This window comes from Perognathus longimembris, chromosome 11 (genome assembly GCF_023159225.1).
Source record: "Perognathus longimembris pacificus isolate PPM17 chromosome 11, ASM2315922v1, whole genome shotgun sequence".
NCBI lineage: Eukaryota > Metazoa > Chordata > Mammalia > Rodentia > Heteromyidae > Perognathus > Perognathus longimembris.
This window is the reverse complement of record NC_063171.1, coordinates 52793258-53068009: the sequence shown is the minus strand read 5'-3', so window position 1 is coordinate 53068009 and position 274752 is coordinate 52793258. Positions and strand designations below refer to the sequence as shown.

Sequence of the window (274752 nt, the reverse complement as noted above, 5' to 3'; positions counted from 1 at the left end):
CAAATAAAATGAAAATAAATTAGAGGTGTAGTGCAAAACACCATGTTGTCAGTATTTATAGGTTACAAAAAACTTTTGATTGAAGAATATTGGGTTTAGTAGATATTTTGCTCTCACTTGAGATTTTTCCTCAGCTTCTTCCTTTGAATGCCAGTAATACTTGTTGCCATTGTCACTTTGGTGTCAAAATATTCACTGTAAAAGTTTCTTGGACATTGTGATAGGACAAGTCCAACATGGAAATTTCAATCAGCATCTGAGTGTCAAATTTATGCTGCCATTGGTGTTGTTTGGGACCTTGCCTTCCAGTTTACAGGAGCTTACAGAATGTGGCATCCTCTTATTAGGCACTGGCATCTGCTCCTCAGCAAATTAAAATTAAAGTGTTAAGTGATTTCTCTCCCCCCCACCCCAACAGATTCCTTATTTTAAAGTTCAGGGTCATTAGACCATGATTATACAAATCAGCACTTTCCTCCAGCAGTATATTACCAGGTGATACAAGTGACTGAAACAGAACACTTAAGGAACCATCTGGCCTTGCTGTGTTGATATGGGGTTAGCAAATATTGTCACACCCTATCACTCGACATTCATTCCACTCATAATTTTACTTCCACTTCCAGCAATATGCTCGAGCAATTTTCCAAGAATTACTGAAGAGAAGCATAACAGAACTTATTAAATGTGAAATAACTTAGAGGTTCAGGAATTGGCATTGGTGCCTTTATAATGAGCTTTAATATTTTAACAAGGGTTTATTTTTATATAAATGTTGAAAGTAAGAAGAAATAGAAAAAGAGAACTGTTTTCTGCTCTCCTCACAGGAAATGTGTTAAAAGACTCCCAGAGTATCTATTAATGTTAGGCTGGAATTCTGTGTCCTAAGTAGCCTTGGAATGAGCATGACACTTGAGTCCATTACTGTCTTCACAAACATATTTTGACTAGAAGACAAGCTGAAATGAACGTTAGTAATTTGAGTGTGGTTATGATAAACACTTCTTGGCTCCCTAATTAGGCAATGAGCTATCATCTCTGTAGTGTTACACCTATAATAATCTGACTTTAAAAACGATCTCATAAGACAACAACAAAACAATTAAATGACAAAGTCTGGAGCTGTGCGTGGAAAGACTGCAGGATAAGGAAACTGAGAATGTGGTTTAGTTGATGACTAGGAATGGTTTCTGATCCAGCCAACCTTCCTGTATGATGAATTTTTTTTGGTGGCCATAGACAGTATGTCACATACCTACTCAAGCCACCCACCCTACAAGGAGGAGTGGACAGTGTTGAGACCCAGGATAGACAAACACTGGATACAAACCCATGTTATGTGGCTATACATATACGTGTGGCTATACACTATACATACAGCCTGTAGGTTATGTGAATGCTGCCTGGTTTTTGTGCCTGCAAGACCAAATTTGCGATAAGTGTAATCAACTGTAATGCACACAATAACTAAATGAGTGTGGTTATCCCTACTTTTTACAGATAAGGAAATTAAAACACAAGTTAACTTGCCTAAGGACACAGCCAGCAAGTGGCAGCTTGTGGTTTAGGTCTGAGTCAAGCCCACACACAGTCCTAACTCCCATCTTGTACTGCCTCACGGGAAGAGGCCTGCCCCTGCCCCCCTGTCAATTGAATGTTAGCACTTGCCTAGTAAGCAATGCTCTTGAGTTTACTAGAAAAAGCAGAGAAAAGGATGCATACGGATGATTCCATTTAGATCACAAGAATATTTCAAAAGAAACTTTACTAAACTAGTATTGAGGGATACATACATGAGTGGTGAAAGGTGATTATTATAATAAAACAATGGAAGTAATATGTGGCGGACTTTGCATGTGGAGGCAGGGTTCTGCCCCTTCAGCTTGGTGGTTGGTGTTTCTGCTGTGATTTTCTTGCACTTGGGTACGAGCATGAGGACAAGGAAAGGGTGCCCTAAGGCTCCAGATGCCCACAGGGAATCCGAAGTGAAGTGAAATACACGTGCATGCAATTAGGATCATTTAAAAGATTGCAGGAGGGCTGGGAATAGGGCCTAGTGGCAAGAGAAGCCTGCCTCGTATACATGAAGCCTTGGGTTCAATTCCCCAGTACCACATATATGGAAAACGGCCAGAAGTGGCGCTGTGGCTCAAGTGGCAGAGTGCTAGCCTTGAGCAAAAGGAAGCCAGGGACAGTGCTCAGTCCCTGAGTCCAAGGCCCAGGACTGGCCAAAAAAAAAGATTGCAGGAGCTGTGATGAATGCGATTTCTAAGGATGGGATGGTATGGATGATGGCGACTCAGATCTGTTCTCAACTCTACCATGTGCTTATTCTATGGCCTTATGCAAGTTACTTACTCTCCAGTGTTCTCATGGAAAAATGCAAAAGGTTAACAGTGGGACTGCATTGCAAGGCCCCCAATAAATGCCTGTATCTACACTGTTTCCTATATACATCGTGGGTAGTGGGAGGGTAACGGTTTAGTTCATCAAGAGCTTTGACATCACAAAAAGCTCAAGCAATTCCGCCAAGCTCAGCAACCTGGGAGCAGAGCCCAAGAAAACAGGAGGGATCCAGGGAAGAGTGGAAGTATGTGGGACCCACAGGTGCTGGAAATGGCCAGTCAAGGATCCCGTAGAATATGGAGGACAAGAGTCCAGGAAGAGTAAGCAGGTGTGGGGGATAATACTTGAAGCAAGCAAATAAAAGGCTGTTAAGAATAGAGTTGAAAACAATTTTTGAGATGGTCTATCTGATGGATCCCAGTGGTCAAAGTGCATTTGTTAGGAGGAATTTAAGGTCATCTGTAGTATTTAGAAAACATCAATTCCAGGATCTCAGACAGATGACATGCAGGAGGCAGGTAATAAAGACTGAAATCTGTGAGGCAGCTGGAAAGGACTGCTGTGTACCAAGGACAACAGAGAAGTGGAATGGACACCGAGGGCAGGAAAAGGGCAAGGAAGGGAAGCCGGGGTGCAGAAAACTAACAGAAAGCTGAAAAATACCAGCTTATTCTGACCTTGTAGGCAGACGAAGGCTAGCACCAGGCAGGCTAAAGTGTTCATTTAGAGATAGCTGATGAGAAGGGAACGTGGGGGGCTCAGGATGGAGGAGGTAAGGGTGTTCACCAGCTTCTAGGTACTGTCCAGCCTCAGGGGCATGGAGACCCCTGCCCAGAGTTGGCTGTGAAACCCTTTCCTGATAACAGGATACTGTCCTGCCAGGAAATGGAAATTGGCTGAGGTCACGTCCCCACACAGCCTTGTCTGCGCCCCTTACTGCGGTACTCCGTGCGTTTTGCAGGTCCTGCACCAGGAAGGAGCTGGGCTTCCTGAGTCAGTACAGCGTTCTAATGCATAGTCAGGCTGCTGAGTAATGGTTCCACAGGCAATGCCAGCAGCTGCGCAGGGAACAAGGGGAAAGTGAGAAGTAGGGCTCGGCACCTTATTTTGGGAGCTGTCGTCAACAGTGCAGCCCTCTAGTTCTGTGTCCCGGACAAGCTCTCTCTGCCAGCCCAGATGACCAGCCATGCAGGCACTGACTGAGGTGCCCAGATGGGCCAGCCCTGGGAGAAAGAAGACAGAATTCCAAGCCCTTCACTTTCTTGAAGGAGACTCGGGTAGTCCAACAGGTCATGCCAATGGGCATGCCTCAACTGGAGGTTCCTTAGGTTCCTTAGGTTCCTTAGGTTCCTGCTTTCTCTGCTCACATTTTGCATGAGTGTATGTCTGTGTGTGTGCTTAATTACTATGGCATGACAAAGACATGCAGTACACGGCACCTAACTCAAGGTGTCCCAATGTGTCGTATGAGCAGATGTCCCTTTGAACAGGATGTGACCATGCTCTCCCAGCCACTTCTCCATCTGTATCCCTAGGGAGATGCATGTCTTTGTTGGCTGTGATTAAGGTGAAGTCTAGTGTGGAAACAGTGATAAAATCAAATATATGCAAAAGTCAAACCTACGGCCCATGAGTAGTGTTGTGGAAACTTGAGCTAACTGGCCCCTGAGAACCCTTGGGATAAGACTTGGGGTTAATTTTGGTTAAGCAGATAGATCTGAAGACTGCCCTAGAGACATGCACAGCTCTTAACAGGTGTGCTTGCCTAGTTTTCTTTGGCCCCTTCCAAATCCCTCAAGTCTGGCATCTTAAGTCTCCATTAATGCTACACTTCCTACATCTTAAGTGAATCCTATTACTCCTTGAGATTTTTCCTTAGTATGTCACTTTTACATTAAATGGGCTTGTGAAATAAAGGAGACGGAATAAGGGCTAAGTGATTTGCAGTGAGTCATTGTCAGAACCCTACAGCAGAGCCTGGCAGAATTCCTGCTTCTGTGGTTTTCCATCCTCTACCTGGTTTGTGCCATAGAGAGCCTCAAATCATTTGATGGCTACAGACATGGGCCCCATTCTCTGCATCATTGCATCAGGAAGTGACTGCCATTACACTGAGGAAACTACCTAACATGCTTTCTCTGGTAATCCTAACTGGGACTAGAATTCTGTGCGCCTCAAAGATTAGCATCCTAGTGTCAGAGCTTCTGAGGTTTTTCTTTGATCCACCAATAATATTACAAACTCATCCATAGACAGATAGACTATTTCATGCCTGTGTTCTGACTTTCATTAATCTTTCATCACCACAACTATAGCTTAAATATTTATCAGATAAAATGCAATAGTGGCCAGGTGCCAGTGGCTTCCTCCTGTTATCCTGTTTACTCAGGAGGCAGAGATCTGAGGATCCTGGTTCAAAGCCATGAGACTCTATCTCCAATTAAACCAAAAAAGCCAGAAGTGGACTGGGGCTCAAGTGGTAGAACACTAGCCTTGAGGAGGAAAAAAAAGGCTTGGGGACAGCACCTAGACCCTGAGTTCAAGCCCCAGGACCAACACAAAATACGTATGTGTGTGCACGTGCGCGCGAGCACACACAGTGAAAAGCTCTCAACTTTCCTAACCATTTAGGGATATCTGTATTGTATACTAGTATTTGAAATCTAAGGGCATACAACCCAGAAAAATTAACAAGATAAAATACTGCTTATGAAAGCATGGAGAGGCACTGCAAGTTCGTAGGCACTATGAAGTTCATAGATGGACCCTCAGGGCTCCATAAATCTGTAGTAAAGGATGCCTGTCTAGCCTATCAGACACTGATGGCTCACACCTGTAATCCGAGCTACTCGAGAGGCTCAGATCTGAGGCTCTCAAATCAAAGCCAGCCAGGGCAGAAAACTCACCAAGTCTCTTATCTCCACCTAACCACCAAAAAGCTGGAAGGAAAACTGTTCCATCAGGGTTGATAGCATTGAGCAAGTGAGAGCAAGAGACCCTGAGGGAGTTCAAGCCCCAGTACTGGACACCAAAAACAACAAAAAAGGCTAACTTGAGAAAAGTGCTGCTCGGACAAGGTTTGTGAGCCCCATTCCCCTTGAGGTTGAGCTAATTGTGCACCTAAGACTTCATATCTCAGAACCACAAAATAATCTCAAAAGTTCAGACTTGGAAGGTGTCATATGCACTCAATTCAATTATCTCCTTAGAAAGAAAGAAAGAAAGAAAGAAAGAAAGAAAGAAAGAAAGAAAGAAAGAAAGAAAGAAAGAAAGAAAGAAAGAAAGAAAGGAGAAGAGAGAAGGAGGGAGAAAGGGAAGGAAGGATGGAATGGAAGAAAGGAAGGAGGGAGAAAGGGAAGGAAGGACTGAGAAAAGTGTTTACTTAAGGTCACATGGGGCCAGGACTAGAGGTCAAGTTACACCATATAATACAAAGGCGATTGGTCTTTAAATGGCAAACCAAGAATATCAACTTTCTATGTGCAGGAAAGTATGTGATTATAATCCCATTAAAGACACAAGCCAGCCAAGTGTGTGAGTGTCTACCACACATTTGTTCACTTAATCGTCTTAAAAAACATTTAGGGGTATTTTCAACATACCCTGTGAAATTATGCCTTTCTTTTTTTGTCTTTTCCATGGTTTTACCCCTAATATCATTGTAACTGATTTTAGTACCCTGGATATATATATATATATATATATATATATATATATATATATATATATATATATATATATGTGTGTGTGTGTATTGGAACTAGGGAAAGAAAAGGGAATACCAAAATTGAGAGACAAAGGATAGACAAACCAATGCAACAGCAATACTTACAAAACTATATGGTGTAAACCAACTGTACAACTCATGGTGGGGTTGGGAATGGGGAGGGCAGAAGGCGGGAGAAAAATGAGGGAGGAGGTAACAAGTTGGATAAGAAAAGTATGCACTGCCCTACGTATGAGACTAACCCCTCTGTTCATCTCTTTGACAATAAAGAAATGGGGAAAAACAAAACAAAACGGGAGCACTAGTGGCTCATGCCTGTAATCCTAGCTACTCAGTAGGCTCAGATCTTAAGAACTAAAGTTCAAGGCCAGCCTGGGCAGGAAAGCCCATGAGACTCCTAACCACCAAAATTTCAGAAGCGGAGCTGTGGTTCAAGTAGGAGAGCACCAGCCTTGAGTGAAAAAGCTAATTTAAACACATGCCAGGCATTGTTTTAGGCACTATTGATGGCATTAACTTCCTTTAACACATTAGGAGACATAGAATGTCGTGCCAGTATCCCCTTTTATGGCAATAAATACTTTGTTACACACAGATATCAATTCATGTACTGTCTGTAATCAAGGCCCATCGGTATGGCTTCATTTTCTCTTCCTTCATGTCATGAACTAAGTTGGAGGAAGATAATCAAAGGTCCTGTCCCACCTCTGGCCAGTTCCATTTCAGGTTTGTCTAGGGTGCGCATGAGACACTGGAATAGAAGGACGCAAAGTTTGAGTAAATAGGACAAAACTCACCTTATACTACATGATTCTCAATTGGGAGCCAGGGTCCCACACTGAATGCAGCTGGCACTCTTATGCACCCACCCAGGGCAAGCTCCAGGACGTTTTGGCTCTACCTTTTCTACCCCACTATCCTATTCCCTCTCCTTAATCGCTGACATTCTTTGGGTGGCATGTAGATCTTTTCTCATGCTGACCAAATTCCACCTGCACAAGGATCATTTCCTGGGAAATGAGGGATCACCTCATCTTTGGGCTAGGAGGACAGTGTTCTATTTCTGTGCCTTTGGGTCTTCGGGGAGGCCGAGGAATGACTAGTGCGGGGAGGTGGAGGAATGACTAGTGCTTGAACTCGAGTGCTGTTCCTGAGCTGTTTTCCTCGAGGCTTGCACTCTACCACTTGAGTCACACAGCTCCACTTCCAGGTTTGTGTTTTTTGTTTTGTGGTGGTTAATTGAACATAAGAAACTAATGGACTTTCCTGCCTGGGCTGGCTTTGAACCGCAATCCTCAGATTTCAGCCTCCTGAGTAGCTAGGATTACAGGAATGAGCTCCCTGTGCTTAGCAAGGGCTTTATCTTAACAAGGCCTTCGACTTTCAGCTAGGTGATCTTGCACTGAGCCAAAGGTAGGCCAGGGCCAGCACTGCCCTAAGCTTTTTCTTATTCTATTCCCACAGCAAAGCTTCCTTTAAGGGGAAGAGAGAGGGGGAAAGGCATCACTATAGAGCACTAACTATATATAAGGCACTATGCCTATGGCTCATGCCTGTAAGCCTAGCTACTCATATTAGAAAATAGAAAATAAAGTCTAGTGACATTTCAGACCACTCATAGATATATAGAGTCAAAGGAGTCTTAGAAGCCATCCTGTTCAATTCTTAAACTCTAGATACATTCATGGGCCCAGAAATGGCCAGTAACTTCCCAGCCTTTGTCAGACACTGTCATTTAGATGGGTCCAGGGCCAGGACACAGCACAAGCACACAGGAAGCACAGGGCCAGAGGGGAGAGAAGCCCCATTGCTTGTGGGCAGTGTTGGCTGCCGAGTACTAAGTGAGAGGGAAGCATTAATGAAAGTTATTTTGTCCTCACCTGACCTTAAGCAGTGACCTTCCACAGGGGGTCATCGCCTGTCCCTCCCATGCCCTTCCAAGCACAAGGCAGATCAAGAAGCAGCATGTATTAAAAGACCTTTCTAAAGACAGAAAGGATTTGTTCCTGACCAGCCTGCAGAACAGCAAACAGGAGGACTGAGCTGCATGGGCAATCTGCTAGGCGATAAAAGGCAGGCCAGCTCTCCCGGGGACGAGGGGCTTAGAAGGTGAACAGCAGGGAAACTCATTAGCCTCCTTCTTCCCATGGCCCTCTGGCTGTGCTTCTATAGAAGAGCTGAGAATCCAGCTCCTTCTCATCTTCACAGACCTCTAAGCAGAGAGGAGAAAGTCCCATCTTTCCTAATGGCTACAGGAACCAAGGTACTTTCTTGTCTGCCCTCAAGCAACCTCTGGGAAAACCCTTTCCAGACACAGAGGTCTCCAGCTAATTCAGGATCACCAACTCTATATGGGACCAAGGAAAGTTACTGCATTTCTCTGGTTGGCTCATATTCCTATCTATCAACAGCTATTCCAAGTATTTGCTACTCTCCTGAGGACTCTGATCTGCCAGCCTCTCTCTGGCTTTCCATTGAGGTCATTAGCTTTGATTTTGTGTTTCTAAATGCTTGAATCTACTTGTACCTGTACCCTTGCTGCTTGCTTCTGGTTAAAATGGAAGCATTTCCCTTCCAACTGTCCCAACTGTCTCCCCAACCCCCCACCCCCGCTTTAAATGAACTGGTACTACATGACAGCCCATTTCATGGCAACCCTAAAGGACAGGGGTAAGGGAACATCTTCCCAATAGACAATGATGTATTCATCATACATTGATGAGGAAAGAAAAATCACAAGGAGAAAAACAGGTTCCTGCAAAGTTGAGATGTGATCCCCCATCTTGTGGTATCCTAAATCAGAAGCTACTAGAAGGCAGTAGGACCCCAGTAAGCAGACCTGTGAACTAAGGAGGAACCACTGACCTACTGGAAAAATTTGGGCTTCTTTTCCCTGCAACTTGAGGCTCTGGGGCTTTGGAAAGCCCGGTTCCCAAAAGCAGAATACTTCCACCAGGAGGAGGTATGGGAGTTGCGGTAAGCTTTATGCCAAAAGACAAGCAGATAAGGAAAGAAGTTACCACTGGGTGACTTTTCTACAGGGGCTTCACCCTGACTATCAAAAGGTGATAAGGCTGTTCCAACATGGGGGCAGGAAAATGTTTGGCATTCATGGAATCCAAGGAGGCATCTCTCCTAATGATAAAGGTAAGTGGAAAAGTAGAGCAGCATTCATCTGAGAAAGATCTGGCCACACAGACTTTAGGGATGGAGGTCTGGGTCACCCCACCCCCACCCCACAGGAAGCCACAGGGATTAAGGGCCTCTGGAAGGGTAGTAGAGGGAGATGATGAGTACTGACATGGCTCACACACTAGCTGCAAATAGCAGGGGCAGTAGCTAGTTCGTCTAACTAATCTGAGACCAATCAGACCCTTGGACAAGATGTTGCCATTAATTTAAGCTCACATAATGGTGAACTTATCATAAGAAACCCGGTGGCTTTGCCTTGTGGATTGTAGCACTCACAGCAATAGATCATCCTGAATCCCCCACAGAACTAAGACCTCATTTCATCAGCATCTAGGAGTGTTGACTCTTCCTGGATCACAGCTGTGTCCTTTCCCAGGTAGTGTTACGTGAAGAGAGCTCTTTTGTGGACTGTGGGTGCTCTCTCATGAGGGGCAGAAAGCTTGATCCAGTGGTGGGGAGGGGGGGCAGAAGCTACAATATTTTAGCCAATGCTTCAATTTGGGACAACTCTGACTAATAATCATCTCAGTTATTCACAACCAAACTAAACGCACCACAGTAAATGCCCGTTTAAATTCTTGTAGCTGTCCAATCCAAAATCTTGGATTCTTCCTTGACCCTTCAGTTGGTCAGGCTCTCCACAGCTCATATACCAGCAACTCCCATTGGCTCTTCTTCTGTAAAGTTCACCAATAGGAGACTCTCACATGGTTCAGGCAGAGAAGAGTTTATTGGGGGGGGGGGGGGGGAGAGCAAACTGCTGGCCTGATAGAGGTGTGCAAAGAGGAGAAAAGAGAAAAAGAGGGAAGGAACTTGTGGTTGAGAGGGATTATAAAGGGAGGGGTGGGGGGTGTGACCACAGTGGATGTGGAAGTGATCGCAGAGCCTGGGGAACCTCTCACTGTCCAAAGGAGGCGTGACCTGGGCTTTTCAGGAAGTGACCTCAGAGGATGAGGAAGTGACCTAAGAGTCTGGGGTCCTTGGCTGACTCACTGTCAGAAAACTACTGGTTTCAGGCAGGTGATTTCTGATAAGGCTATATGTTGTCTTTCATGAAGAAGAATGGGGGGAAGGGGCTGTTCTCCTGGGCAGACCTAACAATATCCACAATTTCAGCACATCTCAGCAACCCCACTTGCCAACACTGTGATTCAAATTCTTAAAAACTCATCTCGAATACACTATAGCCTCCCAATTAGCCTGCCTGCTTCTTATCCCTCCCATCTTGTCCCAAGCAAGCAGCCAATGTGATCCTGTTAAGAGCTAAATCTGATCATCTCCTCTAACAAATTCCTAAATGGCTTTTCTTTGTATGTGGACTACAAGCTAAAGGCCTTACATGAGCCTCCATGACCTGGCCCTGGGCCAGCTGTCAGACCTCATTCCCTGCCACTCCCTTCCCTTACTGCTCTGTGGCCTGGCCTGGGTGCTGCTCCTTAAACACACCAAAGATGTTCCGGCCACTGGGTCTTTGCATTCACTTGTCTTGCCTTCTTGGAAAGCTTTTCTCCCAGATAGCTTTCAGGTTCCATCTCTCACTTCCTTTAGCGCTCTATTTAAATACCACCTCATCAAAAAGCTGTTCCTCACCAACTCATAGCAACAGCAAACACCACTCTATCTTATCATCTTATCATAACTCACAGCCCTGCCACATTGTTCTGTCACTTAGCCCTTCCCATAACGTGTGTGCACGTGCGCAGATCTTGGGGCTTGAACTCAGGGCTCAGACATTGTTCCTTAGCTTTTTCAGTCTAGGATGACATTGCACCACTTGAGCCACAGCTCTACTTCCAGCTTTTTAGTAGTTAATTGGAGATGAGTGTCTTGCAGGCTTTCTTGCCTAGGTTGGCTTTGAACTGCAATCCTCAGATCTCCAGCTTTCCAAGTCACCAGGATTACAGACGTGAGCCACTGCTGCCCAGCTTTCCGTAACTTTTGGTATGTCATTCTCCCTCCACCAGAAGGCATGCCACAAGAGGACACAGACTTTGCCTTTTTCTTTTCTGTACTGTATCACTTGTTTCTACAGTATTGCTTAGCAGGTAGTAGATACCACAAAAAGAAAATTGTTGAGTGAATAAATAAAATTTCAAGGACATTATTATTTAGGTGTTGACAGTGGCTACCTCCAAAACAGTTATGTCCTGAAATGAACATGCCCCAAACAACTACAGGAAAATTTATAGGTAGAAAAAAAGAGCTAGTATGAGCAGATGCAATGTGATACAGATACTCTTGCTAGTGAATACATTGGAGGACAGAGGTCTCTTTACCTACCCACTCACTATCTTGGGCTATCTTATGTGCAAGAGAACTCAAAAAATGCAGAAAAGGAAGGGTGCTGGGGGCTCATGCCTAGAATCTTAGCTACTTAGGAGGATAAAATCTGAGGACCCAAGGTCAAAGTCAATCCAGGTAGGTGAGACTCTTGGTGAGACTCTTATCTCCTATGAACCACCAAAAAGCTGGAAGTAGAGCTGTGGCTCAAATAGTAGAGTGCTAGCATTGAGCAAAAAAGCTAAGGGATAGCACCAAAGCCCCTGAGTTCAAGCCCTACTAACAGCATACAAAAAAAAAAAAATCAGGAAAAAAGAGACTTGAGCTGGCGGAAATAATTTGCTGTTAGACACCAGAGCTGGTTTGTCTGTTCAGCACAGAGCATAGAGCTACAGTTCATGACCATTTAGAAGGACATAAAAACATTCCTTTTACAATCAGAATAAAAATGAGTGTAGTACTAATAACTATGTGATAACAAATCCAGCTTTCGTGTGTGTGTGTTCTATTCATCTTTTTAGCAATGTAGTCATAATTACAACTTCACAAACACATTTTACAGTAAAAGCAACCCAGAAAGGAAAAAGTGATCAAAGAATAATAATTTGGTATTGCCCAACTCAGCTGACCTTTAGAACTCTGGCAATTATCAAGGGTATGTAGGACAGCAAGATGGAGGACACAGATTCAGCATGCTTTCTCATTAGTCACCACAACCTACGTTTTTGATCTCATGTTATAGAAGGTGAAACTGAAGCTCTATAAAGTGATTCTGAGGGGGCGCTAGGGACACTGTGTGGAGGTCATAAGACCTGAGAGCAGAGGACATAGAGATCAAGCTACAGGCACCTTGCTTCAGTCATAGGCACAACTGTGCAGGGGCCCCGTGCTCCTCAGATGTGCCCCTGCCTGCCAAGGGCAGCCCCGCCCCCCATTACCCAGCTCCACCCTGTTCTTCCTGAGCCACAAGTTCCCTTGCTACCTCATCCTCAGAGCCAAGCCCCTGCCCCACCCCTAGCTGGAAGTCTTAGTCATAGCACTTTAAGGAAGTAAGGTTGAGTAGTAACACCCAGCCTATCAACAGGCAGGGCAGGTTCTCTAGTCCTACCAGGTTCTTCCTGAGAACTCAAGCAAAGGGTAGCCAGAGAAGGATTTTTCCCGGATCTGAGGATAGTGGTTCAAAGCCAGCCCAGGGAGGAAAGTCTGTGAGACTCTTATCTCCAATTAACCACAAAATCCCAGAGCTGTGGCTCAAGTGGTAGAGGCACTTGCCTTGAGCGCGCAAACACACATGCATACACACACACACACACACACACACACACACACGCACGCTCAGGGACAGTACCCAGTCCTTGAGTTCAAGCCCCAGTACACACACACACACACACACACACACACACACACACACACACACACACACACACACACAGAGTCAGTCTCTTCTCTGAGGGCTGCCCCTGTTTGGTGAGCCCTTGGTTAGGAATGAACAGGAATGGTCAGTTGGGTGGTACTCTGTCCAGGAGGGGAGCTAGAAAATATGATGTGGAGTTGGAAAGGGAAGGACTTAGCTGAATCCTGGGACTGGGTAGAGGGAGAATAAAAGATTCATAAAAGGCATAGCAGAGAATCAGAGTTGTACCAATAAATGTTAGTGATATCTTATGCCTAGTGTGTCTTCCCCTTTAATTTACATAGTTTTGTGGTGGTTTTATTCTAGTTCCTCATTAATTCATTGTCATTTCATTTATTGAATACTTACTCTTTATAGGCCACTAAGTAAGCATTAGAGACACAAAGCTAAACAGAAAATCTTTGCCTGTAAGGACCCCTATGTTGAGATGGAGACTGGAATGACTGTTGGCAACTAGAAGACAATGTGGTATTTCTCTAAGTCTACATCTCAGTCAATATGTAGCTATCAGAGAAACAAAATGCCAGCTAGAACCAGTGCCGGTTGCTCATGCCTGTAATCCTAGGTACTCAGGAGACTGAGATCTGAGGAGCACAGTTCAGCCAGCCTGGGCAGGAAACTGTGAGACTCTTATCTCCAATCAACTAACAAAAAGCTAAAAGTGGAGTTGTGGCTGAAGTGGTAGAGCGCTGGCCTTGAGCAAAAAAAAAAGCTTAGGGACAGCACCCAAGCCCTGAGTTCAAGCCCTAAGACCAGTACAAAAGCAGGTCAGCATAGCCCTGTCCCTACCAGCAATGCATGCAGGCAAAGTGGAGCCCAGCTCAGACACTTCACCAATCAGCATCTTTTCAGGTGCATACATGGAACGGAGGTGCCTTCTCCCTTCCCCAGCAACGGGCTGCTCCAGAGCTGCACTCTAGCGGGAAGCGGTCTGCAGCTGGCTTTCAAGCTGTGGTTGTGGGTTTGCCCCTTGAGCTCAAAATGCCAAGGATTTCATTTGCTTACTAAGCAACTGCTTTTATTTTCCTCCAGAACTGTACCCCTATTTCTCTTTGTTTCTGGCTCAAAGCATTTCTTCTTAGAAAGTTAGGGAGCCATTTGCTTTCTTTAAAGTCAGAGCAAGTGGTTTTACTGAAAGTGCAATTAAAATTTCTCCTTGATAATCATCATTATGCCTTGAATCATGTTCTCCTCCCTTCCTAAAGAAGCAAAATCTGTTAGCTGTCCTCACCTCCAGTGCCTCAAGTGAGGTTCTGATTTGGGAGGAGGTTCATCATAGTTGAAATGAAGTTAAGACAAGGTTAGACTGAAATAAGACAGGCCCCAGAGTCTAACATCACTGTCATTCATATGCAAAGAACAGACACATACACAGGGAGAAGGTGACCACGTATAGTCAGAGGTAGGGATCGGAGTGATGCTGCCACAAGCCACGGAACTCCTGGAGCTATGAGCAGCTGGAGGATGCAGGAAAGAGAGCCTCCCCTGGAGACCGCAGAGGAAACATGGCCCTGCCCTTACCTGTGACTGAATCCAAGTTAGAAGAAGACAGACTTAACCCTTAACTTCCTGGCCAACACAGCAAAAAACGATGTTGCCAGAAATTCAGGGCAACTAAGTTAACCTGAGTTCTTGTGTCTGGCAAGGGAGAAATTTAGGCAAGATGGAAACATAGGAAATAATAGGAAAATTCATGAGAAGAGAAATGCAACAGAGAAAAAGAGCACCTGCCATAGGTATGCCATGGAAAGACAGCACTTCGGCCCATCTCAGGCACCAGGTACCTCGCACCTTGGGTTGAAGTGGTTAAATAGGGAGAGTTGGAGTCTGTGGAGATGGCTTTCTGATTGGTAGTTTCCCATAAGGTTATGACTTAAAAGATTTTAATGCGATCTCTTTATTGTTTTAATTTTGTTCACTTTATTATTTTTTCGTTTATGTGGCATTAAAGAATTGAACCCAGGGCCTCATGCATGCTAGGCAAGCACACTACCACTAAGCCGCATTCTTGGCCCGCTATCTCTTTATATTCTCATTGTTTTGTCCTTATCGCCTCATTTTTTTTGTAGTCCCCTGATCCTAGTCCTTATTAGACAGGTTTTGGTTTATCCAATTATCCTACCATTTGCAAGTTACATAGACTATAATTCTCTGATTGGCTGCTTTTCTGCTAACTATTATCATTTCCAATCTCTTGGTTTCCAACTTGTAGCTCCAGAACTGAGCGGGGAAGTTTTTGGTGTTCTGTGTCACCTGGTTTGTGGCACTTTGGCAAGGAACTCTAGGAAATGAATGCAGTCTTCCAAGTGAATAATGTACAGTCAGTTGGAATGTAAAAAAATAAAAATAACTGAATACATCTGGGATCAGTGTTTCATGCTTATAATCCTAGCTACTTAGGAGGCTGAGATCTGAGGATCTTGGCTCTAAGCCAGACTAAGCAGGAAATTCCATGAGACTCCAATTAACTACCAAAAGTCCAAAATTGGACATTCTTATCTCCAATTAATTACCAATAAGTACAGCTGTGGCTCCCAGGTAGAGTGAGCCAAAAAATTCAAGGACAATGCGTAGGCCCTGAGTTCAAGCCCAAGGATCAGCACAACAAAACAAAACAATTTACCAATGTTAAGCCTGTGTTCAGTGTAAAAGATATATTTCTCCAAGTTCTTCTTTCTTTGTGATCTTATTTATTTTTTCTAATCTGCTGTTTTAGAGGTGATATACTTTTAGAGGTGATCTACAATGTGATCTTATTTTACCCTCATAATTACTTTGTGACAACAGGGAAGTTTTTTGTTTGTTTTGGGTTTTGGTTTTTTATTTTTTGCCAGTCCTGGAGCTTGAACTCAAGGCCTGAGCACTGTCCCTGGATTTTTTTGCTCAAGACTAGCACTCTACCACTTGATCCACAGCGCCACTTCCAGCTTTTTCTATATATGTGGTGCTGAGGAATCGAACCCAGGGCTTCATGTATACGAGGCGAGCACTTTACCACTAGGCCATATTCCCAGCCTCAACAGGGAAGTTTTTTTGTTTTATTTTTTCTTGTTTTCTGGTGCTTGGTCCTAGGGCTTGAACTCAGGACCTAGGCACTGTCCCTGAGCTTCTTTGCTCAAGGTTAGCACTCTACCACGTGAGCCACAGATCCACTTCTGGCTTTTTGGTAGTTAATTGGAGATGAGAGTCTAACATATTTTTCTGCCCAGGATGGCTTTGAACCATGATCCTCACTCAGATCTTAGCCTTCTTGAGCAGTGCGGTTACGGGTGTGAACCACTGGCAACAGGCTCAGATTTTATTCTTTGTTTTACAGATGTGAAGTGGCTGAAGTTCAGAGTGCAAAGTCAATTATCCCCGGTCAGGTCATACTATGGCTTAAACAAAAACCAGAAATAGAAATTCAAATCCATCTCTGCCTCTGATTGGTGATAATGTAGCCTTTAGTGAGCCACCCAAGACCATAGTATCCAAACTTTGGACTTTCCAATATAGTCATTACTTTTTTCTTTAAAAAAGAGCATTATAAATCAACTGCCAATTACTATCAACATTGTGGCATAAATGAAAAGCATGTTAGCACTGACATTGAGAAAATCCACATACCTTTTCAATGAAACAAATAAATAAGTTCAGTTTATGTTTTAACTCATCGGTGTACATCTATTTGTTTATCTTTTTTTTTCAAACACTGATGATTACCAGGATTAGTATTTGGCAGCCAGTTCTGAAATATCTCTGGTTCTTGACTATCTTATCAGAAGGTATTATTGGCTCTTTCTTGGATTTTCTTCTACTATATCTTAACATTTTAGGATTGTCTGTCTTAGCCCAGATTCTTTTTCTATTCACACAGCTGGAAATGGAAGCCTCTGCATTGGGGTACTTGGGACCCAAATGGATGGCTAGAGAAGTTTGCTGCATGAACACCCCAATTTTGTCTGACCACACTATATGCCCTTCTGTGCTCTGAAAAAGTGGCCACCAGTTGTTTTGATGGCACCAAGTTAGGGGTGGGAAATGCTGAACGCCTCCTTATTTATTTGTGGCAAAACAGCCTAGGATTTCCCATGCAAAGACAGCCTGTTTTCTTCCATGCTCTCTGGTCTGACTGGTTCTGGCTGGCTTCGCTTTTCCCCATGGAAAAGCTGCCTGGCCTTCCTGGCTGTCTATCTGCCCCTAATGGGGTTCTTAGGTCACAGAACTGGGAGAATCCATTGCTTCCTGCTTGAAAGTGCACCTTAGCTAAAGTCAATGATTTTTTTTAATCACCATTGATGATAGTAATAGTCTGTTGCACATTGTTTTAAAAATCTACTACGTTTAGAATAGCTTTCAGAGCTCTGGGAAGTGCTTGTGAGAGAGATAGGACCAGAAAGTATTTGAACAGGAGCAGAGGTAGAGGATAGCATAGTTCTGAGGATGGATCTGGGGTCAGGGTAGGGATGGGGGGTAGAGGAGAGCACTGTGGAGGGGCAGAAGGAGCAGTAAAATGCTCCATCTGAGGGACCACCCAATGTCCATAAGTAAAGAGCAATGGACCAATGTGTGGAAGATTTCAAAGGTAACTGGAGGCTGGTGGCTCACACCTACGGTCCAATCTTAGCCTCTCAGGAGGCTGGGATCTGAAGATCTCAGTCTGAAGCCAGCTTCGAAGGAAAGTCCATAACACTCTTATCTCCAACTAACCAACCACAAGCCAGAAGTAGAGCTGTGGCTGAAATGATAGAATGCCAGCCTTGAGAGAAAATGCTACTGGATAGCACCCAGGCCCTGAGTTCAACCCCCAATAGTGGCACAGAGGAAAAACAAAAAAGCTTTTGGAAGCTGACAGACTTGGTCAGAGCCTAGCTCAGCCACTTGCCAGAGCTGCTGCCTCTCTCTGGGCCTCCTCTAAGAAGGGGAGCTAAGGGATCATGAAGGGAAGGGAGAGGCCACCACAGAACCGAGTCTAACAGGGATGTAAGGGCTTTTATTTTTTTCCTACTGAAGAGAATAAGAGCCAAACTACCTTAGCCTTCTCTGTCTTTCCAACCTGATGTTTCTATCCCCCTCCTTTTCCCTGAAAGTTCCAGAGGTTAAAAAATAAATACAAATGTGTGGAAATCAACCGATCTGCAGGCAAACCTGGGCCCTCTGAGGCAGTTTGAGGAAATCGCTAAGCCATTAAACAGTCCAGCCCTTGCTCCCAGGCAAGGCCATAATGGAGACTAAGGAAGTGACCTCTTCTCCGGAAGTGGGCGGACAAATGACCTGAAATTCAACTCTTCTCTTCTTGGGAGAAACTTACCACTGAAAAAAAGGAAAGCTTTAAAAATTGTGTATGTGTGTTGTTGTTCCTTCCTTCGGTGCAGATTTTTAAATAGAGTAGGAGGAAGAATTTTACTTTCATGCAGTCATTTTTAGAATCTAGAGAAGAGTTATTTTCTAAAAATGGCCACTTGGTCCCTCTAATCTGAATGGAAAGTTTGTAGCTTGAGAGATCTATCACTGGAAAATTTAGCCTCGACTTTTATAATTGTGCCAGTTGGAAACTTGGGAGCATTTTTTATCATCTGTGATGACCTGCTTGTTTATTTACTTTGTTCTGTTTTCTGTTCACCTCCTCTGGGCACTGTGAGATTCAGAATCAATGGTGTATGAGGAGATGGGCCGGGATTACCAAGGAACAGACTGGCAAAGGAGCTGACCCATAAAATAGAGGAATACCAAGAGCAAACTCTCCCATGAAGGTGTTTATTTTCCATAGTTTTATTTAAGGTTTCATTTTTAATAATAAGTAGTATATGCATGCAGACAGACCTGTATTTTGTAATGTTATTTTATTTCATTTTTGGGTGTTACTGGGATTTGAACTTGGGAACTCAAGGCCAGCACTCTACAACCTGAACCATGTTTCCAGTCCTGTTTTTATTTCCTGGTTATTTGGGAGATGGAGTCTCTCAGATTTTTCTGTCCCAGCTAGCTTCCAACTACACTCTCTAGAACTCAGCCTCTTGAGTAGCTAGGATTACAGGTGCCTGGCAACATTAGTTTTTATCCTGCTCTTGTGTTTGAAACATCGGCTCTTTTTTTTTCTTTTTCTTTTTCCTTTTTGCCAGTCCTGGGGCTTGAACTCAAGGCCTGAGCACTGTCCCTGGATTCTTTTTGCTCAAGGCTAGCACTCAACCACTTGAGCCACAGCACCATTTCTGTTTTTTTCTGTTTATGTGATGCTGAGGAATCGAACCCAGGGCTTGATGCATGCTAGACAAGCACTCTACCCCCTAAGCCACATTCCCAGCCCCACATCAGCTCCTCTTGAGTCTCAAGTCTGTTTGGGATTAAAGTTAATAGCAGCAACCCCCTTGATGAATCCTGTAGACTGAATTGTACCCCTCACCCCAACACTTATACATTCCAGTCCTAGTCTCTTTGTATGTATGGGGATAAGGCTCTTAGGAGGCCATCATGGTAAGTTATAAGGGTGAGGTTCCAAACTGAACATAACCCTCTATAATAAAATATATGTGTGTTGTTCCCTAAGCCACAAGATATTTTATTAGAAGCTATGGTATTTTACTACAGTAGCCCACAGTGACTAACACAGATTCTTTTTATTATAAAAGTAAATCATTCAATGAAGAGTGTAAAATAATCACGGGTCTCATGTTGTGTTCTCTACAGATACGACTGTGTTAAGTAGCCTTTTCAACACTCTCATAAAAATATATTTATTCCTATGTCACTATGAGAATGCATACTTTCTTTTAAAAACTACAGATAGAATCATGCAGTACCTGTTGTTTGTTGTTATACATGGTATTTTTCACTTAAACAAAAACAAAACAATCCAACACCTCAGTTTGAAGATTGTTCTTCATCAGTAACACGATCATATGTGCCCGGTTTGTCCAACGTGTGCTAGTATAACTAGCACTAAAATTTTGCTCCATTGTGGAAATGTTCTGGTTTAGATACTCCACGTGGGCATTTTACTTCACAAATGAACAAAATCTCTGTCTTTTTGCTTTTAACACATTTCAAGGAAAGTCACATAATGGCTACCTATCAAAAACATACAAGGTATTTGTGTTTTTTAACTAGTAGAAGCACTCATCAGGGTGCTTCTTGAACATTTCAATTTTTTCAACTCCTGGGAGAACATAAATTTCTAGAAGCAAAAATGACTGGCCCTTGGGCTGGGGATATGGCCTAGTGGCGAGTGCTTGCCTCGTATACATGAGGTCCTGGGTTCAATTCCCCACCACCACATATATGGAAAATGGCCAGAAGTGGCACTGTGGCTCAAGTGGCAGAGTGCTAGCCTTGAGCAAAAAGAAGCCAAGGACAATGCTCAGGCCCTGAGTCCAAGCCCCAGGACTGGCAAAAAAATAAAATAAAATAAAAATGACTGGCCCAAGGGTTTGTGTCTTTTACCTTTCTTCCTGTAAAATAAAATTTTGACTTGCATTTTATTGAGGTATAGCATTTATTGTATGATGATGCCGTAATTCATCCACTGTTGACATTTTGATCTCAAGTTGAATGTCTCTCACAAAGGGAGGAACTTTGGGTGGAGGAGTCAGGCCGGGAGCTGTTTGTATAAGTCCTTCCCCTCCCTGAAAAAGGCCTTGGTACTGTCACACCTCCTCACTGGACTTTGGATGGACCAACTCACTGCTTTCTCCCAGAGTTACAGTATACTTTTGTCTGGTTCCTTCCTGTCTCAATATCAGGCCTTCTTCCTGTGGAAAATGATGGCTGACCCTACTGTCTCACTCTTCCATAATTCCTATCATTCATGTGGCTATTTCCTTTCCATCCCCTCCCTTTATTTTATTTTATTATATTTTTTGTTGGCCATAGGGCTTGAACTCAGAGCCTAGGCACTTTCCCTGAGTTCTTTTTTGTTCAGAGCTAGTCCTCTACCACTTTGAGCCATTGCCCACTGCCGGTTTTCTGGTGGCTAGTTGTAGATAGGAGTTTCATGGACTTTCCTGCCTGGGCTGGCTTCAAACTGCAATCCTCAGACCTCAGCCTCCTGAGTAGCTAGGATTATAGGCATGAACTACCAGCACCTGGCTTCTTCCTTTTTCCTTTCTTTCTTCCGCTTCTCATCCCTCCCTCCCTCCCTCCCTCCCTCCCTCCCTCCCTCCCTCCCTCCCTTCCTTCCTTCCTCTCTCCTACTGAAGTGCCAGACTTTGAAGTCAGGCCCCACTATACCACGTGAACCCCATTTTACCACGTGAGCCCCATTTTAGAATCGAACCCTGAGCCAATCAGATTTGTACCTGTGTCCTAATCTTGCTTGCTTGAACAGCTGATTGTTGTAACCTTGTTCTTTGCCTTTATAAGCCCTGTGTAATCACAGCTCGGGGCTCCCTCCTAACCTCCGCTGTGTCAGTGGGTAGGACGAGGCCCGAGTTGCAGCTCGCTTAAATAAAGCCTTGCCTTGCTTTTGCATTTCGGAATGTCTGGGTCTCAGTGGTCTTCTTGGTGGTGGTTTCGCGACTTGGCACAACACTACTTTCCCTCCCTCCCTCCTTTCTTTCTTTCTGTCTGTCTTCCTTCCTTCCTTTCTTCTTACTTGCTTTCTTGTATTGGAACTTGAAGTCATGGCCTGAGCACAATTGCCTTAGCTTTTTCACTCAAAGCTAGTGCTCTACCATTTTGAGCTACAGCACCACTTTGGTTTTTCTGGTGGTTAATTGGAGATAAGAGTCTCACAGATAGGTTGAGCACTGGTGGCTCACGCCTGTAATTCTAGCTACTCAGGAGGCTGAGATCAGAAGATTACAGTTTGAAGTCAGCCAGGGCAGGAAAGGCTGTGAAACTCTTCTCTCCAATTAACCACCATAAAAACCAAAGTGACACGGTGGCTCAAAGTGGTAGAGTGCTAGTCTTAAGCAAAAGAGCTCAGAGACAGCACCCAGGCCCTGAATTCAAGACCCCTGACCAACAACAACAAAAAAAGACTCATAGACTTTCCTGCCCCAGCTAGCTTTGAACTATGATCCTCAAATCTCAGTCTCCTGAGTAGCAAGGATTACAGGCTTTAGCCACCAGCCTTAGCCCCCCGCCTCATGGTGACTCTTAGGGCATTCATTGTCTCTCCAGTTACTCCAGTTATACTCATCACCTTGAACCTTGTATTTGTATCTTCCCATTTGTACTCTATATTATTTTGCTGCTTCTGCTTTAAAAATTTCCTACTTATTGTTGCTGATGGTGGTTGGTTTTGCTCAGGGTTTTTTTCTTTTAGGAGATTAAAGGGGGAACACAGAGGGAGAGAGGGAGGGAGGGTGAACAAATGCAATCATGCTAGTCAGCATATACTATGTGGAAAATGACCTATGTGACTTGTGGGTAAGGATGAGAGGGAAAAACTGGGGGAAAGCAAAGGAACATGTGATATGGTCCAAAAAAAAAAAAGAAACATACTCATTACCTGACTTACAAAATGCTGACCTCTCTGTACAACACCTTAATAATAACAATAAAATGATATATTTTTAAAATGTCCTTAGTGGCTTAAAAACCACATAAATTTGTAATTATATAGTTTAAGAGGTCAACTATCTAAAATACTTTTTCCAGGGTAAAATCAAGTGGTCAGCAGCGATATGGTTCCTCTGAGGCTCTAGGAGACAAACTGCTCGAGATTGTTTTGCAGCTCCTGCAGGCTTCCTGCATTCCTTGACCTGTGGCCCCCATTTATGGCTGGTGGTCTTTCTCATATTTCACAAATCTTCCACTGATTTTTTCTGCCTCCCTCTACCACATTTAAGGATCTTGGTGGCTATCCTGTACCACTTCACAGTCTAGGAAAATCTCTTTTTTTTAAGTTAATTAATTAATTAATATTATTATTGCCAGTCCTGAGGCTTGAACTCAAGGCCAGGGCACTATCTCTGAGCTTCTTTGGCTCAAGGCTAGCACTCTACCACTTGAGCCACAGCGCCCACCATTTTTGGCTTTTTCTGTTTATGTGGTTCTAAGGAATCGAACTCAGGGCTTTATGCATGTTAGGCAAACATTCTACCACTAAGCTACATTCCCAGCCCCAAATCTCCTTATTTTAAAGGAAACTGATCAGCAACCTTAATACTGGTTACTACCTTAATTCCTCCTTGCCATGCATTATGGCCTAGTCACAGTGTTTGAGGATAAAGAAAAAGATGTTGGGAATGTGGCTTAGTGGTAGAGTGCTTGCCTAGCATGCAAGAGGCCCTGGGTTTGATTCCTCAGCATCACATAAACAGAAAAAGCCAGATGTGGCACTGTGGCTCAAGTGGTAGAATTTGCCTTGAGCAAAAAGAAGCAAGGGACATTGCTCAGGCCCTGAGTTCAAGCCTCAGGACTGGCAGAAAAAAAAAAAGGACTTATTTTTCCCAGACCTCTGTCTCCTGAGTAGGTAGGATTAGAGTTTGAACTCAGAGTCTAAACCTGCTAGGCTGGCATGATGACCTGAACCACAGCTCTGCCTCTGTTTTTCCACTCATTGTTTATAGGATACCATCTTGCTTCTTGCCCAAGCATGCCCTTGAGATGCAATCTGGCTACTTTTAGGCTTCTCATCATTGCTGGGGTCACAGGCATGTACCACTGCACCCCACCTCAAGGAAATGGAATCTGGTAGATTTCTCTGCTCAGACTGGCCTGGAACTGTGATCCAAGCAGTCTCAGCTTCCGTATAGCTTGAGATGACAGCCACTTTCCACTGTACCCAGCAATAGATTGAGAAGAAGTTGTATGAACGTTTGTGTTTAAGAGGGCCTCAAGCTACAATCCTCCTATTCTCAGCCTCCCAAGTAGCTAGGATTATTGGCATGGGCCACAAGGACTTTTTTTTTTTAGTCAGTTATAGGGCTTGAACTCAGGGCCTCTGCATTGTTCCTAAGTCTCTTTGTGCTCAAGGCTAATGCTTTACCACTTGAGCCACAGTGCCACTCGGAATAACCAGTTTTTGAGTGATTAATTGGAGATCGGAGTCTCATGGGGACTTTTCTGCCCAGGGTGGCTTTGGACTGCTATCCTCAGATCTCAGCCTCCTGAGTAGCTAGGATTATTATAGACATGATCTACCAGTGCCTGGCTTATAGATACCTTTAAGGTGAATCATTATTTTCCCTATTGCAGCTTCTTAGTTCTGTGAGGAAGAAAGCATACCTCTGCGTTATACCCCACTATGAGAACCATGATTATCAGTTAGGTGCTGCCTGTCTATGCCTTTCTCACAAGCGAGGTATTGAGGACTGGCTCTTTGGCTTCATCAGGAAGCACATTTCTATCAACTCATCACAGGGGACAAGAAAACCTCACTGTGCCAGTGGAAAGAATTTCCCTACTCATCCCGTCACGAGTTGCGGCCTCATTTTCAACAGTACAATTTTAATTGTCAGGATGGTTTATTTTGTGGATGTGACAAGGGTAGTGATAAGTGTCATTCATGTGCACATTCACTAACTAAAGCCTGGAATTATTCCAGAACTCAGTATCTGTGTCATGAGTGGGTCAGGGTGGAATACACACCCTATTGGGGTGCCAAAGCTGATAGGAAGATGTCCAGCCATTGAGTTGATATGAGGAAGCCAGAGTCAATTGAAGCCACTTCCGAGGGCCAAAGGGCTGAATCCCTCAGCACAAGGAGCCTGGACTTAATGAATCTGGTCAGGCAGAAAGTCAGCAGTAGGCAGATGAGCCATTCCAACATGGACAGCGAGAGAGAGGTCAGGGGCCAGGTGAGTTCAAGAACCTGGGTGTGGGTAGAGGTTGAACTTGAAGGAGAATGTAGGGAACCTGCACCAGGAGAAGAGCAAGCTTAACCAGAGGCAAATGCCTGTACCATGGCCACAAATGTGTGTTCTTCTATAAGATATGTTTTCATGTATTTCTTTCTTTCAGGAATTTTTTTTTTGGTGGGGTGGTCGGTTGTGAGGCTTAAACTCTGGGCCTGGGCACTGTCCCTGAGCTCTTCAGCTCAAGGCTAGCACTCAACCACTTGAGCCACAGTACCACTTCCAATTTTGAGAAGTTTATTGGAGATTTTCCTGTTTGGGCTGGCTTTGAACTGTGATCCTCAGATCTCAGCCTTCTAAATAGCTGGGATTACAGGTGTGAGCTACTGGAGCCCAGCCTCTTTCGGAATTTTTGTTTGGCTTTGTTTTGAATGGAGTTTGAACTCAGGGCCTTTTATTTGCTAGGCAGGTGCTCTAGGTGTGCTCAAGTCACACCCCTCAGTCTATATCCTTCTGTAGTGAGAATCAGCTCAAAGTAAGCAGAGAATCCTGGACAAGGGATGTACTCCCATGGTGTGGGAGATGGGACAGTGGCTATGAAGGTATCTGGTTTCAGATACTGAAACCAGATGTGAGCTTGGGACAGTCAACCCAACAAGCAACAATCAGAGTGGATACAAAGTTGAACATGACAATCACCACATTTGGGAAGCTCAACAATCAGGGCAACAATCAGGCACTATACAACTATGGTGGGCAATAGAGCAAATTGCTGAGTTGATGTTCTTTTTTTTTTTTTTTTTTTTTTTGCCAGTCCTGGGCTTGGACTCAGGGCCTGAGCACTGTCCCTGGCTTCTTTTTGCTCAAGGCTAGCACTCTGCCACTTGAGCCACAGCGCCACTTCTGGCCATTTTCTGTATATGTGGTGCTGGGGAATCGAACCCAGGGCTTCATGTATACGAGGCAAGTGCTCTTGCCACTAGGCTATATCCCCAGCCCCTGAGTTGATGTTCTTGAAAAGAATTATTAGCGTATATTAGTTGAAGGGATTTGTTACAACATTTTCATACATACGTACAAACAATGGATCCTTTGTTAAGCTCACCTCTTCACTTCTCTCCCTCATTCCCACTTCTTTGTGTGTGCGGGTGTGGGTGTGTGGTTGTGTGTGCATGCGTGTGCGCAGTTCTGGGGCTTGAATGTAGACCTGGGTGCTGTCCCTTCGCTTTTTCTTTCACGGTTGGCACTCTACCACTTGAGCCATGGCTCTACGTCTAACCTTTTCCTGGTTGATTGCATTTGTCTATCTGGGCTGGCTTTGAACTGTGATCCTCAGATCTCAGCCTCCTAATTAGCTAGGATTATAGGTGTGAGCTACTGGTGCCTGGCATCCCTGCCTTTTAAAGTAATATCAAGTTTTATTGTTCTATTTTCATATGTGTATATGAAGTTATGGAGCTTTTCATTGTTGCTTAAGATTAATCCTTCCTAATAATCTTGTGCATTTTTAGAGAAATGGGAGGCTTGGTGTAGGTGGGTAACTTTCCCATCTTCACATTGCTGAGCAGGGCAGGTCCAGCTAGCAATTTTAGATTTCTCTTGTTCTAAAGTCTACTTCTATGAGGGAGATCATAGAGTCCAGGGTTTTTTGGGTCTGGCTCACTTCACTTAGTATAATTTTTTCCAGGTCCTTCCATTTCCTTACGAATGGGGCAATGTCATTCTTTCTGATAGAGGCATAAAATTCCATTGTGTATATGTACCACATTTTCCTGATCTGGCTAGTCACAGCAGAGGATCACAAGAGCTTAATAGCTATGCTCTTATGAATGCATAAGATGATGCTAAGTGAAATGAACTCCATGTTATGGAAACGACTGTTATATCACTGTTGTAATTACTTTCAACATGCCATGTGAAACCGTAGCTTCCATTGTTGATGATCCTCTTGTATCCCCTTCCTGTGATTGTACCGGCACTATCACTGTATCTTATCTGAGTACATTGGAAACTGTATATACTGGTATTAGAACTAGGGAAATGAAAGGGAATATCAAAATCGAGGACAAAGGATAACAAGACAAACGACTCCAAAAGCAATACTTGCAAAACCATTTGGTGTAAACCAACTGAACAACTCATGGGGGGAGAGGGGAAGGGGGGGGGTGGGGGAATGAGGGATAAGAAATGTACCCAAGGCCTAACATATGAAACTGTAACCTCTCTATACGTCACTTTGACAATAAATAGAAAAAAAATAAAAATAAAAAAGATTAAAGAAATAAAGTCTACTTCTAAATGACCTTCCTAAAAAGAGAGGTTGTTTTCTCTACTGCCAAGTGCAACACTATACATACAAGAAATGCTTATTAAAATGGAAGCATCCTTTGAAGCAAATTTAATTCTTAGATTTTTGTACTCTGTATATGCTTTTTTTTCCTGTCAGTCATGGGCTTGGACTCAGGGCTTGGGCGCTGCCCCTGCACTCTTTCACTCAAAGCTAGCGTTCTGCCACTTTGACCCACAGTGCCACTTTCCTGCATATGTTTATATTGTAGCTCTACTTTAGTTCTTAAGCCCATGAAAAGTATAAATATTTTACTCATTCCAACCAGGTCTTGAAATATAGTAGTTTGTTAATGAGTTTATTTATTTAGTTAGTTATTTTGTGCCAGTACTGGGCCTTGAACTCAGGACCTGGACTCTGTCTCTTAATTGTTGTTTTTTTTTTTTTCTGTTCAAGACTGATGCTCTACAACTTGAGCCCCAGCTCCATTTCTGACCTTTTACTTATTAATTGGAAATGTGTTTCATGAATATTTGTGCCCTGGCTGGCTTCAAAATGGGATTCTCGGGTGTAAGATACTGGTGTCTGACACAGTTGTTCTGAGCTTGCCAAATTGCCAACTTGTGAATGCCCGAGAGACAGAGATTTTAACTTTAACTACCAACCTTTTAGCCTAATACACATTAAGTGTTCAGCCACTGTGGGCATGAATGTGTAAGGGTAGATCAGGTTGATCAGATTGGTATAAAGATATAACATAGGCAATATGAGTAGAATGGCCAGGATTGCTTTATTCTTCCTAGCATTAGTGTAGAATCTGGTACATTAGACATGTTCACAACTATTGGCCAAACAAGTAAATAAATGAGTAGATCTTGCCTTTATTCTCCTTTTAGTTTTAACTTTTAAACCTATCAACTGTGTGTAGTTCTAGAGTCAGGACTCACTAGCACCAAGGAATGTGACTGTGTCTACAGAAAGGCCCTGTCTCCAAAGAAACAACATTTCAGCTCCAAAGAGTTGTAACACAATCATAAACACAGCCACAAAGGAATGGAAGCAAACCACCCAAACACTGGGTGAGAGTGGCCTGACTCCTCTCCACTGATCAAGAGCATTTCTAAACAAGCACAAAGGGGATTACACCTGCTCTGGAGCCTGCCAAAAGAATAGAAAGCAAGCCCGAGAAGGTCACACTGGCGCCAAGTAAGAAGCCAACAGGGCCAAGCAGGAAGCTTGCTGGGGAAGGAAAAGCCAGCGTTAGTGGTTAGGAAGGTGACCCAATTTCACTGTATATTCCAGGGATATTATTATTGCATGTCCAATGAGTTGTGCAACTCAGAGGTTTTATACCATCTTCATCAGAGGTAAGAATACTTGACCTTTACTGGGTGGTTACTAAATGCCAGCCCTATGCTATATAATGCACGCATAGGCTCATATGCTTGTGGCAGCAGCCACAAGCTGGCTATGGAATGGCTAAGACCAGGCAGGGAGGTAACCGAGTGTAAGAGTCACCTAGGTAAGCAAGAGAAAAGTTAAAGCAAGCAGTTCTCAATGGTATGCACAGGATTATCAAATGTCAATGGGCAAGTCCTCCATTTCCACATCTCTGTGCCTCCATTTCCTCAAACTGTGCTAAGCTAAGCATGGATCAACTAGGAAAGTTTTCAGAAAGAAGCAGGTTTTTGTTTGTTTTGTTTTACTTTTGTGCTGAGCCTAAGGCTTGAACTCAGGGCCTTGGAGCTATTCCCTGATCTTTTTTGCTCAAGAATAGTCGCAGCTTCACTTCTGTCTTTTTTCTAGTTAATTAGAGATAAGAGGCTCATGGATTTTTCTGTCTGGTCTGCCTACAAACTATGATCTTCAGATCTCAGCTCTCTATGCCATAAACTCCCAGCCTTCAGCTAGAATTCCTAAGGACCAGGCTTAGAAATCTAGATTTTAAAAAATATTTACAATAACATTTTTTTAAAATTTAAGCAAGGGTCAGACCTATAATCCTAATCTGAGGATCCCAGCTCATGAGTTTTATCTTTAATGACCAGGCCCTAGGCACAAGCCTCGAGACACTCAGTACAGAGACACACATAACACAAAATCTATTTAATAGAACAATGAAATTCGTTGGAATTGTTTTCAAATGCAAGAGAAAGATAAAAGATAAGGATAGAGATGGTAAGGTAGACCTGGGTGGATGGTATTCATGTACTGAAATATTACATTTATACTCCTCTTGGACAGCTAATGTGAGGAAAAACAAATTTCCTCATGACCACACTTGGGATCTAGAGCCACTGGGGCAGGAAAATAAAGCAAAACAAACAAAAATCTATTTAAAGGTGTTACTCTCAATGCATACTTATGACTCTCACACCTAATTATGGGTCATTAAAACATAAATGTGAAAATAATGCAGGGCCTAGCCTGACATTGGTGTATTCTTAAATTGCCTTTACTTGATCTTGGCTCCACCTCACCCCATAGTCCTGACACTACAACTCTTTGGCCTAGTGTTTCTCTGGACTATAGTGAAACTTTTCATCTGGAACAGACCACAGATTTCAAGGCTTCACTTGACTCTTTTGGCATCTTCTACTATCACAGGTGGCTGTATCTTCCCTGTCTAGTCATTGCATGCAACCAAACAGTGCCAGAATCCTGTTAGTGAGGATGGGCTTTGGGCTTGGAATACCAGTAATGGAAACATCCTACAAGAAGCTCTGAGGGCAATGTCCCAAATAAAACCTTACTATCTAATGCCTGTTCGGAAAAGAATAATCCCTTTTGCAATCCTGAGCCTATAGGGATGAGGTGCAAAGCCAGGGGCTGGTGGCTCATGCCTGTAATCCCAGCTACCATGATCTGATGATCATGGTTTAAAGCCAGCCTGGGCAGAGAAGTCCCTGTGAAACTCTTATCTCCAATTAGCCTCTTGAATACCAGAAGTGGTACTGTGGGCCAGTGGTAGAGTGCTAGCCTTGAGCACAAAGAGTCTCAGGGACAGTGCCCAGGCCCTGAGTTCAAGTCCCACACCAACAGAGAGGGAGAGAAAAGGAGAGAGAGAGAGAGAGAGAGAGAGAGAGAGAGAGAGAGAGAGAGAGAGAGAGAGAGAGATAGAGAGAGAGAGAGAGAGAGAGAGAGAGGAGGATGCAAGTGAAGGAGCTGGGTATTGATGTCTCATGGTTATAATCCTACTCTCAGGAGGCTGAGATCTGAGGATCCAGGTTCTAACCAGCCTGGGCAGACACATTGGAGAGACTCTTATTTCCAATTAATAAGCAAAAGCTGGCAGTGGAGGTGTGGCTCAAGTAATAGAGCACTGGCCTTAAGTGCAAAAGCCAAGCACGCATGTGAGGTTTTGGGTTCAAGCCCCAAGACTGGCACAAAAAGAAACAAAAATGAGGTAGAAAAAGAGGGTATCTGGACTAGAGGTCTAAGATAGTCTCAGTGATGTGCAACATGGGAGTCCTGCTCATGAATCCTCCTCCTCCAGCAGCAAGAACCGTCTCTATCCATCTGGTCTCTGGTCTTTAACCACAGGAAAACACCTTTTCTTATTCTTGGCAACCCTTCACCCGCCCCCCCCCCCAACACACACAGATAAAAATAGACCAGCATGCCTCTGCAAACGGTTTGCTTTCACTTATGAAAAACAAACGAATGTGGTTTACTTTCCCTTCAAACATCCAGGAAACCTCTTGACAGCCGGTATCAGGAAGGTTTAGCAAAGGCCAAGGGATTAAATTTTGAAACCTAAGCCATTTGACAGGCCTTGTGAAGGTGACAAAAGCCAAATTTTGTGTGTGTGTGTGTGTGTGTGTGTGTGTGTGTGTGTGTGTGTGTATTCAAGTCAAAACCCTGTTGGTACTAATGTTTTACACCTCTAATCCTAGGTACTCGAGACATTATGATTTGAGGATCATGGTTCAAAGCCAGGGAAGAGAGGTCCTTGAGACACTTGTCTCTAATCAGCAAAAAGCTGGAAGTGGAAGTATAGCTCAAGTGGTAGAACACCACCTTTGATTGGAAGGAAGTGGAAGTATAGCTCAAGTGGTAGAACACCACCTTTGATTGGAAATAGTTAAAGGAGAATACAAAGCCCCGAATTCAAGTCCCAGTACCAGCACAAAACACAAACAACCAAAAGAAATCTCATTAAATTTCATGTCTCATTCACTAAATTCATTAAGGCATTCAACATGTCCCATTAGATGCAGAGACATTTCAACTACAGTGAGGCAGGTTTGCATTCTATGTAACAAAGAAGTTTCTAATCCAGCTTTCCTCCAGGAAGACAGCAGCAGGAGGTGTGAAATAATTTCTATTGGATGTGATTAATTATCTGTGAATGTGATGTTGGAGCAAGGTATTTAAAAAAAAAATTTTTTTTTTAAAAGGAACATCTCCAAGTCCAATTTCACGACTCTGTGATCGTTCTCACCTTGAACTTTGAAGTCTGGATTGGGATGCTTTTTCCAAATAGGGCTGTGACAAAGTGTAGCAAAACAAACTCAGACAAGGCATAGTCAATATCAAAACTAGGCATGTTCTGAGAGATATTCCTGTGAAATCCTGAGGCTGTGGTAACTTACCAGTATCAGTCCTGGGAATATAAATCCTGGATGTTTCAGTCACTGAGAACCCACTAAGAACTCACCTCTGAACAATGTCTGCTTGTCAGCTCTCCTTTGAACAACAGTCTGTGTCCATCACTGAAAGTCCCTACGAGGCTATGCCTGCCTAATGGAGACATGAAAGCTTATTTTGGATATAGTTTGTACTCCCAAATATCTATTTCTAACTTATATCTCTCTTCCTATTAGATTGTTCCAAGTGGTTGGATAGTTCAGGTTTGTGGAATCAATCAACATCTGATGTTGGCCTTCTGCCTCCCAATCTGCTCCTTCAAAACGTCTATGGTGCCAATACCTTGGGGTCATCTATAAAACTCTCATTTATACCTTACAGCTAATCTATCAGAAAAACCAGTTAGCTCAGCTTTTGAAATATATTCAGAGTCTCCACGCACCAATGGTTCCCACCTGTAATCCTAGCTACTCAAGAGGCTGAGATCTGAGGATCAAGGTTCAGAGCTAGCCAGAGCAGGAAAACCCATGAGATTCTAGTCTTCAACTAACTACCAAAAAAGCCAAAGTGGAAGTGTGGCTCAAGTGTGGTAGAGTGCTAGCCTTGAGCAAAAACCACCTCAGAGATAGTGCCCAGGCCCTGAGTTTAAGCCCCAGGACCAGCACACACACAAAAGTTCTTTTTAGTGTCTAACTACTTCTCACCACCTCCACTGCTGCACCTGACTGAAGTATTTACCAGCATTGTTACAAAAACCTTCAACTCGTCTTTCTGCTTCCAATTTGAAGTTTTTCACTACTCAGGAAGCAGAACAGGGTGGTGGAAATGTTCCAGATGAAGGCTGTGGTGGTGATTCGATGCAATTCCATTTGTCAAAACTCACCAACTAGTACTTAAAATTGGCAAAAAAAAATAATGTCTACAATATGTTGCAAAAGAATTTTTAAAAATTAATATCAAACCAACCATGGTGATACATACCCATGTTCACAGGGACTTAACAGACTGAGGCAGGCCGATGGTGAATTCCAGGCCAGCCTAGGTTGTATAGCAAGTTCCAAGTCAGAGACTCCAGCTTAATCATTAAGGTTTAAGAAGGAAAATATCAGATCATGTTACTTCTTTGATCCAAGTCATAGAAAATGATTTTATAGTAAAACTCAAAGTTCTTTCTTCCTCCCCTTCCTCCTTCTCCTCTCTTTCTTTGGTAGTACTAAGGTTTGAACTCAGGAGCTTGTGCTTGCTTGAAATCCAAAGTTTGTCCTATATAATGTTACTCCCATTAACTCTGATCTTACCTCCACTACTTTCCTTTTTACTCACTTTGACTCACTTTTACTCTCTTTGACTGCTCTATCTCCTTTGCTCTTATTCTAGCAGAACTATTGTACCAGGAGTACTTCTACCCCACATTCATGTCTATGCTGTTGCCTCTGTCTGGATAGTTTCATTATTCTGCTTATCTGCATGGCTTGTCCCACTTCTTGTTCAAATGCTTTTTTAGTTATTACTCCCCATAGTGAGACCTTCCTCATTACCTTTTTTTTTTCTGTCAGTCCTGGGGCTTGAACTCAGGGCCTGGGCACTGTCCCTGAGCTTCTTTTGCTCAAGGCTAGCACTCTACCACTTGAGCCACAGTGCCACCTCTGGCTTTTCCTGTTTATGTAGTACTGAGAATCAAACCTAGGGCTTTCATGCATGCTAGGCAAGCACTCTACCACTAAGCAACATTCCCAGCACCTTCTTCATTCATTTTAATTCTTGTATTAGACCATTTGTACTTAATACAACTATTGATACCATTAGGTTTATATCTACTATCTTGCTATCTATTTTAATTAACCCCATCTACTCTCTGTTCCTTTTTACCTTGTTTTTTGCGTTCTTTGGTATGAAGAAAAAATAGTTTTGATTTTATTTATTGTTTGCCTGGTAATCATGTATATGTTAATTTTTATCTTCTTTTAAAAATTATATTTTCATTAAGTAGTTGTACAAAGGAATTATCATTCAACAAATCCATTTATAAACACAATGCATCTTGGTCGGTGTCACTTCTTTTATCATTCACCCTCATCCCTCCCATCCAAGCCCTCTACTCAATTTCCCTTGTTTCATAGGATATGCATTAAATATTATAACTGCATTCTCCTCTCTTCATCTCTTCATTCATCTACCCTATCTCCTTGACCTCCCATTCACTTTTTTTTTTTTTTTTGGCCAGTCCTGGAGCTTGGACTCTGGTCCTGAGCACTGTTCCTGGCTTCTTTTTGCTCAAGGCTAGCACTCTGCCATTTGAGCCACAGCGCCACTTCTGGCCATTTTCTGTATATGTGGTGCTGGGGAATCGAACCCAGGGCCTCGTGTATATGAGGCAGGCACTCTTGCCACTAGGCCATATCCCCAGCCCCTCCCATCCACTTTCAAGTACCAGTTTCCTGGTATTCATTTTGTTGGACTTCAAGTTAGTTTTTCTAAGGAATTACACCATTTGAATTATCCCCTTCAAATACCATATTTTGATTAATATGTTTGTGCACATTTGCACACAAACTCATGTATTTTTACTTGTACATTTATAAATTAATTCTAGCATCCACATATGGGAGAGAATGAGTCCCTTTGTCTTTCTGAGCCTGAATTATTTCACTTAGCATAATTTTTCTAGGTCTACCCATTTCTTTGCAAATCACGTAATATCATTCTTCCTAATGGAGGAGTAAAACTCCGTTGTGTATAACACATCTTGATCCATTTGTTCATTGAGGAGTATCTGGGCTGTTTCTATACCTTGGCTGTGGTGTATAGTGCAGCAATAAACATGGTTGTACAAGTGGCTTTACTGTATCCTGATTTGTAACCTCTTGGACAAATGCCCAAGAATTATATTGCTGGAACATGGGTTAGTTCTATGCTTAGTTTTTGAAGAATCTCCAAACTGCTTCCCACAGTAGTTGAACCAGTTTACATTCTCACTAAAAGCATATTAGGGTTCCTTTCCCCCATATCTGTTATTGTTTGTATTCTTGATGATGGCCATTCTAACTGGGGTGAGATAGAATCTCAGTGCTATTTTGATTTGCATTTCCTTTATGGCCAGAAATGTTGAACATTTCTTCATGTGGTCACTGTCCCTGAGCTTTTTGTGCTCAAGGCTAGCACTCTACTGTTTGAGATACAACTCTACATCCACTTCTAGCTTTTCAGTGTTTAATTGGAGGTCTCACAAACTTTCCCTGCCTGGGCTGGCTTCAAACTGCAAACCTCAAATCGTAGCCTCCTGAGTAGCTAGGATCACAGGCATGAGACATTAGTGCCTGCACACATTTAGCTTATTGAGCTCTTTGTATAGTCTGGATATTAGGCCATTGTCTAATGTATAGCTGGAAAGATCTTCTCCCATTCTGTAGGCTGTCTTTTTAGCTTGTTTACTATGTCCTTTGCCATGTAGAAACTTCTTGTTTTTAATTTAGTTTTGTCAGTTATGGGGCTTGAACTCAGGGTTTGTCACTGTTCCTAAGCTTTTTCATTTTAGGCTAGCACTCTATTACTTTGAGTCACAGCACCACTTCCAGTTTTCTGGTAGTTAATTGGAGATAAGAATCTCACTAACTTTCCTACTCAGGCTGGCTTCCAACCACAATCCATAGATCTTAGCCTTCTGAGTAGCTGGCATTACAGGTGTGAGCCACTGGCACCTGGCCAGAAATTTCTTGGTTTGACGCAATCCCATTTCTCAATTGTTTCTCTGATTTGCTGAGCCTCTGAAACTTCACTCAGAAAGTTCCTGCCTGTGCTAAGAAGTGTGTGTGTGTGTGTGTGTGTGTGTGTGTGTGCGTGTGTGTGTGTGTGTTTTCTGGGGCTTCATGCATGCCAGATAAGCATTCAACCACTAAGGCACACCTAATCCCAATTTTTAAAAAACATTCTTTGTTATCTTTTCCATTGGCTACTTAGCCTTTTCCTATATCACTTTGTTTTAGTGGTTGCTCTAGTAATTATAATATGTCTCCATAACTTATCACAGTTACATCTTGAAATAAAATTATACCACTTTATGTATAAGGAAAAAATATACTAATATGCTTTATACCCTTCCTGGACTTGGTACTATTGTTATAATTTATTTTATTATTTCTACATGTGGTATTAATCCTACAAATTGTTCATTTCTCATTAGAGTCAATCCCTATATAATTCATGAATTCCTATTTTATTTAACAGTTCATGATCCACTTGTTTTATTAGGTTTTGATCTTCAAATTGTCTAAAATCTGGTCAATGGGAATTCCTTCAAGTTATGTATTAGCACACATAGGTAAACACAAACGCATACATGTACACCATGAGTTCTCAACAATGCATCCAATTTCAGTCCAGTGTATCACAGTTTATTTTAGCCTTCTCCTTTCATAGTTGTAACACTCCTTGCTAACAGTGAAAGAATTGCCTTTATTATCCTCCATATTTCTATTTACTTGTTCAATCTTCCTGTATGTAACAAATGTTCTGTACACCTGGACCAGTCCTTGTGCTGTTGTCCTACTAATTCCCACTAGTGCCAACAGGGCTGAGCCTACTAATCCCTAATGACAATGCTAGAGCCTAAATCCAGGTCCTGGTGCAGGAGTTGGTAGTCTTGGCATAGAAGCAGAGGAATGGCAGGGTTGATTCTTGTTTGATAACATGGCTAATTTTTTTTTTTTTTTGCCAGTCCTAGGCCATGAACTCAGGGCCTGAGCACTGTCCCTGGCTTCTTTTTTGCTAGCACTCTGCCACTTGAGCTACAGCGCCACTTCTGGCCATTTTCTGTATATGTGGTGCTGAGGAATCAAACCCAGGGCCTCATGTATACGAGGCAAGCACTCTTGCCACTAGGCCATATTCCCAGCCCCATGGCTAATTTTTGTTTTTGTTGTTGTTGCTTTTATTGTGTGTGTGTGTGTGTGTGTGTGTGTGTGTGTGTGTGTGTGTGTGTGTGTGCGCGCGCGCACGCGCCAACACTAGGGCTTGAACTCAGGGCCTGTCCTTTAGCTTTTTTGGTGGGTTAATTGGAGATAAGAGTCTCATAGACTTTCCTGCCCAGTCTGCCTTTGAACTGTGATTCTCAGATCTCAGCCTCCTGGGTAGTAAAGATTACAGGCATAGATTATCCATCTTGGTTTGATAATCTTTAAAGCAGATGGAGCAGGAAGACTGAGAATGTCAGAAATTATACTATGGGTATCAGTCAGGATGCCAAAAAAAGATATGCCAGGGGGTATGCTGAATCAGTAGAAAATGGAGGGATGGAAGAACTGGAGATTTTGATAAAAATCAAATGGGTATGGTGAGAATAAAGCTATCTGGAGGACTCATTTCCAAATAGCTGGCCAAATGTCTGATTATATCTGCACATGAAATGAGCTACAGTGAGATCTGATTCCACTGGAACTTTCATTGTCAAGTGGGTAACATCCGGGAAAATTGCCATTAAGCAGACGTTTTTCCAAACCGGGAGTACAGGTGTTTCCCCTCCAGTAAATGAAACCTCTCCGAGCAGAAGTCAAGGAAGCACATGTACACTCACACTCAGACTGAACAAAATACTGGCTTCCAATCAAAAGTCATCGGGAAGTCAGACTTAAGGCAAGCCCTCTGTCCTGAAATGACTCCAGCAGGATCAGATGTCCCAGGTTCCAAAGAAAAAAGGCATATGGGGGCTTTAGCAAGTTCTCAAACACAGAGAACAGGGAGTTCTGAGAAACCAGCTGGAAACTGGATTCATTCATATCTGACTAAGTGAATAAAGAAACCTTAGCTGGGCCTTACAGCATAGAGTGGTATTTCTACCCATGGAGGAGGAGTGGAATTTGCACCAGGAGTAACTCAGAAGCATCTAGAGCAAGCCTCAAACATGTTAGAACCTCATGACAGAACTCTGAATGCATCTGCTATACAGGGGATGACACAAGCCAGGGCCATCAGAAGAGGCGCATCTTCAGCCACTCCAGACACTGGGTGCTACTTGCCAGTGCAGCAGTGTATCAGGGTCCTCTCTATCATTCACCATGACTATGCAAAGTCTCCCCCTCTGCAGACAGCCTTACGGGATCCAGTGAGGAACATCAAGACTGTCAGTCACAACCACCTTCAGCCTCCCCTGTCTGTACCTATAAATGACCACATTTACAACTTCTTTCCTCTCCAGTCATAGACATTCTAATTCCATAAGCTGTACTCTTTCTCTGTCTTTCTCCTCATCAACATTAACTCCCCAGTTTGCACCTTTCACCCTCTTCAGACTCCTTCCCTAGCAAAACTATGAACAGGGAGGTATCTATTCCGTAATGAGTACACGAACCATCAGTTCTCTACCCTTAATGCTATGGTTTGACTCCTGTGGCCTCCAAAGTGGAGGTATTGTCAATGTGATAGTGCTAAAAGAATGGCTTTTAAGAAGTGATCAGATCCTGGTATGGTAGTGCATGCCTTAAATCCCAGCTGTTGGGAGGCTAAGACAGGAGGATCACAAGTTCAAAGTCAGCCTGGAATACACAGCAAGACCCTGTCTCAGAGGTGATGTGGATATGAAGGCTTCTTCCCCATGAATTGAACTAGAGGGTCTTATGAAGGGGTTTTTCAGGAAGAGAGTAATTCTCTTTTGCCCAACCTTCTGCTGAAGACCTTCATCAGAAGCCAATACCCTGACCTTGGACTTCTCATCATGCAGAATTTTGAGAAATACATTCCTTTTTAAAAATTTTTTGCCAGTCCTGGGGCTTGGACTCAGAGCCTGTGTTCTGTCCCAGAGCCTCTCTATGCTCAAGACTAGCACTCTACCACTTGAGTTACAGCAATACTTCTAGCTTTTTCTGTGTGTGTGGTACTGAGGAATAGACCCTAGGGTTTCATGCATGCTAGGCAAGCACTCTACCACTAAGCCACATTCCCAGTTGACCAACACATTTGTATTCTGCATACATTACCCAGTCTGCAGAATTCTGTTATTACAGTGCTAAACAGTACTAATAAGACTTTTTCCTCTCTAACAGCAAAGCTTATTTTTTATTAGATACTATTTCAAATTTTTCTCTAATTATAAAAGTAGTAGAGCTGGGTATTGTTGGCTCACACCTATAATCCTAGCTACTTAGGAGGCTGAGATCTGAGGATCAAAGCCAGCTGGGGCAGGAAAGTCTATGAGACTTTTATCTCCAAATAACCACACACACCAAAAAATGAAAAACAAAAAACAATGGAGGGGCTGAGAATATGGCTTAGTGGGTAGAGTGCTTGCCTCCTACCATGCATGAAGCCCTGGGTTCAATTCCTCAGCACCACATAAACAGAAAAAGGCAGAAATGGAGCTGTGGCTCAAGTGGCAGAGTGCTAGCCTTGAGTAAAAAGAAGCCAGGGACAGTACTAAGGCCCTGAGTTCAAGTCCCAGTACTTTCACCAACCCCCCTAAAAAAAAGAAAGAAAGAAAGAAGGAAAAAGAAAAAGAAAAGGCTGGGATGTAGCTCAGTGGCAAAGCGCTTGCCTAGCAAGTGCAACAGCCTGGGTTCAATCCCCAGTACCAAAAACGAAAAAAGGAAAACAACAACAAACAATGAAAATGGAGCTGTAGCTAAAGTGGTAGAGTGCTAGCCTCAAGTAAAAAGAAGCTCAGGGACAGCTCCTATCCCCTGAGTTCAATCCCTAGAACTGGCACACGCACACAAACATTCTCTCCCTTCTCCCTGCCCCCCACCCCCATCTTTGTGCCAGTCCTGGAGCTGGAACTCGGGGCCTGAGCATTGTCCCTGAGCTTTTTGCTAATGGCTAGTGCTCTATCACTTGAGCCACAGCTCTATTTCTGGCTTAAATTTTTTTTAAAGGTTAATTAGAGATGAAAGTCTTATGGACTTTACTGCCTAGGCTGGCTTTGAACCACAATCCTCAGATGGCAGCCTCCTGAATGGCTAGGATTACAGTAAGCCACCAGCATCTGACTTCCAATCTCTTTTATAACTAACTCCTAAACTTCCAGATAGACTGCCCTGCTGTTCTGCTCTTCATCCCATGCATCCAGCCTCGCTATCTTCCAAGCCCTGTTGTGAGCGATCTGGGCCTGGTGAGGAGCACACTCCAGGCAGGAGGCCCAGGCTCCACTAGCACTCTATTTCTATTTCTTTCTTTCTTTCTTTTTGCCAGTCCTGGGCCTTGAACTCAGGGCCTGAGCACTGTTCCTGGCTTCTTTTTGCTCAAGGCTAGCACTCTGCCAACTTGAGCCACAGTGCCACTTTTGGCCTTTTCTATATGTGTGGCACTGGGGAATCGAACCCAGGGCTTCATGTATACCAGGCAAGCACTCTTGCCACTAGTCCACATTCCCAGCCCCTCTCTACTTCTTATTGCTTAGCTTTTGTAGATTTTTTTCAGCATAGGTATATTCAGTCTCCTGCACTATACAGGAATTACAGAAGTTAGGAGGGGGAGGAATTTGAGAGGTTTCTAATTCACAGAGCATCTCCATGGCTCTTCCAAAACACTATCAGGTCTTTGACATTTGCCTGAAACTACCCTTATCTCACAGGGGTTTTTTTTTGGGGGGGGATGGAATGTTCTCCTTTTCCTTGTACCCCAGCTTGGTTGCCTCCAAAACTGAAGCAGGCGCAGGTATGGTGGTACATGTCTGTAATCCCAGCCCTTGAAAGAGAGAAGCAGGAGGAGTATGAGTTCAAGGCCAGACCATACTATCTAATGAGTTTCTGGCTCAAAGCAAACAGAATGGAGGCAGAGCTCTCTTCAGAGTCAGAGCTCAGCATCATTGATCAGGGAAGCAGAATCTTCTAGCTCTCATCACCCTCAAGTGACCTGTTTGTTTTGCCAACAAACCTGGAGGCATAGGCATGGTTACTTTACCCTCTATCTGTGATGCCAAGAAATGGTGGACATGAATCTTCTAAGGCTATCTTTGCCCATCTTGCCTCTGGTCTCTGCCCCACCTGCCATGGCCCCAGGTCCAGTGCCCTTTCCTCCTTGGACTTGCTTTGAGCAGGGGAGGGGGCTGTCTTCTGAAGAGCCTCCCTCCATTCCCATTTCTGCACAAGTCCTGCTGCACGTGTCCCAGCCTGAGCATCGCAGCGGGGCACTTGTGCTCACGGATGGCTTGGGTTGGCAATGGTAATCACACCCTATTGAGGATTAATAAGCTCCCCGATCCTGTTTGGTGACTGCCTAGGGAAAGCATCCAGCCCAGAGCTGAGTCTATCCTTACAGCACAGCAGGCTTTGCCATGAGTCACAGCTTGCAAATGCAGAAATTACCACCCCTGTGTTCCCGGGGATGACACATCTTCCCAAATGCAGCCATTCTAGACTTCTTCCATAGTAGCCTTGCTGGCTCCCCTGCAAAGCAGCTTAAGCTACTGGCAAATCTCTTTTTGTGTGACTTCTCAATTATTCCTATCAGAGGAAGCAATGATGACTTGGATAATCTGAAAGGAAAGGATATTTATATAAAAAAATTGTTTTAATTTAGCTGGGTGCCAGTGGCTCACATCTGTAATCCTAACAGTTCAGGAGGTTGAGATCTGAGGATTGCAGTTTGAAGCTGACCTGGGCAGGAAAGTCTATGCGACTCTTATCATCTCCAATTAACCACCAACAGGCAGAAATGAAACTGTGGCTCAAGTGATAGAGTGCTAGCCTTGAGCAAAAACGTTAAGGGACAGTGCTTATGCTCTGAGTTCAAGCCCCAGTACTGGAATACACACACACACACACACACACACGCGCGCGCGTGCGCGTGCGCACGCACACGCATGCATGCACACAGACAATATTTTCACAGATAAAAAATTTAAGGTTTTTTTTTTTTCTCCTGGAATGTATTAGGTGATTTACTTGTTGTAGGCAGAACATTTACCTTAATTTAAGGTAATGGAGAGAAACAAATGGCATTTCACCATCCCAGATTGTTTAGCTGGGCACCCCTGGATGGGGGATTGAAAACAGAATGGACACTCAACATTCATGGTGATCACAGTTCCCCCACGGAGACTCTGCATTACCGAGGCAATTACACAGGCTCCGGGCTTTTACTTCCATGGATAGGCCCATACATCTGGCCACATTCCTGTTGGCACAGGAATCCTAGATACTCAGGAGGCTGAGATCGCAGTTTGAAGCCAGCTCAGGCAAGAAAGTATATGAGACTCTTTATCTTCAATTAATCACCCCAAAACTGGAAATGGAGCTGTGGTACGTAGTGCTAGCCTTGAATAAAAAGCTAAGGGATAGCAGCTAAGCCCTGAGTTCAAGCCCCATGACCAACAACAACAATAAAAAGATAAGTACTTCTCATGTCTATGAAGTCAGAAGGTATAGCCTAAAATAAAAAGAAATGGGCCAGGTGTCGGTGGCGTATGCCTGTAATCCGAGCTACTCAGGAGGCTGAGATCTGATGATCATGATTTGAAGCCAGCCCTGGCAAAAGCTTCTCTGTGAGACTCTTACCTCCAGTTAACCACTCAAAAACTGGAAGTAACATTGTGGCTTAAAGTGGCAGAGCCCTAACCTTGAGCAAAAGAACTCAGAAACAGCACTCAAGTTCTGAGTTCAAGCCCCATGACCGACAAAAAAAAAAAAGAAAAAGGGAGATTTAATATTCCTTTGCCCTGAAGGATAGGAAGCTCCTCATGACAGAGGAGTTGGCTTTTGAGAGCTCATTGATAGTCAATTCCCTGTTGCAATCTCTAGGAGTTCTAGAATTTTTAGCTGTTCATGTTAGGACACAAGAAGATACCACTGAAAAGAAAATATGAGAGGTCAAAAAAAAGAGTATAAACTAGCCAAGATTAGATATAGAAGAAAAATGTTGCTTCCTGTTAGCTATGAGATCTCCAGCAACTTACTTAATTGCTCTAGATTTTCCCATGTACTCATCCAAAAAAGTAAAACAACAACAATACAAATATAAGCTGGATCCTGGTGGCTCACGCCTATAATCTTAGTGACTCAGGAGGCTGAGGAGAATGATCTAGAGGATCACACTTCAGAGCTAGCCCAGACAGAAAAAAATCTGTGAAACTCCATCTCCAAAGTAACCAGTCAATTAGGCTGGGAATGTGGCTTAGTGGTAGAGTGCTTGCCTAGCATGCATGAAGCCCTTGGTTCGATTCCTCAGTACCACATAAACAGAAAAAGCCAGAAGTGGTGCTGCGGCCCAAGTGGTAGAGTGCTGGCCTTGAGCTAAAGATGCTCTGGGTTCAAGCCCCAGGTCTAGCAAAAAAAAACAAAAAAACAAAAAAAACACCAAAATAATCAGCCAAAACCTGGACCAGAGTCATGGCTCAAGTGTTAGAGCACCAGCCAAGTGAAGACTGGAATTCAAAGCTTGGTACTAAGAGTACCTACTGACAGAGAAGTGGATGTGGTCTACAAAAGATGTTTGCATCCTTCCCATTTCTATATTGAGATCCTACCCCCAAAGGTGATAGTATTAGGAGGTAGGGTCTTTGTGAAGGTGATTGAGTCATGGGGTTCTACTCTCCTGGCCAAGGAACAGATAAGTACTTTTAGAAATGACCTAAGAGAGCTTGTTTGTTCCCTCCACCATGTAAAGAAATGGCTAAACAGTACAGCTCATGAACCAGGAAACCAAAGGTACAGCTTATGCACCAGGAAACCCTCCCCAGACACTAAATCTGCCATTGCCTTGACCTTAGCCTTCTCCGCTTCCAGAACAATGAAGGTTAATTTCTGTTGTTGTTAAAGATAATCTACTATTTTACCATAGCTGCCCAAATGGACGAACACAGTGCCAGCTTACTAATGTTTAGGAAAGTAAATATCCCAAGCAATGGTTAGTTATAACCATACCCAACTCAGAGAGACTCTGGTCTTGGAAATGGAATGCAAAGGACTTCGTCTTCCTATGGTGGGCCTCCTTACAGTTTGAAGGACTGTGTTCTCAGTCCCTAAGAGGCCTATTCAGGTGTGTACCTAGTCATTACTATTCTGATTCTGACCTAGGTGGAGATAGCATAAGACCCAGAATAAGAACTACTGCCTTCCTGCACGTAGACCTTTCTTTCTCCTTTTCCTGATATTTACTTGAATGTGTTAATGATTCTAGATCTGCTCAGCCTCTTCAGAAATGCTTGGCAGCTCAATTGCAATCTCTCTTGGATATTGAGTTGGAATCTGCTCAGACTCCCAGTAAGAGGGCCCTGGCAAACACTTTGTTCAGGCTTCCTTCTCGAATATTCTTCGTAAGTGGAGAGTTGGGGGAGGCAGACGTGTGTGGAGGAGCATGAGAATCATGACTGAAGTTTTAGGTGACCGTAAATCTTACGCCACTGACACTCGACTTCATTGTGGTTTTTTATATCCCGCCCCCCCACCCCCGGCAATTTGTAATGTTCAGTACTTTTTCAAATGTTTGTTGGTTATTTGTGTCTTTTGTTTATTTTGAAAATTATATTCCATTCTGGAAATAAGTGAGCTAAATCAACTTATTCTTCACAAATTTGCAGTCTCCAGTATTTTGTTACAGCAACAGAAAATGGACTTAAGTAGTATATAAATATTGGCAAATGCTAGCTATTATCATCATTATGATGATGGATATTCTAAGTCCCTATAGGTATTTTTCTCAATGTATTATATATAAAAAGTGTTTTTGAAGTATGGATGCTTAAGAAATACTGCAATAAACAATGGGGATAATTGTAGAAAGGATTCGAGTGGTGAGGGTCTGCCTCCAAAATTTTATTTTCCCTGCAGATGTGCCCATAAGAGAAATCCAGCCAAAGCCGCCCATTTCCTTCCTTGATTTCTTACTTCATCTATCTAGCTAGAATTATAGTCCCTGGCACAGACTGATTTATAAAGAAGAAGAAAAGGATGAGTTTGTATATTCAATTATATATTGAGAGGCAGAGGCAGAGAATATACAAATAAGAGTTGTTATCAAGTTAACATAGCATGTAGTTCAATTCAATTCTTTTTTGTTTAATTAAATTCTTTTTGAATTTTAATTTCCTCATAAGGATTTAGCCGTGTGTGTGTGTGTGTGTGTGTGTGTGTGTGTGTGTGTGTGTGTGTGCTGGTACTGAGATTTGAACGCAGGGCCTGGGCACTATCCCTCATCTTCTTTTCTTACTCAAGCCTGGAGCTCTACTACTTGAGCCACAGGTCCACTTCTGGCTTTTTGGTGATTAACTGGAGCTAAAGTCACATGAACTTTCCTGTCAGGATTGGGTTCATACTGTAATCCTTAGATCTCAGACTCCTGAGTAACTAGACTTATAGACATAAGCTGCCAGCAGCTGGCACAAATACCTACCTTTATTCTATGATTTTTTTTTTCCAATCCTGGGGCTTGACCTCAGGGCCTAGGCACTGTCCCTGAGCTTCTTTTGCTCAAAGCTAGCACTCTACCACTTGAGCCACCATGCCACTTCCAGTTTCATGCATCCTAGGCAAGACACATTCCCAGCCCCTGATTAAGTGTGTGTGTGTGTGTGTGTGTGTGTGTGTGTGTGTGTGTGTGTGTGCCTGTCCTGGGGCTTAAACTCAGGCCTCAAGTTTTTGCATAGCATTTTACTCTAAAACAGCTCTCTGCCACTTGAACCATACCTCTACTTCTGGCCTTTTTCTGGTTAATTATAAATAAGTGTCTCACAGTTATTCCTTCCTGGGCTGGCTTTGAAACTCAGTCCTCAGATCTCAGCTTCCAGAGTAGTTAGAATTACATATGTGAGCCACCAGCATTCCACTATGATCAATTTCAATGATCACTTTATTCTTTATCTAACATAGAACATCACAGCTAATATCTATGTTTTTCCTCCAGGTAGGCTAAGATCGCTTAGTCCATCTTCTACCTTAAGTTTGTACGCTTACATTTTTCTATTTTCAACTTTCCACCTTTGGTAGCAAGCTCAGTGGTGGACCGTTTGCTTGGCATGAATTCAGTCCCTAGCACCACAAAGGGAAACAACAAAAATCCTGCCATTGAACCTGCTGCCTTTATTTTAATGCTCTTTCTCTCACTCTCTCTTTTTTTCACATACACACACTCTCTATCCCTCACTCTCTCTCTCTATTAGTTATTATAAACTAGATGTTTCATAAAATTTACTATCTCAACCAATTTTAAATGCACAATTCAGTACAGCTTGCATTTTTTATTTTTATTTATTTTTATTTATTTATTTATTTATTTTTTTGGCCAGTCCTGGGCCTTGGACTCAGGGCCTGAGCACTGTCCCTGGCTTCTTCCCGCTCAAGGCTAGCACTCTGCCACTTGAGCCACAGCGCCGCTTCTGGCCATTTTCTGCATATGTGGTGCTGGGGAATCGAACCTAGGGCCTCGTGTATCCGAGGCAGGCACTCTTGCCACTAGGCTATATCCCCAGCCCCTGCATTTTTTTATTTTTAATGCTTGTGTTTTATGAGCCCACCTGCATTAAACTCATGGACTATGTAAACATGATATATTACATATCCATTAAAAAAAGATGAACATCTTCAGATGCCTGGTAACCACACACAGAGAGAGGCTGGGCTGTTTTCTTTGCTCTCTCTCTCTCTCTCTCTCTCTCTCTCTCTCTCTCTCTCTCTCTCTGTTCAGCTCTGTTCAGTAAAAGGTTTCTTTTGCAAAGAATATCTGGAGAGTTTGGGATAATGATGATTGCTGGTATAAGCCTCTGTAGATTGGTTAATAATAATACATCCCATTTCTCTGGTACCTTTCCTTTGTATAAAAGCGTAGGCATTTCTTGTGCACTCTCAACTGCCTGGTAAGGAAAGAAATAACATACACAAATGCTCCAGATGCTCTTCCTGTCTGTCAGTGGAGCCAGGTGAAGGAGCTGACAACTGGAGAGTCCCAGGGCATGCTGGGAAGGGAAATCAGATAGGTCCAGGTACCAAGGCTGCCAGAGGGAGGGGCTGCTCTCCTGGGCAACTGTTGAAAGCTCTGTGCTCAGCTCAGTGAACCACTGTTGCTCATACAGCTTTGTGAAGTACCTACATCCTATTTAGGAAAGGAAAGTGTTCATCTGATTATATTCACAAGAAACTCAAGGCTAGGCATGGTAGCACATGGCTGTAATCTCAGCTACTCAGGAGGCAGAGATTGGGATAATTATGGCTGGGGGCTAGCCCAGGCAAAAAGACAGTGAGATCCTATTTATAAAAAACAAGTTTATGCTTGTAATCCTAGCTACTCAGGAGGATGAGATCTGAGGGTTATGGTTCAAAGCCAGCTCAGGCAGGAAAGTCTGTGAGACTCTTACCTCCAATTAACCACCAGAAAACCAGAAGTGGAGCTGTTGCTCAAAGTGGTAGAGTGCTAGCCTTGAGCAAAAGAGCTCAGGGACAGTGCCCAGGCCCCAAGTTCAAGCCCTACAACCTGCATAAAAACAAAACAGAAAACAACTTAGGTATAGTATATCACACCTGTAAGCCCAGATTCTCTAGAGGCAGAAGTAGAATGATCATGGCCCATAGTTGGCTCTGTGCAAAAGACAGAGGCCCTATCTGAAAAATAATTTTAAAAAATAGCTGGTGGATTGTGCCTATAATCATAACTACTCAGAAGGCTTAATTTTATTTTATTTTTATTGTCAAATTGATGTACAGAGGGATTACAGTTTCATACATTAGGCCTTGGGTACATTTCTTGTACTGTTTGTTACCTCCTTCCTCATTCTCCTTTCCCCCCTTTTTCTCCCCCCATGAGTTGTTCAGTTGGTTTACACCAAATGGTTTTGCAAGCATTGCTTTTGGAGTCATTTGTCTTTTTATCCTTTGTCTCTTGATTTTGATAGTCCTTTTCACTTCCCTAGTTCTAATACCAGAATATACAATATCCAGTGTATTCAAATGAGATACAGTGATAGCGCGAGTACAACCACAGGAAGGGATACAAGAGGATCATCAACAAAAAGAAGCTACGGTTTCACATGGCATGTTGAAAGTGATTACAACAGTGATAACAATCATTTCCATAACATGGAGTTCATTTTACTTAGCATCATCTTTTTTTTTTTTTTTTTTTTTTTTTTTGCCAGTCCTGGGGCTTGGACTCAGGGCCTGAGCACTGTCCCTGGCTTCTTTTTGCTCAAGGCTAGCACTCTGCCACTTGAGCCACCGCACCACTTCTGGCCATTTTCTGTATATGTGGTGCTGGGGAATTGAACCCAGGGCCTCATGTATAGGAGGCAAGCACTCTTGCCACTAGGCCATATCCCCAGCCCCCCTTAGCAGCATCTTTTGCGCTCATAGGGGCATAGCTATTAGGCTCTTGTGATCCTCTGCTGTGACTAGCCTAAACCTGTGCTAATTATTCCCTATGAGGGAAACCATAGAGTCCATGTTTCTTTGAGTCTGGCTCACTTCACTTAGTATAATTTTTCAAGTTCTTCCATTTCCTTACGAATGGGGCAATGTCATTCTTTCTGATAGAGGGATAAAATTCCATTGTGTATATGTACTGCATTTTCCTGATCCATTCAGCTACTGAGGGGCATCTGGGTTGGTTCCATATTTTAGCTATGACAAATTGTGCTGTGATGAACATTGGTGTGTTGGTGGCTTTAGTGTGTTCTTGTTTGTGGTCTTTTGGGTAGATGCCCAAAGTGGGGCTTCTGGGTCATAGGGGAGCTCTATGTTTAGCCTTCTGAGGAATCTCCATACCGCTTGCCAGAGTGGCTGAACCAGTTTACATTCCCACCAACAATGAAGTAGGGTTCCCTTTTGGCCACATCCCCTCCAACATTTGTTGTTGTTAGTTTTCTTGATAAAGGACATTCTTACTGGGGTGAGGTAGAATCAATCTCAATGTTGTTTTGATTTGCATTTCTTTTATGGCCTGTGACATAGAGCACTTTTTCATGTGTCTTTTAAAACTAGATCCTTTTATATCACCCTGCACCAAAATAAATTCCAAATGGATCAAAGACCTTGAAATACAAACAGATACCCTGAAAACACTACAAGAAGGAGTAGGAGAAACACTTGGGCTCCTTGGCACAGGACAAAACTTCCTTAATAAAGGCCCAGAAATGCTACAAATCAAAGAAAGGTTGGACAAATGGGACTGCATCAAACTGCAGAGCTTCTGCAGGGCAAAGGACATAGCTTACAAGATAAACAGAAAGCCCACAGATTGGGAAAAGATCTTTACTGGCCATACAATGGACAAAGGCCTCATATCTAAAATATATGCAGAACTAAAAAAATTAAATTCCTCCAAAACAATACCACAAAGAACCAACAGCCCCCTGAACAAGTAGGCTAAAGACTTAAAAAGAGACTTCTCTGATGAGGAACTCAGAAGGCTTAGACTTTTATCTCTAGTTAACCAACAATGGTATTACAAGAAAAAGAGAGAGACAGAGACAGAGGCCATGTATATCAGCAAATGAATTATGCAGATAGTAAAAGGAGACAGCTTCTGGGTTGGTGGTTTAGAGGAAGCGAATGTGGGAGATGTGTGAGAAGGATTCAGGATGCATTCTTGAAAGATGGGTGGATTGTTGGAGAAACAGAATGAAATTCCCCTTGCTAGAGAGAAAGGACATAGGCAGCCAGGTGCTAGCGGCTTCTATTTGTAATCTTACTCAGGAAGCTGAGATTTGAGGATCAAAGTTTGAAGCCAACTGAAGCAGGAAGGTTCATGATATTCTTGTGTCCAATTAACCATTAAGAAGCTGAAAGTGGAACTGTGGCTCCAGTTGTAGAGTGCTAGCCTTGTGGGGGTGGGAAAAAAAGCTCAGGGACAGCACCCCAGCCCAGAGTTCAAGCCCTAGGACTGGTGTGTGTACATACCATACACACGTACATGAGCTAAAGAAAAAAATGGAAACCTGTAGCTCGAAAAACCATTTTCACCGTTCATTTTCCTCCTCCCCCAACCTTGAGTTGGTTCCATTGTTTTGGTTTATTTTTGTTGTTGTTATTTATTGCTTTTCTTCTTACATTTCCACTGATGACTAATCAATCTGTCTTTTCTCCTTTGGGGGCATTGCCTTCCTGGCCATACTATACAGCCTGTCTGGTGAAAGTATGGGGAATGACTACTTGTGCGGCAGGTTAGATTTCTGTGGTGGCAGGAGAAGCAATGATTTTTAGCTACTGCTAGGGTGCCTGAGTCTGGCTAATATCGCTGACCTTGAGTTTCTCCTGAAAGAGATTGTATTTGGAGTTCCCATGACTGGATTTATGCAACAGCAACCAGACCAGCCTGGCCTCACAGGCAGGGCAGGCTCAAGTCTGGAGGCTGAGGGCATGGACCAACTTTATGTCGTCTCTCAAGCCTCTGGGGTCTCTCCATCATTCATCTAGTTTCTCAACCGATCCTGTGGTTTAGCTGAGAAGAAAGAACTTCTGGGCAGAATGCCACTAGGAAGATTGTCCCCCAGGAAACAACACACACCCCTTTATTTATGGCCTTTTCCTTTTCTGCATCAGATCAGATTTTGCTTTCTCTCTTGCTGAGGTGAGAGACAAAGCCTTGTGTTTAATATGCAAAAGCAGTAGCTTACATTCAAATTGCGATTAGCCCTGCAAAAAGACTTCCTTCCATGCCGTGAAATCCTGTCTCTATATGCTTTCATTACATTTAACTATTTCTTATTTGTATGTTTTGCATAGCATAATCACAAGGAGAGGGAAGAAGGTGTATACTACTGTTTACTTTTCCTAACCAGTTATTCATTGGATTTTTTATTTTAAAAATATCACCTGGCGGTGGAAAATTTCATGTAAATGGATGGCAAGTAACTACAAGATATGAGTAAAGAATAATTATTTGTATCTTTTAAAATATTATTTTTCAAGATAGGTGATAACATGTAACTGACATACTACTAATATAAAGGCACTATATCATCTCTCTGTCTCTCTGTCTCTCTGTCTCTGTCTCTCTCTCTCTCTCTCTCCTCTCTCTTTCTCTCTCTCTTTGGTTTCCTAATTTGTAAAATGAACAGTCTTCTCTGTGTTTCTATGGAAGGTTATAATGCTGTTTGTCTTTGGGAATTCAAGATAGAAATGTCATACAAAAAGAGAATTAGAGGAAGAAAGAAACATTTGGCTAGGAGTAGAAGAATGATCTCCACTTAGAACCCTTCCTTGTACAACTGCCTCAAAAAAAAGTCAGTATTTAGCTTCTACCTGAGTTTAAAATTTGCTGTCAAAGTAGTCTGGAGGTTCCTCAAAAAAAACAAAAACAAAAACAAAAACCAACATAGCTCTTCCCACCAATCCAGCCATACTACTCCTGGGCATCTACCCAGAACATCATGAGCCAGGATACCATAAAGACACTTGCACATCCATGTTCATCGCTGCACTATTCACAAAGCCAAGTTGTAGAAAGAGCCCAGAGGCCCTATGATAGATGAGTGGATCCAAAACATGTGGTACCTCAACACAATGGAATTTTATACAGCCTTTAGAAAGAATAATGTTATGCTATTTGCAAGGATATGGCTGGACCTAGAACAAATCGTGTCAAGTGAGGCAAGCCAAGCTCAGAGAAACAAATGGTGTGTGTTTTCGCTCATATGTGGAATTTAGATCTAAAATACACTGCGCATGATAAATTACACATGACTCTAGGCATTCACACACAGTTTGACCAAAAGAGGAACACAAAGATGCAATGTGTATGTGCATCTGATCATAAAAAATATACTACTGATTGAAATGACATCCAGGAAATGGAAACAAGAATTTTTGTGTGGTTTGTTTATTGGTTGTGGGGCTTAAACTCAGGGCCTGGGTGCTATTCCTGAGCAATTTTGCTCAAGATTAGCACTCTACCACCTTGAGGCACAGTACCATTTCCAGTTTTTTTTTTTGGTGGTTAATTGGAAATAGGAGTCTCACAGATTTTCCTGCTCAGGCTGATTTTGAACCACAGTCCTCAGATCTCAGCTGCCCGAGTAGCTAGGATTACAGGTGTGAGCCACCAGCATCTGGCCAAGAGGTTTTTGTGTTGTTGTTTTTTTTTGGCCAGTCCTGGGCCTTGAACTCAGGGCCTGAGCACTGTCCCTGGCTTCTTTTTGCTCAAGGCTAGCACTCTGCCACTTGAGCCACAGCGCCACTTCTGGCCGTTTTCTGTATATGTGGTGCTGGGGAATCGAACCCAGGCCTCATGTATATGAGGCAAGCACTCTTGCCACTAGGCCATATCCCCAGCCCCTTTGTGTTGTTTTTTTTATTTGTTGCTATTTTCATTTTCTTTTCTGTCTTGTTGTCTTTGTTTGCCAATTTATTATTCTTTGGGAGGGTAAGGGAGGCATATAAATGAAGAGAAAAAGACTGAACAAATGTGACAATGGTACTCACTGGACACTATGTTGAAAATGAACTATACAACTTGTGGGTGAGAATGGAAGGGAAAAACTGGGGCGATCAAGGGAAGGGATGGCATTAGCCAAAATGAAATGTACTTTTTACCTGACTTATGCAACTGTAACCTCTCTGTACATCACCTTTATAATAGCAATAATTTTTTAATTGCTATAAAAGCCTAGCACTGGTGGCTTATGCTTTTAAAGAGCTACTCAGGAGGTTGAGATCTTAGGATTGTGGTCAGAAGCCAGTATGGTCAGACAAATCTATAAGACTCTTACTAACCAGCAAAAAGCAGAAGTAGAGGAATGGCTCAAGTGCCAGAGTGCCAGCCTCTAGTGGTAGATCACTAGACTTGAGCAAAAAAAATCCAAGCAACTCTCTGAGGCCCTGAGTGCAAGCCTTAGGACTTTACCAGCACTAAATGAATAAAAAAATAAAAAAATAATAAATTTTCAATCAGAAGCTGGGAATGCAGATGCTACCAGGGATTTGAAGCCAGAATTTTAAGTGTGTGAACTGGTGGAGTTGGGAGTCCAAGGGAAGGGAGTGGTAGGAACCAATCAGTAGCAGAGCACCTGTTTTTCCCTCTATAAGTATGAAAATAAATAAACACTGTGATAGTCAGAGCACATAGCAATAAAGAAATCTGTGGCTATATTTGCCCCTCAGGTTACTAGGGATTTTACTCTGAAATATTAATCCAGCTAACAACAACCCCTCCCCCTCCCCCTCCCCCTCCTCTCCCCCTCCCCCTCCCCTCCCCCTCCCCTCCCCCTCCTCCTCCTCCCCTCCTCTCCCCCCTCCCCTCCCCCTCCCCCTCCCCCTCCCCTCCCCCTCCCCCTCCCCCTCCACCTCCTCCTCCTCCTCCTCCTCTTTCTTATTCATCCTCTTCTTTGTAATCTGAGTTCCAGGAGTGGAGAGGCTCAATTAGCAGAGGGCCCAGATGAGCAAGCCAGCAGAGCAAGATTAAGGTTCTGAATTCAAATGCCAGAACTACAGAGAGGAAAAAAATAATGGAGGTTCAGAAAGGGGCAGTATTTTCCCAAGGTCACACAGCTATTAAAGAGTACAACAGGCTAATTCTTGTCCTCCGTGCTAGAGTTCTTCTAGCTCATTATCCCCAAGCTGAGATCTGCTCCAGCCGCACAAGCCTGCTGATTGTGTAAACACTGAATAGTCTGTGGCCTTGTAGCCTAATCTGAAAATTACTTGTAACAATACTTGCATAATGACCCCCAGAACAACACTGTTGGAGGCGGGGTGGGAGGCTCATGGGAGATATTTAAATTCATTAGTGGATTGATGCCCTTCCATAAAGAGCTTGCAGAAGTGGACATAGCAGAGAGGCCCTCACCAGATGCCAGCACCTTGAGCTTGGGCTTTCCAGTCTCCAGAACTATGACATAATAAATGTTTCTTCTTTATAATAATGTTCCTGTCTTAGGTGGTCTGTTATATCAACACAAAATGAACTAAGACTAAGAAATAGATCCATGTTAAAGTCACCTTCAAAAATTATTGCTATGTTATTAAGTCCTTATTAAATTATTAACACTATAAGCTAGGCACTGGTGGCTCACACCTGTAATCCTAGCTGAGATCTGAGGATCATATTTCAAAGCCAGCCTGGGCAGGAAAGGCCATGAGACTCATTAATTAACCACCAGAACACCGGAAGTAAAGCTGTGTCTCCAAGTGGTAGAGCACTAGCCTTGAGGCAAAGCGCTCAGGAACAGCACTCAGGCCCTGAGTCAAGCCCCATGACCAGTAAAATATATACATATATTCTTGAAAACAACACCATCTTATATAGCCATGTGGGTAAAAAAAATGGCCTTTCACCATATTGTAAAAAGTGAAAACCAGTATGTCAAGAAAATTATCATTTTCAATTTAAATAAATATGAAACTGGTTAATGAGATTTTTAAAATATAAGTTTTCAAAAGCTGGTGGATATTTTAGCATATCTGAATTTGGAGAACCACATTTTAAGTGCTCAATATCCACATGTGACCAGGGGCAACCATACTGGACAGGGTAGTTCTACAAGGTTCCTTGCTTTGTTCTCACCCTGCTCACAGCCAATCCAGGAAGGAAGACCCCCAGAGGCTTTCTCTTTCAATCCTCCTATTACTGGTTCATTAAATCCCTAAGCAACGGCTGAGTCACTTGCAACCGTGGAAGACAATTTAAGAAATCTGTCTCAGAACAAAGAACATAGCTCCCTACCCAGTGGAGAGAGGCAAGTCCTTTAGGCTAGGGACCTTGAAGGAGGAAAAGGCTGCAGGGAATTGGGTCCTGTGTGTGGGAGGAAGGGATAGAAGTCATTGCCAAGGGGATGGAGGGAAGCAGAGAAGAAAAATGGGTTCCTCAGTTAGGATTGCTGCTTCCTTCCAGATCCAAGCTACAGTGCTTCCCTCAGTATTCAGCCAAGGTCATAAGCTTGCCTGAGGTCATGTAGTAGTCACCAGAGCTAATGGTCAACCCTCAAGTCGGATGGACTTTTCCCTTCCCCAGTCCTGGAGCTTGAACTCAAGGCTGAGCCCTGTCCCTGAGCTTTGTTGTTCAATCAAGGTTAGCACTCTACCACTTGAGCCAAGCCTAGCACTCTACCACATAAGCCACATCTTCACTTCTGACTTTTTAGTAGCTAACTGGAGATGCGAATCTCACAGAATTTTCTACCTCATCTGGCTTTGAACTGTAATCCTCAGATCTCAGCCTCCTGAGTTAGCTAGAAGGGTGTGAGCCAATGAGGCCTGACCCCCCACCCCCCACCATGGACTTTTTTTTAAACACATCATTTGTAACCACAGAGCTGTATTAGGACATTCTCACACCATCTCCAAATACTTCCGAGTGTGCATGGACTTTTGTAGAAAATGTGCCCGAGTGTGTGGTGTTTTACACGTAATATATTATTATCTGCATGACTGAATGGTCTATTTTCAGGCGAATTTTGAGATCTAAAATTGTATGGCTGCTTCCCCTCAAAGTGTCTTTTTTTTTTTAAATCTCCTCTTTGCTATTCCTTTCCATCCACCCACTATTTCAGGCGGACTCCTGGGAGCAAAACTGTTATGGGAGGTGGTGGTGGGGAGGAATGGGAGACCAAGATAGCAAAGAAGTAGGAGGCGAGTGCCAGGAATCAGCGGGGCAGGCTATCCACAGGAGTTGGCAGGCCTGTGGCATGTGATTTGGATGCAGAGAAGGGAAATGACAAAAACTGTGTTTTCTTAAAGTATCCTATCAACCTGGATTCTTGTGTAGTGAGGCCCTGTGAGAATGGGGTGGAGCTCATCGGATGCCAGATGGAGTAGCCATGAAGCCTGAAGTCTCCAGTGCCAGGTTGCCCTAGTTGACATCTTGACCTGTAAGTGTCTAGCTGTGTCCTCCTGGACACTTTATTTTTGCTGCTTCAAACTCGTCATTTTAAAAGTGAGTATATGTCAGACACCAGTGACTCATGCCTACAACCCCAGCTACTAAGGAGCCTGAGCTCTGAGGACTACAGTTCAAAGCCAGCCTAGGCAGACAAATCTGAGAGACTATTTTCCAATTAAGCAGTAAAAAGCTAGAAGTGGAGGCATGGTTTAAGTGGTAAAGTGGTATAATTTTGAGTACATAAAGCTAAATGAGAGTGCAAGACCAGTTCAAGCCATGGTGTTGGCAAAAAAAAAAAAGTGGGCATATTGTCTATATCCATACCATACTAAACATACACAATCCTACTTAAAAGCAAATATAGTAATAGTAGTAGTAGTAATAGCAGTTGCACCTGCTAAGATTTTCAGGAGGATTAAGTAACACAAGGCTACAACATACTTGGAGAGCTGGCCGTCCATAATTCAAGGGGACATATAACATGGACACCCAGCTCCATAGCTGTACACCAGGATCTCACCATATAATTGCAGTGAGAGTTTGTTAAAATACAAGAGCCCAGGCCTTGCACTGAATGGCAAACCCTAAGGGACAAGCAGACTTATTTTTCCCAAGAGGGGAGAAGGATTATAAACAAGTCTCAATTGTCCCCTACTTGAGCTGGTACTGGTGTACCAGAATATTAAGTCCTTGTCTACATGGTGCCAAAAAAATACTAAAGAGACCAAGGAAAATAGTGGGAAAGGAATGGACTTCAGAATCAGATAGGTCTGTAAAGAAATTGGTCCTGCCACTTGATACCTCTATGATCCCACAGAGCCTCAGTTTCCCCATCTGTGCAGCAGAGGTCAGCATCGTTTTCTTCAAGCTTGGAGTAAAGATTGGCTTAGGCTCAGCCATGCTTAGTGGTCAGCCCATGTGGCCAGGACGGGGCACTCACATCACTCAACCCCAAAAGGCCTCTGGTAAGATGGGGAACGAAGCTCCTAGGAGTCTCCCTGGCAACCGCGAGACTGGCCAGCCACTCACCTGGCATTCATGGAACTGATATTCCAGCAGGAGGAACAGCTTCCAGGTCACTCATAGGTAAATCACCAAGAACTAGAGCCAGCTCAGAGATGTCAGCCATGGAAAAGCTGGGTGGGCAGAAATAGGCAGATGGGGTGGGGGTGGGGGGAGGTTGGATTTTTTCCTCTTTTTTTTTTTTTTCCTTAGTTTGGTCCTGGGGATTGAACTCAGGCCTGGGATCTGTCCCTGAGCTCTTTTTCTTTTTTCTTTTGGCCAGTCCTGGGCCTTGGACTCAGCGCCTGAGCACTGTCCCTGGCTTCTTCCCGCTCAAGGCTAGCACTCTGCCACTTGAGCCACAGCGCCGCTTCTGGCCGTTTTTTCTATATATGTGGTGCTGGGGAATCGAACCTAGGGCCTCGTGTATCCGAGGCAGGCACTCTTGCCACTAGGCTATATCCCCAGCCCCCCTGAGCTCTTTTTCACTCAAAGCTAGTGCTCTACCACTTTGAGCCATAGTGCCACTTCTGGTTTTCTGGTGGTTTATTAGAGATAAGAGTCTCACAGACTTTCCTGCTCAGGCTGGTTTTGAACCTTGATCCTCAGATCTCAGCCTCCTAAGTAGCTAGGATTACAAGCATGAGCGACCGGCACCCGGCCCGTGGCTACTTTATTGAGGCAAACTGATGCTCATTTCAAGTCTCAGCTACCTCAGTAGCTAGGAATACAGGTGTGAATCCCCAGTGTCCCATTTCATTATGTTATCTGAGTAATTAATGTACATTCTCTGTATTTTTAAAAAAACAAATAAAAAAAACCCAACACTCCCTTCATTTCCACACCTTTCTTTTGCTTAGACTCTTTCCATTTCTCATTCATTTAATATTAAATGTATTTAATGTGTATTCTGATTGGATAATCCTGACATCTGAAGTATTTGTGATTTCATGTTTCTCTTGACTCTTACTAATGATGCTTTGTTTCATTATGATACTGTGTGGTTTATTTTTTTTTAAATGTGACTCATATTGTGAGGAGCCAGGTAGAAACCCAGAATTGAAACAAATAATTAAGCTAAAGAAATGTAAGATTCAACCAATAGATGAAAGATATCTTCTCAGAGTTTCCCCTATCCTTCCAGAAGCTTCAGCTCTACTCTCTCCCCTGTAGCCACTGACTCTTGTTTTTCTGTCTTCTTCAAGTTACTTACATGAATTTCTTTTTTGTCTTTAAAAGCTTTTCCTTGGGGGCGGGGGAGGCTACTGGTGACTCCCACCTATAGTACGAGCTATTTGGGAATCTGAGACTTAGAGGATCATTGTTCAAGACCAGCCCAGGCAGAAAAGTTTCTGCGGCTCCCTTTCAAATCAACCATAGCTAGGTTCAGAGGTTTGTGCCAGTCAGCCCTAGCTATATGGGAAGCTGAGATTGGGAGAATCCTGGTGCCAAGCCAGCCTGGGCAGAAAAATCTATAAGACTCCATCTCCACAGAAGACCTGGATGTGGCTTCATGTACCCATGATTCCAGAGACGATGAGAAGCCAAAACACAAACAGCTCATGGCTCAAGTACATGTCTGTGATGGAAGCAAGGCTCTATCCCAGCAATCACCAGGGGAAAAACAGAGCTGGAGGTATGGAAGAGTGATATTGCACCAGCCTCGCCCTAAGTTCACACCCTCATACCACCAAGAAAAATCCCAACTTCCTTGAATGTGCCTATGGTCTGCAGTAGCACACACATAATGAACAATGGATTCTGTACAGAATCCTCTGCTATTCCCAATTCAACTCTTTGCTTTGGATGTCAGTGTTTCTGTTGTTCACATTATGTTGACAAGACAGAAAGATCATTCCAACTGTACATAGATAAGATCAACGTTACCACAAACTTTCTCCTGTCTCTACCTCTTTCTCCCTCCCTTTCTCTCTCTTTCCTTCTCTCCCTCTGTCTTTTATATTGTTTTGTATGCTGTTAGTCTGGTTTTGTTGGCTTAATTTTAGGCCCCACTACACATAAAGGCAAAGGAAAAGATGTTCTTCCATATCTATATATCTCTATGTAGATATATATGCATGTATTAAATACTCATATGTATATATATACATGTGTAGATATGTCTGTACGTGTATATATGTATATTTTTGGTGATACTTGGAGACTGAGTGTAGAACCTTGCACATGTTAGACAAATACTCTAATACTAAGCTACTTCTCTAGCCCCTTACCTACAACATGCTATGGGCTATGTAGCCATTGTTCACCTGGAACTCAAGACCTTCTGCCTCCATCCAGTTGTGGTATTTCAATCTTTTACACCCAATTGTATACCACACAGTTTATTGGCTTTTACATTTTATGATCTTTTGAGGTGTTCATTCAGAAAAGATGCCTCCTTTAGGAATCCACAAGAAGATAGATAGATAGATCTATTGATAGGTGCAAGATGAATTTGGGTAGAATTTTTTGAGGTTTATCAGGCTATGGATTTTGGATGAAGGGCTGGCTCATGGTTCTGTTTGTTGCAAAGAGACTTATTTCCTCTTAAACTGAGATCCAAGCCAGGAAAATTCCTTTGCTAAGTCCCTGTGAGAGATCCCCTCTCCCACTGAAGTTCAGCCTCTCAGGAGTCCCAGCTTTATGCTGTCTCCCTTTGCCTCTGTGCTCCTTTGTCACCAGCAATTGATAGCTTCCCCCTCTGAGTTCTCTGGCCTTAGTATTCACTTTCCTCTCTTTTGCTGTTGCCATTACTTTGGTTTCTTTCTCTATTTCCTTTTTTCTTTTTTGGTCTGGTGGAGGAGGGAGAGTTAGTGAGAGCATTTTTAGGAATTGGTAGTGTCAGGATTATCAGAATATCTGGGCTTCCTATTTTGAGAAGTAGAAGTTAGCTGATATTTCTATTTTAGTAGTATAAAGCAATAAAATAAATGTGGCATTTGGGCTAATTCATTCACAATGGCTATCACATGACAGTCATTTTAAGGCACTAGTGGACACCATTTTGCCCTCAAGAAAAGAGGCTAGGTCTCATTATATTTTCTTGAAGACAGAACTGGATTGCATTTGAGCTCTGCTGCCTATCATCTGTACTAACTTAAAGTGTATTTTTTTGCCAGTCCTGGGGCTTGAACTCAGGGGCTAGGCACTGTCCTTGAGCTATTTTTGCTGGTCCTCCTCCTCCTCCTCTTCCTTCTTCTTCCCTCCTCCTTCTCCCCTTCCTTCTCCTTCTGCTTCTGCTTCTTCTCCAGTCCTGGGGCTTGAACTCAGGGCCTGAGCACTGTCTCTGGCTTCTTTTTGCTCAAGGCTAGCCCTCTACCACTTGAGCCACAGCGCCACTTCCGGCCTTTTCTGTTTATGTGTTGCTGAGGAATCAAACTCAGGGCTTCATCCATGCTAGGCAATCATTCTACCACTAGGCCAAACTCCTGAAGTGTATGTATTTCTTAATGTATAAAAAGGAGATAGATAATGCAAGGACTGCCTCCAGACTAAATGAGTTCCCTACAAACATAAGTTAGAATGATTTCTGGTACCAAAAATAAAAAAGCCTCCCAGCTTCATATGGTTTAGGCAGTAAGAAATCATATCACACACTAGCTGAGAGAGATTCCAGGATCCCAGGCTCCAGAAACAGTGTCAGGATTCTCTGCTCTGCCTTCCTGGAGGTGTTGACATTCATCCTCAGGCTGATATCAAGACGACTACAGCAATTCCAGGCATCTCTTGTGGACACAGTACCCAGAGGGAAAGGATATCCCTTCTGGAGTCTCTTTCCTAGAACTTCTGCCAGCCCCCCTTAGCCTTTTGTTCAGGTTTGATTGGCCAGAGCTGCCATGATCTTTCCTGACTAGTTCATGGCAAGGAAAGTGAAAATACCATGATTGGCTTACCAATCAATACTTACCTTTGGAATTGAGGAGGGGGCCATTTTTCTATAACCCCCCAAAGCAACGGATAGATGAATGAAACTGGAGTTCTGATAACAAGGCTGGAGAGAGCCCAGCACTGATGGTTCACACCTAGAATCCTAGCTACCCTGGAGGCTAAGTTCTGAGAATCTCCATCCAAAGCCAGCCTGGGCTAGAAAGGTGGTGAAACTCTTATCTTTAATTAATCATCAAATAAAGCCGGAAGTGGAGCTGTGACTCAAGTGGTAAAGCTTTAGCCTTGAGTAAAAAAATCAAAAACAAAAACAAAAACAAACCTCAGAGTCAGAGCCAAGACCCTGAGGTGAAGCCCTAGGACTAGCCCCCCAAAAAAAGAAAAAAAGAATAATAAAAGTTGAATAGACTACTAATAAATTTCACTACCATGTGCCAATTCCTGCTACAAAAGATGAGTACCAGCTGAGAATCAGTGGCTCAACTGTAATCCTAGCTACTTGGGAGGCTGAGATCTATGGATCACAATTCCAAGCTGTCCTAGGCAGGAAAGTTCATGAGATGTTATCTCCAATTATTACTCAAAAGCCACAGGTAGAGCTGTAGTCCAAGTAGTAGATCCATGAGTGAAAAAGCCCAGGCCCTGAGTTCAAGCCCCAGTATTGGCATTAAGAAAATAAAACCAACAACAACAAGTATATACCCCAACATATACATCACTGGTCCTCTCCACTGTGCTTGACCTAACCACACAGTATGAGGTCCGCATCTTCACAGACCTCTTCATTTGGAAATAATTGCACAAATGCCTATAAAACACTTCTCAAAATGGTCTCAGAGCAATGGTCGCCAGAAGTGGATGGTGCCTGGAATCATACAGCTTAGCATGTTGCCAAGGGGGCATTTGGAGATTGGTTGGGCACTCCCTCTGCCGTCAGGCTCCCAGATGCAGTGTCGTGGCTCTCCTCTGTGTTGGCAGGTCCTCTGGGTAACTGAACAGCCTTCATGTGACAATTGGCAGAGTCTCCTCTGGGACAGAGCCCACGTGCCCAATAAGGGTTGACTCCTAGCCCCATCTTTGCACTTCAAATGAAGTATAATAAATATAAAATCCATACAAAGACTAGAAAGAAAAAAAAAGAACAGACTCAGAAAGGCAGAATTAGGAAAACATACTTTTTTCCCCACTTTTATGGGGCTTGAACTCTGGGCCTGGAACTCTAGACCTGGGTGCTGTCCCTGAGCTCTTCAGCTCAAGGCTATCACTCTACGGTTTGAGCCACAGCACCACTTCTATTTTTTTTTTTTTTTTTTTTTTTTTGGCCAGCCCTGGGGCTTGGACTCAGGGCCTGAGCACTGTCCCTGGCTTCTTTTTTGCTCAAGGCTAGCACTCTGCCACTTGAGCCACAGCGCCACTTCTGGCCGTTTTCTGTACATGTGGTGCTGGGGAATTGAACCCAGGGCCTCATGTATATGAGGCAGGCACTCTTGCCACTAGGCCATATCCCCAGCCCCTATTTTTTTTTTTTCTGGTGGTTAATTGGAGATAAGAGTCTCTTGGACTTTTTTGCCTGGGCTGGCTTTGAACTGCGATCCTCAGGTCTCAGCCTCCTGAGTAGCTAGGATTACAGGCATGAGCCACAGACCACAGACCCCAACCAGGCGGGAAAGCATACTTATTCACAAAACCAAGAAAGGATAAAAAGACCCAAAGAGGAAAACCTACCTTTTGTCCATTGGAGTACTGAGGAAGAAGTATTTTAAAAACTTTTCTTTCTAATGTAAAGATATCTTATTTGTCTTCCTCTTCCTAATATAGCCCTCACTTCAGAAGTTTCTTTGTTCATGTGGTGGCACAAAGAGTGGTTCCCTCTCAAGCAACACCCCCTCCTTCCTCATCTCCACACCCCAGCCCTAGGAATTTGTGACTTCAGGAAACACATGCAGATAAAACAATTCAGTTACTGGAAAAACTTCAGGCCTTCCTCTGTGGACATACAACAGCCTGGCCTCTGACCCAACAATCCAAGAGATTTAGCAAAGGATAGTAACACCTTTTATGTAACCTCAGCATTAGACAATCACTTCATCTGTCTCCATTCAGAGTCCTCAAGCACACAGTGAAGGTTGAAATGGATTCACTGTTTTAGAAGTTTACACACACACACATACACACACACACACACACACACACACACACACACATTTCAGCAGCTTTCAAATAATGACATCTCATGTAGTGCTCCAACATAGAAAATAGGTAACAGCAGAGGAGCTTTGATTGAGGGAAGTATATATAGGAGTGGTAGGGGTGGAGTTAGAGAAGGAGGATACTGTGGTTTCACTGTTCTCTCTGAATTCATGTTGAAATTGAACTTACTTTCCTAACAGTATGTGAGGAGGGAGGGTCAGGCTTAAAGAGGTGTTTAGGTGTCTTCACGAATGGATTAATATTGTTACCAGGGGGAATTGATTGGTTATCAGGAGATGCGATTGATTATAAGCTTAGGCCCCTCTTGCCTTCTGTCTCTCACAAGCTATCTTGCAGGTTTCTGTGCTAGGAAGTAGAGAGAAGAAGGCTCTCACCAGATACAGATGTCTTGGTTTCCCCAGCATCTAGAACCATGAGCTGAATACACTTCTGATTTTAACTTGCCCAGTCTGGGCTACTCTGTCACATAGCAGCAGATAGATAAGACAGAGTTGTTTCTGAAGCCCTCAGGTTGGCTTCAGCGGCCCCTTGAAGTATTGCCCAAACAATGACTTCCCAGGCCAGTCTGACAACCACTGGGCTGGCTGATCTTCATATTCTACACTCAGGCCACACTCTCTCTTTCTCAGAAAGGAAAATGGATTTCTTCCTTCTAAATTCACACCGAAACACAACATCCCTTGCAGAGATGTGAAGTAGGAGGAAAAAGTTCTCTTTCTAACCTCATTTTTCCTTTCCTTTTTATAACTTGAAAAAAAAATAGAGAACAGTACATGGAACAATATAACTAACACCTCCCATCCATAATCAGCAAATTACAACTTGACATATTTGTCTCAGGTAAGTTTTCTTAAGAAGTAAAACATGGCTTCATAAAGTTGAAGTTGTCTCAGTGTATCCAATCTTATTTTTCTCCTCTTCTCTCCAGTAAGTTCTATTATGAGTAAGTAATGCCCCTCCCAGGTGTTCATGCCCAACCCCCAGAACCTGTGATAGTGTTGCCTCATGGGGCAAAAGGGAATCTGCAGATGTGACTAAGGATTGTGAACTTATTCTAGACTATCCAGATGGAGTCCAGGTGGTCACAGGGTCTTAATTAGAGGGAGGAAAGAGCGTGGGAGTCACAGACATTATGGCATACATATACATTTGGGGGGAGGGGCATGCATTCAGTCTATAGCAATAACATTTATTAGAGTTCATGATTCTGTCAGTTGAGTGGATGGCTCTGGTCTGGACTGGTTTGGCTGGATAAGGCTCCATGCTCTAGGATGGGCATATTCATATGTCTGGGCCTCCTGTGGAATCCTGGGAAAGTAAGTACAGCAGCCTCTTTGCATGGGAAGCAGGACCAGGCTTGTTCACATGGGGGCTAAAGAGTTACCAGCAAGAGCTTCTGCTCATACCACATTTGTTCTCTTCCCATTGGTCAAAGAAGGTCACATAGCCAAATCCAGACTGAATGTATAGAACAACAGAATCTACTACTTGTTAAAAAAGGGACCAAACCTTTTTTGCAAAGGAGTTTGTATGCAAGACCAGAACAAATTAGATGTTATTTCTATAATCATCTATCACAAGGATCTTGAAAATCCTGCTTCCAACAGGCTTAGACATTTCAAAAATTAGCTCAATTCAAGAGGTATGTTTATTTTCCGTCTTGTTTTCTGCAAGTGCCAGTAAAAGTGGACTTCTCTTGGTATGCAAAGTCCTCCTCAGGGCCTTTTCCACGCTGTTTGTGCTGGCTGGACTGCGCCTCCCATTTCCCTGCCAGGCTAAATTTATTTTTTAAAAAATCTAGATGATGGTTTTTCTCTTTTAATCAGGGCTTTTCTTTGCTGACTTCCTACTCCAGCCTTCACAACCTTTATCTTAGTTCTCAAGATTGTCAGGGAGCTGAGAAATGAGGTGTGAAGTCAATATGGAAAGGGAGTGGGAGGATAGAGTGTCTGAGTGCCTTATGAAAAGAAATTCCTAATCATCTTCAGGAGAAGCAGATTAGAACAAAAGCCTCTTACGAACTGGAGTAGACCTGTATGCTCGCCTTACATCTAAGAATGACAGGAATTTACCAAGATTATAAGAAGTGTATTCTTGTAGGCTAGAGAAGAAGCCCCAAGAGGGAGAAAGAAAATCAAGAAGAATCAGATGGACAACACAAAGCATACCCAGTGCCAGCTACCTAACATGAAAGACTCCACACAAAATAAAAAGCCAGAATCCCGTTAAAAAATCATCAGGAGTTTTAAGAAGGCAACTTCAGAGCATTAAACTTCAGAACATGGAGCCAAGGGCTGGTGGCTCATGCCTGTAATCCTAGCTACTTGGGAAACTGAGACCTAAGGATTGAAGCCAGCCTTGGCAGCAAAGTCCATGAAACTCTTCAATTAATCAGCAAAAGGCTGGACGTGGAGCTGTGGCTCAAATGGTAGAGCACTAGCCTTGAGAGGAAAAAGCTAAGTGCCCTGAGTTCAAGCTCTAGTACTGGCACCCAAAAAAATATAAAATCAAGCAAGGGGCCCTCCTTTCCACAGAGACCTTTGGGACTGTGCACGTCACATTTCCTCCCTCCCACTTAAAGTTGGCCCTAGGCACAGGTAACAGAATCCTGGAGGCCACAAGGAGTTGTCCTACCAAGCAATGCTTTGCCAAAATGTGTCTCATTTGCATTCCAGAGAGAAGTGGATGGAGTGGGAATCCTTCCCACTGCTGGCAGCCGCTGCCAGCTTCTCAGACTTGTAATATGCCTAGTAATTTGCTTAGTAATAGTGAATGGCTTCTAGAGGGTCATAGATCACCACTGCCTAACGTTCAACCATAGAGAAGGACAAGACTAGATCCTCTAACTATTTGAGCATGGGCTGTAGAGCCAGAAAGTTCAGAAAGTCCTTTCTAGGCTCTGTCACTTACTGGTTAATGGGTCACCTCGCTCAGTGACTTGACCTCTCTACACTTGTTTTCTCCAGGCTTCTTATTAAAAAGAGGTTAATAAAAATAGCTACCTCAAAGGATGGTTTGCGGATTAGATTAATAGATATTTTCTGCCACATATCAAGCACTGTGTCAAAAGCAAATCAAGAGGTAGGGCTGTGATGAGTCCTGTCTTTTTTTGTTTCTGCAGTCCTTAATTACAGAAATTAAACTTAGGTGTTTATTTAGGGCTTTCCTTTTTGATGATACTGGAGTTTGAACTCATGGCCTTATTGTACTTACAAGGCAGACTCTCTAGCACTGGAGTTTTCCCCCTAGCCTTTGAGTTCTGTCTTATTTTGTTTTCTGTGTATCTGAGTAATACATAAAGAAAAGAGGTTTATTTTGGCTGGTTCGGGAGTGTCAGAAGTCTGACAGCAAGACGTCAGTATCTTCTCTGCTTCTGGGGAAAACTTTGTGCTGCTTTAACTCCTGGCAGAAAGCAGATGCATGAGCAGGTGCCTACAGAAGAGAGAAGGAACCAAATTCCTGAGCTAACCCACTCTTGTGAGAAAAGCATTAATCCATTCATGAGAGCCTCACCCTCATCTCCTTGAACACCTCCCAATAGGCCCCACCTCCCAACAGTGCAACACCAAAGAATTAGGTTTCAATACCCAAACATTGTGAAGCATATACACGAACCAGACAGATAGCCCATAATAGTGATATCTTGAGGATTAAGACTGACTCTGTCAAGGCCTTCGAGGGATTATTGGTGGTAGGATGGTCTTGGGAAGCTAACACAGGGTCTTCAGGTTGGAGGGAAGTAATTGAGGGATTGAGGAAGATACTAGCTGCTTTCCCATTGGGGCCATTTTGAATGCTAATCTACTTGGTAGTCTGAAGACATTGACACACAACCACCCTGGCTAATGCCTCAGACAAATGGACTCTCCAGGTAGCTGGTAACAAAAGTGGCAGACAGAAGACCAAAGGCAGAGGGTTTTTTAGTGTGTGTGTTTATTTTTGCTTTTTTACTTATTTGCTCATTTGTTTTTAATTATTTTCTTCTTCTGTCGATCTGCATTTTAGAATTCCTGAAATGGTGCCACTGTGGGGAAGGGGTAAAGTTTTGCCAAGGTCACCTTGAAAGCAGCAATTTACATTACTTTCCCCTCTTCGGCATACCCAGCCTTGCTAAGTTAGAATCCTCCAGATCTCTAATTCTCAGCCTCCAAGTAGCTAGGATTACAGATATGAGCCACCAACACCCAGCCTCCTCATTCACTTTTTTTCTTCCCATCCATTTATTCAGCACATATTTAGCCTATATTTTATTTGCATATATTCATTAATTGTACAAAACAGTGGTTTTTTTTTTTTTCATTTTTGTAATGGTCCTAGGGCTTGACCTTTTGGCCTGGGCACTGACCCTAGGCTTTTGTGCTCAAGAATAACACTCTACCACTTGAGTTACTGCTTCATTTCTGGCTTTTTTGGTGGTTGACTGGAGATAAGACTCTCATAGACTTTCCTACCTGGGCTGGCTTTAAACCATGATCCTCAGATTTCAGCCTCCTGAGTAGCTAGGATTACAAGTATGAGCCACTAGCATCCTGCTAAAATAATAGGTTTTGTTATGTCATTTTCATATGTGTATAATGTAGACTGGTCATAGTTGTGTCCCAATTACCCTATTTTATTTCCCATCCTTTCTTATTCCGATCTCCTCCCTTTTCCCAAATAGTATCCCTCCTACTTTAAAAAGTCTTTTTAAAAAATCTAGATCCCATGATTGAGAAAAAGAAACAACTGATTTTTTTTTAATATATTTCGGAGTCTGGCTTACTTAATATGATCGTTTTCAGTTCCAATTTTCTACAAATAATCATAATTTCATTCTTATTTGTGATTGAATAAAACTTCATTGTGTATATATTTTATATTTTCTTTACCCATTTCTCCATAGGTAGCAGGTAGGCTGATTTCACATCTTCACTGTTTTGAAAAGTCCTTCACTAAACATGGACAAGCAAAATGGCCATTGTATACCAACTTAGAGTCCTACAAGTTTTTAGTGTTTAGTAGGATTGTTTATGGTTGTTCTGTTTATACTCTGTGTGTGTGTGTGTGTGTGTGTGTGTGTGTGTGTGTGTGTGTGTGTGTGATGCTACTGGGTGTTGTCCCTGAGCTTTTGTGCTCAAGATTATCACTCTACCACATTCACCATGGCTCCAACTCTGGCTTCTTTGGTGCCTAATTTGAGAAAAGAATCTCATGGATTTTCCTGTCTGGTATAACTTTGAACTGGATCTTCAGGTCTCAGCCTCCTGAGTAGTTAAGATTACAGGTGCTGGGAATGTGACTTAGTGGTAGAGTGCTTGTCTACCATGCATGAAGCCCTGGGTTCATTTCCAGTACCACATACACAGAAAAATCCAGAAGTGGTGTTATGGCTCAGTGGGTAGAGTGCTAGCCTTGAAAACAAAAAGGCTCTGGGATAGGGCCCAACTCCTGAGTTCAAGACCCAGGACTGGCAAAAAAAAAAAAAAAGGTTACAGGTGTGAGCCACTAGCACCTGGAAAATTACATTCTTATTCATTTTGTTTTGTTTTGCTGGTACTAGGGCTTGAACTCTGGGCCTGGGCACTGTTTCTGAGCTTCTTTTTCTCAGGGTTAGCATTCTACCACTTGAGCCATAGCTCCATTTCCAGATTTTTCTGTGATTAATTGTAGATACGAGTCTCATGGACTTTCCAGCTCAGGCTGGCTTTGAACCATGATCCTCAGATCTCAGCCTCTTGAGTAGTTAGTATTACAGGCATAAGCCAACTGTGCTCAGTTTATTTTTAGGTTTTTGAGGAACCTCTGTACTGATTACCATAGTGGCTGAACTAATTTACATTCCTATCAATAGTGTATAAACGTTCTTCCTCCCAAATCTTTACCAGTATTTGCTGCTGTTTGTTTTCTTGATAGTCATTTTGACTCAAGTAAAATGAAATGATTTGTTTCCCTGAAGGTTAAACATAACCAACGTTTTCCATCTATTTATTGACATTTGCACTTCTTTGGAGAACCATCTCTTCTGTTCATTTGCCCACTCATTGATTAGATTTTTTCTTTTCTTCTTATCTTTATATCCAAACTCTACCTCTTGAATTCCAACTTAGGCTGATTAATTGGAGATAAGAGACTCCTAGGTTTGAACCTCAATCCTCAGTCAGCCTCCTTGAGTAGCTGGGATTATAGGTGTGAGCCATTCAGTTCAGTTATTCTTAATATTGGATGAATAGCTGGCAAAGATTTTCTCCTGTTCTGTAAGCTGTATATTCACTCTACTAATTATTTCCTTTGCTGTGTAAAAGCTTTGTTATTTAGTGAAATCCCCTTTGCCAATCCTTATTTCCTGAGTTTAATTAGAGTCTTACTCAGAAAGCGATTACCTATTCCAATGTCTTGAAGTGCTTCTCCTACTTTAGACTGGTAGTTTCATTGTGTCAGATCTTATACTATCTTATCCATTTTGAATTGATTTTTGCTCAAGGTGAAAGATAAGGATCTAGTTTCAGTTTTCTGCCTGTGGACATCCAGTTTTCCCAGAACAATTTAAGAGGCTATCTTTTCTCTAATGTAAGTTTTGGGCACCTTTATTGAGAATCAAGCAACTGTAGATGCACGGACTTATATCTGGGTCCTATATTCCTTTTTTTTTTTTTTTTTTTCAATTTTTGTCAGTCGTAGGTCTTTTTTTTTTTTTTTCTAGTCCTGGGCCTTGGACTCGGGGCCTGAGCACTGTCCTTGCCTTCTTTTTGTTCAAGGCTAGCACTCTGCCACTTGAGCCACAGAGCCACTTTTGGCCTTTTCTATATATGTGGTGCTGGGGAATCAAATCCAGGACTTCATGTATACGAAACAAGCACTCTTGCCACTAGGCCATTTTCCCAGCCCTCAGTCATAGGTCTTGAACTGGGGGCCTGGACACTGTTACTGAGCTCTTTTGCTCAAGACCAGCACTCTACCACATTGAGCAACACTGCCACTTCTGGTTTTCTGTTGGTTAATTGGAGATAAGAGCCTCACAGACTTTCCTGCCTGGATTGACTCTGAACCTTGATTCTCAGATCTCAGCCTCCTGCATAGCTAGAATTACAGATGTGAGCTACCAGCACTCGACTCTAGATCCTGTATTCTATTCCATCATTCTACATGTCTGGTTTTGAGCCAGTGCCATGCTATTTTGTTACTATAGTTCTACAGTATACCTCAAAATCAGCTATTGTAATATTTCCTGCATTTGAGCTAAATCTTGAAGCCTCAGTTTACCTTTCAGACTTAAAGAAGGACATTGCAAATAGGAAGAACAGCAGGTACAAAAGCAATGGACAGATGTTACATAGTAAAGACAGAATTCAGGGAAGCCTGAGCAACAAGGACAAAGGATGCACATTGGGGTGGCAGAAGATAAGTGGGGCCAAGTGGGAAGGAAAAGTGTCACAAGGGACTTGTGGACCAAATTAAGAGTGATTTAAGATGGGTGCTGGTGGCTCACACCCATAATCCTAACTACTCAGTAGGCTGAGGTCTGAGGATCATTGTTTGAAGCCAGCTGAGATATGAAAGTCCATGAGACTCTCATATCTAATTAACCACCAAAAAGTTGAAGTAGAGCTTTGGCTCCAATGGTAAAGCACTAGTCTTGAGCAAAAAAGTTTAGGGAAGTGTCCTGGCCCTGAATTCAAGCCCCAGGATGCACATGCATGCACGTACACACACACACACACACACACACACACACACACACACGCATGCATACACAGTATTTTATTCTGTAGAGTTCTTGAACCAGACATAATGTTTAGGCAAGAAAGAAATGGATAATGCTTACTCTTCAGAAAGACTGCTCACCAGCACAAGGGAATCTTCCTGCTCAGGGAAGCCAGAGAAAGTGATCTGGAAGCGAAAGTTATCTGGAGGAGGAGCACAGAGACTTAAGCAATACGAGGTGGATTTGAGGCAGGAGTATTATTTGGGGCTAGGGAGACCTTTAAAGGAAAATGTCCTATGAAAGCTGTTTAACAAATACATTCCCATTGCTCAATTTTTTTCTCACTTCTCATTTGTTAAAATTTCTCTCTCTCTCTCTCTCTCTCTCTCTCTCTCTCTCTCTCTCTCTCTCTCTCTCTCTCTCTCTCTCTCTCTCTATTCTGGTCATAGGGCTTGAACTCAGGGCCTGAGCATTGTCCTTTAGCATTTTCACTCAAGGCTGGCACTCTACCATTTGAGCCACAGCTCCACTTTTAGCTTTTTGGTGGTTAATTGGAGATAAGAGTCACAGACTTTCCTGCCCAGGATGGCTTTGAACTGTGATCCTCAGAACTAAGCTTCCTGAATAGCTAGGATTACAGGTGTGAGCCACCAGTGCCTGGCTGATTTTTTTTTTTTTAAGTTAGAACAATTTCCTTTTCTTCTCAGTCAAAATGGATTCTATTTAACAGCAATCATCAGAATTGATTTCACCTTTTGTCTTCTGAGACCAGCTCCTGAGTTTGCTGCCACTAGTCTGTGGCAGAAGGGAAGTTTTGTGATTGTCACAGCTCTGTAAAATTGTTTAGAAATAATTGACACCGAGTGGCATTAGTGTGTTGGTTTAAAATAAAAAAAAAGAGTAAATACCCAGAGGGAATTTTCACATTCTGCCTATGCAATCTTTTCACCACACTGCATAAATAGTGAAACTCAGCTAACTTAGATCATCACACTAACTGGAGGTTTTAATGATATTGTTCTATCGCATAGGAAAGGCTGGACTGAAAGAAAAAGGGCTGGGAAGGAAGTGACTTTTGTTCCAATGACGAATCCCTGGGAGACTAGTGCTGGGGATGTTTACATTCTCCTGACATTTTACATGATTTCCCCAATTTGTACACTTGGTACACCAAGAGCAGGGTGCAACTTGACCCCAAGTGATAACATGGTGGGTCTGCCAGGCAGGTTGTGTGTGGGCTGGTTAGCCCAGGGACTGGAACAGAGGACAAGTAAGGTCATGGTCTTGATTGAAATTCCTATAAAGGCCAGTTGGCTGTGCATACCTTGCCCTCTGCTTTCTCTGGCCCAGGTCATAAAGGGGAGTAGATGAGAGGATACAATGGCTCATCACAGCCCAGCCTATTCTTTTCCATTGCGTTGCATGTGCTGAATGGTGGCTCAATAACACTGACTTTAGACACAATGAGATCTTGATGAAGCAACCTTCAGAAGAAAACACTACTGATACCTTTCAGTATGATTTATTTGGGCCCTCAATGGTGATGTGGAAGAGTATAGATTGAAGCAACTTTTTCTATTACATGGGAAATAAATTCTTTGGTGCAGATGGGTAGATGCCTGGAGCAGAACACTCTCTCTTGGAAGCACCCACCATCCTTGATTTGGGGAAGATAATCCTCTGCTATGGCATAGGCCTTTTCCCCAAGGATGCCTCTTCCTTCACAATATCTTTCTTGTTTCCTGTTTAAGCACTCATTGGGCTTCCTAACTCATTTCTTCCTCTTCTTTCTCTTGTCCCCTCTGGGTCATTTGACATTATTTAAAACTAATGAAGGCTAGAGGTATGGCTCAATTAACATAGTACTTACCTAGCAAGTTCAAGGCTCCAAATCCAACCCTCAGTACTGCAAGAGGGGAGGAGGGGGAGGAAATTAACCTGTAGTAGATTATCTTTTTCTGCAATCATTCTTATCTTCCCCGTGCCCTGAGATATAACTCACATATGATTTCTAATCACTGAGCCCCAAGTACCACGTGAGGAAGCTTTACTCTGTCGAGAGGAATGGAATGAAATCTAAGGAGCATGTGCTGCTGAAGGGAAATGACAGATCTCAAAGGAGAGTAGATCCCAAAGTCCAGCGGAGCTGTACTCCAATCACAACCAGCAAAGCTCTAGCATCACAGTCAGATGATGGCTTCTATTCTATGTAGAGACAGCAATGATTGAATTGGATGGATTTGACTGAAGTTTATATATTGAACTTTCCTTATGCCTCATCCCTAATCCATCTGTGTAATTTTGAGTTCAACAAAAAATTGAGTTAAACAAACAATGAGGTGTTTTTTTTTAATTGAGAAGACATCTGGGGATGGTGGTGCATACTTGAAATTCCAACATTTGGGAGGCTGGGCCAGGAAGATTATGCGTTCAAGTCCAGCCTCGGCTATATATGACAATCCAGATTAGCTTGTAGCTACATAGTGAGACTCTGTCTTGTTTTTTTTTTTTTTTTTTTTTTTTCGAGGAGATAGATGGGATGAATGCAATCCATCTGCATGGTGGATTGGCTGGTTTTCATTCCAAACATGGATACCATATATGCATGCTTCTCTATCACCTCTCCTTGCTAAGTGTTGGCTTCTATTCAAAATACACAAGGCCATTTAATTATTAATCTGAGTAAAACATTGTTAGTGAAGTTGAACTGCTGACTTTGTGTGTATGTGCACCCAGAGAAATACTTTCTTTATTCTCTGGCTGTTTTGTTTCCCCATATATTTTTCTGAGTTCTCACTCTTCTACATTTGTGGAGATACTCATAAAGTGGTTATTACCAGGAAAAAAAATTCCTAAGAGCTTTTTGTGTTCTCCCTCTCTCCCTGTATGTGTGTGGAAATGTTTGTTAGCTGTGGAATGCTCACATACACAAGAAGTGATTGACCATGACATGGAGCTCATATCTGTGACCAGGAGAAAGTCCAGTGTTTGTGTTTCATGATGGTTTTATGCCCTGCTGTCAATTGAGAGTATTTTATAAGACTTGCTGATGGACCCAGGGCTCCAAAAACACCCATGATTATTTTGCCAACTTTTAAAATAAGTCCATATAAACTCATTCTGTTTTTATACTAATAACAGGGAGGGGAAAGTTGAAAGATTAAATACAGAGAAAGATGGGTTTTAGCTTCACTGGTCAGGGCCATTGGGAAATCTTCTAGAAATAGAATCAACCTGTTATTACTCCCTTCTTCCTGGGATGGATGTTTTTCTCTATTCTTCCTCCTTTCTCACTTTCATTTTTTTTTATATAGCTCAGGCTGACCCTGAATATGTATTCTGTCTGTCTTCTCCACCTGAGAACTTCCATTACAGAAATGCACCCGCATTCCTGGCTTCTTTCTTACTTTCTATGTTTCTTCCTTCCCCTTCTTCTTACTATTAACATACATTTTACATTCACCATATATTAGGCACAGTACTAAGCCCTAAGGGACATAGAAATGAAGGACCCATGGCTTCAGCCTTCTTGAAAGTCAGTTTAGTGTGGGAGGCAGAGGTAGACCCACCATTCCAGTGCAGCGGGTGAGCACAGGATGCCCTGTGAGCTCCTTGGAGGGGTTTTCTTCTACCTTGGTTTCGGAGAGGGGATGAGCTACCTAGAAGATATAATGGGATGGTTAACTAGGAGTGAAGCTGTGAGATGAACAAGTAGGCCAAGACATTGATGTGATTTAAGAGCAATTGGACTATGGAAATAGGATGGAGGTCTTTGGGGATGTGGGTCTTCTGCAGAAGACAATAGACTTTGATATCACTAGGTATGGTTAGGATTATAGGAACAGAATGGAAATAATGACTACCCTTCTGGGAAAGTACAAGCAAAAGCATAATCTCCACTTTGGAAATGCTGGGGGATATTGTTTACTAGGAATATTGGCAGAAATGAAAGCTAAAATGAAGGAAAAGTCATCCCTAAGGGACAATCACGGTATAGTTAATGATTGGTTTGGGTTATCAATGTTGCTGGACTGAGAGACACCTAGAAAAGTGGGGAAGCACACCTCTGGTGTGTCTGTGAGGGTGTTCCCAGAGGTTATTGTGTGGGACAGCAAACTGAGTGAAGAAGACCCCATCTGAACTCAGATGCTGCTAACCAATAAACTGAAACCAAGGCAGAATAGAAAAGAGAAGGGAAGAGAAAATTTGTACACATGTTTGCTTGACCCTTCTTGAGTGGATATCTATCTATCTATCTATCTATCTATCTATCTATCTATCTATCTATCTATCTATCTATCTGTCTGTCTGTCTGTCTGTCTGTCTGTCTGTCTATCTATCTATCTATCTATCTATCTATCTGTGGTTTTCTTTTCCCCTGATACTGACTTCCATGGACATTACTCCAGACTTTTCAACCTTTGAATGCATACTTGCACCAGTAATTCTCCAGGATGCTTCAGGCCTTCAGCCTCAGTCTGGGGCTGTGTTGTTGGTCCCTCTTGTTCTAAGGTTGGCAGCTGCTTGAACTGAGCAGCTACTGTTTTCCCTGTCTCTTTAGTGTGTATACAACCATTGTGGAGCTATTCAGCCTTTGAGAGTGTAAGCTGATCTAATAATCCTCCTCTTATAATTATTTTTGATCTGTGTTCATCAGGGTGGAACAATGAGGGTAGGAGGAATAGAGGAAGGCTCCTGCCTCAAAAAAATCAAGGGCTAACTTGTGTTCTAGATTCATTGGGATCTAGGGAGTCTGGAGGTGTTCTCCAGGCCAGAAGGCAGCAGGTGACCACAATGGTTCATTTAGTTCATTTGCCTTTTAGGGGAAGTGTTTTGTGCTGATTGTAACCTGAGATACTTAAAGCAGGGAATCTTACAATCCCAGGAAGGTAAGAGGGAATCTGCTGAGAGAAACGCAAGACTTAAGCCTTAGAGGTCTCTTGCTGATTGTAGAAAGTGCACACATAGACCATCAAGATGTAAGTATCATATCCAAGAATATCAACCACCACAACAATTGTAAATAGCCACTGTGCATTAAGTATCTACTGGGTAATAGGGATTTTCCTATCATATTTAACTTAACCCTCACAATGATTCTATAATGAAACACACAATGGAAGTACAGAATTCTCCACTTTATAGATGGAGAAAGCTAAGTATAGAAAGGTCACAGTAGGAAGTCATAGAGTCACATTTAAACCTAGATCATTCTAACTCTAGGACCTCTGATTTCAACTGTTCTCCTCTACTGTGAATTGACACTCAGATACAGTTCCTCTTTGACCACAGCCCATCAGGAATGGTGACATGGAGGCCCTGGAGAGTGATGAACTCCATTTCCACAGCACTGTTAACTGAAGATGCACAATTAAAAGGTCTTCATTTCTATTAAGTGTGAGATTAGTGTACCCAAACAATATTAACCAAGACACAGAATTTGAGAGGGGGAAATGCAGAATTGAAAACATGTTCTCTGAATCTATTACTTTATTTATTTATCTTCTGTTGGGGGGACAATTCTAGGGTTTGAACGTAGGACCTGTCCCTCCCATAGCTTAATGCTCTGTTATTCCAAGACTACAAAGGTAGACTGATCTGTTTTAGAAAGCATGCTTCTTACATGATGCTGGTATTTCATGCCTGCAATCCTAGTTACACAAGAGGCTGGGATTTAAGAATCACAGTTTAAAGCCAGTTCAAATAGTCAAATCTGATAGACTCTTACTCCACGTAACCAGGCTAGAAGTGGGGGTATGGCTCTAAAAAGCTAAGTGAGAGCATGAAGCCCTGAGTTCCAGCCCCAGTACTGGCACCAAGAAAAAAGCACGTTGCCACTTCTCCCTGTGATCTTGTATCTGCTTTATCCAGTGTAGTTGCTAGCAATGAAACTACTTGGGATCCCTTTAGGCCAAGGCATTGATGTTTGGAATAGTCATATGGCTGGTAATCCAGGTGGAGTACCCTTGCACACCCGAAGACTATAAATGCTTCATAAGGAAAATGGCAGACATTTATGAAAGGCAAAATCTGAATGGAGTCTCCATTGAACTTTTAGTACCATCACTCCACTAGTCAGAATTTGATCTGAGCATTTTTTTTACAGGTACAGTGACCTGGTTTGGGTTTTCTCTATTCTCCTGGGCTATCATTTGTTTCCAGATGAAGAGTCTCTGAAGCAAGAATTCAGCCACCTAGTGTGACCTACCATAGAGGCTTGAATAACCTACAACATAAATGAGAGCTGGTAGGTTGTGTTTCGAGTACTCAATAGTCTGTGATGGATTCCAAGCCACTTCCACCTCTGTTTGATCCCCCTAAACTTTGTGTTCTTTCTGCTCCAGCTCTTTTTTTACTTGAGTGCCTTTAAATCAATGTGTTGCGTGTTTCAGGGGCACTTGTACTTCTAAACCTTTATCTCTGAGGATGGGAGAAGATATATACCCTCTGAAAAGAGGCCAAATAATTACCCACTGACAACTTCTGGTTTTGTTGTTATTTGTTTGTTATTGGTGCCAGTACTTGGACTTGAACTAGAGGTGCTGTCCCTTAGATTTTTTGCTCAAGGTTAGTGCCCTACCACTTGAGTCACGGCTCTACTTCTAGCTTTTTGATGGTTAATTGGAGATAAGAGTCTCCTGGACTTTGCAGCATAGGCTGGCTTTGAAGCCTGATCCTCAGATCTCACCCTCCTGAGTAGTAAGGATTACTAGTAGTGAGCCAGTGGCACCCAGCTTGACAGCTTCTGTTATATACTTGCCTAGAAAAGCACAGTGGGGCCCATGTAGACATTGAATACCACTCCCAGGATCTCAGTGACATCTGGTCCAAGAGAAGGCATGGAAGAGGCTAGGAAAGCCTGTGAAGTTGGCAGAATTTCAGAGTACAGAAGGGTCCTAAGGCCAGCTGTTACCCTGACCCTACCCTCAGCAGAACTGGTCTGCTGTTACAGAAAGGTAAAATAAATTGAACGAGAGCAGATGATGGGCTAGAGACTGCTTTTCCTGCTGACAGCAGCTAGTGTGGAGGGTATTCTGCATAGAGAATATGACTCACCTGTCTTGGTCATGACTCTAGGCCCAGGATTCACAAGTGTTCCAAAATTATCAACCCACATGGACGCCCACAAAGAAGTTAGACACTTCCCATTCAAAACACTCAATGGGATAAAGACAAGGAGAAGGGAAAGTTTAGAAGGACAGTTTGCTGTTAGCCTAAAGAATATATTCCTCTCTGCTCTTTCTGGAGGATATATTCCTCTTTTCTTTGATTTACCTAGCCATTCATCTACTCATTTTTTTAATGCTGGGGATCACACCTAGGGCTTCATACATAGTAGGACAGTGTTACACTACTTAAACTATCCTCATCCTTAGCTAAGAACTATTGGACATCTTCCTGTGTCTAGCACTGTCTGCTCTAGGTGGGAGGGAGTCATTATTAATAAGGCAGTCCTTTATTCTCATGGAGTTTACTGTTTAGAGGGGAACCTTGGGTCAGTGACGTAATCTCAGTACGATTTCCTCACCTGTATAAAACAGAGATAATAACATAGCCAGCAATTCATGGGCTAACGTATATAGAGCACCTACCAGAGAACCTGACACTTAGTAGACAACTGCTGTTCACTGTTAGTTTCTGTTAAGAAACAGGTCATGTGGAATCAAGATTATTTGAGTCCTCATGAGCCTGATGGTGCTATAGCCACATCTTCATTCTGGGAGCTTTGGGGCCCTGACAGTACCACAGCTGGAGACTTAGCCCCTGGGGTGGGGGTGGGGTGTGGGGAGGATAAGATTAGAGATGCTGATCTCAGCATCTTCTGTTGCCCAATTGGTCTAACCTCACTTACCTAGTCTAAAAGGAGTTGGGTAATCCAACTAGTGCCAGAAGAGGATGATAAAGATTAAATCAACAGTAGAGCACAATTTTTCTAATCATCAGGTCATTTCCTTTTTAGTATGGGAAACCACTCAGGCAGCTACACAGAGAAAATAAAGATGGAGATTCTGAGGTTTGTCACTACAAGGGCAAGTCAGACTGCAAACCTGCTCAGCCTTCCTGCAGTAGACAAATGGAGCTTGCCTCCCACAACTGTAGCTTATCTGGGCCTTGCTTCCTCCCTAAGTGTCTCCTCCTTGCTTAGGTTTCTGGATCCCTGAAGTCACTGATTGCTTCTGTTTTGCATGTTCCTACCTGTATGAAATCCTCTCAGGTGTCTGTTGATAAAATCTCATGGTATTCATCTGTGTGTGAATTTTTGAATGTATCTCAAATGCTTATGCATTTCTAGTCTTTTGGGTTTGGAAAAGATTGAGTAGACCCTCTGATTCTCCCCAGTGAGGACCTGAGCTATTGGGGGTAACAGGAAGAGGGTGGTACACAAAGTAATCTTTGAGACAGCTTCTGACTTTTGTTTTCCATTTTTCTCTGTGCTGGTCCTGGGGCTTGAGCTCCGGGACTGAGTGCTATCCCTGAGTTGTTTGTTTGACAGTCCTGGGCATGAACTCACAGCCTGGGCACTGTCACTGAGCTTCTTTTGCTCAAGGCTAGCACTCTACCACTTGAGCCACAGTACCACTTCTGTTTTTTTCTGTTTATGTGGTACTGAGGAATTGAACCCAGGACTTTATGCATGCTAAGCAAGCACTCTACCACTAAGCCACATTCCCAGCCTGTCCCTGAGTTATTTTTGCTCAAGACTAGTGTTCTACCATTTGAGTTATAGCTCCACTTCTGGTGTGTGTGTGTGTGTGTGTGTGTGTGTGTGTGTGTGTGTGTGTGTGTGTGTGTTAACTGTAGGTAAGAATCTCATGAACTGTCCTGTGTGTGTGTGTGTGTGTGTGTGTGTGTATGTGTGTGTGTTTAACTGTAGGTAAGAATCTCATGAACTTTCCTGCCCTGGCTGGCTTTAAACCCTGATTCTCAGATCTCAGCCTCCTAAGCAGTTAGGATTAAAGGCATGAGCCACGGGTGCCCAGCTTCAGTTTTCTTATCTATAAAATGGGACCTTGGTAACCTAGCTGGTAAAGTTACACCAGGAAGTTAAATAAAACCCATGATCCAATTTAAACTTTAACCCAAAAGTTTTTGAGAAGGGACTAGGTGCATGACCAATGTGCCATTACGTAGTCAAGAGTCCTTGAACAAGTTACTGTGCCTCTGCCTCCTCAGCTGTAAAATAGAAAAAAACAACCTACTCTGATAGTTTTTGATTCATGATTAAATGAGTTAATATATGAGATGCTTGACATAGTAATTAGCAGATGATGTGTGCTGTGTCTTAGCTGCTAATGTTATTATACAACATACCTAGTAGAATAACTGGCACTGAGCAGTGCTAAAAACTAAATTGAATCCCTGTCCTCTGACACCTTGAGTCTTAAACATGCTGTGGTTTCTCTGGAGCTCACTTCTTTCTAGTTGTCCCATTTAGCGGTCATCTTTCCAGCTAATATGAATCGAGGGTCTTCTAGCTGCTTAAAAAACAGGCCTGTGTTTAATAGTGTAAGTAGGTTAGCTGGTACATGCAGAAATGGAAGGAGTGAGCCCAGCTTGCACTGACTTCATTGCATGATTGGCCCGCTGTTCTAGGTTCAGGAACACATCAGAGAGGGAAGGTAGAGTGTGTGATTTGAGCGTCATTTCAGGAAGCAAGTATCCTGCCTTCATGGAAAGAAATGTCCCCAAACAGATATTACCTCTACATTTTTTTCAGTTCTGGCACATGTCAAAGGGGCCTGTGGGTTAGCTTCAGTGGAAATGTTTTTCTATGCCTACAAACCAAAGTAGGGGCCAACAATTTCCAGTCCCAAGAATTCGGCTCTGCAAACAACACCAGGCTTCCACTTGCTGGTGAGGGCTGTTGGTGCTTTGCCCTCCAGGGAGAATTGCTTTGGGAAGGCTGCCACAGGGAGGGGAGCTAGGCTGCTAGCCCAGCTGCCCACTGGTCCAAACTGGCTACGCTTGTTCTGCCAGGCAAAGACACTCTAAGGAGTCAGCAGAATCGCAGATGGAAGTCTATCCTGTGCCAGGCACAGTGCAGGGTACAATGGAAGGAAAGACATGGCACATGCCCTCAAGGAATTTATGAGGCCACTGGAGGAATGGTAGTACTTGCCGAGTAAACTAATAATAGGATATCTGAAGTCATCAGTTTGCCCTTGCAGACATCAGTGACCTGTGAGATGATTTCAACTCTTGAGGTTCTAGGTAGAACCAACCTTACTAGCAGAGACATAATCACGTCTGTTGTATACCAGGCATTCTTCTAAAGGCTTTCTTTCAATTGATCTTTACAGCAACTTTGTCGCAGGTGTCCATCAACATTCCCATTTTAAAATGTGAAAACTTGGAGTACAAAGGTAAAGGGACTAGCCTGAAATCCCTGAGGAAGAAATGATGAAAGCTGAATCCAAAATCAGGTTGTATGGCTCTCGAAGCCCATGTCTTTGCCCTCTGTTGGAGCCAGGAAGGGTGGCTCTGGAAATCATACCAGAAAACTTTCCTTCCTCTCTTAGGGGGCAGGGAACCTACCAGTGACTTACTTCACTTGATGAAGCTGAACACATGGATCTGGCCTCAAGCTCCCTCCTGCCCTTGTTATGGAAGGTAGGTATCTTAGATGTCTTGCTTCAGTACCCAGAGGGAGAACTGCCTAGCCTTCCAGGCACCACCCAGGACAGGAAACTCTCCTAGGACATAAGTCTCTGGCCAGACCCTTCAGAGACTTTGGAGTTGTTTCCAGTTGGCTGCCTTTGGGGAAGAAGAGGATGCCAATTCAATCAGCTGTGATTGAGTGGTGGGGTTGCCTGGTAGAGAAGAATTAAATAGTTTCCCATATAAATATATAACATTATATGTTATATGTAAATATATAACATATACATCTTCAAGGTATATACTAACTTTACCTTCCTAATTATGCTGAATTGCTGCTGGCTACTCACTCAAAAGCCTTAAAAACATAGGTGTTTGAACAATTGTGTATGTGTGTTTGGGGTGGGGGGGGAGAGTCCTGGGGCTTGAACTCAAGGCATGAGTGCTGTCCCTTAGCTTTTTCACACATGGCTGGCACTCTATCATTTCAGCCACAGCTTCACTTCCAGCTTTTTAATGGTTAATTAGCTATAAGAGTCTCACAGACTTGCCTGCCTGGGCTGGTTTTGAACTGTGAGTCTGAGATCTCAGCCTCCTGAGTAGCTAGGCATGAGCCACCAGCACCTGGCTTGCACAAGGTATTTTTATATGATCATCCATACTTCTATTAAAAAAAAGTATCCAACTATTTAGCCATTTACTTGCACCAAAACAGACTACTATATGGCTATTAAAAATTAAATCATTATGTTGTTAAATGTCAAGATCAACTTGAAAAAATAGATTTTTCTTTTCCTAATGTAAAAATGTATATGTGTGCTGCCTTAGTTTGTTTTCTGTTACTATAATTGAATACTACAGTATTGGTATCAATTCATGATAATGGAAATGGAACAGTGTGGAGTCAACCTTTGCCTGTCATCTGGTGAGGGACTTCCATTGGATCATAACATAGCAAAGGGTATCACATGGTGAGACCAAGGAATCAAGCTGGTTCCAGTCACTTTTCCTCTCTAATAAAGCCATTCACTGAAGGAAAGATTAAGTGAAGGGATCAATCTGATTGCATGGGGGGAAGAAATGATGGAATCAAGATCCCAAACCAAGCTCCAAGATCCAAAACCATGGTGAAACTCCTTTGAACAATTAATATACACTTAATAAATGAATGACAAGAATGTAAAACAGGTCCTATCTGGAGTTTGGGTACTAGGTAGAAGGTGGAGGGTAAACAGAGAGGGTGAAAGAAGGAAAATATGGTGGAAATACTTGATGGACATGTGTGAAAATGAAGTAATAAAGCCTGTTGAGAATGTTTTGGGAAGAAAGAAAGGGGAATAAGAAAGATGGAAAGGTGAGTTTGACCAAGGTACATTTCAGGTACACATGCCTATACGGTCATGTTAAAAATGAAACCCTCTTGTACAACCAACTAATGCTAATTTTAAAATGTGGATAACTTGCCACGTGCTGGTGTCTCATAATCCTAGCTATTCAGAAGGCTGAGACCTGAGGATTATCGTTAGAATCCAGACTAAGGAGGAAATCCCATAAGAATCTTATCTTCATTTAATTACCAAAAAAACAGAAAGTGGAGCTGTGGGCTCAAGTGGTAGAGTGCAAGCCTTGAGCAAAAAAGTTCAGGAACAGCATTCAGAAGCTGAGTTCAAGCTCCAGGTCTGGCACCAAAAAAACCCACCACCAACAAAGAATACACAATAAAAAACCTCACCAAAATGTGGATAACAAAACAAAGGTACTAATTACATTATGGAGGCTTCACCCTCAGAACCTCATCAAATTCTAGGTATTTCCCAAAGGCCCTATTTCAAAATATAAATAGATGATTTAATTTAGCAATTACGTTTCCAACACATGAACTTGGGCAGACACATTTAAATCATAGCGTATTTACAGAAAAAACTCATTCTCTTCATCTATTGGGTCATAAATGCTTCTTGAGTTAGTTTCATTCTTCTTCCCAAGATTTATTTTTCTGGAAAATAAAGCAGTGAGCCCCTTGAGCCCTATGAAACCAATTTGAAAATGCTACACCACTAATATTACTTTGCTTTTTTTTTTATAGAATCTTTGGGCATAGTACTATTATATTAGTCTAGACTCATAGTTGCATACATCAGATTTCCCATGTAAACAAGTTTAGTCAAAGGAGGGAAAGTGTTAGCTCCTGAAATCCATGGAAAAGTTAGGTATCCACAGTAAGCCAAAGTCAGAAAGATATGGATGTAGCCCCAAGAGCCTCAGGAACTGGAGATGTCAGCATGGCTGGCCTTTATTTCTGCCTGTCATCTTTACTCCTCACTCCAACTTGCTTCACTTTCTTTGGCTCAGATAGACCCTCTCCTTTCCCATAGCCATAATTTCATCTGTGATGAGCTTCATGATTGCTTAGATGTTTCAAGTCACGAAATTCCAAGCTAGACATCAATGGCTCCCACCTATAATCCTCACTACTCTGGAGGTTGAGATCTGAGAATTATGGGTTTACACCAGTCAGGGCAGACAAATCTAACATTTATCTCCTATTAATCAGCAAAAAGCCAGAAGGAGAGGCATGACTCAAGTAGTAAAATGCCAGCCTTGAGCAAAAAATCCAAGCAAGAACACAAGGCCTCGAGTTCAAAGCCGAGGTACTGGCACAACAAAATCCCATAAAAGGTCCAGAGCCGGTCAGCCAGGATCAGTCTTCTGAGTCATGTATGAATATGACAACTCTGACATGAATGCGTTGTTTGTGGAGGGGGGGAGGAGACTGTGAGGTGTCTTGCCACAAGACAAGGAAATTCTCTACCCCACCCACCCACACTTAGTGATAATGGGTTTGGTGAGAAGAGAATGAACAGTTCATTGGTGAGTGAAAGTCCTTAAAGGCTATCTTTCCTTCCTGGTTCGTTTTTTTTTTTTTTAAATAACATTTTCACATTCCATGGGGGAAGAACTGTAATGAATTTCTGCTTGACTTGGTCCCCAAAGAATCACACCTGGGTATTTTAGGACTTGTGTCAAGTTTGAAGAACTTCCCAGCCCTCTCTTCAGAGAATTAAACCCTGGGAAAACAATCCTGTAATTTTAACTGTATTTATAAATCCCTGATCTTTTATGTAGTGCTTTCTTTCTACTCTGCTCTGAGTCTGAATGTTGCTATTTTCACGGAGGAAATCAGAGAAAAGAGACTGTAATTATAGGTCAAACACCAGCTCCGGAAGCAGCAAAGGCAACAGAGAGCAGAGAGCTCCCTGCCCTCTTCCAGGTTACATGCTGGACATCTACCTCCCCCTTTCCTTGAACCCACACCCGTTCTTCCTCTCTGAACTTCCATATCTGTATTTGTGGTCTGCCAGCCCAGCATCTCATAAGACAAAAAGAGAAAGTTAGGATGGAAAGCCAGTGAGTCAAAAACTACATGATGCTTAGGCAGGCTTGTCTCTTGGAGATAATTCAAATGGAAAAGAAAAGGAAAAAAAAACCCAACACACCAACATTTCAGGTCATTGGCCTTTTTCAACAGACCGCCGGCAATATTTACTCCTCCTGAAATAGCACAGTCACATGAAATAAAACTGTGTTCGGTAAAGCCTGCAAAACAAAAGGACAATTTACAGGCTGACATGCTCACTAAGGGCCCTCTGTTTGCTTGCCAATCACCTTCCTGCCTCTCCTGGCTACCTTCTGTCCAAAGCCTAAAGGAGTTTGGTGGGGGTCAAGGTCAAGGTCAGGTTGCCTTGGCGACCCTCCTCAGTGTTTTAACCCCCTTAATTATTTTGGAAGTATAGCTGAGAGCCAGGTTGGGATGAGAATGTGGCAAATGTGGCATCTACCACAGAATTATGCTAAAGGAACCCACGTGTAAACGTCACAGGAGCGGTTGCTAAAGGTGTCTGTCCATCACACTGAAGCACAGTCATCTCTTCTCTCTCTTTCTCCATCATCCTTTCTTATTCTTCCCTTTTGTGCTCCTCTCTTGATCTCTTAGTCCCCCCCCCCACCTTCATGGGGGTCCTGGGAGGTCTGAAGTTGCTGCTGATGGTGGGATAATGAATGCACAGTTACAGGCCAGGTTTGCAGTCAATTCCCAATGAGACTCAGACTTTACAGAGGACCCACTAGAACCTTCTCAGCCCCACTCTTCCATCTTTTCTGCTCGGTTCCCTACAATTACTTTTTAAACAACTGAAGTCATTTAAAAGACATGTTACGTTAAAAGATATGTTACATTTGAGAGGACCTTTCCCATCCCCTGAGATTCAGTAGCAAACTCTAGTCACAGAACTACAAAGAAGAATATGAGACTCATTCCATTTGCCAGAGGGGAATCCTCTAACACATGCAACACCAGTCTATGTCAGCCCACGTCCCTGGCTTCTCAAATCTGTCACCTGCTTGAAGTAGATTTCCTTAACTGTCTTAAGTTTCCTTACTGCACTGGCTTCATGTTCTTTTGAATATACCAAAGTGTAAAGTAAGTAGAAAAGATTTAGCCATACACACACACACACACACACACACACACACACACACACACATATATTCACATACACTCCATATATATACTCTATTATATATATTTATATATTATACTCTACTTTTTCAAATGATAGAAAATTAGATAGACAGCTCATGGTTCATGTATTTATCTATCATCCATCGATCTTATTTACTCCATCCATCATCTATTGGTCAATCAATAAATGCAGAGTGCTCATGACTGTACTCCATAATGTTGGAGGCACTGCTGGCATGTTTGTGGGGAAAGGAAACCTCGAAGAGCAGGACAGTAACAACTTAGACTCTTACTGCTAGCAGCTGCAAATGCATCTGTAGGTCACAGTCTGCTCTCAGACTGCAAGGAAACCATTTGCCTGGGGACCACAGAACTGTAAAGCCTGGACTTCATTTATCCAGAGAGCCGCCTTAGCCAGTGACTGACAGATAGAATATAAACACTGCACTGAGGACTGACATCTGACTTACACACAGCCATTGCCCTGTGGGACTGAGCTCAGGTTACTTTCTGTGGGACTTCACTTGATTCCACATTCTGTTTTTGGATTCCACATACTCACTATGCTACGTTCACATTTCCTTACTGGTGTTCCTAAAAAAAAAAAAAAAATCACTCCGTTTCTTGTTGTAGGATGTGCTTCTTGGCAAACCTAGCTGAAGACAAAGCTTTGTTCTGCTTTGGGCTCTCTCCCAACCCAGGTCTGAAGGATCAGACTGAGAGAGAGATGGGGGAATAAGAGACAAGGCTTGCTTCTGGTACCAGAGAGATGTCATTAAAAGCTGAAGGTTGTAGCTGCCTAAAGACCGGGAAGAAAGGCAATACTTGGGCAAGCAGAGAGAGAGACAGTATCCCCGAATGTGCAGAATCTATCCCCTGTGTAGGGAAGGAAGGAGTGACTATCATTTGTTACTCAGACTTTCCAGTTTGTAGAATGTCAGTAAATGGAAGCAGGGCAGAAAAACAACATCCTCATAGCAGCCATGAGGCCTTTCCCCAGATGCTTCTGAACAGTCTCATGTTTGAACACAGGGAAACATCATCAGCTGGTACAGAAATCGTTGGGGAAAGGAATGAAGCACAGACACATGGTACAACATGGATGCACCTTGACAACATCACACTAAGGAAAGAAACTAGACAGAAGAGGCTACAGATGGTGTTGTTCCATTTATATGAAATGTCCACAGAGACAGATGTGGCTTCCAGAGGCTAAGAAGAGGCAGACATGGGAGAAGACTGATGAATGTGAGGTTTTTTTTCCCCCAGTGATGAAAATGTTCTAGATATTAGTGATGGTGCACAATGTTGGGACCACACTAACAGCCATTGAGTTGAATTGTATATCTTAAAAGAGTAAATTTTAGCTAGGTGTCAATGCCTTAGGTCTATAACCCTATATACTCAAGAGATTGAGATCCAGAACATTGTGGTTCAAAGCCAGCTCAGGCTGGTAAGTCCAAAAGACTCCATTTCCAAAATAACCAGGAAATGGCTGAGCTAGAGACATGGCTCAAGTGATAAAAGTCCAAATCTTAGTACCAGAAAAGAAAAAAGAACCCTTTGAGGTTTTCCCTCCTGCATGAGGCTCTCTTTTGTTTTCTGTGAATGTCCTCAGGTTCTTCTCCAAAGCCAGGAGTTGGTTCATGGGTCCAGAGTTTTGCCTCTTCTCTGTCCTGGTGCTTCTTAACATCATTTGTTCCCGCCACCAGGAGAGCAGGCTTGTTGCTGGAGGCCACTGTGACACCTGCTTTATGTTTTCTTGGTCACAATCTATACAAACAGAATAGGCGGGCTTTGATAACACAGTTGACATTAAACTTCAGTAAATCTAAGACCTACACACTGGGGCCAGTTCCAAAGTCACTCATGCAAGTTTTCTCTTCCAGTGGAAGAAAAAAAAACTTCCAATTAAAACCCAGAGTTTAGCTCCCTCCATCGAGTTCCTCCTGCATTTCCTAAACTTTTGGGACCACAAATAAATCATTTTTTCTGACAGAAGTTCCTTTTCCTCTGAACACCACACCACGGTCAGGAAGGCAATTAAGTCCCCAGCTTTCCTGTGCGTTGTGCCACGTGGGATCAACACAGCCATCTCTTCTCCAAGGCTCTGTGTTTCATAGCGAGTCTGTCTGCAGACAGTCAGGTTGGATGTTTGTTTGGAGGGCAGGATGAATAGGAATGCTACTTCCTGGTTCCAGAGCTGGCCCTGTGCCTGCCCACCCCACTGCTGGCTTTGAACCAGAGATAGCCTGAGGCCTAAGCATTCTTTCTGAATAAGCACGTTTCCAGTGTCCCTGGGGCTGGGTCACATCTGGACTCAGAGTTTCTGCCTCCTGAGAGAGGCTGTGTGATTTTCTGTGTGCGTTTCAGGGGTTTGTAGCACATTGGCAATTGGAGAGTTTGTGTATATATATGGGTTTGTGTATTTGGGCAGCTGAAGTGGTTAAATGTATATAAAAATTGGCATTTATAGTGAAACAGCCAAGCAACGAAGAAAAAGACAGGTAAACATAAATTTCTTTTCTTTTTTTTATTCAAATTTTTATTATCAAACTGATGTACAGAGAGGTTACAGTTTCATACGTTAGGCATTGGATACATTTCTTGTACTGTTTGTTACCTTGTCCCTCATACACCCCTCCCTCCCCCCCTTTTCCTTCCCCCCCCCCAGGTGTTCAGTTCACTTAAACCAAACAGTAAACATAAATTTTTAAAAGCCACTTTTTTTCACGTCAGCGAGCATTTTCCCATATATCTCCATGTGTACATGCACAGGCAGCTCTATACTTGAGGGCTATTTTTTGAGCTAATAATAATGTAGCAATAAGCAATTAATGAGATGTGCTATGTGCCCAGCACTGTGCTAGTTAGTCCTTTAACATGAATGAATCACACTAAATCTTCCATTCTATGAGGTAAGCAATATCATTATTGTCATTTTGCAGATGAGAAGATTAAATCAGCCCAGTGCTGGTGGCTCATGCCTGAAATCCTAGCTGGCCAGAAGTGGAGCTGTAGTAGTAGAATAGCCTTGAGCAAGAAAAAGCTAAGGGCCCAGTCCTGAGTTCAAACCCCAGTAGCAGCTCACTCCCTCTCCCCCCCCCCCCACACACACACTAAGCTAAGCTAAGCTATAGAGAGAGTGGGTGAGGTTAGTTTGAAGTGAGGGGCCACAGAGTTGCCTTACCAAGGATGAAGAATCAGGATTTGGACTGAGTTGAAGTGAATCCAGGGACTACTTTTGACCATTGCCAGCAGAGCCAGTAGTAGGCAGCACAGCTGGGCAGGTACTTAGAATTTATTCATTAATTCATCCATACACTTGTTATGGACTATGTTATAGGACTAAAAATGAGAAGACACAAATCTTCTTGAAACCCAAAACCTTTTGAGGGAGACAAATGTATGAACAAATTATTGTAATTCAAAGTAATAGGTCAACGCTGGAGGTGTGGTTATATAGTAGAGCACTTGCCTAGCACAAGTGTAAGGCCCTGAGTCCAAACTCTAGTCCTCTCCCCTCCTTTAATGAACCATCAATAAGAAGAGTTACAAATAGAATAAAGGGGAATCTGTTACCACTCTCTGGGGAAATTGTAGATGTAATATTTTAAACACGAGTCAAGTGAAAGAAGCTATTTGCCAGAGTTCAGGTTGGGTGGGGTGGGAAAAGAGAGGCCATATGAGGCTGAGCAAATAGTAAGTGCAAAGTTACTGGGACTTTCACTTGAGAGTTTCAAAATGGTGTGGCTCCAGGTCAGGAGTACAGGGAAAAAAAGTTCAGAGGATCAGAGGTGAAGGGTCTAGATGTTTGGCACCAGAGTCTGATCTATGCTTTTGTTGTTGTTGTTTTTATGGTGCTGGTACTGGTGCTTGAACTCAGCTTGAAGTAAGCTTTTTCTTTTTTGCTTAAGGTTGCTGCTCTACCACTAAAGCTCCACTCTGGATTTTTGGTAGGTAATTAGAGATCAGAATCTCACAAATTTTTCCTGCCCAGGCTGGCTTTAACCCACTATCTTCAGATCTCAGCCTTCTGAGTAGAGTATAGATACAAGCCACTCACGTTGCTCCTCTTGTCTTTATTATATAGGCAAAGGAGAACAACTGGAACTATTTCAGCAGAACAATAATACAGTCACAGTAATATTTGAAAAAAGCAACTGGATAGCATTCTGGGGAAAGGCCTGCAGTTGAGTGGACCTATGGCAGGTCAAGTGCTCAAGGAAAGGGATTCTAAACAGGGATCTAAAGCCTTGACTGGTCATTAGAACCACCTAAAGAGACATTTAATATACCTGTGGATTAGTCTAGGAGTGATCTAAAGCTAATGTGCCATCAACATTGGAACCACATCCGTAAATTACAGTAGGCTCTTAGCTACCATTTTCTCAACAAGCAGGAGACTTGGATCAGGTTACTTAATATTTTTTAAGCACTTGTAAAATGAAAGTGACAATAGCTACTTCATTGGCTTATAGTTGAATTAGGTAAGGCAAATAAGATGCAGATGCAGAGTAAGGAGTCAATCTGTAGTATCTACCCTTATTACATCTCAATGAAGATATCATCTTTAAGAAACCATCTCAAGAAAGAGATGATGAGGACTGGAGATGAGTTAAGGGCAGAAAGTGCATCAGAAGACTGAATTATAAAGATATTTCAGGGATGAAAAGATCGGGGGTTGATGAACCATTAGAGAGGATGAAGAAGAAGAAGAATTAAAGATAATTTCCCGATTTCAAGCTGGAACAATTCAGGAGATGGTGATGTCATCACTGAGTCTGGGCACATAGGATAGAAATGAAGCACAAGGCAAAGGGAAGGGACAAGAAGTAAATGTTGGGCTAGAGAACATGAGATGAATTTAATACACTGAGTTGGAGGTATCTGTGGGTGGTCAGATAGCGATATCCAACAGGAAATTGCCATAAAGATCTAGAGGCCAAGAAAGAGATATGCTGGGGATTGGAGGAAACACAAACATATGGGTGAAAGTTGAAGCTATAGAAATACATAGTCCCTGGGGCTGGGGATATAGCCTAGTGGCAAGAGTGCCTGCCTCGGATACACGAGGCCCTAGGTTCGATTCCCCAGCACCACATATACAGAAAACGGCCAGAAGCGGCGCTGTGGCTCAAGTGGCAGAGTGCTAGCCTTGAGCGGGAAGAAGCCAGGGACAGTGCTCAGGCCCTGAGTCCAAGGCCCAGGACTGGCCAAAAAAAAAAAAAAAGAAATACATAGTTCCATGGGCTGGGAATGTGGCTTAGTGGTAGAATGCTTGCTTAGCCTGCATCAAGCCCTGGGTTCGATTCCTCAGTACCACATAAACAGAAAATGCCAGAAGTATTGCTGTGGCTCTAGTGGTAGAATGTTGGCTTTGAGCAAAAGAAGCTCAAGGACAGTGCCCAGGCCCTGAGTTCAAGTCCCAAGACTGGCAAAAAAAAAAAAGAAAAAGAAATACATAATCCTTCTCAGGAGAGTATGTCAGGGCTAGAGGTGTGGCTTAGGTGGTAGAGCCAACAACTGAGGGTATCTGATCAAGATCTGACCAAGAGTTAGAATCCTTGTCTCAAACTAAAAACAAAATACAAAAACAGAGTATGTCAGTGAGAAGAACAAGATCCAAGTTTAGCTCATGAGAAATGCCCAAATAGAAGAAGGTAGGAGGTAAGGGAATTTAACTCCCAAGAATTGAATGAATAAAGTAACAGGTAAGGAAAATGCCCAAAAAATCTAGTTAAAAGAAATAAGCCCAGGATAGGAAAAAGTCTAACTGACAGTATTGAGCAAAATTATGAGATTAAAAGCATTTTTCTTAGCATATATTGGTTTACAAGGAGGGATTTCATTGTGACATTCCCATACATTCATACAATGTACTCCATCCACTTCACCTCCCTCTATCACTCTCCCATTTCCCCTCTCAACCCCTTTCTTAAGAAAATTTCAGTGTTCTACTTTCATACATGCATATTAAATACTTTTTTTTTATATCTTTTCTTTTTTTTTTTTTTTTGGTACTGGGGCTTGAACCCAGAATGTTGCACTTGCTAGGCAATAGCTTTGCCACTGAGCTACATCCCAGCCCCATATTAAATACTTTGACTATACTCACCCTCATTAACACTCTTCATTCACTCCCAATAGAACCTGTTTTATCCTTCTGTCATTCATATATTAACTGAATTCACCGTATGGTATTTCATATGTGCATATATTTTATCTTCAGAATAAAGCCTCTAGGGTAAGATTGATTGGGATATATTGTATACATGCATCGATATGTCACAATGAACCCAATGCATGCTTAAAAAATAATAAAACCCCTCTGTTGCTGTCTTTCCACATTTCCAAAGCTTCCAACGAGATTTTTTTAAATTTAGCCACTTTGACTCTAGAAGGTTCTTTAAAGGCATTCAAGATCTCTCTCATGCTGCCCACTCCCTCCCAAGGGCATCTTTCCCTTCCATATCTTCCTCAACATGGCAGAGCCTGTTGCAGAAGCAGTGGCAGAAAGCCTCAGTCACATCTTGCACTGTAGTGGTTCAGTGGAGCAATGGCATCAACCACTTTGCCAGAGATCTGGCAGCACATACCTTTTACCCAGAAGCCTTGCCTGAAGCTCTCAGGATTCACAGTAGGGAAGGTCCCTGCTGCCCACCCACTCCTTTCAAACTTTCTGCAACTCACAGAACCTAGCTGACCCCTTCCTCCACTCAGGGAAGTCACCCATTTGCCCACTACCAATTCTCTTGATGCCAGGAGACATGTTGCTTTTCTACTTCACCAAAAGGGTTGGATGACCAGGCCACTCTCTGAGCCCAGAGAGACCTCAGAAGTTTGCAGCTATGGGATTGTGGAAAACTTTTTGAAGCTCTTTCTGATATTAATGATTCTCAAAGGTTGAGCTCTGAGCGAGCACCATTAGATGGGAATTTGTTATAAATACAAATCTCAGGGCCCATCTCAGACTTAATTCCAGGTTGAGCCAGCAATTTATGTTTATAACAAGCCCTCCAGGTGGTTCTAATGTATATGATGTTTGAGAATCACTGTCCTATGTAATTAACAGGACTGCAAACATCAAGATTAAGATGTGGGGCTGGGGATATGGCCTAGTGGCAAAGAGCGCTTGCCTCGTATACATGAAGCCCTCGGTTCAATTCCCCAGCACCACATATACAGAAAATGGCCAGAAGTGGCGCTGTGGCTCAAGTGGCAGAGTGCTAGCCTTGAGCGGGAAGAAGCCAGGGACAGTGCTCAGGCCCTGAGTCCAAGGCCCAGGACTGGCCAAAAAAAAAAAAAAGATGTGGTCTCTTCCCTTTCTCATATCTTTCCTTAGAACACAATTCTGCAGATAATAAATGTCATTCCGAAGGTGATGATTGAGGTTCTAGCATGTGCAACACTCACTCTTCTAGCACTGAAGACACACACACACGTTCATACACACTGAGCTTGTTCTTTGTCTAGCAATCAGTGGTACATTCATATATAGAAGTTAGGTCACACCTGTAATCCTAGCTACTCAGGAGGCTGAGATCTAAGGATTAAAGGTCAAAGCCAGCCAGTCCAAAGCAAACTTGAGAGACTCTTATCTCCAATGAACCAACAAAACCTAGAAGTGGAAGCGTGATTCAATGATAGAGTGTCAGCCTTCACTGTTAAAGCCAAGAGAAAGACACTTGAGTTCAAGCCCGACTAACAGCGCAAAACAAGACACAAATGTTAGGTCAAACACGGCAAGGTAAGGGCTAAAATGAATATGCTGTAAATGATACTACAAGGAAGTGATTAGGCAAATCCAGAATGTGGAACATTCTATAAGACAGCTAACCTTGCTTATTATGTATTTAGTCAATGCCATGAAAGAAAATGTGAGGAAAGACTATTTTACTTTAGAAGAAATTAAAGGCAGAGCAAGTGCTTAGCATGTAAGGCCCTGGTTTCAATTCCTAGCAATGAAAAAAAAGGATGGAAGAGAGTTAAAAGAGACAGAACTGAATAAGAAACTTGATTCTGTTAGAGTCCTAATGAAAGTACCAACCAACTCAAAAAAATGACTTCTAAAAACGTTAAGAGACTTGAATAGATAGGGTAATAGATGATAAGAAAGAATCATTATCATTTTTATTAGGTGTGAAAATAGCATTGTGGCTTTGTAAAGCACATGCTCTTTTTTTGAGATGCATGCTAAAGTATTTGGGACTAAATTAACTCAATGTCTAGAATTTCCTTTAAAATATCCCAGCCAAAGGAAGAAGGAAAGTTGAGGGTGGGGTATAGGAAGGAAAAATGGATGAAGTAAGTATGGTGAAACTTGCTAGCTATTACTTAGTTGATGGGGTCTTGGTGGTTTCTTACCTAAATTTGGAAGTTTTTATTATAAAAGGGGTTTGTTTTACTTTTTTTAATTATTTATTTTGGGGGCTGGGAATGTGGCCTAGTGGTAGAGTGCTTGCATGCATGAAGCCCCAGGTTCGATTCCTCAGCACTACACATACAGAAAAAGCCAGAAGTGGCACTGTGACTTAAGAAGTAGAGTGCTAGCCTTGAGCAAAAAAGAAGCCAGGGACAGTGCTCAGGCCCTGAGTTCAAGCCCCAGGACTGGCAAAAAATATGTATGTATATTCTTTTGGTTGGTGGTGGGGCTTGAACACTGGGCCTGGGTGTGGTCCCTGAGCTCTTGAGCTCAAGGCCATCACTCTACCACTTGAGCCACAGCACCACTACCATTTTTCTTTAATGAGCTGTATAGATAGGTGCTCACTGTGGGAACTAGAGCCCCTAGAGAAAGGTTTGTGGAAGAGATGGTGGTATGTACTTCCTTCCTGCCTTCCTCCCTTCCTCTGGCCCTTCCTGTGTGTTAGCATCCCCCACATACTAGGCAGAGTAGTGTTCAAAGCAGCCAGTGTGTGTGGCAGAGTATAATGAATATGGGTGTCTTTGGGGGAGCCTGGGAGATGGGCCTGGGGAATTCTGCAACTAGATGGCAAAGGACTTTGGAGGATTCCAGGCTGGGGGTTCTGCTGTACCACAGGCAGTGGTGATGGGAGAGTGATGTAATCAAGGCTCAGGAGGCATGACAGGAAAGGATGAGGCCAGGAGCTCTTATGAGGCCTAGCACTGATCCAAGCATCAAGAAGAAATAAGATCTTGCCTAGGGCAAGATTGTCACTTGCCAAGGGACATTACAAATGAATTAAGAATCAACAAAATCTGCCAGTGACTATATGAAGCTAGCAGGCTCAAAACAAAGATGAATGTAAGGATTTCGTAGACAGCAGTGGTGTTTAACAGTAAGAAGGAAATGAAGCGGCCTTGAGGGGGATGAGTGTGAAGAGGTTGATTTTGAATATGTGAATTTGTGGTGAGGACAGAACAACCAAGTTGAAGTATTTCAAACAACAGATCATTCCCAATAAGAGACCATTTAAGGGTTGGGAGGATGGGTAAGACGTAGAGCCTAGTAGTCTAATAGAAAGTGAATTAAATCTTTCGCCCTCTTCCTCCTCCTCCTCCTCCTCAAAATAAGACTAAAATCTGAAAAAGAATACAGAAACTATAGGGTGGATGGAGAAACAGGTGTCTAAAGGCCCCAAGGAATTCTTGCTTTGGAGAGCCTGTTTTCCCATGACTTTTGCTTCTTGGAAGACTTTCCCAGTGAACTAGAGAGCCTTCCCGGTGTTCCATGGGAGTCTCTCAGTCTACTGGGCTGCCTCTTAGTTGGGTAACTAACTATATGGCAGAAAGACACAGCATCGGACTTGGTCCCTGAGGTGGGGACTAACTGCAGCACTACCTCCCAAGTGCCCAAGATACTGGCATTCTTGGGGAAGATGTTCTTAGTAGATGCAAACTACCTTTCAGGTTGGTGTCTCCCAGTACCTGGGGGACTGTTTTTCTGTCAGGACTATTTAATTACTGGGCTAACAAACAAGATGAAAAAAAAAAGTCACATGAGGCAGGATTTCAAGAGCAGAGTTACTTCAGTACCCTGTGGAAATAACACCAGGTTGTGCAACAAGATTTTTTTTAGGGTGAAAAAGGCACATTGGATTTTGGTCTGATGATCTGACCATCTGAATAACACAACCTGTGTCTTCTCTTTGGAAGCTCCAGATAAGATACACACACACACACACACACACACACAGAGAGAGAGAGAGAGAGAGAGAGAGAGAGAGAGAGAGAGAGAGAGAGAACAGAGGAAGGCCTGATGTTTTGTGATACTCTAGAAGCTTTTATTGGTTCTTCTTTCTGATTCTTCATTTTCAGAAAATGACACCAATAAGACAATGTAGATTTTTTTTTCTCAACTGCCTTCCTTCCTGTTAAAAAAAAAACAAAACCTCTTAAGCTCTACCCATCCCCACTCTTTATCCAACCCTCCCCACATGCAAACCCACTTCCTCTGCAGAATCCTATCATGCCCACTAACACCCTATTTCTCCCCACTCTTTTTTTTCTCCTCCTTCCACATTTGCCAGCTGAGAGGTCATGCCCAGGCAGCCAGGCACTGGCCAAGATTCTTACCTCACTCAGCAGCTCTGGATAGAGTTGGCAACACAGCATTGGGTCACCTTGGGAGAAAGCAGGCAGAAATGACTGGGGTTGTGGCCTTAACACACAGTCCATGTGAAACTGCGCTTGTGGTAATCATTTAAAATACAGCTTATTATAGCTATTCCAAATATTAATAAATGAAGAAAAGCAGCTGCCACCAAGTGTGCCTAGTATTGTCCGAGCATAGTGTTAAGCACATGCATGCTCTCCTCATTTACTCTCAGCAAACACACTAACAATGGGCTATCACTATTTCTTTAAATTTGTTTATTTATTTAGTTAGTGGTATTGGTACTTGAACTTGGGGCCTGGGTGTTGTCTCTTAGGGGTTCTTGTTGTTGTTGTTTGTTTGTTGCTCAAGGCTAGCACTCTACTATTTTGAGCCACACCTCTATTTCCTGCTTTTTTGCTGGTTAATTGGGAGTAAGAGTCACACAGACTTTTCTGTCGTGGCTGGATTTGAGGTGTGATCCTCAGATCTCAGCCTCCTGGGTATCTATGATTACAGGCCTGAGCCACTAGTGCCCAGCACCATCTTCTTTTTAAACCTGAGGGAATAAGAGAAAGACATTAAGCCACTGGGCTGGGACAGGTTAGCATCCAATCAGCTGTACTAGGTTGCAGACTCAGTTATGCCTGATTTCCACTCCTCTACTCTTAACCATCAAGACACACTGCACAAAAAGAGCATTTTTTTCTTGTTGCCACCTGCTGAAGTGGGAAAAGGCATTTCAAACTCTTTTAGAGGGAAACTGGTCACCAGCAATTAGGGGTGAGCCTGCCGTAGATGCCATGGTGATCTATTATTGGTTATCTGTGGGGTGGCCTGCTCTTTCTCAGTGAAGCTGTTGCCAAGCTCTATGTTTGCCAGGCCGCTGGGCTCACATCCTAGTTGGTTTAGTGGTAATAGAGGCAAGGTCATGGGGCTGATTCCTTTGTGGGCCGATTTACTTTCATTTCCACCACCACCACCACCACCACCACCACCACCACCACCCGCCCCCGTATCATGGGAGGCACTCCTAACATTAGCCAACATTGCTCAAGTGCAGACCACTACATGCAACAAAAATTGTTTACAACCTTCTAATGAAAAAAATTCACCAATGCTACATAAAAATCATATGCTCTACAGATAGATGGCCACATTATCACCTTATGTAAAAATACATTTCTAGGAAGTAGAAGTGTGGCCCAAGTAGAAAAAGATTAAGAGACAGAATCCAGGCTGGAAGTTCAAACCCAGCACCAGCATAGAAACAAGCAACAAATATTTCTATTTGCAGTAGGAGGGACCTAATGTTTCATAGAACTCTGATTTTTGAAGAGTCAAACTCCAAACTTTCTCCTCAGCCCAAAAGATGTGCGCCAACCTAATTGAGATCTTGTACTTTGGGGCTGGGAATATGGCCTAGTGGCAAGAGAGCTTGCCTTGTATACATGAAGCCCTGGGTTCGATTCCCCAGCACCACATATATAGAAAATGGCCAGAAGTGGCGCTGTGGCTCAAGTGGCAGAGTGCTAGCCTTGAGCAAAAAGAAGCCAGGGACAGTGCTCAGACCCTGAGGCCAAGCCCCAGGACTGGCAAAAAAAAAAAAAAAAAGAGAGAGATCTTGTACTTTGTTTAGCTGTTCTGAGCTTATTGAGGTCAAGACACACCACCTTCTCATTAGGTATCCCTGAGACAGAAGCAAAATCTTAGCCTAGCAGCATATTGGGCTCAGAATCCAGTGGAAGTGAATAGCTATAGCCATGGACTGTACAGGTTCACTTGTGTCATTTACTTTGGCTGTGAACTGTAAGGATATGAGTATCCTAAGCAGATTTGACAACCCTTACTTAGGCATACGACACTTCAGAGACCTTGATGGAGAACCATGGCCACGTGTGAAACTTTGACCTGAATGGGGAGACAGAGCACACACTTATGCATGCAAGAATAGGCATAGAAGCATGTACCCAAAATATGACACAGATAATCATGGGGGCACCCAGCTCCTAAGGTGCCATTAGAGCTCCAGGCTTGTACCCAGAACTAGAATGTTGTCAGCTATATTCTATGGCACTACATCAAGGCCATTTGGATGGGCTGATTTTACCTTCAATCAAATGTATGTGTTTAATTCAACAACATTTATTGAGTTTCTGCAAGTGTAGGCACTGCCATTGTGCAAGGCACAAGAAATACAACCATGGTTAGTAGATAGCCTTGTCTTCAAAGAACTTAAGGTCTGATCTACTCTAGGGGACAGAAAAACAAAGAGATGGCTATAGTAAACTATAAGGAAGATTATGATAAAGCCAGGTATGGGAATATATGCCTGTAGTCCCAGCTATTTGGGAGATAGGAGTAGGCAGCTAAGGCAAAGGAAGCAAGACCCTATATCAAAAACAAATAAAAACAAAAAGGCAGTGGTAAAGTACTTGCCACCATGAGCCAAGGCCTGGCTTCATTTCATTTACATTCCCCACGAATGAAAAAGAAAGGATTATATCACAGGATATACTGTAATAACATAGTATGAGGGAAGCCAGGTTCAGAAGATTACCACAGATGATGGTATTTGAGGATACCCAAGCTAAAGAATAAATAGGAGTGGAAGTGCTAGTAGCTAATTCCTATCATCTCTGCTATCCAAAGCTGCGATCTGAGGATTCTGGTTTAAAGCTAGACTGGGCAGAAAAGTCCATGAGAATCTTATTACCAATTGCCCAGCAAAAAAAAGCCATAAGTAGAGGTGTGGCTCAAGTAGTGGAGTGCCAGCCTTGGATGAAAAAGCTAAGAGAGAGAGTGAAGCCCTGAGTTTAAGCCTTGGTACTGGTACAAAATGAATGAATGAATGAATGAATGGATAAATTCAAAGAGTGACAACAGCAACAAAAAGAATAAGCAGAAAATGGAAGGTAAAGATGGTGAAAAGACATTGTGAGAGAGTTCAGCTTGAGCAAAGGCAATAAAAGGAGAGGATACATAAGTATTTAGAAACTATAAGTATTTAGCTATGGCAGGGAGTGTTGAAAATTGAAGATACAAGCAGGATCAATTTTGAATGTGAGTATCAAACCAAAGATGCAATAGGAACATCCTTGGGGTAAAAAAGCTTTAAGTAAGGAAATAATAGTCATTGTATAATTCTATAGCAGTAGTCCTGGCAGGAAGACAGAAGAACTCCAACCCCCTCCTCCATGTCTACCCTCTCTTCACCCTCTCATTACCTCCAACATTTCCCTTGTCCTGAACTATTCAGTTCAACTGTTCAATTGAACCAAAAATGTAGAGAAGGCAGTCCATTTCCACTTCTATCAAGGAACATTAACATGCCTAGTCAAGAGCTTAAGTGGCCTCCATGTGAATTTTGCTACCGTTACCAAGGAGATTGAGAAATTATTTCATGGAAAGAGGCCAACCCAAAGTCTCACAGACATGTCTTACCTATCATTCTAAAATCTTAGGGAAGAAATAGGTACAAGAAGCCAACATATTCATAATCTTTTGATACTATCCTTGAACAATCTGAGGACATGTAGGATGAATGGATAGACAAACAGGCAGACAGACATATCAGTCAATATTAGTTTTAGTTTCACAGTCACATCTTGCTATGAAAATTTCTCTTTTGCAATAATTATTCCTTCCCATTGTAAGAAGTTGAACCTATTTTCCCCTGCTTATTTTTCCTATAAGATGATTGGATTTCCAAAGGGATACTGGAGGCACAGGCTCATTTTTAAATGGTTTTGTTTCTTTCCAAACAAGAAGAGACATTGATTACAAATCAGCACCAGAGATCACTTACTGGTTGCCTAATTATGTAATCAGATTGTGGTTTGAAAGCTGGAGGAAAAGTCAGGAAAGGAGAGACAGACAGACAGAGAGAAGGAGTATAACAGAATGCGGTTTGATGGAAAGAGAGCATGGGGCAGGAGTGGGAGGAGAGGTCAAGCCAGCTGAGGAACTAATATTCTTCTTCATGCATGCTGGTCTTATTCAACCCATGTCCTTGAGCCTGGTTGCCAACTGAATGAGCTCCATTATTTCCTACTTTCCCAACTCCAGTAATTAGTGGTGCTTTCCCTCAGATAGTGTCCACCCCCTTTCATATGTGATTGTGATTTACACCATGCCAAATGACAACAGTCCAACTTTAGAATAACAGAATCTTAAGTTGGGAAGGCACCTTTGTATTTTGTAAACCCAAATATTTTGCTGTGTAGCCCAAATTCACACGGCAGTTGGAACTGAATCACCTCTCTTGACTCCCACCATCTCGTCTCCCTTTTTCCTTGCCAGTTTGCCATAACTTTGGAGCCACAAAAATTCAAAACAAAGCTGAACCTTGTATTGGGCATTAAGCCCATGAGTCATAGTTGAACAACAGCTTCTTTCTTTCCGTGTTAGCTGTGTTTTTCCTCCCCTGTTGCCCAAACAAAAATCAACTTTGTGACATTATTCTTTCAATGGTTATGGAATGTCGTTACAGAGTATATACTTGGGTTAGAGAAGGTAAATGTGTGTGTGTGTGTGTGTGTGTGTGTGTGTGTGTGTGTGTGTGTGTGTTGGTATTGAGGCTTGAACTTGAGGCCTGTACTCTTGCTTGGCTATTTCCCTCAACACTGAACCTCTATCCTTGGCTACACCTCCAATTCCAGCTTTTTGTTAGTTAATTGGAGATAAGCGTTTCATGATATGTTTGTTTGGGTTGGCTTCATACCACCATCAGCCTCCTGACTATTTAGGATTAGAAACCTAAGCTACCAGCACTTGACCTTGGAGAAGATAGATTTTTGTAGTGATACATTTGGGGTGGTAAGGTGTCTTCGCCTAACAAAGTTTCTAGGATGATCTGTTAAGCCCAAGAGGCAGGAGAGGAAGGACTCTGGGATTTCATTCACATTCTGGTATCAGCACAGGCTTCAGGTTGAAGAAATGATTTTTAAATATTTTGAATACCTAAGTGTCGGGGAGAATCCCAGGACAGGAGGAAAGAAACTCTGGGAATAAGCTGACACTGGAAAGAGAACTGAAAGGACTGAATGAAGCCATGTGGCACTTTCTAAAATGGAAAGTGATCAAATATAGTTGTTAGGGAGAGTATGAGAAAGGGGTTCGAGGCCTGTCCCACAGAGCAGGTGTCCAGTTTGCTCCCTGACATTGACCACATCATCTTCCCTATTAGCTCTATTCAGTCCTTTCCTGCTTATCTCAAACTCTCATGTAAAATTTCTCTCCTCTCCAGAGCTGCTTTTTGTTCTTTGTAAAGGATACTCAGATCTCACAGGGCAAATTCTCCCCTCTCCCCCCTTGGTTTTTGCAAATGCTCCCACTTGGCTAAATATTTTTTGAGCAATTACCATGTGTTGTTGGGGAGTTTACAAATTATAAACATTCACCCTTACCTGACGAGAAAAATATATACACACAATTCCTTTACACAACAATACATGATAGCGTACGTCTAAAGGCAAAATATATACATTGGGCAGGTAATGTTTTAGAAATTAGCAGGGAGAGAGATCATACTGGGCACGAGTCCACAAAACCTCATAGAATAACATGTCTTCAGTCTAGATGCTAAGAGAGTACAGCTAGGAAAACTCAGAGTGAGGCACATTTGGCCAAAATAAACTCAAAAGAGGAATATCATGACAGGAATAAGGAAAATATTTAACAATAAAGAGCCTCTATAGTTTACAACCGTTTGTTTTTTTTTAACATACTTATGAGTGGTGAGTTGAGCCAGCATATGTAGTCTTCCAGAACCCATTTAACATCTAGAAGATTCTGCAAGCATTAGTATAGTGGAAGCAATTTTGCACATCTTACCCCTTTCAAATCAAGAATGCTGTTACCTCCATTTTACATGTGAGTAAATTAGTGGTTAAGGAACCTCTGAAGATTGTATAGTTGACAATAACAACAATAATAATATGTGTCATTTAAATACATTTAAGTATTCTTAAAACAATAGCAGGAGACGCAGTATCATCCTCACCCTCAGAGAAATTTAAGGGACTAGAGATATAGATCAAGTGGTAGATTATCTGCCTAGGAAGCATAAAACCCTGAGTTCAAACCCATGTACCTAAAATAACCGAACTGAGTGCCAGAAACAATTCTCTTCTTTTATATTTGCATTGATATTGTCGAATTTGGAAGTGACTTAACTTTGGAGCGAAACTTCATCAGTTTCAAAATTCTAAGTAATTCACTAATTTTTGTACTACTCTGTACTAATGTGGAACTCAAAGCAGTTGTGCACACAAACTTGAACAGCAGCTACAAATAACTCATATTACTAATGTGTTCACAGTGTTTTTTGGTCTTTATGGCACATTTACATAACATTCTTGATTCAATGAAAATCTACATATTAATTCATGTTAGAAAAATGTGTAAAATTGTTGCCAACTTGTGTCATATTTTTTTTTCTATTTCCACATAAAATCTCATAGCTGTTATGTCAGGTCACAGGAAAGTTCTTTCTTTCCCAGCATCTTCAAATTTAGCTCATTCATATGCAGTATTGAAAGCACACATCTATCTTTGATTATTGAATATTTAGCAAGTATTCTTTTTGTTACCAGAAAAATTTACAATATAATACAGTGTGAAAATTCTTCCACAAGTCAACCAATGAGAAACGGCAAACAGCACAAGATCCTTACATTTCCTGTCTTCCATCTCTTCCTACATCTATAGACAATGATTCATGGTATTTGTTCGTGAAGATTTTAACAACTACGTCCATGACATAGTTCAGAAAGCTGTATACAAATATCTTCAATATATCATTTTTGAAGAGCAAAGAAAAAGACCAAAGATCTCACATCTCACAAAGAGGCTCACACCTGTAATCCTAGTTAATCTGAGGCTGGAGGTTCAAAGCCAGCCCAGGCAGGAAAGTTCATGAGACTTTTATCTCCAATAAATTACCAAGAAAGCTTGAGGTAGATCTGTGCTTCAAGTGGTAGAGCACTAGCTTTGAGCAAAAAGAAGCTCAGGGAGAGTGACCGTGCCCTGAGTTCAAACCCCAGGACCAGCACGCGCACACACACACACACACACACACACACATACTTTTATTTAAAATAACTAGAGTATCCTACACTGCCATGGAAGCAATATTTTTCATACCTTTTTGAAGATTCTGATAGATATAAAGTACCAATATATCTATACTAATGAGTTGAGCTATTAGACTGCAAAATCATAACATTTTAACAAGTTAGGTTTGGAAGTCTTTCAAGACATATAAAATTCTGTGTGTAATTAGACAGTGTCTATATATCGCATGATTCCTCTGAAGTTGAAGAAAGTCCTTGAAATATTTTAAACTTCATTTGTGTGTGTGTGTAAGGGTGTGTGTGTACGGGTGTTCCTGGGTGCTATTCTTTACCTTTTCACTCAAAGCTGGCACTCTACCACTTGCTAGTTAACGGAGATAAGAATCTCATGGACTTTCCTGCTTGGGCTGGCTTTGAACCACGATCCTTGGATCTCAGTCTTCTAAGTAGGTAGGATTACAGGCACTAGCCACTGGCATCCAGCAATATTCTAAACTTTGAATCACTTGAACGTTGATATTGTAAGAAAGGTTTTATATTCGGTAGATGATTGTTTGGTTGCTTAATTGAAGATCTTTTGTTTTATTTTATTGAGGGATGATTCACCAAAGAAAGTATATATTTAAAGATGTATTATGTATTATGGAAGTATTTGGAATACCTTGTTAACAATTACTAAATAAAGCTAAGTAATATGCCATCATCTCAGTTATGCTTTTGAGTGTGTGTTCAAAACACTTAAGATCTGCTGTTAGCTAATTTCTGTTCTACTATACATTATTAAGTATAGTCACCATGCTATATATTGGATTTCTAGAACTTATTCTGGAGATGTTATAAATCAAAGTCCATGCCTTTAATCAAGATTTCCCTTTCTCCAGTCCCTACCATTCTGTCTCCAGTATCTACCATTTTACTTGCTGGGTTATTTTCCTGAATGAGTTTAGCTCTTACTAGATTCCACATATAAGTTAGATCATGTAGTCTGTGTGTCTAGCTTCCTAAACTATAGTGACCTCCAAGCTTATTCAGGTTGGAGAAAATGAGAGGATTTCCTTGTTTTTAAATCTGAATCAAATATAGCTATGCATAACATTTTCTTTACCCATTCATCCTCCACCTTGCATTTAGGCTGTTTTCATGTCTTGGCAATAAGGCTGCTGCGAGTGGAGTCCAGATAGCTCTTCAAGACAGTGATTTCATTTCCTTTGGCTACATACCCAGAGTGGAATTGCTGGACCATATGGTAGTTCTACTTTTATTTTTTTTTTTTTTTTGAGGAACTTCCAAACTATTTTCCATAATGGCTGTACCAAGCTTTCACTATTTGTAAAATATCTTTCAAAAATTTTTCTTAGACTTTTCCAACAAAATTTCCATAACTAAAATAGTAATTTCTTGGACTATCTCTCCAAATAAAAATGTTTCTCATTTTTTGGTGTAAAAATCCAAGTCATCTCACAGTTAGCCAACATGATAAGCTTAGATTCTGCTAAGAATGACTTAAAAATATTTGTTAGACATCTAATTTCAGACAACTAATGTTGATTTTCCTTTAACTCTTGAAAGGAAAGTTCTTATCAAATCCACTGTATTTTTTGCTGAAAATATATCCTACTGTTACTCAGTTTATCTTTAATTTAAAACAAATAAAACCACAAACCACTTGTAATAATAGTCATAGTCCAGAGGCACATAGAGATCTAGGCTCAGTAAAAGCAAGATAAAGTAGGGAATAACATGAGGCCCTAAAAACAGGAAGCTTTGAGAAGCTGAGTACTAAATTCATATGTGTTTCATACTGGATAGGCACAGTCTGCCTCAATGACAATCTGACATGGGGCTCCTAGGGACCAATTTCCCTAAAGACTTCTGGCAGAGGAGTGCTATGATTTTACTTAAGGACACTACCAGAAGTACACTTCAGGATAGACTGCACAGGGAAAAGGATGTTACTTCAAGTTTGGTTCTTAGATATGTGTTATCCAAAATGAAAAGGGGGGAGGAGGTTAAAACAGGCAATACCACTGCACTCTTTATCCCATGAGCTTCTCACCTTACTCTGCAATTGGTCTGCACTTTCCAGTATTTGGTTCCCCTGATGCCCACTTCTTCTCCTTTGTTCTCTTTCTGTTTGTGCCTCTGAGGCTGTTTTCTACTTTCTACATCACAAATTGTACAGTTCCCTCATTTTTACAGAATTTTCCCTCTCCTTCCTGAACTAGCACCTTTAGGTACTGGCTCATTCATAAAATCAATACATTACTGAAAAAAAAATTCAGAATGCACTATCTCAACTTTTATTTTACTCAAGTTTTGTTGGATTTCTCCTTCTTCTTCTCCCTCCTCCTTTTCCTCCTCCTCCTCATTTCTCCCTCTATACTGGGGATCAAACCCAGGACATTGCACTTGCTTGGCAAGTGTTTTGCCACTGAGCTGATGTTGGGTTTCTTTTTTATTGCCAGTCCTGACTGAGGCTTGAACTCAGGGCCTGAGCACGGTCCCTTACTTCTTTTTGCTCAAGGCTAGCACTAGCATTCTACCACTTGAGCCACAGTGCCACTTCTGGCTTTTTCTGTATATGTGATGCTGAGAAATGGAATCCAGGGCTTCATGTATATGAGGCAAGCACTCTATCACTAGGCCATATTCCCAGCCCCCTGGTGCTGGGTTTCCTGAATGTATAGGTTTATAGTTTTCATCAGGTTTGGAAAATGTTCTGTCATATTCTTCATACATTTTTATGTTCTTCCTTCCCTTCTTTGCAAAATCAGTTGGAATATGCTGGATGCTTGTTGTATTTTCATGGGTCATCAAGAGTCTATTAATGTTTTAGCTTTTTTCCTGTCAGTAATATGGATAATTCCTGTTGCTATATTTTCAAGTCCACCCATCTTTTCTTCTGTATTGTCCAAGCTGCTAGTAAGAAGACTTAGTGAGTTCATTACAGATATTGTACTGCTCAGTTCTGAAGTTTCATTTAGTTCTTTCTTGATAGTCTCTGTTTTACTCTTTGTTATGTCTGTGCTTTCTTTACATTCTTGGTACTTATAAGAGCATTTTTAGGATTCTTGTCACTGGATTGCATAATGTCTATCATTTCAGGGTCTGTTTCAACTGAGTCATTTTTGTATCATTTAGAAACCACGTTTTCCTTTTCTTTACATAGTTAATTTTTTGGACATTATATTGTTATTACATAGGTTGGTGTCTGGGCAATTAAGTTACTTGCTGCCCAAGTTTGACCTTTTTCAAGGACTGCTTTCAAGATTTTGCAGGGTGCCAGTGGCTCATGGCTAAAATCCTAGCTGCACAGGAGGTAGAGATCACTGTTTGAAGCCAGCCTGGGCAGCAAAGTCCATGATACTTGTGTGTGTGTGTGTGTGTGTGTGTGTGTGTGTGTATGTGTGTGTTGGTCCTGGGCTTGAACACTGGGCCTGAGTGCTATCCCTGAGGTTTTGTGTTCTCTATCATTTGAGACGCAGCTCCACTTCTGATTTTTTTTGTTTTAATTTTTGGTGGTTAATTGGAGATCAGAGTGTCATGGTCAGCACAGGCTGACTGAGAGATCCTCAGATCTTAGCCTCCTGTGTGACTAGTATTATAAGCATGAGCCACAGGCAACCTTATCTCCAAATAACCACCGAAAAGCTGGAAACAGAGCTGTGGCTCAAGTGGTAGAGCATCAACCTTCAGGGAATAAGATCAGAGCCTGCACCCATGCCCTGACATTTTAGATTTAGTTCTGAATGCCACAAGGGTGCAATAAGATCTCTGCGTTCTGCCTGGTTGGAACATGGTTATTTTCCAGCCTTAGGGAGCTTGGGAAATTGCTTAGCTTACATCTTGCTATAAGTTGTTTAGTCTGTTTTTGTCCTGGTCTGATGGAGTTGCTCCTATATAGCTTAGTTTCCAGCCTAAGGTACAGAAAGCTCACAGTTTCTGGGACTCTTTCTCTCCTTCTTCTCTTGTACTCTGCCTCACAGTTCCAGCTACTTCAGCCTCCCCAAACTCTGATATTTTCCTTTTCAGTTCAGCAAGATTGTCATGCCGACTTAGATTCCCTGCCTTATAGTCTGGAAAGTTCCTCCAGGCAAAGAGCCAGGAATATGGTAGAGATCACTGCCTGTATTCCCCTTCTTTCAGAGATCACAATCCTGTGCTGTGTTGCTGTCCAATGAAAACAATTGTTTTGTACATTTTGCCCAATTTCCTAGTTGTTTACTGGTGAGAGGGCAAATCCAGTTCCAGCTAATGTTCATGTGTGGAAGTGGGAGTTTCTTCCTAGCCCTTGCTTTTTGTACTGTTAAATTTGTTCTTCCTAAAGTTAATAAAAATATTTTTTCTGGACAAGTCCAACTGTCTTCTCTGACTTTCTTCCCTGCTACCACTCACAGGCTATTTTTTCTCTGTGTTTCGTTCTCCCCAGGAATAGAAGGAGTTGTACTTCCTTGTTTTTGTTTAACAACCCATCAATTCTGGGGCTATTTCTCTGCTAGTGCTACTTCAGTGTCACTTTTTCCTGTGGTGGGTTTCCTCCAGTGAGTTGCTTGAGGCTCCTTCTCTTCTGCTATCCAACTTTTTTTAGGGGGAAGTGGGAGGAGAATCCTGTTTGGGCACATGAAATTGGCAGTCTGTGTGCTAGTTGGATCAAATGCAGGTGGCAAAGGATTCTTTCCATATCAGATTTCCCTTTTTATAAGAGCCTATATATCAAGCCAGGCACCCATGGCTCTCATTCCTGAATCTTAGCTACTCAGGCTGAGATCTGAGGATTGTACTTCATAGCCAACCTGGGCAGGAAGGTCCACAAGACTTTTGTCTCCAATTAGCTACCAAATAGACGTGGAGCTGTGGCTCCAGTGGTAGAGTACATGCTTTGAGCACAAAAGGCTCAAGGATAGCATACAGGCTCAGAGTTTAGGTGCTGGGACCAGCGCGAGTGCGCGCGCGCACACACACACACACACACACACACACAGAGCTTATGTTTTAGCTTAAGCTCATCATTTCTAAAATACTCTACTTCATTCACTTTAAAGTTTAAAAAATATATTATTCCTTGACATACAAATACAAAGGAATAAAATACAAAGACTAATATAAAATACACCCACCCAATCAACACTGTTAAAAATATATAAAGCAAAAATAAACCAACATCAAAATACAAAGCACTGCAAATATCATTGAAGTTTTCCGTGTGCCCCTCCCATTTGTAGTCCCCATCCTACCTTTCCTATAGGAATGCCTTGTTTGCTGAATTCAGTGTTTTTAGTTTCCATTAACTATGTGTACACATTTGTGTTTACGTGTTTTCATATACATTTATATTCTCTATATACCCCTCAACAATAGTAACACCTTACATGTTCTTAGCTCCATTCATCCATCCATCCACGATAATAGTTTTGAACTTCTGTGTCTGTACACAGAAAAAACAGAGACATTCAACAGAGCTCTATTTACCAGGGGTTAAGGGTTTTCCCAGGAGAGGAGTTACCTGAAGGGAAACAGGAGCCAATGTAACTGCTTATCTCAGTATATAGCCATGGTCCTCTTGGGGGAAAGGCAATTCTGGCTACAGCAATGGTCTGGCATATGTTTTTATTTACTGAACTACAGAAGTCTGGGGAGAACAAAATGGCTACAGGGAAGAACTAACTGTACAGCTACCTCGATGTTGCTAGCCACAACTATCATCACCAAATCTGTCTCACATGTCCATCATGAGTCAGGCACTGTGGTATTTTTCTAACGCATTAGTTCTGATTCCCAAAACAATCCTCAAAGGAAGCATTCTGGTTACTGTTAAACAGATGAAGAAGCTAAGACTACCCGACCCTAATCATTTCTTCCTCCTGAGCACCTTCATTTGAAGAGTCAATAGACATGTTGTTTCCAGCATGTCCAAACGTTCTCTCTGCTTGTAGTCTTCCCACTCTTGACTGCTCCCAGTTGCAGAATTAAACCTCTTAGATCCAGGTCTGGTCAATCACTAGCTTGTTCCAAAGTCTTCACAATCTCCCCACTGTTTGAAAAATTAAAGTACAAAGTTCTCACCCGGGTATTCAAAATCCTTTATTGTAAGCACCCAACCTATGCTCCTGGTTTTACCTACTACTATTCTCCCTTTCCCCAGCCAAACTAACGTATTTGATGTTCTTCAAATAGCCACACATAGTCTCATCTCAGTTCTTGCTCATGACAGCTGGTGACTATTTCTCCTTTTTTTCCCCTACATTGCTACCCACTGAAATCCTATGCGCTCTTCAAAGTTAATTTAAAATTTCTAGCTCTTTCCTGACATTTGTTCCTCTAATCAAAAATTATTTTCGCCTTTTAACCTAATTGTATTTTTGTACAGCCCTTGTCTTCTTGAGTTATTCAGTGACTCTCTGTGTTCGCAACCTTTTACCCATGAAACCATAAACTCCAAGGGGCTTCCTCCTCACTTTTGCTTCACTGGCTCTTCCTAACACCAAAAGGAAATAATGCTACATTAGATCATTGAATCCAATGTAGTACTTTCTTGCTTAAGAAGACTAGTACTTTCTGGGTGCTGGTGGCTCACACCTGTCATCCAGCTACTCAGGAGGCTGAGATCTAAGGATCGAGGTTCAAATCCAGTCAGGAGAGGACAGTTCATGAGACTCTTATCTCTGATTAACCACCAAAACCCAGAAGTGGAGCTATGGTTCAAATTGCAGCCTTGAGTGCTAATCTTGAGGGAAAAAGCTAAGAGACAGTGCCCAGACCCTGAGTTCAAGCCCCACAGTGCGCTCCTAGGCGCGCACGGGCAAACACACACACACACACACACACACACACACACACACACACACACACATACACACACTAGCCAAATAATTCATGTTGCCAATATGTGCAAGGAATTGAAATGCGTTTTATACAAGCTTACAGTCACGTGTCACTCACATTCCAATTCCTTGACCAGGGAAGAAGGAAAAGGCAATGGGCATTAACCAATGCTTGGCTTGTTACAGTGTTAGTTGGAAGATGCTTAGGAATTAAGAACATAAGGTGTATGAGTGAGTGAATGAGTGGAGTGGCAGTGTGTGTGGGTGTGAGTGCGTGTGTGGGTGTGTGTGTGTCCACCGTGGTCACTCAGTGGTCACTGAGCTGTGCAGGCAGCTGTGTTCTGGACTATGACGCACACTCACATGGTGGCCATTTGGGACTCTGAGGTCTCTCTTGCTCAGTGCCACTGACCACGTGGCACCAGAGAACCCTGAGGCCCATGACGGGCTCCATGACTTTTGCACATTTGTTTCTGACACGATGTTTTTCCTTAAAGAGGAAAAAAAAAAAAAAGAAGCTTGTGAAAGTTCCTTCTTTGCTCTGGCCTACTCCAGGCTGTCAGCCCAGTCTAGTCTTCCTCTTTCCCCAAATTAATATACAACATGTCATCACTTCCTTTTAAAAATAACTATCCAGCTCTCTAGCTTCCATGACCTTAAAAAAAAAATCTCTATTCAACACATCTACCCTTGGCTTCATCGCTGTTTCCCTAACCACCCCCCCATCTCCTTCTCTAACACACAAGCAGACTGGCTCAGCTTCCACCCTTCTTGCTAAAGGTTCCCAGCTCACTTGATCATCCAACTCAAAACCTTGGCTACACTTGTAATTCTTCTCCTTGACTTACCATTTCCCCAACCTTGCATTGCTGAGGATCAAATCCAGGGCCTTCCTGTGCTAGGTAAGTGCTCTACCATTGAATTCTATTTCCAGCCCTCCCACCCCCAACCTTAACTTTAATCAAAACTCTTGGCTGTGTCGTTGCTCACATCTGTAATTCCAGCTACTCAGGAGGCAGAGATCAGGATGGCAATTTGAGGACAGATTCAGGCAAAAAGTTGGCAACATCGTATCTTAACTAATAAAGCTAGGCATGGTGGTTGTCCCTGTGCTCCCTCCCAGCTACTCAGGAGAAACAGGTAGGAGAAGAGCAGTCTGAAGTCACCATGACGCTATCTGAAAAAAATAACAATAGTTAGGGGGGAAAAAAGGGGAGGGGGTTGAGAACAGGGTTTCTATGGCAGAGCACCTGCTTCGCATGCCCAAGGCAGCTCAAACCCCAGTACTGCGGTTAGAGGCATGGCTCAGTTGGTAGAGCACTAGCCAAAGAGGGAGTGCATCAGGTACCCAGTTCAGTCCCTGTCTTGAACAAAAAAGCAAAAGAAAATAGGAAAACAGTACTCTAAAACAAACACATCAACAAAGAATTCTCCAGAATTTCTCTATAACATCTCCTGACTGCTATCCCAAGGCCAATTTTAGATAGATCCATTCGTCATTTAAAAAGAAGAAAGGCTATAGCTCAAAGATTTTACTTGTAAAAAGTACACCGTTTGGGGATGAGAATATGGCTTAGTGGTAGAGTGCTTGCCTAGCATGCACAAAGGCCTGGGTTCAATTCCTCAGCACCATATAAACAGAAAAAGCCAGAAGTGGTGCTGTGGCTCAAGAGGTAGAGTGCTAGCCTTGAGCAAAAAGAAGCCAGGGACAGTGCTCAGGCTCTGAGTCCAAGTGCCAGGACCACCAAAAACAACAACAAGAAATTAAAAAATAATAGACCGTTTGCCTCTTCTACTTTAAAATTCTGAATTCCCTTGAGTAGCTTGGAATGTACTGCTGGAAATAGCTCCATGGCTGGGCACCCTCAGCTAAGCACCGCTCATTCAAGACCTTGTCGGTGGACACGTGGAATCATAACCAACCAGTCCCTTTGGCTTCCTCTTCTCTCACCCAGAGTTCTTCTTTTTCTTTTCGTCTTTCTTTTAAAGCAGGGTCTTGCTCAGGCTGGTCCTTTGTTCTTCTGCCCTATCTTCTCCAGTGTTGGAATTATAGGCATGTACCCCTATACCTTGCCTTACCCCATGTTTTTTTCTTTTTCTTAATTTTTATTTTTCCAGGACTCTGTGCATGTTAGGCAAGTGCTCTATCTGTTCTGTTTGTGGTGCTGAGGAATCGAACCCAGGGCTCTGTGCATACTAGGCCAGCACTCGAGCCTTTCTGTTTAGGTGTAGCTGAGGAATTGAACCCAGGGCTTTGTGCTTACTAGGCCAGCACTCGAGCCTTTCTGTTTAGGTGTAGCTGAGGAATCGAACCCAGGGCTTTGTGCATGCTAGGCAAGCTCTCTATCCTTTCTGTTTATGTGGGTCTGAGGAATCGAACCCAGGGCTTTGTGCATGCTAGGCAAGCCCTCTACCTTTTCTGTTTATGTGGGGCTGAGGAGTCAAAGGCATGGCTTTGTGCATGCTAGGCAAGCGCTCTACCCTTTCCGTTTATGTGGGGCTGAGGAATGGAATCCAAGGCTTTGTGCCTGCTACTCACGCGCTCTATTCATGTTTTTCTTTGCTTTGCTTTTTGTTTCTGCTTCTTTTCAATGTTTTGAGGGGTAGTACTGAGGTTTGGACACAGGGCCTCAGTAAACATGCCTGCCACCATTTGTGCCAGGCCCCCCAAACCTTTTTTTTTTTTAGTTACATTTCAGATTTACATTTCTTTTGTTTTTTCTCAGGGCCAGCCTTGGACTATGACCCTCTTACCTAAATTTCCAATGTAGCTGGGATTAAAGACATGCACTACTGTGCTAAGTCCTCACTCAATCTTCTTAAAAAATATTCCTTTCAGCCTGACATCTTCCATTCAGATATTCTTCAGCAGCCCACCACTAACCTCATGATTAATTCCAGAGAGTTGGCAGTCCCTAATCTGATGCCACCTTGTTTTCTGCTACTTCCAATAAATTGGCCCCCCTCCCCCTCCCCAGTGGTTTCCCACTGACATTCCCTCTCATTCTTCACACTCTGCCCAGGAGAAAAACCATGACTGATGATGCTCCCTTTGGGGGCACCACAATGTTTACCTATGGGTTTGCTCTTAATAACACTGTTGTACACAGAAAGGAAAGTTTCCTGGAAGATATTTGTTAAAATTCTAAAAATAAATAAATAAAAAGGGCTGGGAATATGGCCTAGTGGTGTTTGCCTCATATACACAAAGCCCTGGGTTCAATTCCTCAGCATCACATATAAAGAAAAAGCCAGAAGTGGCACTGTGGCTCAAGTGATAAGAGTGCTAGCCTTGAGCAAAAAGAAGCCAGGGACAGTGCTAAGTCCCTGAGTTCAAGTCCCAGGGCTGGCAAAAAAAAAAAAATCTAAAAACAAAAAGAAGAGACTTTCTGATTTGGTTTAGTTGTCCCATGAGGAAAATCTTCTTAGTTTACCTAAAGTTGGATATCAATGTGACCATCTCTATACTAATCAGCCTTTAAGATTCCAACTTTTATGTTCTATTGATGTACTTCATACATTTGTAAATATATTACACAAGAAAATAAATTAATAAAATAATGAATCAATGAGAACAAATGAATGAAAATGAGTAAGCCTCTACTCTGGAAAGGAACTGAAATCAGAACAGCAGTTTCAAGTTTCCCCAGTTAAATACCTACCAGTCAGACAGCCTCTTAAAATATGAATTTATTAAAGTTTAATGACTGAGTATATCATATCCCTGGATACAAATAAAATGATGATCAAACTGATATATGAGAAATAATACGGGCTGGGAATATGGCCTAGTGGCAAGAGCGCTTGCCTCCTACACAAGAAGCTCTCAGTTCCATTCCCCAGCACCACATACATGGAAAACGACCAGAAGGGGCGCTGTGGCTCAGGTGGCAGAGTGCTAGCCTTGAGCGGGAAGAAGCCAGGACAGTGCTCAGGCCCTGAGTCCAAGGCCCAGGACTGGCCAAAAAAAAAAAAAAAAAGAAATAATACATTCTTGGTGCCTGTAGCTCACACCTGTAATCCTAACTACTCAGATGCAATCTGAGGATGGAGGTTCAAAGCCAGCCTGGGCAGGAAAGTCTATGAGACTCATTGTCTTCAACTAACCACAAAAAGTTGTGGTTCAAGTGGTAGAGCACTAGCCTTGAGTACAAAAGCTTAGGGACAGCATCCAGACCCAGAGTTCAAGCCTCAGATTGGAAAAAAAGAAAGGGGGGGAGGGGGATAGAATGAAAGGAAAAGAAAGAAATGAAATTATACAATTGGTTACCACCAAGGGAGTGGGGGGTAGAACTAGATGTTCGGAGACAGGAATGGTAATGAATTGTTATCTTTAGTCATTTAAAACTTTAAATAATGTGAATGTATTTAAATAAAAAGAAATGAAACTGAAATGAACATATGATGAGTCAGATACTTGATTTAGATTCTAGTATAGTGAAGCAGTAAGAAGGAAAAGATTTCTGAGAGATCTTATTTTTTTAAATATAAATTTGGAAAATACCACTGCACAATTCTGAAGAAAAAATGTATCGTCTGGTGTCCTATTGGAGTGTAGTTTGGGTGTGACAGTTCTTAAATTTATAGTTTCCCAAGGATCTGTGGGATCTTCAAGGAAGAGATCCCAAGAGAAAACGGCAAGACCCTAAGTCCTCAAGCCACTGATGAGCGAACTTGATCAGCGCTGAAGTCGCTGGATGCACTTGAGGTTGAAAATTGCTGGGCTAAAATGGGGAAAAGAAAACTTTTTGGATTCGCAGAGCTCTTTGAAGTAGATGCTAGATTGCCTAAGTCCTACGCAAGAGCAGCTCTCCAGCAAGACGGCTGCTGTGCCAAAACCACCCTAGCTACAAATTCATTCCCCAACCACCAATTATGTGGTTGAGAGCCAGCTAGGCTTTAAGACCCGCCCAGAAGGCCAGCATGTGGCATCGATTGGACAAGCTCACTTCTTCGCCCACCCGGGAACTCCTCCGCCCGTCAAGCCTGTCAATCACACAGCTCCGGTGCCACTAGGCCTTCGCTCCTCCTCTTTCCAGTGACGCAAGACTTTGACGTTCTTTCGCGCCCCAGCCTCCCCCTGCCCCTCACCCAAGCTCCCCACCCGTCGCTTCGTTTCCTCATTGGCAGAAGAGGAAAAGAAAGGGGCGCTCTATTTTGATCATTGAACCCCTCTACTTTTCCACTCTTCTCACAGGCTGTCAGGAGGGCATTTATAGCCTAAGGCTGCGCGCAGGCGTGCAAAACAGGCTTGCCGGTAGAGGGGGAGGGGGGCTATCCTCCCCTTTCCCCAAAGATTTCATTACACTCCTGTGACGCAGATGGCACCCCCGGGTTCGCCATCTTCACTTGTGATTGGCCGTGACCGAGGTCCGTCATAGAGCCACGCCCCCTCCTCTGCCTTCCCTCCTAGCCCCAGAAACTTGATTGACTGCCTAGGAGGCCCCGCCTCACTCCATTTCTGCCGCTTCGCCCTGTGATTGGCTAAGAGAACTGACATGCTTTCCCGCCCCTCGGGAGCCTGGGGAGGCTGGCGGGACCCCGCGGAAGTTGTCAGTCAAACTCCTCCCCCCCACCCCACCCCCCCGCGAGGCCCTTCCCCTGGGCCGCGCGCCTTTGCGCGCGCGCGCACACATTTCACCACCACCACCCCACCCCCCCGCGCGAACCAACCACCTTCCCAAGTAGTAGCGGTCGCTCGCCCGGGGTTCTCCGTGGGCGGCCGGCGGGAGCCTGGGGGAGGAGGTTCGGACAGCGCCGCGCGGCCCGGGGCGAGTGCGTGCGCGCCGAAGGTCCGGGCGGTGGTCCCGCGATGAGGAGCCCGCGCTGACAGGGCACCCAGGACACCGCGGTGGTGGCTCCCAAGGACCCGCGATGGCAGCGCCCGGGGAGAAGGCTTCAGGCAGGGCGGACGGCGCTGGCAGCAGCCTTTGAGGTGCGGGTTGGGCCGGCGGCTGACGGGGACTGAAGGGACGGGAGGCGCGCTCGGCGTCCGCGCCGCGGCTCCCTCGCCGCCACAGTTCGTCGCAACTTCGGGCTCCCTTCCACCCGCCCCCGGCGCCCGGAGTCAACAACTTCTTCACCCCCTCCGCCCCCGCCCTTCCCTCCGCCAGCCCCGGGAGTGCGCCGCGCGGCGGGGACCAGGCGGCTCCGGCGGGGAGATGCGGCCGTGAGGCGGTGTCGGGCGGCGAGGAGAAGCTCGGTGGCTCCGGGGCGCGGGAGGACGGTGCGGCCGGGGGCGCGGGCTCGGGTGGCCGCTCCTCCGCCTCCACCTCCCGCCGTCGCCGCCGCTGCCGTCCGAGCCGCCGTGCAAGCCGCAGCCGGAGCTGCCCAGCGCCAGCGCCGCGGAGATGTCGTCGTCGTTGCCGCCGCCGGCGGTGGGGGCCGCCAACGCCGCCGCCATCTCGGCTTCGGAGAAAGTGGACGGCTTCACCCGGAAATCGGTGCGCAAGGCGCAGAGACAGAAGCGCTCGCAGGGCTCCTCGCAGTTCCGCAGCCAGGGCAGCCAGGCGGAGCTGCACCCCTTGCCCCAGCTCAAAGGTAAGCGCTCCGCGGGGACGGCCTCGCGCGTCTCGGGGCCAGCCGAGCCATTTCCTCCCGGGCTCTGGGGCTCCCGCTCAGCTGGGGATCGCGGGGTGTGAACCGCCCTCTCCCGCGGTACCCTGACCTCTCCCCACCCCTCGGTTCAAACACCTTGGATGCGCAGAGGTTTGCCCCCTTCTTCTCCCCCACTCACCCGAACCCTTCGCGTCCGGGTGGCCTCCACCCCTGCCCACCTGCGCGCTGGCTGGGACCTGCGCTTCCGTGCACACCCTCGCGTCCCCCGAGGTGGATGTTCCCTTCTACGCCCGTCTCTCTTAATACCTGGTCTTTCCACCCCACTTTACCGAGACTCTGCTCCTCGCTTTGGCCACTCCTTGGTCGTCCTTTACTTTCCCATTATCAAGCTGGTCTGCACCCACTCTTCTCTTAACTCCGCTTCCCGTCGATCGTTCCTAAATTAGCGGATCAGGAATCTTCCTGCCAACAGTGGTCAAAAGTTCGCTGACCTTTAGATGTTATCTGTAAAGAAAACGCCCAGAAAGCGAACCGGTTGTAGTATCTTATTTACCCTGGATCTTTACATTTTAACGATAGTCTTCAAAATTCTCTTCCAGAAATGAAACATACTATAAAGGTATAAAGGAATAGATCGGTAGTAATTGCTTTGTAGTGAAATGGGAACTTAGTTCCCAGGGCAGTGATTACCAAGGACTTTGTAGGGTTTGTACAGTAATTCAAATCGGTATCCGTGCCTAATGCCTAGCAGGAGTGCTTGGCACTCCTTTTGGCTCTTTCTTACTTTTCCCACTGTCTAGAAGATTTTTCAATAAGTTGGTTCTTTCCTATTTGAGAACTAGTGGCTTTTCATCTTAACAGTTTTCATTCTTTGCTTTTTTTTATGACATAGATGTCACTACGGAAGAAGGCTATTATGTTCCTAGACATTAAAATTGCTTGCCACAAAAGAAACCTGATAGAAATCTACATCATCTGTTTTACAAGGCCAGGAAATGAAAGGTTCATATTAAAATAGATAAATGTTCAGCAGATTTTTCAATTCATTTGAAAAGAATCCAGCATCCCCTTCAAGGCTAATCTGGTTCTGATTTGCCTTTGGGCCTATGAATTCAGACTTATTTTGGCAAGGAGTCTAAAGAAAACCCCGGATCAAATCACACTTGACCTACAATAGCTTTGGAACCCTATTCAGACCCTACACTGCCCTGTGTTTTAGAGTGCTTCTAAATCAAGGACATCTCAGAGCCAGAATCAAAATGGTTTTTAAGAAGAGGTTTGAAGATACGTCTAATCTCTGCTAGTGCCTTTATTATTTGATTGCTTCTTAGCATGCTAAAATTGTTAAAAAATTTACCCAGCCTAGTCCATGACAGGCTACCATTGCTGAGACTTCATATAACTCTTGAATGATGTAACAGCTAATACAGAATATTATCGTGGCTATTAGGATATCGAATTGCTATTCATAGATTTAAAATTTTTGCCCTTAATGGAAACAATTATTTTTATTGCTTTTGGGTTTTTCCATTAATTTGTCAAATTGGTAGCAGCATTTTTTGTACATTATTTGCTTTTAGTAATATATTCTGATTTCTGGTATTGGTCATTTAGTTAATAAGGTATTTGAATATCAAATCTATGATTAATCTCAAGCAAGTGATGCAACTAATACATTTTAAAAGCCTGACCCCCAAAATATGCATAGAATCAGTAATCATCTACGTATATGGTTCAACAAGTTGACAGTGCCCTAAATGTTTTTGTTTGTTCTATTTGGTCATTAGTAAAGAAAAAATAATAAAATTAGAACTTTAGATTGATTTTTAGATATTTAGATTTTAGATATTTGCCGCATGAGGAATTATTGAAGATACATCTATATAGACTTAAAGCCCTTTCTTAGATTATCTACTAATTGGAGAAACTACTTTTACTCCAGTGGCCAAAATGCTTGACAGGTGATCTTCTGAAAAATTCACTTGCTTCTTTTGGTAGTTGGCAGTGTCTTTTGTTTTTTTGTCTGTTTTTGGTGGTACAGGGTTTTGAATCCAGGACCTTGCAGTTGCTAAGCAGGCACTCTTGCCTTTTAGCCATACTTCTAGCCCTGGTTTCTCCTTTATTTTATACCAGGTCTCTTTCTGCCTTGGCACAGGCGAACCACCCATGTTAGGTTTCCCAATAACAGAATAACAGGCACCAAGTCCAGCTTTTTGTAGAGAAGGAGTCTCACAAACTTTGTTCTGGCCAGCATTGACCTTGAACCTCCACCTCGACTATCTCAGCTTCCCAAAGTACCCAAAAATGACAGGCAGGAGCCACGACACTACTGGGCTTGGCAGTGTCCTTGATATCACAGTGTTGTATGTTTTTTCTGTCAGTAGTAGTTTTTTCCATTTGTGGCTTTAACAAAAAACAGTGGAAAGCCTTTTAGTATGTGTATAGAAGAATTTTTCTTCCTGCTCAGCAATATAATCTTACTGTGGAGTGATTCAGATATCCATGGTCATCTAAGACCTTTTAAGTGTTTATACCAGCCTGCTTAAGTTACACTTTTCTACATGGGTTGTAACTGGAAAGGTGCCAAATAATTTTCCTTAAAGTATACTGTGAGTAAGGATTAACAAAACAATCTAGCCTTTTCATCTATAGGAAGTTTCTTTTTGCAAAATTGTTTAGTTACAAAAGTTTGCTGGTGAAACTTTAAAATAAATTGTTTTGTTAAGGAAAGTATTTAATAAACAAGCCTTTTAAAGTTTTTTTGATGAGAGAAAAAGTGTTATGTGGGTTCCAAAAATTAAACTGCCTTATGTTGTAAAGTGTAATATTTATCAACACCATCCTTTGTTATAATTATGTAAGCCCCTTGAGAGCTAGTTGCTAGAAAATAAAATGGAATTTTTGGCAATTTTTATTGGAACTTTACATTAGCATAGGACTAATTTTTCACATTATGCTTTTCATTTGGTAACCATTAATTTGGAAACTTAATATAAAAAAACTCTGCCTGTTCATAATAGACGTTTTATTTTTCCACTCTAACCTATTTTTTAAATTTCTTTTTGGAAGAATTGGTTTCGTAAAGTGGCCTGCTTACATACTTACATAATGATTTGGCCTTTTGAAATTAGTTTTTCCTTTTTTTTTTTTGGCCAATCCTGGGGCTTGAACTCAGCGCCTCACACTGTCCCTGAGCCTATTTTGCTCAAGGCTAGCACTCTACCACTTGAGCCACAGCACCACAGCCAGCCTTTTCTGTTTATGTTGTACTGAAGAATTGAACCTAGGGCTTCTTGCATGCTAGGCAAGCACTCTACCACTAAGCCACATTGCCAGCCCCCTTTTCCTTATTTTTAACTATCAAACAGTATTGCTCATGACCAGCGCAACCTTTAGTCCTTTGTTGCCTGCTTTTTGACAATCTCTGTCTCAGTGTAGTTCTACAAATTAATTTATAGGGTCATCTCATCTAATTTTATTGATGAAAAAGTTGAGGCATAAACCAACTTAGTTTCAGTCTTGGGACAATTTATCAGGATGGTGTTGCAACTGGTATTGGGACTCAGTTCAAAAGATTTCAGTATTTTTGTTAACTTGTTTTACGTAAATTTGAATGCAGTGTGGTAGAAAAAAATGGGTTACTGGGGTTATTCTTGGGTCAAAGGTAAATTGAAGGCTCTGGGAGTCATTTTCCTTATCTGTGAAATGGGGATAATATCTTCTATCCCTAGGATTGAGAGGATTAGGTGAAATAATTTAGGTGACTAAAAATATAAAAATAGGCAAAGAATGTTAGTTCCCATTCTCTTTGATATTTGAAAAAACCAGATTAAAATATTTTTAAATGAAGGATTATTAATGGGATTACTTAAGTAGTAAATTTTCTTAATGCATAATTTTATTTATAACCAGTTTTCATATGTGACTTAAGTGAAGTGAGGTAGAGCTGCAGCATTCTCTTTCATGAGTATACAAAATGAAAATAGAGTAAAGTTAAGACTTTAAGATATTAAAAGCTGTAGTAAATATTTTTCTTTCTTTTTTAAATCAAAGTAATAAAACTAATCAGAATTGTATAAATACAAATTTTCTGTAGGGTACAGCCAGGAGGCAGCAAAGAACAATATGAAACTGGTTTTGAGATTGCAATAAGGTGAAGAACTTTCCAAGTATCATTCAGATACTTTGTTGGTCTGCTCTTGAAAACTGGGTCCCTCTAATAATACTGAGGCCTGAACAATTGAAGTGCCTTGCTTAGCTAAAGCAGTTTTCTCCCTAAGGGGAAAAAATTATTGCTTGTTTTCTTGAGGTATGTGGTCTTCCAAGTTAATTGTGGAACAAGAACACTGACATGATGTGAAGTTTCACAACTATCTAGACTTGTTATAGAGGGACAGTACTATAATACTCAAGTTTTACAGGAGAGTTGAAATCAATCTGAATATGTGAAATGAAATGTTTTCAAAGGGATATGACATTTTAGTCATTTCAGAACTATTTTCTTTTAGAATTGTTAAATCCCTTCTTGGAGGCATAATTTTTTCCTCTACTTTTTAAGGATATACTTTTTAAGAGAAATTGCTAAATAGGATGTTCAGTGTTAGTCCTCACATGAAGGAAAAGCTTTTCTATGTAAGTCTAGCAACCTTAGAATTCCTGTTTAGGATCCTATCTTCTCTCTCATTTTATTGCCTTTTTTGATTCTTAAATTACTTTTGGATTATTTTTTTAAGTGTCTAACTGAATGAAGTGACAATTCAGGAAAAATGTATGTGACATGCTGGTGGGACCATTGGGGTAGAGTACCATCCTCTAAGTAGTAGATTTAAATGGCTTTCTTGCATCAGTGATGACTCACAATTGCTTTGAACTAGTTGTTTAACCCCTTTGAACTTCAGTTTAATCATTTTCACCTGCAAGAACATTTTTCTCTTGCTAAAAATCACAAAAGTGAGTAAGTCTTTGTAGTTATTGCTCCTTTGAATTTCAAAGACAGGTTTATCAACCAAATAGTTTGAAAGATAGTAAATGTATATTTTATCCTTTCAATCTAGCTTTTATAATGATAAAGAATTGGGGATAGAGACATTTGTGTTTTTATCTATTTAGCACTCTAGTTCTCAGTCCTTACTATTATGTACTTGTCAAGCTTTGAAAAAATATTGATACCTGGGTCCCAGTCCCAAGAGGTTCTAAATTAATTGGTCCAAGGTAGAATCCGGGCATATGTGTTTTTAAAAGTTCCCTTGGGTGAATCTAATGTGAAGTCAGGGTTGAGAATCACTGGTTTAGCATATCCGTCTATTGATTTAATTCATTAATTGAGACTGTGTCCTTTTCTCTCTGATACTCATGGCTCATTTCCCAGCCTATTAACATTTCCTGCCCTCACTTCACCTCCTGATATTTACATTTCACTCACTTTGCTGCCCCCTATGGCTAATCAGCTGCTTTCCTTTAGGGAAGAGTACATTAGAGTCTGGATTTTTAGGTGTGATGAGATGAATCTAATAGATTTTGATGAATTATCAGAATTGAAGCCCAACTTTTACCATGAGGCCCAAGTGGCCAGTTTTTCTATGGCAAAATTTTCAGAGCTGAGGCTGAGCAGGCCAGGCAAGTAAAATTGAGAACATATGGTAGAGATTTGTCTGGTTTGAAGCCCATCATTCCGAATAACAGGTGATGACTCCACTTCAGAATATAAAATTGATTTCTTTTGTACATTCTGTTCTGCTTCTTGAAAATCTAGACTTAATATTACTACTGAATATGTTGAGTAAAAGGTATTGAATAAATGAACTTAACTGTGCTTATAATCCTGCCTTATATTTATTTTGTATTAGGAAGTACTTTTCTCTAGAATGTTTCCATGTATATCATTTTACTTCGTGTGTGTGTGCACGTGTGCATAGGTACTGGGGCTTGAACTCAGGGCCTGGGTACTGTCCCTTAGATTTTTGGTTCAAGGCTAGTGCTGTCCTACTTGAGCCACAGCTCCATAGTGATATCCTACTTGAGTCACAGCTCCACTTCCAGCTTTTTGGTGGTTATTTGGAGATAAGAGTTGAATGGACTTTCCCACATGGGCTGGCTTTGGATGGACACCCTCAGATCTCAGCTTCCTGAGTAGCTGAGGTTATAGGTGGGAATGACCTGTAACCACAGATTTTTTTTGTGTGTGTGTGGTGGTGGTACTGGGGTTTGAACTCAGGGCCTTGTCGTTTTTTTTAGGAACATGTTCTACCACTTGAGCCATGTTTCCAGCTCTTTTTTCTTCTTTTTTCTCCTCCTCCTCTTCTCCTTCCTCCTCCTGCTCCTCCTCCTCCTCCTTCCCCCCCCCCCCCCCCCGCCCGAACCAGAGCACTCATGGCTCAAACATATAATCCTAGTTCCTTGGGAGGGTGAGAAGGACCTCGTTTGAGGTCATCCTGGATAGAAAATGTTTTGCAGATCTCTTCTTAGCGCATAGCTGGTGCAGTGGTGCATGCTAGGCTAGCTGGGGAAGAAAATCTTCAAGTCTCTGTCCCCATGGAAGAGAAGCTGGACACAATATCTTTAAGAGCCTGAGATCCCAGTTACCATGGCAAGCCTAAAGTAGGTACACTCTGGGCTGGAACAAGATTCTATCATAAAGTTAACCTGTGTGGCTCAGCAATTTCATAGTAGCCCAGCAAGCTGAAGCCCAAAGTTCAAACCCTAGCACTACCAAAAAAACCAAAATAAGGCCTTGAGTTTTTTCTGTCTTAGACCACATATACCTACCCTGTGCCTACTAAGCTTCCTAAATAAATTAGATGACAGATCCATATTACCATATTCAGCTTTTGATTGAGATGAGAGTTCTTACTAATTTTTTGTTCATGCTGGCCTTGAACTTCAGTCCTCCTAATCTCTACCTCCTGAGTAGCTAGGATTACACGACTACCATGCCTGATCCACAGCTTTTTATTGAGGGTAGGGCTATGATGGCTAGGACCACTTTTACCTCCATGTTCCTATTTTTTCTTTGGCCTTTCTGCTAACCACCTTGAGCAGTATGTGTATTTGTTTGGGATGAATGTTCAGTTGTTATGTAAGATGTTCCCTTTCCAGAATGAGATGGTAAATTTTTTTTCATGTGAAAGCAGGTGTCATTATTTGGTTTCTGACTTCATTACAGTACCAAATAGAGTGTTCAGTGCATAATAACTGTGATCCTGTAAACAGAGTCCCTGTTTTGAGGAAGAAATTAGGTATTGGTTGTCTTCTAGTCTCCCTGTTCCCCCTTTCCATTTATTGTAGTTTTTTCCAATAGTGTTTAATGGTCTCAAGAAAAAAGTGATCCTCTTCTGTTTTATTTGCTTTTTATTTTAATTATGCCTAAAAATGGGTTAAAATCCTGTGATCGTAATACTTGGATAAGTGTAAATATAGGTTTAAAACAAAGGAGTTTGCTCTTGTTTTGCCAATGACTAGTATGAGTGGTGTGAAACACGGATTTGTTGGTAGGGAAGTTACTTGTAAGGTTTGTATGGAAAAGAAACACAGGGTTGTCTCTCAGACATTGGCATGCACATACTTAAAATTGGATATATTAAGATAATTAGTTAATATAACTTTTTAAATTTTGAGGTGCAGTCTATTTATAAGGATATCTTTGAAGGAGACGAAAGGAACAGATTTAAAACATATAATTACTTTTAGTGCATTATTATGTAACAAGGAACCTAATCACGACAAGACTTTTCCACGTCAGGCTGGGTTTATGCAAAGCAGACTACTTGTTCTAGCAGGATAATTGACTAATAAGCAGTTTTAAGACTGTTTTCTTATGTCTATCTTTTTGAACTCTTCCCTGAAGGAATTAGTTTGTGTGGGCTTTTTGAGTGATTAAGAAATTTTGTAATTTTGATTCCGAAAAGAAAGCTACTTTTTTTTTGTTTGTTTGCTGTGATGATAGGTTCCCATGATGAAATTCAGAGGACTTATTTCTTGGGAACATACTCCTCCTACTGGCAATGCAAGTTTCACTTACTCTACAGTGCTAGATTCAGATGATCTAGTTGAGCTTTCCAGGGCTAACTGGGGCCTCACAAGTCATTCTCTTCAGGCCTCCTTAGGAACCGATCCACTCTTGTTCTAAGTAAATTAGCATTGTAGTCATTTAATCAAACAGCTTTTTATAAAGTAGGGAGGAAAACAAGAGGTTTTAGCCCTCAGAGACACTCTCAGTTGACAAACATAGACAATGACTAAATGTTGGAAACAATTTTTTAATGACTGGGAAAGAATATAAAGTCTTACATATAGCTCCAAAAATAACACTTGCACTGCCATTTTTCTGTTAACTGGCTGTGAAGTTAGGCACATACTTTGCTTCAAATTTTTAGTGCTACCCATCTTCCAGTGACTCATGCCTATAATCCTAGCTAATCAGTAGGCTAAGATTTGAAGATTCTGGTTCAAAGCCAGCCAGAACAGGAGACTCAGTCTATGAGACTCTTATCTGCAGTTAATCACAGAAAAAGCCGGAAATGGCACTGTGGCTTAAGTGGTAGAATGCTAGGCATGAGCCATCATGCCTGCCAGAACATCTTTTCTAAAAACTTTTAAAGCAGAAAATCTTTGTTCCTTAAATTCTTCTGATACAACAAAAATTCACTGATCTTAGTGACCTTCCTTTGGCATTGTCTTTCCTGCCTTAAAAGTAACCTAAAAGGGGCTGGGGATATAGCCTAGTGGCAAGAGTGCCTGCCTCATATACACGAGGCCCTAGGTTCGATTCCCCAGCACCACTTATACAGAAAACGGCCAGAAGCGGCGCTGTGGCTCAAGTGGCAGAGTGCTAGCCTTGAGCGGGAAGAAGCCAGGGACAGTTCTCAGGCCCTGAGTCCAAGGCCCAGGACTGGCCAAAAAAAAAAAGTAACCTAAAAGTTTTTTCTCAAAAAAATTGAGAACACTTGTCTTAATATCTTTTTTTGTAGCACAGTCTTTCTGATCAGTTTTTCCCAATTTGAAAGAGGGAAATAAATAGGGGCAAGATATTTGAGACTTGTATATAAAAGCCAATTGGGCTGATTAATCTATCACTTTACAGTACTGATTTTTATTCTTCTTAAAACTCCAGACAAGATTAAATTAGATAATTCTATGTCATCACCTTAAGTAGCTTTTCAGATGTATTTGTGTTTCCAGTGAATGAACTAGCTTTAACTTTGAATCCAAAATGGAACTGAAGTAGCAGATGTAACAATGAAATACATCTCTGGTACATTTATTTCCCATAGGCACATTTCCTTTGTAGGCAATTTTGTCATCCATGTAGGAAAGATAAAAATAACACATCTTTCCCCTAGCTACCAGATAGATAAGAATTGGTTCTTGATACTTCAATTTATTTTTATATTACTTGGGTGATCCTACACATTTTGAGAACTGCTTTTTTCCTTTTTTTAGATTCAAGTTGGTACTGGGACCCAGTATCTGAGTCTTTAGCTCATTGGCTAGTGCTTTACCAACTGAGCCATGCCTCCAAGCACTCCCCCCGCCCCCGCCATTTTTCTTTTTGATCAGTTGTGGGGCTTGAACTCAGGACCTGGGCTCTGTCCCAGCAATTTTGCTGTAGGCTAGCACTGTACCATTTTGAGCCACAGCCCACTTCCGGTTTTTGAGTGGTTAATTGGAGATACAAGTTGCAGGAGTCTCACAGAGATTTTCTGCCCAGGCTGGCTTGGAACTGCTAGGATTACAGGTGTGAGCCACCAGCACCTGTTCCCCCCCCCCCCCCAACACACACACACACATACCACTTTTTTTAAGAGCTAGAGAAGTAACTTACCCTAGGGTTAGGAATGACTTGGGGTTGGAGATGTGAGTCAGGTAATAGTGCACAAGCCAATGAGCAAAAGCATCAGATAAATGAGTTCGGAAGACTATTTAGAGTACAATAGTTGCTATGAGTCATAAGTGAGTCTAAGTTTTCATAAATTTCTAAGATAAACTTATTTAATGAATGTGTAGTGAGAAATGTCATGTTCTTAAATACCCTGTTCTTTTATAATGGCTTTATTTTTATAAAAACTTATAACTGTTAAAAATAACTCAAAAGATATTACAAAGGTAGAAAATGAAACTCCCTATCTACAGGAAAACTTTCAAACTTTTGAGCATTTTGCCATATTTTTCTGTTAGAGAAATCATGCAGTATAATGTGTTACTTTGTAATCTATTGCTTTCACATAATAGAATATTATGAATAGCATTTTTCCCAAAGAAAAAACAATATAGAGTTATTTCCAAATATAATTTTTATTTCTGGAAATATTGAATTGACTAATTTGAAAACTTAGTTGTAAATTCCTTATATTAAAAGAATTGGTTGGGTTTTTTTACACTGTTGGGGACTGAAACCCACAAGAAATTATTTCTAGAAGTATTTTAATTTCAGGGTGATTATACATAAATCTTTTAGAAATCCAATTAAAGGAATGCTTTCCAAATTGATACAATAGTTTTCATGTATTTTCAGAATTCTTTGATTCCTTATCCTTATACCCCCACTGCTCCAAAGCCCAACTAATGGTGGAGAATAAGGTTATCCCTGAAGCACAGGGCCTGCTGTAAGGCTTTGAACACCTTGTTAAGGAAGGTAATACTTGTTAAGGAAGGTAGTGCTTCATAAGAATGATAGGCAGGAATCAGTGTAAATTTCAGAAATATAAAACTGAAAATATCATTGTAATATTTGCTTTTTCTTGAAAAGCCCCAAATGAGAATAAAGATGTTTCTAAAAACTAGTTTTCTTAATGAATAGTTGGTTTTACATTAAAATGGAATTAAGGAAATGATATAAGTCTTCAATTTATTCTCCTAGGTAGGAGACTGGTTTCAGCATTTGGCCTACTAAATTCCACAGCCCAGGAATCTCTATAACATGCCCTATCCGCTCACCTTCCTTCCTTGTTCTTGCTGTTTAATCAAAAAGTTTGTTCATACAAAAGGTAACACACAATCAATTTTTTAAATAAAACTTAACTCTTCTATAATGGAATACTTGTGGATATATTTATATTTGAATGATAGCTAATTAAAGCATGGAAGTATTTTTGCCTTTGAAAGCTTTAGACAGTTTTTCTTTGTACTAGGGTTTGAACTCAGGATCTTGAACTCAGTCACAGCTAGTGCTATACTACCTGAGCCGCACCTTCAGCCAGGCTCTTTTCTGGTTAATTGGAGATAAGGTCTCACAAACTTTTCTTCTGCTAGGGATGGAATTGAACTTTGATCCTCTAGATCTAAGCCTCCTAGATAGCAAGGATTACAGATATGAGCCACTGGCCCCTGGCTCTAGGTAAGATATATATTAAAATGTCAAACTAATAGTGTGCATGTGTTGAACTTTCCAGAAATGTGATGTCTACAGCTTTTCTCACCATTTTTAATCATAATGAAACCACAGAACCCTTACCTATATCAAATTTAGTTAAAACACTGTGAGTCACTTGTTAATAAATATTTCCATTGTTACTTTATAACAGCCTTGTCTCTAAAGTTTCAAATAAAGGCTGATTTTAGACTCTTAGTTATTAATGTTCTAGGGGTATTGCCAAAAAAAGCTACATGTCCTATATTCTGTGCCAGTTTCTTAAATTAGAATCTTGGATTGCATCCTCTACATGTCACTGTAGTGATAGTGGTATTGCTAGGTTGCTATGATACGGTACTTGTTCTATAATTTGTAGCATGAATCCTTCCTACATGAGATCTTACTTTAGGTTTCAAATATGTGAGCAGAAGTAATTGGAAATATGATCTATAAGACTATTTTTGTTACAAATGATTTACCTGCCCTTTCAGATATTTGTCTTTAAACATAGAGAAGTATCAAAGACCTTGATTATTCCTAAGAAGTTTATTACATTGATCTTACTGAAGATGGGCAAGAAGAAGAAAGCTTGTAATAGTATATATTTCATTGTATTTCTGCTTGTTGAGAGACATGATTATAGGCTGTATATACACATGTATGCATATGTACATGCATATGCAAACATATACATACACATTTTTTTTCTTTTTTGCCAGTCCTGGGCTTGAATTCAGGGTCTGGGCACTGTCTCTGAGCTTCTTTTGTTCAAGGCTAGCACTCTACCACTTGAGCCACAGCACCACTTCTGGCTTTTCTGTTTATGTAGTACTAAGGAATCAAACCCAGGGCTTCATGTATGCTAGGCAACCACTCTACCACTAAGGCACATTCCCAGCCTACTTTAGTGTGTGTGCATGCGTGTGCGTGTGTACGTGTGCTGGTCCTGGGGCTTAAACTCAAGAACTGGGCATTATCCTGAGCTTTTTTCCTCAAGGTTAGCACTCTACCACTTTGAGCCATAGCTCCACTTCCTATTTTCTGGTGGGTAATTAGAGGTAAGAATCTCACAGACTTTTTTTGCTCAGGCTGGCATTGAGCCACAATCCTCAGATCTCAGCCCGATTACAGGCTTGAGCCACCAGCACTCCTGTGGGCTATATTTTATGGTAAGACATATTTAAGATAGTACCAACAAAGCCATGTAGGAAAAAATTCCAAATTATCTTACTGTACTAAATTTTAAAATCAGTGAACTTTTCTTAAAAACACCCATACCTAATGTTGTCTTTTCATTTTATGTGTTGGTTTTGAAGATCTCTTTCACATGTTGTTTCAATAACTTTATCAATCTAGTTTGGTATATATTACGTGTAACTTTAAAGATAAAACAGGGGACTATAAGTTTGTCTTCTGTTCACATTTGTGGTTGACTGAAGTTGATGTGATTGTTGATCAGCGTCATTACCACAATTGATCTTTAGGCTTTTACTGTCGTACAATGATACCTTGGTTATTTGATATGAAGAAAATTTAGAGACCAGGACTAGAGTACATTTTAAAAATAGTTTTATTAAGATATAATTCACGTACATATATAATTTATGTACTATACAATTCACCCATTCAAACTATGAAATTCAGTAGCTCTTATTATATTCTTAGGTAGTGCTACCAACATAGTCAATTTTAGAAATGAAATTCTATGTGTTCCTTTATCTGTCACCCTTTGTTTTCGTAGGATTTTCCTTTTCTCCAGTCCTAAGCAACCACTAATCTACTTTCTATCTCTGGAGTCTTTATTATATGGTCTTTTGTGACAAGCTTTTACTTAGTATGTTTTCAAGGTTCATCTGTATGAATGGCATGTAGCCATTCATCACTTGAAAGACATTTGGAATGTTTCTACCTTTTTGTTATTATGAGTAATTTTGCTATAAACATTCATGTACACATTTTTTTTTTTTTTTTTTTTTGGCCAGTCCTGGGCCTTGGACTCAGGGCCTGAGCACTGTCCCTGGCTTCTTCCCGCTCAAGGCTAGCACTCTGCCACTTGAGCCACAGCGCCGCTTCTGGCCGTTTTCTGTATATGTGGTGCTGGGGAATCGAACCTAGGGCCTCGTGTATCCGAGGCAGGCACTCTTGCCACTAGGCTATATCCCCAGCCCCTCATGTACACATTTTTGAGTGAACATATATTTCTCTTAAGTGTATGTTTAAGAGTGGAATTTCTGGGTCATATGATAATTCTGGGTTTATTGCTTTAGGAACTACTACAGTATTTTCCACAACAGGGACATCATTTTACATTTCTTCCTGCACACCCTTACCCGTTCTTTTTTTCTCCTTGGCTTGGACATGAATATATTATATTTTAATCAGAATAACCTTCTGTATTGCTTTGTCTTTCCCTAGCCCACCATAATATTCTATTAACAGCTTTCATTGAGATTTCTTATGCCATCTTCATACATAGTTGCAATGTATTTTGGCATTATTTACTCTGTCATTCTTTATTCTGACTTTATTATAGCCATTCTAATAAATGTGAAGTATTATCCCCTTATGGCTATGATTTGCATTTCCCTTGCAACTAATGATGGTCAGGCATCTTTAATGTTTACTGGCCATTTGTATATCCATTACAGAAAAATCCAGTCTGATGATCCCTATCTTTGATTGGCCTACTTAGTTCACTCACATTCAATGTCATTATTGAAGTATTTGGATATATGCCTCTCTTTTCCCTTTTTGCTTTCTGTGCTCCTTGAATCTTTTTCCTGCTAGTGTTTATTGCTTTTAGAAATGGCCATTTTCTTTTTCTTATGCTTTTTTTTTTTTTTGGCCAGTCCTGGGGCTTGGGACTAAGGGCCTAAGCACTGCCCCTGGCTTCTTTTTGCTTGAGGCTAGCACTCTACCTCTTAAGCCACAGTGCCACTTCTGGCTTTTTCTGTTTATGTGGTACTGAGGAATTGAATCCAGGGCTTCATGCATGCTAAGCAAGCACTCTACCACTAAGCCACATTCCCAGCTGGCCATTTTCTTATTGAGCATTTAAATTTGCTTAATGAGGTTTTCAGTACATATGTTTGAGGATTTTTAAGATTTAATCATACACATTTTAACTTATTAGAATTGGATTCAGATTTATACTTGGTTAACTTCAGTGAGATACAGAATCATTACTCAAGTATTGTAGTATGACTATTATGTCTTTTTGTGATATTGCTGTTATACAATCATGTATTAATATAACAACTCCAACAGTACATTGATTTAATTATTATACTTTACCACCAGTAGTTATTTCTTTAGCTCTGCATTTCATTTGTGATAGTAGTAAATATATTCAATTCCTATATATTAACAACTCAGCAACACTTTTTTTTTTACTTTTACTGTTTCATTCAGTGGCCTGTAAAAACAAGTTAAGAAAAATACACTTAAATGTTATGTAGGTTCAGTTATCTTTATTGATGTCCTTTGAGTTTTGTCTCAATACAGTTATATAAATTATCTTCCAGGGGCTGGGAATATGGCCTAGTGGCAAGAGTGCTTGCCTCCTACACATGAAGCTCTCGGTTCAATTCCCCAGCACCACATATATGGAAAACGGCCAGAAGGGGCGCTGTGGCTCAGGTGGCAGAGTGCTAGCCTTGAGCAGGAAGAAGCCAGGGACAGTGCTCAGGCCCTGAGTCCAAGGCCCAGGACTGGCCAAAAAAAAAAAAATGTTAATAAATTATCTTCCAGGTTACTTGCTTTCAGACTGAAGGAATTCCCTTAATATTACTGATAAGGCAAGCCAGCTAACAATACTTAATTTTTTTTCTTTGAACCCTTTGAATATTACTCTTATTTTCCTTCCTTCCTTCCTTCCTTTCTTTCTTCTTTTCCTTCTTTCTTCCTTTCTTTCTTTTTTTTTTTTTGCCTGTCCTGGGGCTTGAACTCAGTGCCTGGGTTCTGTCCCTGAGCCTCTCTGTGCTTATGGCTAGCACTCTACCACCACTTTTAGCCTTTTCTGAATGGTTTATTGGAGGGCTGGCTTCGTACTATGTGACCTTCAGATCACAGCCTCTTGAGTAGCTAGGATTACAGGAGTGAGCCACCAGTGCCCAGTTTATTATTCTGCTTTTCTAGTCTCTGTTGTCTTTGCTGTGAAATTAGCTATGAATCTTAGTTCCTGTAAATAACTGTTTTATTTTGCTGTTTTCAAAATTCTGTCCTTGTCTTTGACTTTCTGAATTTCTTACTGGAGTTTCTGAGCTTAGATTTACTAAGTTAGAATAATTTGATACATTTGGTAAGTTTTTAGTCATTATTTCTTCAAGATTCTCTCTCCCCCTACACCTTCTCTCTCATTTTTCCCAGTACTTATATAACTATTATTCTTCTTCATCCTTATTATTTTCCATTCTTTAGATTGTATAATCTCTGTTGATGTATCCTCAAGTTTGTTAATATTTTTTATGCCAGTTCACATCTCCTGATGAGTCTCTTTAGTGACCTTTAAAAAATTATAGTTTCCAACTCTTTTATTGTAAATTCTATCTCCACTGGTATTCTCTATTGGGGTTCATACAAAAGTTTGAATTGGAGGCCTCATGCTTGCTAGGCAGGCACCTAACTCCCATCCTTTTTGCTCTGGTTATTATTTTTTTTGTGCTGGTACTGGGACTTGAACTCAAGACTTCTCGCTCTCACTTGGCTTTTTCACTCAATTCTGGCATTCTATCACTCAAGCCACACCTCTACTTTCAGCTTTTTGCTGGTTTATTGGAGACAAGAGTCTTGGATTTTTCTGCCCTGGCGGGCTTCAAACTTTGATCCTCGGATCTCAGCCTCTTGAGTACCTAAGCTAGCATTAGAGGGGTGAACCACAAGTGCACTGCTTTGTCTGGTTATTTTTGCTCAGGCAAGCCTGAGACTTGATCCTTCTACTTTTGTTCCCTCCATAGCTAGGATAGCACAGGCTACTATTGGAATTCTTATGAACTTTTTACTTACGTTGGTGTTGAAGTATGATCCTTCTGATCTCAGTTTCTTGTGTAGCTAAGATTACCAGTGTAGGCCACCACACCTAGCGGTGATATTGTCACCATACCTTCCTTCACTTCTTTAATCATAGTTTCCTTTATTCTTTAAATGCACACATGCATGTCTTCCCTCCCTCCCTCCCTCCCTTCCTCTCCCACTCTTCCCCTCCTTCCCTCCCTCCCTCCCTTCCTCTCCCACTCTTCCCCTCCTTCCCTCCTTCCCTCCCTCCCTCTCTCCCTCTCTTCCTTTTGTTCCCCTCCTCCCTCCCCTCCTTTTCATTTTCTCTCCTCTCCTTCCTTCTGCTCTTCATTTCTCTTTTTAAAAAAAATTTTGTGGTCATGGGAATTAAACCAAGGGTCTCATGTGTACTAGGCAAGCACTCTACAACTTGAGCTATGCCCCCCAGCTCTTTTGATTTTTCTTTTCTTTTTTTTTTTTTTTGCCAGTCCTGGGCCTTGGACTAAGGGCCTGAGCACTGTCCCTGGCTTCTTCCCGCTCAAGGCTAGCACTCTGCCACTTGAGCCACAGCGCCGCTTCTGGCCATTTTCTGTATATGTGGTGCTGGGGAATCGAACCTAGGGCCTCGTGTATCCGAGGCAGGCACTCTTGCCACTAGGCTATATCCCCAGCCCTTGATTTTTCTTTTTAATTTTGTTTCTGAGATAGGTTCTCACTACCTTTTCTGGGCTGGCCTTGAACTCATGCTCCTCCTCTATTGATTCTCCTATCTTTGTTTCCTGAATAGATAGAGTTACAGGTGTGTGGCTCTTTGCTGGACTGAATATATTTATAATGGCTCCCTTGAAGTTATATTCTGTTAAATCCATGACTGGTTACTCTTTGAAGTAGTTTCTTCCATTTGTGTTTGTTTTCCTTTTTTTTTTTTCTGGCCTATATGTTAAAGGAGAGAGGGAGGGAGGATGAGAGGGAGGGAGGAAAGGGAGGAAATGAAGAGAAGGAAAGGAAGAAAGGGTATTGACTTCATTCTTTTGGAAGCTTAGTATTGTTTGGTTTTTTTGTTAGTTGATTAAGTGAAGTTTCCCCCACACTGATGTTCTTCAGAGAAAGTCTACTTTGGTTATACCCAGTCATCCAAGTGACAGTGCATATAACCATTTGTCTTTTCCTGACCATCCCAGCTATTAAGTTCTACAGTTTTCCAGCTGACTGCTTAATTATTTCTAACAGTCGTTTGGGGCACAAATTGTTCTGCAGGCTAATAATCCACTCAAATTGAGACTTTGAAGGTAGTTTTTAGGGTCCTTATTTGATACTTGTCCTGGCACTAGGAGAGCTCCTCCAAGCTGGTCCTTTTCCTGAATTTTCCCTGAAAACAAGTTGGACTATGGTTTAGCCTGGGTATTCATGGAGTGTAGAAATGCCCCCATTCCCTTTCACCATAAACCCTATTGTTTGAGAGGATCCTTTGCATTCCTTGAGAGTAGTCTTTGATTTGAATGCCTTTATACTCAGTTGCAAATGAATAGTTTCTCTGGGAAAAGATGTGGACTAACTAATTTGAGGGTGAAGGGCAGTAACCTGATGTGTTTTTGGCTTGCCAAAAAGATCAGGGTCCCAGTATTTCATTGCTACTTTCCAAAGTGCTATCTCTGATCATGAGTAGAGAGGTTGGGTAGACCCATTCTCTCTCCACTGCCCTTGGGCAGAACTTAAGGCTCATTATTAGCAGGCAGCAGTGGACAGCATGAGAAATGCCAGTGTCCCGTTTCATACTTGGAGAAAGTTGTTACTGAACTTGAGGTAGAGGAACCTCTGTTCTTAGATCCACCTCTTTGAATGGAGTTCCTTCTGGGCTTCAGCCAAGTCAGAAGGAGCTTGGTTCAAATGCCGTTGTTATTGAATTTTTAGACTTTTTTTTGGCAGTCCTGGGGCTTGGACTCAGGGCCTGAGCACTGTCCCTGGCTTCGTTTTGCTCAAGGCTAGCACTCTGCCACTTGAGCCACAGCACCACTTCTGGCCATTTTCTGTATATGTGGTGCTGGGGAATTGAACCCAGGGCTTCATGTATACGAGGCAAACACTCTTGCCACTAGGCCATATCCCCAGCCCCTTAGACATTCTTGATTACATGTGTCTGTTTGCTATTTATTCCTGGGATTGTTTTTAGAGACTTAAATGGTTTTTATTTAAAAAAAAAAAACAAACAACTTGTAGGCTGGGGATGTACAGCTCAGTGGTAGAACACTTGCATGATGCCATGAATTTGATCCTCAGCACTGCAAAATACTTAAGTTAATGGATAAATAGATTATAAGTAAATAAATAGTAAGGAGGGAGAGTGAGATAGGGAAAGGAAGAATGAATTACATTTATTTCCTTGGGGAGTAGGTCTGTGAAACTCCTTATCTTGCTGCAGGTTTGATTCTTTGGACTACTACAGTTTTAATATGTTTTGTAGTAAAAATTAATACTTACCTTTATCTAATACAAATACATTTGGAATCTTAGAGGAAATGGAAAATTCCTTGAACTGCTTCAAAAATTGGCAAAAGAAGAAACAAAAATCTCAATTGGTTTATTTCTGTTTGATTGAATCCTAATTAAGAACCCGGAAAATGAAAAGACATTTACCAGAGAAGAAAATCACAGAACAGTGTCCCTTATGAACAAAAGATTTTAAAATCCCATATGAAATATTAATAAATTGAATTCCAAGGTATATAAATAGCACAATGCCTCATAATTATGGGGAATTTATGCCAAGAACCTAAGGGCTATTTTACATTTTAAAACGACTCACTATGTAGATAGAATAAAAGAAAAATATTAGGCTGGGAATGTGGCTTAGTGGAAGAGTGCTTGCCTAGCATGCATGAAGATTCTATTCCTCAGTACCACATACACAGAAAAAGCTGGAAGTGGCACTGTGGTTCAAGTGATAGAGTGCTAGCTTGAGCAAAAGAGGACTGGCAAAAAAAAGAAAAATGTCACCTTAATATAGACAAATAGTTTCTTTTTGTATAGTTCACTTATCTTTAGTATTTAGCAAATTCCAGCTGTTTTAGCAGTTCTCTGTCCATACAATTCAGAAAGACTACTTGTTCATTTTTTTTTTTTTTTTTTTTTTTTGGCCAGTCCTGGGCCTTGGACTCAGGGCCTGAGCACAATCCCTGACTTCTTCCCGCTCAAGGCTAGCACTCTGCCACCTGAGCCACAGCGCCCCTTCTGGCCGTTTTCCATATATGTGGTGCTGGGGAATCAAACCGAGAGCTTCATGTGTAGGAGGCAAGCACTCTTGCCACTAGGCCATATTCCCAGCCCCTACTTGTTCATTTTTTGTTTGTTTTCTTTTATTTTTGTCTGTTTGGGGGCTTGAACAGGACCTGGGTGCTGTACTTGAGCTTCTTTGCTCAAGTCTAGTACTTCACCACTTCCACTTTTCTGGTGGTTAATTGGAGATGAGAGTCCTAACAGACTTTCCTGCCTGACCTGGCTTTGAGCCACAGTGCTCAGCCTCCTAAGTAGCTAGGATTACAGGCATGAGCCACCAGCGCTTGGCTAGGCTGCTTGTTCTTTTGGAATTTCTCCTTCCTGTGTTTTGTCTATGTGGGAAGTGCTGCCAGAGAGAGAGAGCAGATGTGATTGATTGTTTCTGTTTCCCTTCTCTGTCGTTGTGATTCTGGATTTCCAGCATCAAAAACAGCTGTTTTGTGAATTTTATCCAGTTTTTAGTCATTTACAGTGGGAGGTCCATTCTGTGGGAAAAAGTCTTCTCCACCTTTTTGTCATCTTTAGTCATTGTCTATAAAATGATGTATGATCTTTGATGGGCAAATTCATATATACAGTTTATACATACTTATCTTTTCTTCTCAATGTGCTTGGAATGTGTTTTCATGTCTATTGGTCATTTTTTTTTAAAGTAAAATGTTTTAATTTATCTGCTAAATGGTCTCAAATATATTCCTTATTGGTCAGGAGTTAATCAAGTGAAAGTATAAGATTGGTCATAAACTACTTAACATAGCAAATATAATCAAATTCAAACAGTGGATTTTTACTCTATTTCCAGTGAGATATTCCCTGAACAAACATTTGAAGTTTAAATTTAGAAAATTTAAAATATTTTGTATAGACTTCATAGAGATTGAAAAAACCTTTTTTTCCCTATAGTTTTGTCTTTATTTTTAGATGTCCTCTTGTGCATTCTGGTTACCAAGTCCTTTGTTGACTGTAAAACCAAATGCTTTACAGGTTTATTGTTCACATTTACTTTTTCTTTTTCTCCAGTCTTGGGGCTTGGACTCAGGGCCTGAGCACTGTCCCTGGCTTTTTTTTGCTCAAGGCTAGCACTCTACCACTTGAGCCCCAGTACCACTTCCAGCTTTTTCTTCCAGCTTTTTATGTGGTATTGAGGATTCAAACCCAGGGCTTCCTGCATGCTAGGCAAGCACTCTACCACTAAGCCACATTCCCAGCTCCCACATTTACGTTTTTTACTTCCCTTGCAATTAATTTTTGTATGTGACAGAAGTATATATCTTATTTTATAGCCACAATATTGAATTTAAAAAATTCCCTACTTATTTTTTAAAAAGCAGCTCTGCATTTAATATACAGCTCTGTTATATATAAGCAGTCTACAAGTGCACATCAGCATGTTTCTTTTCTTTTCTTTTTTGGCCAGTCCTGGGCCTTGGACTCAGGGCCTGAGCACTGTCCCTGGCTTCTTTTTGCTCAAGGCTGCTAGCACTCTGCCACTTGAGCCACAGCGCCACTTCTGGCCATTTTCTGTATATGTGGTGCTGGGGAATTGAACCTGGGGCCTCATGTATACGAGGCAAGCACTCTTGCCACTAGGCCATATCCCCAGCCCTCCAGTTGAATTTTAAAGAACAACTCTTCTAGTTTCATCAAAACATTTTATTAAGAATTTGATCCAAACTGCATTCTTGCATGAGTTCATTGGGGAAGATGTTGATTCTTATTATCCATAAATATGATAAATCTTGATTTATATCTTTATTTCATGAAAGTTTTACAGTTTTCATAAAAGGTTTGTCTTTTATTAGATCTCTTAGATTCTTGCCCTTGAAATCTAGTCACAATATCTATGAAGAATTTTAGGCCACATGGCGAGGCCACATATGGGAGTTTGGGTACTGTCCTCATCTAGTCCTTGGGCTAACAGCTAGTCAACAACTAGACATACAAGTGATTTAGGTAGGCTTCACAGGAGCCAGTAGCTAAGTTTAGACATTATGGAGTAAAGATACACAGTTCTTGCTATGTCCTGAATCATCCAAACAAGAACAATAATTATTTTATGTCACTGAATTTTTAGAGTAATTTACTAAGCAGCAGAAAATGTATATACCAGCATCAATCTGATTGTGATTTGGCTTCTGTAGATCTACCTATAGGAACCACATAATCAGAACATTTGTTTATATACTAGTTTTATACTAATTAGTTTTTAGGGGAAGTTTTTCCTCATCCTAAATTAATAAATTATATTTACTGTTTATTTCTGAGACAGGGTTGCTTTATAACCTAAGCTGTCTTGAACTTAGATTTCTCCTGCCAATAGGCTCCTAAGTGCTGAGATTACAATTGTGCCACAATGCCCAGCTTACATTGGTATTTGTTATCACTTAATGCACTTATATAATTTTTAAGATGTATCTGAGTGCATAAAGTAGAATAGATTCTGACATTGGAAATTCATCACAAACACCAGGCTTCTTGGGCAAGTAACTTTATTCTCTATTGAGAATGAACTAACATGTGGAGAAAACGAGTTTTCATTCCATGACATTTCTATAGTTAGATCTTTGGCAAGTAACTTTATTCTCTATTGTGGAGGAACTAATGTGGAGAAAATGAGTTTTCATTCCATGACATTTCTATAGTTAGAGTAGCTGCCATTGTCTGAGTGGAAAGATCTAATCTTGTCTTGAAGACCTCCTAATTTGGTAATATCCTCTTCATAAATAGGATTCATAAACTAACATCAAAGAATATAATATAAACACCAGGCATGACAGTATGACTAGGAATTTGAGGCCAGCCTGGACTACATAGAAAGAGCCTGTAAATAAATAGACAAATGAGTGAGTGAATGTATGACTAAGTAAAATTTCTATGCAAGATTTTCATGAAGTTTTCTATTTTACTTCAAAAAAAATCTTCAAGTTTGCTATCAAGGGAGTCAATATAATCCAGCATGTTATATATAGTGTTCCTTCCTTATGCTTGGGGGTAAATTCTAAGGCACCCCAACCCAATGAAATATGACAATACAAATAGTGCCAAGCCCTACACATATACATGTATAGGTATATGTGCGTATATATATATATATGGTGTTTTTTCTTATATATTTTATATATACTGAAAAGCTTTTAATCTTTTCAAATAGACATCTAAATTTTCAGTGATGTGCTAAATCATTAGAGTCATTTTTTCCTGTTTATTTGGGTTTTTTTTACTTGTTATAGGCTTTCCTTGAATGTCCTTTTTGGTCCTTTATTTTTATTAATATGTATGAATGAACAAAAGAAACATTTTAGGAATTGGATGGGACTATTGACTGGTTTTACTTAGAGTAATTGTGTATGGAACTAGTTAAAAGTTGGAATGCATGAATCTTTCCCTGGGACTGTTCTGTTTCTTTATAGAGAACCCTCCACCTTTTTTTTTTTTTTCAGTCTGGGACATGAATGCATGACTCCCTCCTGGAATGGGCTGGTAGATTATTGGGCACTGCTGACTTCTATTTAATTCCACTGTTTCAGCATGCTTTAATTACCTCCTTTGTTTTACTAGATAGTTTTTTTTTTTTTTTTTGGCCAGTCCTGGGCCTTGGACTCAGGGCCTGAGCACTGTCCCTGGCTTCTTTCTGCTCAAGGCTAACACTCTGCCACTTGAGCCACAGCGCCGCTTCTGGCCGTTTTCTGTATATGTGGTGCTGGGGAATCGAACCTAGGGCCTCGTGTATCCGAGGCAGGCACTCTTGCCACTAGGCTATATCCCCAGCCCTACTAGATAGTTCTTAATCTTAAACTAATTGGAGTTCTGTGAGACCTTCTATCTCCTTTGTGACTATCTGCTTTGTGACTTCTATCCAGGTTTTGTCAATTACTTCCTACTTTGATTTTTCCAGAAAATGGTTGGAAATGTCCTACCTAAGGGCCTGTTTTTATCTTCCTTTTTTCTTGTCTATTGTCATTCTAGAGGGATTGAGAAGAAATAAAATGGCCATTCTTTTTTTTAATTTAAATTTATTCACTTTATTTTATTTATTCTTTTTTTTTTTTTTTTTTGGCCAGTCCTGGGGCTTGGACTCAGGGCCTGAGCACTGTCCCTGGCTTCTTTTTGCTCAAGGCTAGCACTCTGCCACTTGAGCCACAGCACCACTTTTGGCCATTCTCTGTGTATGTGGTGCTGGGGAATTAAACCCAGGGCCTCATGTATACGAGGCAAGCACTCTTGCCACTAGGCTAAAATGGCCATTCTTAATTAATATGCACTGTGAATATTATGTGGGTAAGAATGTAGAATACATCATTTAGATGACGGTAAAGAATGCAGGCTGGGCCAGGCACAAGTGGCTCATGCTTATAATCCAGATCTGAGGATCACAATTTGAAGCCAGTGGTTTGAAGCCAGCCAGGGCAGAAAAATTCCCGTAAAACTCTTAAATTTCCAATTAACCATCAAAACCTGAAAGTGGGGCTGTGGCTCAAAGTAGTAGAGTGCTAGCCTTGAGCAAAAGAGCTCAGGGACAGCGCCCCAGGCCTTGAGTTCAAGCCCCATAATCAGAAAACAAAATGCAGCCTGGCATGCAACTTTTTTTTTTGGGGTGGGGGGGGATGTGAGGGGTGCTGGTCTTGATAATTGAACTCAGTGACTGAGCCTTGTACCTGAGCGTTTTTTGCTCAAGGTTCATATCTACTATTTTGCCAGAGCTCCACTTCTGGCTTTTTTTGGTGGTTACTTGGAGATGAGAGTTTCATGGACTTTTCTATCCAGGCTGGCTTTGAACTGTAATCCTTGTATCTGAGTCTCTTGAGTAGTTAGGATTAAAGGTACCTAGCTGCAATGTAGCTTTTAAAGAACTTTGGATATTTTAAAGATAGTACTGTCATTCTCCTTATGTTCTAGGGTGTTGGAATCTATATATATGCTTTATGACCTTAGGCATGCTATATAGTGTGGAATCTTATAGTATTTCTTTTTACTTTTTATGGTGCTGAGGATGGAACTCAGGTCCTCACACATGCTAGGTCAACACTATACCAATATATGCCTAGCCCTCAATCTTATGAATTTTGTATGCGGTAAAGCAGTGTCTACAAGCTATGCATACTTTATAAGTGAGTATTTATGCACACTTCTGTAAAATAATACCTCTGTATGCAGTGTACTCTGGTTTAACTAGTTGTGATCCACTAATAGGATCTTAAAGTATAAGTCACATACAGCTTCAGGGTGTTATCTTTTCCCCAGTTATGGGGGGAGCAGATACTAAAAACTTAAGAATTTAGGAGACTTGGAGAGTTTTAAGAGATGTGTTAATAATCCCCCTCATTTCCCTAGAGTTGTCTGGCTCCTCCTCTACTTGACCCTATGCAGGGATTTTTTTTATGGTGATGCAACCTCTTTAGTGAGATCAAATTGTAGTCGTAATAAGAATGGTAAGTAGCTAAATATATTCTTAAAACACATCTTCCAGCCAAGTTTAAATTAATTACGTATTTGTAAAAGTCAAGAACATCTGTTTTTCTTTTGAGACGATTCCTTGATTGTGCCTTTCATGAAGCTTTCTTATTGGGATTTTGTAGATGATTGCTTCTAATAAGTCCTCAGCTCTAATGTTGTTATTGAAGAAATGAATTGATATTGCAGGTCATTATGTAATATTCTTAAGCTTGTGATCAAGTTTCCTAAGGCAACATAAAAATAAGAAATTTAAAATTGTTGAATGTGATACACTCATGGTAGTTAGTGGTTTGAATTGCTCTTTTGGTAATTAGTGAGATAAAAATAAACTCACAAGTTTATGTGTAGGAGTGAGGTTTTTTCCTTCGAGTTAAATGGAATTCACTGTATCTTAAATATTCATTTCGTGTATATGTTAATCACTTAAATATTTTAGACAAAAATCCATTAAAAATAGATGCCCATCGGTTAAGTAAGCCTGCAACTTACCATTGGGTTATGTTCGAACAAACTCATCTTAAGTCTAAAATACCAGTAAGTAGAAAATACATTTAATACACCTAATCTAATACAAACATAAGTGGTTAGCAACACAAACACTATATGGTATTGGTTGTTCACACTTGTGATCGCATAACTGACAAGGAACTTTGACTTTCTGCAGCTATTGCCCCAGACTTGTGAGAGGGTATGTGCCATGTCCTTCTAGGCCAAGAAAAGATCAACATTCAAAGTCATTTCTAATGAATTCATACTATTTTCTCACTGCTTTCTTATTGTATGTAGTAGTCAGGGAATGTTGTTAAGTAGTTACCTTGTCAGCATCCACAACTCTAGTTGCTGTACAATATGTGGAGTTTTTCTTGTAAACTTGTATATCTCCAAAGATGTTTTTACTTTCAAACTTTTTAAGTAAAATTCTAGTGACTTGAGATAGTATTACAGGGAGAATTCCAGGTGAAAAAGCTATGAGCATATGAGTAAAAATGAACATCATCATTGGATTGAGGATGGAAAGTGGATAATCAGTATAGATTTAGTGAAAATAGTCACCTAAAAAAAGTATGTGGCTTAGTGTAAGACATTGCCAGACAGAAACTTCTTTGAATGTGTCAGATTTTGTTTGCATTAATTCTTAGAATGGAAAAGCTGATGATAAAGTGATGATGCATGTAGATATTGTCCATGCTCCTTATACTTCACAAATAGATTTTTAGGTGTTCTTTTTCTCTCAAATTGTTACTCATGTTTAAAAATATAACCAAAGTGGTTAGACTGTTACTGTTTTATTCATGCCACTCCTGGGACTTGAACTCAGGGCTTGGGAATTTTTGAGCTTTTTTGTTCAAGGCTAGTGCCCTACCACTTGTGCCACAGCTCCACTTTCAGCTTTTTTGTTGTTAGTTGGAGTTTCATGGACTTTTCTGCCCAGGTTGGCTTTGTACTGCAGTCCTCAGATCTCAGCCTTCTGAGTAGCTAGGATTATGGGTATGAACCATGGAACCTAGCTTAGACTGATAATTTTCCCAGCTGCTTAAGAATATTTTCTGCCTTTTCTCTTATGAGAAAATCTAGTGGTACTGTTTCAGAAAATTACCTAAGAGTTGGAACATAATAAACATCTATAAGCACAAAATATTCCATATTTTAATGACAAAAATCTTTTTTTTCCTTCTAGGATAACTGCTATACAAATGTTTTTGACCCACATAAAAATGTTCCATGTCTTAAATCTATAAGTAGAAAATCAATAAGTAGAAAATGATGTAGCTTCCTCTCCTGTCTCTCATTTAACCTTTTGCAATCTGGTCCACAATTCACACCTGCTTTACCTGAGCTACCAAGAAACTTAGTGCAAAGAATGTTTTTAGATGAAGCACTCACATATCGTGTAATAGCTATATATGTGTGTATATACATATACACATATCCATACACAGGAGATGGCAGTACCCTTTGTATTTTGATAACATATTTTATGTTTTTTTTTTTTTTTTTTTTTTTTTTGGCCAGTCCTGGGCCTTGGACTCAGGGCCTGAGCACTGTCCCTGGCTTCTTTTTGCTCAAGGCTAGCACTCTGCCACTTGAGCCACAGCGCCGCATCTGGCCGTTTTCTGTATATGTGGTGCTGGGGAATCGAACCTAGGGCCTCGTGTATCCGAGGCAGGCACTCTTGCCACTAGGCTATATCCCCAGCCCCATATTTTATGTTTTGTATCTTACTTGAAAGTAGAAAATCATCTCTAACACAATACTACAATAGAAATAGGTACCTAAAAGTCCCTTTAGGGTAAACATGGATTCCCCACTAGTATTATCCTCAATGCCCTAGGAAAACTTACACTGGAAGGGACCTACACTGAAACAAAAACAAAAATGGGTAAAGGTTCTCTAGAATGTGGGAAGATGGGCATTCCAGGCAGAGGTAGCACTATGCAGTGTTCAGGGAACCACAGGGAGGGTGTAGTTTCCCTTGAGTTAAATGGATTCGCTGTATCTTAAATGTTCATTTCACATATGCATTAGTTACTTAAATATTTTAAACAAAATTAGTGTCCATAAAAATAAGGGCTTGCCACGAAGCGTGATAGTAGGCCATTGCATTTGTAGACAGAGGAGTTTGAACTTCATCCTATTTAATTATTGAAGATAATCAACAAGTACATATTAAACATGATCATACTGATTTTAATTTTAACAGGATTTTAGCTTTTTAAGTAATATGGAAGATAAGTCAGTAGTGGTAGTGAAACTGAGAAGGAGGAACAATGAAGATGCCATTGCTTATTTTGTTTTGTTTGCCTGTCCTGGGGCTTGAACTTAGGGCCTGAGCACTGTCCCTGGCTTCTTTTTGCTCTCCCCCTTGAGCCACAGCACCTCTTCCAACTTTTTCTGTTTATGTGGTGCTGAGGAACCAAACTTCATGCATGCTAGACGTGCACTCTACCACTAAGCCACATTCCCAGCCCAAGGATGCCACTGCTTTAGTCTAGGCAAGGAACTGAAATGTTGGTGGAAATGACAAGGAAAGTTTAAGAAATCAATCATTTAAAATTATGTGAGCAATGAGAAGAATCCAATAAAAATTCTTAGATGATAGGGTTTGATGGGTGAATTGGTCATAAGTTATTGAGAGATTTTTGTTTGTGGCTGTCTTGCAAAATAAATAAATCTATAATGGTAAACTTTGTGTGCCATTTCTAAGTTTTTTACTGTTTTTATTTACAGATGCCACTTCAAATGAACAACAAGAGCTTTTCTGTCAGAAGTTGCAACAGTGTTGTATACTGTTTGATTTCATGGACTCTGTTTCAGACTTGAAGAGCAAAGAAATTAAAAGAGCAACATTGAATGAACTGGTTGAGTACGTTTCAACTAATCGTGGTGTAATTGTTGAATCAGCGTATTCTGATATAGTAAAAATGGTAAGCCTCTGGACATGCAGTCCTCAGATTTATATAAATTTAAAGTAAGATCTGAGGTGTAATTATAGAGTTGACACTGATATAAAATAAATGTGCAATAATTAACATACTCAAAAAAGAATCATCCATTTCACTGATGCTGTTGTTTCTTTATGGGAATTTAGTAGCCACAGTGGTAGGTGGCTGCCGTTTTTTCAATTTACTAACATTTTGAAAAACTTTATTTTATTGTAAAGGCTATGTACATAGGGGTTATAGTTACATAAGTAAAGTCATGAGGAAATGCTGGTTGAACAGAGTTACCCTCTCCCTCGTTTTCTCCCACTTTCCCTTCCCCCAACTCCTCTCTCCCTCCAGATTGTAAAGTTCATTACCAATATAATGTCTTGCCATATTTTTTAAGCAGATTTTTTTTTCCTTCTGTGCCAGTCCTGGGACTTGAACTTAGGGCCTGGGTGCTGTCTCTGAGCTTTTTTGCTCAAGGTTAGTTCTCTACCACTTGAGCCATTCCTCCACTTCCATGACTACCATATTGGATAGTTCAGATGTAAAACTTAGTTGTTGAGAAATGTATAGGCTCAGTATTATTCAGATTGATAGATAGATCATAAGGGTGAATAGTCACTGAGAGAGAATTTTGTAATGAGAAGACTAGTGAAAAGCTCTGGAGAGCTCCACATCTGTGTGCTGGGTAAAGAGAGTCAGGTTTGAAAGGAATCCTGGAGGCTAGGAATATGGCCTAGTGGTAGAGTGCTTGCCTCGTATACATGAAGCCCTGGGTTCAATTCCTCAGCACCACATATATAGAAAAAGCCAGAAGTGGCGCTGTGGCTCAAGTGGTAGAGTGTTAGGATTGAGCAAAAAGAAGACAGGAACAGTGCTCAGGCCCTAAGTTCAAGCCCCAAGACGGGAGAAAAAAGAAAGAAAGGAATCCTATTTTTTTGTTGTTGTTGAAACTTGTTACATCCAGGTAAGTTTGTTGGTGCCTATGAAGTTAACTTATTGATAACAGTTATGAAGTATTGTTCTCTTTTCAAGTTCTGCTTATATTCTTCTGCTTCTGTTTATGATATTGAGAAGTTGATGTTCAAACTGCTGATCAATTACTGACTTTGAGTTCTAACTAATGAAATTCTAGGTTTATTATTTTGTGTGAATTAGGACTATGGTAATAGTATTAGCAATTATTTGCCTACCCCAAAGACCATTTCATAAGAATAGTTGGAAACTTGTTTGTACTATCAAATATTATTTATCTTACTCTCTGTTCTTCAAATAGTTTGCCTCAAATCTCTCAGACTTAAAGTATTTGGTCTGTCATTCTGTTCATTTTTAAAGGAATTGTGGGTTGGAGCTACACACCATGGTTCATGCCTGTAGTCCTAGCTACTCAGGATCACCATTCAAAGCCAACCCAAGCAGGAAAGTCTATGAGACTCTGATGTTCAGTTGGTGGTTATCTAGTTAACTACCAAAAAGCCAAAAGTAGAGCTGTCACTCAAGTGGTAGAGTGCTAGCCATGAGCAAAAAAGCTCAGGGACAGCACCCAGGCCCTGAAGTCCCAGGCACTGCCCATATGCACTTGCGTGCGCGCACACGTGCACATACACACACAATATTGTGGCTCAAGACTATATCTTTGTTGGAAAGAAAGAATGTATGATTACCTTAGTGCTAAAGCAAATGAAGCAAAGCATGGCATAAATACTATTTCATTGGATCTGAGATGAAGAATCTCAAAGCAGTTCCTGATTTCAGAGAAATCAGGAAATACCTTTGCATAGTCTTAGAGTAGGTGAAAAATATGCAAGATTGAATCATCATGAAGTGTTTAAACTGTATGTGTAATAGTAGTGAAGGCATTCTACACCTCTTCCATAGTGTACTATGTATGTAGAATGGAGATATTTTACTTTTTCTGTTTATAGGTATAGAATGTGATGGGTATTGGAGGAGGTGTGGAAAGATACAAAGAATCAAGTTAGAAATAGTTAATGTTAGTCATTCTGCCCCTTTTCTGTCCAAGTTCTCCCTCTTCTCTTCTCATATATATATATATTTGGGGGGGGGGGGCAGTCCTGGGCCTTGGACTCAGGGCCTGAGCACTGTCCCTGGCTTCTTTCTGCTCAAGGTTAGCACTCTACCACTTGAGCCACAGCAACACTTCTGGCTTTTTTCTATATATGTGGTGCTGAGGAATCGAACCCAGGGCTTCATGCATGAAAGGCAAGCACTCTACCACTAGGCCATATTCCCAGCCCTCCCCTTTTTTAACATTAAGCAAAACTTGGAAAGAATAACTGATAAATTAAGGAAGAATCTAGAGGTGATCTGTAATCTTCAGTAGTTTGAGGGCTAAGGAAGTGAGAATTACTGGAGAGAGAAGAAAGAAACAAATGCCTGCCACTATCCTATCTTAATGAAATTTACGTTTTTTAGCTAAATTTATAGCCACAACTTAACCTTGTTTCTTAAGTAAAATGATCTTAAAGACACTTTATTTTCCATTGTTAAATTCAGTTACACAACAGAGAACACGAATCTGAATTTACTTTTCTTTACAGATCAGTGCTAACATCTTCCGTACTCTTCCTCCAAGTGATAACCCAGATTTTGATCCAGAAGAGGATGAACCCACACTTGAGGCCTCTTGGCCTCACATACAAGTATGGAACCTAAGCATGTTCGCATTGCAGTATTCTGTTGACTCTGAGTTTCTGTGTATTTAACTTTTAGTGTATTTTCTTAATATTTTTCCCTAAATTGTTATTTATTGTTTTATTATGACAAAATGCACTTATTAATTGGCTATTTAAACCATTTTAAAGTGTATAATTCAGTGACATTAAGTACATTCACAATGCTGTATAACCATCATCACAGTTTGGTTCTAGAACTTTTTATCACCCCAAATGAAAACACCTTTGTAATTAGCACTCACGCCTCATTGCTCCATCTTCTGGGCCTGTAACTAGCACTAATTTTCTTTCTGTTTCTGTTGTTTTTCTTTCCTATTCTGGATATTTCACATAAATGACAATTTGTGATCTTTCATACCTGAGTTGCTTTACTTACCCTAATATATTCAAACTTGGTCCATGTTGTAGCATGAGTCAGTAATTCCTTTTCTTTTTATGAGTGAATACTATTATGTTTTATGGGTATTATACTGTTTTTAGTCACGTGTTATTCAACATTTGACTTATTTCTACCTTTTGGCTATTGTGATCTAGGTCTGTTATGAACATTCAAGTAGAAGTTTTTGAACATTCGTTTCCCATAAATTATGATATGTTGTTTTTGCTTCTCTAAAAATACTTTGTAATATTCTTGACAATAAAGAAATATATAAATTAAAATATTTTCTAATATCCATTAGTTATGTAGGCATATGTTGTTTAATTCTACCTATTTATGACTCTCAAATTCTCTTGCATTACTAGTTCCTAATTTTATTTTGTTGTTTGGAGGATATATTTTATGTGATTCTAGTGCTTTTAAATTTTAGGGCCTAGTATACTCTATTCTGGAGAATGTTGCCTGCGTGCTTGAGAAGAATGTGTGTTCTGTCCTTGAGTGGGGTATTCTGTAACAATTTGTTAGGCATAGTTGGTTTATAGGGTTCAAGTGTTCTGTTACCTTGTTAATCTCCGTCCTGCTTAAAGTGAGATATTGAAGTCTCTAGCTATTATTGTTGAATTGTCCTTTTCTTTCTGTTTTTCTGTATTTTTTTCTTGTTTGCTTTTGACACTGTCTTGCTAGTGGCCTTTGCCTTTGTAGGATATCATATAAATTATATCTTTGTACATCATATGCCCACCATCTGTCTTGCAATTAATTGCTTTGTGCGGTTGAGGAAGAGTTACAAATAACTGCGCTTGGTTGTTATATACTCTCTGCTGAGGACTGAACTCAGGGTCTCACACATGCTAGGCAGGCACTCTGCCATCAAGACACATCCCCAGCAGTAACAGTATTCATACCATCTTTTATATTCATCTATATAGTCACATTTACATGGAATCTTTATTTCTCTCAATGGATTTGAGATACTGGATGGTATCCTTTATTTCAGGCTGAAGCAATTCCTTTAGTTTTTCTTGTAGGACAGAACTGCTAGTGATACGTAATCTGTGGTTATCTAGGAAGGTCTTAATTTCTCCATCCCTCCACCCCCCATGTTTTCCCTGAGCACTCTACCACTTTTAGCCACAGCTCCACTTCCAGTTTTCTGGTGGTTAGCTGGAGATAAGAATCTCATGTACTTTCCTGCCCAGGATGACTTTGAACTGTGATCTTCATATCTCAGCTCCTGAATAACTAGGATTACAGGTGTGAGCCACCAGCACCTGACATCTTTTATAGGAGAGCAAGTTCACTGAAGTGCTTTCTTGGCCACTCCATCTCTGGAACACATCTTCTTGCTTGTTGGGTTTTAATTTTGCAAAAATTAAAAGCAAGAGAAAGAAATCTACATTCTATACAACTTAGGATACTTTAGGCAATAGTCTGCCACATTGTTTTTTAATTTATTCATTCTGTCTAGCACCTACAGATCCACATAAAATGGAAGAGTTGGATTAGTGAATGCTGAAAACAATTTTAAGGCTTACCAGCACATTAGAGTTTACAGAATTAGAAAATCTGAAATAGTAAATTATTTTTATAGAACTGTATACAGGTTCAGTTGACATTTTGTGCCATAGTTGGTATAAAATTAGAGATACTATATTTAACCATGTAAAGGTTTTCAGAGCATGAAATTCTCATTAGCTGATGTGACTTGTCAATCAAACGTAGTTAGATAGAACGAAGAAGACTCCATACCATTTTTGAAAATAAATACATTTTTCCATTAGGATATTTTTATATGCTCATGGAAACTAACGGTGGAAAGTCAGCCAAATAAACAATATGCTTTCCATTTCTCAGTGGTATAATTTGAAGTTTTATTTAAATTCCCTGAAACAAAGTGATTAAGCATGTCTAGGAAGTGGCAGGTTGCTTCCAACTATGATTATTTAAACCAGGCAAAAAATTGATGAGTTCCAAGATAGTCTTGAAATTCTGGGCTCAAATGATCCTTCTGCCTCAGTCTCCCATGTAGCTGGAACCACAGGTGTGTACTACCACTCTTGGCATCTTTTCAGTTCTTATGGATAAAAGAGTAGAAGAGGGGAAGGAAATCTAGGCTGGCCATATTTAACTTATCAGGTTTATCCAGAGTCTGCTTTGTTTTCAAAAGTATTACACAGGGGGGCTGGGGATATAGCCTAGTGGCAAGAGTGCCTGCCTCGGATACACGAGGCCCTAGGTTCGATTCCCCAGCACCACATATACAGAAAACGGCCAGAAGCGGCGCTGTGGCTCAAGTGGCAGAGTGCTAGCCTTGAGCGGGAAGAAGCCAGGGACAGTTCTCAGGCCCTGAGTCCAAGGCCCAGGACTGGCCAAAAAAAAAAAAAAAGTATTACACAGGGGAAAAAATAAATCCTCAGTGAACTAAAATTCTGTTTAGTATGTCCCAGGCAGTATTCTAAGCACGTAATGTAAAATATCTCATGTATACTAATCCTTACATATATTAAATCAGTTCTTAAAACACCTTCACATTAGTTTCCTGTTAAAGGTTGTGAAGTATACGATCAGCAAGGATCAAGATTCTTTGAATAGAGTCTTCTGTGTATTTGTAAATTATTGTCTTTGCTTCTCATTGTTTTCCTCTCCTGACCAAACAGTTCCAGGATTTTAGCTTTCTGTATAGGTCTTGTTTTTGGATATGGTGATCATCTGTGCCGGTTTGAGTTTACCTTCCATGTCTTTTTAGTAAAAGTCTGAGACAAGAATTTATTTTACTTTAACTACCCTTAGGCAAAACGATCAGAGCTGAGTGGTGGAGTAAGAATAGCCGCGATTCTCTGTGCTCCTCAGTTACTTTTCATCTCCAGGGTATGTTTTTCATGTACACAAGAAGGACCAGCCATGCACTGGCACACACAAAGCTTGAGCTAAAGCTCATCAATGAAAGGACTGTTCTTTGCAATACTGCTTATAAGATTCTTGGAGAATTTTTCTTCATACATAGAAACTACATAGAAACACAATTTCTTAGTGACTGGTTTTCATTCATTCAGTAAATATTTACTGAGCATCTGTTGTGTGCCAGGCATTCTAAACATGGAGTGAAGTACCGAGCCTTGCATAATCCCTAGAGAAGGAGACCTTCATACTTGACATTGTACACTTTTGTAAGAATAATCAGATTTATACACTCTGTGTCATTCTGAGTATAAGAAAAAAAATACTTCAGGTATATAGTGACATTGGGCCAGGTTAGTTTTTGAAAGTATCGTCTTATTACACAATTTGGCCTATAGATTTCTAGTGTGGTTTTTTTTTTTTCCTCCCTCCTCTTGAAATAACTAGTCAGCATATATTTAGATAACCTTTTGTTGTCATCGTCTCTTTAAGTGGTGCTGAGTTGGCTACAGGACAGCAGTTGACTGCTAATCTTTTCTGGCACTCAGTGCTCATTGTGCCAGATAAATGACATAGGTGAAAATGAGTCAAGAAATTATATGTAGTATTTGTGAATGTTTCATCTTTCAACTTTATGTATGGTTTAGAGAATTTGGTTTGGTTTTGACCTTGATGTCATGTAATTCTACCAAGGAACGTGATACCATTCTTCAAATGTAAACCTTGCACACTGTATTTCTGAGGGAGAGCTTGAGAGAATAGGTAGGTTTAATATGTACCACCTAGGGATCTACAGTCTGTGAATCCATACCATCAGCCTTATCATGTGTTGTCTTCATCTCAAGAAGTCACATACCTCTTTCTTCTTGGCTTGCCCAGATTTGAAGTGAATGCAGAGTTCACATTGCGTGTTCTCTTCAAAATCTTTCCTGATGACCTTGTTCCACAGTGATAACCCTTTGCCAAATGCCTCTTGTATTCATTCCTGTGCCATAGGATTTTTTTTTTTGCCAGTTTTGGAGCTTGAACTCAGGGCCTGAGCACTGTCCCTGGCTTCTTTTTTTGCTTAAGGCTAGCAATCTACTACTTGAGCTACAGCACCACTTCTGGCTTTTTCTACCTTATTTATTTTTTAAAGAAGGTCAGAATGTGGCTTAGTGGTAGAATGCTTGCCTTGCATGTATGAAGCCCTGTTTTTTTTTTTTTTGTTTTTTTTTGGGGGGGCCAGTCCTGGGCCTTGGACTCAGGGCCTGAGCACTGTCCCTGGCTTGTTTTTGCTCAAGGCTAGCACTCTGCCACTTGAGCCACAGTGCCCCTTCTGGCCGTTTTCTATATATGTGGTGCTGGGGAATCGAACCCAGGGCTTCATGTATATGAGGCAAGCTCTCTTGCCACTAGGCCATATTCCCAGCCCTCTTCTGGCTTTTTCTATATAGGTGGTGCTGAGGAATCAAACCCAGGGCTTCATGTATACGGGGCAAGCACTGTACCACTAGGCCATATTCCCAGCCCTGCCATAGGATTTTTGTGTGTACTTTTTGTTGTTGTTCTGTATTTATTTCCTCATTAGTGAATGCACTTTTAAGAGCTGTGCAATGCCTAAAGTCTGTTCACACAATACATAGCCAAGTACTAGACACAAAAATAGGCACTGAGGCCAGGCAGAATGGCTCACACCTGTAAACCTAAGCTCTTAAGAGAAGGAAATCAGGGGGATCTTGGTTCAAGGCCAGTCCAGGCCCCCAAAAGAGAGAGAGAGAGAGAGAGAGAAACATACTGAATAAGTGATGCTGTCAACAAAATGACATTAACAGTCAGTACTTGAGACGGCACTCTTCAAAGCATGCCTTGTTTTATTTTTTGCTGTGTTCATGTTCTGAAGCAAAATTATGTATGTTGCTAGTTTATTTTAAAAAATCCATAAGTAAAAACTTATTGACATTCATACTAATTCTTGTTACATCCTTAATGTACAACAAATAAAGTTAGGCAATCTTATATGCATTGTTTCCTTTATCTAGTTGGGCAAAGATACATTAAACAAACCTAGTTTGAGGCAGGCATGGTAGTGCATACATGTAATGTCAGCACACCAGAGGCTGAGACAGGAGGATCACAAATTCATGCCAGCTTGGGCTGTCTAGTGAGACCCTGTTAGCCAGACACCAGTGGCTCACATCTATAATCCAAGCAGGAGGCTGAATTGTGATGCATCCTGTATCAGAGCCAGCCTGGACAGAGAAATCTGAGAGACTCTTCTTTTCAGTTAACCAGCAAAAAGCTAGAAGTGGAGCTGTGCCTCAAAAGAGCGGAAAAAGCTATGAGAACATCTTAACTCTTCAGTGCACTCAAACTCCAGTACTGCATCAAAGACAAAACCAAAAACTGTATTCATTCAAATCACAAAACAGATGTCAACTTTAGCATATTATTCAACTCAAGAAGAAAAATGTGTTTTCTGTAATGAATAATAGGACTCGGGTCTATATTGCTTTTGCTCACATAGCATGTGAGCTCTCACTACCTCTTTTTTTTTTTTTTTTTGCCAGTCCTGGGCCTTGAACTCAGGGCCTGAGCACTGTCCCTAGCTCCTTTTTGCTCGAGGCTAGCACTCTGCCCCTTTAGCCACAGCGCCACTTCTGGCCGTTTTCTATATATGTGGTGCTAGGGAATCGAACCCAGGGCTTCATGTATACAAGGCAAGCACTCTTGCCACTAGGCCATATTCCTAGCCCCTCTCACTACCTCTTGTTTCATGCTTGCTAGGCAGATGCTCTACCACTTAAGCCACACTCCCCTACCCTAAACGTTACTTTTTGGTATTTTTTAAATTGTTATTATTAAGGAGTTGTAGAAAGGGGTTACAATTCTATAAGTCCGGTTATGAATGCAGTGCTTCTTGGGCAATGGCACTTCCTTTGCTTTCCTCCATCTTCCCCTTCCAGTCCCCACCCAGCGTTACCTTTAGCTGTGCTGTGTAGTGGCAGGTGTATACTTTGGTGCCACTTAGTCAATGGAAGGCCTTTTTACACTTCGCTCCGTGTGCTGTAGTGCAGACATTCCTTTCTTAGCCTTGTACTTACTTACCCAGAGTTTAGTTATTTCTTACTCACAGAGAGGGTAAGCTCCAATTTAATTTTCCACACTAGTCTTTTTTAGAAAACTTGAAATTTTTGTTTTTGTTTTTTGTTGTGAACACTGCCCCCTTGTATCTGAAGGTTCCTGACTCTGTTAAGGAGCCCTAGAGGTGAAAATGAGGTAAGTTGGTAGTCCACTGGGACACAGTTCCCGTGAGGATCAAAGCAGTTCATCTTAAATTTCATACTCTCTTGACATTCTCACTGTTTCTAGCTTTTATGCAATTTAACATCTTTCAACAATAATGTAAAGCAATAAATAAATTTTAAAATGTATTGGCTTAAGGACCAAACTATATAGTTTTTTTAATGTATTATAAAGAAATTCATATTTTATACTGAAATCAGAAGTTTTCTAAGTTGCTAAGGGAGATATGTTTTTTATAGCAAGTGTAACTTAGGGTAGAGTTTTAAAGGCACTGTCTCAGCTTTCATTTGACTTTCTCTCATAGTTGGTGTATGAATTCTTCTTGAGATTTTTGGAGAGCCCTGATTTCCAGCCTAGCGTTGCAAAACGATACATTGACCAGAAATTTGTACAACAGGTAAGGAACTCTTGTTTTTTCTTATATTCACCTTAATAATAGTCTATTGGCTTGTGATTAAAGTAAACCTGACTTCAAATTTTGAACATTATTTTGAAAGCACATATTCTTGCCAATTAGGGAAAAAAGTAAGTTTGAGAATTTGTGAGTAGTCAACCAAGTTATCCTAGCCAATCCTAAATTCTTATGTTTATTTATTTATTTGTTGCCAGTCGTGGGGCTTAAACTCATGGCCTGAGCACTGTCCCTGGCTTCTTTTTGCTCAAGGCTAGCATTCTGCCAACTTGAGCCACAGCGCCACTTCTGGCCTTTTCTATATATGTGGTGCTGAGGAATCGAACCCAGGGCTTCATGTATACAAGTCAAGCACGCTTTCCACTAGGCCATATTCCCAGCCCCTCGTGGTTATTTTATAAAGATAAAAATATGTAGCCTTCCCACATTATCCAACTGAAGAAAAGATTGGTGTAACTATGCAATTTAAGGACAAGACTTTGATGTTACTTTTTTAAGTCCTTGAACTTACATATGCTTTAACTATTGGGACTTTGAACTGACAGAGTAGGGAAGAAGAGTGACCATTGTTAGGAGTCTGGGCTTTAAGCTCACCTAGTCATCAAGCGTCAAGTACTGTTCCCTTTCCTTTCCTCTTACCACTTTAGGCATTCCCCCCACCCAATTTTACAGCCACAGACAATGGAATCATCAACAAAAGGAGGTCTAGTAAACACATGCAGCCCCTTCTTTTTCTCAACTGTTTACTACCTGCTACTTTTAGAACCTATATACAATTAATTTTTAAACGTATTCATTTTTATTTTCAATTTTTTTCAACAATTTTTACTCATTTAAAATTGGCTAGCTCTGAACACTTCTATGAGGCAGATAAGTCATTTGCTCTTTTGAATACTTTATCGACAGGCATGATTGATTAGGCTTGATGCTGAGGCCAGGATTAAAGTCACAAGGCCTTTCCTAAGCTCCCTGTATGTCCCCCTATAACAGATGTTGCAAATATGAGCTCTGGACTTACCCAGAGTTTGGTTATTTCCTACTCACAGAGAGGGTAGGCTCCTTCAATTTAATTTTTCCACACTAGTCTACATATTTAAACCCCATGCTTGTGTTAGAAAAGCTCATTTGTGTTAGAAATGGCTTGGGATGTGGTGTGTCACATAGTAAAAAGGACAGCAACTCAAAAGGAACTCCGCAAGGCAAAGTTTACTTCTCCAGAAGGGTGTGCCACCACCCAAAAACCTAGCAAGCAAGCACATAGAGCAGGCAGTGGGTACCCTTTTTATCCCTAACCCAGGAGGCCCTGCCCCTCTGGCATTGGCTGAGCTCAGGTTCACAATCTGCAAAAGGATATGGCTTAATTAACTGGATGTAACTAAAATTCAAGGAGGTTCTAACACAGTATCTTAATTACAATTCAGCAGAAAAAAAAAAAGGTGTAACTAAAATGTAATTAACAAGGGACAAGCCACCTGGCTAAAGCTGGAACTTTTCAGAAAACAATTTTCACAAGATTTAACAGAAGGGAAGCAAACTACTGTGATAAGATGCTTTTCTCATATTTGTAATTATCCTGGACTCATATATTCTGTGGTACTGTAGAATCTTGATGAAGAACATGGTCAGCCAGCCATTCAAGTAGTTCTTCAGACACTACATAGAAACATTGGGCATGAGGGACAGTGAAATAGATATAACAATCAGGAGTATGAGCAGGGTAAACTGTCATGAGATTTGTAATTGCAAAACAGTGCATGCTTATTTCCTACTCTAGCTATCTTATGGGATAAATAGAGGAGCTCTAGTGATGACACATTGAATGCATTTCAAATGATATCACATTGAGGGGAACCTTGCCTCTGTGTTTCCTCAGAAGAAAGGACCTAAGGTTTATTTAGTGTAGAGACTATGCTATCATGCTTTTGTATAGAGCCAGACCACCTCCACTTCCACAGCTAGCAGATGGCACAGACAGAACAGGAACCCAATACACTTGTTTTAAAAAATTGATTTTAGCTAGGCACTTGGGGCTCACACCAATAATCCTAGATACTCAGGAAGGTTAGATCTGAGGATTGAGGTTTAAAGCTAGGCCAGGCAGGAAAGTCCATGCGACTATTTCAGTTAAGCACAGGAAAAAAATGGAGCTGTAGCTTGAGTGATAGAGCACTAACTTTAAGCAAAGAAGTTTAGGGACAGCACCCAGACCCTGAGTTCAAGCCCCAGGATCAACAGGAAGGACGGAAGGAAGGAAGGAATGATTTTAGCCTTTCCTATTTTATTGATGAAAACATACATATAAGCTCAGAGGTTATGTACTACCTTTAAAAGCAGTTTGATAGTGTCATAGCCAGAATAAGAAACAGATTTCCTGGCAACTGGTATTGTGTATTTTACCAAATAATGAGTATTATATGCCTAGATTACTTGTTTGATCACAGTGTCTAAAAATAGTTCCCCTAAAAGATCAACTTGTAGCCAGGTGCTGGTAGCTCATGCCTGTAATCCTAACCTCAGGAGGCTAAGAACAGAGGATCTCAGTTCAAAGTTTCCTGGGCAGGAAAGTCCATGAGACATAACTCCAATTAAGCACCAAAAAAGCTGGAACTGGAGCTGTGGTTCAGGTGGTAGAGTGCTATCCTTGAGCAGGTTAAGCAAAATAGCTCAGGAACAGTGCTCTGGCCCTGAGTTCAAGCCCCAGGACTAGAACAACAACAACAAAAGATGTATTGAATATTTTTCCTTGAATTAAACATGACTTTAACAATTAAGGGTCCCTTTTTTACTAATGTGGAAGTATCTTTTAAGTAAACCCAGTATCAGAACATGTATTTGAGTGTAAAGTGAGTTTAGCCCTTTCTAGTTAGAATAATTTGAGCAAAATGTATCAAGTATATTATGGTAAATTTTCATGTTGTATAGATTTTTTTTTTTACTAGAGTCTATGTCTTGACCTATTCAGTTATAAGCTTGTCACTTGTGCTGGGGGTGTGTAAATATGACTTTAAGTTGCTACTACTCTTGTTGCACTCATTTGGGTTCAAGACAGACATGTAATAAGAACTGATGAGGTTTGGAGCTTGGCCCAAGTAGAATTATCAGTACCAAAATTGAGAATGTAAAATTCCATGACAATTTTAATTAACTACATATACTTACACAGGTACATTTTTAACACTTCATTATTTGATGACAATCTAAAAGCGTAAGATTTTAAATCTCACCATTCTGGAGACTAAGAGGATGGAGAGTTTGAGGTCGGTCTGGAAACAGAACAAAATCCCTGTCTAAATTAATTAATATTTGAGATCCATTAAACTGTGTTTAATAGAATTTTTAAATTTGTGGCAAGTCAAATCATCCTAGTTTTGAAGTATTTGTATCCTTATGTTTTGTGTCTCCACCCACACGGTACTCAGGCCTGGTACTTGCAGGCAGATGTTTGTATGAACTTAAGCCATGTCCCCAGTCCTTTCTGCATTTTTTTCTTTTAGTAGAGTTTCACGTTTTTGCCCCAGCTGGCCTGGACTGTAGTCTTCCCATTTATGGTTCCCATGTGGCTTAAGACAGCAAGCATGTACTACCACACACAGCTTTATTGGTTGAGATGGAGTCTGATGAATTTTTTGCCTGGACTGAGCCTTGAACTGCTATGCTCCTTATTTTTGCCTCCAAGCTGGGGTTACAGGTGTGAGCTACCACACTTGGTTCTAATGTGTCATTTAGAAAAAGACTCCCTAAACTTTACCCCACTTATTTACAAGAATAACTTCAATTTGGTGAAGCAGAGTCTTTCAAGAATATTTTTAAAGGTTTCATGGATAATCTTGAAATCAGTATTAGAAAAAAAGTCATTTTAGCTCGATTATTTTTTAGAAGTAATTTCTCAGATTTTTCTTAAAGCTCCTGGAGCTTTTTGATAGTGAAGATCCCAGAGAACGTGACTTCTTGAAGACCGTACTGCATCGAATTTATGGGAAATTTCTTGGATTAAGAGCATTCATCAGAAAACAAATTAACAACATTTTCCTCAGGTAACTATATACGTATATATAGCAACCCCTACATACACACACACTTTTTTAATATGTGAATATGCAAATTAAATTGAGTTCTTTAAAAACATTTACCTTTATTATGGATATCATTTGTTGCATCTGAGCTTTTATGAGCTCGTAACTTGCTTCTTTTTTTTAAATTTACTTTATTGTTATCATAGAGGTGATGTATAGAAGGATTACAATCACATGAGTTAAGTAAGGAGTGCATTTCCTTTTGTACAGTGTCTTTGACAGTCCTGGGCTTTGAACTCAGGGCCTGAGCACTGTCCCTGGCTTCTGCCACTTGAGCCACAGCGCCACTTCTGGCCGGTTTTTTTTCTGTATATGTGGTGCTGAGGAATCGAACCCAGGGCTTCATGTAAAGGAGGCGAGCACTCTTGCCACTAGGCCATATTCCCAGTCCTGTAACTTGCTTCTTTACTAATGGATAGTAGCAATGAGGATCATTTTTGATAGGTAATACCAATTAAGGTTTATTGAGAGAAGAATTTTTTAGAGAAATCGTTTTCTGTGTCTTGGGCTTTTTGTTTAAAGATTTTCTCGTATAAGTATTACTTAACCAACAGCTTGTAGAAGTACTTTCTTTGGATTTTTTCATTTTTTAAATTTGATTGTCAAGGTGATATACACAGGGGTTACAGTTACATATATAAGGTAGTGAGTACATTTCTTGCCAAACTTGTTACCTCCTCATTTTTCTCCCATCTTCCCTCCCCCCAGTCCCCCCTCTCCTACCCACACACATTTGTATAATTTCCAACATATTGTCTTGTGTGTACTGCTGTTGCATTGGTTCACCCTTTGGATTTTTTGACCAGACTAATTAAATTCCTATCATTTGATATTTCATGCATGTTAATCTGTTAAAATATGTGCTTCAATTATGCAATTTCACATGTACACTCACACCTGAGTTCATTGGAGACCTAGGCAGTTATGCTTGTGCTCCCATGTTAAAACACTGAGCGCTGGCTGGCTTCTCCTGGGAGCGCCTCCTCCAGCCTTCCGTCACCTAGATCCACCTCAGCCATGTGTGCCGCTGGCTGCTTTGTCTTGCTTTAAATTACCATTTAAGTTTGTGGTTCCCTGCTTGAAAGGAGATCCTAATCTTGGAAAAGGAGGCCCTAATCTTGGAAAAGGAGGCAGAGAATGTCATGTGAGGTCTGGAGAAATTCTGAACAATTGAATTTTCTTATGTAGTTTCCTGTGAGTACAGGTTTCTTTGAGCAAACCTATCTTTCTGTTATGTATACATTAGTATGTAAAATGCAGTATTCCATGTGAAATGACCTTGTTATCTTACAAGAGCAAGTGCTAGCAAAGGTATATATGACTTAATAGTAAATAGCTGTTTTCGGATTGCTTTAAATTAACTGATTTTGAGCAAAACAGGATTATACACCTGCCCTTTAGATTGATTTTGCCTTGCCTGTTTGATGACGTTTTTCTGACATTTGCTTTTTATTCCACTTCTCTATTTTTAAACTCAGGTTTATATATGAAACAGAACATTTCAATGGTGTTGCTGAACTTCTGGAAATACTAGGAAGGTAGGTCAGGTTCATTTTTTTTTTAAGAATTAAGTAACTTTGAACATTTTTATGTACTAACATTTTAGTTAGGGTTGAAGAAATAATTTCCCATTTTAGAGCTTAACCATGGCACAACACAAGAAGGCCTCAGGTTCAATCCCCAGCACCACAGATAGGCAGGCAGACAGACAGACAGATAGATAGATATAGACATAGTTTTTAAATTATGAGTTTAAAGAGGTCAGCATATTAAAATACTCCTTTATAAGATCTGTCAGAGGGCTGGGGATATGGCCTAGTGGCAAGAGAGCTTGCCTTATATACATGAAGCCCCAGGTTCAATTCCCCAGTACCACATATATGGAAAAAGGCCAGAAGTGGCGCTGTGGCTCAAGTGGCAGAGTGCTAGCCTTGAGCAAAAGGAAGCCAGGGACAGTGCTCAGGCCCTAAGTCCAAGGCCCAGGACTGGCAAAAAAAAAATAATAAATCTGTCAGAACAGCCTTCCTGCTATGAAGCTCTAATATGTTTTATGCTTGATCTTGCTAAATTACACATGAATTTGCAGGCTGTGGTTGGAAAGAGACAAAATAAACTGTAGTGAGTGTTTGATTAAGTTACATCAATACTTGTATAGATTCCTGACCCACCAGTTTTTCTACAGAATCTCTAGTCCTTTTGTAAAAACATTTTGCCCTTCTTATTTACTACATAACAACACTTTTAGCTTGAGTGAATGGAAACCTTGACTGCTATTTAAAAAAATCAGTCTCCTTTAAATATTTAGGAAATTACTACAGAGAAAACTACTTCTTAATTTCAGATTATCCGACAAAGAAAAACATATTGAAACTTGTAACACACTGTGATATTGACTGCCCTGTGGCTCTAGGGAGGAGAACTCAGACTCTAGTAGTGCATAGACAGTCCATGGGAAGTGAAGCAGACATTGCACCATGGCACTGGTTGGCAACCCTGATTTTCTTTGGGGATCACTGAGTGACTTAGAGGAGCAGAATTTATAGGACAGTCTTTCTAAAGGAGTCTAAAGGTGAACTGACACACATCAGTCTGTACTCATGGACATGACACCTTGTAGAAACGAAGTCATAACTACTTACCTTACCTTCCCTTTCTTCCCCTCTAGTATTATCAATGGCTTTGCATTACCACTGAAAGCAGAACATAAGCAATTTCTAATGAAGGTTCTTCTTCCTATGCATACTGCAAAAGGATTGGCTTTGTTTCATGCTCAGGTAAGTTCCAGAAACCTCTCAAATAACATACATGCTATTTCTACAACAGATTTCGGAGTATTTAAAATATTTCTTGCTAACTACTCTCCCAAGAAAAAGTGCCATCATTTCTAGACCATGTATGTGCTAATAAATGGAGGGCCAGCTTTTTAAAAATTTTTTTTAACAATTTGTTTTGAAACAATTATTTAGCAACAGTATACTGCAAATACTGCTGTTTCGGTTTTCCATGTAAAACCATGAGAATCGGTGAAAGTGGGGGAGAATCAAGGCAGTTTTAAGAATAAGTAAGCATTGTTTTGTACAAAGCAAAATTTCATTACAATTATTAGGTGAAGTGTTATGTAAATTACTTTAAAGTATTGTACAGTGTTACAGTATTTAATTATATAAGAACACTGTACTCTAAGGTTAGAAGTTAATACAAAGCTGGGTACTGATGGGTCACCCCTGTAATCCTAGCTACTCAAGAGATCTGATGACCAAAGTTTGAAGCCAGCCAGGACAGGAAAATCTGTGAGACTCTTTTATCTCCAATTCAACATCAAAAAGCCAGAATTGGAGTTGTGGCTCAAGTGATAAAAGTTCTAACTTTGAGCAAAAGAGGTCGGGGACAGCATGTAGGCCTTGGATTCAAGCTTCAGGACTAGCACACACACAAAATAAAGCTAATACAGAAAAAATAATCAAGCTTACTTATATTCTAGCCCAGGCCCTGACGTAATTAACTATGTTACTTTGAACAAATTACACACCTAAAGAATGTTACTTCTAACCAGTATAACCTAGGGAGAAAGTTTTTGGTCTCTTAGTATGTAGAAGATAACACATCTGCCTAGCCTACTGTAGAAACTTCTACTGAGAGCTAAGCCATTAACTCAAGATGTAAACTTTACAGTGAGAAATTACTACTAAAAGTAAGCTTTTTGAACTAGAAGTAACTTTCAGTATTAAAAAGTTGAATATACTCAAATGTGAGTATATTAATCTTTTATATATCAAAATAAACTAGGGTTTTGTTAGCTAAATATTAAGAAAATGCACTCCAAAATGTTACTTTACTGAGCAATATTTATAAACTTTTCCTTACCTTTCAGCTAGCATACTGTGTTGTACAGTTCCTGGAGAAAGATACAACACTGACAGAACCAGTAAGTGCTCTATTGATGCTCTGTATAAATATTTATTTGGTCTGAATTAATAGCATTTCATTATAGCATTCAGTTGGCTTTTACTAGAGTGTAATAATAATGTTTTCTTTGGGGGGGGGGGCGGCAGTAAGGTGGGTACTGGTCCTGGGGCTTGAACTCAAGGCTGGGCACTGTCTCTGAGCTGTACCAATTAACCACCAAAAAACTTGAAGTGGCACCATAGCTCAAGTGGTAAAGTGCCAGCTTTGAGTGAAAAAGCTAAGCCTCAGTACTGGCAAAAAAAAAAAAAAAAAAAAAACCCATCCAGTGTGAATCCCAAAACTACTCCTTTGAATTTATTTTTAGAAATTGAATTTTTTTCCTTGTTCTTAATAATAAGCCTTATAAACAGGATTTAAAACATTTCCTCACCTTTGGTGGTATCTTAGAATTAAAATGCTTATTACCTTATGAATCACGGCAGTTTCATTGTTGGACTCTACTTCTTTTGTGTGTATGTGTGCCAGTCCTGGAGCTTGAACTCAGGGCCTAGGCACTGTCCCTGAGCTTTTTGTACTCTGGGCTGATGCTCTACCACTTGAGCCACAGCTCCACTTCTAGCTTTCTCCTGGTTAGTTGGAGGTACATCTAATGAACTTTCCTGCCCCACAAGCCTGGCTTCGAACCGTAATTCTCAGATCTCAGCCTTCTGAATAACAGCTAGGATTACAGGCATAAGCCACTACTGCCCAGCGACTCTACTTTTTATTTGTCCACAAAATGAAGGTTCATAGCCAGTGACTCACACTTAGAATCCTAGCTGTTCAGGAGGCTAAGATCTGAAGATTATGGTTCAAAGCCAGCCCAAGCAGGAAAGTTAATGAAACTATCTCCAATAAACTACTCAGAAAAGCTGGAAGTAGTGATGTGGCTCAAGTGGTAGAGTACTGGCCTTGAGCAAAAGAAGTTCAGGGAGAGAACCCAGGGACAGAGTTCAAGCCCCAGGACTGGCAAAAAATAAAATAAAATGAAGGTTCAGGAGAGCAAAAAGATGACTAGTTATCATGAAAACTGACTGAAGTTTCAAGAAATGAGGAAATGGGATTAAAACAGTATATGGAGGGGCTGGGATATGGCCTAGTGGCAAGAGTGCTTACCTCATATTGAAGCCCTGGGTTCGATTCCCCAGCACCACATATATAGAAAAACGGCCAGAAGTGGCAAAACAGAAAAAGCCAGAAGTGGCGCTGTGGCCTCAAGTGGTAGAGTGCTAGCCTTGAGCAAAAAGAAGCCAGGGACAGTGCTCAGGCCCTGAGTTCAAGCTCCAGAACTGGCATTAAAAAAAAAAAAAAGCAGTATAAGGACACTAAAAAAACTGAACCTTGGTTAAGTTTTTTGTGTTGTTGTTTTGCCAATCCTGAGGCTTAAACTTGGGGCCCAGGCATTGTCCTTGAGCTTCTTTTGCTCAAGGCTAGCACTCTACCACTTCAGCCACAGCGCCACTTCTGGCTTTTTCTGTTTATGTGGTACTGAGGAATCGAACCCAAGGCTTCACGCATGGTAGGCAAGCACTCCTGACCACTAAGTCACATTCCCAGCCTCTTGGTAAGCATTTTTGAGAGAATATTGTATAGGTATTTTTAAATCTAAATATCGAAACAAGATAGTACTTGAAAGTTGGCAACAAATCTGAAGGATTACAATAACCAATTTTCAAAATATTTTACTATATCCCTGGAAGACTTGGGGGGAAAATTATATGATAGCATTTCCTCTTTGGCTTGAATTTTTGTAAAGGAACAAGTTATTTTTCTACTGCCTGATTTTTAAAGTTTTTTGGTTTTTTTTTTTTTTTTTTTTTTTTTTTTGGCCAGTCCTGGGCCTTGGACTCAGGGCCTGAGCACTGTCCCTGGCTTCCTTTTGCTCAAGGCTAGCACTCTGCCACTTGAGCCACAGCGCCACTTCTGGCCATTTTCTGTATATGTGGTGCTGGGGAATCGAACCCAGGGCCTCATGTATACGAGGCAAGCTCTCTTGCCACTAGGCCATATCCCCAGCCCTGATTTTTAAAGTTTTGAGAGATAATTCAAAGCTTAGTACTTAGGAATCCATAAACCCTCTCATGTAGATTAACAGTACAAATCCAAGACAATTCTCCAAAAACTGTTCAGAAAAACATGTAACATAGTTCATGCCTCGTGGATAGAAAACAAATGGGACTTCACTTAAGTAAACTTGAAGTAGATAAGGCAGGTAGTGATTTCTTTTTAAAATTGCAGAAAGGGATGATAGCAGAGGTCTAACCTGAATGAGTTGGGATGAGAACAGAGGGTCCAGGTTAACAAATATTTTTCAATTCATAAAGATGTTTTCTTATGCAGGCTTTTACAACTTCTATGATAGGCTGTTCCAATGCCATAATTCTATGACCTTAGTACTTGGTTTTAATTTGTAATTATCTCTTGATGGATGAATTTTCGACATTACAATTACGTGAAAGCCGCATGCATACCGTAGAAAGCATCATTTACTATTTGATCTTTTCCTAGGCTTGCCATGTGCAGTACAGTATTGTGTCACAGTGCTAGGCCACAGGCAACCCTGTGATCAGAGGGTAAATAAATATCCTACGATAGTTTCTTAGTTACAATGCCCCATAGATTAGATGGATTACATGCACCAGTTTTGTTGAGTCATGGGGCTTGAACTCTGGGCCTGAGCACTGTTCCTGATCTCTTTCACTCAAAGCTAGTGCTCTACCACTTTGAACCACAGCACCACTTCCAGTTTTCTGGTGGTAAATTGGAGATAAGAGTCCCACATATCTTCCTGCCTAGGCTGGCTTTGAATCATGATCCTCAAATCTCAGCCTCCTGAGTAGCTAGGATTACAGGTGTGATACACCAGCATTTGGCTTACATGTACTTTTGACTTGTTATTTTCAGCTAGATGAGTTAAGTAGGATGTAATGCCATGACAAGTTGACAAACATCTGAACTAAATTTCTGCAGACTAGAATTTATATTAACACCTACTCAAGTTTGTGTGTGTGAAGCCAAGTGTGTTAGTGCATGCCTGTAATCCCAGCTAGGCAGAAGGCATAAGTAAGCACATCAAAGTCCAAGGCTAGCCTGGGTAAAAAGCAGACCCCATCTGAAAAAAATCTAAAGCAAAACTGACTTGGAGTTATGGCTCCAAGTAGTAGACTTGGACAAGTGCGTGCATGCATATGTATGTATGTGTGTATGTATGTCACAGTTTATGTTAACAACATGTTTGAAGAGCTGATAGCACAGGTTATTCCTTTAGCCACCATCTCCCAACCCATGCTAAAAACAAAACAAAAATTAGTTCTTGGCTATTACCAAGAGTAAATTTTAGAATATTTCTAGTTCCAAAGATAACTCAGTAGGTTTTTTTTGTTTTGCTTTGTTTTCTGGGTCCTGCGTACTTAACAGTGCTTAAAGCACTGTTCCTGAGCATTTTAGCACAAGGCTAGCTCTGTACCACTTGAACCACAGCTCTATTTGTGGTCTCCCCACCACCACCACGCCGCCCCATTTGGGGGGAGTAATTGAGAGATAAAAGTCTCATGGACTTTCCTGCCAGAGCTGGCTTTGAACCATGATCCTCAGAGCTCAGCCTCCCGAGTAGCTAGGATTATAGACGTGAGTCACTGGTACCCAGATAACATAGTAGGTATTTGTGAAATTATATTAAACATGGATTAGTTATAGGAGAAATGCCTTTACAACAATTTGTTATGAAAAGCATACTTTCAACTGATCATTACTAATATGACAATACTCTTTTTTTTTTGTTTGTTTTTTTGCAGGTAATCAGAGGACTGCTGAAATTTTGGCCCAAAACATGCAGTCAGAAAGAGGTAGGTTTTGTTGCTGAAAGCAGTGTGTTTGAGGAGCACCTTTCGGTCCCAGGCTGCAGTTCCCGCTGCATGGGGCTGCTTCTATGGCTGTGCTGCCGGCGGGGAACAGGGAGACCTGGCACGCAGCTGCGCACTGTGAAACCGAGTGCCACCCAGAGCTTTTCTTCTCAGCTCATTCTTTTGTGTGTGCCAGCGCTAGGGCTTGAACTCAGAGGCTGGGCACTGGCCCTGTGCTCAGGGCTAGTGCTCCATAGAGCACTCAAGCCACAGTGCTACTTCTGGCTTTTTGGTGATTAACTAGAGATCAGTGTCACACAGACTCCTGCCAGAGCTTAGCTTTGGTCTCAGCCTCTTAGATCTCAGCCTCCTGAGTAGCTACAATTACTAGTGTGAGCCACTGGCACCTGGCTTCTCAGTTTATATTTTGTAGATAAACTCCCATGTATAGTTTATAAATTAATACTTTAATTTCACATTGTTTTTTATTTTTTTAACCTAGGTGATGTTTTTAGGAGAAATTGAAGAAATCTTAGATGTTATTGAACCAACACAGTTCAAAAAAATTGAAGAGCCACTTTTTAAGCAGATCTCCAAGTGTGTCTCCAGTTCTCATTTTCAGGTGTGTTTTCAGCATGCCCCTCATTTTATACCATCATTTCTCTCTCCTTGAATGTTGACATGTCTGAATGTCTTCTTCAGGTTGCAGAAAGAGCATTGTACTTTTGGAATAATGAATATATTCTTAGTTTGATCGAAGAGAACATTGATAAAATTCTGCCAATTATGTTTGCCAGTTTGTACAAAATTTCCAAAGAACACTGGAATCCGTAAGTCTTTTTATGTTGGTTACATTTTTCTTGTGTTATCTTTGACCTTTTTTGCATTTGATTTTCTGTTTTATATATTACACCTATATAGATTTGGAACTTACACCAAAAGCTAAAATCATAGTTTTATTCTATACACAGAATATATACAGGCTATTTTTGTATATTATTATAGGAATAATAGCTAATATACTAATTTCTAGGCCAGCTCACATATATATTCAATGAGAGGATATAAGAACACATTTTTATAAAGTTAGAAATGTATGCATGTCCTTTAGTGTATGGTTTAAATTCCAACTGAAAATAGCACATCTTCCAAAGGTAAACATGCTGTACCAGCTGTGTGGTCAAACCCTATGGAGGAAACCAGCTGGCTGTCTGTGGAGAATCCAAACTACTAACATCCATTCCCAGTCCAGCCTGCAGTTAACAGTTCCAGGAGAGGCTAGGGGACTTAAAGGCACAGGATACATGAAACCTACTCACCTGCAGTCGCCATCCTTTAGTCCTGCTTTCTCCTTTCCTTCTTCCAAGCTATGCTAGTTGGATCATTTTCACCTTGTTTCACTGTTACCTAGGATTTCAGATATGAGATTATAACAGAAATGAAGATAACCAGAATATTTTTAGCTCAACTTTAAGCATAATAAAGTCAGAAAACATTTATCCCACTTTAGAACCTCTTTGTTGGTATCAGTGACCCAGGACTGGCTCATTTTCGTTTCAGAACCATTGTAGCACTGGTGTATAACGTGTTGAAAACACTAATGGAGATGAATGGCAAGCTGTTTGATGACCTTACTAGTTCATACAAAGCTGAAAGACAGAGGTATTTGACATTCTAAGTTTCCATAAAAATCAACATATTAAGTTATACATGTTTCTGTTCAAAAGGTATGGTCTCTTTAAGTTATAATGTTTATAAGTCAGTGTACATTATATATCACGCTTTTGATATTCCCTAAACATGAGTCATTTCTAAATAAAGTAGCCCCAATAATTTTATAAATTTGTTAAGCATTAAAAAATAGTAAGGTTCGGTTCTTGCATAATTTATTCCCCTTGTAGTTAGATTATTATTTTAGTATGCATCATAAATCCTGTTTATCTCATCCTGAGCCTAGATTTCATCAGTCTCATAGCATCTGCAGTGTGAAATTCATGCTAAATTTCAAATATCAATTTGTACAATCTGATTTTTTATGAAAACTACTTTCATACACATGGACTTCTGGAGTGAGTTTCACTGTTCACCAGCTCCTGTCTAAGCGCTTGACAGTTCCATTGCTGTGGATTGTCAAGTCACATTTTAAGGTCAGCACAGTTTTCCTATAGGACAAGGGCTCACGTAAGGAAGACTGGACCAGCACACCAGCAGCCTGTTGTTTCTTGTATAATGCATATCGTAGATGACAAATTGCTTGGCAAATTATTTTCTTGAGAATTTCATAAATTATTATTTTTTAATTGTCGCCTTAGCGTATTTATTTCAGGCTTAAGGTATGCAGTAACTATACCTGAGTCTACCCATCATTTGAGAATAACAGCTACCATTTTTGTTTTGTTTTGTTTTTGCCAGTCCTGGGCCTTGGACTCGGGGCCTGAGCACTGTCCCTGGCTTCTTTTTGCTCAAGGCTAGCACTCTGCCACTTGAGTGACAGCGCCACTTCTGGCCATTTTCTGTATATGTGGTGTTGGGGAATCGAACCCAGGGCTTCAAGTATACAAGGCAAGCGCTCTTGCCACTAGGCCATATCCCCAGCCCAATAGCTACCATTTTTTATATTACTGTCTAGTTTATAAAAGCTGATCTGTTATTTTTACTTCAAATTCCTAATTATGATACCCTTATGTTGAAAAAGGAGCTGGCCCTTCTTCAAAGCCATGCTAGACCATCAATAACTAATTCAATGCATTATTTCTCTTTAGGTAGCAAAGTTCAGGCAGGAATAGCAATTAAGGATATAACGAGCTCTGGGAAGCAATGAGAAAAAAGATGTCTAAAATCATATGAAATAAGTACATACACACTTTTTTTGTGGTACCAGATTTTGAACTCAGGCTCTTGTACTTGCTAGGCAAGCAGCTCCTACCACTGGAGCCATTCCCTTATTTCTTTTGGGGATAGGGTCTTGGTATTTGCCTAGGCTGACCTTGAATCACAACTCACAACCCAGTCTTTGCCTCTTGAGTGGCTAGAATCACAGCATAAGCCACCATGCCTGGGTGAAACTTATACTTGTAGAATATTTATTTTACATGACTAATAATAAATCAGCAAGTGTTTAAAAGATTTGTCCTTTTAAGTTATATGTAGCCACAAAAATAGAAGCCTGCCTTAAGTGTTCAGAAATTCTTTGAGAATAATCTAGTTCAAATTATTTAGAAATGTTTCCCTTAGAATTGGAATTACAACTATAAACTAAAAAGCAAATAAACATTGTGACTTCCATTGAGTTTGAGATAATATTGAAGTTTTCATTTGACATACTAAGAAGAGGAGTTAGAAAGAAACAAGCTAGGTAAAGACTGCACCTGCAGGTGAGTGCTATGGTCTGTCTGTGGCAGTGAACCAGACAACCCCAGCTCCTGCAGGAATAGAACATGGAAAGATGAGTGTATGAGCGCTCTGCCGTGCCGTGGGCCAGGGAGAGCCAGCACTCACAGTGTAGTACAGAGACACACACAGTTACATCTAGAGGGACAGGAAGAAAGGAGATGCTTCAGGCAACTGGACAGCAGCGCATTAGAAAGGCGAGTGACGTCTTCTCCAGCAAACTGCCAAGTAGTGTCTTTCATCAGCTTCTGAAATAAGTTCTGATTACAACAATCTTGGTTTATCTACAGAGAAAAAAAGAAGGAATTGGAACGTGAAGAATTATGGAAGAAATTAGAAGAGCTAAAGTTAAAGAAGGCTTTAGAAAAACAGAACAGTGCTTACAACATGCACAGTATTCTCAGCAATACAAATGCCAACTAACAGCCTGCTGCCTCTGTTGGGTAGGCGCAGTTTTGTACACTTTTTTGAAACATAAAAATCGCAAAGCAAAACCTCATCAGTATAACTAAAAAGCCAACTCGTTTTTTCCTGGCAACTGTAAGTGATGGACTAAACAGCCCCATGCTATATCATGGCCACAGTATATTGTAACCTGTCTAATCATTGATTTATTGTGTCACTTCTGAAGTTTCACAGAAATGAATAGTATCATCTATGATATGAGTGAGATAATTATGGGAGTGGTAAGAATTATGACTTGAATTCTTTTTTGATTGTGTTGCACATAGATCAGTAGTCTGCTTTGTATATTTTTCCCCTTTTATAATGTGCTTTTCACATTGCTGCAGACCTTAGTTACATCCTAGGAAAAAAGAATACTTCTTAAAAGAAAACGGAGGTGCCATCCTTTCCCTGCCCTTTGTCTCCCCAGGAACATGATGGGTTTCCTGCCTAAGCCCACCCTCACTAAAGATCGTATAGCTCTACTCTGGAATTTGAGCTCACTCTTAAATCTCCAGGTTTCTAAAGCACAAACTATAAATAAAAGTTGGGAAAGTAAACCAAAATTTTCAGGCTGTCCCTCATGAATATCCCATCAGCAGCAACGTCCGAGTACACACAGGTTAGTACCTAGTGGCTGCCCAGTGGCTGCCCAGGAGAGTGCCGGGCCCGCCTCTCAATTCATTCCTCCACTTCCTCCCCTAGGCTGGAGGCAGGGCCGTTCCAGTCCTTCCCATCTGCCTCCCCCAGGCCTCTGGACCCAGGGTGAAGGCTTCCAGGCCCACAATGTGCTGATGCCAGATGCTAGATGTCACTGCCAGCTTTATTTAAAGGAAATGCAGTAGCCTTTCTCTGTAGAGTTTTGAAAACGTTGACTACATAGAGGCCTTGTATGTTTTTACCTAGTCAAGTATTTCTCATCTTTTGTTATCAGAGTACCATTCCAAGCTCTTACCATGCAGTTGTGTGGAAACTGTTTTGTAATGAAAGATCTTCACTGGGGGATTGAGCAGCATTTAATAAAGTCTATGTTTGTATTTTGCCTTATGTCATTTTTGCTTTTTTTCAACTCTTAAGCACCCAGAAACCTGCTCCCCTTTAACATATGTACATAAGCATATTTACAGAAAATGAAGACATACTGTGGGATACATTGTAATTAAAAAACAGGAATTAGTTTTAGCAGTTATTGAAGTATATCTAACACAGAATGTTTGAGAATATTTTCACAAAATTCTAAGTTCTAGGATATACTTCCCTCTTCATTTATGTCCCTCTATGTTCAAAGGACAGGTTTAACTTGAAAGGTAATTTTAGCTAAAATAGACCCAGGAAAATAAAGTTCATAATCTACAATGAGTAAAAGAACTTTTTATGAAGAGCAGGGAGATTGTAGTAGACATGGCCAGAATGTTTCTGACTGCAGATGCTAACTAGCACAGGCTCTGCACGGTATCCATGAGTCCACTTCGCTCTTCTCTACAGTCCTGAACCATTCAGTAGTGGCTTAGATTTACCACACTCTCAAGCAGCAGGCCCCACAGAGATGACTGGTCACAGCTATCAGAGTAGGGGTTTCTTCAAGACTACACTAATCCTAGACCAGCAAAGTTACAAGGATGGTCCTACCACACAGTAGACTAAAGGCAATGTCTTAGTCTATTTGTCCAAGGTTTAGGGATTATTTTACTGAGAAGCCAAGATGAATTTTAACAACTTGCAGCTATGAGTGAACTTTTTTTTTTTTTTATAGCGAGGGGATCAAACCTAGGGACTCAAGCATGCTAATAAGCACACACTGTCTTGAGCTACAGAAATACTTCTAAAAAAAAAAAACAACAGAGTTTTTTTTTGCCAGTCTTGGGGCTTGAACTCAGGGCCTGAGCACTGTCCCTGGATTCTTTTTGCTCAAGTGTAGCACTCTACCATTTGAGCCACAGCGCCACTTACGGCTTTTTCTATATATGTGGTGCCAAGGAATTGAACCCAGGGCTTCATGTATATGAGACGAGCATGTTACCACTAGGCCACATTCCCAGCCCCACAGAGTTGTTTTAAAAATATTGTTCATGTATGTTTTTAGGCTTGGCTTTGAGCTTAAGATTTTATAGAGCAACCTAGGGTAAAATTGAAATTCCTGTACTTTTTAGGAACAGAAAGGTAGCAGGGAACATATCTTTATACAAGTTTGCTGTTGATAACAATTTCTTGCTAAGTTCAATGGGAGATTTAAAAAAATGAATTAAGCATCTTAAGTTGTTCTCTTTGAATGATCTTAAAGGTTAATGGTGAATCCAATAAAAACTAACATGTCCTTTTTGGCTGCAACAAGCATGTGAATAATTTAAAACTGGAAATAATTTTTATTACTAACCTCAGGCAATGTAAAAAATACCTAGGTATAATGTCTGTCAAAAGCTAGACAAGGTCTATGGTTTCCCTCACAGGGAATAATTAGTATGTGTTTAAGTTAGTCATAGCAGAAGATCACAATAGCCCAATAGCTATGCCTGTATGAACACAAAAGATGATGCTAAGTGAAATGAACTGCACATTATGGAAACAAGTGTTCTATCATTGTTGTAATTATTTTCAACATGCCATGTGAAACCGTACCTTTTTTTCTTTTTTTTTCATTCATATTCCCTTCCCATGGTTTTACCCCTGCTATCACTATGTCTGATCTTAGTGCCCTGGATACTGTACATATGTGTATTAGAATTAGGGAAAGGAAAGGGAATACCAAAATTGAGAGGCAAAGGATAAAAAGACAAATCATCCCCAAAGCAATACCTACAAAATCATTTGGTGTAAACCAACTGTACAATTAATGGGGGGGAGAGGGAGATGGGAAGGGGGGAATCAGGTAACAAGTTGAATAAGAAATGTACTCACTTCCTTACATAGGAAACTGTAACCCCTCTGCACTTCACTTTGACAATAAAGAAAAAAAAAATACCTCCAAAAAAAAAAAAAAAAGCTAGGCAAGGGGCTAGACAAGGGAATATGGCCTACTGGCAAGAGTGCTTTGCCTCACATAGATGAAGCCCTGGGTTCGATTCCCCAGCACCACATATATAGAAAACCGCCAGAAGTGGTGCTGTGACTCAAGTGTCAGAGTGCTAGCCTTGAGCAAAAAGAAGCCAGGAACAGTGGTCAGGCCCTGAGTCCAAGGGCTAGGACTGGCCCCCCCAAAAAAAGCTAGATAAAGGGATGGGAATGTTGCTTAGTGGTAGAGTGCTGGCCTAACATGCATGAAGCCCTAGGTTCAATTCCTCAGCACCACACCAACAGAAAAAGTTGGAAGTGGCACTGTGGCTCAAGAGGTAGAGTGCTAACCTGGAGCAAAAAGAAGCCAGGGACAGTGCTCAGGCCCTGAGTTCAAGCTCGAGGACTGCCCCCCCCCAAAAAAAAAAAAAAACAGACAGCTAGACAAGCAGCCTTCTAGGATGCTCTGGGTGGATGTCATGTTGAACTGATTATTCATTAGGCAGGTATGTTCCTCATCCTGGTGTGAGTTGCATGCCCCGCTTACCTTCCCTGGAGGCAAGAATGACCTGTGTCAGGAATCACATCCATCTTTGTTGAGTCTAGACTCACGCCAGCTTGTTTTTGGAGGTCATGACATGATAATACTGATGATGCCTGTTGGCTTAGCAAATATATTGGCACACGCACTCTTTTCTATCAACTCAACTTTTATTTACCTGTTAATCAAAATGCACTGAGTAGGTACCTACTATGTACATCTGTATTGGTGTTTTAGGGTGTTAATCACTAAGCTCACATATACATGAACAGAGAGCCCAGCCAGAGAACTAGGTGGCTAGTTAGTCCATAAGAAATTTACTCACCAGTTTCAAACAGCTGTTAAAGTTTCATCGACTAGTTAACAAGTGAGAGAGCTTGTCAGAGCCTGGGCAGCACTGGAGATAGTGCCAAAGTCATAAGGGTTTTGCCTAAGTCATAAGACATCAAAAAGCTCTGTAAAACATTCATTAATAATTTAAATACTTAAATAGCTTTCAGGTTATCCACTGGATCTTTTCCATTAGGCTTGAAACAATCTCTTTCTGGGCTAGAAGTTCCAATCTGATAGGCTGTTCCTCCCCGAAAGGTCCCTTTCTTCACATGAGTACAGGACTGCTGGTGGCTCCATCATCAACACAGGCATGAGGAGGACTTCGATTCATGTAGCAGTTCTGTAAGGATCAAGGTCACTTCAGCTTATGTGGTTTGTAGCTTGGCCTCTTCTTTTAAGGTATCGCTTCCTAATTTTGATCATCCATTTCACACTCAGTTTGGCAAACTCTGCTGCTTTAAATAATGCCAGGAAGGCTCCACAGAGAAGAGCAATTGTGTTCCAAGGATTGGCTGTGATTATCTGTGAAACAACAGACAGGATTACTGGGTTGCTTGAATTCTTTTTTTTTAAATTTTGGTGCCCGTACTGAGGCTTGAGGTCAGAGTCTGAGCGCTATCTATCCCTCAATATTTGTCATTAAAATTAACACTCAATAGCTCCATACCATAGCTCCACTTCTAGCTTTTTGCTGGTTAATTAGAAGTAAGAGTCTCATCGACTTCCTGCTTGGCTTCAAACCATGATACTCAGATCTCAGCTTCCAGAGTAACTAGGATTATAGGCAGGAGCCACCAGCACCTGGCTTAATCTTAATTCTTAAATCACACCAGTATTACTATCCTTCCTAGATTAAGGGACTACATGAAAAGCACCTGGGTTCTAAAGCTCATACTTCATTCAGACTACACATAAGTGTTCACAGCTAGCCAGAGGAAAAATGGCTAACCCCTATACAATAGTGATTCTGAAAAGAAAAAAGGTTTTAAAAAATCTCTTAAAAAAAAAAAAGCAATACTTGCAAAACCATATGGTGTAAACCAACTGAACAACTCATGCGGGGAGAGGGAAAGGGAGGAGGGAGGAGGGAATGAGGGAGGATGTTAACAAACAGTACAAGGAATGTACCCACTGCCTTACGTATGAAACTGTAACCCATCTGTACATGACTTTGACAAATTTTTTTTAATCTGTAAAATTAAGACTCAAGTTTGATGCTAGTAGTCCACAACTATAATCCTAGCTACTCAAGAGGCTGAGACCTAGAGGACCAAGGATCAAAACTCCCAAGCAGGGGTGCGAATGTGGCTTAGTGGTAAAGTGCTTGCCTAGCATGCATGAAGCCCTGGGCTCAATTCCTCAGCACCAATTAAACAGAAAAAGCCAGAAGTGGCGCTGTGGCTCAAGTGGTAGAGTGCTAGCCCTGAGCAAAAGAAGCCAAGGACAGTGCTCAGGCTCTGAGCTCAGGTCCCAGGACTGGCAAAAATTATATATGTATATATTTTTAAAAAAACACCAAATAGTCTAAGCAGAAAACTATAAGATGCAAAATAACCGGCCAAAAGTCAGGTTGGATGCATCATCACTCAACTAGTAGAATTGACCAAGAAAGCCAAGAGAGTAGGCCCTGAGTGCAAGACCCAATATATGCACACACACAAATCCAATCTTGAACTTTAACATTTGTGCCCTAGTCCAACAAGAAGTGACTGATTTGAAATAAATTTCCCTAAAATTATACCCAATCCACAAGAAGGTGAGTTCCTTTTTTTCCCTTCTCACCTTAGTTTTTGTCTCCTCATAAACTTACCCATGGACTCCTCTGGCATCGGCTTCTCACTGGCCTGCCTGGGGTGCTGTCCTCTTCTGTGGACTTCCTAATCCTTGGAGCTCAGTGTGCCCCTGACCACTCCAGAAAACCCTCTCAGGTACAGTGTGACAGTTAATTCTGTCTGGCATTAGTCATTTTTAAAGCATTAGACTGCTCCTCAAAAGAGAAGCATGTGTTAAGGCAGAGGTTTTATGCTAGATTTCTGGATTCCCAAGGTAAAAATAGAGAACACCTGTAAGTCCTGTTCTAGTGGGGTGACCTGAGAAGTATGAGCCTCTGTGTTCACATATGAAAAATGCTATTAACCCTACCACTCAGGATCACTCAGAACACACACCTACAGGAGGGGGCTTTATCTACTTGGCCCCTAATAGGTAAATACAGGTAGGTAAATATAGGTAGACTAAATACAGTAGATGAAAAAATATCTGAACGCACTTTACACACTTCAGCTACAATCCTTCCATTGCATGTCCCTCTGCACAGACTTACTTGATCATAACAGCACTGTAACATCCAGCTCACAGAAATCCTGCCTGGAAGGCCAAAGCTTGAATGTTTGAGCTTTGAAATTCCTTTCCAGAAGCCATGATCACGTAACCCTCTTGTGAGCATGTAAATGCCAGCCATTAGATCTGGAACAGGCTTGGGTGGATAGTGTGCCAATAATGTTTTTATTTCTTCCAAGATGTCAGTCTCAGCAGGTGGCATTAATGCTTTAATTATTTGTACCTTTCTGCTCTAATTTACCATCAACAGAGAACCATTAAAGAATTGACTTTCAGGTTGGCTGGGAATATGGCCTAGTGGCAAGAGTGCTTGCCTCGGATATATGAGGCCCTGGGTTCAATTCCCCAGCACCACATATATAGAAAATAGCCAGAAGTGGCACTGTGGCTGAAGTGGCAGAGTGCTAGCCTTGAGCAAAAAGAAGCCAGGGACAGTGCTCAGGCCCCGAGTCCAAGCCCCAGGACTGGCAAAAAAAAAAAAAGAATTGACTTTTAGTGGCAATCTATATAGTAGCTAAATGCTTTCTACTTCACTAATATTACTAAATAGCTACTCTGTGTTCAGCACTGCTAGGTCCCAGATAAAGAATAAACCCAATGATATCTCTGCTTTCCCAGAAACAGTACTCCTATGACGAAGATCACTCTAGTAGGGAAGAATAAACACAAATCACATATAGGTGTTTTATGCTATGAGAGATGAGAGTCAGTTAGATTTACCCTCCAAGGATTAGCCAAAATGCATCAGAATAGAGAATTTGTTTTCCAACTTTTAAATCATACTCACATCTTGGACTTTCTGTATGAAAGGATCTTTCCACTCGAAGACCACAAAGAACAACTGAACACTTTTCTCAGCGGCTGGCCTCTGGTCATGGTAGTTAACCACACTGGTCTAGAGATACAGGAAAGAAAGTTGTTACCACCTCTGGACCCTCCCTTACCTGGGGCACAGAAAAGACAATAAGAAAGGATCATAGACCTCAGCTCTCTGGATCAATCTTTCAGAGAAAAAAAGGCAAAACTCTCATATACAAAAATCTTAAATATGAAACCAAGGCTTTACCATGGTTTCCATAGTTCTTTGAGGAAAGAGGATCAGTGGTATATAATACACATTTCAGATTGTCACCAAAATCTAGAATCTCACAAATGCAATAAAATACCCTAAATTTCAAAGTCAGAGCTGAATGTTTCAACCTTTCAAACCTATTGGGACTAAGCACGACCTCAAATCCACACAACAAGGCATTCCTTTTAAGTATAGTGGGCCTACATGGTGAGGTGACTATCAACTACTGTCTGTGTGGCATAATGGAAGGCTGAAATGTTCCAGAGGCAGCTGGGCCTGCCCAGCTCAGATGTAGGCACACTACCTGATCCCAGCCTCAGCTATGCCACCTGGCAAGTGGGATAAAATGTCCGCCTCACTGCAACATGGTGAGGATCAAATGAAATAACCTACTGTGAGAGCACGAATGCAAGACATCGTTCACAAGAGCTCAGAGATCCTGCCAAAGGACTTTCAATTTAGACAATAATAAAAGGCATAAAAAATTCTTTCATGGGCTGGAAATGTGGCTTAGCAGTAGAGTGCTTGCCTAGCATACATGAAACCCTGGGATTGATTCCTCAATACCACAGAAACAGAAAAAGCCGGTAGGAGTGCTGTGGTTCAAGTGGCATCAAGTGGTAGGGTGCTCGCCTTGAGCTTGTAAAAGAAGCTCAGGGACAGTGCCCAGGCCCTCTGTTCAAGCCCCAGGATAGGCCAAAAAAAAAAAATTCTTATTCAGCTAGGTACCAGTGGCTTATGCCTATAATCCTGGTTACTCTGGAGGCTGAGATCTGAGGATTAAGATTCAAAGCCAGCCAGGGCAGTAAAGTCCATGAGACCCTGATCGCCAATTAACCACCAAAAACCCGAAGTGGAGCTGTGGTTCAAGTGGTAGCCTTCAGCACAAAAGGTCAGAGGCAGCTCCTAGGCCTTGAGTTCAAGCTGCACAGGATCACAGCCAGAGCGCCCCCACTATACCTCTCCCGGTTCCACCCTCAGCAACTTCCTGGCTCCAGCCCCAACATACCTCCTGACTGAACCCCAGCATACCTCCTGATGACCCCAACATAGCTCCTGTCTGGACCCCAACATACCTCTAGACTCTAGGCCAGCAGGCTAAAAGCTTTTGGATTAGACTTGATTAATTAAAAAAAAAAAAACCTGTTTAAATTTATAATCTTATGACTTATAATCTTATGACTTATAGAACATGCATAGCATTGTTCTAATGAAGTATACACACACACACATATTCACAACAGAACATGATAAGGGGAAGTGGAAGTGTGACTCAAGTGGTATAGTGCCAGCTGAACAAATAGGCTGAGCAAGCTCAGGGTCCTGAGTTCAAACCCTAGCACTGCCAGGAAAAAAAGAAAAAGAGAGAGAAAGAGAAAGGAATGGGGGGGAGAGAGCGAGGGGGGGAAAGAAAAGAGAAAGAAATAAAAGTATGCACCAGGGGCTGGGAATATGGCCTAGTGGCAAGAGTGCTTGCCTCGTATACATGAGGCCCTGGGTTTGATTCCTCAGCACCACATATACAGAAAATGGCCAGAAGTGGTGCTGTGGCTCAAGTGACAGAGTGCTAGCCTTGAGCAAAAAAGAAGCCAGGGACAGTGCTCAGGCCCTGAGTCCAAGGCCCAGGACTGGCAAAAAAAAAAAAAAAAAAAAAAAAAAGTATGCACCAAAAGAATGTTGGTCTTTTCCTCCTCCTGCATCCAGCGGATATCACATAGGGCTACACCGCTGTCTGGTCTCCTCCCTGCAATTACTTTGTTTATACAGCAACAAGCCACACAGCAGGGCTAGGTCTAGATGATCAGGTACATCTGGACAAGTCATTGTGACAGTCCTCCCTCCCCCAGTCTGTGAGAACCAGCCACCAAGAAAGCCAATGCCACCACGCACTGCCCTCAGAAGAGCACTGTGCCCTGGCTACAAAGCCCTCACCAGGTTCCCATCCCCTCACCCCTGAGGACTTGCCCAAAGGACTCTTCACTGCAAAGCTTCCCTCCACCTCACACAAACGTGAGGAAAAGGGCCAGGAGTTCTAAAGCAACCCTAGGGCCACTCACCTCTTGCCGGAATTCCACTGCCTCCCGACCATCCTCCTCCTTGGTCTCCACCAGCGACATCTTGACCCAGGTGCGGAAGCCCCCGGAGAATTTCCAGCTGGAGTAGGCGCTCTCACAGGCCTGCATGAAGCCTGCCCTGTCTGGGCTTGGAGGACAGGGAGAAGAAAGGTCCAGGTTAATCTAGGCCTGACAGCAAGGGCCAAACGCAACTAGACACAGATTCCCTGACTCAAGCTAGTTTCCTTGCTGGCACAACCAAGATGCCATCCACTCCTGCGTCCTCTCCAAATTCTGTTGCCACAGTGGGGCGGTTCATCAGTCAAGAGCAAAAGCCAAGCCCCACCCTGTCTAGTCTCCCTACCTCCCTGTCAGTGACATTGCTCCTTGTTTCCTGTGTGGAGTCCCAGGGCTCTGTAGGACCCTGGGACAAACAGAAGATGCTCCCTTTCTAGTAAGCACTCTGGGCCCCAGTGATGGCATCACAGCATGTTCCCAAAGCAGTGTCTGGGGCAGACAGAAACTTTCTGATGGCCAGAGACAAACATCACTACAAGTAAAGACCCAGAGCAGCTGCTGGGACCTGAACCATCACATCCAAGCCATTCATGCAAACACCCTGAGCCCTCAGTAAGGGCAAGATACGTGCTTGTGCCCAGGGAGACCAAGCAATCACTTGGACCAGACCAAGTGATCTGTCCTGAACAGCACTGCAGGCAGGGAGCGCAAGCACCTCCACAGCAGGTGTGCTTAACGCTGTGAGTTTAGTGGACCCAGCACATGCCAGCCTTCCTCCTCTAGGCCAGTGAGCCATCTACCACACTGCTCCCCAGCCCTCAGGCCTAAGCCGCTAACGTGGAGATGAGCAAGGATGGAAAAATGTCCAAAGACAACACAGCAGAATCTCTGTGAACTCCAGAAGGTCACCTCTGCAGGAACTCCTGGAAGGAGGAGAAGAGGAGGTAATCGATAGCGCTGAAGTCCTCATTGCTCTGGTTCAGGCGGAACTGGAGAAAAACTAGCTCTCGCTTCTTTACTTCCCGGGGCCCCCGGACGATCAGGGCGGATTTCTGCAGGGATACAAAGGCCAGAGTCTCTGTCCCAGAAGTCTATGTGGTCCCTTAACCCTTACCTTGGGCACAGGCTTCAGGCTCTTAAAGCACGAGCACAAATGAGAGCCCACAGCAGTCTCTAGGGACTACTGCCAGCTTCTCCTGCCCAGGGACACAAATGAGCCAACTCTTGCTCAGCCCTAGAGAGATCTCAGGACAGTGCTCAGAGCCAAGCTGGGTGTGATGCATCCTCTATCCCCTCTTTAACTGGCTGGCCAAGCTACAGAAGCTCCTCATTCTTTAGTAACGATGTCCACTTTTTTTATGTACAAATGTTTACTTCTCGTGTGTCACATTCCCTTTAATTTTCTTCTAATGCCATGTTATATGGAAACTTCTAATTAAATATGGTGGATAAAATATGTAAATTTTTCTAAGGTTTTTAGGTTTTGCTTGCTACGGTAAGCCCATATTCTTTCTTTCCTTTTTGCTTTTAGCAGTACTGGGAACTGACCCCAGGGTTTCCCATTTGCCTAGCATCACGCAGTCTACCACTTGAGCCACATCTCCAGTCCTTTCACATTTAGTTTGCCTTTCAAACAGTCTTGCACTTTTGCCTGGGAAGGCTTTGAACCTTGGTTGGTCCTCCTGAGGAATTGGGATCGGAGGCATGCATCACCACTGTCAGCTTGTTTCTTTGATAGGGCCTTGTTAATTTTTCCGAGGCTAGCCTAAAACCACGATCCTCCACCTATCTCCACCTCTTGAGTTTGCCTGTATGTATTCACTGCACTTTTAACATCTGTTTACACTTAGACACTTAGAGCTCTCTCCGGGTTCTCCTTTATCTGAAGCTAAATTCAGGCACAGAGCCACTACATACACCTGCTGCTGACTCTAACACAGTCAAGCAGGGGACTCAAGTCACTCCATCACACGGCCCCACACCTCAGCCCTGCCACTTTGCACTAAGGGGCTCATCCCAGTTTCATCAAGCTTTGACAGCTGAGGACAGAGGTGAGCGAGCCAGCCATGGCACGGTGCACATCTGCCCAGGGACTCAGTACCCATGACAACAGTATGAGGAAGAGAACAGGGGCTCTTGGGGTGCAGGGCCAGCAGGGCACAGGGGCGCAGACCCAGCTGAAGAAGATGGGCATTACCAAGGTCTGATTGGAGAAGGGGTGTGTGTAGTTGATCCTCTGAGTGGTGCAGTTGATGTCATTGGGCTGGCCATGGCTAGTCGGAGGGGGAATGACTTCATAATGATGCTTACAGCTGATCAACTGGGCCTGCCCAGGGTATAGGGCAATACCTGGGACACAAACAGAAAAGCAAATGTCAGAAGTCACAGTCCTTGCCACCCCTGAAACCACCACACACCTCCTGATAATCTATATGCCAGATTCCCTTGCCAACTGCCAAGAAGGGAGGGAAAGTGACTTGGAAGGCAGTTTCACTGCCATCAGTGGCCCCTTAGCAAGCCCACCGGGCCTGAAACACAGCCTCCTGTGCCCACAGAGAAGCACTCTGCCACCTCCTAGAGCACTGGACCTAGGGGTGCTCCCCAGGCTCATTACCCAGGGTAGAATTTCTGGCAGCAGGGCGGGGGCAGGGGTGTGGGGGTTGAGTTGAAGAATTACCTAGAACTCATTCTGTCTCCTGTACCTGTTCTGCTGGAGCTTCAAATATCATATCCTGACAGTCTTGACCTCTGCCAGCCCAGCCACCTGGGATGAGGAATCATTCTGACCTCATCAGCCAAAGTGCTGGAAGCAACACCAGCATCAGACCAAGCGGACATACAGAGGACAAATGAGAGAGAAAGGCCAGCGGTGAGCTGGGACCATCACACTAAGCTACACTGGAGACTATCAGGGAGCCTCGGGCAGAGGGAGTCCCAACTCTAACTCTAACCTATGAGCAGGCCATCCTGAGGGTCACTAGAGGCAGAGCAGGTGACACTTACCACATGAGCAGAGCCTGGGCCATAGAGCAGAGCCTGAGCCACAGACCAGGGGCTCCCATTCATCCTATCCTTCCAGAGCACCAGTGCCAACCCCCAATTCTGGTGTACTGTTCACTCTGGCAGAGATGACTCGCCCCTCAGGGGCTTAGACAAACAAATGGGGCAGGAAAGGGACCCAAGATGGCCTGGAGAGCTGCTACTTTCTTTGAATGGCTGTGCTACTATCATCCCAGTCTATCCTTGATGCACACTTTTCCTCTCCTGCTCTCTGGCTACATCCAGGATACTCTCCTCTCTCCAGAAGTGTCTCCCTCACGCCAGCCCTGACCTGTTCCTGCTCTTGTTGCTTACTGCTCCTCCCCCTCCTTACACAAATACTGCCCACCTCATGCTTTTCAAGGCCTGGTTCCAATGCATCTCTCTTCCTAGCCCTCCTACCCACCCCAATGCTGCCAGAACCCTCTAAACTCCCCCCCACACCTTATGGAGCCTGTTGGTGGCCCCAGGTATAGATACAAGCCTATACCTAGACCCTACCTACCTCACACACAATGTCCAGCACCGTGCTGGCAGCTAAGGGAGAATGTGCCAGCTGATGCCCCAGAGCTGGGGCCCGACACCTGGCCCAGCAGGCTCTACCTGGCGCATCATAGCGATCCACCTCCTTGTAAGACACGGACATGACAGGGTGCTTGAGCTTTTCACGGAAGTCTGTGATGGTCTGGTAGACCAGGAAAACAGCCACAGCCATGAGCAGCAGGTAGATGAAGATGAGCAGAACGGAGAAGACGTTCTTCAGGCAGGCCTTGCTGAAGTGGATGCTGCTAGAGGAAGACTCGCTGTCCAGGCCTGGCAACAATACCAGACTGTGACCTGAAGCTCAGAGGCAAGGAGTAGTCAAAGACAGTAACCTCCAGGTCCTCACCTGTCCTGCCAGACCTCTCCATGCACCAGGCCTTCCACCTCATCCCAATCATAGCAAAGAGAACCTGGCAACATTCACTGCACACCGACCCTCCAGGCACGGTGCTGAAGAGTCTATGGTGTTCACCCTCTACAGAAATAGGCAGTTACAAATCATCAAGTGACCTGGCCCCAGATGCCTTCCTCTCCTCCCCGGCCCTCTAGTCTCAGCTCTACTCCAGGAGCAGAGCTTTCTGTTCCTATGTGTCCTGCCCGGCATTGGAGACAGATGCCTGGTCTGGACACTATCCCCACAGCTAATGCTGTGGAAACCATCAGTTTTCACTTAGAAAGACAAGTTCCCAAGGAAGCCTTCTCCAATGGCAACTTCTCAGAGTACCTTTTCCTCTCCGTCCCCAGGGTGTTCTCTGTGTCCCCTACTTCATCCCATGGCAATCCCCTAGGGATTTTTGGTTTTTTCATCCCTCTAGACTACAAGCTCCATGAGGGCAAGGACAAGGCCAGTCTCTTTCCTAGCTGAATTCTAGGGCTTCACTGTGCCTGAACACAGCAGGAATGTGTGCAAACATGGTAGCTGATTAAACACATCTAATGTCACTCTTACCATATCTCTCCCCCATCTCACAAACCATCCCAATGCCAGAATGTTGTTATGGTCTGAACTGTGTCTTTCCATCTCAAGTTCCTATGTTGAAGCCCTATAACCCACAATGTGACTGTATTAGAGACCAGGCCTCCGAGAAGCTAATTAAGTGAGCTCATGAAGTGAGGCTCTGTCTGACCCAATAGAACTAGTATCAGCAAAAGAAGAGAAAAAGACATCAGAATGTATATACAAAGGAAAGGCCACATGAGACAATGAGACAGTGGCCCTCTACCTATATTAAAATTCCAGTTGTTAAGAATGATAAAAGATCTGAGCGAGGTACAGGTAACTCACACCTGTAATCTTAGCTACTTGGGAGGGTAAGATCAGAAGACTGAAGGTCAAGGTCATTCCAGACAAAATATTTTCAAGGCTCCATCTCAATAGAAACAGTTGAGTTTGATCATAGTCAAGTTCCTGTCATCCTGGCTATTACAGGAGCATAAAGATGAGGACAGAGGTCCAGACTGGCTTGGGATAAAAGCAAGCCCCTATCTCAATTAAGCAAAGCAAAAAAGGACTGGAGATATGGTTCAAGAGGCAAAGTACCTACCTACTAAGTGTGATACCCTGAATTCAAACTTGTACTGCAACATAAAAAAGGGAACCGACTGAAAGACTAATTTCTCCAAGTAGAGAAGTATGGGGCATTTTTAAAGGTAAACTAAATCTTATTTATAAACCCAGACAAAACACACAAAGAGAACAATGAATGACATCTATGATAACCAAGTAAATCTGTCATGAAACATGTTACCTCTGTGATGACTTTGGAAGGAAAACAGGTAAAATTGCCCAATTTAGGATGTGATCAAAAGCACCAATTAGGATGTGATCAAAAGCTCACTTATAACAACATCACTTCAGTTTGCCTGGACAGTGACCAAGGGACTCCTCTGCCACAATCTTCTTCTGGACAGCTGTGAAACTACTTACTAATAACCACATCTGTTGCAGATAATATCCAATTCTGAAACTAGATACCATCATATTTTGCTATTCCACAAGCCACTGAAAACATTCACAAATTTGCATATGGTTATGTTTACCTGTGTTTCTAAGTTTTCATTTCTCTAGAATAGCAATCTAAGAGTAGAATTGATGGACAGTATTTGGATCCTAAAAGGGTTGACGTCTTGCTCCCCAGTAAGATGCTATTAGAAGGTGGTGGAAAGTTTAGGAGGTGGATCTAGTTGCAGTTTCTGGTCCCTGGAGGTATGGAGGAGGTGGACCCCAGGCCTTTCCCCTTCCCATTCTTTGTTATCAGCAGGTAAACAGGCTTCCTCTGTCACATGCTCCTGCCTGGAGGTGAGGCCTGAGCCCAGGCCCCAAAGCAACTGCAACAACTGGTCAGGGACTGAATCCTCCAAAACTATCAGCCAAATTCACCCTTTTCTCTGTGTGAGCTGATTCTTCATAGAAGTTTCTTAGTGTCACAAAGACTGCCAGACTATTTTCCACAGCAGTGGTACCATTCTGAACTCCCACCAGCCCTACTTGGAAGTTCTGATATCTACATCCTCCCCAACTCATCATCTTCCATCTTGTTTATTACAGCTTTCCTAGTGAAGGGAACTGATACTATCTTACTGAGGCTTACACTTCCATTTCCCTGATGACTAATGGCCTTGGGTATCTTCTAAAATGTTTGCTGGTCACTTTTACATCTCCTTTAAGAGCAGTATCTATTCAGATGCTTTGTGTTACAGGGTTCAAGGGAGGAGATTCCGCGTCCCTCCAAGAGTCCACCACTCAGAGACAGTCTCAAGCAAAGAGACTGATTTATTGGGGAAGCAAAAAGTGAACTGACCAGCCAAGGACACAGCGCAGACTCGAGCGCTGACACTGTGACCCCAAGCGGTCCTCAAATTGGGGTTTATAAAGGTAAAAGCATAGCACAGATAGATATAGGAGGTTAATGCAGGGGGTAGAGCAAGCAACAAACAAGTTAAGCAAGCCAATTACAGAAGCAGAATTATGGGGTCAGGTTGACCCAATAATCAAGATGGAGTAAGCTCTACTCCCCCCAACATTTCCTACTATGTTTCCCTAGTTAAGATGGAGTCAGCTGTACTCCCTACAACACTTTGTCTTTTTTTTTTTTTTTTTTTTTTTTGCCAGTCCTGGGGCTTGAACTCAAGGCCTGGGCACTGTCCCTGAGCCTCTTTGGGCTCAAGGCTAGCACTCTGCCACTTGAGCCTCTTTGTGCTCAAGGCTAGCACTCTTACCACTTGAGCCAGTGTCACTTCTGACTTTTCCTGTTTATGTAGTACTGAGGAATTCAATGAACCCAGGGCTTCAAGTATGCTAGGCAAGCATTCTAAGACACATTCCCAGCCCTTTTAAATTTTTTTTATTACTGAGTTGTAAAAGTTCCTTATATTTTTTAAACACCAAATCCCTTAACAGATACATGATTTACAAATATTTTTTCCCTTTCTGTAGGCTCTTTTCATTTTCTTGATAGTGTCCTTTAACGTACAAAGATTTTAATTTTTGTTTTTTGGCCAGTCCTGGTGCTTAGACTCAGGGCCTGAGCACTGTCCCTGGCTTTTTGCTCAAGGCTAACACTTGAGCCACAGTGCCACTTCTAGCTTTTTCTGTTTATGTGGTGCTGAGGAATCAAACCCAGGGCTTCATGCATGAAAGGCAAGCACCGTTAAGCCATATCCCCAGCCCAAAGATTTTAATTTTTCAAACTCAAAACCACTTTTCGACGGGCTGGGAATATGGCCTAGTGACAAGAGTGCTTGCCTCGTATACATGAAGCCCTGGGTTTGATTCCTCGGCACCACATATATAGAAAAAGGCCAGAAGTGGCGCTGTGGCTCAAGTGGCAGAGTGCTAGCCTTGAGCAAAAAGAAGCCAGGGACAGTGCTCAGGTCCTGAGTTCAAGCCCCAGGACTGGCAATAAAGGAAGGACGGAAGGAAGGAAGGAAGGAAGGAAGGAAGGAAGGAAGGAAGGAAGGAAGGAAGGAAGGAAGGAAGGAAGGAAAGAAGGAAAGAAATGACAGAAGCATTTAGCACAATGTGATACACAATTATTTACCTCAGAAAGTCAAGCTGGGTATCAAACCCTGCCTTATCTGGGTACTCACCTAACTCTATACTGAAGGATGCTCAGCATACTATCTCTGTCCTGTCCTGTCACCTCTAGATTCTCTACTCAACTGCTCCAGCTCCCAAGCTCCTTACCTCTCTCCACCTCTGCCCACCTCCATGCCCTTCCTGCTCTCCTTCCACTTATCTCTGATCTGCCTCTAGGATCACTCCAATATGCTCAATCCACTCCCACTCCAGCCCATCCCACCCCCCTCTCCTTTCAGTCTAGCAGCTCTCCCAGTCTCCCAGCCACCCCACCTAGGAATGCCAACAGTAAAAACAACAGATAAGCTCCACCCAACAGCAGTCACTTCGTAGCCACCTTTCCCCAGGCCTAGCCTCCAAAAGAAAGGTGCTTCCTTCTTCTTCCTCCCATATCAAAGAGCAGCCACACCCACCTTCCTAAAATCTCCACCTGCCTCCTCCTCTGCTTCACTCTCTAAACTGACCCAAGTCTACCTCTGCTTGTTTATTGCTCTGTGGTGCCACCAGCTGTCAAGTGTTTTGTTTTTATTCCCACCTCTAGACAGTCACTGGGGCCACATCTCCTCTCCCTCAGCCCCTTCTTTTTTTCTTTCTTCCTTTTTTTTTTTTTTTTGTCAGTCATGGGGCTTGAACTCAGGGCCTGGGAGGTGTCCTTGAGCTCTTTTGCTCAAGGCTATCGTTGTACCACTTTGAGATACAGTGCCAATTCCAGTTTTCTGATGGTTAATTGGAGATAATCTTCACAGATTTTCCTGCCAGGGCTGGCTTTGAACTGTGATCGTCAGATCTCAGCCTCCTGAGTAGCTAGGATTATAAGTGTAAGCCACCAGCACCTGGCTAGCCCCTTCTTTAACACCTACACACCACTCTCCCTTCACATCAATCCCACTTCCTTCACCAGTCTCTTCCCTCATTGCTGAAATGTCTGGATCTACCATGTGTTTGTCCTCAGTTCACTCACTCATCCATCCTAGCCGGCTCAGCTATCTTCTTGCTCCACATTCCAACTTTTCTCCCCCAGGTACAACATGCCCTGGGGGCCTACACTGAGCACTGGAGATGGAACATGGAGGGAAAAAATGGCAAGCCAGTCCCTCCAAAACTGAAGGACAGGCCAAAGGTTGACAGCAGTTAAAGAATTATGCTCAGTGGCCAGATGGAGACCCTAAGATTGCAGTTTGACGCCAGCCCAAACAAAAAAACCTAAGATTCTTATTTCCAATTAACCAGCAAAAAGACAGGAGTGAAGGTGTGGCTCAAGTGGTAGAGTATCAGTCCTGAGAGAAAAAGCTAGGGGATAGCCCTCAGGCCCTGAGTTCAAGCCTCAATACCAACACCAATACAGGAATGAATGAATTATACTCAGTCCTGCAACCTCTCAACTGTGCTCCATGCAACAAAGGAAACCATGAGGCCCAGGAGCTCAGAAGAAGAAAGAATAGGTTCTGTGGGCATCCTGCCTTCTCTCTTGGCATGTCCTCACTACAGACCATGACTCACTCACCTTTGACTTAGCACATGGAATAACAGATTAAGGAGTCCCTGAGTACAGCTAGAGCAAGGAGGGTCAAGAATGGTAGCCTCTTATCCTGGAGTGATGGTCAGTAGAGCCCATGGGAAGACTGAAGGGCAGCAACAGAAACAAGTTCACGCCCTGCAACTCATTCCCACTAAGATATCACTTGTGCTTCAGGTTCTCCCTCTAAACTAGAATTTACCATTTCCCTCAATGAGTGGCTATGAAGGTGATGGGACAAAATGTATATAGAAAAGCATCTCCAAGCCAGGCACCTGCCAGTGGCTCAGGCCTGTAATCTTAGCTACTTAAGAGGGTAAGATCTGAGGATCATAGTTCAAAGCCAGCCCAGGCAGGAAAATCCATAAGGCTCTTATTTCTAATTAACTACCAAAAAGCCAGAAATGGAGCTATGTCGCAAGTGGTACAGTAGTAACTTTCAAAAGACAAAGCTAATGAACAGTGCACAGGCTCTGAGTTCAAGTCCTAGAACTGGCATTTTACTCATCTATCAAAATGAATATTATGTCTTTTGCAGGGAAATGAATGGACCTAGAACAAATCACGTTAAGTAAAATAAGCCAGGCTCAGAGAGACAAACAGGGTATGTTTTCTCTCACATGTAGAAGCTAGATCTAAAATACAACTATGCATAACATATAAGGGACTCAATGCATTTACACACAAACCAAATGACTAAAGGATGGTATACTTTGGGGAGGAATCCATAGGCATTACTCTTCTGAATACCTAAAGTACTTTTTAGCAAAAAGAATAGCAGGATGTGGAAACATGTTTTGGAGGGAGGCACAGGAATGGAAGGAAGAAGGGTGAGCAAACAGTTACTATATTCAATGTACACTATGTAAAAAAGAGCTATGTAACTTGTGGGTAGGGACAGGATGGGGAAAATAGGGGAGAACAAAGGAAGGGGTGACATAACCAAAAAGCACTATACTCAAAACTTAGGGAATTATAACCCCTTTGTGCAACTACTTAATAATAATATAAAAAGGCATCTTTCAAAATGGTGGCTGCTGGGCTGGGGATATGGCCTAGTGGCAAGAGTGCCTGCCTCATATACATGAGGCCCTGGGTTCGATTCCCCAGCACCACATATACAGAAAATGGCCAGAAGTGGCGCTGTGGCTCAAGTGGCAGAGTGCTAGCCTTGAGCAAAAAGAAGCCAGGGACAGTGCTCAGGCCCTGAGTCCAAGCCCCAGGACTGGCAAAAAAACAAAACAAACAAACAAAATGGTGGCTGCTATAATCACTACCTTTTTTTTTTTTTTCTTATTTGAAGACTCGGAGGCAAGAAATAATAAGAAATGTATCAAATTAAGGCCAAGTCATCACTGAGAACAGCCAACATGATTTTGAGAACTGGGTTTCAGGTGGTCTAGAAAGGACACAGCCTATCTAAAGGGCTGAAAGTTTCTGCAAAACCCAGGAAGCAATCACAACGGGGAGACAACCTACAGAAAGGGAGAAAGTATTTGCAAGCTACACATATAACAAGATATTATTATCAAAAATATATGAAGAACTCAAGCATTTCAATAGCAAAAAAATCTGATTACAAAATAGGCAAAAGATTCAAACAAACATTTCTCAAAAGGATAACCTACAAATGGCTACCAGATATATGAAAAGGTGCTCAGCACCAGTCACCAGAAAAATGCAAATCAGAATCACAAGGCATAGCTCACCCCAGTTAGAATGGTGACAGTCAAAAAGACAAGAAATAAGAAATCATAGCAAGTTGTAGAGAAAGTGAAACTCATGCATACACTGTTGGTAGGAATGTAAATTAGTACAGCTATTACAGAGAAGCAGAAGGTAGTTGCTTAAAACATTAAAAATAGAACTACCATACGATCCAGTTATGCCATTAATGTGTGTATAGCCTGTCAAAGTTATCTGCATTCTCTTGTTTATTGCAACATTCTTTACAACAGCCAAAATTTGGGAGTCAACCTAAACATCCAACAAAAATATATTTTAAGAATATACATAGTGTAATACCACTCAATCACAAAAAAGGACAAAATCCTGTCATTTGTGACAGGGCTGGACCAGGAGGACATTATATTAAGTAAAATAAGACAATCACCAGATGATCTCACTCATATACAGACTCTAAAAAAAACCCTGACTTTGGATGAGGTGTGGTAGCACATGTCTATAATCATAGCTACTTGGGAGGTAATGATCTGAGGATCACAATCCAAGACCAGTCCCAGAGAAAAACATGAGACCCTATCTGAAAAATGAGCTACAGCAAAAACAGCTGGCTCAAGTGATAAGAAAGCTTGCTTAAAAAGCAGAAGGCCCCAAGTTCAAATCCCCATACCACTTACACACTTACACACATACACACACCCACACACACAACTAATCTCAGAGAAGAGTAAACTCATGGTTCTCAGATAGAAGCATGGAAAGTTTGGCTATTGGGTACAAAGATACAAGTAGAAGGAGGAGTAAGTTCTGGTGTTTTATTGCACAGTAGGGCAATTATAAGTTAACAATATGTATTAAATATTTCAAAATAGTTAGAAAGGCTCTCAACACACAAAAAAATGATAAATGCATGAAGTGACATGCTAATTATTTTTTATCTGATCATTATACAATGCATACATGCATTGTGATATTGGACTGTACCTAATAAATTTGGACAATGATTATGTGATTTAAAAGAAAAGCCCAGAGGCAGGTTATAAAGAGACTGGGGGCAGACAAAGCATGTTTTAGTCTGTTTATACCATGATCATACTATTTTAACTTCTCTGAGTCTGTGACCCTTATTTATGCAATGAGAAAATTCATCTCACACAACTGTTACCAGAATCAAATATGATAATGGATACGGCAGAGCCTGGCTCAGTAGAAGAGATTCAGAAACATTCACTGCCTTTCCATCTTTCATCTCTTTCTAGTCTTCCCTGGCTTAGCCACAGGTAGAATCACAAAATTTCATGTCTTATTTTTATTCTCATAAACACAGGAATCAATAGGAACTAAATCTCATCTTCTCCAATCCTCCCAAAAAACTGAATCAAGCCTGAGGCTTCACCCACTCATTCACCTAATAGTTCCTATTTACTGAGTGGACAAGGTAGAGTGAACACAATAGACTACGTCTGACCTCATGAGGCTTCACCATAGTAAAGAAACAAGACAAGGAGACACAGTATCTTTCTGCCGACAACAGCTGCAAAGAACAGTGCCTAACTACAGTGTTGGAAGGTGGGAAGTCAGAGAAGGTTTTATAGAAACAAATGATAGGCTGACAGCTGAAGAACTGTTATGTATTAGCCTGTGGCTCAGAGTGGGTGGTTCACACCTGTAATCCTAGCTACTCAGCTACCTAGAATGTAGAGCCAATCACCTAGGCAACTAATACATAGGATACTTAGATCTGAGTTCACAGGAAACCTCTGGGATAAAGATGTGATCATGGGTGATGAGATCCAAGAGGGCAATTGCAAAGGAGGCTAAAAACAGTGGTATTATTTGGAAGTTAAGGAAGAAGTAGTCAACTGTGTCGAACATAACTATTGGTAGTAACAGAAAGGCTGAGACTCTGTAAGATGCCACCTGACAAGCCCCTGCTCTCCCAGGTACACAAGCAGTACTGGAGAGGCATAATATCAGAAAGCTGAGGCCTATGAGGTCTTTTTTCAAAGGGTTGTGGTAACTGCCTGGGGGATCAGAGGCCCATCTGCTAGCATTTTCTCAGGGAAGGAGGAAGAAGAGAGACCCAAAGCATTTGCCATTGTCTCCAATGAACATACCTTAGGGACTGCCTCAAGAAGAGCAAACCCTTAGCCGACCAACAGTGGCTCACACATGTAATCCTAGCTACTCAGGAAGCACAGAGCTGAGGATCACAGTTCAGAGCCAACCCGGGTAGAAAAGCCCATGAAACGCTTATCTCTAATGACAAAAAGCTGGAATTGGAGCTGTGGCTCAAGCAGTAAAGCACTAGCCTTGAGCAAAAACAGCTCAGGGACTGTGCCCAGGCCAAGTGCAAGCTCCAAGACAAGGGAAAAAAATTAAAAAGAGAGAGCAAACCCCAGCCCTATGGCCTCTGTCCTGTGACTGATTAAATATGTATGGCTTTAGAATTAGATCAGCACTTGAGACCCTACAACAGGGTACAAAGTGAAAAAGGCTCTTCCAGTCCCACGGCTCGCACTGGACCTGGACCATAGCACTCCCACTCTCCAGCTCCAAACCCACTTACTTACCTGCTAAGTCACTTGGGCCTTGGACTTTGTCTTCCTCCTTGTCTGCTTGATCTGAGTTCTCAATCACTTGTTCCAACTCCTCACTCAGCTAAAAGAAGCAGCAAAGCAGGTAAGTCAGCTGCACCAAGTGTGCTTTTCTAGGCTAAAGTAAAAAAGCAGAAGCTGCTACTCAATTGTTATTTAAAAATACATGTGTATGTGTGTGTGCACATATGTTGGGTCAATTCTACAGATCAAGACAATGGAGCCTTGAAAATCAAAGAACTTCCTGTGCTAGGCCTGTTGTAACAAAGTGTCTCTCCCTTCTGGTAGACAACAGCCAGCAGCCCTAGCAGCTCCTTTATCTTGTAGATGCATCTGACTTCAGATCTCTGCCTTCATCTTCACAAGGCATTCTTCCCTGTCTGTGCCTTCACTGCATGGTCATCTTCTTTAGGGTCACTAGTCATGCTGGATAGGGGGCTATCATACTTCAGAACGACCTTGTCTGAATTTAGTACACCTGAAGTAATTCTATTTCTCAGAATGAGAGTTAAGACACCAACATGCCATTTTAGCAAACATAAGCCAACCCATTCCACCTCCCATGGCCACAGAGCCAGCAAAAGACAAAGCTGAGTCAACTCCAAGTTGGTCTAGTTCCAAAGCCTATGGTCTTAACTACTTCCTAAAGGAAGAGGAAATGTGGCTTAGAATCTGCTGAGAGAGAAAAGGGAAGAGTGAAGTTGACATCAGAGCTCTCAGGGACTCTGGCCAAAGCCTGCTCACTCATTCCCACTTATTCTGCAAATGGCAGAACAAAATAGGTAGGGTATTCGGGCACCCTCAACCTCACTACATCCATAGTCTCACCTGTCAAATGGGGGAAATCGTACCACTGAGAAATGCAGAGATAACAGAATGATAATAAACAATCTCCAGAGGACTAGGAAGGAGGGTAGAAGAGGTCACAGTTGGGAGGAGGAGCTATTGATGAACTGAAAGGGAAGGAAGAGAGGGAAGATTCTTGAGTGTTTATTTAGGTTCAAGTTGCTTAAGGTTTCAAAGCATTTGAACTAAAACTGACTCCCAGGAAACTTGAGTTAAGACAAAACTAAAGAAAAAGAAAAAAACAGAAGCTAGGCACTGGTTGCTAGCACACAACCTGTAATCCTAGCTACTGAGTGGGCTGAGTTCTGAAAATTAGTTCAAAGCCAGCACCAGCAGAAAAGTCCATAAGAATCTTATCTCCAATTAACCATCAAAAAGCCAGAAGTAGAGCTGTGGCTCTCAACTGGTAGAGCACTAGTCTTGAGAAACAAACAACAACAACAAAAAAATTCAGGCACTGAGTTCAAGCCCCCAGGACAGAGATGGAGATGCAGACACAGACACAGACACACACACACACACACACACACACACACACACACACACACAGAGCTCTTGTTGAGCTGTGGGTATGACTCAACACTATCAAAGCCACCTAGCAAGTATAAGGCCATTAGTTCAAATCCCAGTACCATCTTAAGAAATAATAGTAATACTAATAATACAACCAGACAAAATCTAGACTCTTAAGTACAAAAGAAAAGGAATTCAAATGGAAGAGGGCTGGGAGGCTGGAAAAGGCATCAGGAGAGATGGATCACTGGTGGGAGCCACACAAAGAGGGCCTCCAAGGTCTTCCTGGCCAAGGAGAGAGAAGGATGTTAGTCTTGAGAAGACCAAAGCTCTTTGATCCAAGCCCCATCCATGTTCCCTCTGACCCAAGTGCTAACACCCTCCTGGCCAGTTCCCTGACTACCAGCAGCCTCCTACCTGCCCTGGCCAAACTCTCAGTATGCTCAAGTCTCCCCTAAGCAAAGACACCTAACACAGAGCAACCTCCACTCTAGAAATGATCCAGGCAAGATACAGGAAACTCCCCTGGACACCAGTCTTCTGGGCACCAGTGAACAAGCTTCTGAGAAAGCCAAGGAGGGGTCCTTCCAGTGCCTTCCACTGTAAGAATGTCCCCTAGGAGCAACTGATACTGCCTGTGGCCTTAACCCTGCAATGTTTTAATAAATATTTCATGAACTCTACTAGGTGAGGAGATACTGCAAGCTATGTGTGAATAAGACATGGTCCTATTAAGCCAGGACCTCAAAGTTCCCGAGCACGGTTGCCCCTATGCTGTTATTCCCTAACTAGTCACAAGCTCACCCCAGTTCTGAGCTAGGCACTTTCCGACGATGCTGAACTTAGGACCTCCCACTTGCTAGGCTAACACTCACTCTATGGCCAGATCCTCCCAGTAACTTAAGGGTGAATTTCCAGTGTGACAAGAGCCTAGGTGAGTGAGGATATTGCCACGGTAATGGGAGCTGCTGAGCTATGCAGAGCTTGGAAAGCCTGTTGAGAAGTTTGGGCCGTTCTGGACAGACGAGGGCAACAAGTCTGCAAAGCTGTGTAAGTTAAATTCCCAAGGATCCCAGCGAGCGAGCGGTGGAAACATAGTATCACCCTCAGGTGCTTGGAGCCGACTCAGGGACACAGACGACGAATCTGAGGATGGGGAACTGCCCGATGAAGACAAATGGGGGGAGTGGAGGAGGAGGACAGAAGAGGAAAATTATCTACGAGGACGGATGTTTGGGGGGAGGGGTGGTGGCAGGGGGAGTGGCAAAGGGGGTAGGGGAGAAGAGGAGGGAGGTGAAGCTTTACTAACAAGAGGATCCAGGGTAAGACTACTCTGAAGTGAACGCCTGAGGCTCACAGACAAGAGACAAAGAACTGGAAAGCGATCGTTAAAGACTACGGAGGCGGTGGGACCGGAGGAGGGAAAGGGACCGAGAAGAAGGAGCCGCCACAACGCTGGTCAAGGCACTTTTTTTCAAAGTTAACAGGCCACCAGGGCAAGAGGCAAAAAAAAAAAAATGTCCCTGTCGCAAAGCGGCCGCGGAGGGCGCGGGAGCCGCGCGGCCCGGGACTGGCGGGAGCTGACGGCGCTTCCACCCGTTGCTAAGCGCCGCGCCCGCCCCGCGCCGCCGACCCCGCCGGGGCGCCGTCAATCATTCACCTGCCGGCCACGGGTCGCGGCTCCGTGGACCGGAGCTCCATCCCTCGGCCAACGACTGCACGAGGGCGCCCTCGCAGCCACCACCCCGCTTCCTTCCAGCCGCTCCCCTGCACCCCGAGACCCTCGACGGCACTCACCCGTCCCGGACGGATGGCCGCCCCCCCCCCCTCCCTCAGCCCGTCCACTCCGGCCCCAGGACCCCGGCCCTACACCTCACGGGACTTCTCCCGGACTTTCCCACTCCCTCCTACCTCTTGGTAGGATGTGGAGCGTTCCGGCCGGATCATGGCACTGACCCGAGCTAAGGCGCACCTCAGCCCGCTACGGCCCCGGAGGCACCAGGAGCGAGCGCCGCGGAGCCTCAGCCGCCGCGCGGGGATGTGCCGGCTCCACTGAGTGGAACGGGCTCCGAGCGGAGTCCAGGAGACCAGGCGTGGCGGCGCTCTGCGCATGCGCGGCGTCTGCCACCGCTGTCGGGGCCGCCAAAGGGACGCTGGGAAATGTAGTTCTGGCCCTCTGTGGCCAAGAAACTGCTGTTCTTGTTTCTTGCACGCGGCTACATCTCTCACTTCCTCTCTTTGTTGAAGCAGAGAAGGAGAAAATGAATATAAACTGGAAAAAGAGGGCCGAGTCAGCTGGGTAGTGGAGCCTTAATCTAGAACTACAAGAGGAAGTTTGGCTTTACCCTTTATAATCGAAATAAGTGTCTAGAGAGCATTTTGTTAAAAACTACTGACATGCACGTTATGCCCTGGATCCTGCAAGGGGAACATTTTTGTTGCTATTTTACAGAAAACTGAAAATGCATTGTTTCGAAAAGGATAGGAGAACAGTGGTGATCAAGGGAAGAGTATTTCATCCAGGAATGGACTTCTAGGATCTATATTCTTTCCTTTATTTCTAAGACAGACACTTGGAATCAGGAACCCTAAATTCCTGACCCAGCTCTGGCCCTCACCTACACACCTTACAGCACTTGGAGCCCTCCTCTCTTTGCCTGGACCCCACTGTCAAACCCTCCCTTACTTCATGGGGCCTATGAAAACCAAAAGGTATTGGACAAGAGAATACACATGTCCTATGCAACCACCCAAGAGGCCTCCAGCACTAAATGTGGTAGAGCATTGAGTGTTGGGCCTGTGACTGTGTGAGCCTTAGGATGGTATCTTACTCCTCTCACTGTTTGGGATGGCCATTACTGGCTGCTTAGAGATGGAACAGTTAGAGTCTCAAAGTAGCCCTGGTATTTCTTCATTTTGAACTTCTAGCCTCCAGAATCTTGTCAGAATCAATTTCTTTTGTTTCAAGCCATCCATTCCTTCTATACAGTGGCCCTGGGAAACCAAAAGGATCTCCCAAGTGTATGTGAGCACATTGTGTTCAGCCTCTAGCTCTCCCAGAGACCCTGGCTGTCATGCCCATTTGCCTGTGTTAGTTTTCTGCTGGATGTTCGTTCACCTGGCAGCAGCAAAGCACAGGTACAGAAAACATGAAACCTGAGGCCAGGTGCCTGGTTCCCAGTGTTGGCTCTGCCACTTACTGACTGTTATCTTGGGAGATTTATTCAATCTCCCTGAGCCTTAGTCACCTCATTTGTATCATGGTAACATTACTATTTATTCGTAGAGTGCTGGAGAATTATCAGTTGTACTAGTGGCACTAGTGGCTTCACACTTGTAATCGGTGCTATTCAGGAGGCTGAGAACTGAGATTCAAAACCAACCTGGGCAGGAAAGTCCATGAAAAGCCCAGGCCCTGAGTTCAAGCCACAGGACCAGCATAAACACACACACACACACACACACACACACACACACACACACTTAGGCCCCATCTGACATACGACAGCAGTAAATTAAGGTTGTTGTAAGGTTCAAAGATGAACGAGGCCATCTTCCCACTCAAGTCTGCTCCCCTGACGTTCCTCTCGTTGAATTGAACTCCATTCTCCCTTTTGCTCTGGATCAAACGCAGAATCATCTCAATTCCTCCCTGTCTTCCACACATACAAATCACCAAATCCTCTTGACTGTACTTTAAAATTGTGATCAGAATGTAAGCACCGTTTACCACCTCTGTTACTGCCATTGTTATAAACCACTAGCTTTTCTTATGCATTGTTTTCCATAGACTCCCATCTAGGCTCTACTTCTAACCTTGCTGTCCTCATCACTTTCCCCTTTGTCAGGGAGCCCATGAAAGTCAGATCACATCACTCCTCAAACTCCTCTGAAGTCCAAATTCCCAAGATCCTCTAGGGCTTCTCCCACAATCCCCATTTCTCCTACCACTCTTAATACCACCCATTCTTTTTTTTTTTTGCTAGCTCATACTTTTATTCTGAGGCTACTTTATTCTCAGAATATATAGAAAATACAATTTTCTGTGTTCATGAACTTTACCAATGGCCACCAACTCCTTCATAACCCTTAAAGTCTAGAGGTTCAGTGGAATGATTTCCCTCTGCAAAGAGGAAGTGCTGGTGACCTTTAACCTTCTCCAGTCATCTCTTTTTTTATTATTATTATCAAACTGAATTACAGAGAGGTTACAGTTTCATACATTAGTCATAGGATACATTTCTTGTACTGTTACCTCGTCCCTCATTCCCCCCTCCCCCCTCCCTTTCCCTTCCCCCCATGAGTTGTTCAGTTGTTCAGTTCATTTTCACCAAACAGTTTGTAAGTATTGCTTTTGTAGTTGTTTGTCTTTTTTTTTACCCTGTGTCTCTCGATTTTGGTATTCCCTTCCAATTTCCTGGTTCTAATACCAGTATACCCGCTTTCCAATATACTCAGATAAGATACAGAGATAGTGTAGGTACAACCACAGGAAGGTGATACAGGAATATCACCAATAATAGAGGCTACAGTTACATATGGCACGTTGAAAGTAGTTACAACTATGATATAACAATCGTTTCCATAACATGGAGTTCATTTCACTTAGTATTATTTTCTGTGTTCATAAGGGTATAGCTATTGGGCTCCTGTGATCCTCTGCTGTGACTTGCCTAAACCTGTGCTAATTATTCCCTATAAGGGAGACCAGAGAGTCCATGTTTCTTTGGGTCTGGCTCACTTCACTTAGTGTAACTTTTTCCAAGTCCTTCCATTTCCTTACAAATAGGGCAATGTCATTCTTTCTGATAGAGGCATAAAATTCCATTGTGTATATGTACCACATTTTCCTGATCCATTCGTCTATTGAGGGGCATCTGGGTTGGTTCCAGATTCTGGCTATGACAAATTGTGCTGCGATGAACATTGTTGTGCTAATACCACCCATTCTTTCAGCGCTAAGATGCTGAACACCCTCTAGGCCCCTTTGCCCTGGTGGCTCCCTGTGCCTTGAGTGCTCTCCTTCTAGACATCCATGTGACTCACTCCTTTCTCACATCCCTCAGGTCCTTCTCTAAATGTCAACATATCTTTGCTGCCTCTTCCCCGTTTTCTATGAAAGCAGAGAATCCCATTGCTTTGCTCCCTCTTCTGCCTTATTTCCTCCCTAGCACATACCAACTTCTGATCAAGACATTTATTTTCAGTTTACCTCCACTAGAATGGAGCTGCATGAAGGTAGAGTTCTTACATTGTGGGAACCTGAGCCATAAGGTCTGCCAAAGAAAACTGGAACGCCATTCTGACTCTCAGAAGGCCGAGTGACCCTAGTAAGAGCTATTGCTCTTAGCATTACAGCGGCCACAGTTTCTATTTAGCTCCTGATCTTCACCAGACCTTGGAACTGGCAGGGGACATATTCAAATTAGTTGTTTACTGGTCACCTTCACCTCCTGTTTACAGGAAGTCACTAGTCCTAGGATTATTCCCCCACTCTGGTGCCCTTATCTCTTAGAAATAGCTATCTTGTTTTCTGCACGTACTCTCCTATTTGTTAATGAAGAAAATCCCTGTTCATGGACCCTGTCTGGATCTGTTGCTGGGCACACAGCAGGCCCCTTGGCGCCCCGAAACCGGTTCCATGGTCCAGTCACCATCATTGCTTTGCTCTGGGCTGCAGCTGGACCTTGCTCCTGGTGGTTTGCAACATTATATGGTTTGTTCTCTGCTGTAACCCAGTGCTTCTGACAGCGCCTAGTCATCACTAGTTGTTCAAAGAGCTGTTGACTAAATAATCAAAATATTTTCACATAGTGGTAAGAACACAGAAGAAAATAAAACAAGTTATGTGATAAGGAGAGATGGAACAAGTGTGAATGGGAGGACTTGTTCATGATGAACATCAAGGGAGGGCTCAGAGAAAGGGAGAGAGGTTTTCATGAAACTACTCTGTGTGCTTGTATGTGTTAGAGAGAGACAGAGTACCTAGACTTGAACTCAGGGCCTCAGTGACTTGCACTCTTGACTGGCCTTTTTTGCTCACTGCTTACGCTCTACCACTCAAGCCATATCTCTACTTCAAATTTTCTTTTTTTTTTTTAAATGTCACAGAGACAAAGGACTAAGTTATTTAATTCACATAAAGGTGCTGGGATCAGAGCCAGGCATAGTGATTTCTTGTGGGGTCTCCTTTGCTATTCTCCCAACCACTAGATATCAGAGGGCCCAAAGGACTCTGTCCTCGGTCCTTACCCCCTCTCTACCTGCAAACCCTTCCTTGGCAACCCACCATGCCTGTGGTTTTAAATACAACACATGCATCCATGAGTCCAAAATGTATATGTCCTCCAATCCCAGTTAGACATCTAGCATGTACCTAAAGCTAAGCAAGCCCCCAACTGTCCTTGATCTCTCCCTCCAAAACTTGTTCCTTCTACCATTTCTCTCTTAGCTCAACAAATGGTAACTTCTTTCTAATTGCTCAGGCTAAAAATCTTGGGGTCATCTGTGAGTCCTCTCTGTCCCTTGTATCCAAGTCTCCTTGGTTGATAGATCCAGCCAGTCACATCTTCAACACACATCTACAATCTACCCACTTCTCAGCACCTGTATCTACCAGCCTGGTCCAAGCCACCATCCTCTCTTGCTTGGATTATTGCAGTGGCTTTCCTGCTTCCTTTACAGAACAACAGAGATATTTGGTTAACATTTTAACTCCATTCCATTCGCTTCCAGTCAAAATCAAAGTCTCAAGAATAAAATAAACTGGGGCAACAGGAGAACTAACCCCTTTCTGCCCCCTTACCCTCTTACCCCAAGACCTGCCTGACCTCATCTCCTAGGGCTCTTTTCACCAGCCTCCCTCCCTCACCAGCTGTAGACTTGTCTACAAATATTACCTTCTCAATAGAGTCTTTCTGAGTCCGCCTGTTTAAAATGGCAACCCTCCACAACCCCTTTTTTTTTTCACCCTGCCTTTATTTTTCTCCTTAGTCTCCATCCCTACCTAACATACTATTTACCTATCTTTCCTTGAAAAATGTCTCCCCACAGAACGCAGTCTCTAGTGTGGGCCTGGGTCTGTCTTGTTAGGCTTTGTCTCCAGAGACCTGGTACATGGAATTTCTCCACAAATATTTTCTGAATGAGTCAATGACCTTAGATTTTTCACAAATGTGAACTATTATTATTCTTTCAAGGCGCTTCTGTCATTTGCCTTACACTTTAGGGAAAAAAATGTCCTTTGAGGACTTGATAGTTAAATACGGGGGTGGGTGGGTGAGGGAGGTTGGAAAAGTGTGTGTGTGTGTGTGTGTGTGAGAGAGAGAGAGAGAGAGAGAGATAGAGATAGAGAGAGAGATAGATAGAGAGAGAGAGAGAGAGATTGAGAGAGAGAGAGAGGAATTGAGTTTAAAGTTAGCATTGCATTTTGGATGGTGTGAAATGTGCAGCTCCATCATCCACACACCTACTGAAGGGCTACCATGACATCAGACATTCTTTGCCAACTTTCAGTTGGTGGCTTGAAGTAGAGTGCAGGCTTAGGTCCCGACTTCCCACGTCGTCGTAGGCGGTGGGCACAGGTGGGGGGGGGAGGCACCGCTGGGGTGGGGTGGAGGCGGGGATCGGTGTCCCCGCCCTCGGGGCGGCCCTGGTGGCCGGGTCGGGCGCCCGGAGCCCGCCCTGGCCTTGCGCTGCGGGCCCTGCGCGCTCTCCATGGCGGGCCCCGCGCCGGGGTGGCCGCTGTGGCCGCTGGCAGCGCTGGGCCTGCTCGTGGCGCTGGCTCCCGGGCTGCCCGCCGCCACCGGGGCCGGGCAGGCGCTGCGTCCCGCCGAGCGGGGACCCCCAGTGCGGCTCTTCACCGAGGAGGAGCTGGCTCGCTACGGCGGGGAGGAGGTAGGCGGGCGCAGTGGGGGCCTGAGACGGGGAGATCCGGCCCACGGGCGGGGGATCGCGACGTGGGAGCCCGGGGAGCGCCCGAGCGAGCCGGGCCCGGGGGCCGCGTGTCCCGCGGAGCCTCGGCTCCTCGGGGCCGTCCGGGCTGGGCCTTCTCCGCAGGCCACGGCCGGTGCCCCGGCGGGCGGGCGCGTCCTCAAGAGCGGGCGCCGCCCTGCTTTGCCTGCACATCCCACGTCCCTGCTTCTTTCTCCTGGTGACCCGAAAAGTTCTGGAAACAAAAACTCAGCATCAGCTGGGCTGAGCCGCGGGGAATGGCCGGCTGGGGGCGGGGAAGGAAGCCCTGTCCCCGGGCGAGGTGGGAGGTGGGGCCGGCCCGGGAGGACCCAGGCTCTCCGCCTTTCCTTTTCCTGCCCTCGCCTCCCAGGCCTCCTCTGCAGCCCACTCCCCACACCCACATTTCTAGCGCCTGTGCCCTTGGCGAAGTGCACAGAGGGGGAAACTAGAGATCACACACACACACACACACACACACACACACACACACACACACACACACACACGCAGACCACAAAGTGCTGGCTTGTAAACTGAAAATAATTACCCTTGTTGGGGGAGTACGAGTGAGAGTCAGCCAAGTCAGCACAAGTTCTAGGAAGCATCTTTTGGATCCAAACTCGCCAACTGCTTACAGCCTCCTGGGTTGTGTTGACCAGGCTGTTCACAAACTGTTCCCCCCAGACCCCAATATTCCTCAGAGAAACTGGGGCCCGAGAGGTCATGTGGCAGTGACATGTTTCCTTGGGGGAGTTGCTCATCATGAAAACATTTGGCCCTAAGTTCTCCAAAAGGAAGAATTGCCAAAGGCAGCCCAGGGAGAAGGCAGAGAGCGGTAACTCCCAATGCCACCAGGCCTTGCAAGCCATACAACCACGCAGGCTCCTCCCTTCCAGGAGATGCTGGTCCCAGATGTCCCAGAACCATGCCAGGTGTTATAGCCTAACCCCACCCGGATGGAAGTTAGTAAAACCCGTATCATCTGGTTTGTGGTGGTGGTGGTGGTATTTCTAAAGTAACATGGTATATCCACTAATATAGCAGAAATGAAGCATAACTGCTGGTACAAGTGTGGGCACACAGCACCACTTGGATATTTCTGGCACTGGACAGAGTTGAATGTTTTTTGAAGGTCAAACTGATAAACCATTCAGTGGGATTAAGGTGTTTATAGACTTCGGGCCCAGAAATTCCATGTATTGAAATAAGCCTCAGGAATTACTTCATCCAATTAAAAAACAATTTTTAGGAGATGTAATGCTGCCGTTTATAGTTCCAAAGACTGGAAGCACCCAAATAATCAACATAGAAGACCAGCTATGCAGCAGATGAACAGTATCAGTCATAAGATGGATCCTATGTAACTATTTGTGAGATGGCCATCTCCCAATATGTGGAAAAGTTAGGTGAAAAAAAATGTTACCTATAATATCAACATATAAAAGAGAGCACTTATCCTGCCTACATAGTATGTATCTCCATTGATGATGAGGAAATCTGGACTGATTTGAATCATTGTTTAATGTAATTCTGAATTTTTATCTGCATAAAGCCGTTTCATCTCCTGCTTCTTTTAAAAGTAAGGGATTGCTAGGTGCTGGTGGCTCATGCCTGTAATCCTAGCTTCTCAGGAGGCTGAGATCTGAGGATCACAGTTCAAAGTCAGCCCAGGCAGGAAAATCCATGAGACTCCATATCTCCATTAACCAGAAAACCAAAAATGGAGCTGTAACTCAAAGTGCTACAGCACAAAGTGCCTTAAGCACGAAAGCTCAGGGACAGTGCCCAGGCCCTGCGTTTAAGTCCCAGGACCAGCACTAAAAACAAAATAAATAACTGAGTGAACGAATGAATAAATACCTGTAAAGGATTGCTGTGTTCATGTGTGACTTTTCGTGACTTTCTAAGCTTACATCAGTGGGTGTGGCAAGCTGAGGAGAAGCAGGCTCGCATCCTCTGTGCCCAGCCCACAATGGGAAGATGCTACTAACTCAGGGTGGGGGAGTGTGCCCTTCACCTCCGCTTCACAGCTTCTCCTCTGCTTTCTAGGAAGATGAGCCCATCTACTTGGCAGTAAAGGGAGTGGTGTTTGATGTCACTTCCGGAAGAGGTGAGTAGCTTGGCATTTTGAATCACTATTTCTGCCAAACTCTGAAGCCAGAGAAGGTCCCTGGAAGTGGGAAGAGAGGGAACGTTAAACAGATGCCTTTTCTTCCATTTTAAATAGCCAGATTAACGTCATTTATGTCTATGTTTTATTTCAACAGATTTTTTTTTCTATTAATGCGAGGCTTCTACTCAAACGCCTCCCATGGCTTTAGAATTACATTTGAACCTGATGATTCCTCTAGTTGAGCAGTGAAACAGTGTTCCTTAGCCATGAGCTGGCATCACAGAGCATTATAGAATATTTTAATTCCCTTAAGTAATTTCTCTGATTTAAGCACACATGATATATACAGGTAGGTTTTAGGGTTTCTTTCCAGTCATGGGGCTTGAACTCAGAGCCTGGGCACTGTTCCTGCGCTCTTTGCTCAAGGCTAGCTCTCTATCACTTTGAGCCCTAGCACCACTTTCAGTTTTCTGGTGGTTAATTGGAGGTCAGAGTCTTACAGACTTTCATGCCTGGGCTGGCTTTGAACAGCGATCCTCAGATCTCAGCCTCCTGTGTAGCTAGGTTTACAGGCGTGAGCCACTAACACTCAGCTTTAAGCAGGTAGTTTGTGTGGGGGGGGGGGGTTAATTTTTTTTTTTTTTAATTTTTTGCTGTTCCTGGGTCTTGAACTCAGGGCCTGGGCACTGTCCCTGAGCTTCTTTTGCTCAAGGCTAGCACTTTACCACTTGAGCCACATTGCCACTTCTGGCTTTTTGTGTTTAAGTGGTGCTGAGGAATGGAACCCAGGGCTTCATGCATGCTAGGCAAGCACTTTACCGCTAAGCCACATTCCCAGCCCAGCAGGGTAGTCTTTAAATGCCGAGTGAAAATAATGTTGGTTTTCATCAGTATTTAAGAACAGACATTTTTCTTGGTTGCATTTAATTTTTAAAGGGAATGTTTTTGTTCTATATTTTCTAAAATAAAATTATATCTCAGCTTGCCTGTGACTTATTCTATATTTGAGCTAGAGGACCTCAGGCTGGTGCCTGGGTAATATCTTTACGTGTGTGTGTGTGTGTGTGTGTGTGTGTGTGTGTGTGTGTTCAGGCTTGGAGTCCTTCTCAGGAGTGAGTGGGACCTGGGGGCCCCATGTGCACATTCTGTGCATACTCACCCTCTTCCTTCATCCTCACTGCAGAGTTTTACGGGCGAGGAGCCCCCTACAATGCCTTGACTGGCAAGGACTCCACCAGAGGGGTGGCCAAAATGTCCCTGGATCCTGCAGACCTCACCCATGATACCGTGAGTCAGATCATGACCTTTGGTCAAAATGCCTCATGCCTTCAGCTGTTGGCTTTTCCTTTCTTGGCTTGGTTTTTAACTTCTAGGCAATAACAAAGTTTCTTAATTAACTTATGTGCCCCCCCCCTCCCCAGTCTAATAGATTATCCTTCTGTATCATGCCTACTCAGAAACCTTCCATGGCTCCTCAGTGCCTTCAGAGTCAAGTCCAAACTCCTGTGAACTTGTGATCCAACGCTGTAATCTCCAATTTGGTCTTTTATGGTCTACCCCGCCACTCCCCCAGGCCACTCTTGGGAGCTCAGTGGACAAACTGGGGAGATACAAGGTCTCCCTCTATGCTTGTATTTCTATGAAGAATGTATTACTTAAAAAGTAATCTCCAGGCTGGGGATATGGCCTCGTGGCAAGAGTGCTTGCCTCGTATTCATGAAGCCCTGGGTTCCATTCCCCAGCACCACATATGTAGAAAATGGCCAGAAGTGGTGCTGTGGCTCAAGTGGCAGAGTGCTAGCCTTGAGCAAAAAGAAGCCAGGGACAGTGCTCAGGCCCCGAGTCCAAGGCCCAGGACTGGAAAAAAAAAAAAAAAAAGTAATCTCCACAGTAAGGCTAACATTCACCCAATTGTGCTCTCTATCACACTGACAGTAGATAAATGCTTAAACCACATTATAGAAAAAAGAAGTAAGCACATAATGAAGATAATGAGATAATTAGCTTATGGAGAAGAAAGGTTTATTTTCACTCACTATTTTGGAGGTTTCATGATGGATTGACCCCATTGGGGTTTTTTGCAGGAGAGGGGGGAGTGACAATGATGTCTGTATTTGGCAGAGAAAAACTGTTTATATCATGATCAGGAAGCAAAAGAAAAGAGGGGTCTAGTGTCCCACAGTTGTCCTTGAGTGCATGACCCTAATGACCAAGAGCGAAGGACCTTCCACTCAGCTCTACCTCTTACACATTCCACCAACTCCCCAAAGTGCCATGCTAGAGGTCTCCAGTCACTTTTAACACACAAGCCTTTAGAAAAGGGACATTCTCAGCTGGGTGCTGGTAGCTTACACCTGTAATCCTAACTACAGTCTGAGAGCTGAGGATCAAGGTTCAAGGTCACTCCAGGCAGGAATGTCTGTGAGACTCATACCTCCAGTTAACTACCGAAAAGCTAGAAGTAGTGCTGTGGCTCAAGTGGTAGAGCTCCAGTCTTAAGCACAAAAGCTCAGGGATAGCATGTAGGCCCTGAGTTCAAGCCCCCAGTACTGGCATAAAAATGTTTTAAAAGGACGTTCTAGATCTGAATTATATCAGGAAGTATATGTACATCTACAGTAGGAGTCAGAGAGTGGCAAGAATCAAGCAGGAGGAGACAGATGCAGACTACAGCAGTGGGTACCCCCAGCCCACCCCAGGATGGTTGCTCTCTGTCGTCTTCTATTCCTGCCTCAGTCAAGCAGGCAACAAATGGAACCATTGCTCTCCCCATGTCACCCACACAACACACACAGGGTTCTCGCTTTAGAAGTGTGTTGTCCACAATTTGGCTTGTTAGGATATTTTTTTCTTCTCTTGCATTCAGGGTGTGGAGAGGGTAAGGCAGGGATGGAGAAAGGCCAGTACCGAACATGTGCATTCATTTTCACCCTTTGTTTCTTGGGCCTTTCTTCCCCAGACCGGGCTCTCAGCCAAGGAGCTGGAATCCCTGGATGATGTCTTTACCAATGTGTACAAAGCCAAATACCCCATCGTTGGCTACACGGCCCGCAGAATTCTCAATGAGGACGGCAGCCCCAACCTGGACTTCAAGCCTGAAGACCAGCCCCATTTTGACATAAAGGATGAATTCTGATGGTCCATCTGCAATGGGAGACTTGTGAAAGGATGAGGCAGGGGCACAGACACTTAAGTCTCCTGCCTGATAGGCTTTTAGAAGCCTCTCCGTCACCCAGATCTGAATAAAGCCTACATTAAATCGGGAAGAGTGACTGCTTTTCATTTCCCTGGGACCCGTGTTCTGGCTGGCAGCCCCACACAGCAACCAGGGTGGTCCCAGTAGCCCCTGTGGAAAGCCTCCTGCATGGCACCATTGCCAGCTGGGCAGTGGAATAGGGGGCGATCTTTATTTCTCTATGCTTTTCTGTACTTGCCAGATGTTCTGCCATGACCCTATTTACTTTATAATAAAAGACAAAAACAAACTTCCTAATGTTACATAGGAAGCATCTGTCCATATGTGCCACTCCTTGGGGACTGGTCACACCCCTTGAAGGCAGATAGATGTGTATTTCCTGTCCCCGGCTGAAGAAGCAGAGCAGCAGGGGCTAGATAACCAGTGTGGCTGGGATGACACTGGATTAGCTGTGAAGGTGGATGATGGGAAAGGAGCCGAGTGAGAACCCGGAAGCGGCTGCAGCCTGTGGGCAGCTGGAAGCACTAAGGAGGCTGGAGTCCAGGATGGCAGAGCCTGGCCCAGTCATTCCAAGTTTAGCAACACATCCCTATGCCAGACTGAGGTCAGGTTCTAGAAGGAAAGCCCTCTTGGCAGGGGAAGGGGGCATTTTTTTTTCTTCTAGGCAGTATCTAGAGACAGTTTTCATTTTGGATGTTCCAAACTGCCTGGTGCTGCTAAACTCATAGGCCAGAGATGTGGCTACAGAGCCCAGCATATGTGTGGTTCCTAGAGGAAGGGGCACAAGCTGGTCTGGGACTGGCACAGGTCCCTGAAGACCCAAAGCCCGCTGCCTGTGCACCCCAACTCCCACAGTTGCTTATGTTTCTTTGGCTGTCAAGTCTCATATCTTTTTTTTTTTTTTAAATGTCTGCCATGGGGCTTGAACTCAGGGGCTGAGCACTATCCCTGAGTTCTTTTACTCAATGCTAGTGCTCTACCACTTTGAGCCACAGAGCCACTTCTGGTTTTCTGGTGGTTAATTGGAGTCTCGTGGACTTTTCTGCCTGGGCTGGCTTTGAACCAGGATCCTCAGACCTCAGCCTCCTGAGTAGCTAGGATTACAGGTGTGAGCCACCAATGTCCAGCTATAGTCTCTCTTTAATACTCACCTAGGCACACCTCTGCCAGAACACCTTCCCCTTTTCTGTCATTCCCTGTAGCCTTTGTGTACCTGCCCAGCTATAATTGCCAAATAGGGATGGTTGGTTTTGTGAAATTGTTTTCATAAAGGTGATGTACAGAAAGGTTACAGCCAGGTAAAGAGTATATTTATTTCTTTGGGGACCATGTCACCCCTTCCTTCCAAACAGGAATGTCTTAAGGGCCCAGTATTGACATTAAAGGCAACCAAATTTCCCAGGTGGCCTAGAACTTTGCTAGTATTGGGACTAAAAGCCCTGCATTCCAGGAAGCCCATCTATCAGCCCTGAACTGCCTGAAGGATTGACTAGCACCAGCAGCTGAGTTCACGCACCCTCCCAGTGGAAGGGCCATAGCCCCGGTGGGCACCTGGGCCCTTAGAAAAGGCATGTTCCTCAGCACTCCAGAATGCCAGACTGTTCCCATTCCTCTTTGTGCTCTGGATCTAGGCTGCATCACAGAACCTCACCCTGAGTACATGACCAGGAGATACCTTGTCTTGATAGAGAAAAGGAGAAAACAAGGCCCTGGGCCCTAGCATCCTTGAAAACCCTTTTAAACAAGGCCAGTGAACTCTTGAATGTCTGGTGGAGGTGATCAAAGCAGCTGATTGGCCTGTAAAAGAGCAGAGTAGCGGATCTGATCACCAATCCAGGTCCCTGAAGGCAATTACGCAGAGCAAATAGGGCCCCGACTAGCCTTACCCTACACTTCTCACTTCCTTCACCTTCTGGATTTTTTTTTAACCCCTCCACTGCTTCCAGGAGGAAAGCTAAGGGTCTGAATAACACAAGCCTACCCTCTGCCTTGACTTCTTGTGGAGGCTCTTAAAGCTCAGTCACAGAAAGCCTACCCTGCTGGCTTAGTTACCTAGGGGTCAAAGCCTGAAGTCCACGCTCAGAGCCCCTATTCCCGGTGAGGCAGTGGGTGTTCTGGCTGCAGGCTGTGAGGATCAGAGCCCTTGCAGGGCCCAGGGCACACCACAGGCCTCTCTGATGGGTGGTGGCTTTCAGTGCACAGGTTCACACAGGCCTGGAAGCACACAGCTTTACTGCAGAGACCGTGCAGGCTGCCCGACACTGGTGGAGAAAGCAACTGACCCGGGAGAGGGTGGCCCTGCAGGCTCTGTCCAGGACATCAAATGTAATTCTTCCCTGGGGCAGTCTTTAATACCATGTTGTATCAGTCATCTTTTATGCTCCATTTCACAGCCTGAGAGCCCAGTCCGTTTCTTGGTGCCTGATTCTGCTTTCTTCCTGGCCTCTTCAGCCAAGCAGAACTGTTCAAGCCATTCTGAAGTATTCGCAAACTGACAGGTGCAAGGAGTTAGCCTCCTCAGGGGCAATCTTCAGCTAATGGGACCTGGAATGACAAATCCTCCTCATATTCCAAGAGTTGTTCTTAGAGAGGCTTAGGTGATCTTGAGCCTTGTGTTCACCAGCTTTCTGTCACCATGATAAAATATCTGACATGATCAACTTGAGAGGATGAAAGATTTGTTTGGGTTCCTGGTTTCACAGGTCTCCAGCCCTGACTGATTGACTCTATTACCTTTGAGCTTGTGGTGAAGCGGGGCATCATGGTAGGAAGTGTGTGGTAGAGCAAAGTTGCTTACTTCAAGACCCCTGGAAGCAAAGATAGAGAGACAGCTTTGGGGTCTAAAGAGCACAGTCCCAAAGACCTAATTTCCTTCCGCTAGGTGAACCACCCTGGAGACCAAGTCTTTAACATGTGGGATTTCAGGGGTCAATCTATATCCAAACTGCAGCAAGCCCAGTTGCTCATGTGGTATCCGCTAGATAACATGGCCTGGGATTGGCTGATTGTCCTGCCTGGTTTCATGTGTCATGGATCAGGTCATAGTGAAGGTACCTACACACAAGCCCCCATCCTACTTTCTGCTTTGAAGGAGAACCCAGGTTAAGACACAAGTTTATTTCCTCAGATACCAACATGATCCTGCTATGCCAAACTCAAGTTAGTAATAACATCTGACCTGTGTGTAGCATGTCACACATTTCTAACTCCAGTCACACTAACTGTGCAACCAGTTGCCTCCAGGAGTAGCCGTGTACATCAGCCGTTCATTACACTCAGAGATTCTGTGCCCCAGTAAGTCAGAGGGTGCAGCGGGGATGTCCCTCATGACTGGGGTCTCAGCTGGAATGGTGAAGGCCCCTTGCTTGCTCACTCACATTGCTGGCGGATGATGCTGGCTGGGAGCCCTATTTCTCCCTGAGACACACTGCTTGCATCATGGTGGCTGAGCTCTTCCTCTTCTTATTATCCAGACTCTGAAACCAAGCAGCCCAGGAACCAAAAGTCCTACTCAGGGGCAAGGGGCATGGAGCCACTTGGGGGAAACTACATGATCTTCTCCTTCATTAGCTCACCACAATAGACTGTACCCTGTCATTTTGAAATCTGCAGTGTTCAGGCTGATTGCTGGCTTGTAGTAGGTGTACATGTGGTAATCACATTGCCTTGGGCACCAAGACAGGTTTTAGACTCAGACTGAGCCATGAGAGCAAACTTACCCATTCCTCTGGACTGGTGCCAGGTTTGAGTGCAACCGGCACTGAAAAGATTCCTGATTCCTGGTAGGTGCTCCATTCCTTCCCGTTCTGCCCCATGTCAACCCTATATTCTGGGCTGATGGTCATCTCAGACTTCCTGCTGGGCCCTCCCTGTCCCCTAGGCCCTGCTTACCCCTCCACCAGTACAGCTCCCCTCTAGGATGACTTGGGGGTGCGGGGGGGCTGTGGGGTTTCTGCAGGCTGAGGCGCGGTGAGCTCTGGGACTGTGAGGAGGGTGGAGTGGCATAGCTCAAGGGTAAAGCAAGCAGGGATGCAAGGGAACTTGCCTGGACACCTCGGTCAGGCCTACACCCGAGGGCCCAGCCCAGCTCTCCTGGTGAAGGACGGCATCCTCCTGCAGCCTCAGAGTCTTTGGCTTCCCAGATGCCCTTTGGGTTCTCCCAGAGGACAGTGGAAAAACCTGTCCCCCTTCTCTCCCCAGGAGTGGCGTGGGCTGCAGGCTTGCTGCCTGGTGCCTAATCGCAGCCAAGTCTGGTGCCATAGCTTGGGTAACCCCCATGCTTTCCTGCTGTGCTCACATTTCTCCCAGAATTGGGCCTCTGCTCCAGAGGTGAAGTGACTGTTCTAGAAGACACCATCCTTAGCATCTCTCCTTGGTCCGTGTACGTTGCTCCCTCTGTTTGGAATGTCTTCGCCCATGCCCACATTGCCTGCCACTCCGCTCTAGGCTTCTATACCAACCACCTCATCAAGGAAGTTCTCAAACCCCCTTCCTGCCCAAAAGGGCCCCCAAGATGCAGCCCTCCCCTGTGGAGGCACAGACCTCGCTTGCTGCCGCTGGGTTTTGCTTTGCCCGCCTCCTCAGGGAGCTGGGACGCAGCACCCTGTTTGCAGCTGTAAGCTCACCACCTAGCACAATGCCCAGCCTCTCTAATGTGTGACCACATGAATGGAAGGAAACAGGAACCTTCCATGAGTGAATGAATGAATGAATGAAAGGTGAATAGATCATTCACGGATGCCCCACCTTTGACACACCCTCCCTTGCTTTTCTCCCCTGCCGTCTCTGGCAGCATCTGTGTGGGCACTGCTCCCAGGATCCTTCCTGGACCAACCTTTGCCCCAGCATTTCCATAGCCTCATCATCTGGAGAATGGATAAAAATAGGAAGTGGTTCCCCTGGCAACCACCACAGCAAATGGAAACCAGCATGGGCGGCTTGGGGACGCCTTGAGCAGGGAGAAAACAAACATCACCCTCACTGGTCACTCCCTGGCCTTAGCTGCCCAGGGTCACATCTGAGCTGCCTCTCCTGGCCTCGCTGCTCTCTGGAGACCACCTGCCCTGAGTCCCAAACGGGGAAAAACACCCTAGGATGAAGTAGCTATCTTGTTCGTCCAAATCATTTAACCCTGCTAGCCTGGGTTTGTCACTCTTGTCTCTTGTTCCTGTGGGGTCACTGAGGGTCTCTGCTGACTGCCTCACTCTGTCCAGTGTCTTACCTGAGTGCTCAGAAGGACTTGTATAGTGGCCAACAGGAGATGAATTCTTGCAGCCAGGGGTCTAATATTGGGGGTGCCTGGTGTGCCCCTGTGCTGATCTTGTCCACATCCCATGATGGTTTGGGGTTCTGTGCAGGTCTTCAGTGCCCCCGTTCTGGGCACACCCTGCTTTCTAGCAGGGCACAACACCCAGTTCTTGCCATTCTCCCTCCATTCCCTTAGGTCCTGCTTATGCCACTACCACTTGCCAGCTCCCTCTAGGATGATTGGGGGTGTGGAAGTCCATGGAGCATGATCTGTAAGTTAGGGGAGGGGTGTAACTGAAGGGTGAAGCAGAGTGGATTGCAGACTGTAGGCAGGAAACCAGGCTCAAGTACCACTGGGGAAGGGAAAAGATGGCAGCTGAGATCCAAGGGTTTGGAAGCAGAGTGGGACCCAGAAGTATCAGGAAGCTCAACCCCAGATGGGTGTGCGGTAGGCACAGTTCTTTTGGAGCTGGTCGGCTCAACCAGGCTGCTGTCTTTCTCTTCCTATTCATGGCCCTTTCTCTTCCTATGCTGCCCCCCTGCCACCCCCATTTCCAGGAATGTTGAACAGCGTCTTCTTAGCTGGGGAGATCATGCTTGCACTCTCTGGACCCTGCCCTCAGCTTCAGCTTCCCACTTACCCAGTTAGCACAGCTGCTTTGGTGATGGTCAGTACAGTGGTGGCACAGGCCATGTGCTGGCTTTGGGAAATTTCAAGGAGGCACCAACATTATATGGAGGACCAGCTGTGTCTCAGGGAGACTAAATGACTTGCCAGAGAAGATATACTTGTGACAACTGAAAGGTACTCGAACAGGGATTCCAATGAGGGTCTGGTCCATTTAGCTTCCTTATCTGTGAAGATCATTAAGACCCAATGTTGTAGGGAGCCCCGGCCCAGGACCTTTGGAACAAAGATGCAGTTTGTTGAGCAGTAGTGAAATCTAAGTTCTGAAGCAAAGAATCTTTAGATCCTTTGGGGGGGGGGGGGGTTGTAACAATTGTTACTTCCTTTTGCTCTCCTATCTCCTCTTCTTCTTCCTCATCCTCCTCTTTCCCTTTCACTTCTTCCTCCATCTCTGTGTGCCTATGTGTGTGTGTGCTGGAATTGGGATTTGAACTCGGGGCTTGGGCACTGTCCCTGAGCTTTTTTGTTCAATTCTGGCACTCTACTACTTGAGCCACACTTCCACTTCCACCTTTTTGGTGGTTAATTGGAGATAAGAGTAATCTTTAGATCTCATTCTCCTGAGTAGCTAAGGATTACAGGAGTGAGTTACTGGGGCCTGGCTTCTTTAGCTCTTTTGAAAAAAGATTTTCTTTTCTTCTGTTATTTTTTTAAACACATAGTTTAGTCACTATGCAGCAAATGTTTATTGTGCTGTATTCACAAAATTCTGCAGCTAACGAGATGGATGATGTCAGTTTTGTTGACATTTGGTTCTTCTCTTCTTTTCACAATACATTAATGACACCCTAGTTTATGTACTCATTCAGCACTGGGGTTGGCTTAAAGACAAGGGCGGGCTGTAAAAGTAGGGGCCAGTGTTGCTCTTAAAGGCCCCTAGAGAGGAGAGCAGTGAGTTCAGGAGCTGGTGATCTGTCCCCACCCCAGTCACAGGGCGCATAGTAGGGCAAGCTGGAGAGGGAGACTGCTAAATAGGATTTTCCTGGCAACTTCAGACCTGTTTCAGGCCACCTGCCACTGGCTACCTGGGACAACAGCACCCCCTGGTGGCTGATGATGGGACATGCCTGCAGCTGTTTTGTAAAGCCTCGAGGATTATGCTCCTCTCAAGAACTTCTATTTTTGGTTCTCAGTTATTTGCATAGTGAAATGCTAACAGGAGCAGCCAGCTGGTTCTCCCAAAGGACCTAAAACCCCTTGTTCTGTTCCCATCTCTCTGTTCCCATGGGGTCAGACCTGCTAATCATTTTCCAATGTAGGCCTCTGCTCCATACAGTTTTATTAAAGGGTCCCAGGGCTGGCAACCATACGCTGGCTTTGCTGAGTAGACTCTGGCCTCAGAGGGAAGGCTATGTTCATGCAGAATGACGTGTTGGAAAGAACACCGGATCCTGGATCAGGAGGCCTGGATGTTCCCCTATGTCAGCCGCTAAGTAGTGATGAGATAATAACTACAATAATAGCCACATTGATTTGGTATGTACTCCAGGCTGGGCAATTGGGTCAAGAGCTTTACATACAATTGTTGATTTGATCCTCACCATAAGCCTAAGAAGCTGGTAGGGTTTTTTCCCCTCCTATTTTATAGGTAAAGAAATCAAAGCACAGAGAAGTATCTTTCCTAAGTTAAGTGTGTGGCAGAGTCCAAACTTGAGCTCATGTTTTGGGGGGGACTCACACTAGTACAATGAACTGTAAGAGTCAGAAAACAGAAAGAACAGTGAAGGATTGACCTCCACCCTATTGTCTCAGGTGCCTACAGACACCAGGCAAAAACCTCAGGTATATACGCACCTGCTTTGCTGTGCAGGCAGGGCAATTCACCTAAGCCCAGCTGTAAACAATCCATTGAGGACCCAAGGAAAAGCCACCAACTCCCTAGACCTGGTGGCGCGTTCAATAACCTCTGCCTCCTTGCTCAGACCCCTTATAAGCCTGGTCCCAAATTCACCCCCTCGCACAACCTCCAAACCTGCAGGAAGGTCTGCGCCCCTCACTGTTCCTCAATAAACAGTCCTCGCCTGTTGAGGATCTAGTCCATCCTCTTTCTTTTCTGTTCTCCTCCATTTTCCTAACAAACAGAACTCAGGCCCCTATCCTGATTGTGGTCACAGTGTTGACCTGGTTTGTAGGAAAGGAGAGCAACTGCCTTCTATTCCTTTCTTCTGAGTTTGTTATGCCACATACACCCCAACTTTATAGCTCTACCATCTGCTAATTTTTCTCAACTAAAACTATTTTATGCATTTGTTTATCATAGAGCTAGGGATCAAACACAATCTTCTACTGAGCTATGAACCCCTTTCTGCTCCTAGTCTATTTATTTATTTATTTATTTATTTATTTATTTATTTATTTATTTATTTATTTTTTGCCAGTCCTGGGCCTTGGACTCAGGGCCTGAGCACTGTCCCTGGCTTCTTTTTGCTCAAGGCTAGCACTCTGCCACTTGAGCCACAGCGCCGCTTCTGGCCATTTTCTGTATATGTGGTGCTGGGGAATTGAACCCAGGGCTTCATGTATACGAGGCAAGCTCTCTTGCCACTAGGCCACATCCCCAGCCCCTAGTCTATGTTTTTAAAGATTAATATGACAGACATCTGAGACTTTCTGTGTGCTGGACCTTAGTGGACCAGCTGCCTCTAGAGGTGGAGACAGGCAATCGACAAACCACAAGAAACACCTGTAGCACATGTTGTGAAGGAAATGACAATAGTGATGGAGAACAATAGGGCTGCAGAGGGACCTAATTACACAGTGGACTTGGATTTAGCAGAGAAATATTTCGCTTGTGCGTCCTAGTGGTAAATGGCTCCCAGGTGTTTTCCGTGGGCTGAGCAGTTTAGTGTAAAGCTGGCTTTTCTTCAAGCTTCTGCTGGCATCTCCTGCAGGGTAGTGGCTGACATTTCCTCCCTGAATGTCCAGATGTCTCTCAGGAGGCAGAGGATTCTGAGCTCCTTTTCACGAGCAGTTTACACCCAGGGGCTGTTTGGGGATGGGATGGTGTTGGGGTTTGCAATTCAGTCACAGAAAGCCCTGATTTTCTCTATGTAAACCTACACTCATGTCTGTACCTGGAAAATGACTGTAGATGATCTAAAGTGCGGTATTTCCTTGGCATCAAGCCACATAACCTCCTCTCTCTGCCATACTCCTTTCCCTTCGATTGCACTAGTTTCTCATCTTTCTTTCTTTCTTTTTCTTTTGGCCAGTCCTGGGCCTTGGACTCAGGGCCTGACCACTGTCCCTGGCTTCTTCCCGCTCAAGGCTAGCACTCTGCCACCTGAGCCACAGCGCCCCTTCTGGCCGTTTTCCATATATGTGGTGCTGGGGAATCGAACCGAGAGCTTCATGTGTAGGAGGCAAGCACTCTTGCCACTAGGCCATATTCCCATCCCCTCTCATCTTTCTTGAATGGGCAAGGGGAGGGACAGGAAAGCAGCAGGTGGGCCATTGTGCAGGGTCCTAGCAAGCCCTGCCCTTCTGTATTAGATTTTGGTCTAGCTCTTCTAGTTTTGTTCTGGGGAAAAATAACATTTCATTTCTCCTCCTCCTCCTCCTCTTCTCCTCCTCCTCCTCCTCCTCCTCCTCCTCCTCCTCCTCCTCCTCCTCCTCCTTTTCTTTCTCCTCCTCCTCCTCCTCCTCCTCCTCCTCCTCCTCCTTTTCTTTCTCCTTCTCCTCTTCCTCCTCCTCCTCCTCCTCCTCTCCTCCTCCTCCTCCTCCTCCTCCTCCTCCTCCTCCTCCTCCTCCTCCCCCTCCTCCTCCTCCTCCCCCTCCCTCCCTTCCTCTTTCTTCTCCTTCTCTTCCTTCTTCTTTTTGGTCAGTTGTAGGGCTTGAACTCAGGGCCTGGGCACCATCCCTGAGCTCGTTTTGCTCAAGGCTAGCACTCTACCACTTTGAACCACAGCTCCACTTCTGATTTTCTGGTGGCTAATTGGAGAAAAGAGTTTCATGGGACTTTCTGCCTGGGCTGGCTTTGAACCGTGATCCTCAGATCCCAGCCTCCTGAGTAACTAGTATTACAGATGTGAGCCACCAGCACCCAGCTTCATTTTGGGTTTTGTTTTGATCATCTTTACAGTTTTAAAGAGAAAGTGGAAGTGTGGCACTAGCCATAAGTGAAACAGCTGAGCAAGGGCTCCAAGTCCCGAGTTCAAGGCCAAATACTGGCAGCAAAAATAGTATACAAAGCTTTAAAGAAGCATAGTTGCTATGTAAACAAGTGTATACATTTTTATGGGCATCTTCTGATTAATTCAGGCATTAGCATACACCTGTGATATACTTCTACCATCAAGGGATTAAAAATTTCCCTGTATTGTTTTGTGCTTTTTTTTTTTTAATGTGGTAAGAATGCACATGAGAGTTAGCTCTTATTTGAAAGGGCGCAGCACTGTTCTGCTGACCATAGGTACCGAGTTAGACAGCGGAGCTCTACAGCTTATTTATTTTGCATCACAAAACCTTTCTACCCACTGAGCCAATTTCTCCATTTGTCTTTCTCTCCAGTCCCTGGCTGCCACCTTTCTGTTCTCAGCCTCTACAAGTTCAACTACTTCACCTTCACACAAGTGGCATCCTGCAATGTTTATCTTTTCGTGTCTGGCTCATTCCACTTAGCAGAATGTCCTCTAGGTTCATCCATGCTGTTACCATTGGCAGGATTTCCTTTTTTTTTTTTTTTTTTGTTAAGACTCAATAATATTCCATTGTGTGCATATACTACATTTTCCTTATCCATTCATCAGCTGATGGACATATGGGTTGTTTCCATATCTCAACTGTTGTGAATAATGAAAAAAAAAAGCAGTTTCTCAATCCAAAGCAAACAAAGAAACATTGTGTAAAATGTAACTGTTGACAGAAAGGGTGGGGGAGAGAATAAACAGTGGTGGGAGCTTTATACCAGCAGGCTTCCGATGCAACAAGGGACACCCCACGGACCCCACCAGAGCCCCTCACGGCCGATGCTGTTCCACCAGCGACTTGTCTGAAAGGACCACTATAGTATCTCTCTGTGTTTGTCTGGCTCTTTCTGCACCATTTCAAAAACTCTTCCATCCACTCAGCTGATTCTCGAGAATTGGGAGCCTTTGTGCCCTCCGTCAGGTAGACCAGACGTGCATATCCGTCCCATGAATACGCTCTAGCAGTCTTTCTTGGGCTTTGCCTCTGCCTCGGCCTGAGCCAGGGCTTCAGTGTTTCTTCTTTGCAGGTTGTTCCAGGAAGCGTCCGATGAGCTGAGCACTCGGTGAGGGGACATTGGGGCAGTTGTCCTCAGGGCCTCTGAAGCCTACGAAGGGTTTTATCTCCCCTCCTCCAGAGAGTGCAACACACCACGTGGTCTGTGGCAACCTCCCAGCAGGGGGCCTGGCTCAGCCTAGGTCCCAGGATGGTCCCAATGCATTCCCAGGTCTCCCTGGGAGCCGGGGTCTTCCCAAGCCCAAGGCTGCATGCAGCAGGCCGGAGGCTGCCACCACCTGCTGTCCTGCAGGCTGGCCCGCTGCCTGGCCCTGCCAGGAAGGTGCTTAGCATGCGTGGACCAAAAACATCCCGATTTCTCTTGGAATGGGTTCTTTCTCAAACAAAAACCCCCAAACCCAAGCCAAAACACCTTAGTCCTTTCCTGCCACTGGATCCTTGTAGTCCTAACATCTGAATCTGTGTGTGTGTGTGTGTATGTGTGTGTGTGTGTGTGCCAGTAGTGAAGCTTGAACTTGAACTCAGGGCCTCACATTCTCTTTTTTTTTTTTGTCAAGGCTAGCACTCTACCACTTGAGCCACACCTCCCACTTCTGGCTTTTTCCTGCTTTACCAGAGATAAAAGTTTGATGGACTTTTCTGCCCAGGCTGGTTTTGACCCATGATCCTCAAGTCTGTACCTCCTGAGGAGGTAGGATTATAGTTATGAGCCACCAGTGCTTGACAACACATCTAAAGTGTACAGCAATACCCCACTGTGCGGGCTGGGGATATGGCCTAGTGGCAAGAGTGCTTGCCTCCTATACATGAGGCCCTGGGTTCGATTCCCCAGCACCACATATACAGAAAATAGCCAGAAGGGGCGCTGTGGCTCAAGTGGCAGAGTGCTAGCCTTGAGCAGGAAGAAGCCAGGGACGGTGCTCAGGCCCTGAGTCCAAGCCCCAGGACTGGCCAAAAAAAAAAAAAAAAAAACCCCACTGTGCGTGGATATTATATTTATGTGACAGGAGGGGAAACTGAGAGCCTGGGTGATGGGCAACCTGCCTGAGATCGCACAGGGGCTCCAGGTCCCCCATACCTGGTCAACTCTATGGTCACAACACAGTGTGTACAATGTGTCCGTTGTGCTAGGATGTTGTGTTTGGACATTTTCACATCATTCTGTTCAGGGCCCTGCAGGCCTAGCCTGGCTGCACTAGGTGTGGGCTGCAGAAGTTTCCACCCAGCCTCAGCCTCAGCATTGCTTATAAAACTGAAAACCACAGGTACAAGGTCCCAAGCTCAGGAAACGCTGCTTGTCTACATCCAAGTGGGCCTAAGCACTATAACAGTGCTTGACTGTCATTCATCACAGTGGCTCTGTGTTATACAGTTGCTGTGAGCCGGATGTGTGGCTCACACCTGTCATCCTAGCTACTCAGGAGACTGAGAGCAGAGGATCATGGTTCGAAGCCAGCGCAGGCAGGAAAGGCTATGAGACTCTTATCTCTAGTTAACCACCAGGAAAACAGAAGTGGCACTGTGGCTGAAAGTGGTAGAGTGCTAGCCTTGAGCAAAAATGCTCAGGGACAGCACCCAAGCCCTGAGTTCAAGCCACAGGACTGACCAAAAAAAAAAAAAAGTCACTGTGATTACAGAACTGGTGAGCACTAAAGCATTGCTCCCAAGAGGAAATCTGCAAGCCTCTGGACACAACCTTCTCACCAACTTATCAGTCCATGGCCTTGTTTCATATGTATTTCACCCCAAAATACCTTATTACAGATTCAGTAATATTGAACTCATGGTCAACAATGTCATAACTCACCTGAATGGAGTTTCTCTAACATTTGGATTTTTTTTCCAACCAGGCATGTGACAACCTTCTTGTACTATATACAAGTCTGCAAAATGCTTGAGAGCCATGGTAAGCAGCAAAGTCACCAACCAAGCACTGAAATTCCAGGGCTTAGTGGTAGAGTGTTTGCTTAGCATGCACAAAGCCCTAGGTTCAATTCCTCAGTACCACATAAACAGAAAAATCCAGAAGTGGCATTGTGGCTCAAGAGGTAGAGTGCTAGCCTTGAGCAAAAAGAAGCCAGGGACAGTGCTCAGGGAAAAACAAAAAAATGACTGAAACTCCAAACCCTGCCACTCACTAGGCTAGTATGCGTCCTCCATCGTGGCTGGGAACATGTATATTGAACACCTTGAAATCTTCACTCCTCTGTACCTGTGGCCGGAGGATCCCTAAGGGGCAGCACGTCTTGATTTGGAGGCTGCAGATAACTGCTAACAAGTAGACAAATTCCTAAGTATGGATTCCATGATTACTGGGCATGGCACGTTATAGGAATTCTGCTGTCTCCCCAGGGATGTGCTGGGTATTATAGGACAGTTGTCTGTGTTGGTTAGAAGGGCCAGCAGGCAGCACAGGGAACCCTGAGCACGGAAGGGGAGTGGCCTAGCGGGTCTGAGCTGGTGCTGGGGGGAGCTCTGAGGCCAGGCAGAGCGGCCATTGTGGGCTCTGGGCTGGAACATCTGCTGTCTTCTCAGCACCCAAATCACTTCATCCCATGTCACAAGGTCCATGCCACACTTGCATAGTCAAGGGTGACAAGGAGACTTGGAGGGCAGAGCTCAGCCACTCTGCCAAGCACCCCCACACTAGCAAGCCTCCCCTTAGGGCTCAGGACACCAGGCTGCGAGGTGTTTTCTTGTTTGTTTGTTTTTTGCCAATCCTGGGGCTTGAACTCAGGGCCTGAGCACTGTCCCTGGCTTCTTTTTGCTCAAGGCTAGTACTCTACCACTTGAGCTACAGTGCCACTTCTGGATTTTTCTATATATGCAATACTGAGGAATCAAACCCAGGCCTTCATGTACGCAAGGCAAGCACTCTACTAATAGGTCATATTCCCAGCACCTGTTTTTTCAACTTCATGTCTTTAAAGTGAGGACACTAGTACCTTCCTTGAATGACTGCTCTGAAATCATGAACATTAAGGGCTTTCTAGTAGTTCAAGCACAGAGTCTGGAACCAGACAAATGTGTCAGAATTCTCTTTAGTGCTAGGCACCAGTGGCACATGCCTGTAATTCTAGCTTCTCAGGAGGCTGAGATCTCAGGATCACGGTTCAAAGCCAGCCTGGGAAGAAAAGTCCATCAGACTCTTATCTCCAATTAATCACCAGGAAACTAGAAGTGGCTCAAGTGGTAGAACACCAGCCTTGAGCTGAAGAACTCAGGGACAGCGACCAGGCCCAGAGTTCAAACCCCACGACTGCCAAAAAAAAAAAAAAAGGAATTCTCTTAAGTGGCTGTATGACCTTGGGCACGTCATGTTGTTATTTCTGGGCAGAATTTTTTCATCTACAACTTCTTTCTGACATTTTCATGGGCCTGCTGGAGGAAGAAGAAGTAGGAGAGGACATAGCAGGGATTAAACTGTGCCCAGTACTTCTTTGTCAGCCCCTTGGGGCAGGGCTGGTGGCTCTGTGGTCATCCTGGGAGGGGACGAGGTTTGCCCTCTTGTCTAAGAAGTCCCGTTAGTCACTCTGAGATGAGCTCGGGGCTCCCTCACGCTGGGAGTGCTTGCACATGCCAGGCCGTCTTGGATGAATCACCGCCCGCACCGTGTGGTGTTCCAGCTGGCAACAGAAGGCCCTGTGTGCTGCCTTTGTGAGTAGTGTTTCTTTCCATTCCATGAGTCAGAAAACAGCAGTCACTCGGTCATGTGATTGCCCCCATCTTCTGCCAAGGGACTGTGTGCAAAGGATTTTGCTGGAAAACCCTCGAAGGATGGGAAGGGCAGCAGCTGTGATTGCCAGAAATGGGGCTGAGCTGAAAGGCCTGTAAGCTGGGACTCCCAAAATCACCAGGGAAAAAGCATATGGTGTCTCAAGATTGGACGATGAAAGAAGTTGGGGAGAACACAGTTGGAGGAGGGAGGTGAAGAGCTCTAACTTGGGATTTCCACTCCTGAGAAAAATAATGTGATTGTTTCATCTAGTATAGAAAACCATTCTGAAAAGGACATAGCTCCTATGTGCCACTACTAAACATTATTTTAATCCTGGAGACATTTCCCAGGCATCTGACAGGTTCTGGTCCATTGAGCTACTGGTCACTCTCTTGGTCTGGTCCTATTGCAACTGTAGGCCTGGGACATGGACTCCAGGCCATGGGGAGGCCATCTGGGCTTCCAGATCGAGCTGGCTGCAGGAGCAACCTTGGCCCCATTACAATGTCTGTAGCCAGCTACCTCCCTCTGTGTGCAGCCTCCCTCCTCTGTCCCATCACAGACACGGTGGCCTGGTTACTAGACACTCTCTTGCACCTTTCCTTGAGCAACATATGAGCTGTGAAGCTACTATAAAAGTATTGTGAAACCAGAGAGATAAAGTGTTTACATATGAGACTCTTTCTCTCTTTGAACTGGACCCACTGTGAGAAATGCATGCTGTACTGTAAGCAGATAGATACAGCAGACACATACAACTGACAAGGAAACTTCAGATTGAAGGAGAGCAGTGAAGATCGGTTTAATAACAAATATTCTGGCTGAAAGCACAACCAGGTGGAAATAGCTTCAGGTGGGATCTGCTTTTCTAGGTCTCAATGTCTTTATCTGTACAATGGGAACATAATAATAATAATCAGATATTCAGATTGTTACCTAATCAGTATGCCAGTGATGGTGCTCAACAAGAAGTCTGTCAGACTATGCACCAGGACCTGGGTTCAATCCTCAGCCTGGAGACAAGAGAGACAGAGACAGGGACAAAGACACAGAGAAAGGTTGTCAACCTGCCTGCCCCAACTCTGACAGGTGATGATGGGTATACAGCACAGAGCAACTTCTATTAAGCAATATATTGAGGGTGATGAGTGTTAAAACCCAAGCTGTTGGTCACATGGCAGCAAAGAATCAATGATGAAGGGCTGAGGCGGAGCTGTCCATGCATTGAGCTGTCCGTGCATTCTGCTCTTCTCCGCGATTACTGCAAGGCCCTGTGTTGTCATAGATCTCTGTGGATGACTGTCAAGATTGTGGGGTCCGTAGGTCAGCAGCTTCCTTCCAAATGCTGTCCACAGAAGGAAGCTTTGCAGACACAACATCCCCATTGTGAATGGATAAGTGAAGAAAGGAGCTGCTGAGTTCTCCTCTCCTACCTGGCTGACATTCCGGCCTAGCCTAATTGGTTCTCTACTGTCAGGCTTATCTTTCCCATAAGCCACTCTAACATTATTGCTACAATGATTTCTCTAATATGCAAGGTGGATACATGCTACTTAGGTGATGCTAATAAGTTCCCTGAGGAACCCCTGTTTGACACCCCTGTTTGACACCCCTGTGTAACCAAATGTATTTCCTTTCCAGGAAAGCTTCAGTCCACCTCTCAGCTTCACCTTTTCCCACCCCTCTGCTTCCATCAAGCACCTGCATTCTCTGAGGGTGAGCCTTAAACCTCTGTACTTTTTGTTGGTGCTACTCCCTTTGCCGCGCCTGGCCGGGCTGTGAAGAGCTGCCAGCTTCCTGGAGGTGCTGTGCCCTTTGTGCAGTGCCCAGGGCGTTTCCCCATCCTCTCCCACATTCTGACTTGAGATATGATGGCTATCCTGAATCTGGCCACTAGAGGACAGCAGAGTGTAGTTGGATTTAGGCTGTGTGGACAGACTCCTTACAGACACCTTCACCCCTTAGTCCTGGACTGTTGCACAGCCCTTCTGTGAGCCTCTTGGCCTCTGCCACTTTTTCTTTATTCTCTACACACAGAGCTGGCCCAACTCTCTTCTTTCTATGCCAGTCCTGGGACTTAAACACGGGGCCTGGGTGTTGTCCCTGAGCTTTTAAAAAAGTTTTCTTTTGCTCACTTTAGCCACAGCTCCACTTTCAGTTTATTGGTGTTTAATTGGAGATAAGAGTCTCCATATACTTTCCTGCCTGGGCTAGCTTTGAACCTTGATCCTCAGATCTCAGTCTCCTAAGTAGCTCGGATTACAAGTATGAAGTCACTGGCTCCCTGTTGCAATAATTTTTCTTAGCCATTAGTTTAATCATCTTTTGTCTTTCCCCGGGCCACTCTATTTTTCCCCAGAAACATTCAGTGGCTCCTTATTATTTCCACATTAATCCCACATTTCCCATTTTGAGTCCCTTCATTCAACAGTGTTGCCACTTCAACTACAATTTTTTGTTTGTGTTTCTTTATTTTTATTAACTTGGCTGAGTTATGCATATTACAGGGGTTCAGGGAGATATTTCCACACATACATATAGTATGAACAGATCCAATTCAACTTCCTTTTTTTCATGTCCCACAAGTCCTTCTCAAACTCTATTACTCACCTTTTCTATATTCAGACCAACTGTTTTAGCTTTTATGTATGAGAGAAAGTTCCATATTTGTCTTTCTCCATAAAACAGCAATATTTAAAATGAAAAAACCCACCCTAAGTTTGTACCCATAACATATCCATGCTTTGGTCTCTATATGTGCATGCATGTACACACGCAAATACACAAGCACGTATGCATGCATGTATTTGTGATTGCGATTAGGACATAGCTACAAATTGGAATTTTTCTGGTTTGGCCTGTTTTGAAACCAGGGGTGTTTATTTTTTTCCCAGTTTCCATTCTGATAGTACAAAAATTAATATGAAGCGATTTCCCTTTGCCTTTCATCACGAGGCTACACTCACTGGTCTGTCCATCCCATCACCACATCCACTTTAGCGGCTGGAAGATGGTCCAGTCCTCCATGTTGGTGTCCAGCTCTCTCCTTGTCTCTCAGAAGCACCTTCCTTGAGTTCCTACTCTCCTGCAGTGTGCTCCCAAGCCCCCTCTACCCAGCAGGCATGCTGGCCCTGCCCCAGGAGGCTCCACCCACTGCCTGCCTGGCTCTCTCTGATGTGGTTCCCATTGCCCTCAGAGGCTAGAAGCTCTTTCAGAAGACATGAAATTTTCTGCTCCTAACAAGTAACTGCAAATGCAGTGGCTTAAAGCTACGGAAAGTTCTTCTATGCAGAACTGTATTTCAGAAGTTGAAAATCAAGGGTCTTGCAGGACTGTATGCCCTACAAGAGCTCTAGGGAAGTTTGACTGGGATTCTCTTTCAGCTTCAGATGGCTGTTAGTGTTCCCTGCCTCATCTCCATGTCATTCTTTTTTGTTTTTTCTTTTTCTTTCTTTCTTTTTTTTTTTTTTGGTGCTGGGAAACTCAGAGTTTCATGCTTTCTAGTCAAGTCCTCTGCCACTGAGCTAAATCCCAACCCCTCTGCTTCACTCTTGTAAGTATATTTATTATTGGACTTAGGGCCCAGTTAGCTACTCTAGGTGGGCTTCCTTATTTTAGGATCCTCAACTCAATTACCTCGATAAAGATTTTCCCCTCTTAAATGATGTAACATCCACAGATTCTGCGTGTTAGGGACACGGACACATGGGAGCTACCATACCATTCAACCCACTGCAGTTCCGAGCTTCAGGATTCATCCCTAGCATTCCTGGGATCCTTGTAGAACAAAGTAGGGCTTCTCAAGTCCAGCAAATAATCAACAACACAACCGTGAGAATGAGACCTGGAAAGTACCTTAGCTTGAGCCCTTCGGCAATTTAGGTGAAGGAGGTCTGAGTGAGGGCTGGCTATTAGTGAGGATCAAAGGGTTCTGCTTCCGGAACAAACAGCCCCAACTGTTTAGTGGCCTCAAGTGTTGACCCAGCACAAGTTATGGTCACCTTGGCTTGGGAATTTACTGAGTTGTCCTCATTCCAGGGCCTGGGTGACCATGCATCCATCTTCTGGCCTCTGTGGCAAAGAGGAAAACAATGAGGTGAGTTCCCAGCTAGCCTTTAGTTCCAGTTCTGTGACACTCAGAATGTTTGCTAACTTCCATGACACACGGTGTGAAGAGGATTGCAATACAACACTGTGTCTCTAGAAGAGACATCAGCGCCTGTGTTTGTATTTTTTTTCAGAAAGTAGCACTGGTTTTGGGTACGTATGAGCAGACAGCTCTGGAAGAAGATTCTAGTGATATCCTTTTGCAGAGTCATCCCACCTCTGGCTTGGGTCTCCTCATTAATTAAGGACTGTTAAGAAACACAATTTCGACAAATGTAGTTTAAATGTCAAATTGACTTTTGCTAAATAGCCAGTTAACTTTCCTGTAAGGCTCAAAGCAAAAGGGACTTTCTTGTATCAGTTCAGCAGGGCTCTTTCTGTTCTCTTTTTTTTTTTTTTTTGTCTTTATATTATATTGTTACTGAAGTTTGGTAAGTTATGGGGCTTGAACTCAGGGCCTGGGCACTGTCCTAGAGCTCTTTTGTTCAAGGCTAGTGCTCTACCATTTGAGCCACATCTCTATTTCCTGCTTTCTGGTGGTTAATTGGAGATAAGAGTCTCTTGGACTTTTCCTGCTCTATCTGGTGTTTGAACCATGATCCTCAGATCTCAGCCCTCTGAGCAGCTAGGATTATAGGATTGAGCCACTCAATCCTAAGCTTGCTTAGCTTTTTTGCTCAAGGCTGATGATCTATCCTTTGAGCCACACTCTGGCTTTTTTCTTTTCTGGTTAATTGGAGATAAGAGTCTCTTGGATTCGTCTGGCTGGCTCGCTTTGAACTGCGATCCTCAGATCCTCCAGAGTAGCTAGGATTCCAGGTGTGAGCCCCTGAGCGCCTGACCAGCTGGACTCTTTCTGATTGATAACTGAATCTCCAGTTTTTGTGAAAAACTGGTCTGTCTGCAGAAAGTTTCCTTTTGATTATGTAGCACTTAGCACACACGAGTCCATGTTGGTTTGGTCTGTTGAGGCCTAGTGCAGAAGATCAGTCCAAAACAGTGACCTCTTACATTTTATTTAATAGCAACACAGATTGGGAGCAGTGAGTTAGAGGGATGAGCTTTGACAACCTGCAGACTTTATATGCGAGGGCTCTTATTACAAACAGCAGCCGCTCGCTCTGGCTAATTCAAGCTCAGAATAATCTAATGAGAAAGGATATTGGATGGTCCACAGAACGGAATCACAGCAAGCTAAGGTAGGCTAGGCAGCTGAGAACTCACAGCCACTCCTTCAGATGAGGACACCCACGGGGTAACTGTCTTGAATCTTGGCACCGTGTTCAAGCTGTGCAGTCTCTCAGCTCCAAGAATAGAAATGAATTGTTTGGATGTGTGCACAACTCCAAAAGTAGTGGGCTGGGGAGCAGAATGGAGAAGACTAAGCAACTGCAGCAGGGTAGTACATCGTCCTGGTCTGTCAGGGAAAATGAGGCTCTCATGGAAAATGGGTGAAGGAATCTAGAGTTGTATGTTTGGCCCTTTAACCTGGGAGCGGTGGTACTAACTCTAGCTAGTGTCAAAGCTGGCTAAATTGTAGAACATTCTATTGGCATCCCTACAGACTAGAGAATGGTGTGGCATAAAAATGGTATTTGTATTCCTCCCACAAATTGGTTTAGTGTTGGGTGAGTAGAGGAGGCGTTTCCCCATCTCTATCCTGTGTTTTATTTGTGAAACCTGGCAACCCAACTTGACAATGCTACTTTTCTTTGATTTATTATGGGGCTTAGATGAAATTTACCTAGAATAGAGGTTTTCACTGTCAAATGGATTAAGGTTTTGAAAGTCATGGCTCACTCGATTTTTTTCCCCCTCTCTCCACATTGAAAAAAATCTTAGCTGCAATGAATGTTTATTGAATTCTTCCTCCTCATATCTATTTTACAGAGTTCTTCTTGTGACCCTTATGGGCACTGCTGCAGGCAATGGAAACAGAAGAAGTGAAAAAAGTTAAAGCTTCCGCTCTCTGAGGAGGTCTCTCTGTTTGTGGGGGCAGACGAGCCATCACCACTGGTCACATGTGTGGAGTGGCACAAAGGGCAGGGATGGAGTGGATATGTGGATAGTGGCAGAGCAGTGCAGAATGGTGAGTGTAAGTGAGGCTAATCAGCAATGGACACTGACCAGATCCTTGGTCCAAGCAGAGCAGAGCAAGGCAACTGAATGACACTGGTTCTCTTCCACTTCCTTTTCTTATCAGGTCAATAACAAAAGGAAACACTGAAGTAATTTCTTTCTCTTAGGGTGACTTGAAAATATGATATAGGTGATCTATGTCTTTCAGGCCTCTTCAAGATGTAAGCTGAGGGCCCAGCCCCAGGTGACTTGGCTTGGGTTAGAGGAGTGGGCATCGTCTAGGAGATTTGATGATGTGCTCTGGGCTCCTTCTGGGACTGATGGCAGGAACATGGCAGAGAGAAGTCAAGAGACTCTGAAGGAGGAGGAATGTTTGAAGGGCAAGATGTTCTTCACTTTATTAACTCCCAAGTAAACAACTTAGCCCTAAAGAGAGGTGAGTAACTAGGAGGCGCCCAGGTCAGGAAGGGCAGGTTGTGTATTGCCCAAGGAAACAACAAGAGCAAAGTGAGATTTCTCTGACCCTTCCACTCCCACTTTTGTCTTAATTATTAGAGGGAATGATTTCCTTTCCCTGACAGTCTCTCTTCTAAGAACGGGGCTTGGCTTTGAGAGAGAACTGTGGTCCTACCACACCCACTATGCCACCTGCAGGGGCCTGTGAGAGGGAGTTAGAGATGAGAGTCGAAGGCTCACCAGATGCCGTGCAGGGCCCAGCCATTGGCATCAGGACTCTCGGTCTTTGAGCTTGGTCACACTTACTTAGGAAGTCTCTAGCATGTGACCAGACGTTTAGGGACTCAGCAGCCATGTGGGCTGTGGACATGAGGTATTCCAACAAATGTCGGTAGTTCATGGATTAGTGAGCCAACCACAGGCGTGCAGAAAACAAGAACATTATTTTCTCCTGCTCCTACAGGGAGCCAGAAATAGAAATCTGCCCTTTGTCCTTGAGGAGCTGAGGCAACTGCTCCATGTGGGTGTCGGTGACCACAGGCCCCTTTGTTCCTCTCTCCCACAGACTCTTTCCCCTCCTTCCTTGCGCCTCTGACCCTCAGCTCATATCCCATGCAGACTGAGGGCAGCACTCAGGAGGAGTGTAGCATCGGGTGAAGGGAGCGAGCTCCCCAATACCACTGCTGCCCTAAGCCTGCATCGGCAGAGCTGACTGTGACCTAGGGCTTCACAAATGTCTCACCTGTTCCTGGCAATGACTTCAGTATCACACCCAGCCCTCTAGGGTACAGGTTTTTCAATGCCATCAACTGAGGCTCCTAGGAAGCATCTCTTATGTTGTAATCCATGCACACATTCTCTGCTGAAGGCTTTCATGCCCAAGCACCTTGTCTCTGGCTTGTCTTGCATTCAGCTCTGGGCATCCCTGGGCAGAACTCAGAAAAGAGAAAAGTAAGTTATGTATTCCCTAATGGCTTTGCCATGTGCTGGAGGCCTCCTCAGCAGATGATCACAGCTAGATGGCAGCTCTCTCCATAGCACTCTGTCTCTGAGTTCTAGAAACACTTCCCTCCCAACTTTCTGTCCTTGTGATTTTCCTAAATCTCTCTCACATCTGCATGGAAAATCTCCATTAAATGCTCTCATTAGAATGTACCATTTTTCTTTGCTGGGGTCTTGCTTCATTTGAATCCATGTAGTGTGTGTGTATATAACCATCACACACACTAATACATATATATGCACACACATATATAGTATATAGATAATATATAACATATAATGTATAATACATTATAGATTATCTATATATTATGTATAATATATTATATATTATCTATATAATATATATATATCCTCCAAAGACTAGTGAGTTAGTATTTATCCTTATTTCCTGTGAATCACTCTCATATCTCATATCTGTTCTTCATTCTATTTAGTGTTTAATGAATGCTTATTCTTCCAGGCACTGGTGGCTTACATCTGCAATCCTAGCTACCCAGGAGGCTGAGATCTGAGGATCGTGGTTAGAAGTCAGCCTGGGCAGGAAAGTCTGTGAGACTCTTGTCTGCAATAAACCACTCAGAAAAAGCCAGAAGTGGTGTGGTGGCTCAAGTGGTAACCTTAAGCAAAACGAGCTCAGGGACAGTGCTCATGCCCTGTGTTCAAGCCACAGAAGCCATTAAAGAATAAAAAAGAATGCTCATTCCATCCACTAAACTGATTCCATGCCCACTTACAGATCTTGATACACAGTGCAAGAGCCATGGTTTTAGGGCCAGCCCAGTGGGGAAGCTCTCAGCTGGCTATAGTAGGTAGCAGCAGCCAATATGGAAAATGGGCCCCAATCTGATGGCTCTACAGAGTGGAGCCTGATGCGGTTTCCCTTGGGGAAGCCTGGACTCATCTCAGGGCATTTTCCCTCTATGGCCATCACATTTCTGAAGTTGGTTTACTACTTTATAGGTTTAAAAACCTGTGCTGGATAGAAGCTTCTGAGGTATCATGCCATGTGCAGTGCAAATTCCAGGAAACTGATCTAACCACTCATTAGCTAATGGAGGGGGTTATTACATTCACTCTTCAGCATTCTTTCCCTGGTATGGAATTTTACCCAGAAAGCCTGGCTGTTGTCAGGGTGGTTGGCCAGTGCACCTCTGAAGGAAGAGAATGATATGAGCTGGGATGGGCCTGCTACACATCTCCTGGGTGGCCAGAGTACATCTCCAGGATCTGCTGTCTCCCCTTAACCCCACTACTCTTGACCTGTGGGCTGACTCAGAAAATTGCTCGCACTGTTTCTTTCTATGTTTCAGTTCTTGTAGAATGAGGGCTACTGTAGTTTGAATGTGTTCCCCAAAAGTTTGCATGTTGGAGACGTAATCCTCAAATTCCCATGTTAATAGTATCTACAGGTGAAGCCTGGGGAGGTAATCAGGATGAAATGCTATCATGAGGACCCCGTGATGACATTAGTGGGAAGCAAAGGAGATGAGATTGAATTAGCAAGGTTGCTCTGTCTCATCGCATGATGCTGTTCACCTTGTTATGATGCAGCGAGAGGGCCCGCATCAGATGCCATGCAAGTGCTGGTACCATGCTCTTGGACTTTTCAGCTTCCAGAACTGTGAGCCAAATACATTTTTTTCTTCTTCATAAAGCACTCTGTCTTGGATATTTTGTTATAGAAACAGACCAAGACAAGGGCTGGGTTTTCATGGCCTCCCATCACTGTTCTATGGATAGGTGGTACATGTGTTTGGACAATAGCAAGAACTCTCTTTCACCTTCCAGGTGGTCCACTAGTGTATGCTCAGGGCCTCAGCCAATCAGCAATAACCCTAGTGAATACACACACACACACACACACACACACACACATCTTGTCTGTGCATGGTGCAAGGTATGGTGCTAAGCAGGTTATTGGCACTATCTCATTTATTTCCTGGAATGATCTGATGAGATAATGGCTGTTTTTGCCCCTTTATTGTGCATAAGTAGACAGAGGCTTAGCCAAGATCATAGAGTAAATAAAATAATAGGTGGTTCTAGAAACCATTTGGGAATACATATGTGTACTCCTCAAGGACCAGGATTCTGCCTGTCCAGCTATTCTCATCAGTCACTGACCCAATAGCCATCCACAGTGGCTTGGCATACCACAGGTGCCCTAATGCATTCACTCACTGACAGATGTGGAGAGAGGACCCGCAAACAGGGGTAGCCAGTGGGAGTTTCAGACCACAGGGAAATGACTCCACGGAGGCACCAGACTGTGGCAGGATGACTCAGCTGCCCACTGTCAGATAGACGTCAGAACTCGCAATTGGCCCTTCCCTTTTTTCCCCTGGAACAATAACAAATCCTGGCTCTGTGATTCAGTTGCCACGGGGACTAGAAAACATTTGATAATGTGGTGCCTCTAGACAGGTGGGCTTGAGCAGATCTGGATAAAAACAACCTTTTCCTGCTTCATCACCCAGAATCCCGGGCATCTCAGCTGTTTGGAGAAGGTTAGGTAAATAGTCACAGGGAACCATGCGATCACCAGAATTAAATTATCTTTTCCAAACCAGGAAGTTTGGGGCAATCACAGACCTATTCCAGTGGGATCTAGCAAAAGTGCTGCTGAGAGGAATGGTATTTCTTGCAAGATATTACTCTTACAGGAGTTTAAGAAACCTACCTGAGAGACCCTGTCAATCTTGTGGTGTTCTCACTTTTAGCCTATTAGGTCCTGTCTTAGACACTATGGAGAATAAGAAGGAAGAGACCAATGGTTCCAGGCTCAGAGAGTATCTTGTCTGCTGGGGGCAGGTCACACAGGAAAAGTCCTGTCAATTCCTGATCTCTGTGCAAATGAGAACATTTAGGAAGGGGTGTAGGCTCTATATAACAAATCAGAACTCTCCATTTCCCAACCATCCTTCAGTGCGGTCCCATGCTTACTTGTACATGTGGGCCAGTTGTGGGCTAATTGGGTGACAGCTGGGTCATGAGCAAAGTTCTTTTCATAGGTGCAGGCACCTTGGTCTTTTCTGTCTGATGCCTTTGGTTCCAGTGTGTGTGTGTGCACGCGCGCGCGCCAATTCTGGGCTTGAACTCAGGGCCTGGACACTATCTCTGAGTTGTGTGTTTTTTTTCCTCAAGGTTAGCACTCTGTCACTTAAACCACAGCTCTGCTTTTGACTTTCTGGAAGTTCACTAGATTTAAGAGTCTCATAGACTTTTCTGCCGGGACTGGCTTTGAACAGTGGTTCTCAGATCAAGTAGCTAGGATTAACAGGCCTTAGCCATCATTGTCCAGCTTGTTTCCAGTCTTTGTTGTTACTTTTCTCATGACTTTTGTTATTAATTTAAAAACAATAGTTGTATATGTTTCCAGGGCTACAGTGTAATATCGTGTAATCAATACAGGATACATAGTGGAATGGTTAACAACAGAACAGGCTGACATCAATGTCAAACTCTCCCCTAAGATTAAACAGATTCACATCAGACTTATCCTCTCCCTCTCCTTGCACCAAATATCCCCTCTTCTCTAAAAGATGACATTATTCCAGGCTTAAAGCATTCTCAGTGTCCAGACTGTTGCCAATGTCTGAGGATGCTCAGGTAGCAATTTTTCACATGAGGTCAGCTCACTTTCCCAGCCAGCATGCATTTGATGAGTGTAGCCACCTCCCAGATCCTCCTTTAGGTTCCCTTCATGAGTCTCCCCTCCCTCAAGTGTTTTAACCTACTTCCCAAGCTTTGGTGACCTGAGAAAACTGCTTCTCTCATTCTCAATGCTGTGACTGAGGCGGGTTGACTGTGACCCAGCAGTGTCTTCCACAGGCATCCATTCTTCCCTGTCACTGCCCTGGGGCTGTGGGAAATGGATTTCAACCTCCCCACTAGTCTGTTCTCGACTCTGCTTTCTCTCAGCCTCCCCTACTCATGGTCAGAATTCACTTCCTAATACACAACTCTGGTCACCGTGCTCCTTCTCAGAAACTCACCCTCCTCCCTGCTGAACTTAAGAATCCTTGGCTGGGCAGAACAAAGATAAGTCTGGATCCCAGTAGTCTTTCCTAGCACTTGCTCTTATGTGATCTCTTGTCTGTCTGTCTGTCTGTCTGTCTGTCTGTCTGTCTGTCTCTGTATCTCTGTCTTCCCCATCCCCCCCTTTCTCCCACATACCCCATGGCTCAAGGTATATCAGTTTGTTATTTTCTGACCAGGCCCTGCCCTATTCTGCTATTTTCTCTTCCTCACACTGACTCCTCTATACACAAAGGATGTCCCCCCCCCCCCTGCAGGTTATGTAGAGCCCATCACTCCCCCTTCTACATTCCTACATGATTCTAGCATTTTCTACTCAAGCACAATTTCCTGTTTCCCACCTCTCCATTGGCCTGGGAGCTGCTAGAGCTGGCCTGACTCATCCCTCTGTGTACCTTCATGTCTAGCCCCTAAGGAAGTGTTCCATAAGCACTCTTTGAACTCTGGATCCGCCCTCCAAGCCCTTCTTTCATCAGACCTCTTATTACCTGGCATTCAGCAGCTGCCTCAGTATCCTTCAACCCCTCTCACACAGAAGGACCATCCAGTTTTTGACCTGTGCCCTCACAAAGGTCTCCTGTCCTTTCTGGGGACAGACTACAAACTCTGCAAGCCTGGGCTCATACCAACTGAGATCACCAGGATCTTCTCCCTCCCAGAAGCAGTCTATTTCCCATCATTTCATTCTCTGAGGTAGTACATCCCATGGCCGCCTCTAGGTCCCTTCTAGTTGCACTGAGTCACAATGTGTCTCCTCCACCCTACTATAGCCTGCTCCTGTGAGCATCAACTGTACTTAGCCATCAATTGATGCTGTTAACCCATGCTGTTTGCTGGGGGGAGCCTGACACATTTATTTCCATTATTTGATGTTTTAGGTATCTCTGAAAGTATTTATTATGAATTGAATGTTGCTGTTCCCTGCAAGTAGCTTCCTGGGCCTGTGACAGAGCTGACCAGCCACCTTGGAAACTTATTGAGTGGAGAGTTGTCTCTGCTTGATTCTCTGATCAGTGGGACTCCCTCAGCTCTCAAAGGTGCTGGTACCCAGAGAAGACTGGAAATATTTCTGGTCCTCTCATTTCTCCAACTCAGTCTTCCTTGTTATCATTTCCTCATCCACATTCCTGGAGCTGAATGTCAAGAGCCTCATCCAGCCCCCTAGCTTTACCTACCACCATCCCTCCCACCCCACTTACCCACACGTACACTCAGTCCCCCAGGCCTCCTCACCCAGTCCTTCTCTTTGCAGGCTCTCAGCATTACCACATAGCCTCTGGCTAGCCCCCCCCACCCCCCGCCCCGTCCCATACCTTCTCCAGGCACATTGCCCCCTAGACGACTTTACTCATGCAATTCCCATCTCCTTGACTCCCTTCCCTTCTTTTTCCCACTGAGCTAATCCCTTCCACCCCACAGGGGTTGTTCTGTACCTCAGCTCCATGAATTCTATGATGCAGAAACAACTTGGAGCCACATCACAGTTCTGTTGCAATCAGAAAGCACTGCCTCATTCAGTAGTTAATGATTCTGTGCCTTAAAAAATGTATAGGTAGCTAGGTACTGGCGGGCTCACCCCTGTAATCCTAGCTACTTAGGAGGCTGAGATCTGAAGATCACAATTCAAAGCCAGCCCAAGCAGGAAAAAAAAAATCTGTGAGATTCTTCTCTCTGCTAAACTACCCACCCCCTCCAAAAAAAAAGCCAGAAGTGTAGAAGTGGAGCTATGGCTCAAGTGGTAGAGGGCTACCTTTGAGCAAAAGAAGCTCAGGGATAGTGCCAGGGCCTGAGTTCAAGTCCCAGGACTGGAACCAAAAATACCGTATATATATTTTATTTCCCCACCTCGGTTACAGAACATTTTAGGGGTAGGTTAGTATTGATTTCTGTGAGCTGGAGCAAGGCAGTCATGTTCCCTTCTGCTGGAACTTGAAGGGAGGAACACATCTTCCTCTGGCTGCACAGAGCTGTCTGGGTAATAATCCCTGGGCACTGGGTGCTGTGTCCATTCCCCTAGGGCCTTGGAAGCCCAGGTTCCTGAATACATGCCAACTATGGAAAGGGGGTTTCAGTAAACTGGTTAGCAGGGGAGCTTCTGGAGGATCTTGGGAGGCATAGCCACATCCAGCAGCTTCCTTAGGTCAGGCATGTGTCCATCATTTGGACAATCCACAGGCACAGGCATGAGCAGGCTGGGCCTGGTGCCTCCGGGGCTGGTGGGGGAGTACACTATGAGCTCAGGGTTTAGGAAAGCAGTTCCTGTTGGTCCTCTTCAATGCCTAGGGCTCATTTCCCTCTTTTATCCCCTCACTTCCTTTCTGGGTTCTGCTCTTTATGCCCTGCAGCTCGTGCTATCTCCTTCCTGCCAGGCCCCCTTCCCCATTCCTTTGATCTGAACCTTCTTCATCAAACTTCCCTAATTACAAGGTGCAAGCTCACTAGGAGCCTCTATCTGCATGGTCTGGGGCTGCTTTCTTCCCTTCATCTTGCTGGAAAATTAGATTCCCCAGAGGTCACCCTGGACAATAGTAATGGCGCTGATGAATGTTGGGTGCTCTCCTTAGGCCATCCATTTATATAACCATGCCTTAGTACTTGCAAGTTCCTCTGGAAACACGGGAGGGACAGCACATGTGCCTGGCCTTAGGGAACTTGTGGTGCAGCAGAGGATAGGGACATCTAAGTATGCCATTACAGAGTGCTACCACACACACACACACACGCATGCGCACACACACAAAAGGGCATTCTGGGGTGCAATGCGGGAGTCTCACACCTGTCATCCTAGCTACTGGGAGGCTGAGATCTAAGGATCTCGATTTGAAGCCATCCTGCATAAAAAAAGTCTGTGAGAGTCTTATCTTCAATTAACCATGAAATGAGGTGTGACTCAAGGGCCAGTAGAGTACCAGCCTTAGAGAAAAACTGAGCTTGAGGCCCAGAATTCAAGCCCCAATATTGGCAAAATACAACACAACACAATAATAACAACAACAACAAAGAACTGCTGAAACAACAGGGAAAATACAGTGTTCTGGGCACGAAAGAGGGGTCTCCTGGGCTGGATGTCTGTGAAGGCATCCCAGGGAAACCAACACCCCAGGGGAGTCAGTACTGGGCTAGAGAGAAATACTATTCTCTGTAGAGAGAAGCCAGATCGAAGATGAGGCCTTGAGGAAGCACCACAGATCAGTGGCTTGATGATGGATGAGGCAGGAGAGGGGTTGGGCTCTCCCGTTGCTCTCCAGGCCAATAAAAAAAGGAGCCAGGCTCAATCCTAAGACCCAAGAGGGCTTATGGAAGGGTCTTCAGCAGAAAATGATGTTCAAACATGGAGTGGCTATGGTTGGAGCTATTCTTTTCTATACATGTGATGGAAAAACTTCAGAAGGATGCTTGGCACCTGACCAAATTCACACCCAATAAGTGGTCTGAAGAAGAGAGTTCTAGAGCCTGGTGCAGGTCCCACAGCAAGCAAGGTGGAGCTGGTACTGGAACCCACTCCTTGTCTTGTTCCACCTGCAGTGTGTGGGGTGACGAAAGAAAAGAGTGAGGGGCCAAGTGGGGCCTCATAGATTTCAACTAACAGAAACTTGATGTTACTTAAGCCTAAGGGGAACATTGGTTGTGAGGAACACAGGCTGAGGATACAGCAGGGGGAGAACCTTTAGGACTCTGATCAGATGTGGGGGGGCAACCTCAAGATATTTCCTCCTCTTCTGTCTGCTTCTGCATACTTGCTCCCCCTCCCTTTCTTTGCAGGTCTTCTTTGGACTCTGACTGCTGATAAAGACTGCTGGTAAGTTATAATGTCTCCAGTTTCAAGTTCCTGGAGAAGGACTCTGAGCCCCAATATATCTACGACAAGCTACTAAGGCCAGGACTTCCTCCTATACAAAGGGCTATAGTCGTCAAATAAGAACTGCACGATAGATAGGCACTCCTAAAGCTTCCTAGCCATTTATGGTCGCCACCCCTTGACCCCAGCTTACCATTACATAGAACCGTATTACCTTGGAGGAGGAAAAAAACAAGCAGATGTCTACAGTCCAAACAGTTTTAATAACAATGGCTAATGTTTTTGAGTACTTTGTGCCCAGATGATTCACATGAAGTTTTTCTTTTGCTTTTCTCCCCCTCCCCCCCCTTTTCCTTTTGGCCAGTCCTGGGACTTGGGCTCAGGGCCTGGGCACTGTCCCTGAGCTTTTTGCTCAGGGCTAGCACTCTCCTATTTGAGCCCCCTACTGAATTGGACACCCTGGGAATACAGCAGGGAGCAGCAATCTGTGTTTACACAAGCACTTCAGTTGCTTGTAAAAACACAGTCTCATACTTCAGTATGAGACTATCTAACTAGTGAAGGAATTTCCCCTTTCCCAAGCCCAGCCAGCCCCAAGCATCATTCAGTGACTAGGAGAATGGGGCTAACTTCCTACCCTGCAGCAAACGGGTAAACTGTGGTCTAAAAAGTGATGGGCGGGGCTGGGGATAAGGCCTAGTGGCAAGAGCACTTGCCTCATATACATGAAGCCCTGAGTCCAAGGCCCAGGACTGGCAAAAAAATAAAAATAAAAAGTGATGGGCTAGGGAATGTGGCTTAGTGGTAGAGTGCTTGCCTAGCATGCATGAAGCCCTGGGTTTGATTCCTCAGCACCACATCAACAGAAAAAGCCAGAAGTGGCGCTGTGGCTCAAGTGGCAGAGTGCTAGCCTTGAGCAAAAAGAAGCCAGGGACAGTGCTCAGGCCCTGAGTCCAAGACCCAGGACTGGCAAAAGAGAAAAAAAAAGTGATGGGACACAAGTTGGTAGGTGAGTGAAAGCAGTTAAGCATTCCATTTGGGCAGTCACCATTCCAGGTGTGGTCCACCGCAAGTGTGTGGATTGGGGTAGAGTCCCCATATGATAGACAGGACCCCTTGCTGCAATAGTGCAATAATGTGGAAAGCTAAGCTCTGCCTCCAGGCAAGCAAACTGACAGAAGCAGAGGGAGGAGTCCAGAGGGTCTGGGGAGGGGAAATGAGGAAAGAAGCACACACAAAGCGCTTGGCCCTGGGCCCTGAAGGCTGACCCAAGGACTTCCAGAACCTGAAGTAGGGTCGAAGATTGACACAAGAAGGGCCTCAGAGTCTCAGCCCAGAAAAACTGAAGGCAGGCCCCCACCCCACCCCCCCAATCCCAGGCCAGTCCTGCCAAGCTCTCAGGAAGATGTATTTGCTGTCTGGTTGTCTTGACAACATTTGCTGACCCCAATCCAGGTTTACTATTAACCAAAGCTAAACACAGAGCCAAGTATCAGGAGTGATGCAACTTCCTTGTGGGCTCTGGGAGTCCGCGAAACACCTGGCAATCAGCAAGAATGACTGTGATGTCACCCAGAGATGCTTGCTCACGGCAAGGGTGGTCACGTGGTTTGGCTCCAGTGCCCTGCTCCGATGGGGGAGGGGTTCCCCTGAGCTCAGAGTTACTGACAGAGAACCAAAACACAAACAGAAACTGTCCTGTCACTATGAGATCTGTCACATGTGACGGGGCCGTTTTCCTCCAAGTTTTAGTTTTAGAGCAAAGATTCCCAGCAAACATGACTTAGCAGAACCAGGCCCTGCTAGGTTTCAAGCTTGCTTGATGCTTTGGCTGGAACTCACTAGGAGCTGACTTGAGGCAAGTTGCTCCAACTCTCTGAGCCTCAGTCCATATGTTTATAAAATAGAGATCAACATTTCCAGCTCACAAGGTTGTTACTGTGCATTTGACCCCCTACTTGGGGGGGTCTGAAGCCTTAGGTCCTTCTCAGAGCAGGACTGAGCCCCTAAGTATAGGGTGAGACCTAAGACTGTAGGCTTCCTTTTGGTCTCAGGACATACTTATGTGTGTTTGGGGAGGGAGGGCTGTTAAACATGTTCCTTTGCTATTATTGGCCACACAAGAGACTCCGAATGCAGGAATGGGGTCCCAGGCAGAGAGTACTCAGAACTTTGCTGCTGGCCACTTGCCCAGGGTAAGAAGGTTGCCAGGACTCAGAGCAGAGCCCCTGGCCTGACTGCAAACAGGAGCAGAATGCTGCTGCAGAGAAGTGGGGGGAGAGAGGCAGAGAGAGAGAGAGAGAGAGAGAGAGGCAGAGAGAGAGAGAGAGAGAGAGAGAGAGAGAGAGACAGGAGAGAAGCTCGGTCTTGAGCAATAACCTACCTTTCCCTGCCCCATCCTCCCAACCTGGGGTCTGTTTCTCACCTCCATGTCTCACCTCTGGGGTCCTCAACAAAGGAATATAAGTGTCTCTTTCAGTTTTCCACTTGATTTTTTTTTTGGCCAGTCCTGGGGCTTGGACTCTGGGCCTGAGCACTGTCCCTGGCTTCTTTTTGCTCAAGGCTAGCACTCTACCACTTGAGCCACAGCGCCACTTCTGGCCATTTTCTGTATATGTGGTGCTGGGGAATCGAACCCAGGGCCTCATGTATATGAGGCAGGCACTCTTGCCACTAGGCCATATCCCCAGCCCCTCCACTTGATTTTTTAACATATTTCTTCTTATTATAAAGGTGATGTACAGAGGCGTTACAGTTGCGTAAGTCAGGAAAAGAGTCCATTTCTTTTCCGACAATGTTACCTCTTCTCTCGCTCTCTCTCTGTTTTCCCCTCCCATCCCCACCCATAAGTTGTAAAGTTCACCCTTTGTCCCTCCATTTCTATGCCTCCCTTACCCTCCCAAAGACAGATAAATGAACAAACAGGACAAAAGTAAACATTAACAAAGAAAAACCCTCTTATTTCCATTTCATTTTAATAAATATTATTTTATATAATGATAGGCACATAGGCATTGTGACTTTGTGTTCTTCTCTTGAGTGTCTTCCTTCGGTTTCACTGTGTGTGAATGCCTAGGGACCTGTATAATTTATCGTGTCCTGGTGTATTTTAGGTCTAGCTACTGTATATGAGAGAAAGCATCCCCCATTTGTCTCTCTGAGCTTGGCTACCTCACTTAACCTGATTTGTTCTAGGTCTACTTGATTTTGATGATGATTTTTTTTTAGAGACATAAAACAAATTAAACTCCTCAGAATACAGTATGTTTTGTTTATTCAATTTTACTAACTATAAATAGAGATCTCTGTGTTTAAAAAGATTCCTACTTTGAGCAATCTAAGACTCTCTCTCCTTTAGGTTTCTCTTCTGAGGCCGGGGCCCTTGTCAGGCTTGTGTTCTGGCAATGTAGAGCAAGCTTTCCCATCGCTAAAGCCTTCTTTCCTTTCTATTACTCTACACAAACCCAAAAGGGAAATGAAGTTTTCTGGAAGAAAGAGGCCAGGTGGATTTTTGGAATTGAGATCGAGATGCTTCTATCTACTAGCTGTGTGACTCCAAGTGAGTGAACCGCATGGCTTTAGGTTTCATTTTCCTTATTTCTAAATGGAAAGTGGAACTGCTCCTTCATGTATGAATTAGAGGAGCCTCCCACAGTCCCTGGAGAGTCCTTACTAAAGGGGTTGGTCTTTAGTATTCAGTAAGTTCTTATCTGAATGGTACTAAATAATGCTGGTGTCCATTTCCTTCGTGAAGTCTTCCTTGATTATTCCAGCTATGTCAAGTCAGCTAACTAGTCACCCTTTACGTAGCCCTTACCATCTTTAGTTAGGGACTCATAATTTTATTTGGGGGGGGGGTGTGCAATTAGTCCAACTAAAAACTACCTTTCCCAGACTCTTTTGCAGGGAGGGATTTAATACATAGATAAATGAATATAAATAAATAAGGAGAAGGGACAGCTTTTCCTCACCACAACATTTTTACTATTAGAAAGACTGTAGAAACAGAACACCCCCACTTGGCAAACACAATAATAATTGTTTCAAGCAACTGTCAGCAATGGAAAAAGTTAGGGTGGAAATAAGATGGGAACAGGATGTTTGCATAATCCCAAAGCATCTCCTCCTACACCCCATAAGTACTTAGTAACTGTAAAGAGGAAAACAGTGACCTTACAGTGGAATGACTTGACACACATGACCCTAGCCAGGTGATCAGAGTCACTAAGTCTTCCACCTTATCAACCTCATGTGTTCCTTGCTTTGAGGCCCTGAGAAAGGCATGACATAAACTTCTGTGATAGTCTACATTAAAAAAAAATGCTCAACTTGAATAAATACCAGCTAAACCCATATGACAGACATTCAATGCCTAGTACTCTTCAGAAATGTAAAGCTCTTCAAAGAGTAAGTTGAGGAACTGCCCCAGACTAGACGAGACTAAGGAAACACAGAAATGAAATTCTCTGTGTGGTCCGGATGGGTTCCTGAGGCAGATAAGGATGTAAGTAGGGCAACTGATGGCATTCCAGTGAGGTCTGTAGTCTATGTTAATTTCCTGGTATTGATGACTGCACTAATAAATTTGTAAGATGGAGACATTTGGGGGAAGCTGGTGAGAGTATCTGGGAATTGTTTGTACTGTTTTTACAGTATTAGTGTAAGTCTAAAATCATCTTGAAAAACAAAACAAAAACCTTTCTCCTTCTGTCCTACTTCCCTAGTCATTCAAAGCTGTGCGTGCTTGTCAGCCGTTTCACATGGTCGACGGCTCTTATCTGTTTACACATCTGTCTTTCTCAGGCTCTGAGTTCTAGGACAGAGACGATGCCTCTTCATCTTTGGGGGACATCTTATAAATCTACTTGAGTAGAAAGTAGTGTTGTAACCCTTCAAAAGACTCCTGATTCTGCTCAGTTCATCGCTCACTGTAAAAAGCACGACTGTTTATTTGGTTGTTCACCCAAAGCCTACAACTTATCACTGAAAACTCACTCTCCTCCCACAGCAAGTGTGCTAACAACTCCTTTAGGGGTTTGTTTTCATCCCTTTTTGTTTGAGGAAACACCGTCCAGCTTGCTAGACAGATGCTCTGTTACTTGAGTATACCTCGCTTATACTTGGCTCACGTTTCAGAAGGTTGGCAAGTTCATGCTTGGGCTGCCACCCCATCTAGTGAGGCTCTCTGGTTGCTGGTGAGGCGCTCTGTGGTCCCGAAGTTCCGCAAGGCCTCATGGGAAAAGAGGGCATGCCTAGCTTTTACAACAATCCCACCGTGAAGATAAGCCATTATTATGGTATGGCTAGGTGTCCCCTTTCCACAGGTGTTAAAGGCTTGGTATCCAGTGTACCGCTTTGGGAGGTGGTGAAATCTTCAAGAGGTGAGACCTACTGGAAAGTCTTCTAGTCACTGGGGGCATGAACTTGAAGGGGATATTGGAACCCCAGCTCTTCTTCCATTCCCTTTGCTTCCCAGCTGCCATGGAGTGAGCAGCTGTGCTCCACCAGGCACCAAGATGCGTCCCGGAGGGATGGGCCAAGCAATCAGGAACTCAACCTTCTAAAACTATAAGCCAAAAGAAACCTTTCCCCTTAGAAGTTGACTGTGTCAGGCATTTGTTACAGCAACAGAAAGCTGGCTAAAATAGGAATCAACCCATAAATAGGTTAATTGAGCCATGAGGACAAAGCTCTCATGACCCAATCATCTCTCAAAGACCCTATATGGCCCCTCCTCTTAGTATCTCAAAATAGGAATTAAATCTAGGTGGGAGATTTGGTGGAGACATTCAAGCCATAGAGTTTATCACCAACCATACCACTTCACTACACCCTGGTGTAAGCTATCATGTCTCTAATGAACATGATCCTCACCTTCCTGAGTTCTCTACTCAACCCTCAAGTTGATTTTCCATCGAGTAGCCAGAGAAAATCTTTAAAGAGGAAATTTGGATTAAAAAATGTTTTTTTTTTAATTTGAGTTTGCTGGTTCCAGGGCTTGAACTCAGGGCCCTCAAACTTTTGCTCAGTTTTTTTTTTTCTCAGAGCTGTTGTGTCATTTGAGCCACACTTCCACTTACAATTTTTTGGTAGTTAACTGAAGATAAGTGTCTCATGGATTTGTGTGCCTGGGATGGCTTCAAACATTGATTCTTAGATCCCAGCCTCTTGAGTGGCTGGGATTAGAGGAGGAGAAAGCAGAGGAGGAAGAATAAAAGGAGGAGGAGGAGGGAGGGAGGGAGAGGAAGAAAGAGGGAAAGAAAGGAAGAAAATGAAAAGAAAGGAAGGAAGAAGGGAAGAAAGAAAGAAGGAAAGAAAGGGAGGGAGGAAGGAAAGAATGGAGGAAGGAAAGAAGGAAGGAAGGAAGAAAGGAAGGAAGGAAGGAAGGAAGGAAGGAAGGAAGGAAGGAAGGAAGGAAGGAAGGGAGAAAAAATATTTTGCAGTTCTGGAGGCTGGAAGTCCACGGTGAAGGTGTTAAAAGGATCAGTTCCCTCAGTCAGTGATGGAGAATTTGTTCATACCACTTTCCTAGTTCCTTAAGGTTTTGTTGGCAGTTTGTATATTTGGCCTGTAAAAGCATCCCTCTGATCTTTGCCTTCAGCTTCACCTGAAACTCTCCCTACGTGCATGTCAGTCTTCAAATTCCCCTTTTATGAAGATACCACTCATATTGGAGTAGAGACCACTCTAATTACTTCATTTTAAACTCAATTCTCTCTGTAAAGGCTCTGTCTCCAGGTAAGGCGGTATTACTAAAGGTTAGTTTCCAATAGATAAAGTTTAGGAGAACACACCACTTGACTCATAAAAGTCCCATTGCCTTGTTTTATTTTCCTTAGAACCTTTATATTCATCTTAAATCATCTCGTTTGTTTATGCACACTTTCTGTGTTTTCGAACTACAGCATAAGCTATGTGAGAGTACAGTCTGACCCAACCTGAATGCCTGGTCAGAGTGGGTAGTAGCCTCCATATGAATAGCATGGATGAGGACACTTCCTTCAGGTTGCTCCAGATGAGAGGAACAAGACCCCCTCTCGTGTATGTCCCATATCAAACAATATGATCACTCTGCATTCACCACTAAGCTGGGGGCCTGCTAAAGATTTGTGACTCCCAAAGCCCAAGATATGCTCCACATGAGGTAGATTTTCCTACACTGATGTTGATGTTATACAGGACACCAGTCTTTTGGTCTTTATCTAGGTTCCCCTGCCTGGCATTCAAGTGCAGCCTGCTGGTGTTAAGTGAGGGCTGCTTTGGTTTGTCACTTAAGGTGTAAGATGCGGGTATGTTACTGATCCACTGTTTGCCTCAGTTTCTCCAATTATAAAATGGCAATAATAAGATCTCTCCTTGGTAGAATTGTTATATAAGAAGAGATTACATAGGAAGACAGGGCAGTTCATGACCACCTGGGCCATGCCTTCCAGGCTTGGTTTAAAGTTCAAGAAAGCTCCTGGTTGACCAAAGGAACTCAAGGCGAGCTAAGCTTGTCCGTTCCACTGGGGACATAGATGCTCCATCTTTCTGCTCAGGCTTCTCCTCTGAAGTCCCTGTCCACCCCAAAGAGAGAATAATCCTGCACCAAGGCAATTTTGACCATAAAAGCTTTGGTTAGTAACCAGCCTAAGAGGGCCTTAGAGTTCCATTGGTGCTTCTGACTGATTGAAACAAAGAAAAAAGAAGGTCTTAATTCCTGAGAATTTCTTGCACCCCAATGAGACACAAATGGCTTCTGATGACTCGGTAGGGTCAGATTCATTGGAATCTGCAAGTGTGGTTCAAAACCTGTGTTGCAACATGCTCACACAGCCACCCCCAGAAACGCTGAGCCACCACTCCCCATTTACTTCCCGATTTAATACCTATAAATAGGCATTCTTATGAGCTTTCTATGGGCATATGAACTATACAAACCACAAAAGCTAAAAATATTCCCTGCTCCTATTTCATTTCTTTGTTTTCTGTAGGTTCCTTCTTTAAATTTATATTTCAGGAGATGAGAAATTGCTGTCAGCATGAAGTAATCTCAGGTTGTGGGCAGCAGGGCAGGGTGGGGGATCAGAGGAGACGTCCCGAAACCCGAGGAGAGACTATGAGACTGGGGCCCAGCCCAGCTCTGAAGCCAGTGTGCTGTGATGCTTTGGAATACCATCCCTTCTACTAGGCCTTGGCGATCATCACGTAAACATGATGACCCAAGATACAGTCTTGCTCCTCTATTTGCTGGCACCCAGTTTGATATCCGAAGCTCAATCCTGCTCTTGGAGACACACCAGAACCATTCACTCCTCTTCAGTCATTGTATTGAACATCCATTATATGTCAGATAAAAGTCTCTGCTCTTGGGGCAAAACATGGTGGCTCATGTCTATAATGCTATATGTGGGAAGTAGTAATGCTAACTGTAGTTCTAGGCCAGTTTAGGCCCCCCCAAAAGTTACTAAGATGCTATTTTTAAAAAAGGGAATGATATTGCACCTGTAATCCTAGGTACTGAGGAGGTAAAGGCAGGACAGAGATCCAAGGATGGCCCTGGGAAAAAGTGTGAGACCTCACCTGAAAAATAAAAGCACAAAAGACTTAGGGCATAGTTCATGTGGTAGAGCACCTTCCTAGCACGTTCAAGGATAAATTTAAATATCAGTGCTACAAAGATAAAAAATCTCTACTCTCAGGGAACTTAAATTCCCATCAGAGGAGATACAGAATAAACAAAATAATGTATATAGTATGTTTGATTGTAATACATATATTGGAGGAAAAGAACATAAAAGGGCCAAGTAAGCTGGGTCTTGGTGGCTCATATCTGTAATCCTAGCTGAGTTCAAGGGGTTGAAATCTGAGGCTTGAGGTTATTTCCTGGACAGAAAAGACTGTGAGACTCTTATCTCAATTAGCCACTCTCCCCAAATCCCGAAGTGAAGCTGTGGCTCAAGTGGTAGAGTGCTAATCTTGAGCAAAAATGTTCAGAGACATGACCTAGGCTCTGAGTTCCAGCTCCAGGACTAGTACACAAAAGGGGGAGGGGGAGCGAAGGTAATAATAGCTCATGCCTGTAATCCTAGCCACTTGAGAGAGGCCAGGGCTTTTGCCTAGGTTGTACCTTGGGTTCTGAAGGCCACTGTGGCTGGAATGGAGTGAGCAAAGATAGTGCTAGTTAGTAGCTGAGAGGGAGAGAGTGGTCACATGTGCCACTGTGATAACATTGGCTCTTATAGTGTATGGGCTGAGGCACCATTGGAGGGCTTTGAACTGACTTTCAACTTCCTAGAATACTCTGGTTGCCGAGTTCCAAAGAGACTGCAGAGGCTCGGGGAGGAAGCAGAGGGACATTAAGGAGATTATTGAAAACCAGGCAAGGGCTGGTGATGGCTCAGAGAAGCGAGGTGAGGAGGTGAGAGAAGTGGTCAGAATCCGTGTAGATTTATAGTTTTCATGCAGGTATGGGAGGAATAGGGCCAGCCATGACTCTAAGGTTTTTGTCTTGAGCAATAAGTGGCCTGCTATGAACTCAAATGGAGAGGACTGTGGGAGGAAAGGGCAGGGACTCAGTTTTGGAGCTATGAGGAGGGTGATGCCCATTAGACATTCTCACAGAGGCACGGAGTGGGCAGTGGATGGATGAGTCTGGCGCTTGAGAAGGGGCCTGGGCTGGAACTACATGCTGGATAAATGCATGATACACGAAGTTACAGCTCACTGAGATTGTGTGTTATATGTGTGTTGGCTGGTAGTGTAGGGTCCAAGCACCAAGCACTGAAGTGTACACACCTTCAGACAGGAAAGAAGGAGCCAACCAGGGAGGTTGCCTTGATTGCTGGTGCTTAGACATGACCTCAACACACACAGACACAGACACAGACACACACACAGACACACACACACACACACACCATTTGAATGGTCTCACAGGCTCTCTGTGGACTCACACAGCCACTGAGCCCACACACAAATAACCGACTGTGCAAAAGAGAGAGAGGGAGAAAGAGAAAGAGAGAGAGAAAAACAGAGATAAAAGGAGGGAGGGAGAGAGACGGGGGTGGGTGGGAAGAGAGGACCAACTTTTGTTGTTGTTAGTCATGGGGCTTGAATTCAGGGCTTGGGTGCTGTCCCTGGGCTTTTTCGCTCAAGGCTAGCCCTCTACCACTTTGAGCCACAGTGCCACTTCTGATTTTCTAGTGATTAGCTGGAGATAAAAGGCTGGCTTCGAACCATAATCCTCAGATCTCAGCCTCCTAAGTAACTAGGATTACAGGCATGAGCCATGGGTATCTGGAAGGACCTTTTAAGGTTACATAGTCTGGTACCTTCCCTGGTGCTGTGCGCTGACTGTTGTTGGGGTGGATGGTTTCCTGTGGCATCTTTCACCAATGCACCTCCCTTTTTGTTCATCATGGTGTAGTTTCTACCCAGGATGATTCTAAGCTTGAATATGGGATTTGTTTGGGCCAATGGGACATCAGCAAGTGTGATCTAGGTACAGACTTCAATCTTGCTCTCTTGCTGCTAGTATACTTCTACTAATCATAGGAAGTCACAGCTAGCCTCCTAGAAAGCTATTGCTGAGAGCAAAGACAACTCATCACTGCCATGGTCCCTAGATCCCAGTTGTTCTCAACCAAAGGACAATCCTGTCCACAGAAAACATCTGGCAATATCCAGATATTGCTGCATTTCTTCCTAGAATCAAGTAGGCAGAGACCACGGATATATCTCAACATCTTACAATAGTCACCCCACAACAAAATGTTCTCTGGCTCCAACTATCAATAAATGTCAAAGTTGAGAAACTCTGCCCTAAACCAAGCAACCCAGCTGACCTTCCCACTCACAGCAGCCCAGATGACACATGTCTATAAATCATTTGCAATAAAACAGTAGTTGTCCTGAGCCACTAAGTTCTGGGGTAAGTGGGACTCTCCAGGAGTCAGAGCCATTGTTCATTAAGTCAGAACCTGACCCCAAGGCCTAGTTCCAATATACAATTCACTATGGGACCTTAAACAAATCCCTTAACTTCTATGGGCCTGGGTTTACCTACTAGCAAAACAGGGCCAGAGTATCAGTGCCCTTCAACAAGTGAAGTGCAGGACAAAGTCCTTGATGCTGATGACAGAAGTTAAAGAAGGCTCCCAAAGCCCCTGATCTCACAGAACTTAGGGTATGATGGGGGAAGGAAACATGAACAAACACAAGAAGGGTAGAAGGGCTGTCAAGGTCAACCTGTCAGAACTCCCCTATGACCCAGCAGCCCCACTTTTGGGTATCTATCCAAAAGACCACAAACAAAATCACAGTAATGCCACCAGCACAACAATGTTCATCGCAGCACAATTTGTCATAGCTAGAATCTGGAACCAACCCAGATGCCCCTCAGTAGACGAATGGATCAGGAAAATGTGGTACATACACACAATGGAATTTTATGCCTCTATCAGAAAGAATGACATTCTCCCATTTGTAAGGAAATGGAAGGACTTGGAAAAAATTATACTAAGTGAAGTGAGCCAAACCCAAAGAAACATGGACTCTATGGTCTCCCTTATTGGGAATAATTAGTACAGGGTTTAGGCAAGTCATAGCAGAGCATCACAAGGCCCAATAGCTATACCCTTATGAACACCTAAGATGATGCTAAGTGAAATGAACTCCATGTTATGGAAACACTTGTTATAACACAGTTGTAACTACTTTCAACGTCCCATGTGTATCTGTAGCTTCTATTATTGATGATGTTCTTGTATCACCTTCCTGTGGTTGTACCTACACTATCTCTGTAATCTTATCTGAGTATATTGGAAACCGTGTACTGGTATTGGAAGTAGGAAATTGAAAGGGAATACCAAAATTGAGAGACACAGGGTAAAAAAAGACAAACAACTACAAAAGCAATACTTGCAAAACTGTTTGTTGTAAGTGAACTGAACACCTCAGGGGGGGAAAGGGTAAGGGGGAGGGTGGAAGGGGGTATGAGGGACAAGGTAACAAACAGTACAAGAAATGTATCCAATGCCTAACGTATGAAACTGTAACCTCTCTATACATCAGTTTGATAATAAAAATTGGAAAAAAAAAAAAAAGGTCGACCTGTCAGAATTAAATAGACATCAATTGAAAAAGCTGACATGTCTGGTGGCGCCTGTATCCCAGCTGCTCTGGCTGGTTTCTAAGTCCATGGCAGTGAGTTTGTGCTGCTTATTGGGGCACCAGGTGGTGGGCAGAAGGGGAAGTAGTAAAGTAAAGGTGATTTTGAGAACCTCCAGAAATCAAAAGTAGCATTCCTTTAGGAAGGCATGATACACCCTGGGATATGAGCACATCTCTCATTCTCCCTGATGTACAATTGTGTTGGGACTTCCTTAATTATAGTGTCATGGCTGCCAGCCCACACCCTACAGCGGATGCTTATATTCAATTTCAGCTAGACCTCGGGCAAATGGTTAGCTTCTCTGGGCCCCATTTCATACCTATAGATGAGGGATAATAATTGAGCCTCTCTCTTGGGGTCATTGGGAGAATTAAATGATTTGAAGTATAGAATAGTAGGGTGGTTACTGAAGCATTCGTTGGATTGTTTTATTGTTATTATTCTGCCTTGCCCCCCACCCCACCCTACCCCTAGCCTCTCTGAATTCTAAAAAATTCTAGCTGGTAGAGGAACAACACATTCACTACTGCTATTGAGTTACTCAAGCCATTTGTTCCACTTAGGGGGTCCTGGAAATTTCCCTATTACCTGGGCACTCCTCTTTCAGGGATTCTGCACCTCATTTTTTAGTTTTTAGGTTTTTGGGTTGTTTTTTTGCCAGTCTTGGGGCTTGGACTTAGGTCCTGAGCACTATTCCTGGCTTCTTTTTGCTCAAGGCTAGCACTCTACTACTTGAGCCACAGTGCCATTTCCAGCTTTTTCTATAGACGTGGTGCTGAGGAATTGAACCCAGGGCTTCATGTATGTGAGGCAAACACTCTACCACTAGGCCATATTCCCAGCCCCCTCCTTTTTTTTAATTATTGCTATTATTAATCTCAAAACTACAAAGAAAATGTATGGTTACCGTATACAATTGGGAACATGGAGAAAAGCATGAGGAAATGAAGTTTAGCATAAATTTCACCATCTAGAGATGATGTCTAATATTTTAGGGTATATCTCTCTCTCTCTCTCCCGATTTTTCCCTATTCAAAATGTGTTTAAATAACTGTATGCATGTATTGAGGCCAAGAGGTTGGTATTCTCATCAGTATTCAGGCCTTTCACAGAGGTCCTCATAGCTGAGTGGAAAATAAGATCCCAGTTGGCTGCTCTGAACCCAGGACCCTGGGAGGTCGGGGCAGGACCTTTCTGCCTTACTCCAGTATGGGTGAGGAGCTGTCTTCTCCCAGCTCTGCACGCAATGCCCATCGTGGAGCAGCTCTTGATCCCTCCAATGGGGGCAGTTGGTTGTGTGGGATTATTGTGTCAGAAGGAAAACCTGCAGGCATGTCTTGGGAATGAATTAGGCCTTTATGTGAAAAGCCATTCTGCCACACCCCAGATTCTGGTAACCCATTCTGAAAGCCAACTATGATATCACTAATAACTTGAGATATTGAAGGATGAGTGGGAGCTTGCAGAACATCTGCAGCTTAACAATAGCTGGAGCACTCACTGACAAATCCAAGGGTGGCATTTAATCAAACTTTTCTCTCTCTCTGAAACATTACAACTCTAAAGGCCCTCCCACTCTTCCAATGGGTATGCATCTAACGTGGTTTGTGTTGAGAAGTTATGACTGAATTAGGATTAAAGTAGGTCTGAGAAGAAGCCAGATGGTTGCTTCTGTCAGGGAGAGGAGTAAGCTTCATAGGAAATGGCACTATTTGGAATCCATTTTTATTGTTCAGTAACTTGATTTTGTTTTTAGCTGTTTGCAAAATGTGGTAATCTAGATAAGTGACCTTCAGTGAAATGAGCTGGTCTGTACCTTGCCCATACTATGAGCATTTTAAATACTATGTGTATGTCCCATCCTAACTTCTGGCTTTGGATATATCAAAGATGTTCCCTGCACTGTCCCTGGATCGCATGGGCAAAGGGGGGAACTCGGTAAGGAGGTGGCAGTGGCATCTGTCTAAGGAGATCACTGGGCATTCCTTGAAGGTGCTCCCTACTGGTTCTTCTCATACATTTCTGATCAAAAGGGTCAAATTTTATTTTTGTTTGTTATTATAAAGGCAATATACAGAGTTATGAAAGTCAGGTAAATTTGTACATTTCTGGGGTTTTGTTTTGTTTTCTTTTTGTTGCCAGTCCTGGGGCTTGAACTCAGGGCCTGAGCATTGTCCCTGGCTTCTTTTTGCTCAAGGCTAGCACTCTACCACTTGAGCCACAGCGCCATTTCCGGCTTTTTCTATATATGTGGTGCTAAGAAATTGAACCCAGGGCTTCATGTACAAGATGAGCACTTTACCACTAAGCCATATTCCCAGCCCAAATTTGTACATTTATTTTTGGACAGTGGCACGCCTTCCCTCTCCCTCCCAGTTTTTTCCTCATTCCCACCCACAAGTTGTACAGATCATTTCGACATAGTGTCTAGTGAGTACCACTGCTGCATTTGCCCCCTTTCCCCCCTCCATTTCTGTGCCCTCCCAAAGACAGATAAATGAACAAACAAGACAAAAAGAAACAAAAACAACAGAGCCAGCTTTTAAGGCCATAGTTTTTTTCTCTTGAACATGCTGTTTTATAGTTTTTGAGAGAAAAGACCAGTTCCAGCAGAATTGCCATATCTAAGTTTGGTTCCCTCCAAAACTTAATTCTTTATCATCTTCCTCTGTAACTCACAGGCATGTAAAGCAAGGAGGCTCACCCAAACTCTTCTGAAATATCTGTTGGTTGACCCCGTCAGGGAAGGCCATTACTAATCCACCAGAGAGCATCAGGAATGTGGCCTAGAGCCTGCCTTTAACATCTTGGGATATTTAGTGGCAAGCAGAAAGAGAATTCTGGGCCCTCTGTGCTTAGTGTAAAATGAGAAAACTGACCGCAGGGTGCCATTGTTTCCTTTGCAGGTGGCAGTTTCCCTTTTCTTCTCTGTCCACTGTCCCTGGTCTTTACCAGGAGAGACAGCCAGATCCGGAGGCCAGTTTTGCAGTCAGCCTATCTCTGCAGAAGACCTTTCCCCCACCCCTCACCATAGAGATTATTTGGTGACTTGGTCTGCATGACGCATCATACATTTCCTCTTAATAACATACTTATCAATGAACCATTCCAACAATATGGTACGATGAATGATTTACCCAAGGTGGCAGCAGAGCTACTCCTCTGTTTACAACGTATCTCCTGCAGAGCACTGAGACGTAGAGGACCACCAAGTCCAGTTAATTCTATCTGTTTCCTGAACAGATGAGGGAGTGGCGTCCCAGGGAGGTCATATGAAGAGGATTATTGCTTTATCCCCTCCAAGTCAGCTGGGGAAGATCCTGGCCCCTTAGCACTCACAGGCAGCACTGGGGACGAGGTACAGGGGCCTTGGTAGTCGACAGCTGGAGTTCAAATTCTGGCTCTGCCACTTCCAAGCTGGATGGCCTCAGGCAGTTTCCTTCACATGTTCAGGCTGTCATTTCCCCAGCTGTGAAATGGGAGTAATGCTCACAATTCAGAGGTGCGGTGCATGGCGCTCAGCACAGAGCCTGCATATACCAAGGGCCAACAAGTGTAGCTCTAGTTACACTAACCCCAGCCTGTGCTACATGCCTCCACTTCCTCTCCGGTGTCCTCTTATCATTCTGACTTCTTGTTGCTTCCTTTGAATAAAGAAAAGTGGACACTGCAGCTATATTCTACTACCGAATACTGCCAACTCACTTTTGAAGGAAATACTGGTACCCTTAGTTAACAAGAGCAGAAATAGGACTGACAGTGCTTGGGTGGTATTTTCCTAAGGCTACCACTAGGATTGTGACAGTGCCAGACTCTAGATTCATTCTCTAACCCAACAGCTTTGAAGGCAAGCTCATGGGCTCTGACCAGCTACCACCAGGGGAGTTCTGGATGTGGCCAAGTATTTTTGTCACTGCATTCTTCCCAGGGATTTCCTCCCTGGACTCCGGATAGTTACCAAGGAGGTGTGTGCATGCAAAGGCGAGGGAGGACTTCCTTTAGAGGATGCAGGCAAGGCAGTGAGCACTGATCTGTCACTGGCTGTGTTAGCACATACATCTTGTTTGTTCCATACAACACGGAAGTCAGGGAGACGTCATGCAGTACCTGCACAGGAAAATGAGGCCGAGGTATCAGTCACATGTTTCATCCTGCACTTGGACATCTGACTATGTTCCTTTATCTACCCAATGCTTCCCATCCATTTGGGATAAAGCAGGGCCAGAGAAGTCAGTTTAGAAATCACATTCAGGCTTCTTTCAGGGGCTTTCTAGGCCTCTCATTCTGTATCCTTGAGTTTCTGTGTGTGGTAGAAGTTGGTGAGGGGCATCTCTTGCTGTCTCTATATATCTATATACACAGAGGGTAGATTCGGTCAAAGCAGTAGCATCCTTGGGAATCCCTAACCCCAAGTTACCTCTGTGTGCCTACCACAGAGCACACGGGATTAAACTCAGTAGTAACCCTGCCCCAGTCTCATTTATGTCATCTTGGGAAGTGCAGGAGTTCTGCCTTATCCTCCCAAGTCTCCATCAGCCAGAACAGTGCCAGGCCTTCACATAACATCTGTTGATAGACCATTGACCTAAGGAGAAACAGCCAGGCCAGAAGATAAACAGCCCCAGTGAACAACATAGCAGGAATGTGCTAAGCTATTGAAGCATGAGGGGGACCAGATGGCTGCCCAGGCAGCCTCCTTAAGGAGAGCCAAAATGGGTGACAGGTGGCTTGTGAGAAGAAACTGGAGAGAAAGAATGGATGACAAATGCCAGAGAGCATAGGTTGGATTTGGTGGAAGGCTGCCTCCAACCAGAGAGGTCAACAGGCCTGACAAGTATACCATAGTACTATTGGACCACAGTCCAAGACTGCCCTGTGGTGAACTGGGCCTGTCATATGATTTCAGAGATGCAAAAGACTTCTGTCCCCCCACCCCTCCACCCCATACTGCCTTCTCTGCCATCAGTGGCTAGGGGGCATTGTCAGATGGAAAGCATCTGGCTGTGGAGTTAGATGCAACATACTCTTGCAGTGTTCTTTCTCTGAGTTCTGGGTGACCTGAGGAAGCCCCCTTTATCTCCTCACAGCTACATCATCTGTAAAATGGAGAGGCCTCCCTCACAGGACTGTTGTAGAGGAAAGAACCTAAAAGTGGTGTAGGCCCTGAACCCTTCCTACTATCACATTTGAAGGCACCAGAATTTCAAAGATGCCACGTCCCTCGGTGTCTCCTCAGTGGGGTAGAGGATCTACTGTCCAAAGACCTCTCTAGCCGGGTGTCTGGGCTTCTCCCTTCACATCCAGCATCTCTTGCTTTCCCTCCACAGGGAAGAAGCCTGGCTTCCCTAAGGAGCAATTCCTGAGACAGAAAAGGACAGAATCAGCATACAATGACAGTCCCACTCACTTCCTGTGAAAACGGTTTGTCAGTACTGGGGGTTTCTCTGACCTGGCCTGGCCATGGAGTGGCTCCAGAAATTGTGGAATCATCAAGGTAATTAAGAGGTCATGCTCTCAATGCTCTCTAGGAGATGGGCTTTGTGTCCCCGCAACTCTGCACATGTCCTACTAAATAAACACTATGGCAACCTCTGGAAAATGTGAAAAAGGCAGGGAGGGATGTGAGTGAGAGAGATGATCAAAGGAATGGAAAACAGGATGGATGCAAGGCAACTAGACGCATTAGGCCAAAGGAATGAGGGGCTGACAATTTAACCATTTCTTTTTGCATTGAAAAAAAGAAGTTGCTCCCTCCATTCTTTCCCTTCTCTGAGCCAGAGCTCTTCACCTTTTCTCCCTTCATCTCACTCATCTTTGGGTTCTATTTACTTTCCAGTTCATTTTGATCTTCCGTAGCACCTAGTCAATGGCAGACATGTGGCTAAATTCTAGAGATAATGGGGGGGGGGGGAAGCACCTCTCTGCCTTGGAAGGTTAAGTGGGAGAAATGGGTCCAGAATCCCAAACTACCCACAGTATAAGAAGAGAGTGTTTAGGACTTACTCAGGGGGCAGGGGCATCAGATGCTATGGGAGTTTAAGGGCAACTCAGCTCCATCTAGACTTCACTGGACCTTTTCCATGAAAAGAAGTCAAGTGAAATCTTGAAGAATGAGTCAGTGAGCCAGGTGAACACACATGGGAAGGACATTCCCGGCAGCAGAGGCAGCTGAATGTCTGAATCCCTTCCCTACTATGCAGCCCAGGCTGGGTTATAGGGTGCCACAATGCTCCCTTCTTCTTTATACCAGTACCAGGTAGTCCCCAAGTCTCCCCCCTAAAATGAATGACTTTTTAATAACCATTATTCATAGTGATCATTTTGCAATTGGTTTTATGGGGGAAGATTTGTCCTTACACCCTGGATCTTCCCTGAAAAATGGAAGACAATGGACTAACCATTCGCGAAGGGAGCCAGGGAGCAGGGCAGGATGATGCAAAGGCCAAGCAATCTGGCAGCCAGATGAAATTGTAGCGACTTGACAGGACAATGGCATGAATAAAGGCCTTGCTGCCTCTGGGAACTGTTGCCAAGTGTTGTGACACACGGGTGTAATCACATCTGAGCCGCAGAGAGCAGCTCACACAGCTGGCAGGGCTTCAAATCACTGCCTACTGGCCTGAGGAAGCCCATTCATCACAGTGTGTGTGTGTGGGGGGGGGTGGGCAGCAGGGAGCTCCCCAATTACACATAGGGAGCTAGGACTGAGAGGGAGAACAAACGCCTATCAAGTCCCCTTAGAAACAAATAAACACTTGTGGGTAGAAATAGATGTCCTGGCTAAACCAGCATTATCGGGAACTCTGAATTAATGCAGGGTCCGTTCACTCCCACGGCAGCAGCCCCCAGGGGCTTTGTTAAGGTTGGGCTTGTGGCGTGGGTTGGGGAAGAGCAAGGCTATTAGATGCCTGGGTTCTGTTCTCTGCTCCCTTCAAATTCTCAATTCTCCCTCCAATCTGGGGCTTTCAGGTGCAGAGGCCAACGACTTCATGCTGGTTCCTTTGAGCTATGGGGCTGCAGGCAAATCATCTATAGAAAGTATATGTGAATGAAGAGACATGTTATCTGCTCTGCTAAGCTGCAGGCTTATTGGGAGGATCAAAAGGATGGAGCAAGAGGGAGACCTTGAGAGCATAGTGCAGATGCAGGTAGATATAAAGGGGATGCTGTGCCCCACTCCTGGAGGAGATGTACATTCAAATTAACAACAAACTACTGGGGTGGGGGGACTCTGAGTTATTCCCGCGGAAGTAAGCTGAGTTCCATGGTACACCCTTCGCCTACAGGAGAGCCCTTTAATGGATAACTCCATGGAGGCCCAGGAATCCTCAGGTCATTGGGACCATCTGGATAGTGACCTACAGGCAGGACAATGTATTGTCAGCTCATGATCATATATATAGCATTCTTCTATCTGGGAAACATGCACACAAATTCATCCCTAACTAACAGCACAAACGAGGTCTTACCATGCTTTTTTGACTGACTCAGAGAAGTTAGATGAATTTCCCAAGATGATACCACCAGCTTGCCTCCATGATAGCCTTTGAGTTCAAACGTGGCTACAGGTTAGATCAGGATCAACTGCTCTGTCCTTCCTTTCTCTTTTAAAGCCTTTGATTTGGGGCCCACCTGTTGTTTGTTTAACCACTCTTTCCTGACAAACTTAAGTAGAATTCCCTTTCTATACAGGACAGCCCAGATCTGGCTTGCACAGTTCTCTCTGGAAGCAGTTAATGTTCCAAGACCTGAGCCTGTGAAACTGTCTCGGCTGTTTTATTCTCCCGGGGTATCTGGTATGGCAGGACACTTTGTCTAGTCTGTATCACACCTGCCCTGGTGATCTGCAATCCTGACTGAGGAGTCTAACATTTATAAGTCGCGTGAGAAGATGAGTAGCTCTCTTAGATATATGATGATAGGTACCATAGCTCCTTAAAAATAAATTTACTTGTGGGCTGGGGATATAGCCTAGCGGCAAGAGTGCCAGCCTCGGATACACGAGGCCCTAGGTTCGATTCCCCAGCACCACATATACAGAAAACGGCCAGAAGCGGCGCTGTGGCTCAAGTGGCAGAGTGCTAGCCTTGAGTGGGAAGAAGCCAGGGACAGTGCTCAGGCCCTGAGTCCAAGGCCCAGGACTGGCAAAAATAAATAAATAAATAAATAAATAAATAAAAAATAAATTTACTTAGCTGTCTGTGGAGTGTGTAGGTTTTGAATGTTGGGATTAAAACAGAGGGAAAACAATTTTGGTTTATAAAAATACTTAAATGTGCTACTTTCTAATTGATATACTTAATTTCACATGTGACCAATTAATTTCACATTATCACATTTAGTCCTTACAATTGCCTCATGAGGTAGTATTATCTCAGTTTTACAAGTAGAGAAGTCTGGTTTGTAAGTGCATAGACAACTTGTCCAAGGTCACAAGCTGACACATGGTAGAGAAGAACACAGACTCTTCACAGATGGTAATAATTTTTACTCACCATAGATGAGATGCTAATTAATAGTTGATTGGAGTTAGGGACTTTGAGTGGGAATCCCTCTAAATTCCTGTAACAATTTACTCATTTCTTCTCCAAGAATCAGAAAATCAGGCTAATGGCATCCAAGTGATGCCATAAACCTATGATTCAGTATCACAGCAGGTGTGACAAAAGATAGATGGTATTTGTTGAGAGACTGGCCCTCCTTGCTTGATGGCAGGTCCATGGTTCTTGTTTCTGATTTTGATTTGAAGAGATTTCAGGCTCGTTTTGCTTCAATTAATATTCACAAAGCAAAATTTGATTTCTTACCTGGATGCCCAGAGGAATTGAAGAATAAACGTAGTTTGGCACTAGTGGCTTAGACTTTACCTTTAAGGAGTTTTCAATTTTGTAGGTAGGCAAGATTTGTTGATGTTGAATGGTAGTGTACAAAATCAGATAGGACCAAGTGCCTATCTGTTTGGTACATAGAAGTCTTCATGAAGGAAGTGAGTTCTTGAAAACAGGTACAACTTAGAGGGAGAGGAGGGAAAAAGGGTTTCCAATGTGGCAGAGAATGTATACGAAACTGCTGGGCAAGTGTGGTTCCCAATTCCACCACACCTGCACTCCCAGAACTGGCCATTCTGAATACACTACCTACCTCCTTCAGTAAGTTAGGTGTTAAACCTATCTCTGAGCCTTTGTCCCTGCTAGTTCCTATTTTGGAAAGAGTTACCTTCTCATCTCTCATGCTGCCCCTTCCTGTTAAACATGTATTCATCTGTTAGTTCTACTTCACTTCCACTATGAAACTATTTCTAGTGCTGGCTCATGTGCTGGCTCATCTGCAGAATCTTCTGGAAGCAGCCTGTACTCACTGTGTTGACTGATACAAAGAACACATAAAGAGACTATGATTAGGTCTGTGGTGTTTGCTGCAGGCTGTGTTCTTACACTGCTAGATAGAAATAGGGAGCAGGATAAACCTACCCCATATACACCTCAGCCCCGGGCCTGTGCTTGCTCTGTATTGCCAGTAGGGAGACAAGCAGACATGATGCTGACTTGTTTCCATTTCTTCCAGGCAGAGTAGGTGTGAGGAAGCCTCAGTGTTTCTGATGACAGTAGGTATAAGGAGGCTTCATTGTTTCAGATGGTAGTTAAGCCAAAGGTATGATTCACACACACACACACACACACACACACACACACACACACACACACACACACCTATGATTGGATCCAACAGGTCCCAGGAGATGCATAGTTCTGGCCAGGGTGTAGTCACAGGCAGTGGACAAAAAGGTCAACAGACCCAAGGGTGACATCCTGACCTTGGGGATGAGGGAGGAAGAGAGGAGTGGAGTTGGGAGGAGAGGAGTTGTGATTATGGAGTCATAAGAAAACTTTCTACTTCTAGCTGGTAAAGGTAAAGTAAGACTGTAGCTTTGAAAATACATTGTAATCTCAAAAACTGAATACAAGCCTAGTGTCCGTAACTTAGACCTTAGCTACTTAGAAGGTCAAGATTAAGATTACTGTTCAAGGCCAGCCAGGGAAGAAAAGTTCATGAGAAATCTTAACCCACTACTGGGCACAGTGGTGCATGACTGTCTCCCTGAACTACAAGGGAAGCTGAGATTGGGAGCCCCTCCCCCCCCCCAAAAAAAGTCTGTGAGATTCTCTTGCTGAGGAAGGAAGCTGGAGGGTGCAGTGCAAGCCTGTTATTCCAGTGCCTACAGGAAACCAAAAGTAGGTGGATCCTGGTTCAGGTGCATGACCAGATGGGACACGAGACCTCACTGCAAAAACCAGGGTCGAAGGCATGGCTATACAGTATTATACCAGCATAGAAAGTGTAAGGCCCTGAGTTCAAACCCCAGTACCAACCACCACCACCAAAAAAAAAAAAAAAAGCCCCCCAAAACAAAACAAAGAAACAAACAAATTTAAAGGGACCATTATCCACATACAAATCCATAATTTTTTTTAAAAGCGTATAGAAATTTTCCCATAAAGCAACAAGTAGAATTTTTTTTACTACATTCTCCTTTGCCTTTCTTGAAACATTAACAGTAATTTTATAAAGTTCTTTAAACTATATAAACCATTTCTCATTTATTTATTTATTAACAACAGTGAAGTCAGGATTTTCTAACTGTCAGAAAGAAAATATAGAAACAAAGGTAATAATTGCTGCTCACATGGACTTTATTCAATAAAAAACAAAGCCTGGTGCCTATTCAGAGCATAATGTTAAGTGACCACATAACTGAATTAAAAGAAAATGAATCAGTGTGGCCTTGTGGGGAAAAGGCATGAAATAGACTATACATAACTTGGGTCACAAGCTACCTGGGAATCTTGGTACTTTCCGTTGTTTCACCTTTAAAATGGATGTAATAAAACCTACTAATACAGTTTGTATGTGGTTTAAAGTGTGTCCATGTGCTAGAAACTTATTCCTACATGTTATAGTAAACATTCTTTAAATCTATCTAACCAACTCTTTGATGCATTTGTACATAATCAGTGGTAACAAAGAAACGAGTCAGATCACCAGGAAATTTTGAAACCATACAAAGAAAAGCAGTGACCACATCTCATGTGACTTTATTCATAAGTACCAAGGTGACTATGCCAAAAAGCAACCACGAGAAAGTATGAAATGCTGTATTGGCAAAACTTGTCCGAGACTCAAGTGGGAATGATAGCTGTTGGATGATCTGGTAATGATGAACATGACATACTTTCTGAGTAATGACCAACTCAAAGATATAAGAACTAAGCTCCAGAGACAAGAGCTAACTGGGTGTGACAATAGTGTGTACATAGTGATAAGTGTCTCTGACCCCTGAAAATGACATGGCTCTGAGGATCCCCTGGAAGTCAACAGCATGTGAGCAGAGGTCTTAGAAATCTTGAGACAGGGGACTGGGAATATGGCCTAGTGGTAGAGAGCTTGCCTAGCATACATGAAGCCCTGGGTTCGATTCCTCAGCACCACATATATAGAAAAAGCCAGGAGGGATGCTGTGGCTTAAGTGGAAGAGTGCTAGCCTTGAGCAAAAAGAAGCCAGGGACAGTGCTCAGGCCCTGAGTTCAAGTCCTAGGACTGGGAAAAAGAAACGAAAAGAAATCTTGGGGCACATCAGTAAGGAATCTAAGAACGCCTTAGAAAGACAAGTTATCTTTGGGTGCCAGTAGCTCATGCCTGTAATCCTAGCTACTCAGGAGGGATCTGAGGATCTTGGTTCAAAAGTAAGCCGGGCAGGAAAGTCCAGGAGACTCTTATCTCCAATTAACCATCAGAAAACCGGAAGTGGTGCTGTGGCTCAAGTAGTAGAATGCTAGCCTTCAGGGACAGCACCCAGGTCCAGAGTTTTAAGCCTCATGACTGCAAGAAAAGAAAGAAGGAAATAAAGGAAAACAAGTTATCTCAAATGAGCCAAATTCTAACTGCCCTTGAGAAAAAAGAAAGCCAAATATAGCATGCATCCTTGTAGGTGCTCAGGCTTTGTTGGTACATAAGCTTGCCTTTGTTTCCTATCCTTTTGGCCTCTGATGACAGCCTCCCCTCCCCCTCTTGCTTCTCAGCCTCTGAGCCAGGAAGGGCAGAAGTGGTAACTGCAGGTACCAACCAACTTTTGTGCCTGATGCCAACCAGGAATGGTGTGGGTTCCTGGGTGAGTGGCAGCTTGCTTTGTCTCACTTTCCTGGCATCAACCTGGGGAATAAGCTCCTGCCTTCATTCCTCTCAGGTAAACCTGAATTCTACGGAACTGAGTATATAAGTTTGTAGGTTGAGCGTTCTGAAAAGGCAGCATGAGCAAACTAACCTCAGTTCCTGGTCTGCCCTTAGATACTGAGATATAAAGGCATTTTGAGGCCACCTTGGAATTCAGGAAGGACTGATAGATAAACACTCTAGGACAGGAGATACTGCTACCCCCCCCCTCCAGGAAATCCTTATTATAACTGCCTCACCAGTCCTGAGATAATGAGCACTGGGACCATCTCTGACCTCTGAATAGCAGCCATGGCTGGACTGTTTAATAATTATGTACCCCCTCTTGCATAATTCTTCTGCTATTTAAACTTAAAACTTATGTCTGTGCCCAGAAAAGGAGCTGAAGTGCTTACTTTGCCTCTTCCTGCCGCATGACCATAATACATTAATAAATCTTTCTTTGCAAAAAGGAGGAGGAAAAAAGTCTGTATGTGGTCAGTGCACATGCAATTGTTCTTTCAAAGTTCTTGACTCATCGTGAGTTCAATCTGTGGATGCTGAGCTTGTGGATATAGAGGCTGAGCGCACTCTATTAGATGGTGTGCCATAGTTGGTTATTTGAGTTGTTCCCAGATATCCTCCCTTCCCATTTGTCCATTTTGTCTATTGATACTAAGACAAAGATTTTTATAAGTATTTGGGCATATATCTGCTTTTTTTTCCCCATGAATGGAATTCGGCGTAAACATTTTTGTAACAATTTGGGCATATATCTGCTTTTTTTGCCCCTTGAGTTGAATTCAGCATGGCACACTTTGACAGACTACTGCATTTGGGGATGGCTTCAGCCCAGAAAGGAGAGATTAGGGAGCACTTGTGTCCAGACCTCCCAAGCTGGGGTTTGGGGCATAACAGAAGGGGATGATGCTAAAGTAAGAGGTCTAGGTACCTCAAAACTTCATGTTTTATAATTTTTCTTGGAATACTCCCTACTTCATTACTCAAACTCTTTGGTTTAGAAACCTTCTGAAACTAAGTGAATCAAACCAAAAGGAACTAATGTAAGAAATCAGGGTAGGAACATAGTTCTCAGAAAAGGCCTAAGAAAGAGGCATCCCTTGGTCCCCACTCCTCCTTTCTCTTCTCTGTGGGTTCCTGTGTTGTTGGTTGTCAAACTTGCTGGATCAATGAAATATCATTGCTAGACCCAGGGTCTTTGACCAAGCAGGTTTGAGCTGCTTTGAGAACTACTGTTAGAATACACATCTTGGCTACTGAGTGAGAACCACAGTCTTGTCCTGGTAAGCCGGCCTCGTGCTCCAAAGCCAGGACATTACCACCGTCCAATCAGAAAGAGATCTCCCCCCCACACAAATAGAAGGCCCAAAGGGTTGTTAAGGCTACCACAAAACTGATTTTAGCATCCTGAAGGCCATTTGTCAGGCAGTTCTTTAATGAACAAACTTAAAAGAATGATATTTGCCTTCAAATATGCAAGTATAGCTTTTTTCCCCAATACCATCACCAGAGTAAGGATGAACTCCTCCTACTGCATTCTGAATCTCTTCTTCTTCTGTCTTCTTAACTCACAATTAAGAGTTTTTAAAGACTTCCCATTTGTGAGCTCTTGGTGGAGATAAGAGATGGGTTTTGCTGTGAAGTTCTTGGGTAGGTCATGTTTTAGCACTCCTGGACATATATAAAAGCCCTAGTTTTCTCAGAGCTTTTCTTCCCTGATCAGGTAAAAGTGTAGTTTTTCCTTCAAGTTCTCAGCAACCTGTAGAACACTTCCTATGATTTCCACCCATCTTGCCTTTAAATCAGTGCTTGGGTAGACAGCAAACCCTGAGATTCAAATGTAAGTTTCTATGATCTCAAGAGTGCTTCCCTTGTATACATGAAGCCCTGGGTTTGATTCCCCAGCACCACATATATAGAAAAGGCCAGAAGTGGCACTGTGGCTCAAGTAGTAGAGTGCTAGCCTTGAGCAAAAAGAAGCCAGGGACAGTCCTCAAGCCCTGAGTCCAAGGCCCAGGACTGGCCAAAAAGAAAAAAAAGTTTCTATGATCTAAAAAAACCCTGTAAAATCAAATTGATCTGAAACTTGTTGATAAGTAAGTTCTGTTTTTAACTTTTCTTTTCTACAATTTTATTCTCTATAGCTGCATAACATAGATATTAAAGTGTTACTTTAAAAAATTCTGAAGCTAAAAAAGATCACATACAAAAAATGAACATCAAATATTAAAACAAGTAGCCAAAAGCTCTTTTGATTTAAAAATTAATCATTGGGTTGACTTGAAAAAATAATGGAAGCTGGGTGCTGGTGGCTCATGCCTATAATCCTAGCTACTCAGGAGGCTGAGATCTGAGGACCATAGTTCAAAGCCAGCCTGGGCAGGAAAATCCTCATGAGACTCATTTTTATTATTGTTATTGTTGGTCATAGGGCTTGAACTCAGGGCCTGGGTGCTATCCCTGAGCTTTTCTCTCAAGGCTTGTATTCTACTTTGAGCCACTGCTCCGCTTCTGGTTTCCTGGTGGCTAACTGGAGATAAGAGTTTCATGGACTTTCCTGCCTGGGCTGAATTTGAACTGTGACCCTCACATCTCAGCCTCCTGAACAGCTAGGATGACAGGTGTGTCTCATTGGCACCGGGCTCCATGAGACTCTTTATCTCTAAAAAAGCCAAAAAAGCCAGAAGTGGAGCTGTGGCACAAGTGGTAGAGTGCTAGCCTTATGCAAAATAAGCTCACAGACAGCACCCAGGCCTTGAGTTCAAGCCTCAGAACTGGCTCGCGTGCGTGCGTGCACACACACATACACAGCGTCATTTTTATCCCCTAGATTTGAAAAGTAGTTCTCCCTTCCTCCCTCATCTATAATTTTAAAAATCCTAGGTTCAATTTTCAAAATAATTTCTATATTTTTAAGGGTGACACATATCAAGTAACCAGAAACTGGCCTTGGCTTGGAAAACCTCCTAGTTCTCATAAACATGCAATCACTAGTTCCTTTCAAGATGATGAATACTATTGATTGGCTCAGATCAGCTCGTGACCCAGCAGTGGTATTAGACATTGGCTATAAAACATCTCCTTATGAATTTTTCATGGCTCAAGTGTCTGGATTGCTGGGCAGCTGCCTTGCAAATGCTCACTCTCCCTCCTCCCCCTCCCGCCTTCTCTGTGTGTCTCAGGGCTGATGACGACACCCTGCAGGGCCACGTTATTGGATCAGCGTGGTTAGCTTTGCAGCCCAACTCTGAGTAGAATCCAATTTGTTTTTCACATGTGGTGGGCTTACGAGCAGTCATATGCTTTTTGTTTTGGGATGGCATCACAGGATTACTAGAAGATACCGTAAACTGAAGTCATTTCCCATTAAGGGTACTTTTCATGAGACTAAGAAGATATGTCTCATGTTCTCAAAGGCTGTGTTCTGAGCCTTTTCCTGGATATAATAGTGCTTCCAGCAGCTCAAGTAAAAGCTGGCGAAGAGGCAAACTCTCAAGAAGCACCATGAAGACAATTGCAAATGTCTCAGCTGGCAGCTCTCAGAACAACCCCCAGAGGAAGAGCACTAGTCCCCTTTTAGTAAAAACTGAGCAGTCCAAGTGTCTCAGATATTCATTTTGTAGATTCACCAAGCTTCCACTGACCTAGGGGCTAAGGTACATTCCCAGAAACAAATCTAAATCCATTTCTTTCTTCCTTCCTTCCCTCCCTCCCTCCTTCCTTCCTTTTTGCTGTTTTTAAATTATCTTTAAGTAGTTGTACAAAGGAGTTGCCATTTAACAAAGCAGTTTATGAATACAATATATCTTGATCAATGTCACCTCTTTCAACATTCTCACCCATCCCTCCCCCTCCCGCTTCTTCTTAATTTTGTAGGATAGACACTGGGTCATTGTCTGCAGTTCCCCCCTCTTCTCTTATCTACCCGTTTCCCCTTGACCCCACTCCACTGCTTTCAAGTACCCACTTCCTGGTGTTTTATTTTGTTGAACTTTTGGTGTTGGCTTTCTAAGGATTTACCTAATTTGAAATCTTCCTTGAATCGTCCGTATTTCAGTTAATATATTTGTATTCACTTACATACTACCACCAGTATATTTATTTATGAGTTTGTAAGGTAAGTCTAATTTCCATGTATAAGGGAAAACATGGATCCTTTGTCTCTTTGGGCCTGACTTCACTTATTTTCTTTTCTTTGCATTTTCCATTTCTTTACAAAAGGTTACAGTATCATTCCAATGGATGAGTAAAATTCCGTTGCAAATATGCACCACATTTCCTCATCCAGTTGTCCATCAAGGAACATCTGGGCTGTTTCTATACCTCCGCTATGGTGAATAGTGCTGCAATAAACATGGTTGTGCTAGTAGCTTTACTATATCCTGCTTTTTAATCTTTTGAGTAAATGTCCAGGAGTGGAACTGCTGGATCAAAGGGTAGTTCTGTGTTTAATATTTTTCCCCAGGATCCATTTCTTTTTAGAGAACAGGAAAAAGTTCTCTCTGTAAATCTGACCTTTGTTGAATCTCCACTGGCTCTTATATTCCAGACTTAAACAGCATGAAATATTCAAATTCTCATGTGTATAAATAGTGTTTTCTTCCCAATAGTTGAAATTGGGTAAAATCTAAACACAAATTTTAGGGGAAAACAAGGCCAAGTGGTAGTCTGTGGAGGGCTAAGGTTTGTGATTAGGGTAGAATCTGTGTACAGCAGGGTGCCAGTGGCTCACACTTGTAATCCTAGCTACTCAGGAGGCTGAGATACAGAGGTCAGTCCAAGGCCAACCCTGGCAGAAAAGTCAGAGACTCCATTTCCAATTAATCCACAAAAACCAGGACTGGAGGTATAGTTTAAGTAGTAGAGCACCAGCCAAGCAGGAAACCCAGCTTGCTAGAAAACTAAGCAAGCTCAAGACATTGAGTTCAAATCCCAGTATCATCCCCTGCCCCCGGAAAAAGAAGGGAGAAAAAAAGAAAATGATTGTGTACATAACCTTTCCTCTTACTGGTGGCCTTCTTCGTGGACCTGTTTTCTCTATAAAATACGGAGGAGCCATGAAAAGCCCCATTAACACACAGAACATGAGAGATCTGAGTTGTTTAACTATGATTGTCTATTGCCAAATATTTTATTATACAAAGGAGAAAGAAAATTTAAAAGTGAAAGATCCAGGAAGTACTGTGCTGTAAATAAAGGCAAGAATTGTTTCCTGGTCTTAAGTCTTTCTAAGGGAAACTACCTGAGAACATTGACCATTTTTAACAAAGTGCACCATTCATCTCATTCACAGCAACCCCTGTATCTGACCCAGAGTGCCCAGACAATAGAAGTAATCATTCTTTGTACCCATCTCTAGAGTGCTTATCACCATAACACAACTACATTATTTGCTCTTGAGTTTTTGATACAATTTGTTAAGTTTAAAGAAGAGAAACAAACACACCTGGTTCACTTTCCAGGGAGTTACTGAGAAGCATATGTTGATTTACTTAAGAAGACTTAGTTGTTTTCCTTCTAGACATAGGCCTTTTCCTATATATTTCCTGTGTGTGTGGGGGGGGGGTAGGTGTGTGTGTGTGTATGCACTAGTAGCAGGGTTGGAACTCAGGGCTCCAGTTCTTTTGGTTTTTTTGCACATGACTGCCACTCTATCACTTGATCTACTCTTCTAGTGCAGCATTTCAATAGTTAATTGGAAATGGTTGGTCTTGAACAGAAATCCTCCAGGTCTTAGCTTCCTGAGTACTTGAATTATTGGTGTGAACCATGGGTGCTCAGCTTGATTTTATAGGATTAAAACCTCCAAATGATTCTAGGGAACATTCAAAAGTAGTCACTGAGCCACAGTAAATAGATAATGTATAGATTCTTCAAAACTCCTTAACCTGGCCCCTTGATTGAAGAGGTTATTTCCCAGGCAGGAGCTGCTTATATATCACAGATCCTTTGCACCTTCAGTAAATATCATACTGTATGTACCATTTCCAAGCCCTCAAGGCTTTCCCCCAAATTTGTATTTTTTTAGAAAAACTTTAATCAGAGAAGATATAGAAAATATTGCATGAAATTCAAGGACAGTCATTCTGGACTATCATACATAACAGGGACTCCCTGCAGCCCTCTAATTACTGCCTTGACCGGTGATCCTCATACTCAGTGGACATCTCTTGGCTTCCTATTGTCTTAGTCTAAAGAAAAATAGCCCTTTGTATAACATGAGTGCACTTCTTTATAACTGTGTTCTCTTTAAGCTTTGGAAGTACCATTTTCCGTGAACCTTTACACTTTTCATAGGGAAGCAAACAACCTGAGAGTACCTGCCCCCAAGGCAGTCCACATCAAGCACACAACCTTGAAAATCTAAATTTAGAAGTGATTTTAGAGGGCCTATAGTATATGCATAATATTGTCAAGTAGCTCATAAAAATGGATCTCATATCAAGTGAATTAAGAGAGACAGAGTTCAACCAGACTCTGTAGAACTATAACTGGAAAAGAGCTCAAGTCACATGCATCTTTTGAGAAGTGCCATTCCTGGTCTCATGACAACATGACACAAGATGACAGCATCTGGGAAGGCTGTTTGTTTCTGCTCAGTCTGTGGGTGAAAGGATGGGTAAATTCTGATGACTGCTCTTCCTTCCTCTTAGTCTAAAAAGGTGAATGGTCAACCATTGCCTGATCTTGAGATAAACTCCCATATGAACACCACAGAGTGAAAATGTAGTCTTACTTGGATGGAAAGTGTTTTTCCTCATCAATGGTGTAATCATGACATCCCAGTGTTTCCATTTCAAGATCAGGAAGAAAGTGCAGGAGAAACACAAGCTAAGCAGGCATTAAGGAAGGGATAGCTACTTCTGTGTGTCCATCAATGACTTTCAGGATCACTGCTATAACCTCATTCATCTCCATTACTTACCCAGATCCTAGTGCCTGGCAAAGAAGTGTCAGCAATGCCCATAAAACAGGTGGATGACTTCTGGCTCTGCTCTGGAATGGTTCTTTGCCTTTCCATAGTAAGCATCTCCCAAACTGTTGTCTCTTGCCTCTTCGTACATTTACATAGCTTCATCTTCTACAGTTCCCAGCTATGCTCTCACTTTAGGTCAACAGAAGTGTTGACTAGCCGCTGGGAAATGAATGTATCATGGGCAGTTAGGTGGCACGCAATCCCCAGACTAGACTCATGTGCAGTATGGATACTTTGGGGTAAGTTATTCACTTAATAATGGGTATCTATAAAGAAACAAATACCTCTATCTTTCCTTTCTCACTAAATACCCATTTGTATCTATTTACTTTATCCATTTAAATCTAATTTTATTTCCCATACTTCCTCCACACATAACAAACTCTAACATGGCCTATTCTTACTGGCAGATATAATGGATTTTGGGGGAAAAAGTTTATGAATATTGATCTTCATAATGAGATTGATTCAGCAGCTAACTACTCTCACAGAAATCCCCCTTTGATGGGGCTGGGAATATGGCCTAGTGGTAAGAGTGTATACACAAAGCCCTGGGGTCGATTCCCCAGCACCATATACAGAAAATGGCCAGAAGTGGCACTGTGGCTCAAGTGGTAGAGGGCTAGCCTTGAGCAAAAAGAAGCCAGGGACAGTGCTCAGGCCCTAAGTCCAAGCCCCAGGACTGGCAAAAAAAAAAAAAAAAAAAAAAAATCTTCCTTTGACTTTCAAGTGATTTCAGTAGTTTTCAACTAACTTGCTTCATTCTCCTTTGTTGGATCATCTTGTACTTAAAATGCAAGTGCTTCTCATTTGTCCTCAATGCAATTTTTCTTTACTTTCTATATGTTTCTGGCTAATTCAAGTGTTTCTATTGCTTCAACTAACACCTCTGCAGTTGTGCCCTAATTTATCTATAGCGTTCTAATCTGTGCATATGTGTGCCAGTCCAGGGCTTGAACTCAGGACCTGGGCACGTCCCTGTGCTTTTGTGCTCAAAACTAGCAATCTACCACTGACACTACAGCTCCACTTCTGGTTTTGTTTTGCCAGTCCTGGGCCTTGGACTCGGGGCCTGAGCACTGTCCCTAGCTTCTTTTTGCTCAAGGCTAGCACTCTGCCACTTGAGCCACAGCGCCACTTCTGGCCGTTTTCTGTTTGTTTTTTGTTTTTTTTTTGGCCAGTCCTGGGCTTGGACTCAGGGCCTGAGCATTGTCCCTGGCTTCTCTTTGCTCAAGGCTAGCACTCTGCCACTTGAGCCATAGCGCCACTTCTGGCCATTTTCTGTATATGTGGTGCTGAGGAATCGAACCCAGGGCCTCATGTATACGAGGCAAGCACTCTTGCCACTAGGCCATATTCCCAGCCCCCTGGCCGTTTTCTGTATATGTGGTGCTGAGGAATTGAACCGAGGGTTTCATGTACACGAGGCAAACACTCTACCAGTAGGCTATATTCCCAGCACTGCCCCCCCCCTTCTTTTGGTAGTTAATTGGAGATGAGTCTCTTGAAGTTTTCCTGCCAGGGCTGACTTCAAAGCTCCATCTTCAGATCTCATTCTCCTGAGTAGTTAGGATCACAGGCATGCACCACTGAATTCTAATCTCTTTAAATTGTCTACTGAATCCCTTCACCTGGATAAGTCTCCTCCTCTTTCAAATGCAATGATTTAAAAATGAACAAATGAACTGGGTGCTGGTGTCTCATGCCTGTAATACTAACTACTCAGGAGGCTGAGATTGAGGATCTTGGTTCACAGACAGCGGGGACAGAAAAATCTGTGAGATTCTTATCTCCAATTAGCCACTGAAAAAATCTGCAAGTGGAGCTGTGGCTTAAGTTGTAGAACACTATCCCTGGACATAAAAAGCATTCACTGAATGCCTTCTGTGTACCAGACTCCAGGGATGTTGTGGAAAAAATAAAGGAGAGGGAGAGTGCTATCAATAAAAGAAGGTAATATATTAGAAGTAACTGATGAGGATGGATTGCTTATCCACAATAGTAAGGTTTCTCCAACAAATATTTTAACAGAGATCTAGTGACAGAAAGCCAGCTATATAAAGTTGGCAGAGAAAATTGCAGGCAAAGGCAAGGGCAAGTACAAAGACACTAAGGTGAGAATGATCTTGGCAGTTTGCAAGACCAATAACTCTGAGGAGCAGGGAATGAAAGGAGAATGGGATATGAGGCTAGAATGGTAAGATCAAATACAAGTGAAGAAACTGGATATTCATGAACATCCATAGATAAGGGTAATAACACATTTGCTAAGGTAAGATCTTTAGGAGACTTACAATGAAAATTATGAAAATTTATAAAACAAAGTCAACATCTTAAAAAGCAGATGTGTTCTACTCTCTATCCATATTGTCATTTACTGAACCTTGGAAGGCAAACATACTTTCATATGAGAAATTTTCTCATGTAACAGATTGTAAGCCAAGATCTGACAGTTGAATTGGTAGTCATTATCTTCTCAAAGCTGAGGAATCATATCGTCTATGATTGCAACCTTCACAGTTAAGTTAAACTATGTGAGTAGTTCCTTCCTTTGTAGTCCTAATTGGAGAAAAACAGCAAGCAAACCTTTCAGTGCCTGCTGAACAAAAATGAAGTATACACCAAGTGAGTTGTGACTCAGGGTGGTCATCCTCCATGTGTCTTTAGTGAAACTGTGAAATTATTTTTAGTTTTAATAAGTGGTTCCTTGTGTTCTCAGTTCAGTTCAGCAAATTGGCCAGAGCAGTGCTTTGCCACAGCATTTTCAGAGGGCCTGAAAAACTCTTCTTTCCTTTACGAAAGAACATTTGAATCCCAGTGTGATTAGGCCTTACTATAAAGACTAAAAGGGCTTCTCAGATCTTTGTTGTACGGGAGTTTGTCTCATGAAGTGGTACTTTTAGAAAAAACAACTCAATGAAGTCTTTGGTGGCATAGTGATTTTTATGGTTTTAATAATCACTAAATGCTACTAGGATCATCTCTCATCAAAGCACTTAGTACAGACAATGATGAAATTTGAGTAAGCTTTCAACAAAAAGCACTGTTTTTGTTTTTGATGCCAGTCCTGGAGTTTTAAATCAGGCCTGAGCACTGTCACTGAGCTTTTGTGCTTAAGGCTAGTTGTCTACCACACGAGCCAGAAACTCTACTTCCAGCTTTTGGATGAGTAATTGGCAAATTTCATGAACTTTTCTGCTTAGGCTAGCTTCAAATCTCAAGCCTGCTGAGTTGCTAGGATTACAGATGTGAGCCACTAGCACCTGGCTACTTTTGTATTCTTAATTAGTTCCCCAGGTTTGTTTTTTTTGTGGCACTGAGATTTGAACTCGGGGCCTGAACTTGCTAGGCAATTATTCTACCACCTGAGCCGTCTCCAGCTCTTTTGCTTGTTTCTAGAATTTGGTACACACACAAACATGTTCAACAGTTTAGGAAATTGCATTTACCTTTTTGTGCTGTTACTGGGGTTTGAACTTGGGGCCTAGGCACTACCCTTTAGCTCTTTGACATGACTGGTACTCTGCCTAAGCCACATTTCCACTTCAGCTTTTGGATGGTTTATTGGAGGTGTCTAATACTTGTTTAAATCTTTCAATACCACCCCTGCCTCCATCTAAGACATCTGAATAGCTAGAATTACAGGCATGAACCACCAGCCTCAAGCTAAAAAAGGCATAATTTCAAAGGGAAATTGAGCTGAGGAAGGACATACTCAATTATGTAAGACTAATTGCATTTTTTTTTTTTTTGGTCAGTTGTGGGGCTTGAACTCCAGGCTAGGGACATCCCTGAGCTTTTCTGCTCAAGGCAGTGTTCTGCCAATTTTAGCCACAGCTCCACTTCCAATTTTCTGATGGTTGTCATTCTCAAGAACTCAAGAACTTCCCTACCTGGGCTGTCTTTAAACCATATCTTCAGATCTCAGCTGAGTAGCCAGGATTATAGACCTGAGCCAATGCCCAGCTGAATGGCTGAGTTTTTTCTGTTGTTTTTTGGCCAGTCCTGGGGCTTGGACTCAGGGCCTGAGCACTGTCCCTGGCTTCCCTTTGCTCAAGGCTAGCACTCTGCCACTTGAGCCACAGCACCACTTCTGGCCATTTTCTGTATGTGGTGCTGGGGAATTGAACCCAGGGCCTCATGTATACGAGGCAAGCACTCTTGCCACTAGGCCATACCCCAGCCCCACGAATGGCTGAATTTTAGAAAAACATTTTAACACTGCATTTGAATTCCTAAACTTCCCAGTTTCTAAGACATTTAGTGTCTGACTTCTATTTATAAATGAGAAATTAAAATTTTCGAAGTTGCTTCATACCAGTCATAATTTGGGTGAGCAATAAAATTTTAGGGCAGTACTGGGGTTTCAATTTAGAGCATTGTGCTTGCTTAAACAGACTGTTCTATCACTGGGCCAGGTCTCTAGCCAATAGAAATTCTTTAACAACTGCCATGAAAAAACATGTTTTCAGTGTAGCTGCTCCAATAACGTACTACCAGATTATGAAGCTAAAGTTTAGGAAATCTGGGTGAGCAAAATACTATGTATCTGTTTATTGAATTATTACTATGTCCAATTGACACTGTATACAAACATGCATTTGCATTTACTTTGTGTGCCTGTGCTGGGGCTTGAATTCATGGCCTAGGTGCTATCCCCAATCTTCTTTTACTCAAGGCTAGAACTCTAAAACTTGAGCCACAGCTCCACTTCTGGTTTTTGTAGTTAAATGGAGAGGAGTCTTTCCTGCCCAGGCTGGCATCTGAATAGGATCTGAACCTCCTAAGTAACTACAATTACAGGTATGAACCACCACTGCTCAGCTCTTTGCATTCACTTTTAACATTTAGATGTCTATCAGTATGATTCCCTTTCTGTAGATTTTATAAGACAAAATGGTTTATCATTTGTCAGACATTACTACTGCTAGTACACTGTACTGATTACTCATTCCTTTTTCAATTTCCGTTAATAGTTGGTGTCTCTTTTTTCCTCAAGAAAACTTAGTATGTGAATACCAATTTCTGAGCCTAAGGTATGATCCCAGCCATCTCTACCTATGCTCCTATATACTTTTTACCAGATCGTTGTAATATTCTAAAGACACACTGTAATATTCTAAAGACACACTCCATGTTGTTAAATTTTTAGTTTTATTCAAACAAAATTGGACAAAATGAGACTCAGTGGGATTTACAAACAGCAGAGCATGCATGTACCATGTTCACCTACCCTTCTAACTCTCCCCACCTCTTCCTGGTCACTTTCCAAGTTCTTGATAGTTCCTCTTCTCCTTTCATGGGTTTTTTGGCACAGGTTTTTTACTCATGGCTTATGCATACCAGACAGGTGTTCTATCAGGTGAGCCTCACCTCTAGACTCTCCCCCTTTGCGTAGGATCTTGCTTCAACCATGGGACACACTGAGACAATCTATTTATACACCCTGCTTATGCTGATATGACAAGTATGATCCACCTTCTCCAGCTTTTCATTCACTGACTCTTGAAAATGTTTGGCCTATATTGCCTTTACACTCTGATTTTCCCTATCTCTGCCTTCCAAGTAGATAGTATTATAG

The 274752-nt window shown here is 43.0% G+C and overlaps 3 protein-coding genes, 2 long non-coding RNA genes and 1 other non-coding gene across 11 annotated transcripts in view; 3 read left to right on the top strand and 3 right to left on the bottom strand.

Annotated features, from left to right (window-relative positions):
• The first annotated feature begins 115285 nt into the window (after window positions 1–115285).
• Ppp2r5a (protein phosphatase 2 regulatory subunit B'alpha) lies at window positions 115286–171088 on the top strand. Its single transcript, XM_048356747.1, has 13 exons — window positions 115286–116175; window positions 144488–144684; window positions 147249–147350; window positions 154250–154342; window positions 158261–158391; window positions 159909–159968; window positions 161096–161204; window positions 162302–162355; window positions 166170–166220; window positions 166720–166839; window positions 166920–167047; window positions 167778–167879; window positions 169898–171088. The coding sequence occupies exons 1-13, from the start codon at window positions 115986–115988 to the stop codon at window positions 170028–170030; spliced, it is 1470 nt and encodes a 489-aa protein (XP_048212704.1). The 5' UTR covers window positions 115286–115985; the 3' UTR covers window positions 170031–171088.
• A 2642-nt stretch (window positions 171089–173730) lies between these two features.
• Pacc1 (proton activated chloride channel 1) lies at window positions 173731–196339 on the bottom strand. Of its 4 annotated transcripts, none has more exons than XM_048356748.1 (8): window positions 196124–196304; window positions 192830–192917; window positions 183040–183279; window positions 181595–181746; window positions 180307–180449; window positions 179383–179527; window positions 177041–177148; window positions 173731–174435 (listed from the first exon to the last, which is right to left on the bottom strand). In XM_048356748.1, exons 1-8 carry the CDS (start codon window positions 196157–196159, stop codon window positions 174274–174276), a joined length of 1074 nt encoding a protein of 357 aa, XP_048212705.1. In that variant the 5' UTR covers window positions 196160–196304; the 3' UTR covers window positions 173731–174273. The 4 variants fall into 4 exon arrangements, with proteins under 4 accessions (XP_048212705.1, XP_048212706.1, XP_048212707.1 ...); XM_048356749.1 differs by having other exon boundaries at window positions 183040–183273; XM_048356750.1 differs by having other exon boundaries at window positions 183040–183249; window positions 196124–196303.
• Window positions 196340–201890: 5551 nt separating this feature from the next.
• On the top strand, window positions 201891–207544 carry Nenf (neudesin neurotrophic factor). Its single transcript, XM_048356752.1, has 4 exons — window positions 201891–202108; window positions 204215–204275; window positions 205462–205565; window positions 207238–207544. The coding sequence occupies exons 1-4, from the start codon at window positions 201929–201931 to the stop codon at window positions 207412–207414; spliced, it is 522 nt and encodes a 173-aa protein (XP_048212709.1). The 5' UTR covers window positions 201891–201928; the 3' UTR covers window positions 207415–207544.
• Window positions 207545–215985: 8441 nt separating this feature from the next.
• LOC125359449 lies at window positions 215986–262891 on the bottom strand. Of its 3 annotated transcripts, none has more exons than XR_007212558.1 (4): window positions 262554–262891; window positions 262017–262019; window positions 253105–254074; window positions 215986–216394 (listed from the first exon to the last, which is right to left on the bottom strand). It is a non-coding gene; the product is annotated as an uncharacterized LOC125359449 (long non-coding RNA). The 3 variants fall into 3 exon arrangements; XR_007212557.1 differs by lacking the exon at window positions 215986–216394 and having other exon boundaries at window positions 252946–253436; window positions 253926–254074; XR_007212556.1 differs by lacking the exon at window positions 215986–216394 and having other exon boundaries at window positions 252946–254074.
• LOC125360291 lies at window positions 259367–259497 on the top strand. The gene has a single exon (XR_007212691.1). It is a non-coding gene; the product is annotated as a small nucleolar RNA SNORA51 (small nucleolar RNA).
• Window positions 262892–274306: 11415 nt separating the features above from the next.
• LOC125359605 overlaps window positions 274307–274752 on the bottom strand; it is a 12618-nt gene continuing 12172 nt past the window's right edge. Inside the window, exon 3 of the long non-coding RNA XR_007212585.1 lies at window positions 274307–274752. This exon is cut by the window's right edge and continues 2864 nt beyond it. This is a non-coding gene — a long non-coding RNA (uncharacterized LOC125359605).

Bases quoted from the DNA above. Each gene is read 5' to 3' on its own strand.
- Ppp2r5a (XM_048356747.1), top strand. From the start codon at position 115,986: ATGTCGTCGTCGTTGCCGCCGCCGGCGGTGGGGGCCGCCAACGCCGCC. The intron at 147,351-154,249 runs GTATGGAACCTA...TTTCTCTCATAG, and splicing joins CCTCTTGGCCTCACATACAA to TTGGTGTATGAATTCTTCTT. The intron at 166,221-166,719 runs GTAGGTTTTGTT...TTTTTAACCTAG, and splicing joins AAACATGCAGTCAGAAAGAG to GTGATGTTTTTAGGAGAAAT.
- Pacc1 (XM_048356748.1), bottom strand. From the start codon at position 196,159: ATGATCCGGCCGGAACGCTCCACATCCTACCAAGAG. The intron at 177,149-179,382 runs GTGAGTGGCCCT...CTGTATCTCTAG, and splicing joins CAGTGGAATTCCGGCAAGAG to ACCAGTGTGGTTAACTACCA. The intron at 174,436-177,040 runs GTGAGTATGATT...GTTGTTTCACAG, and splicing joins TCATACAGAAAGTCCAAGAT to ATAATCACAGCCAATCCTTG.
- Nenf (XM_048356752.1), top strand. From the start codon at position 201,929: ATGGCGGGCCCCGCGCCGGGGTGGCCGCTGTGGCCGCTGGCAGCGCTG. The intron at 204,276-205,461 runs GTGAGTAGCTTG...TCCTCACTGCAG, and splicing joins TGATGTCACTTCCGGAAGAG to AGTTTTACGGGCGAGGAGCC. The intron at 205,566-207,237 runs GTGAGTCAGATC...TTTCTTCCCCAG, and splicing joins CAGACCTCACCCATGATACC to ACCGGGCTCTCAGCCAAGGA.